This window comes from Parambassis ranga, chromosome 9 (genome assembly GCF_900634625.1).
Source record: "Parambassis ranga chromosome 9, fParRan2.1, whole genome shotgun sequence".
Lineage (NCBI taxonomy): Eukaryota > Metazoa > Chordata > Actinopteri > Ambassidae > Parambassis > Parambassis ranga.
Window position 1 is genome coordinate 9,465,340 of NC_041030.1, and position 210,838 is coordinate 9,676,177.

The 210,838-nt window shown below is 42.1% G+C and overlaps 12 protein-coding genes and 1 non-coding gene across 21 annotated transcripts; 8 read left to right on the plus strand and 5 right to left on the minus strand.

Annotated features, from left to right (window-relative positions):
* Nucleotides 1–2,816: 2,816 nt before the first annotated feature.
* On the plus strand, nt 2,817–16,307 carry lzts1 (leucine zipper, putative tumor suppressor 1). Of its 3 annotated transcripts, none has more exons than XM_028414555.1 (9): nt 2,817–3,028; nt 10,951–11,294; nt 11,406–11,534; nt 13,233–13,392; nt 13,478–13,869; nt 13,969–14,142; nt 14,264–14,395; nt 15,157–15,351; nt 15,609–16,157. In XM_028414555.1, the coding sequence occupies exons 2-9, from the start codon at nt 11,064–11,066 to the stop codon at nt 16,155–16,157; spliced, it is 1,962 nt and encodes a 653-aa protein (XP_028270356.1). In that variant the 5' UTR covers nt 2,817–3,028; nt 10,951–11,063. The 3 variants fall into 3 exon arrangements, with proteins under 3 accessions (XP_028270356.1, XP_028270357.1, XP_028270358.1); XM_028414556.1 differs by lacking the exon at nt 2,817–3,028 and adding an exon at nt 9,571–9,699; XM_028414557.1 differs by lacking the exon at nt 2,817–3,028 and having other exon boundaries at nt 11,064–11,294; nt 15,609–16,307.
* A 3,751-nt stretch (nt 16,308–20,058) lies between these two features.
* Nucleotides 20,059–21,530, minus strand: hspb11 (heat shock protein, alpha-crystallin-related, b11). Its single transcript, XM_028413933.1, has 5 exons — nt 21,228–21,530; nt 21,029–21,135; nt 20,359–20,427; nt 20,249–20,292; nt 20,059–20,151 (listed from the first exon to the last, which is right to left on the minus strand). The coding sequence occupies exons 1-5, from the start codon at nt 21,305–21,307 to the stop codon at nt 20,059–20,061; spliced, it is 393 nt and encodes a 130-aa protein (XP_028269734.1). The 5' UTR covers nt 21,308–21,530.
* On the plus strand, nt 21,460–24,719 carry smn1 (survival of motor neuron 1, telomeric). Its single transcript, XM_028414370.1, has 8 exons — nt 21,460–21,586; nt 21,973–22,044; nt 22,291–22,410; nt 22,721–22,912; nt 23,559–23,741; nt 24,102–24,176; nt 24,300–24,407; nt 24,555–24,719. The coding sequence occupies exons 1-8, from the start codon at nt 21,539–21,541 to the stop codon at nt 24,609–24,611; spliced, it is 855 nt and encodes a 284-aa protein (XP_028270171.1). The 5' UTR covers nt 21,460–21,538; the 3' UTR covers nt 24,612–24,719.
* Nucleotides 24,720–28,936: 4,217 nt separating this feature from the next.
* Nucleotides 28,937–76,302, plus strand: rtkna (rhotekin a). Of its 4 annotated transcripts, none has more exons than XM_028414846.1 (11): nt 28,937–29,413; nt 67,597–67,858; nt 68,484–68,537; nt 70,112–70,229; nt 70,440–70,664; nt 70,754–70,848; nt 71,418–71,524; nt 71,699–71,830; nt 72,708–72,873; nt 72,992–73,096; nt 73,957–76,302. In XM_028414846.1, the coding sequence occupies exons 1-11, from the start codon at nt 29,303–29,305 to the stop codon at nt 74,673–74,675; spliced, it is 2,094 nt and encodes a 697-aa protein (XP_028270647.1). In that variant the 5' UTR covers nt 28,937–29,302; the 3' UTR covers nt 74,676–76,302. The 4 variants fall into 4 exon arrangements, with proteins under 4 accessions (XP_028270647.1, XP_028270651.1, XP_028270648.1 ...); XM_028414850.1 differs by lacking the exon at nt 73,957–76,302 and adding an exon at nt 73,602–73,932; XM_028414847.1 differs by lacking the exon at nt 28,937–29,413 and adding an exon at nt 42,160–42,793.
* A 355-nt stretch (nt 76,303–76,657) lies between these two features.
* On the minus strand, nt 76,658–79,407 carry mblac2 (metallo-beta-lactamase domain containing 2). Its single transcript, XM_028414633.1, has 3 exons — nt 78,834–79,407; nt 77,593–77,807; nt 76,658–77,414 (listed from the first exon to the last, which is right to left on the minus strand). The coding sequence occupies exons 1-3, from the start codon at nt 79,273–79,275 to the stop codon at nt 77,241–77,243; spliced, it is 831 nt and encodes a 276-aa protein (XP_028270434.1). The 5' UTR covers nt 79,276–79,407; the 3' UTR covers nt 76,658–77,240.
* A 122-nt stretch (nt 79,408–79,529) lies between these two features.
* polr3g (polymerase (RNA) III (DNA directed) polypeptide G) lies at nt 79,530–82,408 on the plus strand. The gene is made up of 8 exons (XM_028415198.1): nt 79,530–79,793; nt 79,972–80,106; nt 81,016–81,145; nt 81,481–81,546; nt 81,629–81,688; nt 81,770–81,837; nt 81,990–82,109; nt 82,212–82,408. Exons 2-8 carry the CDS (start codon nt 79,996–79,998, stop codon nt 82,299–82,301), a joined length of 645 nt encoding a protein of 214 aa, XP_028270999.1. The 5' UTR covers nt 79,530–79,793; nt 79,972–79,995; the 3' UTR covers nt 82,302–82,408.
* A 77-nt stretch (nt 82,409–82,485) lies between these two features.
* On the minus strand, nt 82,486–85,463 carry lysmd3 (LysM, putative peptidoglycan-binding, domain containing 3). Of its 2 annotated transcripts, XM_028415197.1 has the most exons (4): nt 85,307–85,463; nt 84,399–84,466; nt 83,988–84,263; nt 82,486–83,705 (listed from the first exon to the last, which is right to left on the minus strand). In XM_028415197.1, the coding sequence occupies exons 3-4, from the start codon at nt 84,252–84,254 to the stop codon at nt 83,172–83,174; spliced, it is 801 nt and encodes a 266-aa protein (XP_028270998.1). In that variant the 5' UTR covers nt 84,255–84,263; nt 84,399–84,466; nt 85,307–85,463; the 3' UTR covers nt 82,486–83,171. The 2 variants fall into 2 exon arrangements, with proteins under 2 accessions (XP_028270998.1, XP_028270997.1); XM_028415196.1 differs by lacking the exon at nt 84,399–84,466 and having other exon boundaries at nt 85,307–85,461.
* A 10,482-nt stretch (nt 85,464–95,945) lies between these two features.
* adgrv1 (adhesion G protein-coupled receptor V1) lies at nt 95,946–167,763 on the plus strand. Its single transcript, XM_028413821.1, has 94 exons — nt 95,946–96,131; nt 96,755–96,904; nt 99,207–99,302; nt 99,833–99,937; nt 100,070–100,183; nt 100,280–100,510; nt 100,627–100,964; nt 101,056–101,326; nt 102,237–102,563; nt 102,777–102,953; nt 103,079–103,302; nt 104,303–104,429; nt 104,687–104,872; nt 104,966–105,146; nt 105,391–105,554; nt 105,651–105,774; nt 105,863–106,123; nt 107,062–107,188; nt 107,266–107,489; nt 107,569–108,303; nt 109,349–109,722; nt 110,299–110,469; nt 110,818–110,998; nt 111,153–111,346; nt 111,431–111,551; nt 111,790–111,874; nt 112,379–112,514; nt 112,603–112,968; nt 113,099–113,342; nt 113,453–113,668; nt 113,761–113,976; nt 114,075–114,319; nt 114,397–114,578; nt 114,671–115,169; nt 115,247–115,556; nt 115,672–115,881; nt 116,331–116,461; nt 116,556–116,655; nt 116,742–116,921; nt 117,005–117,168; nt 117,308–117,395; nt 118,292–118,370; nt 118,454–118,592; nt 118,756–118,897; nt 119,002–119,267; nt 119,355–119,530; nt 119,629–119,756; nt 119,852–120,033; nt 120,133–120,279; nt 120,359–120,439; nt 120,531–120,795; nt 121,232–121,354; nt 121,562–121,784; nt 121,877–122,081; nt 122,214–122,360; nt 122,472–122,727; nt 123,168–123,370; nt 125,179–125,355; nt 125,469–125,651; nt 125,743–125,922; nt 125,998–126,162; nt 126,246–126,366; nt 126,466–126,589; nt 126,698–126,836; nt 126,937–127,122; nt 127,204–127,439; nt 127,551–127,699; nt 127,794–127,992; nt 128,084–128,303; nt 128,395–128,634; nt 128,717–128,866; nt 128,987–129,207; nt 129,290–129,569; nt 129,650–129,793; nt 130,052–130,223; nt 130,361–130,502; nt 130,581–131,155; nt 131,481–131,732; nt 131,930–132,047; nt 132,139–132,310; nt 132,417–132,659; nt 133,216–133,626; nt 134,162–134,334; nt 134,425–134,671; nt 134,811–134,950; nt 135,598–135,758; nt 135,898–135,998; nt 148,382–148,498; nt 151,975–152,153; nt 154,369–154,526; nt 158,783–158,904; nt 163,263–163,448; nt 164,945–165,122; nt 167,602–167,763. The coding sequence occupies exons 1-94, from the start codon at nt 95,946–95,948 to the stop codon at nt 167,718–167,720; spliced, it is 18,603 nt and encodes a 6,200-aa protein (XP_028269622.1). The 3' UTR covers nt 167,721–167,763.
* A 15,975-nt stretch (nt 167,764–183,738) lies between these two features.
* On the minus strand, nt 183,739–189,758 carry arrdc3a (arrestin domain containing 3a). The gene is made up of 8 exons (XM_028413486.1): nt 189,225–189,758; nt 187,427–187,508; nt 187,182–187,329; nt 186,967–187,069; nt 186,580–186,836; nt 185,883–186,039; nt 185,649–185,791; nt 183,739–185,556 (listed from the first exon to the last, which is right to left on the minus strand). The coding sequence occupies exons 1-8, from the start codon at nt 189,502–189,504 to the stop codon at nt 185,488–185,490; spliced, it is 1,239 nt and encodes a 412-aa protein (XP_028269287.1). The 5' UTR covers nt 189,505–189,758; the 3' UTR covers nt 183,739–185,487.
* Nucleotides 189,759–191,092: 1,334 nt separating this feature from the next.
* On the plus strand, nt 191,093–194,283 carry arsk (arylsulfatase family, member K). Its single transcript, XM_028414502.1, has 8 exons — nt 191,093–191,308; nt 191,413–191,542; nt 191,613–191,772; nt 192,599–192,881; nt 192,966–193,137; nt 193,280–193,504; nt 193,585–193,797; nt 193,874–194,283. The coding sequence occupies exons 1-8, from the start codon at nt 191,201–191,203 to the stop codon at nt 194,146–194,148; spliced, it is 1,566 nt and encodes a 521-aa protein (XP_028270303.1). The 5' UTR covers nt 191,093–191,200; the 3' UTR covers nt 194,149–194,283.
* Nucleotides 194,284–194,316: 33 nt separating this feature from the next.
* Nucleotides 194,317–205,880, plus strand: skic3 (SKI3 subunit of superkiller complex). 2 transcript variants are annotated; one of them, XM_028414500.1, is made up of 41 exons: nt 194,317–194,413; nt 194,750–194,846; nt 194,930–195,073; nt 195,170–195,261; nt 195,356–195,431; nt 195,520–195,666; nt 195,782–195,880; nt 195,965–196,073; nt 196,188–196,328; nt 196,428–196,526; nt 196,696–196,820; nt 196,974–197,060; nt 197,208–197,311; nt 197,440–197,566; nt 197,723–197,902; nt 198,021–198,145; nt 198,227–198,477; nt 198,597–198,699; nt 198,820–199,002; nt 199,219–199,369; nt 199,453–199,531; nt 199,687–199,748; nt 199,836–199,892; nt 199,985–200,053; nt 200,353–200,427; nt 200,643–200,784; nt 200,889–200,982; nt 201,121–201,198; nt 201,299–201,423; nt 201,521–201,644; nt 201,803–202,027; nt 202,214–202,286; nt 202,428–202,481; nt 202,635–202,746; nt 202,942–203,070; nt 203,146–203,270; nt 203,366–203,527; nt 204,001–204,153; nt 204,812–204,942; nt 205,350–205,479; nt 205,624–205,880. In XM_028414500.1, the coding sequence occupies exons 2-41, from the start codon at nt 194,757–194,759 to the stop codon at nt 205,699–205,701; spliced, it is 4,710 nt and encodes a 1,569-aa protein (XP_028270301.1). In that variant the 5' UTR covers nt 194,317–194,413; nt 194,750–194,756; the 3' UTR covers nt 205,702–205,880. The 2 variants fall into 2 exon arrangements, with proteins under 2 accessions (XP_028270301.1, XP_028270302.1); XM_028414501.1 differs by lacking the exon at nt 194,317–194,413 and adding an exon at nt 194,465–194,629.
* Nucleotides 205,881–207,285: 1,405 nt separating this feature from the next.
* trnai-aau (transfer RNA isoleucine (anticodon AAU)) lies at nt 207,286–207,359 on the plus strand. The gene has a single exon. It is a non-coding gene; the product is annotated as a tRNA-Ile (tRNA).
* Nucleotides 207,360–208,168: 809 nt separating this feature from the next.
* On the minus strand, nt 208,169–209,978 carry LOC114441585 (uncharacterized). 2 transcript variants are annotated; one of them, XM_028414576.1, is made up of 2 exons: nt 209,887–209,978; nt 208,169–209,056 (listed from the first exon to the last, which is right to left on the minus strand). In XM_028414576.1, exon 2 carries the CDS (start codon nt 208,990–208,992, stop codon nt 208,351–208,353), a length of 642 nt encoding a protein of 213 aa, XP_028270377.1. In that variant the 5' UTR covers nt 208,993–209,056; nt 209,887–209,978; the 3' UTR covers nt 208,169–208,350. The 2 variants fall into 2 exon arrangements, with proteins under 2 accessions (XP_028270377.1, XP_028270376.1); XM_028414575.1 differs by lacking the exon at nt 209,887–209,978 and adding an exon at nt 209,732–209,826.
* Between the last annotated feature and the right edge of the window lie 860 nt (nt 209,979–210,838).

Here is a 210,838-nt window from a genome sequence, read left to right on the forward strand (position 1 = left end):
AGGATTACTGAAGGCCATTCAGCTTGTTAGTGCAGAGGCACCTACATCAGACAACTGCATACTTAATTTTTTTTTCAGAGGGGTTGAATGATTCAAGTTCTGGAGGATTGAATGTTCCCCAAACAGACAGTTTAAATGATGGAGGGCCTTGTGTAGTACCCACAAACCATTTCAGACAGCAGTGGAAACGCTATTAGAAAGATAGAAGGAGCACCCAGGAGTAGTTAACAGTAATTAAACTGGAGCGTCAATGTTAATGTTATCTGTTTACAACCCAAAAGAGTAGCTGTGTCCTGTAGCAGAGAGATGTGGCTTCCTTTTATTACCATCAATTAATATTATAACGTCCTCCCACAGAGGACACAGATTTTATTTTAGAAAATGTTTCTTTAATATCTCTTCAAAAGGTTTTCTGTGAAAATGATTCTTCATAGCTATAACAAAGTAATATAAAGAAATCTTTAGTGTTTGTGATGAGAGTAATATATATAATAGACATATAGACAGTGCCTGTCAGGGAATTTGAAAAGACTTCCATCTTTAACTGGTTGCAATAAAACATACAGTACATGTTTGTTCCTTTCCATGTGCGATACACATGGAAAGGAACAAACGTGACTTGACAGTGTCTATTCATCTCCAGTGTAATATGGATTCATATTGGATACACATTCAGCTGCCTACATCCACCAGTCTGCCAAAAAAGGCCTATGCGCAAACAGTGAGCAGGCTTACATAAGAAATTGGATTTTGAGATCGGCAGCGTGCGTGCTGGTGTGTGTATTGGGGTGTGTGTAGGACAGGCTGGTTTCTAAACCCGAAAGGGCCTAAACGCACATGTGACTGTTATTTGAGGTTATACGTTCACACAAATAACCGTGTGAAATCATGTATAGGACCATATATATATGCGTGACAGTAATACATTTGCATTTGATGGCTGAGCACATGTGTGGTTTTGAAGGGGTTTAAATGCATGAGTGACTATTAAAGATTACGCATATATAAAAATAACTACATAAAACCTAGTGAATGTGTGTGTGTGTGTGTGGTAACCCTCACTGCATCCTGCCTCCGGCCACAGGAACAATGACTTGGGTCAGTTTCTTGTCCCAGCTGGGTCAACAATATTAGGCTGGGTCTTTTTATTCAACAAGGTATTGATCTTCTTCCATGTGTTTATTTTTGGACGTGGGTGTGTGTGTATGTGTGTGTGCAGGAAGATGGGGCCAGACCAAGAAAGGAAAGTCGCGTTCTGGAAGACTAAATTTGACATAAAAATCCAATCAATTGCAGCAGCCCGTTCGCAGGCTGACAGCCCAAGCTGCTCCTCCAAGTAACACCACACACAAAACTCACATGAGTAATCACGCCGGTTCATTCACTTTGGCAGAAAACACAAACATCTCTTAATTGTTTTCCTGTAATGCAATCATTAGAGACTTGCTAGAAGATTTATATGACAGCGAGTGTAACTACACGAAGATCCTTCCACACATCATACAAACACACACACACTCCCGCTCAGAGGGATGCTGAGGTTCACTGTTTTTTAACAAGTCTGCTCAACATTTTTGTAAACTGAGTGTACTTTGTCAAGACAACAGATATTCGTTTTGTCATTATCAGGCGCACACAGGAACAACCTGGAGATGTTTAGCTGCAGTGCTGTGCAGTGTAAAAAAAAATACACTGTGAACTATTGAAGATAATTCAAACACACCTTGGACAAAACTAAGGTAATAGGCTTGTTATAAGCCCCCCAAACATATTTGGATACACACATCCTTGGCACCCACCGAGTGTAAAGGCAGTATTTGGGACTCTGTTCCTGGATGCTGATTACATATCATTACCAATTGGCACAGTAGGAACTCTAAAGTAAGTCTTTATATCTCCACCAAACACGCCCAGACGAACAAAAAGGAATATCAACCTTTTTGTTCACAGTCAGCAGAGTAACTTCAAACTTCATGTTTTTTATATTAATTCTGAGGCAGACAGGAAGTTTTGATACTTCTAATTGGGATGCAGAAGTTGTTAAGATGTTTGGGGGGGGGGGGGGGGGGTGGATTAAGAGACGAGGCTAGACTGTAAAAGAGGAAGCAGAGAGGAAAGAGGAAAATAACGAGACCGAGAAAGACGTGCAGGCAGGCAGGCACAGAGGAGCATGATGGACAAGAAAAGACAAACAGGAGCTGAGGCAGAGAGATGAGAGGCTGTGCTTCGCGCATCAAACGGGTATTCTGCCAAGTCTTCACTGTGGGGTTATAACCTGAGCACGACCATCCCAATGATTTATTCAACTCATCTGTTACATAAATAAACCAAAACACAACAGATACGCCTCTGTGAGCCAACAAAGTCAGCTGGAGCAGTAAAGCAGGTTAAATCTACAGCAGCAGAACATGGTGGATAACAGCACGACTGAGTCATTCCTCCAGCAGCACACACATGTGAAACGCATACAGGGGTCATGTGACTGTTACACAGATGGATTCACAAATAATGATTTGATTAACACACAAATGTTTTGACCGCTTATAAGAAGGTAATAAATGAAGAAAGTGTGGTCAGTGGAGATGTTCTGTTTGCAGTGAGAGGCATTGAAGAGGCACCTTAATGGAAATGAAATACTGCAGTAATAGTGCAAAACTAATGAGAAGTGCACGCAAGAGGTGGACAAAGCATGAAGAAAAAAAGAGGGAGGATGGAACAGAGTGAAGGAGAGTGGGAGGGAGTTCAGGAGGGAGGCAACAAGGATACAGTGTAAAGAGAGGGAGGAGAGAGAGAGAGAGAGAGAGTGTGTGTGTGTGTTTATGGAGGAATGTGACAGTGTATGGTGTAAGGGAGATGGGAGATGGCACAGACTGATTGTACCAAACCAGGTGTTGAAGAGGTAGGAGAAGCAGAACCCTCTTTTTGTTTGCTCTGCAACAGAACTGCTAGGTCCAGCTGGGCTGTTTGATCCACACAGTGAAGTGGCAGGGCAGTGATTGTGAGTGGGGGCAGGACAACTATAATGGAGGTAAGTCACCTCTGGAGGGACTTGAGAAAAGTATGGCTGTTTGAGTGGTTGTGAAACGAGACTAAAGCTGGACTCAAAGCCAGAGTCAGACAGTTTGACATGAGCAGATCTCACATGTTTGAGTGTGTGTGGTTTGATATGAAGTTTTAGGTGAGGTTTGTGGCTATTGTTAGATACATGCCGAGTGAAAAGTTTTCTGCATAAACGGGTTTTGCTACTTTAATTATACAAACTGGATTTCAAAGTAAAAGCATGTCTATGTTAGAGGACATGCCAGCTTAGAATGAGCTTTCAAACTACCACTCCTATACTTTACCTTCAGCTCAGTTATTACTGGACAAAGTATTGTTTAGGGTCCAGCATGGGGATAATTTTAAATATCACACTATACACAGCAATTTGGGTAAATGAATGCTATTTGTGCACTGAGCTGATAGGCGTTTTATTTTGAACTGTGCCCACATGTCCCAACCTGCGATTCCCTAAAGTTACTGACGCTGCTGCTCTATAATTTCATTTTTTTCCTTTTTTAAACGATTAATGGTGAAACAAGTGAAGCCATCTGTGAGAAAAATGTTTGGCTTTTCACCTCCTCCAAGTTTCAGCATTGTCACACCTGTAATGTGTTGAGACCTGCAGGGATCATGAATTACTGTACATTTATACTGGTGACAAGGTGAATAGATAAGTGTAGGGCACCTGTTCAGGCATGTCCCACCTCCCACGGCACTGTAACTTATTGTAGAGAGAAAACCACAGGGTAGAGACAATATTACAAGGAAATTACATGAGGATGAATGTAGCAGACAGTTCCCTCTGTCGTTTCATGCCTAAGCTATTTGTTTTTCTTATGCCCAAGTCCTTTATATGTGCAGGTCTTTCTACTTTGAACTACTGTGGATTACACATCGACACCCTGTGACAATCAGTTAGAGCTGTCATGACCTGCTAAAGAAGACGCTTCTTAAAATAACTGTCCCAGATACCCAAATACAGCATCCCCTCATGAATGAAGGCACTGTGAGCAAAGTGCAGCATCCCAACATCTTTGTGAGTCTTGGCTCACAATAATGTTGCAAAGTAGTCACTTCGGTTTCCCTCTCTCTCTCTCTCTTTCCCTCTCTTGAATATTGAATAGCCGGTAAATATCAGCTGCGACTTTTTAAGATATTACACCTTGGAAAAGCTGCAGAGTTTCCCAACAATGAACACTTTAGCGTTACAAGGTCAGAGGGCTTTTATTTTGGAGCTCAGCACAGGTATCGCCTGCAGCGCATATTTCCAGCTGCTTTCAGGATGATATAGACCCCCTTAAAGTGAGCTCATTGTGTCTTCCTTAACTCCTACATTACACCATCCACACACACACACACACACACATCGAGACACACACAGCCACAGCAGATTAGGAGGATGGGAGGATGGTTATGCTCAAGAATGACAACCTTATCATGGAGTCTTCAGCTTGCTGGGTCAGTGGGCCCAGTGCCAGAAAAGGACTCATTCTTTTCCGCCTACCTATATATGTTATCCCACTGAGATTCAGTATCAGCGTTTGAAACATGCTGCAATTACTGTATGTGTTGATGTTAATACAATAACCATAAGAGGGCATCTCTCAACACAATTTCATGATCTGGCACTGTAAAAACTATTACAAACGAGACCCTGATCTGACATCAGCTGAAGCATGTCACCATGCTGCAAGCTCAATTATTATTCTGACATCACAGTAAACAAAGCTTTAACTCATTAATGACAGCCCATCAAGTCTACATTTCATCATAACACAGTCATATTGTGTTTAAATGACAGTGTCTAAAACAGCTGGTGGCTGATGGAAAAGCTCTGAACTCATGTGTAATGGATGGGCTGTAATATAAAATGTCTAAAAATACTTCCACTTGTTACAATACACTTTCACTTGCTGTTTTTAGAGTGGAATAAAAGCCTGACAAGTGAATATTTCATGACTCAGAGATGGCTGGTGATCAGCCATATCTAACAGAAGACTTGCAGAACTCTTTAAAACCATTTTTGGACAGATTCCAGGGCATTGCATAAGTTTGAATGATCAGAGAGAAGTGTAGAGACATATTGTGAGGTAATAATCGATCTCGTATGGGTGGATGCAGCTCAATAAAGAAATATAAAAAGACATTTCATATATTTAATTTTAGGACTCCTTAAATTTATGAGCATCAATTCCCTTTGTTGTCGCAGCACTAAAGGCTCCCATTTAGGCTCCATTAAAAATACATTTTCCTCTATCGTCCAGCTGCCAAGGTTATGCAAATGCATGCACTAGGAGAGCAGTAGTGTAGCTGGCCAGCCATACAAACCCAGTGAGCAGTGCAGACAGCCTCCTTATCTATTAAAAACCCAAGGAGGTCGATTGTTTGGTTGACCTAATGTCACATTCGGATACACATAATAGCATTTGAATGCAATCTAATTTCAACAGGGGGTCCCTCACTAAAAGCTGCCCTCTAGTCAAAGACGCAGCCACAGAAGACACCAAGCTCACATTAATGAGTCATAAATGTTTAGGCCTTTCTCTGCATCTCTTCAACAGAGGATACATTGACTGCCTGCTGGACAACAGTTATCAATGTATAATGCAATGCTAGTGCCACAGAATATAAATCTCTCTCTCTCATACACACACACACACACACACACTCATCTTTCCATGTCTGTCTCTTTCTCCATCTACTCATGCCTCCCTCTCCGTGCCTGGTATTCCATCTCCTTACTCTGGGGCGGTAATGAGTGTCTGGTATTCTGCACTTGAGCATTCAAGCCCTATTCATGCTCAATCTCCTTTACAATGCACTAAAAGGATTACCCAATTAGCTGCTATTGGTTGCCATTGTGTGTGAGTGTGTGCGTGTGTGTGCTTGGTCAGTAGATAGATGTGTTAGCAGTGAAAGTGAAAGATAGATGACTGTCTCTATCCCACACTTCATTCCCAGTTGATGTTCTGCTGGAGGCCACATTACTCATCCCCACAACTCAGCCTTGTGAGTAAGACGCAAGAATGTGGAAGCGGGTGCATGAGTATGTGTGTTTGTGTGTCTGTGTGTGATGGAGAGAGGGGCTTGACAGGCTGCAGAGAATGACAGAGAAAGAGACATTATTATTTCTCAGTAATTCAACCTATTCTCTGAAAATATACTCTCTGCTGTCATATATGAGCTGTTTCTTCTTCTCCTAACTTCTTCACTTTAATTTGTGAGTTTAATTTCCGCTGTCACGCCTGGGATAGTGTGAAATGCCCGCTTCATTACCTGTTCATTGGTTACTTTGTGAACTGCAGATCGATTGCAGTTATCTAATGTGTTACATCACACTGGGGGCAATATGTTCAGTATGAAGGTTTAGACTGACGTCTTCTCTGTATTTAGAGGTATAATCCAGGTTTTATTTTATATAAAACATTAAGGCACTACTGTCTTTTGAATAAATTTTTTACATTTCCTCTAGGGAGACTAAACCACACTATAAAGATCATTTCATTGGTTAGAAATCTCACTATTGCCTACTCTTATCTTCAATGTGAAGGAATATAATTGGCATTTATTCCTGGGTTAAATGACTTTGTAGTATCAGCTCCAGCTTTGATTGGTTGCAATTAAACAAGACATCCTGACAACCTTAGTCATAAATTAGTGGTTCAGTTGGAAAAAAAGTGTATGAAACTTAAATAGCCATATAATGCAGCTTTTAACAAATCCTGTTTCATGTTCATTGGACTAATGGAAAAAGAGGCAAATGTCTTTTTAAACAGGTTTTCAGGTGCATTAGTGTAAAACCTGAAGAATCAGTCTTGTTGTATAGCACATGTTGATGAGCCAACATGAATGTCATGACAATGATAGAGTCAGTTTGAACAGTTTCTCTTCAGTAGCACATCAGAATATCAGAAATTCCTGTCAGAGCTTGAATGCACCACAGTGGGATCAAAACAGGAGACTGCTTTTCTGTCCATTATCCCAAAAAAACAACACAACTTTGACATACAAAAATCAATATTTTCTACATAAATACATTTAGGCCTTTTAAAAAATCTATAAACTCAGCACTTGCATGAGTCGAATCAAAGTGAAATGTAGAAGGCAAAATCTAAACTACATATCTCATTAATTAAGGCATGTTTTGATAAATGGATGAGATTAATGTTGATGTTTGCAAATTTTACACATCATGTTCACTTTGCTCATAGCGAGTCATATTTCACAGCCTGTTTGAACTGTTGTGCAAGTTATATCTAGCGGCAGACACTACAGTCTTTGTAAAGTTTAGAAAATCTTCCCATGTAATCCAGATTATGTTAGATGATGATAGAAATTCTGAATTACAAACCTCATGTTTCATCTACCTCCAGCAGACCAACAGTAGTTTAACAATAATAGTTTAATAATAATAACAGATTTTAAAGATACATTTTAACTTTAGTGCCATGGCAGCATTTCAGGAGGTTATAGGCTCTCAACTAAGAGATACTCTGTATAAAATTATAATAGGAGCTTAAGTCTGCACACATGGACAAAGAACAATAAGCTGCCCAAGACTGACCTAAAAAAACAAGACACTGAACTAGATAGATTACACATGCATCTGTTAGAAATTACCATATAGACAGTGAGAATTAAAGTGTTGCCATCTGGCACAGTGGCAGTGAAGAGGTACAGTGAGAACAGAGCGGAGTTTCATGGTCATTTTGAGACAGGTATAAATCCTGGACCTTTATAACACACTGCTGCCTTCCACTGGCTGTGCTAATGGATTGGCTATGCTCCCGTGAGTGTGTGTCTTTACATTTGTGTGTTTTGGGAAGGGGAGGTATTGTCAGGACAGGGCTTTGTGTCAGGCGGGTCAGCTGGGGCACCCCCACCGACCCGCACACACACACATATACACACACACACACACCCTGTCTGTGTAGGCACACACTCTTTTGTGTAGACATTGAAAAACGTGCAGCCAATCAGATATAAGATTAGCTATATGCATGCACCCACACACACACACACACAGCCCACGTCCCACCGCACCAAAGGTCTTAAATCACACTTTCCACTCAAAAGCTGCCAGGTCAGACTATACTGCTCATTGAAATTTGCAATGATGGAGCAATGAAGAAATTGTCAAATCACTTTTATATCTGCATCAAATAGAAGTGAAATTGAGCAGTTCAGTTCTGAGCAACATAACATAAAAGTGAAATGTCAGGAGGCTTCAGGCTCTGAATGGGACTAATCGTGGAAGAATGGCAGCTGAAAGGATGAATGAGCAGCACTGCTGAAAAAGACAATGGCAAATCTGCAGAGATACGATGTGTTATTACAGAAGTGGGTCAAAAAAAATTGTGGAAAAAAAAACTTTATGGTAAAAGGGTTTAGATGGTATGATGTAATAAGATGTAATTTTTGTGTGCAATTCTGTCTGAACAACTTAACAGATCTTAGTATGAGGTTCTAGTGCTTCCAACAGTTTTTATGACTTCAATTTAAACAAACTGATTTTTTTATTGATTTTTGTTAGATGTTATCAGTAAATCTGGAGTTCTGTCTCTGGATACATTGTAAAACACTCACATTAAGAGAAAGTGTATGTTTTCTTGTGACAAAAATGGGGAGTGAGATTTACACTTGTTTGTCAGCAGCAGAGTGAGGCCATATCTTTCCTGTTGTTGTTTGTCCATTCGGAACACAGTGGCTTGTATATTTTCCTGTTGTGCTGTGTGATTGTATTTCATCCAAAGGTGTTTTGTCAACAGTGTGTGCTCAGTGGGATGCTGAACACTCTGCTGCCTTAGAGAGACTCCGGCAATGACAAGTGCGTGCAGTTTGTGTGGACATGTAAAGGTGTGTGTATAGGAGAGCGCCTCTGAACAAACAGCAAACAGACAGAATGGTGGTAAATCGCTCCAAAACTGAGCCTCTCCAGCTCTCTCATTGTGAGGACCAGTCATTTATTTAATGCTCAAATATGGTCCTGGGCTGTTTGGGGGAGAATACATTAACTGGCACACGAGCGTCCACACAAAGAGGGCACACTTCAACAGACAAAGAGCAAAAAGATAGAGGCCGAGCGGCTTTTTTTTTCTCCTTCAGATGAAGTGTTGTTTGTTCAGTGTGGGTGCAGGGCACCAAATGGGACGGATAGATGGAGGGAGGGACTGATGGAAAAAGGGTGAGAGGGAATGATGAATGGTTATTACACAGTTAGTCGATGCACAAATGGGGAGGGGGTGTCTGTGGGTGACTGTGCTGAGGGTGGGGGAGTGGGGGGGGGGTGTAAAAGATCTTTTGTGAAGGCCGGGAGTTAATCACTTGAGCGGCACACGCCAGTTCTATGGGAGCACATGTTGTACACCGGTTCCCCAGAGAGGAGTGGGAGGTCCCAAAAACACACACACACACACACGAATTTACATGTCAGTTATGATGCAAAGCTGGGTACGGGCCGACTAGAAAAGCAGAAAGGCCCATCCCCTTTCACAGAACAGTTAGCAGACCCTCCTGGCTGTGGTGATAGTGTTTGCATTAGCTGCTTGTTCATTCATGCACACACAGACATACACACGTCTTGTCTGCCTGTTGAGAACTGGATAGATGACTCTGCAGAGGCCTTGCTCAGAGATGGATGCTTAGTTTGACCTGGCAGTAAGTAAAATCTATTGTTTTATTGCATCAGTACCATGTCAGTGTTTGAATGCTTATATCTAAGAGTGAAAGTGAAGGCTCTGGTTTTAGATTTAGCAGCAGAAACCCAGGAAAAATAAAGCAGAGGCAGACAGAGACACGACCCTCTTTAACTGTTTACTATACAATGACACATGGGGGACTGCTTTTCCAGTAGTACACAGTTAACAAGATGTAGCATTACTTTGAATTTTATCCTGACCAAAACTGAAGGAAGAAGTTCTGCTTCTTACATCATTAGGAGGATTTAGGTGGTTTAGGATTGTCTGTGCTTTCCTGTATTCACCAACTCGCTATAACTTTTCTCCTGTATTCCTGCTACTCTATCTCGCTTCTGTCTCAGATGCTGCTATTATTCTCTTCATCTTGTAGCATCCATTTTGCAGATGCCTCACTCACTTATTGTTATGGTGTCTGTGGGCAATGAAAAGTGACAGCTTTGATCTGCACTCTCTCATTCACTCATAGCCTCATCACCCCGCCTCAGAACAGGACAGTGGCAGCTGTGTGTTTCAGATTCCATGCTATTGACAATAATTATGCATTACCCATGAGCCAAACACAGTGTACACTAAGTGTGACCAGGGGTTTAGTCCAATGCTTTAGCTGTTAGCTGCTATTATAAAAGGCTGGGGACCAGGTGGTTTGAGGAGCCTACGGTGATCAGTCAGTGTGAAGCCCTTTGCCACTAAAAGTCACTGCTGAGGGGACTTTTCCCCTGTGGGTTAGAGATCATGATAGAAACATCTGGAGTCTGGTTGTCTTTTAGAGGAGGCGGGTGCAGTTAGACTGCAACACTAGTAACTGTGAATAAATGTCAATGTAGACTAGAGTTAGATCCTCACGTCCATCTTATCTTTGGTTCTTATTAGGATAATATTTATATGGCAACACCAGCCAAGTGTTGGTGTAAGTGGCCTGTTTGCCAGTTTGTTAAGAGGAAGGGCACCAAAAGGGTTATTTGTCAAATTCAACGGTCCAGCCATAAATCTACACACACAAAGCCTGGCAGAGAGCCAAGATGGACTTTTTCAGTTTGTTTTGCAAATATGAACACACCTGCTTCAACAATGACTGAACAGGAAATAATGAAACTACTGATAAGCATCAAAGTAAACTAGGACACAGCTTTGTTGGTTCATTTAAAAAAAAAACATAATCTACATATTCTCATTGTTTAATGTGTAAATTTGTCCCTTTCTTGTGTTGCAGATGAAACCGCTACAACTTCTCTGTGGTCATGAGACGTGTCCTTCACTCACTTGTATGTAACTTGACTACCTGGACTTCAGCCCCACAGTGTTCTCACCTATGCTTGCAAGACCATGGGTAGTGTCAGCAGCCTCATTAATGGAAACAGCCTGAACAGCAAGCACTGCAAGGCGTCTGAGTACAGACTAAAGGAAGAAAAAGGCCACCACAGAAAGAGCGGAGGTTGCAGCCTTGATGGGTTACTGAAGTGCAGCTTCACTCAGGGCCCCTCATCCTCCACTCATCCCTCTAAAGGTCTCTCACACTCCCGGTCGGGAAGAAGTGAAGATTTTTTTTACATCAAGGTGAGTATATCCATGTTCAGATCATACAGTATTCACTAAATGAAGACATTTCAAAGCAAATGGCCTAATGCACTGCTTTTTGAGTAAAATACTGATCTTCTTTGAAACAAGGTGAGCCACAAACAGAGGTCAATGTACCACAGAGAAAGATCAGTGGAGGACCGGGTGAGCAGAGATGGGGAATCTGATGGGCGACTACAACCCAAACTGCTCCTCATGACTGGAAAAATGACTGAAAGGGTAAGATCTGTATTTCCACATAAACTCACACAAAAGCTGTCAAAAACGTCTGGAGCCAAATGCAGTGAAGGTAGCCTCTAAGTCTGAATGAAGCCAACGCTTCTCTCCATATTGAATCCGTGGTTACAAAAAGAAGTCACTGATTTATTACATCAATACACATGTTTTTAATGATATCCATCACTAGCCATCTTCAAAACAATATTATGTTCATCCGTAAATGATTGTCCCATTCGGAGTTAAATACAGTGTGTATAGTATTAGGGTACTAAATTGGTTTGCCTCTGGGTTCTCTGCCAGATCCATTATCTCGTCCAAATACAGTCACTTCTGACCAAAAAACAAACAAGATGGGGAGACAAAAAGCTGTACTCTGTTGAACCAAGAGATGAAAATAGAGCTTTGACTCTGCCTTAGGAAACCCAGTGGCAAAAAAACAATACAACAATTGCAAGTTTTTTGCACTGTCTATATTTTGGTTACATACAGAGCAGTTTCCTTATGTTACCTTCATATTGAACACACACACACGAGCGGATATTCTTCTAATAATATAATATAATATAATATAATAATAATTCTTGTGCTGTTAGATACGAACTGTGATTATAACTTTCGGTCCATTTTCATGCTGCCACGAAAAGTTTCTTCACTGTGCTTTGAACTGGAACAGTTGCTATGGTTATCCTTACAACCATTAAGAAGTCACACTGCGTAACTGCAAAAGACTTTGAAAACCTCAGAGTGAAGTGGAGGATAAAACATGCACAGCAGGTAGTTAAATAGGTAGCAGCCATTGCTCATAACCTGTGTTGAACCTTTTCAGTTTATTAATCGCCCCCTCCCAGATTAATGACCTAAGAATGCCTTGATCTTCTCCGAGAAGTCATTTCTGTGCCAAGAATACATAGGCAAACTGCATCTTCTTCAATAGACCTTTATTCCTCAGGGACAACCGGGGGTGGGGGGGGGTGGGGTGGGTATGGGGTTGAAGCTTTAAAAGAGACAGAGCACAGAGGAGAAAAGAGAAAAGCGAGAGATGGAGGGCCAGAGAGAGTTTGAGGGATAGAAAGAAAAAAAACAAGGAAAGGCATTCCAGCCATGAAGTCAGTGAGAAGGAATGCTGAGTTCACAAGCTTTACCTCTTACACTTCAGCAATAGCTCATATTATTAATATCACAGAGAAGGGCTATTCATCTTCCCTCAGACAGCACATGGAGAAGAGATGTGGGATGCAGAGAGGAGGAGGAGAGGACAGGAAGAAGGCGAGGTCTGGTACTGCTTGTGACATTCTTGGATGGCACAGATGGGGCATGTGGAGTATAAGTTCATCTTTGAAATGAGTTTTCTCTTTTATGACAGTCTACTGAATTTTACTTGCAACTACTGCTGTGTGGCTTTTAATATAGCTCGCTTGTAGGGAAGCAATTCTGCACGCCTCAGTGATTCTATTTCTAATATGAAGAGACGCAACTGGAAAAAAAAAGTATCCCTTTCCTTTGTACCAACTTCTACTATGTGACAATATTTATCTCTGTGAAAGCCAGTCATGATTTTAAAGGTGATTCATCCTCAGCTCGTTCTACTCTCTCTACTAAAGGGCTTGCTTTTTGCAGTGCTGTCAGCTAAGAAGAGCCACTGAATATATAAACAGAAAAAGGGAAGAGCACCCCTGACTGTGTGTCATTTCACCCTAGACCTCTGCTGAGAAGTCATTGGTCCGTTCCACTGCCTTCAAACCTGTGAATCCCATGAGGACATCCTCCACAGAGACAGGCCACAACAACCTGGACCACATCCTTTGTCCTCTAAAGAACACAAGCAGCCCCAATATCAGACACAAGCAGGACACTTTAGGTTTGTGTTGATATTATTTTATCTGATTATTCAGGACGAATGAGAAGTTACATAAAAGTCCAACATCATGTCTCTTTCCTTTCAGGGACTCTCTCTGACTCTGGACGTAACTCTATGTCTAGCTTGCCCACCCACAGCACCAGCGGCAGCCTAAATGCTTCCACAGCCCCTGCCTGTCATAGTGATGGCAGCTCAGCTCTTGCAAACAGCCTCAGCAAAGGAGGGCAACCCAATTTCCCTCCATGGGTCAACAAGAATAACTCTAACCTTGACTGTGGTTATACGGCTGGTTTAAACAGCAACGAGTTGGCGGCTAAGGCTAATGAGGACGCCGGCTCACCATTCTCTGCAGATGAGTCAAGCCCTTTCTCTGAAACCACAGGTGGGATTCGGTCCCCCATTACTACAGATGAGTCACTGATTGAACATTTGGAACAAAGACTGCTGGAGAGAGAGACTGAACTGCAGGAGCTGCAGGTACCAACAAAAAGCCAGCATGTGCTCTCAATCAAAAGGAGTTCTTCTTGTAAGTAGTTAAACAGTACAACTTATTATTAACATTCACTTTGAAAACAGGTGAGCTTTGAGGTGAAGGAAGCAGACACGTGCCAGCTCTTTGAGGAGAGACAAAGGTACTGTGCTGAAGAGATGGAGGGGCTGAGGCAGCGATGCTCCACAAAGCTACATCAAGTGTCCCAAATGGCTGCAAAAACCCACCAAGCACTGCAGCTGCAGGTCAGCCAGCTCCAGGTTTGTCCCCAGCTCATCCTCTCCTCTGTCTCATACACATACACAGTATTTACATACATTTTAGGGGAGTACCAGATGCACCAGTATGATTAAGTAACATCAAAAGCAAATTTGTGTGCAGGCAGAGAAAAAGAGACTTCAGGAAGAAGTCACCAAGCTGACTCGAGAGAAGGATCTTGTTGAGCTCAGACTGAAGTCTTACGAGACAGAGAACACGCAGCTTGCTCCAACACTGGAGGAAACTCAGTGGGAGGTGAGTCATGAGTCACACTGATGATATAAGTTGGATCTGAAACCTTGTAGCATACTAAACAATGCGGTACAAGCTTGTACTGACTGTTAAAGTGTGATAACATTAATTCCTCCATCACTGAAGGAAAAAAACCCACCATTTGCTTCATGTTGTATTAAGACAGGAATCCATCACTGGAGGTAATTTGCATATATTTAAGTAGTTCAAACTGTGGTATAAATTAGCAGCACTGTTTATGTAGCCTTTGCGCTGCTTGTAAAGTTATCTTCAAAGAATTTGTGAGGACTAATTGTTTTCATTTTATACAATTAATCAAATGACATAATGAAAGGGTTTGCATAGAGAATTACTGCCACCTCAGTTGTTTTCTCAACTAAAATGAGCCTTTAGGCACTTTTCACCTCCTTGTTTTGGTAAGTATACTGTTTTGGTTTTGCAAGCAATGTATACTACCTGCTCAACACAAAACAGCTGACGAAACAGATGCATAAACACAGATGAACATAAAACAACTTAGGAGCTAAGATGGTGTTGACATAAAAAATAAATGTAAATACTGTAGATGGAATTTTGTCCTCACCAGAAAAACAAACCAAACTTAAGCATCCATTGTTCTATGTTCCATCTTGGTGTGCACATCATGGATAATGCCCAACATTTAAAACTGTATGCATTTTGGTTGAAAGAAATGCATCAAGCATATCTGGTTTATTTTGTGCTTCCCAGTTTTCAAGCTCTTAATTGTCTCTCTTCAAACGTAGGTGTGCCAAAAGACGGGAGAGATCTCATTGTTGAAGCAGCAACTAAGAGAGTGCCAAGCCGATGTCAGCCACAAGCTGAATGAGATAGTCAGCCTCAGGGCATCGATGAAGGAAAACACGGCAAAAATGGAGATGCTCCAGAAACAGAATAAAGACCATGAGGACAAACTCCACTCTCGCACCATCGAGGTTGAGGTTAGTCTATTGATTGTTACACAGTGGAGCTGAAATACGAATAAGGAGGGTATAAAAAATATACTTCTAGTAGGATGCTATTATAAGACACATTTGACTGAAAGAGAGCAGTATTTTTCAATTTCTATGTTTTACAGACTTAATTACAGCCTTAAAAATGAGGTTATTTGACACCTTACATAATTAGGGCCTGCTGTATCACTCAATATAATTTTCTTAATTGTTGCCTGTCTGAATATTTTTCATTTTTAATTCAGGTGTGCCAAAATGAACTTCAGCGCAAAAAGAACGAGGCTGATTTTCTGAGAGACAAAGTGGGCAAACTGGAAAAAGACATTCAGGAAATGAAGCAGGATCTGGCCACTGCCAAAGAGCAGAGGCTGCAGCACACTTTGCAGCTTGGGGTTGACTCTCAGACTCAGGCCTTGAAAAGACTAATCCAAGGTTCCGACTCCTCAGATCAAGGTCAGGGGGAGGAGAGCAGGGATCACATCTCCACAGAATCCCTCCAAACAGAAGTGGAGAGACTGAAGCAGCAGCTCAGGGAGGAGAAGGAGGCTCAGGAGAAGCTGGCTAGCAACTTCGAGCAGGAGCGGCAGACGTGGAACAAGGAGAAAGACAGGGTCATCAAGTATCAAAAGCAGCTCCAGATCAACTACCTGCAGATGCACAAGAAGAACCAGGACCTGGAGAGGATCCTGAAGGAGCTGACAGCTGAACTGGAAAGCCGAACAGAGCTAGGCATAGACCTCGGCTACAGCTCAGGGTTACAAACTTACGATGATGTCATTGCCACAGAGATTTGAAAGGAGCACTCACTCGTATGCTTACCATAGTTTGACTGTTCTTTCACCACAGATAATCATCTGTATCTGCACCACAATGATTGAAGCATATTCACTGCTAATTAGTGTTTTTACAAGGGTTTTTTAGTAGAATGTGTATAATAGAGAGTATTTTATGTTCATGCCACAAAAACAACCCTTTAAAAATAGCTTTTGGTAATGACTGTAACTAATACTAAATTATTTAATGTTCAAATGAGATTTGTTTTTATTTTTCTAAGCTGTCTAACAATATCACTTAGGGTTTGAATCATGCACAGTATTTCAAACACCATTTATTAGTTAATTTGCATGCCAGACAACATCAGATTTGTATCATGATTAATGTTTGATGGTAACACACGACAGGCACAATGGTTGCTTTAACAGCTGCCTCTTCCAGCATGACAAAATGACAGAGATATATCATCTATTGTGAGCATAGGATCTAAAATTAATATATTATTCCTCTCCTGTCACCAATTGCTCCCACACCATCTTCAACCCTGTTATTAATCCTACACACACCTTGTGTTTTGAGTGTTTTTGCCATCACTGCACAAAGGTAGAGAATGGTCCATGTTGAACTTGTTAGTGTTAGATCAACTACGCAAGCAGGAAACAGTGCGGGTAATATATATTGTATTAAATTATTAGTGTATTTTTGTCACCCATCAGATCTTGTAAAATTAGGACTTTTGTTATCACGAAACTTTTCTGTGAGTAGTAAATTCATCTCATAAGGAATAGCCAAGAAAAGATGCTACTCAGGTTCTAATATCACACAACAATCATCACAAATGTGCGTTTTTAATACACTCTCAATGTCATGTTAATTCCTGATATGGCAATAGGACAGACGAGTAAAGAGTAGCGAACACCTCTGAAAGAAACTAGTGTCTTTGTGATCTGTCAGTGTTATTAGAAGCAAGGAGATTATAATAGGGCAGATACAATAATATAAACATTTCAAGGAGATAAACAAAAGAGGAATAATGCTGATCATTCAGTCTACCTCTCCCCCTACACTGCTCATCCAACTTTATGAGAGTTAGCTGGCTTTGCTCCACTTGGAGGAGAACAATCCTTCCTACAGCAGCAGTAGCAGCCCTGGCCATTTGGCTCTGCTGTTTTGGAGTTATTCCACTTCCCACAAGGGCAAAGTAGTTTGTGAAGCAAAAGTTTAACTACTCTACCCACTCAATATTTAGGAGCTCACACAGACAGACCATCATGCAGAAGTATCTGCACATTTTTGCGCTGGTCAAGTATGCCTGTAACGAGGCGGCTCGAGATTGCTCAGCTACCCACCATTACGCTACATTACCACAGCAGGTCAGGAGAGATTTGGAGGCATCAGACAGACTGAGTGGAATCTAAGGTGAGGCACTGTATCCAGTGACACTCAAATTCAAGTGACTGATAAGTGCTTTGCATCCCTCACGATGGGCCTTGGCACAGAAAATTGGTCAAATAAAGGACAGTTGATATTGCAATGATGTAGTGGTAGAAAGAAAAATACTTGAAATTGAAAAACTTTCACACTTGTGTGAAAAGACTAAATAAAAACAAGTTAGGATACAGATGTTTGAAAAACTACAGATGTTTGTCATTTGTGCGTCGCTGCAAAACACTTTAGCTCGTTTACACCGCTGGATTCAACAATTCAGTTTATACAGAGTAAAAGTTGATTTTCCTTCAATACACTGAAGCTTTTTCAACCAAATACAGTTTTACTTGTATTCAGACAATAACAAATACATCACTGAATTAATAGGCTTTTCTTTGAACTATCCTTTCATGCTCTCTTTGAAAGATATGTGTGCATACTTTTCATGAATTATACCACATCTCAATATAGATAGAGTGAGCTCCTGTCATTTGATTTGGAAGCTATGTTTCTATTTATAACACAACCTGACAAGCAAATGCTTTACCATGCGAATCCTGTTGATACATATTCATGCCTGTCTTCAACTACGCTCTTTGTCAATCCCTCGTTATCATTCTCCACTCCTCTTGGACTTAAATAATGAGAGGATTGTTTTCTTCTTCCATTTAATCATCTTAATTTTGTCCTTTTGATATTGCTTCCTTCCTTGCACAACAGCTCCTTGCATCTCGGCTTCTGTCATGACTGAGTTGATGGAACCAAATCAAAACTGAAATCAAATTAAAGTCCATTGTCAGTGTGTGTTTGGCTCCGCCACCGACATGAAAGGAGGACCACACCGATGCCAGATAACAAGAAATTCAAATAGGCTGCTTTGGCATGAAAGACAATAACAAATCTGGGTGGGTGGAGGATTTCTTCCTCAAAATAACCATATAAGTAACGTCACCTATACTTTAACAATTTTACACAATAAACACAAATCCTTGTTGCAACGTTGAGAGCAAAACATACTACATATGTGCTGTTTATAGGGTTTGTATTCATCTTAAAATCTACAAAGTCAGCTACCAGCAAGGGTTCTGGAGGAAGATGATCGTTTGTTTAAGGACTCAGCTACAGACTTATGGTCCAGCAGATGTCTCTGTGTGATTGGACAGCAGTTAGGCAGTCATCAGATGACACCGGGTGATAATTTAGCCCTGCCCTGCAGTGACATGATATTAACGCACTCATATCCTGCTGTGATTCTCCTGATCGGCTGACAGTCAGGCACAAAAGGGCCAGAATTCATTAGTGACGGGGAGGTGCTTCTGCAGCCCTGCTAAACTTACAAAAAGACATCTGCTGTTATATGTAAATGTAAATAAATTCATAATTTTTAACTGCTGTGAGCAAAAAATTTTACTCCTAAGAAACAGGACTTGGCACATCTTTTCATGGCCCAAACCTCACCCCTAACAATACATATTCCATACTGGTAAATAATGGATGAGTCAATAACACTGTATCAGTTTCTACCTCAGCCTCATTACTCATTACACACTCACATACTCAAATGTGTTGTATTGCAGCCATACCCCTGAGCAATTAGTTGTTCTAAAATATCAGGGGGCTAGTTATTCAGTCATGTATTTCATATTTTTATTGGTATATGCGGAGCCTTGCATGCAGGCCAAACTACTGCAAACACAGCCTCTGTAAATCCCCAAGCTCCTCTGCAGTCAGCAAAGTAATTGGGGAGGGAGTCCCAAAGGGTCCTCGCACACCGCTGAAGCCTTTGCTACCGACAAGTTGAAATGGTAACGGAGGTAGATAGGAGTCAGTGTTTGTGTGCAAGTGTGTGTGTGAAGGATATAAGTACTTTGTGTGAATAGGCCTGCAGTCTTTAGACACTCACTGGTTGGCTGGGAAACCATCTGGTCCCCTAAAAAAAAAGAAAAACCCTCACCCCTCCCAGCAACAATGCCCATGGTTACACATATCTGTGGGGATGTCAAATTCTGCTCATCGGCATGGGGGTAGGTGGTGGTGAGGAGGCTGGAAGGATTCCAATTTAAGCTCCTGCTGCTCAAAATTAGTTAATTAACTCTATCTCTCACAAAGAGAGAAACTTCCTTTGAAAGTAATTCTACCATTCATCACAATCCGACTCTTTTTTTCCAAAGCTTTGCCAACTATCAGCTTGTGAAATTAGTAGAAACAGTCAAATGTGGGATAAAAAAAGCTTCTTAAGTGACTCCATAACTTTAAGCATGCAGTGAAAAACACTGAAAATAGGTTGTAGCACAATTTGGAATTAAGAGATCTAGCTTTAAAAATGCACCACAGGTGCAATTTTAATGATAAGATTAATAAGATAATAAAGTCCCCATCCCTTATCCAAGCACCATTTAATCACATTTGTTCATATTTAAAATGATGAGATAATGCCACAAAGCCACATATACAATATGATTATTTAATCTGAGACAATTACACATATGCGTGTCAATATTTTACACTGACTCTGTGCACTGACACAAAGTGATCATATCCTGAAGCGATAATAAAACGAAGCTGGGTTGCACTGCTGCCATTTAGCTGAAAGAAGAGCATAAAGACAAGTGGTTTTAATATTTCTATACATGTATAGTCTTTGAATAAAGTACCATATTTGAATATTTCCATTTTAACTTACTGAAATATAATTTGACTGCAGCTGTCCCTCTGTACATTCAAATTCTGCAAGGTAATACATTTATTAATCACTTTTTTTTAATAAACACTGCAGATTGGTATTTTTCTTACCTTTCTCTGCAACAGGCTCAAACTGAGAAGCTTGTTGCGTCGTGTTCTTGTCTATCTTTAGATGCTTGACTGGGGGAAAAAACAAATACTTGAACATCACAAAACATGTATACAATCTAAAACAACATGTAAAATACATAATACCCAGTCAATTCTTGTCAAATGTTAGATTATGTTATAATAGTTCTTTTACAAATATAATTATACAAATAATAAAAATGAATCCAGCTAATAATGTAGACTTGACTTAAATGACAGTAACACTTTAAAGTGTAGAACAAATTTTTATCAAAGTGTCAACACAGATATTTAATTAATCTGTGTTGGGAGTGTGGATGACTTCAAAGCTACTTAAAGCTGTTTACTAGTAACAGATTACAGTTCTGTTCAAAGGTCCAGGCACTACAATCTGAGTTTATATAACATATCTTTATTACATAGTTAGCATACATTTCTGAAAAAGCAAGAAAAGCAAGTAAATGATAACATTTACATGCTTTAAAGTTGATCTTAAATCAGTCAACAGTAGATCTTTATATGCATGTGCAAACAAATCCCACTAAAGTGGGTTCTTAAATCATTTTACCAAGACAGAGAATGGAGGAGTCAGAGCATCTGAACAATCTCTCTTCACAGGCTACTATCATTTAAACTACCACTGTTTATATACCATTGTAGCTGTCCACTGTCACTCCAGAAATCTGTGTGGGTTCGGCAAAGCGAAGGACGAACTCCTGAGGAAACATCCCGGTGGATATCCAAAACGTTTTGGTGTTTCTGCGTAAAAAGGGACCAACAATTTAATGTTATTCGACCTGTCAACTAAAGACAAGTTTACAAGATGATCATATTTGAGAGGCAACACTGACCCATCCGTGATGTTTTCCGGTGGGTGATTCTCATCGCTGGATGCAGCCATCACAACGTGAGGGCCGACAGAATCAAACATTGCGAACAAAGCACACGACAACGATTATTGATCTTTGGTGCTGCCTAGATTGACTGATACACGAACAAAACGGCGTTTACGGGTCTTAGTAGCATCTAGCTATTGCCGTTGCCAAGCCAACCACTGTGTCGCAGGGTATATACGTCACAAACCCGGAACGTCAGCATTTCCGACCCACGCTTTTAGTTGTTTAGAAATTAGCAGTTAGCACTGCGTTCAAGACATATTCACATGGCGAATGGGTGTAAAGACACGCTATTTACACGCGGAACCGGACAGGCGAGTTATTTCACACTACTGAGCTTTACATTTCTAATCTCCAGGGTTCATATAGGCTATATCATCATAGCATCGGTGGAGAGAGCGAGCTATTAAGCTACAAGGCAACGCTGAGTTCGGCTAAGTTTCAAACCAACGTTTGCCTGACGTATTTCACTAGATGTGTATATATATGGAAATATATTTACTGATTGTAATGCATTGTCCTGGACACATGGCAAACAATTAGTTATAGCTGCAGGTGTCGCACTTAGACTTATAGTAGCATCCTCCTCACAAGTGGAGTCAGATCAGCTGCCGAGTCCACGAAAACTTTTATTATCAGTGTTATTTACAGTATAAAAAGTATTTTTTACAAAGTACAACTGTGTTGTTCTCTTTTCCAGAGTGACGATTCGGATGTATGGGATGACACTGCATTGATAAAGGCGTATGACAAAGCGGTTGCATCCTTCAAGGTAACGCCTTTTACGACGAGTCACTCCTAAATCAAATGATAAACACTAAAAGTGGATGTAACTGGTTTGCTGAAAGTACTCAATGTACCTGTGAAAACGATAGAAGTAATCTCTCTCTTCAGAACGCATCATCCTGTTAAAAAATCCACAGATTTTTGTTGTTGTGAACAATTTCTCTTTCCAGATCAGCACTCTGGTAGATGGTGAACTCTGTGTTAAACCCCCTGACCTTGCTTTACATACTAGATTGCCCTTAAGGGTGAAGAGGACCCTCAAGCCTCCAAGAAAAATCAACCGGCAAAAAAGCGAAAGAACAACAAAAAGAACCAGAGCAGAAAAAGAGCTAATGCTCCACCAGATAAAGAGGTGAGGAGATGCAGCTGCATTCAGATATAACATAACAGTGACCAAAACACAAAACATCTGAAACATGTAAAAAAAAATATATCACTAATATGTATTAACACATAATGACACAAGGTATTAGTTCCTTAGGAAAATAGAAGAACAACTGCAGATAGGAGGTTTTGCACTTTGGCCATTGATTTTACATTTCATTGATCTAAAGTGACTTTTCTTCAGCCTTCTTTGTAATTATAGATTTAGTATACTGCAGACAAGAAAATGTGGTTATGTTTTGTCCTCAGTTATAGTAAAATAGTTTGATGTGTTTCAGTGGCAGGTTGGTGACTCGTGCAGTGCTTACTGGTCAGGGGATGGCCAGCTCTACACAGCCACCATTTCTTCCATAGATGAGAAGAGAGGCACATGTGTAGTCATTTATACAGACTACGGAAACGAAGAGGAGCAGAAACTTGAAGACCTGCTCTCAGAGACATCTGAAGGTGATGAGGAATCAAGTACCAAGGTAAAGTAGTGCATGTCTATTGTTTTTTTATTACCACAACACAATGTAATGTTTTAATGTCAGTAGTTAATTTTTTCTTTTAATTCTTTTGTGTATTATTTGGCGGTATATCCTCCTCCTGTTGTGGGAGGATGAAAAATAGAATAGAAATCAGAAACATTGTGAGTAAAGCACAATTAGATCATATTTGGTGGCGATACATTTTTAACACAGTCTGGACTGAGCATGGAGGCACTTATGGATTGCTGCTTTGCACATTATATTACTCTCATTACTTTTTGGTTGTAGGTGTATCCAGTAGAAGACAGCACGGGCTGCGCAGAAAATAAATAAAATAATGTAGACATTCTGGATTATTGATCAATATTTACAAGCATTGCAAGCAATACCTATTAACAGCTGAAATAAAATGAGATTAATGTCATTTACATAATTTTTTTTGATCAAATAACGACTCCTGGAAATCTGTAAAACTATAAATTGCTGTTTTGCTTGCTAATCTATCTAAAGACTAATCAGTACTTAGTGCTCACATCTTATTGGGACTGAAATAAAATTTGGCTATGGATGCCTCAGATTTGAGGTATCCATATATTTGTTTATAATAAAAAGGATAAAACAATATGTCTTTATGTGCCGTCTGTAGGTGAATGAAGCAGAAACATCAACAGAGGAGAGTGACAGGTCAACCACACCAAATCAACACAAACAACAGAAATCGCATAGTAAAGCCCACAAGTCCAAGACCCACAAAGAACCCCCTCCTATGTGGGCTTCTGGATTCCCAGCATTTCCCCCAGGCCCACCTCCTATGCATGCATTCAGACAGGTAAGAATAAAGACTCTCAAGTTTCATTTATTCTGCAAAGGGTGAAAAGAAATGTTTTACAATGTGAACATGGAAGATAAACAATCTCTGAGTTGGCATTTATCACAGCGGTATTGGATTGTGATAAATTAAACTGGCATTTATCGTAATAGTTGTACCCTCTGTATTGATGCAAAAGGCCATACAAACAAAAATGTGTTTAAAAACTAATACATATTATCTCAAACCTTCCTTGGAAGTTGCTTATGATATACGTGGAAGTTTGTGCTTTGGACTGTGCTTATGTTGTGCCAGATAGTGTTCTTTGAAGAAGCTTTCTTTTATTGCAAAATAATCAACACTTCTCGTGTTCTCTATCAGGGTGGAAGCAGGCGGTCTGGAGGTCATGGACCTGTACCTCCTCCTTGGCCTCCCATGATGTCATTTGGTCCTCCTGTGAGTTTCTATTTTAATGATTCCAAATGCAAAACGTATAGTTTATAAGTTTAGTTTTTATAGGTTCTCAGCAGTGTCTCCATTTTGATCACACTCCCTCTGCTGTTACCGTTTCTGCCTCAGATGATCCCTCCACCTCCACCAATGAGCCCCGACATGGTGGACGATGAAGCCCTGGGCAGTGTGCTTATCTCCTGGTACATGAGTGGATATCACACGGGATACTACCTGGTATGTGCACAGAGGCTAGGTTTACAGCTTTTATTTACAGATTCAGCATTGGGTAGTAAGCATATTGATGCCTTTGTGGGAGCTTGCTTAACAGGAGCCATATTAATCTTAAAGGAGCTCTATTGATTTTATATCCTTTTTTTATAGGGGTTGAAACAAGGGCGCAAAGAAGCTGCCAGCTGGACAAAACAGCACCACAAATGATTTGATCTGGATTAGTATGGGTTACCCTGGGCCTCACCTTGAAGATCTGGAGCTCAGGAGTTTTTGTATTCTTTGTAAATAAATGAAATAAAGGCCATTCGAGCAGAATTGTTAAGTGACTTGGCAGTTTGTTTTTATGACACAGTTGTGAAGACACTTGTCTTATTAGAAATAAGTGAGAGATCAATGGATGTAGCTTCTGCCTGTGTCAGTGTCAATGACATGTGGTTGTAATGGCAAATAATGACCAGCAGAAGTCAGAGTAGCATAATGTATTCACATACACAAATGTAGTATGAATGCATAATATATTGTAAACCTGAGCAGTATCACAGCATAGCAGAGCCTGTTTTGATTCTATATACTTGTGTGTCTCTTGGTATGCAAAGAATTTGATTGCAAGTCAGATTCCAGTTCTACTTTAGTCCCTCTGGGGCTTTCCACGCATTTGATTCAGAGAATCGTTCCACTATATGCCTTGCATTCAAGCTCTCTGTTTTCCCTGAGGTGTTTCCTTGTCCACTCAACAACACAGGATCGCATCCATCATAATGTTTTTCAACTCAGATGGGTACATATTTCAGGCTGATAGTAGGCACCGGTTTAGCTACAGACAGCATGACGCATCCAAGCAGCTGCACAGATAAAGATTGATCCTCAAACAGAGTCGCTGAGACATTGGGATTATTGAAAGATATTTTGTCTTAATGTCTTTTACACATGATAAATTCAACCTTTCAAACATTTTTCACTGAAAGGCCTTAGGAGGTCAAAGAGTATACGGTACCTAAAATGTTTAGAAAAGTTATAGTTTCCTATGGACCTGCAGGAGGTTTGTTACTTGGTTGTAATACATGGTATTGCTGCTGGAATGTTTGAGGTTTAATAAAGTAAGAACAGAGGAGGAAACGGCAATGGTTGCAGATACTGTGTTCAAGTTTATATATAGAAAACAGAAAACCACATGTAATTACAGTGGGAACGGCCACAATCATTCTGCTGAGCCTGTATTGCTTTCATTCCATAAAAGCAAGTCGAACAGATTTCCCATATTTTCTTGTACTGGTGATTTGCTGCCTGCTCACACCCACTCCTCAGGTTCTCAACTTTTAAGCAATTGATCATACTGTGTGTGTATATATATATATATATATATATATATATATGTTTGTATATGAAGGTAAGAAACAGAACAGGGTTTTGTGTTAGGATGTAGCAGCATGATTGTCCATGTGATCGTCCTCCAGCTGCTCTAAAGCCATTGCTTTCTGAGCTAAGCGCGGCCCCTTTGTTTGTGCACTGACTGTGGTCGGCATTCTATAGCCCACTGTGACTGCCAGTGTTTACTGTTGTATTTGATTCTCACTGTAGCAGTCACTTTTGTTTTGGCAGTTTTGTGTGTGGGCAAAAGAGAAGAAATGGGAAGAAAGAGGGACGGTAACATGAGGAAATGTAGTTTGTGAGATTTACAAATAGAATACACACTATAAACGAGGGGTGATAAACCAGACCTATCTTTCCCCCACAGATGGGTTTAAAATCTGCCACGGCAAAGCCTGCACATAAGCCCATTGCTTGCCCGACTCTGCAGTGAGCTGAGCTGCCCAAAGGGCTCAGAGGAGCCCGGTGAGGAGTTAAAAGGGGGTCAGAGCTAGCTTGGGAAAGCACCGCTCCCCTCTGTGACTGTCTACCCCCTACTGACCAGAGCTGCGTGAGGCGTGTAAACATAATCTGCATTTCACATAGTCCCTTCTAGGAAACAGACAGACATCCCAGTGAGATCACATTGCTGCATGAGTTACAGCGCCTTCAGCTATTTACCCAAACTCCCAATATCAACAAACATCCTGCTTTTAAATAAGAGACTTGGGGGGGATATTACAGCAACAGGGGCTTCAGCAGGCCCTTTTGCTTTTTCTGCAGAATTACTCACCGCACATTCCCCATTGCAATGTTAAATGATGAAAATTTGACTGAAAATACCTCTAAACGAGGAGAGGAAATGTTTGCAGATGAAGGAATGTGGTCTAAATTACTGAATCAAAGTGCGAGATGTGTTCCACAGGAGTTAGTGCATCGACCTGTTGAGTTACCTGCTTTAAACACAGGTTTTGATCAGCAGACAGATGAAAGCAGATTGCAGTTTTAAGTCCAGTTATGATTTGGTCAAAAGGAACAAAGTGTTGTGAAGTGAAGGACAATCACACGGGCGCACGGTGATGTGAACTTTATATATATATATATCGCAACCACTGTTTTTTATATTGAATAGCTCTGATGTAAAAACTATATTGCTCCGGGTGTAAGAGAAAAGATGATCAAAGAGATAGAACTGTGTAGTGAAAACCACAGCATGTGCTCAAAAACACTTCTGAAAACCATCACTGCATCTCTGAATCATGTTTTCTGAATCTGAGCTCACTGAAGATGGACCAATGAGAGGTTGTCTTAAAAATTATGTATGATTCATCCTCCAGAATAAAAAAGAAGAGGGGACATCCAGCTTGTTATCTGTTGCACATTTTATGGGTGCACCAGAGAGGGCATCATTACTCCATAATACTGTTTTTGAAGCAATGTGTGCGATTGCAAGGCAACATCTTTTTTCAGGGAGGCCCTACTTATTTCAGCAAAACAATGCCAAAACACACACAAAGTGCTAACCTGGCCTGTGTGCAGAAATGATGCTTAAACACATCATTATGAGACAAAAACTTCAACAAAGGGGATCAAACCTGTTGCCACATCACATCAAATTTAAAGCAGAAATGGGGTTATACCATAGGTTTTAAAGCTCCTAAGCCACAGTATTTAATGTGTACAGTCCATGCCTGCTTTCCTGACTGGACTAAAGCAGCATTGTGATATCACGCTTTGTTTCTCTGACCTCTGTGTCAGTCACAACAATCCACGGTCACCCTCTGACCTTTCAGAATTCCACTAACAGCAGGCCCAGAAAAGTCCTGGTGCCATTCAGATTATGAGTCACATTCCTGGTGGATCTTTGGCTTCTGTTACAGGTGCATATAAACACAATGGTATAGCATGAAAGTACAGCATGTCTTTACAGATCCCAATAAAACAGGCCACATTATTAGAGACAAAGCAGGAGCAAATCTGATGTAAACACATCATACATCTTTGTATGAGAGAAAAGTCGTGCTGTTAATCTCATCTATTTGTCCTTAAATAGACGGTAAAGTTTCAAAATAAGATGATGGATTTAAGCTAAGACTGCAAAAAGTAACATTTGTAAAATTATGTAGAGAATGTTTTGCTTTCTTGAACACATTGAGTGCATGTGGATTTTAACCAGATTCTTTAGTACCCTGACTAGACTACTGTGGCTCAGCAGGTTTGGAGCTACGGTGTAACTCAAAAAAGAAGAAACATCAAAAGAAGCAATAAAAAGGAGCAAAAAAGACCAAGAGATAATGATAAATTAAACCACAGAGGTAAGAGAGAACATGAGAAAGAAATCCTTTTACACTCTGCAGGTGGAGGAGGTCACCATACATACAGCCCTCCATCATCGAATCTGTCCAGAGCCGTGTAAAAGTTTTATAACAATACATTTGAAGAATCCATAATGCTGGGAAGGTGATCGGCTGCAGTCTTGTACATCTCCAGGACTGTGAGGCGTGCAGGTCAGATCACAGCTGACCCTTCTCACCCTGGACATGGACGTTTTGAGCCACTCCCTTCAGGCAGGAGGTTCCGGTACATTCAAAGCAGAAACTCACGCCACAAGAACAGCTTCTTCTCCTCTGCTGTGCACTGTACCAAGCTCCTGTCATGATCCAGCTGCAGAATATTTGCACTGTCACTACTTTGCACACTGGTACCGCCTTACAGAACCATGTGTGGTACCTGTTACACTGCTTCATATCTGGGTTTATTTTGAGTTCACACATAAACCTTAGACACTGTTCTGTACATTTGTATATATTGTAAATTCATATTCCTATTTTTAGATTAGATTTATTTAATTTATTTAATAACCCATGCATGCTTTTTGTAATAAGTCCATGTTACTTGTTTTATGTTTTATGTACCCACTGAATCACTAAGCCAAATTCCTTGAGCTAGGTCACAAATCAATGTTTGTTTTCATTGAGGAAAGCTGAATTAAATAATACCACATATAAATTATACTAAAGTTGCCAAATAGGTGGTTTTTGTGCTTCATCCATCCCTGCTGACTGACTTGCACAAAGAGGCCTGCCTACTACTGACACTGAAGTGTTGCAATAGTTAATCTGTGCCATTCATCACCGGTAGAGGTCTCCTGATACAGAAGGACAGGGCAAAAGTTAGGTCCCGGCTGCAGCACCACATGGGGTGTCACCGTGTCCCTGGTGGACGCTGACGGGGCCGTGTTTGGAGAAAATGAAAAGGTAGCTGTGGAGGAAGATCGTGTAAATCTTCTGCTCCCTGTGAGCGCGTCAGTCTCGCCTCCCACTTCTGAAGGAACATCAGTGTTTCATGCGAGGTTTGCTTCAAGTCTCTCGGGAGTTTTCCTCTCCGTTGTGGCCGGGTTTTTTTTGTGCCACCTGGATCTGACTGCTCTTGGACTGAGTTGGGCAGCCTTCCGAGGCTGTGCCTTCATTTTGCGCACAGTTTAACTTAATCTAACACGATCTACCTACTCGGGACTGGTTTGTCTGTGAAGTTGCCAGAAAGTGGAGACGATGTTTTGCCGAAATCAAACAGCGAGAGCCACCGTTGCCCGCGGCTCAGCCCTTGAAATGGAGATACGGCGAGGGAAGTTCAGAAAGAGCGTTTTCCTGGACACATCACAGGTAGACTCTTGATTGTCCGCCAGTTATCATCACCGTCTCTCTCTCTCTCACACACACACACACACACACACACCAGGGGGGAATCTATGTTTACAACTGTCTGATCTACCAACTAACTTATTTGGCACACTTCTGGAGTTTCTCTGAAGGCGACTTTACTGTATGTTTTAATTAAATTGCACTGGAGAGCTCTCCTGCTGCGTTCACGTCCTCAAATGAAAGCTTTTAATTGCAGCATTTCTAAAGCACTTTTTTTAAAAAGTGCAATATCTCCAAAGAGACCTGAGAGCTTTGCTTAGTAAGTTGATGGTAACTTCAATGTTCTCATAATTTAATATGGTGCTGCTTTAATATCCCTGCCTAATAATGTTTTGTTGTGATGCTTGCACTTTTTGGTAGTTACTATATAACATTTCTTCATCATAATGACTCATTTTTCTTTATTTAATAACATTTTAAAGTGCAGTTTTAAAACTTTTGTAGGGATGTCAGGCTGCTTACTCACTCCCATGTCTTTTGAATGCAGCATGTGGACACAGAAAACCACAAGAGACCACTTTAAAAAAAGACTGCAAAAGTTGAGAACTGGGTCAGAGCAGTAGACTGTGTATCCCTTCAGCTGTTTATCACTGGATTATAAGAAGTACTCTTCATGCATGTTTTCCTCTTCCTCTCTGCAAAGCTCCCATGTCAACATCTGCTTCATATTAGCCACCGTTTTGTCAGTGGAGCAGACAGGCTCAGAAGTGACTTCCAATCTAACCTCTAATTACACGTACTTACAGTCCACTAATACTGTTTTAAATGGAAAGTCCTCCATGTGTCTCTTGTTTTCACTCTCTTCCACAGACTTGGCCCTCATCAGCAGTTAGTGTATAGCATGCTTTTGTTTTTATTTTTTGTGAGTTGAAAGTAAAAATCCACAAGTGAGTTGCACAGAAGTAAGAAAGAGAGTTGTGTACATGTGAGGGAGAGTGTGAGGGGCAGACTCAATTGTAAGAGGATACTTAAGGAATGTTAATGGTGCAATATAGCAAATGGAAAAGGCAGGGTATTGATTCTGTCTCTCCTCCCCTCTAGCCTCATGGTTTTTCACCCAGTGTGTGTGTGTGTGTATTTGCGTGCAGGCATACACATTGTCAGCTTATATCTACTAGTTGTTTATAATTCACATCACAGGGAAACACAACTAACCCCCAGGATGTCAGGTACACTCCATTCTATTGATCTGCAGTCACAATTATTGTAATCCGGTCTCTGAGCCTGCGTTGATATCTGACAGATTAATCTCATACGGGCCGGTGACACATGGCGCTGGCTACAGGTACAGTTTGTGTTAATGTAGTTAAGTTCGTACAGTATCTCCAGCAGGCGGAGGATGATCTCATGTGTTTTCAGGTTTATTTTCAGATGGTGTGAGCTGGTGATCTCTTGAGGGTTAGCACATGGTGTAAGCAATCTCCCTCCGAGGCAGTGGTGCATGGGCTTATAGGGAGCACTATGGGAATTTAACAACCTTCTTATGTAATGAGTATTTGTGTGTTTGTTTGGCTAGCAGGCATGTTAAATAGTTTTGATATTCTGAACCATCACATTCATCCTTAATCCTGGATGACTTGTATTACTTTCACCCTGCTTGGTTTGCTTGTATTAGTTATTTATCTGGGTAAAGACTTCCCTTCTTTTCACGACAGCAACAATCATTGCTTCCTTAGCTCTGTAATCTGTCCTCCGCTGGTTCTCATACAAGATTAATTTCTCTCTGTGCCTTTGTTGCCCATGCTAATGATCCTCTTTCAGAGACTGGGATTTTCCTCTCTCAGTGCCACCACAGAACCTATCTGTGGCATTTCAATGAAGCAGTGTGAAAGCGCCCTCTTTCACAGTGCCAAGGAACATCACGTTTGGGTGGTAAACGCCAACGTTTGAGCCTCTTATGCAAATGTGTTTGATTACGTTCTCGTATCAGACTGCATTTGTGTTGTTAGAGCATATATTCTGACTAAAACAAGCAAAATACTGTTTTGTTTTATTGACAACTGCTCATCCATTCTCCTTCACATTCAGCTGGAGTATTGCTGGAGTATTTGCAGTTAGGTGAGCCGTTGTCACATTTAGGTGAAAAGTTCTTTTCTGTTTCGCTTTCACAACAGTATTTCTTCAACCTCAGTGGTTCAATTACAGTATTTCTCCAAATAAAGCTGAACCCCCCCCAATCCCTTCCAATTGTAGGCAGCATTGCAGTGGAGGAGTAAAAAAAACTCTTTGTGCTTTTGTGCCAACAGGCAAATAAGCCCAAGAGCACAATTTTGCAAAGCAAAATTACTGCTATTATTAGACTGTAGACTGCAATACCAGGCTCGGGGGATTTCTTAGAACTGTACGTCTAAATACAGCAATCAGTTATGTAAATGGTAATATTGCCAGGCCTTCATCCATGGCATTGTTATATTGTTTCCATGTGAATGTAATTGTCTCTGTTTTATTACATTGTCCTGACTTGCTGTGTTTTCGCTCCACATCCACTGATGTCCCATGTAGCTGTGCATGCATCACAAACAGTCGGGGTAATATGGTCACAGAATGGAAGAATAAGAAGCTGAGCAAAGCGATTACATGCTCATACAGTATTTGTCCCCAAATCCATTCTGCAGCCGTCTCGTCGATCCTTTGCCTGCTGCTCTCAGTGGGAGCAGAGAACACATCTGCTTTCTGCATCCCTCCCCTCTGATCCACAAGGCCACCAGTGTATCTCTGCACTCTGTGCACGGTCTCCGTCCTCGTCAGCTCTGCTGTTTCAGCTGAAGCCACCCAGGCATGCAGTGGGAGTCTGGGATAGTGCGGTTATTATCCTGGAGGTGGGGATGGAATGTCCTCTGTTTCAATGTTCCACAACTTCTTGCGTTACTCAAGGATGGCCCACACTCTGGTGTGGCTGCCACCAGCTATACAGGGCCAGGAAGTGGTAAACTGTGTTTGATGACACACCCATCCACACCCACACCCTTTTCACAGCCGGCCGCAGTGTGAGGCATGGTCTGAGAGGCTGCCATTAATATTGAGTAAAAGCTTCGGGAGCTTGGGTTGTGGTTTGGTTGGCTTTGGTGCTCTGCCCTTCTCCACCCTGTCAATCCTTACACTCTCAAACATAGTCGTGGCTTATGTGAAACTGCGGATGCTTTTGGTATTCCCTGGGCTCAGCATATACTGCAAAAAGAAAATGTTCAGAAGAGATCCTGCCTTGAATTTCTTCTGACATGTCTTGTTATCAAAAATTCTTTTTTGTGCTTTGTTTTCTCGGTGTGTTGACCTTTCTGGATAAGTATTGCTTTTATCCCTGAAAACTGATGCATCCTAGTGTTATTTCTCCCAAGTTGGAGATCTTGTCTCACCAATGTTTTCTCCAGATGCTTAGATGCATGGTTTATAGTTCACAGAGGCAGCCTCATGTGCAGTAGCCTCTCAGTGTGGCTTCTGCTGGTGTTTATTGTGGCCTGGCAGAAAGCTGTGCGGTATTAAGCCAGTTTATGTAAGCAGATCTGCTTCCCTGCTTACACAAAGGAAGAGAGGTCATATAGATGTTGTCAGGACAACGCTTTTGACTGAAAAGACTGAGAACCTCAAAACATGAACCCACTTGCTTGTAAGGAATGCTAAAACTTCCTCAGAAAACAAAGGGGGGCATCTCTGCACCGCAGCCTATTCTGTTCTGGGGCATGACATGCCAGGAAGAGGGGCTCAGGGGCCTGAAGGTTCTAAAGAGTGGATGCACTCTGCACGTGTTGATCTCTACTCAGCTATGTCAAAGATGCCAAGACTGGCCTATATAATTGTGTGTGTTTTGTGTCAACCCTTAGGGCTTTCTGCCATGTACACTGCAGGGGCATGAGGGGAGATGCCAGTGAAAAGTTTACCCCTTCTTAGACCTTTTTTTCTCAAACAAAGCTCTGCCACTGGAGGTTTCTGCTTGGAGGCTTTCTTGGTATGCTGAGGGATATTTTACCTAGCAAATGTTTAACTTTTCCTATTACACAGGCTCTGTGTATCATTCTCTTCCCACACAGCCTCTGAATACGAGCACAAATGAGAAATTGTTTAATCTCTTCAGGCTGTGAGTAAAATTCAACCTACAGTACGTCCTGTCATTGTTCCCGTGGTAAAGGCTCGACTGTTTGACTAATAAGTTTGGTGATTGGGCTAACAAAGCTTTATTGTTCAAATAAAATGTTTAATAGAGGCTTACTGCATTCATGTTGAAGTGACATACTTTTATCTTTTTATGCAACAAGGCAGGTAATAAGCATCCATTATAATTCACATACAGTTCTCTGTGACCCCCACACAATGGTCTCACTGTTACAGGATGTCCTCTTGACCCTTCACTGGTCTGTTCCACGACATGAGAACAGTCCTCACAGTCTTATCTTATCTAAGTCATGTTGGCTGAACAAGCTGGATAGACTATTTGACAGCTTGGAGAGACTGTTAAAACCTGCTGTAAATTTGGCTTTTGCTCCTTCATTCATCTATTTCCTGCTCTAAATGGATGTAAATGGATTCACAGTAGACTGCCTTGGTGTTTTTCTCCTGGAATGTGGTTACTGTCTAAATGTGGCAACTGGTGTCAGGGCGCAGTTTAACAGCTGAGGGTCTGCTGCTTATGTTGCAAGTGAACCCCACCCCTCATCAGATATGTATTCTTGTACATTATAGCACCTCACTCTAAGCCAGGTGTGAAGACAGACAGCAGAACTGAACACTATACACAGACAGGAAATGAGTCATGCACAGCGTCAGTGTTCAGTTCACACATGCCTGCTTCTCCGTGTATATGTCTGAACATTCACAACTCCCGCAACTCTCTTTTTCCCATTCAGTCTTATGAACGAAGGCCGATGTTTTGAACTTGACATTAGTCATTCATGATATCTGCGCCTTTTCATTCTCGGCTTCACACACACACTGTCAGACAGTGACTAAGTAGTAGTGTCTCCTTGAGCAAGGTCCATTGCATATTATCAGTCACAGACAGGCTTTGTTCACTCTGCATATGCCAACTTGTGCAAAATAAGAAAAAAAGCAGTGAGTCGCTGAACAGACAGGCAGACAGATATATGGGGGAGGCTTAATCACTGGATACTTCCCTCACTCTCCTAGATGGGGAAACTTCCTCTATGCATCATCACCCCTGTCTCATTCAATTCCTACCTTGGTTAGTGAAGTGGATAAAGCTTTTGATTCAGCATAACCCAGAACGGCTGGCATGCAAGTCCCCTCTAAGTCTTTCTATTTCAGCGTAACACTGGGAAAGTATTACATTGAAAGGATTTGGGTTCAGCCATTTTAATCTAGACCAAAGAATATTAATAATCCTGATGTGTAAAAGAAACTAGAAGAGAGCTTAAATGGAGTATCGCAGCATAAATGATGTAATTTCTGTATATTAGTTTTATGCCTCTCTGCCCCTGTAAGGTTTTATGTCCTTCAGCTGATTCATTCTCCCAAATCGCTCATCCTCCACACCTTCCCTCCCCAGGAGAGCCATATTATGTGGGCCACTCCACCACTTTCAGGCTCAGGTCCCCCGATGTAGCAGAAAAATGGGTCCTTCTTGTCATGTGCTTCAGCACTAACCCACTTTACTGATCCACATTTACAGAGAGGAAGCACTCCTTTGTCTCTTACACAGCCATGGAACATTACTATTTGTTCAATGTTGCTTCATCTCTCAATCTTTTTCTTCCACTGTTCATCTTTGTACACACCCTCCACAAGAGACCACCTATTGAGCTCAGATCTAAAAGAGAACCTCTCATGCCAAAGGTATCTTCTTGTCTCTGTGAACACAAGACCCCTGCTGAATGCTGCTCTGTGAAACATTAACAAAAAGATTCCAGAATGTGGTGTCATTTACAGTCCAGGACAAGTCTTACCACACAAGAGGCTTTGTCTCTATGAGGAACAAGGCAAGTCTGTGACCAGACATTTGTTGAACAATTTGATCATTTGTAGGTGAAGGCGTTTCACCTCTAAATCTTACTGACATCATCAAAATAACATTGTCTTTAAAGCAGGAAGGCATCTGTTTTGTTACTTTTGCAGATGTGGTAGCCGAGCAGGTCACTTTGCTCTGTGTGTAAATATATTACAACATTTCATGGTCTATGTTTAGCCTGTAACTTCACCAGGGACAAGTCATTAACCTTCAATTCCACACATTCAATAAGACTGAAAAATACAGAGCATGTTCATGTCAGCACACTATTTTTTTCCCCTATATTTTTTCTCTGCACAAAGAGCCTTTTTATCTCTTGCTCCTATACATCACATGACCACCCGACCTGATTGTGAAACAGATGGAGAATAGACGGAGTCAGGGCCTCTCTTTGATCCAGAGTAATGCACAGTGAAATGAATCAATACTGAGGCATGTTCAGAAGTGTTTAAATGTATGCTGTGAGGTGTGTTGTACATGCCTACTCCTGCTCGGATCAGGTTCTTGTTTTCATTTTGTGCAATCTCACTGAAACACGAAGAGTTTAAGCTGCCTGGCCTTTGTGAAGTCATTTGCTTCCTCTGCCTCAAGGACTTATCTCATACAGGGTCCTTGGCGACATGGTGGCATCACCGTGGGGGGGGGGGGGGGGGGGGATGCTCTTCATGCAGCATATTGAAAAGGGAGGACTACCTTTCCAAGATCCCAAGTCATCACCTTGTCTCTTTCTGCAACTTTTAAAGCCCGTCATCACCCCCCATAAAGTCTGTTGACATCATCATGGCAGATTGATGAGTCACATGATGGTTGATGGTTCACATGAAACTCCTTAGAAATGAAAAACAATATGAATCAAGATGACACCTGTGTGCTCCGTTACAGTAATGCCCTACTCCTACATTAGGCAACAACTTAGTCACCTCTTATAACATGCCAACAATGCAATTTGTATCTAATGATTCAGTGCAGTAACTGAAACATATGTTTTAGATGATTTTTCTGCAGCACAGTCTGATCAGAGATCACCGAGTGTTACTGAGGAGAGGACAGGGCAAAGGGGGTGCAAACACCAATGATGTTCTCTGTTTTGTTGATGCTGAGCAGGTGTTTGACTTTATGAGAGCAGATGGGTCTATTATGCATGTCAGCCTTCCCTGCGTGCTGCATAGTGAACTAGTCCCTGCCAGCATGCCTGTGTTTTAATGTGTGTGTTTACTGGGCCCAGCAGCAGACGGTGTGTTGTCAGATCTTGTTGTATTGTTGTGTTGTTCCTGCTGTTTCAGCAAGTTTTTCTCTGCTCAGTTGCTGGTTTCCCCATTGTTACCTACCTCAAGGAAGGTAGGAGGAGATCAGCTGAGATGTTAACTCAGGTGGATTAAGACGCTTAATCACCCACACTGTTAAATGAATAATAATAATGAACATTTTTTGTATAGCCCTTGGCAAAACAGAGTTACACAATGTTTTACAACAAACAAAAAATAAATACAAAGAAAAACAAGATCACTATGAAAATACAAAACATTCAGACCTGAAGGCCACTAAACAGAGTTCAGAGGTCTGATCTCGTCAGGGAGGTTGTTCCCGATAGTCAGGGCCCTAATAGAAAAAGTCTGGGGGTCAACCTGGACTGTGGAATGGTTAAAATCAGTTCTAAAACTAAGTGGGACCAAGGGCAAGTGGGAGCAAGGGCAGTAGTAATGTGGTCTCAGTTTTTGCCCTTTCTAAGGAGTCTACCTTCTGTGTTCTGGACCAGTTGTAATTTATGTTTGCTGTGTTGTGATAAGCATGAGTACACAGAGTACTGTGGTCCACACTGGAGTAAATGAAGGTGTGAATAACTGTGAGATGTTTGAGAGTCTGCAGATGTATAAAAAGCAGGACTTGTGATAAAGGTTCCAGACTAAATGTATGTCCTTGTAAACTCATTGCTTCAATTTTGTTTCAGTATGTAGGGCACATTGCTTTATTATCATATATGCTATGTCACTTTCTCTCTAAATCCCTTGTATGTATTTGCACAGATGTATTCCTCACAAGGGTAACAGCCAGCCGCACATTTGTGGTTGTGACTGGCATGATGTCATGTGAACTGAGTAATAAACTTTCTTCAAATGTGTGTTTATGACAACAAATAAAGTATAAAGTAGTTGGTGATGCATTTATGGAAAGGATAAAGAAGGACAGTAGTAAACATCTGAATATCATATCTTATTGAACCCATAGACCTTCTCCCTTCTTGCTTCTTGTTGAACATCTTAAACCTATAAAAATGTTCTGTTTGTCAGTTTGAGTTGTAGGCTCCTGAACGTCTTCCCTGCAGTTGTTTAGATTCGTATATTTTTTCTGCAGATGTTAAGATTTGTGACTCTTGTTTTAGATTTTACACAGACATCTGTTTACAGCAGAAAGCCGCTACACTGTCTGACCTCATGGCAAATAAAAACACAGATTTTGTCTGTTTATATATAGAATAATGATTCTGTCTTGTCTGTGACTGGTTTGTAATGTCTGTCTTTAATTGGAAACAAAAATGCGACTCTCTGTGTGTGTTTTTCCCCAGTCGACGGCTGAGACTGACGTCTTGCATGGTGATGTATGTTGCTGTTGCAGCTGTTGGCCTGCAGAGGGAGCCATTGCTCCATTTCATACTCTGCAGCAGTTCAGGCACACCTTTCTCCCCCCTCCTCCTCTGGTTCACTTTTCCCTCAGTGATTTGATGTTCGCCGTGCATTTGGCACACATTAATGTCCATTTTAAAACAGCGTTCACATTTTTAAATACAAATGAATTGCCTTGGTGTAGATATCCTCATAAATCCGGACTATGAGCACAGCCTGAGCCCCTGAGGGGAGAAATCAATGTGGATAAATTTCCTAACGAGTGAGTTTCTCTTTCACTGAGCTGTCCGCTCCTTCAGAGTGATGAGGTGCTGCAGTCTCCTGTGGCTGGCTTAGGTAGCGTTCCTGAAAGTCAGCAATGATTCTGAGAAGCAGCCAAACTGCTGAACCATGCCTGTGAGTGTGAGTGTGTATATCTATGTGTGTTTGTGTACTTGAGCTTCTTTCCTGCAGTGAGCCCCCCCCCCCATTTTGTAAGTAGCCCGCAGATTGTGACACATTACTTTTCCTGCAGTTTTGGACTTTCAGGGAAATAAAAATATTAGTTGTTGAATTTGTGGCCTCATCTCTGACTCACATTTGACAATAAATGTCAAATAGAGCATCATATGAGAAGTAGATGTTAGATCACTCGCACAGACTTGTTATTAAGTGCATCACACTGAAACTGATACACCTAATAACAAGGTAGGCTGTCTAAGAGATTTATAATGTCATTACACGCGTCTCAGTGTCTGACTCGGGCTGGCGGCGCAGGTCTTTCATGCTCCATCACTAAGAATTGACCTCCAGGGGGATTTCTCTCACAGGACGTCTGGTTTCACAGCTCGTCACACACTGCTGTCATCAAGTTGAACAGATGTGACCCAGTGCTTACCGTAACGCAGCCGTGTAATTGAAGTCTTGTGATATTCAAATCCGTTGAGTCAGTTTTTTTTTAGTGGAGTAGCTTTCACTGGTGGTCTGGAAGGCCATATTATCATATTTGACTGAGAAATGTGTCTTCTTTTCTTCCTTCTTGTCTTTGTGCAGTCATCTGTCTGTCAATGTAAAAAAATACACAAGAAACAGCTCCTGTCCTATTTTACAGGAAGAACGTTGGCATGCTGTAATTAGACAGACAAGCTGTGATCAGCTGAGAGTTTTTCTCAGCTTCATGTCGTGTGTTTGTTTATGTCTCTGGATGTGTAAGTGTAGGTTGGTGTGTGTGTATTTTAAGTGAGTGGGAGTCGGGTTGGGGTTCAGCTTTCAGATTGGGTGTAGATGATAGTCCTGGTTCTTTGTTGTGGTTTAGGGCTGGGCTGTCTGAGCCCCTGGTTGTGTTTCCCTGCCATTTTCTGCTGCCACATTAAAGACAGTATTGAACCACAAGCACTGACTTGATATAAACTGTGGCAACAGGAGTGTTTTTTTTAGTGCTGATTAGAAGATGAAAATCACATTTACATAAAAAATAATAATGTGTTTACTGTCTTTACACATTATTTTATGGATCCTTTAACATTTTTTCCTTTTGTAGTCTTCTTGGTCCTGCCAGACTAACACTAATGGCCTCATCAATTCTTAATCTTCCACATGTCTTCATTCGGAGACATCCAGGACAGACATGGAATTTGCATCCCTGTCCTCATATTCTCTTTGGTCTGATCAGATGGAATATGAGGACAGGGATGCAAAGGAGTATGAGTGCCAGACTAAAACGACTACATTCAGTCACATCCTCATGGAGCTGAGCTGCTAGGAGGAAGTTTGCCTCTATGATTGCTTCTATGTTATCTTATCAGAAACCATCCTGTTTATTGCTGAGTTATTTTAGTCTGAAACAAAGTGGACCCACTGATTAATAGAAGTGTATGTAGGTGTATGACTAAGCCTGAAATTATAACCTAAATTGTATAGCAAAAAAAAATCACAGCTTGTTTTCACCTCTGCAAACATATAGCCTACACTTGCCTCTAATGCACACCCTTAGCTCTGACTCCACTATGCTTCCTCCAGCTGATTAGGTGTATGGACAGGACGTTTTCCATATTCCTCCACACGTCCGTTCAGAAACAAGAAAGGCACCGGGTATTGTCTTAAAAGAAGTCCAACCCTCTCTGAACCTCTGGTGCAAGTGTCAGCAGCCTTTATTTATGTGTGTATTGGATTAACTGATTGCACAATGCTTCAGTTTCACCTCTCCATACTCCCTCACAGCAGCCAATTAGCACATCTGGCTCTGCTACAGTCACAAGCTGCTGATTCACCATCCCATCAGCAGGTAATTGCCTTTTAGCATCACAAAATCCCTGTCAGGCCCGAAGGTGTTGGGCCGCTGCACTAACAGCTAATCTACTGTCTCTGAATACCTGAGTTTGTTTGCCTCATCCTCAGTGGCTCCTGGCCAACAAGCGGCGGATGCTCGGTGTTTGAGCCGGTTGCCATCCTGCCAGTGTGCCCTGTCATTGAGATAATCGCTGTTTTTCTGTCTGTTTTTGTTCAGCCTCCAGGCTTTTGTCCCATGATGGCAGTCTTTGTGTTTTACTGCAGGGGGAATTTACCTGCAGCATGTTCTGCTTCAATAAGCTGTTGCTGGTTTAATAGAGAGCTGAGAGAAAAGCAAAATGGATTAAATGACATCAGAATAATAGTATATTGTTAGCCTGATGTGTTTTATTGTTTGTTCATTCCTTCAAGAAAATCCACATCCATTAAGGAAAACAGAGAGAACAGCTGTTAGAAAACCCGTTATTAAAAGATGTCTGCTGAAGTTAAATTAAGTGAAGTGCTAAATTAATATTTTTGTGGGTTTGCAGCATGCCTGGTCAATTTTCACAGGGGATTGAATCTATAAGAGTTCACACTCACTGATTTGTATATGGGCACATGCTCACAAAAGTGTCCAAAATTGTTTTTTCAGCACCTATAACCGTAGGCATTCAGCTCAACTTTTTCTCTTTCCACCTCCAGAACAATAAATCTCCTGTCCTGCTGCGTGTTGGTGTCTGTGACAGATTAGCCGGGTGATTTAAACTCTTAAGGGTGGAGGCTTTTCTTGGGGAAATGACCTGGCGCAGTAGTGGCACCCCTGGTTCTGCTCCTCCAGAAGTGAAAGGGCTTTTACAGCTCTTTTTGTTTTCACTGTTTGCATGTGTAAGAGGACATTTTGTAGGCTGATGGAGAACCATATGTGCATGTGTGTGCAAAGGGGTGGTCCTAAATGTCAGAGAGAAACCATTCATAACCTGCCTCTAAGGATGATCATCCTTCTAATGATGAGCACTTGAAATCGACCGGTTATGGTTTGAAAGCTGTTGATCCCCCCTCCATGTGTGTATTTTAATTAATCAGGGTGTGTGAGCAGTGTTTGTGACGTCGGTTTCCTGTTGAGGGGTCAGCTTGTGGTTTGCTCAGTTTGGTCTCACCCACGCCTCAAGGAAGGATACACACACACACAAAACAGCTGTATCAAGACCGGGATTATCGCTCTGGACAGGACAACAGGATGAATGTTTTGTTCTCTGAGTTTCTACTTTTAGTGTATTCTAGAGCAGGATAACCCTGCAACACTTTTGCCATCTGTGGAGTTAAGCTGAAAATCACACGGAATAAACTGTGGGATTCTCTCTTCTGAGGACAGAGGTCACCCGACAGCTGGAATATTGGCAAATGGAGACGGGCCTTAAACAAGGTGTAACTATAAAGAACATTTGAACACTGAACGTGGAGTTGATCGGCATCTTTTGAGTGTTTCTTGCCGGATTTTCTTAGAGTTGGCAACTTAAGTCATTATTAAATGGCAGGTTTAAAGGTTGACATGTGAAAAAATGAATCTGGCCAAATGCTTGGGACAGTGTGAACTGCATATTTTCTTTTTTTAAAAAAAAAATACCTCGTTTTTCTGTCTGATTCAGCTCATAACAGTCCACACTGTTATAATCTCTTCATTTATAATTAAGCTAGTAAAAAGAACAAAGCTTCCCACCCCGCCATGCTTGCGTGCTGGTGCGGTATTTGTGATGTGTTTGTTTAAAAGGGCGTGGGGGCTGCTACAGTAATCTCTCTCCCCCTCTTTTTTTTTTTTCTTCTTCTTCTTTTTTTTTTTTTAAAAGTTCATTATCATCACCAGAGGCGCATCGTAGGGGTTAATTTAGCACCGAATAGGGCAGCGTCAGGGCGCACACACAGGAGTAGTTGTCCCGATCACTCCCGCAGAGGCGATGCCCTTTTGTGGAGAGGTCTCTTGTCACAGAGGACAGACGGCATTCACAACCGGGACAGAGAGAGAGACACAAAGAGGAGAAGTGCATTTTAAAAGGCACCATTCTTTCTCCGCTGCCGCTGGGTGATGACTGTGGGTGTTAGAGAGGATCTTTGTTGCTCGGAGAAAAGTAGAGAAGAAGAAGAATACGCGCCGTGAACGAGTTGGGGGGAATTTTATGGACCGGGTTACTTCAGTGCAGTCGATGCTGTCATGCGCTCCACCTCTGTCTGCTTTCCCGGAGTTACCAGTCTTGTTTTGGATGAGGAGCGGAACTTTTACGCAATGTTTTACGCACTGACTTCAGGAGTGGCGATCGTACAGGACACAAAATGAACTTTCTCTCACCGGTTCCTGCTGGATAGCGGTTCGAACTCTCAATTAACTTAGAGAAGAAATCAGTTTGTGGTTATCTGCCTTGAAGGATGCCAGTTGATAAATACGCAAACATGGAGGAAAAACTGTGGATTCTCGAGGACCTTAATATGATGTACATCCGTCAGATTGCGCTCAGTTTGCAGGTAAAACATTCATTTCCAGCTCACCCACTGTGTCTGCGCGCTTTTTGCGTTATTTTGTGACAAAATCCCAAAGTAGGTGTATAGAAGTGTGTGTCAGACAATTTGAAGAACTGTCTTTTTTTCTGCCTGTTTCACCACATGTAATCTCACAGATAAATGAAATCTGATTCTGAAGTACAGCGCATCTCTGTGTTAACTGGCTGCAGCTGCAGCTGCTCTCCAGCACGTTGTAAAGTTTACTGAGAATCCTTGTATGTGACAAACAACTCGAGCTGACACTGGTGGACTCTTTGCCTTTGCACATGGCAAAGCTCTCACTGACAGCAAATAGAAAACAACACTGCATGCCATCCATCTCTTCTCCCAGCTTCTCGTCTTCCAACTGGGGTTCACACACAGTCCACAGCTGCACATATGGGCCTCATAAGTCCCTGTGGGACTCCGTGTGTCTGTGTGGGTGTGTGGGGGCTCTATTACCACACAAACAGTTTATCACAAATGTGACTTAGCCGCCTTTATGGAAATTTTAACAGTCTCTGTTCTTTAAACTGTTTCAGGGGAGTGTGCCTGTTTCATTCTTCACAGCTCTGAAAGGATGAGGAGACATATGGTCTTTGGAAATATTACAGGTTTTTCAAAGAGAGATTCTAAAATAGTGCATTTTCTGGGCTCATAATCTGAATAGAAATTGTCTGTCTTTGCTGCAGCTGTTCAGAAATGTAAAAAGCAGAAGGTTTTTTTCTGTCTGTCCAAAAACCCTTCAGCTGTATGATTCAGGTCACTGGTGTTGTACCTGCTACCAGTTTGCCATCATGTTTTTGCACATTAGTGTGTTTTTTGTCTGACTACTTGTGCTAAGCTCCACAGAGCATTTCCAGATGTCTGAATTTTTATCGCATAAGAATAGACAACTCATAGATGCCTGCCACATTCAGTTGTGTTGTCTCTCTGGAAAGCCACTGTTCCCAGATTCGTGAACTTCTTCTTTGAAATTGATTAAACTTCAGAGCCGCTCAGGGTGCATGGGTGGAGTGTAAAAGTGATTTTCCTTTTTTATAGCACCACAAACCAGCTATCACGAGTTTTTTTTACCAACAAGTCAATCAGCCACTAATCATGTTATAAGTTTCTGTCACAGAGAAGCCTTTTGATGAAGAACCCTGTTTACGTGTGGAGTCAGATTGGAAAGTGGAGCTTTGTCTGAATAATTAAATCTAGGACATCATGGTGGAATGTAGTTAACAGCCATTTCTGTCTGAAGATCATTCAAGAATTTTGCTGTCTTGGTTCCAGTTTTATTTTAGTAAAATTCAATTCTGATGGTAGACATGTGTAATAAGAAGATGGCGGACTCTTATTTAGCCATGTGGGGAAGATGCGTTTGTTGTTTCTGCCCTTCATAGGGGAATTCAGTGAAAGTTTTAATTTATCGAATGCTGTTGCTGAATTATTTTTTGCTGGTAAACACTCACTTGTTTGCTCACATGCTTCATTCATTCCCTCCCCCTATGTCTCCTCTGCCTGGGTGGGTTTATGAGACAGGGATTCTTTGTATGTGACTGAGCTGCAAGGCCCACAGACCTGTAATTTCAACTGCAGCTATGGATGGTATTTTTGTTCAGTTTTTTTTGCTCAGGAGAATTTCATAAATGTCCTGTTGGGTCATCAAGACATGCAGTTATTACACTGTAAACCCTATTCTCCTCCCTTTGTACATCGCCTGCAGCAACATACCATGTATCTGTAAGCCACTCTCCAGCTCAAACACTTATACATTCATAACATATACTGCTCAGAAGATAAGAGTGTCTGTCATTTGAAAAGAAAATTAAAAAGTGAGTAGATTGTGCATGCATTGAAGTTCTAGCATTCCTCAGGCATGCAGAATTGCTGTGTCAGGAGGGGGAAGAGAAAGAGGGCCTCCATTGTGTTTTTTCAAGCTCTATAGGAAGTCAAATTTCTGCTCTTCAGGTTTTAACAAGTCTGTCAGAACGGTTACATTCTTGGCTTCAGCGCACTGTTTTTTTCTTCCTCTCCTGTGAGGCCCATAAGATAGTTGCTTCTTTACATGTAGTGTGTAAATAGCATTTTTGCCGCAGGATACAGGATTTTCCCCACAAGAGAAGTGGCTGATGGGAAACAGGAAACGGTCATGTGTAATTGCCGTTTCCCACCGGGAGAGACGACATTATGTCATTGAACCCGTTTATATACACATATGCACCATTTCCTGTCACTACACTGACAGTGTTTTTTTTCAATGCTCCCCACCAGTTCCCAGCCTTCTTCATCACCCCCAGTGTCTGCCCCCTCTGTCCTTTAACAGCCCAAAGATGGACACTGTCCCCCAATCTAATTTTAGCCTCCATGGTAGAGTTAAATGTCCACATTTGTAAATGGGATTCTGAGGTCATATGTTTTTGCCGAAGCTATAAAAGCAGGATTTGTGCTGAGCATGTCAGTCAGCCATTGTTTGTGAAAGCACAATTCTTCCCTTATGTGTGAGTGTGTTATCTGGCTGCAGCTGCTGATCATGCCAATGATATCATCTAATGAAAGATTAAAGAGATTCACTTTTGGGGTTCTGGTACAGCTGCTGTATTTGTTAAAGCAGACGGGACCCATCACTGTTTGTTGAACATGAGGAGAACACAAACTGGGATAAAACCATGTATCGGTAGTGAAACGGTATACTTGAAGATCACTGTGAATTTCTTGTTAGTCAATAGTCTGAAAATTGGAAAATTCAATGTTAATATTTATAATTAGATCTATAGGTCTCCAGAAGCAAAATGATTTAACCTAACATGTTGTGGGTGTGGTAACTCATCTCTCACCCTGGAGAGCTCACATGGGGGGGTCAGGTAGGAGTTTCCTGCTGCCTCATCCGAGACTCATGTTTGACCTCTCACACGGTCCCAAAAGCTAAACTTAGCTCTGGCAGCGCCTCAGATATTTTTTCAGATTCTAGACGCCACCTACGGCCGTAAATACCCTCCGAATGGTATCCACGCAGCTTGACTTCATCTGATCTCTGGTGACCGATGGTCAAGCCGCCTTGACTGCTTGATTGCACAGGACTTATCAGAAGCAACACACAGTGAGATCAGTGCCTTCTGTTGGAATTTGCACAGAAATACCTTTTCAATATCCAACATGAAGTCTTTCAAGTGTTTCAGAAATGTCTTAGTTCCTACTCCAGTCCCTTTAGAGCCCACAGATGTCATGGTTTCTGAACGGCGGAGGTCCTTGAGGGGCAAATGCTCAATTGACAGCAGTTAATCCCTGCCTGCAGTTAATCCCTGCCTGCGCTGAGACAGTTAACCTGTATCTTCTCGTGCCCTGTAGGTGAACTGATGAATTTAATTGTAAGGGCAAGGGATAATATTATTTGTAATGGGGCAGAAAACAGTCAAATGTAAGGTTTAACTTTGCTTTCCTGGTCTGTATACATAAATATTTAATATTTATCCCAACTATTTCTGCATTTCTGGCTCCTTGTTGCATGGAGCAGTCAGTCAGAAGTTAAATTCTGTGTGTTAGTTCAGCTGGGATGCTGTTTAAGGAGCCTGAGTTACACCAGACACAAGTGGAAGGTGTACTAAAGCTAACAGCAATTGCTTTCTTGTGATACAGAATACACACAAATCCTGTCTGTGCCAAAACACATTCCTCCCTAACTGAACACTGCATCGCACTGTGTGCTCCTGAGAGTGTGTGTAAGTAAATATTTGCAAAGAGTAATAAACCACTACCCTAAGCTGTATAAGCGTTAGTTTAATTAGAGGCTATAGGTTTATCACCCTGGATTTTAGTGTTTCAGTGAAGCTTTTTTTAATGAACTACTTTCATTTGTTTTGAATTAGATGAAGGTGTTTTACACAGCAGTGCAAGAACCCAAAATTACCAGGACTCTCCATGTTTACTTACTTATAAGTGTACATATATTTTAGTCTGTTTGGTGTGTGTGTTGTGTGTTATTAGTGTGTCTTTGGCATCCGTGCTGTGGATCGCTACAGTAGGTTCCAGTTCTGCCAGTGCAGACTGCCAAAGGCAGTGTGTGTGTGTGTGAGTATGAGTGAGGTGGAGGAGAAAGGGGGCTTTGTATCACATCACACACTCCCTCTGCTCCGTCTTGGAACAGCACACTTAGCTATCCAGCAAGCTCAAATTTTACTGACTAAAGTCCAAATCAGGTGGCTGCCCACCTTACCTCTGCACCCCAGCATTCCTCAACACCCCCCTGGATGTTATACCACAGTGCTGGACACCCGCGTGCACCTCACACCAGCCATCGCCCAGTCAGCGGTTAGGGGCAGCAGCACAGGTCTGAATAGGCAGTCTGTGTGAGCAGGAACCCGTGAGATGCTGCGGCCTGAGCCAGCTTCCTTTGAAAAACAACAGGAATGAGCCAGGAGAGCAAGAAGGAGAAAACACCATGCCAAAGGTGTTGTTATTGGAACACCAACCTGCCTCCCTGCTTCTTTGCAGCCTGCTTCACTATCTCTGCCTAAAAAACGGTTTCATAATTCTACTCAGCCGTTCCCCTGTCTCTCTGCCTCTGATTCAGCTTCTGTCCTTTGTTTCCCCTCTTTAATCCTCCTCCTCCATTCCTTTCTCACCTAAGCATGAATGTTATCATTTCAGTAGTTTAAGGTGTTTTTTTTTCCAGCAGCAGAAAATATAAATGGAGCCATTTGAGCTGTTTGATGTGACACTGCAGGCGTTAGTTAAGTCTGCAGATTTGGTTCAGAAATGTTTGGCTTGTTAACTGAGTCCCCATTCAGGGTGTGCATCCTTTGATGCATTTAAGATGGATTGCATCACATCGACAGGACAAGACTGTCTTAGCTCGAAGGCTCCTTCAAGTGTGGCCAAGAATATGGCCTTGTTTTAGTGAAGGTCAAACCCCTGTAGGTGGATGCAACCCCTGAATTCAGACACAGCTATTGTGTTTACAAGCTCACAACTCACTGTTTCCAAAGTGAGATATTTAAAAAAAAGTGTTCCTTTGTACCACATGTAATTAAAAACATCTGAACATGTTTTGCAGATGCAGCTGGCACAGACTGGTTGTCAGATGTGTGTGTGAGAAAAAGAACATTGGGTAAATGTGTTTAATTAAGCCTGTACATGTTGCTTTTGTGTTTGTCCATATGGATACAATTTAAGCTCAGGGCTATGTGATGCATTCATCCCAGCTCGTGAGATAAAGTCTGCTCAGTATTATGGTTCAGTAAATGTATTGATCTTGTTTGTCTCTTATAAGGTTTGTGTGTAGGAGTTTACATGTATAAATGCAATCTATTTCTGTATGTTTTCTGATCTCTGATCCTTCAACCATGTTCCTGTGCACTGAGAGTGAACTGGAACAGAGTGAGTATAGGTGGAGGTGGAGAACAATTGAAGCAGGAACTCCCCGAACAAATAATTACCTCCATTAAAATAATCCATTCCCCTGCAGCATGAGTAGCATCACCAACACACTGAAGACTGTGTCTTCTGGGCCTGCATGTGTGCATGTTAAAGCTGCGAGCCAAAGTGTCTAATTGAATCACCGCTCGCTGCAGGATCCCTGGCCACTGCGGGGCTGAGTGTATCTGAGTGAACTGGTGTCATTGGTGGGTGTGTGTTTGTTTGGCAGGTGGAACAATTCTGTCAGCACTTGCAGGGCTGCTGTCTAACCATCTGAGAGTTCATTCTGCTTTCATCAAGGACACAAGGGATCTCTTTGCTCTCTCTTTTATATGACGCAATGACGTTATTGTCTCCATGTCTAATTTTCACTGTGTCTGTGAGGCTTAATGACGTCATCGAGGCTTTAATCTTGGCAATGTTTTAATCATGCAATACATAGAGCAGCACAACGCAAGCTGACTAACGTTTATTGAGTCTTAGTGTTTATAAGTGACTTGGTTGGTGAAGGCTGAGCTTTGAGAAGATTGATGGCTGTGCTGTTTGAGGGAAACCTAAATGTGAACTGTCACAGGGGAATTCCATGGTTTGGAGGCGGGTCAGCAGAAGCCAGGGCTTAAAGTATGAGGTAGATCTGAGGGCTGAGGCTGCTGAAAGGGGCCTCTTGTTGTGGTATGAGGTGCTGATAGGCAAAGCTTGGCTGCGTGTCCCCCCCCAAGAAAAGAAGTCAGCCTCTCTGTTTCACCATGAGATCAGTGGAACAAACTCTCGAGATGATGTTATGTTTGGACCTCAGGGTCAAAGGCTCAGGGTCGCACTGAGAGCGAGAGAAAGAGAGTTTGTGTGTGTGTGTGTGTGTGTGTGTGTGGGAGGGAGGTAGATGAATTTGACATGGCCTTTTCTTCTCTTTGCTCCCACCTTACGTTCTCTCACACACATACATGCACTGGTCATTGCCCTCTGTTTCCCCCTTTGCTCCTACTTTAGTGAAGCTATTTCTTTAAAAAAAAAACTTCCATTGGTCATCAGAGTTGAAGGGTGTCCATATGTCAGTTTATGTGTTTCTAATGTAGTCATTTGTGCGAGATGAATAGGTTTATCCATTTTATCCTCTCTGGAACTGACTAAGAAATGGTACAAGCATTTCTGTTGTTTCTAGAGATGAGCATGTCTTGATGTGATTTTCAGAGACAGATAGCTTGCTGGACTGAAGACCCTCACTAACCTTTGCTACACCGAGCTCCTCTGAAACACTGTGTCATTGGTCAGTATGCCAGTGGACACCGACTTAGTTATTATGTAACTACACATGTAAGTTTATTAAGACTTTATTTTAGGCCCTCAGAGTAACACACACACACACACACTGCTCATATCTCCAGTTGGTGACTACAGCTGTCGCTGAGAGATCATAAACACTGACAGCCGGGATATATGTGAACATGATCACTGTTGATGTAACTTGCATAATTCTCTAGTGCAGTTGCAACAAAATGAGACACTTACACTGTATGTCACATGATTGGTTGCTAGATTTGTCATGTTGTAGGCATTTGAAGTGGTATATAAGGAGTTCAGTGCTGTCTGTTTTTAATCGTGCTCTAGTTGAAAAGCGTGGATAACAGTTAATCTCCTCACACAGCCTCTCAAAATGAGCCGTTCTCCGCTTGGTCACACTGTGAGCAGCACACAGCTGTACCTCTCCATGTGGACTTGGGTGGACGACACAATTGAGATCGTGTGGACCTTCACAGAGTCTTTAAAGACACATGCACATGGAAAGCATAGAGGTCCAGATAAATACCATCTCATACACATGATAACTGTAATGTGATGATGTCATACCTATTTGGTGTCTCTGGGACACTCCCAGCATAGTTGAGGTTTGGCGACAGTTGTGCTGCCTGACAAAGTGAAGCACAGCAAGTCTTTGCATGCCTCATAGACCTTACGCAAGACAGGCCAGGCAAAACAGGCACATATGGACACAGTTTTATGGACATAATAAACATTAGGATGAGTGAATCATCTTGTGTATTTGTGGAAGTTGTCTTGCTCAGTTATGCTAGAGAAATCATCTTGAACACAAGATTATGGAATAAATGATTTGACGCTTCAATGTCCCAGAAAATAGTAAGAATGTATGTGTTTTTGTAATGTGTATAGCTGTATGGAATATAGGAATATTGTATTGAAAATGTTATGTTTTTTATCTCTCATCTTTTTTTATCTTTTATTTTTCTACATAAAAGAAAAAGTAAAAATATTTTCTACCTTTTTTTTCCTCCTGGCTCCTTGCAGTAAAGTATTTGAAGCGTACCTCGGTGCTTACTTTGGGTCAGTCTACGTAAAACCACCCCGAGACCTTTTATTCAAACAAAATGCTTTGGAAAAAAAAAGCTTTAAATATGTGGAAGAGAAACACGGGCCCTTAACAACTACTGTCAACAAATGCACCAGATTCAAATCTGCACAAACCAAACAAGAGTGTGAATTTTGGAATGTGTATTTACTGCGCCCTTTGGGCCATGATTTGGATAAAGATATAGAACTAGCTTATGAAAAGAAAAAAAAATCAAACAGGAAAAAAATCTATAATTAGACATTTGGCTACAATAAAGGTCTACAGTAGGAAGGAAGGGATCTTGAGGACATTGAAGCAACAGAGAGGAAGAAGAATGCTTGTTTAGGGAAGAGGACTGTTAGTCAGTGAGTCAATAGGAAGCGCTGGAGTCTCAGAGGGGAGAGGACTGAGGAGATTTAAGTCTGGCTGCAGGAATGTCCTCTCATCCTGTCAAATGCAGTGTAATGACACTGGGAGTGATGCTATCATTCCTTCAGCTGGCCACAGTGAGTTATGCAGCATGGGGAAAAAAATAAAGATGACCTGGCACATAACCCTGAGCTTGTATGGCAGCCATCATACTACTCATGCTCACAGTAGACACTGTAGACACACAGTAGACACTATGATACACTGTATCATATTTTTTTAACATATTTTCATCCCTGTGCTTGGTATCACTCCCCAAATCAGTAATGTTGTTTAGTCAGATAATATATAAATATATCCTAATGACACGCAGATTAATCTGTTTAACTCTATGTGTCTTTGTCACTCTCACGTGTTGTGAACTGAGTGAAAATTTGCCTCTGACAGCACTACTGACTGTCTCCCTGGCCCAGCTAGCTGCTGATGAAACCTTAATCTGATTAACTGTGGGATATTTACAGCTCTAAGTCCCAAGTTATCAAGGCTCGTCTTTTTTTTGCTGCGCACATCTCGCATACATACACAGGATAACCAGCACAGACACAGAGAGATTTGAGATTCTGAGGATTTATGGCACATTTTTAATACTCTTGGATTCTGTTAATATTCTTGCTGTGCACATGTCCTCTGCTCCCACCGAATGTCCTCAGCTAGAGGTAAAGAGCTATATTCACCCACCCAGATGCACAGATGTATCATTGCCCCGTATAAATGGACTTTGTTGCCGTGTTGTTATTAGCCAAAGCTGCCCACAGACAGACTCTCTCGTCCTACCATCCTCATCCTCCTACACGTCATCTGCTGCATCTCTGGACAACATATCTCATTCCACTTCTCAACTCACCCACAAACAACACACAACAAAACAAGTGTTTGTCCTCCTTTGCTGACATTGTATTCAATTGGCTCCACTGACATGGAGAATGTTTGAATCCTTCATGTCCTCCAAATCCAGTGTGGATTTCCTTGAGGCCCAACATTTAGCTTGCTTTACGCTAACCCCTCGCTTTATTCCCACACCTAATTCTAGCTGAGCTCATCTGTGTTTTCTGTGTTTCCGTCTGCCCACAAATCACTCTCATACATCACCGGTTGACAAGGCGATGCGCTCCGCTGCACAGCAGCTTCCCCGTGTGCCCATATGGGCCAGGCAATAAACAGAGGCACCAGACAAGGATAAAAACTGAAGAGTTAGACTGATGAGGATTCTTATTTTCCCTTGATTGATAGGTGGCTTGTCAGTAGAATTACATTCATCTTCCAAGTCTGTTGGCTAATGTTTCTAATTCATGCACTTCAACATTTAGACTGCTGTTATGAATAAGCAGGAAGCATTTCCAATAAATTATGATATTAAATGTAAACAGTGTGGGAGGAATTTAAAGCATGCTTTTAATTTAGTGATTATTCTTATTATTCTAAATAATCCTAATAATATAAGAGACATATACGCTGCTCTCTTCAGTGGAGCGTGATCCACTGCACTTCACCTTAAATAGCTGCATTAATAGCAGTTACAGGTCAGCTGCGTGGAGGTTTTTGCATTCATTCTTATGGCCCTGTCAGAATTTGCATCAATCAATAAATAACGGGCACTTGTGTATTGCTGTGTGTATCTTGACAGCTTCTGAGATACTGTGATACATGCTGATGTGATTTTTAGTGCATGTTTCGCCTGCGTGTTACAGCATATTAACCAGTGCCATGTGAAAAAAAGTTGAGTCATAATTTAAAAAAAGAAAAGTGTCCTTTTTCCACTGTGGGCTGTGCAGGCAGTGGCTGACACACTTGCAGCCCACTTTAAACTCTGGCCAAACACAGAGCTGCCAAATCCTTCTTCTGGCAGTTTTTCCCCAAATAGCTTTGGATCCTCCTCTGTCATTTTGTTAAGATTTTTTAAGGGATCCCATGGGAAAAAAAAAAACATTCTCAGTGACAAGAAGCAGGGCGACACGGTCCCTGAGATCCCTGCGTACGTCCTTGGGCTCACATTCCTGTGAAGGACCCGTGGAGGTCCCTGCACAGCGCAGCCAGAGCCGCACTGTTTAAAATGACAATTCACTCCCCAGGATCTGCGCGCAGCTACACACAGATTAGTGACGCGCGCACACACACGCACCCGCCTCCTCAGAAAGGGCTCTCGGTTGGTCCAGCAGTCGGTCAGTCTTTATCCTGTCTTGTGCCTGTGATGGTGTGTGTGAGTGCCTGGCTGTAGCATTGAAGCTATCAGGACAGCGACGACGATGAGTGAACGCAGAGGGCGTCAGACACATGACCGCCGCCGTTCCCAAACGGGCTGAGGCTTTTTGGTTTTTCCGCGGATTCTTGAAACTTCAGAAGACAAATACGGTCGGATTTTCGCTGGACATTTCAGTCGGTTTACAAATGGAGGTGCCTTAGAGGGGGGGAAAACAGAGTAAAGGTCTTCCACGTTGTGACTGGGACGCTGATCGGACTCTGGTGTTGCGTAAAGCTGTGGTGCTGCCAGTTTTGGACAGTTGGGAAGCGGAGTGCTCCTCTTTGAATAGGATGAACAACACGAAGAATCAAAGGGTAACGTTTCATTAAGAGCATTGTGTGTTTGGATTGACATGAATACTGTAAAATGTCATAGAGCAACATCATGAAGTTATTGGACTGAAGCAAATCAAGCTCAAGAGACGCAAAGCCACAGGAAAGACAGGCATCCCCTGCTTATCTGTGAGCTGATTGAACTAATCAAGAATGATAATGAGGTTTTTTGCAACTCATTCACAAATTCCAACTTTTACAACAGATTCATTTTGCCCTTAGTAGTAGTAGAATGAGTTCCAAAACTTCATCAGCAGATGTTTGAATCACAGCATCACAATAGGAGTGCTTTCCACCTTGTTAGTAACTCATATTTATATTTCTGAAGATGTTTGACCACAAAGTACCTCAGATCTGTCCCGTTGTGGTGTTTTTTTTTTGGCACAGTGTAGATTGTGTGGTTACAGTATTTTCCCATGTGATATAATGGCCTGTTCAATAGCTACAAATACCTTATATTAGACGTTTAATAGCAATACACTGTGACCCAAATGGTAAAATAAGAGGGATGCTCAGTTCCTGGTTCTCTAGCAGCTCTAGAGTGGGAACTCTGCAGGGATGACTTACATCTCCCAGTCATCATCAGCCTTTCCTTTGACGTGTGAATAAATATTTCCTTAACGCCTTGAGCAGTACAGAAACAGCCATACTTAAATTTAATACAGGGAAGAAAATGTCTTTACAAGTGAGCGTGTTTTGTATTTTGCTGATCTTCCATGAGAAAATGTTCTAACTGGTTCTAATTCGAAGACCATTTTTCAGCATATGCACACAGAACCTCAAAAATCCTTAAAAAAGGAAGGACAGCAGACCAGACAATGTATTTCCCAGCATGCTGTGCCTTTATAAACAGTGACCAAAGAGCCTGTGTGTGTTTTGAGAGGCAGTTATATTCTGGTTTCTTCATTTGACCAGCAGACTGGTAGCTCTGACCACTTCCTATAATCAACTTTTCTTTCACCACTGAAACTCTGTCCAAGTCCAGATCAACCAAACAACTTTATTCTTCTCTCTCTCTCTCTCTCTCTCTGTCTCTTGACTGCCTTCACTTTACTTAATGAAACACTGCTTCTTGATATGTATGTATGCATGTGTGGGGATGTGAGCTGGATTTTTGCCTCTGTGGATTTCAAAGGTCACCTGCATCAGTCAGAGATTGAAAGAGCAAGGCAGACGTGGTCTTTCCATGTCTGGGGTACAGCCTGTGTCTGTATGTGTGTGCGTGAAGTGCATGGAAGGCACAAAGTGTGTGGTGTGTGTTCATTTTGTCCCTACTACTGTTACAGCCATAGCCATCCCTGATCATTAGTAGTGAAAAGGTCACTGATGTGCCAGAGCTCACATAGCAGCAGTGTCTCTGTGCAGTGCTCCTGATGCTGATTTGTGTAACTTTGATATTTGCTGCACACATTAAATCTACAGTTAAACAGATTATCTTTGCTGTTCTGGTTGTGCTTTTTACTGCGTTTGCAATTTCACGTGGAGGAAGAAAGTCAGCATCCTCTGTCAGCTCACCAGCAGTGGAATCCTTCGGCCCTTGTCTTCCAATCAATAAGCACTTACTGCAGATGAGCTCTCTGCAGTCTCTCTGTCCACCCTGCTCTCTTGTCTTCCTCCTTTTCTACCTCTATCTCCTGGGTATCTCCTCTGCTTGTATCTGTCTGTCTTTCCTCCCCAGTCTTCTTTCACCTCTGCAGTCACATGTTTTTTTTTCTTTCCCACTGCTCTCTGTGCAGCTATGCGCCTGCAGTAGAGGTCATTCTGTTTTTTCTGCTGATATTGTCCACTGCTTTTCCCCTGGAGGTGGCTGCAGGGACTGAGATAGGTAGGACTTCCTCAGCCTGAGAAGCACAAGGGAAAATGCAACCACATTATTCTATGTACTGCACGCCATGACAGCAGCTTTGGTGGAGTGTGTGTGCTTTTCTCTTTGCTTGTCTAAGAAACTGTATGAAAAATGAGCCACTTATAACTTGCTCCGCCACAGTATTGCCTTGCTGCCCACCCAATTATGGATCCTTTAACTCAAAATTACTCATAGAGAGTCCTTCTCTCTCCTGGGGTTTGCTGGCTTTTCTCACTATCTTCTTCCCAGCTTTGGTCCTTCTATCCTGCTTCCGGCTCACTTTAAACACACCAAGTTAAAGGACTGCCCTGACATGCCGTGGCAGTGCTCTCTCAGCAATGTTCTGTCCTATTTTTATTTCTACCTTTTAGAAGCAAGTGTTGTGGTAAGACACGGTGGCAGAGTGCTCTGAGGGTTTGTCCTGACATGATCGCCCAAAAGTAAAAGAAAAGGGAGAGTGCTTGATGCAAACTTTACATGTGCGATGAAGACTCATGTGTGCAGCCACTAATAGATGGGAGGGCTCGATGAAGCAGACTCAGGAGTTGCAGACAAACAGAAGACAGGCAGATAAACAGACAGACAGACAATTAGAGAGGGGTGATGACCTGATGATGCAGAGTGAGATTGGCAAGGGATTGATGGTCGTAGAGGAAAGAGCTCAGTCCCACAGGCTGCTGATCAGACAAGCAGCTAATGCAGAGCTGCTGGCAGCGGATCACAGTCAGGCTTGATTCGCGTCTATCTATCATGACTGTGGAGGCAGATGCTGAGCTGTCAGCCATTTATACAACCCTGTCTGACAGGCTTTCTACCTGTTGTATTTGCATACTTTACTAATTTTACTCTCACTTCCAATCTTTGATTAGGTTATGTTTGTTTAGTGGAATTGCTGATATGAACAAAATGCACACACACTCTCTCTCTCACACACTCACACACACACACACACACTGGCTGTTCACATCTCACGTAATGGATAATCCACCTTAGCTACAGCCTTCATCCTGCTCCTGTAATGAAATGCTGGCATGGCTGTGTAGGATCGATAATAATAATATCAAAGATACAGCTTTATGCTTGGTCACGCACAAAAACACACAGAAAAAAATTCTTTGCACAGATCAAGCCGTTCTCATGATACTTGCAGTGTGGGGTTGGGATCAAATCAAATGTGTGTTTACAGATAACAAGACATTTTGCAGACTTATTGACTGATGTTTAATTGGTCTTTGAAGCATATTTACTTGCATTTATCATTCTGTGTGTGCATGACTGGATTAGGGCTCACCGCATTGAGCACTGACTGTCAGACCCTGTATATAGACCACAGGTAGTAGATTGCAGGAAATGCTAATCAACAGCAGAACGTCACACACATATAACACATATTATAATGATTCTATATCAAAATCTGACAGCCCCAGTTTGCTAAATCTGATCATGTGACATACTTTTGCCTGCCTCATTACTGTACATGTATATGTCAGCAGATGGAGGCTGCATGTTGAATAGATATTAGGATGAATTGTCTGTGTCAGTGTGTGCATAGTCTGTGTAGATAAATGGTTGTGTAAAAAAGTGTGTACAAGTTCTACACTATTTTGTGCAATATGAACACCCCACCAATCTGTTAAAGATGCTCTGGAGGGCAGAGATAAGAACCACACACACACACACTTACACGTTCGCCTTGATTAGTTTTACTCTGTCTCCCATACTTTTCGCCTCTTAATCTCAGTTGCCCTTATCTGCCTACTTGCCTTTCCGACTCATTTTCACCCTGTCTGTCACTGTACTGACACACATCTGTGTACATACAGACGCAGAGAGGCTCCAAGGGTTAATGTGCACCATTAGTAACCAGAGCCGAGTGTAAGTGCTGTAAAGTGGCCGAAGGGTGGAACCCAAGTGTCAGATCAGAGGACTGTGAGTGGATCTCATCTTACACGTGTTGCCCATGACATGAATATGACTGTCATTAATCAAAAAAGTGAAACAAATATTACTTTACTATCTACTCATTGTAATACTCCTTCACTTTCTGGATCTAGTGGTATGACATTAATGAATGATAGGACATGACTGTATAGTTGTCCAGAATAAAGGAGTTTTATTCAGCAATTCTGAAATCATGAAGCTGTGATAATTGCGAGAAGAAAAGGCTTAGTATCATCCTCCCTCCCACATGTGCACACACACACACAGATGAGGCATTTCACCCTGAGGGTAGAGGGCTGAGGGTCAGTTTAGTGATATCTGCTTTTGCTCCAACTTAACTCTGAAATCCTGCAGCTTCATGAATATTGTAATGAAGTGCATTCACTTCAGAGCTCTCGCTGGTCGATAATGGTTCAAGGACACTCACTCACACACACACACACTGCTTCACCATATTCTGCCCTGTTAGTGTGCATCTTTATCCCTCTGTCTTGATACAGACAAATGCCTCACGCCTGCTCCTCACGTGGGGGCAGCACATGTGGTTATATAAATATATATATATATATATATATACATGTGCATGTGAACATATGGTCTAAATAAGGCAACAGTAGCAACAGTGATGAATAATAGAAAGGGATAAAAGCAGAGTTAACTGAGCACTTTTTCAGAAATGGTGCTCAGTGAGAACACACCTCACCACACGACTACATTTACATGTATTTAAATATTCGACTTGGGTGCCACTAATGAATTGCAAACAGCGAAATTATGTGGATGATTAGCCATGGGGTTTGCAGTCATGCTTCGTTTTACCCATCCATGCTTTGAAATCTGCTCAGTTTAAAGAGTCCTTTTAAATGAAGCCTGGAAGTGAATTCGTTTTCAGATTTATCTGCATTAACATGGTTTTTGCCCTCATGTGTTGGACATAACTGCACGCACCCATGTGTGTCTGTAGGATAGCAAAGAGAGCAGAGGAGACAACAAGAGTTTGGCAGGCTTAAATGCTAGTTAGGGCGGCTGAGCTAATTAGCCCCGATTTCCTCATCCTAATTCAGAGGAGGAAAGCCTGGGATTACAGAGACAAGCACTTTGTGTGTCAGTGTGTGTGTGTGTCTCCAAAATTGTGTCAAGCTATTGAAAAGTGTTCAGCATGGGGGTTTCAGTGCATTTATCTGCAAAAGTCAACTAATGAGAGCTTTACAAATGTGTTTGTTTGATGCACAGTGAGTAAGGGTTAGAATTGGCTTGTTGTAGTGAGATAATAGTTACACCCCCACCCTTGTGGGGATGAAAAGGAGCTTAAAAGTACGGGACCCAGCAGGGATGCTTCTGTCTTTTGGGAAGCTGTGGCACTGTGACCTCTCGCCCTCTTCACTCTTTCCTTTGTTTCTTTTAGCTGCTTCTCATCTGCCATTTGTTCCCATCTTGCCAGTGAAAAAGCACTCCATACTGGATCTCTTTCACATTCATGTTAAGACACTTCATCTCCCTACATGTCCAAATGAGCCTCATGTTTCCATAGTTTGTTGTTGTTTCTTTATTTACTGCCAGTTTGTTGTTCATGTACCCATGCTGCAGTGAGTTTCCAGGAAGTCATCCAAAGATCTCCTATAAAAAACACAGGTTTTGTGATAATGTTGCCTAGCCACAGGCAAAAATTAATAAATAAAAAAATGCGATCAAGAACAACAACAGCCAATCAAGACACAGCAACGATCCAATCCCAGGCCTGTCTTCCTCCCCTCCCTGCTTCCTCCACGGTTCCCCGAGGTGTGAGGTAACATGTCATACTGAGAGCTGTCAGTCACCATGACACTTGCACAAACACTAAAGTGTGAGGCTCTTCTCTTTTTTTTAAAGAGAAAGTGCTGTGCCAACCCCTTACAGCCATATCAACATGAGTGATAAGTGACACAGCCAACTTCCGTTCACAGAATAACACCTCTCTTCAAACGGTAATTTGATGTGTTAGAGGAACAAGCTGCAGAAACATGAAAAAAAAAACCTGCATGGTGCGGATTAAAATGTCACATCACTGCCTTTTTGCTTCATGTGTATCTTTTAATGTGATTAAATCCTTTTTACTCTATCTCCCACTTAGGGATGTACTTGCAGAGTGTTCTCATTGAGAGAGATCACAGCAGGCTTTGATCAGGAGCTTAGAAAAACCATGCTTCCTTTCCTAAACCCTTGCTCTGTATGGGATTCTTGCTTACAGGAAAAAGCCAGCTAATCAGTTAATAATACTGTATGAACCTGTGTAATAGTCACAGGCTGTGATCCAACCTGCAGTGCAGCAACACTTACTGTGCCAGTAAAGTGCACTGATGGGGTTACAGCATTGCTGTGTGTGTTTCTTAATTCACTAATTGCCCCTTGCATCCCCCAGACAGTCCACTCTGCCAGTTACTCTCATTAATGTTTCTCCATTACTGTTTAATTTAAAGAAGGAAGCAGCTTCTTCTCTCTCTTGTTCCCTTTCTCCTTTGTAAGGGGTTTCTTCATTTTATTGTATACAAAAAAACAAAGAGACAATGTTTACCACATTTCTAGTAAATGAGTGGGATTTTTTATGTGAAGGGGAATTACAATCCAGTTTTTTCTATCTGAACATTGTTTGGTGTTTTGAACACAGCCCATTTTGTTCTCTTTTTGGCCCCCTGTGAGGTGAAATGGAAGAGAAGCAGGAGGGGCGCTGCTGTTATTGGTGTGTTTGCACTGCTTCCCTGCAGCTTGTATGTATACTCTTTTTCCAGCCCACAGTTATTTATGAGTCTGCTCTGGAACCTGTGTGTGCAGCATTTCATAAATCTATACTCTGCAGGCCTGTTAGTTATATTTTGAGAGACCACACACAGTCATAAAGATGCACACAGGTGCACACCCTCACTGTTATCCCTCCCCTATACAACCAAATGGTTCTTAGTCTGTGTCTTCCTTCTCTTAGATTTCTATGTGCAGTACTATATGATAATGCAGACTCAGGTTGAGTGTGCACAGCCTTGTAAGTGCAATCAAGCTTTAGTGTGCCTATAAATTGCTAGAGTGATCAGTGTTTGGCAGACTCTAAGCTCCTTGTGCTTTCTCATAGCTCTAAACAAATTTATTTTATAGCTTTAAATGCATTTCTTGGTGTTTAAAAGTGCACATATATTTACCAATTCTTCTCATGGATGTCTAACATATACCAATGTTTCCCCTACCATGATATTAGGGGAGCATGATATTACATTATTTATCTTGTAACGGCAGCATGTCATTTCTGTCTCTACATGGTCGTACGTTTACAATTCACTGCAGCTGTCTGTGGCATATGCACGTACACACACACACACACACACAGAGACACATGTGCGCACATACAGTTGAGCACACACTCCCACCAGTGGATAGGGAGTGCATGTTGTTTTGCTCACTGTTGTTCATGACATGCTAGTTGGATAGACTGAAACCCATTGACTACGGTCGGTAGTGACACCTACCCCCCCTCCCCAAAGCAACATAAAGCATGATTTAGGACACAGATGTATGCATATTATTTCTCTCTTTAGCACTTTCTCCTCTGACTCCACCCAGTGTGTGCAGTGACCCAGCTGCACACACTGCCTTTGTGTTGAGAACAGCTGGCTACAAAGTCACTTGGACACGGTCTCACTCTTAGCACATGCTGACAAGCACTCGCACAGATATGCACATATTTGTCTGTGCAGGCAGAGCTTAAACAGTCTCTATTGTCAGCGAATAATTGGATGCATAAGCTGTTTGGAGGAGGAGGTAGAGTGTAGTGTGCTCAGGCTATAAGAGCGAGCTGTTCCACTGTTGACTTTCAATAACAAATCACCTCATTGTGACATCAGCATGTTGGCACCTTGACCAGGATACACTGGCAGATTTTACCTTAAGAGAGGGCCCTGGGAGTGTGTGTGTGTGTGTGTTATTGGCAGTGAACAAGCTTGGACTGCTTTGTAGCCAGCAATGCTGTTATAAAAGGTAGCTGAAAACACTCCTGTTTCTGTTTCGCTCTCCCTCATTCTATATCTTCCATGACCACTACCAAACCAGTTCCCTTCACTGCTGTTGTGTGCTGGCATGTCTGCAGCAGCTAAAGTCTGAAACACTGTGGAGACATTGTTTGGTGAATGGGGTCATTGTTTGTGAGTGGTTTGGGTTTGTTGTGTGTTTTCTCCTAATCTGACTCCAGGGGATGTGTACTGTAAATCATTGTTTATGTGTGCCTGCAATGCATTTTACATGTGCAGGAGTATGACTGTGATGTGTGAGCAGGTCTGCTTCCCAACAATCCAGTCTTTTGTCTCATTTCTCTATCCGTCTCTCAGATAATATGCCATTTGTTCATTTTTCTTAGTCTTACTTTCAACTGCTTCTCCCTCCATCCTCAACTGCAGCCAGGCTCTGGGTGTGGGAAGAGAGGAAGAGGGTAAAGCAAGAGGAAAAGTAGCGGAAGAGGGTGGAGAGGAAGGCGAGGCACATAGTTGCGGCTTGCTAATTGAAAGCCAGCAGTTTGGTCAGTAAAGTCCCAGAGTATGGGAGTGGTCAGGAATTCACAAGTCCTGGTTTTGTGTGTGAGCGTGTGCAATGTAGAGACAGAGCACATTTGTGTCAAGCTGAATGTCTACAACCATTGATTGACAGATTGTGGGTGTGTGTGTGTTTCACCTAGTCTATTGTGATACTGTCCACTGCTGCTGTCTCCATCCTTTTTTTTTCTCTGGTCAAACACAAAGGAGAGAGTGAGAGTTAGCTTTAAACTAAACAGATTCATCTACATGGACTTTTATTGTTGTATTTTAAGTATGTGCTTCAAATTCTGTGTATTGCAGTTAGACACCTTTTGAAGAGGGAAATGCAGAAAGTTATTGTGTGTAATTTATGTATTATGTCACATTGTATTACTCGCACTTTATTAAGGAAGGTCTAGAGAGCATGTACTCAAGCCACTTCAAATGCACTCTTCCTCCACAGGTGCTGTGGCAGCAGCTTGACAAATAAATTGCTCAGACATTCCAGTGGAGTGTGTCCATTGTAGAGTTAGAGCCAGCCCACTCGTAGCTCTGCATGGCTGCACATGGGCACAGCAGTACATTAGCAGGTAGATCCATAGCATGGTCACTGTCAGAGTTCAGCTTTTTAACATTTGGTATTTAGCAATAGAGCACCTCAGAGACTAATGCATTGCTGTCAGTCCCATTGTGGCAGCATCAGAGAGATTCATCAAAACAATGCGATTGCTATCCTTAGAGATGAAACAGTGTATACAATTCCTATTCTCTATTTTTTTTCCTTAATAAAACCTCTTCTTTGTGTTTTGCCAAGACTGAGTGAATGAATATGTATTTACTAATCACTTGTATGTTAAACCTAACCTCATGGACTAACCCCATGCTGTAACCGCAGCCGTCTGGCCTGCCGAGGGATAGAGGTCAGAGGTCAGGGGGTCAGTGATCTGAACAGGAAAGCCTGCTCATGCAGAACAGCACATCGTAAACAAACCATTACACACCATCTGCAACGGCGTCAAATCCCCAAGCAGCGTGTGTTTGTGTGTATGTTTGTGGAGGTGTGTGTCTCTGTGATCACACCCGCACACACACACAAGTGAGGATCAACACAGCCAGACGGGGACAGAGAGGTGACAGAGAAGTGACCATCTGGTATCTACTGAGGCTTCAAATTACCTGCGGAAAGGTCACATTACACACATACAGTGTGTCACTGTGATTATTATTATGTAAATGTTTGCAGCAAAGCTGCTTTGTGATTGTTGTGAATGAAAAAAGGGAATAATTTTAATTAATTTTACAACACATTCATCAATCCCATGTTATGACTCCTACTGCTTTAGACAGGCACATATTCTGTTCTAACACCCACCACACGATAACCTCTGGTTTTGAGTGAAATGCATCAAAAGCTAAAGCAATGCTAGCAGCCTAGTGAGGTGAGGTTTATCCCATTTTGCCCTAACATTTACCTCTAGTGGAGATAACAAGCCTGAAATTCACCCAGTTCTTTGGTTTATGATTAAGTACTAAAACTAATGACAGATTGCCATCGGTTGTGCCTCACTTTGTGTAAATTTTGTATGTTAAAACCGGCCTGGGAATCTTTATAGCAGGAAGGCTGTTAATTTTATTAGTCAATAAGAGATGCGGCACAAGCAAACTACTCACAAAGGACAAGAATTTGTTTCAGCTTCACCTATAAAGCTACCTCTGTGCAAAGCACAGTTACTAACAATAAGACATTACTAAAAATACCATGGGTGTACTTGCCTATAATATTAAATGTAGATCTATCTTTGTTAAACAGAAAGTGTGTATGATGTAGATAGGGCAGAATTGACAATAAAGTTGACTTTGACTTCTTCGTATTAGCCTGTTAGCATTGTGACATTATAATTTAGCTGCTGCTCTGTAAGTACAACTTGACAGAGGCTGACATGACAAATGAATTCAGTCATTACTTTCAAAGTAAATTGCCATCTTTTTAATATGAAGCCTTAGTCTTCAGCAATCAGGGCAGCTGTCAGGACGCTCTTGTCTTTATACTGTATATCTGTTTTTTTTCTTCTGTAGAAAATGACTCTCCCCCAAATTATTTCCACGCATTATCATTTGCAGAGCTCTATGCTTCATTACCTCGAAAGCATACTTGCTTATATGCACCTTTGCCCGCATATGTTTTTCCATCCATTCCTCAGCCTTCCTCCTTCTGGCTCATCTTCCTCACCCTCGTTCTTTATCCTTTCACCCATATTCTGTTTTTCTCCCTCCTGCAGTCCTTTTTCTTTTCTTATTCTTCTCTCTCCAGTTTCCCACCCAGACCTTTCACCCTGTCAGCCCACATCTCCTCCTCTCTTCTCTCTGTCTCTTTTCCTCAAGTCCTCCCTTGTTTCCTCTGACAGCACTGCCTCCCCTCTGTGTCTCTGCTTGATACCCAGCATGCACTGCATCCCTGTTGCCCATCCACCCTTCTTTCACCCTCTATCTGGCTTCTGTCCACACTGCCACCATCACAGTCTGTCAGCCACTCTGGCAATGCCCACTAGTCTAACACCTGCTACCATTCTGAACACACAGTGTGTTTGTTAGGTTGTACTGATTTGTGAAAGATCAGAAAAAGAAAATGAGCTTATCCTCACTGTTGTTTGTGTGTGTAAGTCTCCGTTGTTAGGTCTGTTTATCTTTTACTTTCCAGGTTTTTTTCCCCAGTTTGTTGTACTGTGTTATCCTGACATACACCCAGACGTGTGGATTAGACTTAGATCTAGGCTGCTTGACTTCTATTCTGAGATCCCCAGAAGGAGAAGCCTGTTAATTTAGCTGCTATAAATACAGGACCTCCTCCCAGCAGGTCATACTCAAGACCCACTGCGTGGAAGTGGACTATGTTGACAGCTACTACACTGTGTGAGTGTGTGTGCATTCTTTCAAAGTTGGCTAGCCAGCCATAGGCTCAGTGTTTGCATGGTTTGCAGTGCCACAGATGGACAAGCACATTTGGACACAGCCATTTCTTGTTTGTCCCCTCGGTTTGAATTTCATCTTTTATGGTTACAGGCGGTGGTTTTGTTCAAGTCAAATAACACATTGTTGTCTTTAAAGTTAATTTTTCCACTATTTGAACTATTTGATTAATTACTTGATCTATTAAATGTTGAATGGAGGGCTATTTTATCTTCAATGTAAGTATCTGCAGAGCATCTATCACTCCAAAACCTTTTCATGTGTATACTCATATATATATATATATATATATATATAATAAGCTTACTTACTGTACTTTTATCCACCATCCCTCCTACCTCCTTTTGCAAGTTTATCCCTTGGAGGGGAATATGGCCAACAATAGCTGTGCATGTGTGCACAAAAAAAAGTGACTCATTGACTCTGTTGGCCTTCCTTTTTGTGGTACTCACACGTAATACATTGCAAGTCACAGCATCAGAATATGAAATGTAGATTATAGATTCTGGTACTCAAATCTTTATGGTTTGCAGTCTTGAGTATTGACCAATCACATTTGAGCAGGCTTTGTTAGCCTGCAGGTCAAAGTGTAGAGAAAGAGGCAGAATGCCCCATCAGCTTCTGTGGTAATAAACCCCTTTACACTCTATGACCAGTTGTAGAGTTCATCTTGAAGGTCCAGCTGTGCTAGTTGGAGTGTAAGTGATGACCAGCACATGTTACAGATGGTTATGACTGGGTGAACTGAAACATTTGTCGTCGTCCCCGGACACAGACTCATCACATGACGGCTTCTGTTCACATAACACATGCTGCTCATTGGTGTCATTCATGGCACATTTCAGAACACTGAGAATAGGATCCGCACTTATAGCACAATGAAAATTAAAGTATCAGTCACATAGTTGTCAGTTAAAATTAGGTATTTTTCTACAAAACAAAACAACACTTAAAAACATGAGCCATTTATATTCCCTCTGTAATTCGATCTTCTTGTATAACTACTGTAATTTCTTTTCAGTCAGTGTTTATTTGAAGGTGGTTTTACTTGTGCATTGTGTTAAACAGCCACACTGTAGCTTGTACATGACTTTAAACTGATCATTATGTTCATCATAATATGACTCGGTCGTGCTGAGTGAGAAATCACCTCCTTCCTTTGTCAGTTGTTGTTGAAGTGCTTGTCAGACTATTACTGACAAGGTTTTAATGGTTGGTGGTCTGCTTTAGTGACTGAGTAGTTGGATCCATGTGTGTGTGATTTACAGCTGTTAGTGTTACTTTCACTCAGAAACAATGTGGTTGTATCCTGAAAAAACTAAGTGAGGTTTTTTTCCCAATACAGTGGTTATTTAGGAATTATGGGAAAACCTCATTTTGCAGTGCACTCTGTCCAAGCCAGAATCTGTGTCCAAATATGGACTTTTATGTTGAAATACCATTTATTCCTTTCTCCTTCTGTTTAACAAAGTGACTCATGCTCAGACACAGACAGGTAGAAAGAAGAAAGAAAGTATGGGGAAGAAGAAAGGCTGATTAAGGACAGTGAAGTGGAACGGATAGATGGTGAGAGAGGCGATGGAATAAAAAGAGTGCTGAATGTATAAAAGCTTAAATGAAAAGAATGAAAAATTCATAAGAATCAGACAGAGAGGGGGAGAGATAAATGAGAAATATCTAAAGTAAAGGAGGGTAACGTGCATTTATCAGGAAGAAAGAGGGCCAGGAAAAGAAGGCCAACGGGAGCATTAGAGATTATTTTGTGAGGAGAGTGATGTTAATGTATTGCTGAAGAGAAGCAGGCAGGTACAGCAGCTAGACAGATGTGCACGATATTTGTTCATTCAGTTATAATAAGCACATACTGATATAGAATTATTTATGTAACCAGCTCCTAAATGATCTGCACTCACCAGATTGAAGCCATTTATGTGCAAAATGTACAACTCAAGGGTGCCTCAGGTTTAAAAGAAGGCCAGCACTGACACTTAAGGTTAATACATATTTGCTTTTGCTTGGTCTACGTTTGGATTCCACACGTCTCCTGTTTATGTTCATGGATGCAGTAATAGATACAGCTGTCCTGCACTGCTGACAGTGTGAAGTGCAGATTCTGAGATGTTTTAAACTCTGGACAGCATCACTAGAGCCTGACAGTCTTGAGGACTGAGGCACCATCATTGTGTGTTTGTGAAAACGTGTGCATGGGTCCACATATTATCCTCAAAAACCACACAGCTCTCTTGCCCCCAGATACTTCACTCTAATATTATTATTTTTGTATAATAATATTGCAATATGTTTGAGAAATCTATTTGAGAAAAGGACCATAAGTGAGAAATCACTAAGTGCGTGTATGTGTGTACGTTTGTGTGTCTGGGGCTTCTCATTTGTTCTGCAAGGGTTCAGTGTTTGACAGATTCATTCTTTATTCTCAAACCTTAAATCTTCTGCTCCCACTGTGTGTGTGTGGTGAATAAGTAAGTTTGCACTAAATGATTCAACATTACGTGTCTGCACAGCAGGGTTGTGGGCTCATCAGCTGCGAGGGCAAAAGGCCAGGCGTACACATACACACACCAGTGAGCACAGAAGGCTTTCAGAGACACACCTCTCTAATGCACCCAGAAGAAGCCTGTAATCCACTGTATAGACTTCTTTCCATCTCTATCTGTTCTTCCTTCTTCAGATGTATCATTATCCATCATTTAGCCTCATGGTGCTCACACTGCCCTCTCTCCACCACCTTTTGCCCTTGCAGGATAGTGACATTCAGAAGAAGATTGACCATGAGATCAGGATGCGCGACGGAGCCTGCAAACTGTTGGCTGCCTGCTCCCAGAGAGACCAGGCTTTGGAGGCGGCGAAGAGCCTGCAGACATGCAGCACTCGCATCATGGCTTACATGTCGGAGCTGCAGAGGATGAAGGAAGCTCAGGTCATGCAGAAGGTCACGCGCAGGTCGTCAGATGCAGGGCCTATGGACGACAGACTGCCTTGTAAAGGAAAAGTGGCTATCTCAGGTAAGTAACAACTATTATAAACTGTGTTATACTTATAAATCTGTGATGTGGCCATTGTCAGCCCTTCATATCAACTACACAGCATATTGTCTTTTGAATATTAATGTAAATGTGTTTTAAAAGACTTAATATGCAACAAAAAGAGGGACTAAAAAGAAAGCTTACATCATTTCAATCTCATAACTAAACACAGAGCTGCTCTTGTCTGGCTCTCGGAGGGGGCGTCTCCTTCTCTTTTTACTAACCGTGAAGAACATCACTGCCCTGCTCACTGCAGAGATATAATTAACTTCAGGGAGCCAGACAATAGGAGTAAAAATTTATTGATATTGTATTTGGTTTTAAAGCACATTAAAGGTGAAGAAAGGAATATTAATGACCCGTAAGAAAGGTAGTGCATGTGTGTGTTTGTGGGTGGGGAGGTTCACTGGGGCACCGCTGTGTGTCTGGTACCCAGCTGGAGAGTGTGCTACACACAGAGACAAGACGCACAGTCAGTAATAAGCTGTGGATACTTTAGCCAGTGTGGGCAAGTAGACAAACACACAGACACACAAATGTACTGTGTATCAGTGAGGGTGATTAACATTTTTGTGGTCTAATCCCCTGTCTGTTGTCATTACAGATCTCCGAATCCCTCTCATGTGGAAAGATACAGAGTACTTCAAGAACAAAGGAGGTGAGGAGGCCACCTCTGTGTGTGAAGGAATTCATTTCGGCTTATGAATGATTCATATCTGTAGGATTTATTAATGATAAGCTTCTGAGGGAGGTGGCCTGTGGATTCACACAGTTGTGAAATCAAATGAATTACAAAGTGGCCGAATGAGTTTGTGTGTGAAAGGTTTTTGGAATCACAGGAGTGGGTGTGGAATTCCTCGTGACTGCAGACATCACCTTTTGTCCCAAGCCTCAGGGTGAAACACTGATGAGGATTTGTTGATTCATATTTCAAAAAATATGTTGGCCTAGAAGACTCCCGCTGAACTGTGGAGGCAGACCATGGAGTATTTCATTTTTCTACTTCTGCAACGTCTGGAGCTGATCGCTACAATCTCTTGCAGCTTTACTATTTATCTCTGTGTTTTACAGGACACGAGAAACTCCTGGCAGCACAATCTGACCTAGTGTCTGTCTTGCTGGCACTGAGAAGCATTCAGGCACTGAACTGGGTCATTATTAGTAGGGCAGGGAATACTTTAAGGGAAAACAAATGTAATCTGTTGCGCATTTAAGCCACTTAAGTATCTATAACCCGGAGCATCCTTCTGTGAATCAGGTCATATTTTAATGTCTTTTCGGAATTTAGTGGCGCTCGGAAAATATAACAGCAGTCATTTTATTTTATTGACTATTTTCCACCCCACCTCCTCTTGATAAAGTCAATGTGGGTTAACCCCCATGCAGCCACTATAATAGTCTCAGTGCTCAGTCTCTCCCCTGGCAGCTTAAAATGGAATTAATCTGCATGACCTGTGCATGTAAATGAACTCTAGAGACAGGTAGTAGACTCTTAACAAAGCTTAATGAGGCTGTTAGTCAAGGTCATTAAGCATGCGAGGCATAAACTGAGCCCCGGAGGTAAGGAGGAGTAGAGTATGTCCCTTTTCTCACTTTGTTTTAGCCAAGCGTGTTGAGTTCATACTTGGAATAATAAGTATATGTGTGTATGTGCCATAGACCGGGAAGCATATAAGCAGCAAGAGAGCATGCCATTGTCAGTTGTAACCTTGAATTTTTATGTGGAAAAATATGAATTTGAATTCAGAAGAGAAACAGAGATGCTTCAAGATGCTGCTTCATACACATGCTGCACAGGGACTTACCCAAAACTCCCCAATAGTATCAGTGTATATTAGTCTCTTTATGAATAATGTGTATTCTTTGTTTATTTGCAATGAGCACAGAAGGCAGGAGTTGCAGCTTTCCCCTGACCACAACATTAAATATTGCTTTAGTAGCAGCAAAACTCCTTCGTAGAGATTGTTAGCAGAGCTGGCCATTGAACTGGAATGAACTGGAACTAACAACAGAGCAAGCGGTTGTCAGCCAGGTGAAGGAGCTGATCTTCTTTCAAGCTTCATGTGCCCCGTCTAGCCTCTGGCTTCAACACTTTCTTACTTCACGGTTGCAAGTGATGCTGTTTTGGAGCTGAAAACGAGTTTTCAAGTGATGCAACTGAATGAAAGCTCTTGAGACGTCTCATAAAATGTGGTATTTCATAGATTTTCTTCTCTTCCCTCCACATTTTAGAGCTTCACCGGTGCGCTGTGTTCTGCCTGCTGCAGCTTGGAGGAGAGATCTTTGATACAGACATGGTGATCGTGGACCGAACGCTCACTGATATTTGCTTCGACAACACCATTGTGTTGTAAGTCTTCTGTCACAAAGTTAAAACATGTCATTAATAATATAGTAGACTAAATTATTATGCTAAGTAAACCAGAGTATCCTATTGGAGATCCCCCTGAAATATACTTCAGATTGACTTTAGAGACTCTGTGGGTACGCAAATAGTAGAATGTCATTAGACGAAATAATAGGTTGAAAATGTGATCCTGTGTGTGTTTTTTTTTTGTAGTAATGAAGCCAGTCCAGGTTTCGAACTGCGTGTTGAGCTGTATAGCTGCTGCTCAGAGGATGACTACTCTGCAGGGAGCACACCAAGGAAGCTAGCCAGCAAACTGAGCTCCTCACTCGGGCGATCAGCTGGGAAGAAGCTCCGGGCGGCCATGGAGCCTGGGCCATGTAGCCCTGTGAGCAATGGAGGTGCAGCCCCTCTCCTGCTGCCAGTTCCCTCTGTAGCGTAAGTGTGTAGACTAAATAAAGAGGTATTGCGCAGGCTGCATATTATCATGCATACTCATACTCACTTCTTTCTTGTGTGTTGACCAGGGGCCCTAAGTACCACCTCTTAGCTCACACCACTGTGTCGCTGTCACATGTCCAGGACAGCTTCCGTACGCACGACCTCACCATATCAGGCAACGGTGAGTAGCAGCCTCCATCAGTCTGTGCCCTCAACATCTTTCTGTTTCCTCTGCCACATCAGCCATCTGTCTATTTTCTGTCCCTTTCCCACCCATCAGTGTCTCATGTCTTCGCCTTGCATTCTAATAATTTCCTTTAAACCAGGCCTCCTCCTCTTCCCCCTCCTCCCCTCTCCGTCTCCCCCATTTTCTGTGACAGACAGCCATTGTCAAGGTCACAGCAATAAAAGCTGTGCTAGTGAGGTGACTGCTGTGTAAATCTGTAATGATGTGGGCTAACAAGGGCCCAGACCCTCAGACAGACAGGCCCCTAGTGTTTTATTCATTGGCCCTTCAGCCTGCTGTAAAGTTTCATTGCCGTACTTCATGACAGTCCCTGCAGCTGCCACTCTTTCACACCCAAGTGCTTTGTTTGGTGTGTTTGCAGGAGGGCAGTGTGACGTGGGGATGAAGTGTGTGTGCCTGTGCGTTTGTGGATGCAGACGAGGCTTTTGAATGTCATGCGGGTATATTTTGATTTATTCATAGTGTTTATTTTTTCTCCCCATCCATCTCCTCTGTCCCTGCAGAAGAGTGTTCGTACTGGTTGCCGCTCTATGGCAGTATGTGTTGCCGCCTTGCAGCTCAGCCTCACTGTATGACCCAACAGATGATGAGTGGATGTTTGAAAGTTAAGGTAAGTTGGCAGGTGTGCACACTGCACTGATGTGAACTGATCCTCTAAGGATTTAACAGGTTTTTGGATTTTGTCCTGATATTTATTTATATTTTTTATCCTCCCACATCCCTTCTCTCCTTCTCTTGTTGTTTCTTTGTGTTTCTTTTATCCCACTTTTCCTTTACCTCACAGCAGTGTGGAGGTGACCTTCAGAGTTGGTCGAATGTGTACGCCGTTCTAAAAGGAACAAGCCTGTTTTGCTACCACCGGCAAGAAGACGTGGAAGCTAACATCGAGCCGGCATTCACCATTGGCATCAACAAGGTCAGCATATTAAGAGAATGGAGGTGGAATAAAAATCTCTGTTTGTGGATGATCCAGCCTCACAAAAGTCATAGTTGTGTATTTTTGGTTGCACCTGAGGCATTGGCAGAAAAGATGTTGAACCAGGTTTGTGGATTGCTGCCAACTGGTAGAGGGAGCCTAAAAAGTAAATAAGAAACTCTTCTCTCGTCTTGGCCTTGAGCAAGGTACTTAGCTCTTGGAGGTCAGAAGTAAAACACTAAAGATTCCAAAAATAAATCTCCTCTGTGTCTTCATGAGCTTTTGTGAGACACGTCGGTCAACTCTGTCCAATCAGGAATCATATTTTTCTCATCCTTTCATTTTTCCAGTTGCACTGCCAGTCAGGTTCTCAATCATCTTATTTCCTGTGTCTGTGTCTGAGGGTTGATGCCTGTTGGGGATTCTCATTCTTTCCATGGTGACTCATTCAGTCTTTTGTGGCCTCTGACCCTCAGCACACAGCTGACCTAAAGCCAACTCGGTTAGATCAGTTCTGTACAGTATGATCTAGTTAGTCAGCTGTCTCCCTGACTGTGTGACAAATGGCTGAATGGATCAACACTGCCATCTAGTGGTTAGAAGCAGACTTGGACACATGTGAGCGACAGTGTGGAGGTGGGAATTGGGAGTCTGCTCCTTTTGTTGCATAATTGCTGAAGGGAAATGGTTTGGAAGAAAGCTAATTGGTGGCTTTATTAATGAGGGCTCATTTTCTTTGGGGATGTATAATTACAATTATTGTAGTGATCACTTGTTGCAGCACATAATTTTGTTCATTCAGAAGTGCTGGTTTACATTTCTCCACTAATCATTTGGTGGCAGTTGATTGTATTTCTTTTTTGATCTTGTGTTTTAGGAGACCAGAATACGTGCATCAGAGAAAGACCCTCACAGTAAAGTTCAGAATATCTGTATCAGTAACCAGTATGGAGGAGAAGAGGTCACACACACTCTGACCACAGACAGCCGTGAGGACACACACCGCTGGATGGAGGCCTTCTGGCAACATTTTTATGATATGAGTATGTGTTCGATCTGTTATATGTGTGATTTACACCCAGTGTATGCAGACATATATGTTAAAAAGGTGCTTGAGTCAGCATACAGCACAGTGGTCTTCATTTTATCTCCTGTGTTCAGGTCAATGGAAGCAGTGCTGTGACGACTTAATGAAAATTGAACTTCCGTCGCCAAGGAAACCGGCTCCTGTCACACCAAAACAAGGCTCTCTGTACCACGAAATGGGTAAGACCTCTCCCTGAATATGCTGCTGAGAACATTCAATCTAAAGGACGAAACAAAGCAGGGAGAGAAAGCGCTGTGTTTGCATTGCATGTGACTGCTTTTAATTCCTCAGGTGCACAGGCATGAAAGAGGCTGTCACAATTACATTTTCCTCTCTGATAATCTCACACTCACACTCTGCTTTACTTCTCTGTAGTGTGGAAAGAACGGGTCTTATCTCTGACTTGCTGACTCACTCTGTCTTCTGTTTCTCTGTCCCTGATTTTCCCTGTGTCCCCTGAATCCTTGGCATATTTTCTTTCCTTTTTTTATTTCTTCCTTAAAATCCATGACATTTTTCCCACCTTTTTTGTTCTCTCATTATTCTTTTAACATTGATTTTTCTAAAATACATACACCAACCCATTTTGATTTCTGTCCTGGCCATCAAAACACCTCCATCTGTTGCACACCTTCTCCTTTCCATTTCTCCTGCTGGTTTTCCTAACCCCCACCCCTCTGGCAGCCCCTCTAGCCGCACCCTCGTGTGAGGGTCTTCTGCTGCAGGATAACGCTGTGTCTGCTGAGATTCGTGCTCTGCTCTCGTCCTATTACAACGACAGGTGAAGTAACAGGAGAAGGGCTCCATAGAAAGGATGTTGTGGTGAATGTCATAAGAAGATAGCATGATATAATTTTAGGATCTGCTTTAACAAGGGCTCCTGGGGTGGCAATTTAAAAACAAATCTTGCCTCTGCAACTCTTTTTCTCTTGCTGAACTCAAGGATACAATTTAACAATGCTATTTCACAGTTTCTGTTCAAAGTTCAGGCGTTATCTACCGTGGTATAATAATGACTTTTGCTGCTATTCTCCTGCAGTTATTGAGTCATCTGATGACCTCAGCAGCACGGTGTCAGACATCCTGGCTCGGAGGATGCAGGAGCTGGAGCTCCGCAGTCATTTGGGCACTTCTCCCACCTGGATGTCTGTGTTTGAGGAGAACAGCACCAAAGGCGCTGGCCGCCCTCGTCACTGTACTTCTCGCCTGTCTGGTCACAGCCCCTGCACCCCTCATCGCCTACCCCGGAGCCCTGTGAGCCCTCACCGCTGCCCTCAGCTGGGTGTGCTGTCCTCTGACACGAGTCTGACTTCAGACAGTGACAGTCATTGTAGCACCAGTCCCTGCTCTCACCACCACATCTGGCCTGAACCTTCCTCAAACTTCTCTCTCTTGTCATCTTCCCCCTCCCGCCTGAGGCCACGCACACTTTCGCTGGATGCGAAACTCAGCACCCTTCGAGGAAGAGGGTACGGCGGAGGAGGAGGAGGGACCTTCCAGTGCTCTTGCCAGCCTTCCTCGTCGTTGCTTGCTCCTTTGCCTATCTCCTCTCGTTCGCCTCTGTCACAGCGCAGCACACAGACCACGCTCTCCTGCTCCAGCTCCACGTCCAGCAGCAGCTCCAGCAACAGTGAGGGCAGCCACAGCCCTGAATCGTCTGAGGGAATCCCCTTCTCGAGGCCGTCCCCAGCTCGCCGCAGCCTCAGGAACCTCCGGGCCAGACTCGATCCTCGCAACTGGCTTCAAAGTCAGGTGTGAACTTGTGTCTTGACAAGACATTTTGTTAATGCCTACAGGCTACAGTGCTCATTAAACTGTGGTTTAACTGGCTTCATACATGTGAACTAAACTCAGGCAGTCTGCTAAGCCACATGCACAGCCCTGAGGAGGAATGACTCTTGCCTGCCTCCTAGTGGAGGTTGGATTGTGGAAAAGACCCTCCTGGGGAAAACTGGAATGTCCTCTAACACAAAAGACAGGTGACAATCACTGCAGGAGTCTGTGTGAGTTGCTGGGTTACCAGAATTTTGAAGACTGTCCAAAACTACATGGGAGGTACTCTACTTGCTTTTAGATATAAAGGTAATGCTGCTTGGGACAAGGTGATGCTAAGGACTTGCTTGGATACCTGCCACACTAGTCTCCATCTTTAAAAATCTAATTTTGAAACTGGAACAGGTTTTATTTAGTGTTCTGCGTCTGCCACCCTGCAATCATCTCTGTTAGCGCACTAGCCGTGTTTTGACTGGATCCCTGTTATAAAGGTTAGCAGTGTTTATGCTGAGGAGGCCTGTCAGCATGAGGCAAAAAAATGAACATGCATCAGTCCAGAAATTTCAAATGTTCAGTGTAGAGGGAAGAGTCGTTGTTTGTTGCCTGTACTGTGATACCTGCGTCAGTGTACTTACCTAATTATTCACACACCACAACCATCTTTGTGGGTCTCTCGCTGAAACGACTATGCACCATTTTGTTTTTATGCATGACTTGACTTACTGTTCAAATGTTTAACTACTTGAGATCATTTCAACAATGAATCTGGTGAAAGCTTAGCCTAATGCAAGTGCTCATACTTACTGTACTGGTTATGACTGTGATTTCTTCAGGGTAAAAAAACGTATGCTCTGGTCTTTACTTTTACACATTCATCTGCACACGAGTGACAGACTGCAATCAAAACCGGGTTATAGATACTCAAACTGATGTTAACGTGATATTGAAAAAACCCAAGCCATACTCAAATATTCTACCACACTGCCCTCTGCAGTATTGTAGGTTCTCATTATATAGTGAAAATATGAAATATGAAATTTGACTATTCTACTCTAACATTAGCTTCCAATTTGACTATAAAACGATTTGTTTACACTGCCACCTGTTTCCTAATTATGTTAGTGGTTGTCAGTTAGACAGCTTACAGTGGAATCAAATCTTATATGAGAGTCGGTGCAGTAAAGCCTTTTTTCCGTCTCTGTTGTTTGTTGTGGACTTTGTAAGCAATTCCCCCTCTCGGGACTCAGAGCTCCATTTTTCAACTTAACAACCATTTTTACTGTCAAATGCTCAAAAGACAACATTTGTTACTGTAAATTGATTTTTATAAGTTAACAAGTAAACCTCCTCTCCTTTGTCTTTTGTTATTGATTTTGTTACAAATGCAGCTATATTGATATCTGATTATCATTATGCTAACAATATGATGTGCAGATCTTTAACCGTTAGGTAACATTTAATGTTCAAAAAAAACCTTGCAAGAGTTTTCCCACGTTAGCAGGCTCTTGGTTCTGCATGTACGCCACCCTGGATGGCGAACATGAAACGAGAAATGTGGAAATATGTTTAAATAATATAACATTAATTATAATAAATGGTTTATCAAATTTAACTGTGCCTCATTTCTTTTTTCACATCTGCATCTGTGTTGTCTAAAAAAAATCTATTCAGTACAAATATTTTAGATGTGGATTAAAACATTCTAGAATGATAAATCTTATATTTTACATATATTTTACGTTCTACTAGGTATAAAGATACAAGATATTCTCTGCAGCAGAAGTCTGAGACTATAGACATACTGCTGTTCATCAGATTACATTAAGTACTTTGAACATGTGATGGATCATATTCCATCCTGTGCTGTTCTGCTTCTTTCTCTCTCCTAGAGCAAATCCCAGTGGAGATCCACTCTTCTGTAAAGCAATCCACAACCTGCAGCAGTCTGTGCCATAGAGGAGTCCAGATCAGCAGGTAAAACAGAGACTTTTATTGTCAGTGTTGTCATATAGCAAAGCCATAGATTAGCCAATAGTACAAAGCATTAATACAAACATAGGAGGTAGTTGACACTGAGCATTGTCGTATGCATAGAGAAATGCTATTGGCCATACTGACTCCATTTCATATGTCTCAGAGGAGAACCCGAAGCTCCATGTGTTATGTTTGTAGTGCAGAGTTGTACCATTGTTGTGCTATTGTAATTTCACATCAGCTTAAAGTATAAAATCATACATCTAATCATACAGAGATAAACATATGCAGTACATATCCATCGGTATATAACAGAATAACACCAGTAAATATTTTATATTTTATGCTTCATTTAATGCTGATTATTGCCTTATGTAACCCAATAGTTGCATGTTTCATAAAGTTTGGCAATTATACGATTTCTGGTGGATTACATAAGTAAATGACCAGCCATACATCAAGTAACAAATAAAAGAAGGCCTTCTTATCCTCACCATTTTAGTCTTGTAAACTAAAACCTTTTTCTTTGTGCACTTGTGCTTCTTCCTCTTCCTCCAGCTCCATGGTCCCCTCTCATCAGCAGGCACTCCGCGGGTTGAAGGCCCGCAGCGCCGCCCCAGCCAGGGTGCGCCAAGCAAATGTAGAGAACTTCGCAGGGCATGTTCCAGCTCTGCTGATATATGTGGAAGCAATGCGGTGGAGCCGCTTTGCACCGAAAGTGTTGTAGTGCCCTGGGAGTACTTGGTCCACCTGTGTTATGTATTTTATAATATCAATATTTCATAATGATAAATGACACATTCCGTTTGTGCAGCATTTCTAAGTCTATGCCAATCCTCATAACTAAAGGTGCAATGTGTTATAGATCAATGAATCTGAAACAAAAAGTGGATCAATGGGTGAGTCTACTGTGTGTTTTATGCGTTACCTGTTCACTGTCCACCAGCCCCACTAGACGCTCACAGCTGCTGATGTAGTCACTGACGCGGCTGTAGGGCAGCCAGTCAATCATGGCACCATCATACACCACATCTCCACTGAAAAGCATCTTATTGTCACGGTCATGGAGGCAAATGCTTCCACGGGAGTGACCGGGCATGTGGAGCACCGTCAGCTGTCTGTCGCCTAAGTTGATGACATCGCCTAGAGAGAGAGAGAGAAAGGAAGAGTGAGATTATATACAGTGTAACTTTAGGGCTGTTTGCAACAGTTTCCTATACTTCATCTCATGTCAGCATGTTGTGCCGAATCAGCATGTCACCAATTTGGCTCAGTTCAGGTGTCGCACACTGTGACGAAAGGGTAACTAAGCCACCAGATATTGCAACTGCACTGCAGCAGTGACTCTGACACAGCACAACAAGTCAGTGTATTGACTGACAGAGCAGAAATCACACTCCACATGTATACAATAGAAGCTAACAGATTCATTTCTGGACCTCACTAACACCCAAAGTTGATTGGCCCAACTGTAACTGTGTGATATCTGTGACAAAAGATTTGTGCAGCAAATATTCACTGTAGTGATGCATGCTTTCAAAGTATTTGCCCAAATTGCTCTGGATGAAGTTTATGATTATTCTACATAGTCCTGATTTTCATCTATCCACAGTTACATGTATATGAAACAGGGCAATACTCCACTAGAGGATGATTTATCTAACGGAGGCAGTGTGGTGCCTGTGGGAAGCTTTCCATAACTGCACAGAGTCTGTATTTTCTTTCGTTTAAGTAACAAAATCCATCACAAAGTCATCAGTCATGGCTTAAAATAGACCAGCTCTGCAAATGGTCAAATATTCTCTCAGATTATTGATGTACTTTTTGTTAGGGTGGGCATCTCTACACTCTTTGCATGTTATGTAATAAAACACACCAACAGGCATTGCCCCTCACTTCATATTTTGTACTATGATAGATACATTATATGCATTATTTTCTATACTAGGAGGTGTGTTTGTGTGCATTTAGCTATTGTGTCGTTCTTGGTCCTCTGCCAAATTCATGGTGCGGTAAGTCCTCCCGGGAGGACGGAAATGACTCTGCATGGCGTACAACGTGCACCAAATGACAGTATCGAAAATACTGCTGGTCCATTTTAAGTCCAGGTCTTTGATCACACATTCCCGACCATGTAAAACGTCTGCAAAGGCTGCCGCTCACACCTACCCTCCTGCAGGATGTGTGTAGGCTGCACAGCCTTGACTTTGTAGTGCCTTGCCCTCCATCCTGGACTGGGCGCCTCGGCTATCTCCCTGTCGCTGAGCCAGGTGACCGTCTCGAAGTTGTCTCCGTTAGCCAGGGCATCGACCTCTGCGCTGTGGACGCCCACCTGTTGGAACTGATGCAGACCGCCCGAGTGGTCGAAGTGGGCGTGGGTGGCGATGGCTAGTAGCGGGTTCTTCCTCTGTGGGTCTTTTCCGAGCAGCCCCTTGGCGTCGATGTACTCAGGTAAGCTCCTCAAGCCCAAACCGGTGTCTATCACCACGTCCTGATGGGTGCCGCGCAGTAGCCAGATGTTGGCCCGGTTATCCGACTGGTAGAAACGCTCCTGGATCCAGAAGAGTCCGTCTCCGAGCGATTTGTGAGCGTACCAGTCGGCTGCAGACATCCCAATTCATGCACTCGTCGAGGTCAGCTTCAGCGGGATGTGCGCTGTCAGGTAATTTTTGCGGTGAGCTGTTAGCCTTTTAGCTAGAGGTGATGTGTTTTCATTGGGGTTATGCTATGGTGGCCGCCGACACACCCTTGTAGGAGGAGAGTGTGCTCTTTGGGCAACAGGATCGATGACGGAATCACTGGCTGAGCTACTATTGGTCATAAATAAGAGACGCCTTATCTTACGTCACACGGGGAGGGGCTAGTTAAAGCCACATTTACGCATGCTGAGTATGGTGAATGGTTGCACACAGGTTTCTAAGCCGGTGTTAGCAAAGCCATACAAATCCACTGGGTTTAGATGTGATTTTAGGAGTTTGTGTGCTAAAAGACAGATAAAGCTAATTAGCTAAATGTTAAGGCTAAACAGAGTCGACAAGTGAAAACACGGACAATCAGGGAGGGCTAAATGTTGTTGTGTAGCCCTGAAGTAGACAAGAGTTTTAAGAGCAGTTTCCTAGCAGTCATCTAGTGAGTATTCTAGCTTTGCTGTGTTTGTGAAGGCGTCTCTGATGCAACGCTTCAACACGGGTTAACACTACACAATGCAAAGTCATAGTAAAGGCGGTGGAAGCTGGCGCACATTAACTTGTATCAGCACGTGTTTCAGAGTGGTGCTGAATGGAGACATGTGGACTCTGTGTTGCAGGTACACACACAGCCTCCTGCAATCATGGCAGGCAGAGGCCGTGGAGTGGGCGCTTTTACCTTCAACATCGAGGCCCTAGGCATCGGCAGGGGCAGCATGCCAGAAGCCAGGGTGGGGCCCAGCCCGCTGTTTCCAGTAAGTACCCCACTCTCACACACACACAAAGATCCCACGGTGACATTGTATAGAACATATCACATTTCATGACAATAACTTCACCTACTAAACATCAAAATGTACGAAACCCGGAGATGGAAGAATTCTGACTGCACTAGTATAGGCTGGTTTGCCATTGTTTGTTCTTGACCATAACAGCTTGCAACAAGGGAGGAAGGGATTTGGCCATGTGTGCAGTTTCTAAACAGCTTGTAGTGGTGCATACCAGCAGTAACCAGTAACATTTAGTAACATTTAGCTCTGGATGCCAAGCTGAAAGAAATTATTTCCTTTTTTTTCTTCTTCTTTTTTTTTTACCAGATTTAAAGCAAAATTTGAAAACATAAATACTAAAGTCACTAATAAGTAGATGTCAAACATGGTTTTATAAAAGGCACACACTTTGAATTGTTGTTTGGAGCTAAATGTGGCAAACTTACTGTTGTAGCCACTTTATTTTTTCATTTTGTTTGATTTTAGTTCTGATGTCCTAAGAAACAGAAAACAGGAGGTACATCATTTTAAAAAAAATAATCTTGATTATAGCTGTAGGTTTATTACATTTACAATTAACCTGCTGCAACACTAAAATTAATGTGCAATCTGTCTTTTGCATTTGCATCACATGCATTGTGCATCTGTTGTTGACTTGTGATTGTCTCTATCCAATAAAACCTGTCGTATGTAAATGAATTATTTTTAGCTAAGTAAAATAGCTGTGAACAATGTCTACTCATAAATAACACTTTCGGGCTTGTAGCTAAAATCATCTAATCTATTCTTTGCCTCTGTTGGAAGAGATGATTGTTTCGTTCCAAAATAACTGTGCTCTTCACTTGTAGTCTGTTACATGTCCTGATCTCCATCACATTACCCATCCCTCTGCAGAGCACAGACTTTAAACCTGTCCCACTTAAAGCCAGTGAGGACGAGGACTACATGCTGGCCTTAAAACAGGAGATGAGGGGAACAATGCAACGGCTGCCACACAACATCAAGCTTCAGTCCAATAAATCGGGTGAGGAGAGTAACACATTAGAAACCTGACAGTGAAGATAATGCAGCTTTTAGGAGGTGAGACAGTTAATCAGGGTCCTATCTAGGAGGAGGAGAGAGGCAGATTTATGGCAGAATATTGAGTTACAGTCCCTGTCTGATCTAGTTTTAATATAATCTGTTTGGTATATTTCAAAGTGTGTTTAATGATGGTCTATATTTTTACTCTATGGAATGTCTTAAATATTGTCATATGCTGTATTTACAGTGCAGTGTGAAAGTAATTACAAATGGTTAAGAACATGATAGATCAAAAGCACTCAATGGCAGAATTTGTTCATGTTTCAATTAAAACAGAAGTGGAGAGGTACACTGAGAGATACCTGAAGCAAAGCCAGACTGAGGATGAAGAGTGGACTCCAGGTACCTTTATACATTTTACTTTACTTAACTTTAGTTAACTGCAGAAAAAAAGATAATGTAAATACTATTCTTGATATTTTAGACTGGAAACTCTTTCCTAGAGAACTGATGCCAAAAAAGAAGCAATCTCGTGCAAAAACAGGTATTTTAAATCCATTATCTACATTAATGTAAAGGAATTTCATTCTATGACTGGAGAAATAAAGTCAGTATTTCAATGCAGCAGGCACAAAGAAAAAAACAGTGAAGATAGCATGCAAAGATGCAGCGGACGTCCTAACTAAATTAGATGTAAGCTTCTTTTCACTTGTTTGTTCTATGTTTACCTATTGATAATCGCATGCACTGTTACAATGTTGTCCCCATGTTTTTTGTATACCCGATGATGTATATTGGCTTCTTAAGCTATGTCAGATGTTTTACACATAATGTTAATGTGTCAGGAACTGGCAAAGAAAGACAATGAAAAATCAGATGATGAAACTGAAAAGAAAAAAACAGGGGAAGAGGATGGGGAGGATGAAGTGGAAGCAGAAGATTTTGAGGAAGAGGATATTGAAGAGGTTTGATTACAAATGTTACTAAAGAAGCTGCTCTATTTTTGTTTATACAATTTTATTTTAAAATTAACATACTTTACTAATGTTTTCTATATTTCTTTACAGGATAATGACTACATTGAAAGCTACTTTGACAATGGGGAAGATTTCGCTGCAGACAGCGATGATAATATGGATGGTGAAGCAACATACTGAAACAAGCAAGCATGCATTCACAGCATGTAAGTCTTTACATTGGTTAAATGTTGTACAGCGGTCAAAAAGTTGTTTTGCAGAGTGGTGCTTTTGTGTTGTGTGACAATGATCATAGTCTGAAGGTAGCATTTTCTTTCATGGATTGTAAATAACAAAAGCAAAGGTATGTGCAGACTTGCAATAATTTATTCAAAATATATTTATTTATTCTCCAGCCTGTAGCACATTTCCACAGGTTGAAAGGCACATACTGTTAACCACAAAGGATGCTCTGATGTCATAAAATATCAAGTGAACACTGATAAAATAAAAGGGCTAAATAACAAAGATTGAAAGTTGTTACAATTATTACAGGTGTGAATTATTGTGGGAATATTGTGCATTTCCCCATTTCCTCACCATGCTCTAAGAGGTTATTTATAGAGGTTATAAAAAAATGCAGTTCTCTCAAGGCAAGCTCAAACAAAGACAGTTTCAAGCAAGTTTAAATTGGGGAAAAAAAATGGAAACATTTTAACTGGTATCTCCCAATACTGATAGTGTATGTAAAGACTAGTGCTCATAGTCTTTAAATAAATTAATTCTAATTAACAAATACTGTTGGAAAATACACTATTACCTAACATGGCTAAAAATGCAGTTGTACCAAACTGAGTAAAACTGCCTTAATTCCACTGATTACTCATTGTTGCTGCTGGGAAGCAGCACGGGCGTCTGCAAAAAACATCACAAATCTACTGGATACACTGACAACAATATCAGAGTATCTAGTCTAAATGTGACAAAGGACAGCTAGAACCATTTTCAACTCAAGTGTTTCTTGTTAAAAAGCATGTAAATGCAAATGGACCGTCACATGGAATGTACTCTTTAACCAGGCTTGTCTTGCACGCTGCCATCAGGTTTTACAAGAACCTCATAGTACAACAGATAAAACACAGGCGTGACGATGCCAACAACCAGCATAATGACCACAGCAGTCCACCATCTCATGCCCCAGTCTGCCCCATAGTAAGGGTCCTTTTTCGGTGTTGGTTTATACTCCACTTCTCCTAACAGAGGTTGTTGTTGTTGTTGTAGTGTTAAGGATGAAACAACCTCACTGAGGCTGCTTCGAGATGGTCCTGTGGATTTCACCAGTTGCTCAATGTCTTTGTCCTTCTCCATGAGGAATCCTTCCACGCTGTCAGTAGAGGAGGAAGAGTCTGTGGAGGACTCAGCAGGCAGGGACGTGACAGGTGATATCTGAGGCAGGCGCCTAGCGCCCGTTGGAGAGGCAGATAGAGGAGCAGAGGCGTGAGTCTCAGTAAGGACACTAAAGCGCCTCACTGGGATCTTTACTGATCGCAAAGCAAAGAAGTCTTGCTCTGTCAGGAGGTTGTTGGCTCGCTTAATGTCAGCCACCTAAAAATAATACAGAAGAAAGATTAATTTATACACTGCTTACAGACTTAAGAATGCCCTAAAATCCACAGTTCCCTGAATATTCTGAAATCAGTGGACCACTGGATTATAATCTTAATTTTTTTCATGTGCATAATAAATATTAAATATATTCAGCTGTCTACAGGGCATGTAAATCCCTTGTACCTTTTTTCTACATAAACTGCAAAACAGCATTACTATTTGAGCCATTATTGATGTAAATATCGAACTGTTTTTTTAAGCAACTTTGCTAATACTTACTGAGCAATGGTATTGCAGAGCAATACTGTTCAGGGTGTCACCCTCCTGGATATCTCTGGTCAGGTAGATAATATCATCCATTCTCTCTCTGGAGGTGCTCCTCCGCAGTCTCTCTTTACCACGTGGCCTTAACTCATAGCTTTCCCCATCCTCCTCCGACATATCATTCTCTGAGCCGTTGTTTGCAAATAAGTATGCATGACCGCCATTGGCAGGCTGCACCATGGTGGCTGACTGGAACCCATAGTGCTGGCTTCTGCTGGACATTTTTCTTCACTGTGCAGCAAAAGAAAAAAACATAAAAATCCAGTGAGAACAATGTCATCCCTTACATAAGTTTTAATAACAAGCCAGAAAAGTGAAAGAGGACATATAAATAAGAATATATCCCACAATAAGTGCAATACGTACAGTAGATAGCAAGTGTGTGTACACTTCAACTAATTTTACAAAAGAAGCAGTCCTGGCCTCTGGCAGTCCTGGAAATGTAAATTACAGTTAGGGTGACCGTCTCATTTGATATGATCAGTAAACACAAGAACATCTAAACCTAAATGTGGTACACGACCTGCCACTAAAAGATCCATGTTCAAAAGCAACACATACTCAATAGCAATTCATCGATTAGGGTCTGAAATCTATAGGCCGCTTCCATATTTCCAGAGTTTAGCTGGTGGCAGTATCCCACCCTGGAAATGTTGAAGCCTTCTGTTTGTGTATTTGTGTTTCGCTGTCATTCCTTAAGACGGAAACTATCAGTAAAACACATCTTATCGGGAAATTTAACCACCAGCCTGTTCCCCTATCACAAGTGTGACGCAATTGTTATGAAGAAGGAAGGCAGCCTTTTCTCCAAGTTTCCGTTCAAACTAATTGCAATACGTCTACAACAGTGTAGAGCTAACCACCTTAGCAGCAGCTATTACTTGAAGGTGTCAACCATAATCACACTAATAATGATCCTCTTATTCTGTGTTAAACTAGTGTCGCTCGCAAAGAGTTATGGTGGCTAAAACGCCTCGGTAACGAGTGCTTAGGCAAACGAACATATGTTACACCACAGTCTTACCCTTCACGGTGTAGTCGCGTTACCTGACCAAAACAACGAATAAGAGTAGGAACAAGTTAAGAAACGCGTCTGTTCACGCGATTATTCGGTGTTTCCAAGAATTCGTGCGAAGTTAGCAAGCTGAATCCATCTGTACAGGCTAAGCTAGTGCTACCTAACGTATATGTTATGTAGCTAATGTTAGCAGCCACTGCAGCGTGCTCGGTGGTTAAAAAAAACTCTACAGCAAGTCATCAACAGCTGTCTTTACCTAAAGAGTGAACACCGGTCGGTTAGTTTCCATCAAAAATGTCCATACTCCCACAGGCTTATCTCCGGACTCTTCCTGTCCGGGGTCGGTCCGTTACTAACCTGCTAGCTAATGTTCAACTGCTACCGCTCACGCCACGTCAACAAAACGATTACGTAATTACGTTTTACGCATACGACTTCAGAACACCTCTATTTGGAAAAAAATGACAAAGTGTTTTGTTAGCATCCCGCGTTTCCGTTCAGGTGGTGAATCTATCTTGAAAAAGTAGCCTGTCTGCATAAAACTACTGCAGGAGATCAGACAATATCTATAGACGAGTAACAAATGTGGAAAATTTCACCCATTTGTTTTTAGACCTCCAGGTGGGGAACATTTTGGTTTGTGGTGTGAATTTCTCCAACTGTATGGGGAAAGGTAGATGGCCGACAGAAACTGTTAAATAGTATAATGTAAACATGTGTCAAAAACATTTTTTTTAATTTTAAGTTTCTAAACTCTAATTTTTGTAAGATTTGGGATTATGCCGTTGCGGCCCACGGGGTGGCGCTGTCTACCACCTCCACACTGTGTGTGCACCATGGTGTGCACCCTTGAGAGACAAATGGGATTAAAACATCTTGTCTTATTAGGCAGCGAGCAGGAGACGAGCTTGAGTCTCGGAGAAGCTGCAAACGAATGTTTCTGTCGGGGCAGTGAGCTGTGTTTGTACAGTTAGCAGGAGCCTCCACATGGCTGCGGGGGCCCGGAGTTGTGTGTAGTAGAGAGGAGAGGAGAAGGGGGATCGCTCTGTCCCCGTTATTTCCACCGGCTTCAGTCCCGTTAGATGACAGACGCGCTTCATCCCATGTTGTTCACCGGGAACTGAAAAGCTGCTGAAGGAATTACCGATTGAAAGATGCAGTTATCAGCTGCTGTTTGAGAAGAGGTGGAGCTGCAGACCTCGGGAGCGCTTACCCATGTTATCCACAGAAATAAAGACATTATAGTCATTTATCTTGGACTGAGCGGCCAAGCAAGACGTCAGGTAAGTTGACATGATTTATGTTACATCTCTTTTTTCCTTATATGTTTGTGTTCGTCATTATGACGGGCTTTTTGTGAGGATGTGTGGCGTCCAGCAAAACTTTGCAGGATTCATAAAAAAGACGCGAGGATGTGAGGGCTTTGTGGCACACATGCAGGACAATGCAAACGTCTTAGATTTATTTTTCAGCAAGCGAGTCCGAGATGATTGGTGACTCCAAATGCTTCTTGCCAGTTCTAGATTAATAGTGCAGAGAATAAAGGAAACAAATGAGTAGCGATACTCCTCATCAATTATGCCAGACAGCTCAAGCAGACGCATTGTGTAAGACTATAAGAAAGCGATTAAAAGTGCTTGGCCACTGCTAATTTCTTTTCGCGCTGTGCCAAAAATACCCCTCGGAGCAGCTAATAAAATTGAAAAGCCTAAATATTGATTCAGCGCAATCAGTATAAGTGAATGGCCGGGCTGCCCATTGAGGACGGAGACAAACGCTTCCATGGTTACATCCAGGATCTCCAGTGTGATTACTGCGCTTTGTGTGGGGTTCTCTCTCTCTCTCTCTCTCTCCCACTGAAATAAAACAACTGCCACACATGGTGAGCTGCGGACCTTCTCATAAAGACTCCGCTGACTAATCTATAGGCTTACTCGGCCTATAAGTAATCTTGGCACACTCTGAGTTGCGCACATGTGCTGCTACTGTTAAATAAACGAGTGGTGCCCTGAAGCCTCATTGTGCTCCTGCTTCTGTATTTTACGCAGATGTCCAAGGCGTCATAATTTACACCAGTTGATGGGGTGCGGTTTGCAGTCATTGAATAATTAAATATGTCCTTCTTATCTCTAATTGATTTGACATGATGTCATCTTGGTGCGTCCCTTGCAAATCTCTTTTGTTGCCTCTTCTGTGGTGCCTCAGCAGAGTTAAATCCTTTTCTCATAGAGAGGGAGGGTGGGAAGGGTGGGAGCTGCTGTATCCATTCAGCAGTTACACCTGCTTTCCCTTAGCACCAATATTTACCTCTTTCTTAAATGTCTGTTTGTGGAAGTAGTTTAATCATATTGGATGTTTCTTTGTTTACAAAAGTTGCCATGAAAAACTTCCTGTTGACTTTCCCCTAAAGCTGCTGTCTCTGTTTCCATCATTCTTGACCTATACGTCAGTTTGTATTTGCAGATTTGGATCCTATAACATCCTCACTTGCTCAGAGCTCAGGTCCTTTGTTTGTCAGTGTTTATGTCATTGCCTGGCAGGGGTCAGCCCCCATTCGCTTGTGTGAGGGTCTGAATGTGATTCACTGGGCGGAAACTGTTTTACTGCCTGCCTCTCTCCCCTTCTGTCTCACCCCCTCCTAATGGCTGCACAGTACAAAAGGGGGCAGTGCCATAAACAGAGCCTGCTCATTGATGAAAGGTGCTGAAGTGTTGCACATAGCAGACGGGAAGAGATTGATGTTTGGCGGGGATGAGATGGGCTTGCATTCTCAGTGTGTGGTGATGGAGGGAAATGGTGGATGAAGATACAGCACCTCTTCTACACGCAACAGGCTACCACCCCACCCTCCCTCCTACACACTGATCTGTGCACTGTGAAATCACTGTGAGCACAGTTAGGGGCAAGAGTTGTAAAGCATGTCTTTATCTGTTGAAGGAAGGACCTTTGTAAGGTGGAATTGGACCTGTGCATGACTTAACAGCTGCTCTGTGATTTGAGATCTATCATAGTTCCTTATTAGCCTCATGTATAAGGACAAGAGTTAACATTTTTTGTTTTTCTGTAAAAATGTACACAGGTAAACTTAACACAAAAGACTACACTTGCCTTGCTTTTCCATTTTTAGTGATGTGGGAAAAGAAAACCAGCAGAGCTACAACTCATTGGTTCTGGTTTTCATTTCCACACCTTCAGAGCGCACCTTCTTTCTCATGTTTTTTTCTCAAATGGCCGTTTCCTTCAGACAGAATAGCATTCCATGATCCTTATCTTACATCTGGCGTTGGCTGAATGCTAATTTAGGATTAGGCTTTACAACATTTTTGATTGGTTTGTGCATATGTAATCTAATTAGATTTTAGATTATTTTTATTTTATTTTAATACATAGAGATAAACTTTTTAAAACCACCCTTTATTTTCAGTGATTTTCAGTCATTTCTGGGTACTGCATCTTGATTATGTGATATTCGGCCAGCATGGGAAAAATGCTCTGCTGTGGGCAGACACTATAATTAGGACTCCAAGAGGAGACATAGAAGAGACAAAGTGTGCTTATAGGGTGAAAGAAGAAAAAGCATATGCAGGAAAATGTGTAAGGGTAAAATTAGTTATACCTTATCTTATCTTTTTCTGAGGTACAAAATGTTTTTTTTGTGATATGTGGCTGTTGTTGCAACAGCTGCTTTCTGATAGTCAGGACTCCCTGTTGTCATGTCAGCCTGTCGTTAAAGTGCTATCTTAATTTGACAATGTCTTGAAATTATGACTCAGCGGATTTTAGATTTAGTGACTGGACAAAACTCAACTCATAAGTCTCCTGCAATGTTCGCTTGGATTATAAAGCCTTGTTTGAAAAATCTTTTGACAGTTCATGCTTAAGCATACAAGAGAGTATCATGTTTTAGTAGTTGTTGTGTTTGGAGCAGCGGTACAGGAAAGTGGTGGGCTGTAAGCGATGGCCAACAATCCTGAGGTCTCCTTAGTGGGCCTGACCAACCACATATTGTTCCCGGTGAGAGGCTTCTAATGCGGGCACTGCAGCAAACCCTCGGCCGTGACCTCGCTGTCAACTCTCATAATCACACGCTCATATGTACGCACATACACACACATTTATGTTACATCTTGTTTTCTGTTTTCAAAGTCTTCCTTTGGGTATTAAACTTGAACTCTGACCTCTTTGATGCTAAATAAGCTAATGGCCTCAGATCTCAAAAGCTTTTCTGCTAATGCATCACTGGTTTCTATAATAGATCCAACAAAAGCAATGAATTATCAATAAAAACACAACTGAAGGTAAAGCTTTTTTTAAATTTATGGCACTATAATAAGTGCATATAAATTCAGGTAAACCCAAGCAGTTTTATTCAAACTTGCAAACTGCATAAAAATAATTTCAAGGTCCACTGAGACACATCCTTTGCTAGGTTATCAAAACATAGAGTCAAATAAAATAAATCTGCACGGCTGTGTCCTGTGCTTCACATTATCTTGGCTAGACTCTGTACAAATTAAATCAATGACTGTTGAAAGCATCTATTCTTATTTTTCCCCCCTCTGACCATTGAGTGATGTTTTATCCCAATGCTCCCCAGCCTTATTTGATAATTGAACAAATCCTTGATTGTTCTTCATTGATCCCATTCTTTCACCAAGCAGGCCCCCTGCATGGGTCCCTCTGTCTGGTCATAAATCCCCAGGAGTCCTACCCCACGTGGAGCCACGTGGAACACATCCCTTGTTGCCCCTGCTTCCCGACTGTCCTACGTTAAGCAAGTCAGGTTGAGTAGGTCACACTTTGTGTTCGGCTGGAAGGACATCACGGGTATCTATCCCGATTCTTCTTTTTTTACTGCAGCTCCTTTCTCTTACTTGCATGGGTGAATGTGTGTGTAAGCCCCATCAGGCCCTCTTCCTTTCTTTTCTTGTCATTCTCTGTTTATCTCTCACTTCCCTCATTGTGCTCTGTTGTCGGTCATGGCACAGGAGCTCCTCGTGCAGGTTGCGGTGGTTGATCCGAGCGTGACTGCGATGTGGCAGCATGTGTTCACTGTCATAAAAAGATGTGTTCATCCACTGTGTCTCAGTGCCTCTCATTAAAAACGACAGCTTCCTGAGTAATACATCTCAAATGATTTGGGTCATTTGGTAATAAACAACAAAAAGTAAAATCTTCCTTGCATCTTTATGTGAAGACAGACTTGTGATTCATACTCATATTCACTATTACATAACAAACATTTGGTTGAATGACTGTACAATGAACCTGCTCCATCCTTTTCTAATAATTAAGATTGGTTGACCACCCTTGTTCAGAATTTTTCCTCCTCTTCAGTCCTGCCATCTGGCTCTTAGTTTTCCTATGCGGAAAAAGCCTGAAACAGGGGCTGTCCCACACCTACTGTACCGAGGATGTGTGTGCTGTGCGTGTTCTTGTTTAGACGTGATAGAGTAGAGCTGAGAGAAAAGAAGTGAGTCTGAATAGGATGGTTTTGGATGCTGTTGGAGAGTAGGCCAGCATGCCAAAAAGTGGGTGAAACAAAAGAATAGAGAACTGTGGCAATGTTAGAAATGCACACAAAACACAAAAAGGAGCATGAGCGAACAAAAGCCTGCTCCTCAAAATTGTGCGCTGGTCAGTGAATCGTAAAGTCCCGCTTCTCCTCCAATGAAAATACACCCCCGTTCTGGGTTGCCTCTCTATTTTGTGAACTCTTTTGAAATGCAATTAGCATTTTTATCCAGGCCCAACCAGTTACATGCAATGAAGTAATACCCTTTCTAATTTGGCCCTTTGGTCTGTGAGACTATGGAGAGCGCAACCTTGTTTAATCTCATGAAAGTGTTTTTTTCTGTCTGCCGCCGTCACTGTGTGTCATACAGGCTAATCAGTCAGCCAGTGCTCGAACTAGAAAACACTCTAAATTGCTCATGCACTGGTTCCTACTCAATTGGAACCACTTTCCTTTTTCTATATCCATTCCTTCCCCGAGAAGAAGAAAAAAACTCTTGTTTTCAATTGGGGATGTGAGATGCCGTTGGCTCGACTTAAGAGCAGCCGACCACGGTCATGTGGACAATACCTTCGGGAAAACTCCCTCTCTCTGTCTTTTTTCACAGTAAAATGCACACTTGATTGGCAGTCTCTTGCCCCTGAAGGAGAAATGCCTGGTTGAAAAGTATCGTCTGACAATAGCTTGAGGGCTGACCTCATGCATTTTTGCTCTTTAGAGAGGATTCACTCAACTGTTTTCTAGGTCCCCTTATGTGGAATAGCATAATTTGGTTGCAAATCAGGAAGCTGCCATGTTCACTTCACAAACATTTCTCGCCCTCTTTTTGTTGGACTTTTCTTGTTTTTTTCCCCCTGAAAATAAACAGAATTCTGTTTTTTGGGTAGAGCTCAAAATAAGCCCAGTGAGTAATGCAGAGTTTTTGTCAGAGTTAATGATGTATGTTTTAGCTCTACTCGCTTATTAAGTTTCTTAATTTCTTCTACCCGACTTCTCCGTATGGCGAGAACATTCACTGATCTAAAAATACTGGAGGCAGAAACTACATGCGAAGTGCAATTATGGGCTTGTGAGCTGACCGGGAATGGCAGCCGCATCTCAGCCAGGCTGAGAACGGACGGTGGGTGGTTTCTGAGGGCTCGACACACATTGGGCTGGTGGCATCGCTTAGTGTGGAGTACAACTCAAACAGAAACCAGTCCAATAAACAGAGAGGGTAGGCTCTATGGTTTTGGGGACAAACACGAATGAAACTGACAAACCAATTTAATACAGCAGCCACATTAAAATATAAATACTTTTTTTTTTATATGATACAGTATAATTATTGAGCGCCTTTGTGCAGTATTAGCAGCCTTTATAATACCTTTATCCTTATGTTTTGAGCTAACTGGATTCCAAATGTTCACATTATGCATTTTTCATGTTCTGCCTGACCTCAGGACTGTAAATCGGCCATCCAACCACAGGGCACTTCCATTTTCCAATGTTTACAGCGCTTAAGAACTGACTTTGTACCTACCTCTTCCATTATATAAACATAACCATTTAAACAGTGATGTATTTACATATATATCACTGTTATCACCTCTGTCCTTTATGTCCATGTATGCCTGTCAGTCTGTTTGCATGGTATTTAGCATGAATTTGAATGGAGGAGACACACTAATGTTCCAGGAACGCTGTTATATTATTTGATCTTAATGACAGAGCAGTTTCTTTTTGTGGTCAGACTGACTCCAGATCACCAACCAGAGCTGTAAGATTGATGAATGAGATGCCACTGCAGGCCTCCCAGTGTCAGAAAACTGGAATTCGCTCTGTATGTGTGTGTGTGTATACATGTGTGCATTTGAGCAATGAACTGCCAGACATAACCACATACTCTTCACCATGGGCGTCTTAGGACCAGGGAAGCCTCAGGGCAGGGATGCCGCATGGGAAAGCCCTTGATTAAAACTCTACAGGCTGTTATCCCACACAGTAAAAAGGAAGTAAGGGTATTGATTTCCACTTTTTAAAGCTTGTAATAGTGAGTATTCTCAGTGAAATAACATGGGGAAAAGCAAAGTCCTTGATTATGGTTACATAGACTGGTACTTTGCCACGAGAAGCTCCCAGTGGCAAAAGCGGACGCTGTGTTTAATTGGACAAAGAAATGAGAGCTTTTTCCTTGTCCACAGTTGTAACAACATATAATAGCTAATCATCCCACTTACTGAAGCCAGGGTACATGGCACGCTCTACAGTGAATCTTGCAGTGTCACACTTACTACCATCGTCTGACTGTTAAGTCTTGGGCTTACAGTGAATAATTGATGCTAAAGATTATGACACAGAGGCCGCTGTCAGGAGAAACCCTAGAGGTATCAGCGGCAAGCCCTGACCCTGGGAGCAGCCCTGCAACCAGACACCTCCTCAGCACCTCAGACAGAGATATCCAATAGATCAGTAAGTTTGTGTGTGTGTGTGGTGCCTCTGCGAGGGATCCAATGTAACAGTTTTTGTGAACCAGGCTCCTAACACCGGCATGCTGCTTTAAGAAGGGCCGACAGGTGACGGGGTCAAACCTCACAGACCAGCACTGATGTTATCACTGTGACTCTTCATGGTGCTTTTAAGCTGACCTGTCAAGTGAAGTTATGCATCACAGAGATATGGAAACATTTGGAATGTCCCCAAGAAGTTAAGACGTGTGACAGAAAGAGATAAGAAATGAGAGAAAGTAAGAGGTGGAGACCTAAGAGATGCTGTACTTACAGTGAAGTGTGAGTGTTTGTGTGCTGCTTTTACATTGTTTCCTTTGATCTGAGCTTAGCTTGTGAAACTGTTGGACTCTTGTTGTGGCTCAGTGACCAGGACTAAGAAGCTTTCCTGGCAAGCACAAAGTCTACTTGTGCAACAACACTATAATGACTGTGAATTTTTAGAAGAGTTAAAATGTCAGCTGGAATCATTGTGCACTGTATAAAAATGGCTAAGTCAAAGCTTAACGTGATAATAATCTAATTTAAACAACAGCTTTAGAAAATTGTACAAATTATTGCACCGTTGTGCTCTTTGTGGAATACATTTGACTCTACTATATATAGTCAATACTAGATATTTATACAATACAATTTGTGTTCCAGGAAATAAATGTTAGGCAATAGAAAGAAGACAAATGTGGAGGGAGTCAAAGAATAAGTCAATAAAAGCAATTTTGGATGTTCAGAATGTGAAGTCCTTTAGTTGTGGGCTTCTCTGCGGCTTGTTTGAGCGCCAGGTCCCAGAGACCTCGGCTCAGCCTGCTCCTTTGGCCCAGGATATTTGTGATGGACAGTGTGTTCTCCCTCCAGTGTCCTGGACCGTCACCGAGCTGCCTGTCTAGGCTTTGAGGCTGTGCATTTTGGATGCATTATACTGAATGTGGCAGCTCTGGCAAATGTAACCGTGTATGCAAACGTCAGTGTGTGTGCCTCTGTGCAACTCTCTACATGAACTCTGACTCCTAGTCTTATCAATGTCAGAGGTCTGCGCCAGGCACTCCATGCTGCCTTTAGATGTGACAGACAGGTCCTTGGGGTCTCTGTAACCCCTGGGGTCAGGGTTGGCACAACACAAGATGCCAGTACAAAAACCGCCCTGCAGCCTGTGAAGCAGACCTGTGCCATCCACACAGCATCTGCTCTGTATTGGGCCCTTTGAAGGATGTTACTTTGGGAGGATGGAAGGGAGCTTTTGATGCACAAGACAGACTGTGGGAAGTTGGACCTTCTGTTTTGAGTACTGAAAGTCATCATGATGTTGAAAGATTAAGATTAAATACATTCTATTATGTACCATCAAATATTGATGATTTCCTTTCATAGTGTTTTACCACAACCTTCAGTCAGTCATTCAAAAAGTTGTCAACTCCAGGAGAGAGAGAGAGAGAGAGAGAGAGAGAGAGAGAGAGAGAGAGAGAGAAATAACAGGATTTATTCAATGTCAGCCTCTTTTACTCACCCAACACACTCACCTCTTTTCCCCTTTAGCCTTACCCTCTGCTCCCCACTGTCTAGCCCTTCTACCCACCAACTCTAAATCCTATTTTGATGGATTTCCCAGCCGTTTCTCCACTGCTGGCATGTGTGGCACATTAACACATACATACACTGATTAACATCAGGTTCAAGATACAATCACACTCTCCCTCTCTGTCTCATCCACATCTATGTCCGACTGCATTTATTAACATTTTTGCTGACACAGTGTCTTATTCTCCTTATGAATCTAACAAATTGATTGATGGATGGTTGCTATTTTAACACCCACCAATTTTGAGAATAACTCAGATTGATATAACAGTAATGGAACATATGAAAAACAGGATATTTTCAATGTCCAACTTTCCTAAATGATTTCTGTTAGAAAAAAAAACCCAAACATGACTTCATCCACCGTAGCTGCTGATGTTCGTTTTCAACCTTGTAATTAAGAGCGAATACTTTTAAAAAGACTTTATGTGTTCATACTGTTGGCAAGGATGTGTAGTGCAGATTATGAATGGGATGGGTAAAAGGCAGCAGGGAGGGGAGACACAGGACAGAGTGGCTGCAATTTTAGCTTTAAGCTGGCTACACCCCACGCTTGTCATGCTGTGTTGTTTTGTTGTGTTAACCATGACAACTGTCTCAGTGGCTCCATCCAGCTTTAGGATTATTCTGGGTGACAGAGCTAAGCGGGAGATGACAGAGGAGGAAGGAGAGGAGAGGAAAAGCAGAGGAGAGAGGAAGAGGGTGCGAAAGTAAGGGGGGTTATTAGAGGAAGTGACAGGAAAGTTTATTAGAAAATAATGGCAATGCAAAATTACACAAGAAGGCATGACATCAAATGTATGTGGCAAAGAAGAATAAACTCAACAGCAACTGCTATAACAGTTACGACAACATGAGGACAACAGCCGCTGAAATTATGGAATAATGTTGTGAATCATTTAGACCACAATGACCACCGAGCCTGCCAGCCAGCCTGGCTGCACATTGCAAAAGTCAGCAGGCCTTCTGAACATCTGGCCCTTCCATACCGCCTGCAGATCATATTAGCTTTAAAGCTTCTAAACTGGTAATAGTGACACCTGTGGACATTACGTGAGCTGCAGTCAGCATCCTGTTGCCCACACATGTGTGATTGGGCACACTCCAACACTCATGCAAGTTATCAGACAGATCAGCCATAAGATTATCAAGATACCACTGTCCACTCAAGATAGTTGAAAGTGTATCAAGTAACTAACAAGATGCTGCTCACTTTGTAAGTGTTCCCCGTCACCCTTTTGTTTGGATGAGTATGCATTTCTTTCACTATGTATTCTGCCCTTATAACTTTTCCTGCATTTTTTCATCTCCTCTTTATAGGAATGCTTCCTGTCCTCCTGCTAGCTGGGTTGATTCTGGCTCTGTCCATCCCTGGCACCACGTCAGAGTCAGCCACGCTGCGGTTTCTGGGGCAGACTGACTTCGTTGTCAACGAGAGCAGCACCGCTGTGGTCCGGCTGGTTGTAGAAAGAGTGGGAGACCCGGTCAATGTGACGGCTTTGGTTCTGGTATGATGACTTTCTGAGCATTCAATCTGAACAGTTGATTCATTCCCTTGTTCACTAGTTCTTGAAATAGTGAACAAGGGAAGGGTTTCTATCTTTGGCAAACAGTGGTTGTGACATAAAAGACCAGTGTGTCTGCAGGAAAAACTGCAGTGGAAATAGATGGAGTTTGGCTTTTATGTCCTCTACATGGAGCTAGTGTCAGCCACTCACAGTTGGTGTCTGGAAAGTTATACAGACTGATGAATGGTTGTGTTTCTGGAGGTTTTTCTAGTTACATAAATTATTATACCTGGGCTACTTATCTGGCAATGAAATACTGTATAACGTCAGACCTCCTCTCAGGATCTACTCGGGATGAAAAGAAAAACATGGAAATTCGACATCAGGCAGGCACAACTGACATGGAAGTAAAGCAAAACAAACATTGTGTCTGCCTCTGTTGGAAGAGATACAGTAGCTGAAACATGCAAAAACATCACAGCTGGACATCTTGTAGCATTCAAACACATTATCGATCCATTATTTTATATTATTTCCATGTCTCCTACAATTTCATATGAATGTAAAAAAATACTGAGTCGATGGACTAATGAAGCAGTATTTCCACTATTGTTTCCTCTCAGCTTGAGGGCATTGACACCGGGGACTTTGAAGCCATCAACGCTGCAGCCTTCCTGTTGTCCACAGAGTCCAGTAAGACCATCTTCATTGCTGTGAAAGATGATGACTTGCCTGAAGCTGATGAGACATTTACCTTCAACCTTAGACTTCAGGTGAGCTGCTGCTTTTCTAAAGTTTGTGTGTGTGTGCTATGTGTGCATGCCTTCTATCTTTTTTTATGCCTCACATGTGTTGCAGTTGTGTGCCAAATGTTTTTCTTTCTTCACTTCCTTCTTTCTCTCATCTCTCCGGAGCTCCAAGTTACTTCCCACAAAACGCCACTATTCTAATTCTGCCCCTGACCATCTTAAACCCTAACCCCAGCTGCTGAGCAGTGGGGAGCGGGGGGTGTCACACAGTAAACTCTGTGTGACACTCCGAGCTGTAGGCCTTTGATGTGTGAGAGTCGGCTGGGTGTGGCCAAATATTGTTTTTGAGGTTCCCCACTAAAACACAATTTTGTGAAAACGAACCATCTTTGACAGCTACGACCTCACTGCACAATTTTATAAAGTGATTATTTCATCAACTGTTCCTTCTGACTTTAATGTCCATGACCATTCTATGGGCTTAAATTCTGCATAGGTCGGGGATTCATTGTATGGTTGTGGATGAATACTTTCACAATGAATGAATGGATTCTCAACCTCTTACACTGCAAACATTTCATGCATTAAAGGCTACAAACCCCACACCATCGAAAGGTACTCTAGTTGAAGCAAGTTGTGCATGGGACACCTATAGCTGTTTTAAAGGTGATTTGAGGTTTTTATTTTATCCTTGTCAAAGGAATTACAATCACAGCTCAGAAGGCCTTACACCTATAGACTATCTCCATGGTTTCATGTATCCTTTAGCTGTCAAGTCTGATTGATGAACTGGGGGGGTCTGGTGTTGTTATCTGCCCTCATCTCATCCCCCACTAACAGAGCTCAGATAAAGGTCATTGTGAATCACTGACTGTCAACTATGTACATTTACAAAACAACCCAGAACAGCTGTCAACAACTGAGACTTTCTTCACACTGTTTTCAATTTAACACAGTATTTTTATGACATCTGGTTAAAATCCAGAAGCACAAACCCACATGTAGCCTGCTACTAGAGTGAAAGAGCAGATGAGGCCCTCTTCTGTTTACACTACAGCAGAGACAAAGCTCTGCCCTAATGCTAGCCTATCAGCTTACTGAAAGACTGTCTGGAGGATGAATGTGCTCTACAAGAAGTGTCATAGATCAGCACAAGTAAGAAATAAAAGATTGCTGAGGGTACATTTATCATTTCCGACAGTTAAATCTGTTTTAATAGAAGGTATTGTATTGACTTTGTTAACAGCTGAGTATGACAGAACAGGCTTGTTGTTGTTGCACCACAGCAGGTGCGCCTTACCAGCACTGTGTAGGAACAAAACACCAAAACACACGAGCTGTATTATATTAGACTCAAGGAGGCAGGATTTATGTTAGGGCCTGTGTGAGACTGTATCTTTGAAAACCAATATGAGTATGTGTATGTGTTCGAGCAGCCTCCCCGCTCACTTTGTGCCTTGGCTTTGTGAAATCGGTCAGATTCTATGAGTGGACCTGCTCAGCATCAGAAAGAAAGCTCTGTTACAACACAGAAAAAGTCCTGTTTGAATAGAGGGATGAATAGCCTAAGTACTTTCTTGTTTGTCATTTTCCGCTTTGCTCACTCTCACTTTAAGCCTCACAGTGGTTTTACTCAAGGATTTACAGCTGGATTGTGTTTGGCTGAGAAAATGGAAAATGGAAAAATGCTTTGAGGCAGAAATTGTGTTTATGTTTATCAAACTGTGTCAAGACTCCCACAGGTGATCATTTTTCCTGCCTGCATGTTCACTAATTAGCATATATTGTAGAAGGATTTTGGATGTTTTGGTGGAAACCTGTGCACTTGAGGCTTGAGGAGAATTGGTCTGTGAAATGCTTGTGAAAACACTGGTAAGCTCACTAATGAATACCCAAGAAAGTTAGGCCCAATAACAAGCCTGTTTTTCTACTGTACAGCCAAGAGTAAAAAAAAATAAAATAAATAAATAAAACTTCTTTGCACACATCACATTTTTGTTGGATTAAATACTTACAATATAAGCCTTGTGAAATGACCGAGTGGTTGTATGCATGCTGAGATTTTAAGTTTGTCAGGTCTTAGTGCCGAATGACAGAGCACAGCACAAGTCGTGAAGGTGAATCCTGCTGAGAGCCAACAGGACAAACCAACCAGTACTTCCTGACTTTGTGCCTTCTCACCGGGGCAGCTCAGTGGGAGCACAGGAATGACAGTGGATAAGAAAGTCATTGTGTTTTTTCACATGAATGTCAGGATTAACTGTTGGGGGGATGTTAAGGAGTGTGAGTGTAAACACTTTTTTTTAATCTAGCCATTTCATTCCAGAGTTCTTCTAATGGCGTGACACTGGGAACACCAAACAAGGCGACCATCACCATCTTGTCCAACGACAACGCCTTTGGAATAATTGCCTTCAACTCGGTAAGAAACCATCATACACCTACAATCACAATCAAAGGTGGAAAAGAAACAGTCAGTAACATATGCTCCAACTTGCTCCAATACACAACACAATGCACTGGAGAATTTTCTCCAGTTTGTGCTGTTTGCTGGTTGTAGCAGCGGACCTTGAACCACAAGTATTTTCTTGTATTTGTGACCAGAAACAGCTGAGTTAGAGGTCAGGGTGGAGCACTTTGGACCTGCTGCTGCAGTGAGGCAGATATGTGGTGGTTGACTTGCCAGTAGGAGTTTATAGTGTTCGAAGTGTAGCTCTACCAGATGGTATAATATGCTGGATTGGGAGTTGGCCATTCCGTGAATCAATAAAGGTCTTCTGCCCTTAGGAGGATATGTATGAATACAATTATGCTTTTTTCTTTATGTTTATGTGTTTCGTTTTGGAATCTTATTTAATCTATCTGTTTTATATATTTGTTTGTTTCACAATTTGGTTGACTTCAAAATAAGGAGCAGTGTTAATCTGTTTGTTTTGTGTGTCTTCATCTCAGACCGAAGAGATTGTCGTTGACGAACCTAGAGGAAGGAACCAGTATGTGCCTTTAACGCTTATTAGAGAAAAGGGAACATATGGGACTGTGACTGTGAACTTTGAGGTGAGACGCTATACCTTTAGTACTCTAAGAGCTTGCCAGACTTTAGCTGGTTGAAGATAATGTGTTAAACCCCCCATTACATGCATGCATATACCAAAGTATACAAATGACAGCTTGCTGCTGTCCTCCCAGATCTCTGAAGGTCCCAACCCTGCTATTGAGGACCTCAGTCCAGACAGAGGAAACATCACCATCCCTGTAGGACAGTCTGTAGTGCGTTTCAGTGTCCTCATTCGGGATGACCAGGTATTAATCTGCCTCCTTTCTGTACCTTTAAAATTATTTCTGGTATATCAGGTTTTGAGCTGTGTACTAGCATGCTTCTGTTTCTCCTACTCCCAGATCCCAGAAGATGATGAAGTGTTTTCAGTCAGGCTAACAGGTGTGGTAGGTGGAGCCCTCCTCAGGCCCAACGCCAGCAGCATCCAACTGAGAATCCGGCGTAATGATAGCCCACTGCGATTTTCCCACTCTATCATGGCAGTACCAGAGTCTGCAGGAGTCATTGCCCTCAATGTGACCCGCGGGCGAATGGCAGAGGATGGGCCAATCATTGGTTCTGTTGACACTGAGGTTAATTTCTTTTTTTATGTTTTACAGAATGAAATATATATGTACATTGTGATGCTGTAAAAACAACAACAAAACAACAATGGCATGCAAAACCATCTGGACTTTCACGTTTTTAGGTCTCCATAGACTACATGGTGGTGAGTGGTGAAGGACTGGGCAGCGCCACACCAGCTGTGGATTTTTTCGACCTACAGGCAGTCAGAACTGTCACATTCCCTCCGTTTGTCTACAAAACCAGCCTGTTGTTTAACATTAGCGATGACATTGTGCCAGAAATCGCTGAATCTTTCCATCTGGTCTTGCTGGAGGAGACCATCCGAGGAGATGCTGTGCTAGTACCACCCAATGCGGTGCTGGTGACCATCGAGCCCAATGATAAGCCTCACGGTGTCCTGTCCATTAGCAGCAGCTCAGTCATTCAGCCAATCAGCATCAATGAAGATGTGACACAAAGGTGGATAATTTTATATTTATGGTATATATTTATGATTTGTAATTAATGCAAAAATGCAAAGTAATGATTTTAATTTCTTATTCCTCCTCAGGTTCGACGGTATCATCATTGTAAGAAATGGAGGCAGCTATGGTGCTGTATCTGCCAACTGGTCCATCAGTAGAAACTCCACTGATCTTTCACCAGTGTCAGATGATTTGAGACCTGAGCAGGGGACAGTGAGATTTGCTGCCGGCCAAGTGACTGCCGTGATTCCAATAAACATTGTGGCAGACCGTGAACCTGAAGAGGCCGAAGCCTTTATTCTTAGACTGCTGCCCAAAACTGTAACTGGAAACGCAGAGGTCGACGAACCCATGGAGGTGAGTTTACAATGTTCTTTCTATCCTTATGGGTTTGTGTGAGAGGGGAAAACAGCCTGCACTTGTCTGAGATGCCGTTGCATGTGTTACACATGTGTGTGTTTGACCTACTGTAAGGTAAAGTGACAAACTTGGCACATTTTGCAGAATCCGACCCCCCGCTCTGTGGGTGTTCCTTAATGTGGCTGATTCAAAACAAAGCGGAAACAGCAGGCACACTCTGTGTGGGGTGTTTCTCTGTGTGTTTTTTTTTTTTTTAAAGTGTGGGTGAAGTGGTGACAGGTTTTTATAGCTTCCATCTTTATCCAAGCCCTTTGGCTATGTGTGAAAGCAGTGGGCAGATCTAAGGCTTGTTTATATTCAAGGCATAAGATGTCATACAAATACACACCCGAACTCTACCTCAGGTTGTGAAACTATAGGGTCTGTTTGCCATCTGTTCAGAGCAAGTTGACTCAGCAGAAATCGCTTGCAGGATAAACTGTAATATAATCAGTGTTAATTATTTACAAAAAAGGATATACAGTGAGATGTTATGAATGTGTCAGACAAGTGTAGGTTCCAGAGAAGTGAATGAGCCATCATTAAATGCTCATGGAAACTGCTGTAGCAGTTTTAGCAGAGTTAATTAAAGAGGATGTCTCTCTAAAGTTAGCTCAGGGCTGTTTTACTACTTTCAGTCTCACTTGTTTTCTTTCGTCTCTGTTCCTCCTCCCCTTTTTTCTTTGCGTGACCACGATGCAATGTTACTAACAAAAAACAGGATATAAACAAAACTGTTTAGTGCAATTGTTGGTAAAACCAGGCATATTTACAAAGAGGGGCAATTTGTGTTTTTGTAATTGCTCTTATGCTGATTTGGTAATCTCATTCCTACTCTTCATCTGGTCTTCCTCCACTCTTTTTCCAGATGGTGTTTTACATCCAGGACAGTGATGATGTCTATGGGCTTTTTCGGTTTGACCCAGCCAAAGGCCAGAGCATCCAGAGCCAGCCCGATGGCCGCTTCCTGTCGCTGAATTTCCTACGAGATGGTGGTACGCTGGGGAACGTGTCTTTGACCCTCACAGCCCTTTATATCCCTGCAGGTCCAGTAGATCCTGCATTGGCCCGGGATCTGGTGCTTAATGTTAGCAGGTCTGTTAATGTGCTGTTTTCTCGTGAGCGGACCGTCCATGTCATACTGCCAATCAGGAATGACGCCTTTTTGCAGAATGGAGCTCATTTCTTAATACAGGTAAAAAGGCTGCGATCAACACAATTGTTTTCACATATTTCATAAAAATAGAGCTTGTATAAGTGCTTTTGGTAAAGTCAGTGCAATTCAGATTTTAAATAAGTCATTTAAATGTGCCAATTTAGCACAAATATAAAAAAAGTGAATAAACTGACTGCATGTTCCACACAGTACTACTGTTCATGTTTGAACCTTGTTAATTTCTTTCCCCAGTTAAATTCTTTGGAGCTGGTTGACATCAATCCCCCTATTCCATCAAACAGCCCACGGTTTGGGGGACCTCTAAATCTGACCTTGACAGTAACCCCTGACATTGCTAACGGGGAGATTGGATTTACAAATAACACTACAGTGGTGGTTTATGAACCTGAGGACAGCAATACCAGTATGGTTAGTTCCTCTCCTGTTTTCATGTATTGGTCAGTTTTATCTTAAATCACCACTGTGGCTTAAACCTTTGAGTAACTGAGTATACATGCGCATGTAGAAGTTAATTCTAATAATCTTCGGTGCAGGTGAGCCTCCCCTTGCGACGTGATGGGACAGACGGGCGGGCTGAAGTGTTTTGGAGTCTTCGACCAATCGGAGACAATCGTGAGGATGTAACTGCCAATGACCTGAAGCCTTTGCGTGGCTCTGTTGTCTTTCTGTCAGGGCAGAGCGACGCATCTATCAATCTAACCATTATGGCTGACAATATTCCAGAAGTCAATGAGACCTTACTGCTTACTCTGGATCGGTAAGAACATTACACTAAGGAAAAAGTTCAAATTCATCAACACTCATTGTTGTAGCAGTTTCCTCCTGTTCATACAATATAATGGGGTACAGTGGAAGTGGCAGTGGAAAGGCTGAGTGAGCACTCCTTAGAGTTTCTTGTATATTTGGGGGGTGAGGAGGGGTGGGGGACTCTGTTAGTCTGTGTTCTGATGAGAACGGCTGCTTTCTCTCCCTCCCACTCCTCCCCTGCAGGGTGGAGACTGCACGCTTTATAGTGTACTTTGGGTAAGTGGAGAGTGGAGTGAACCTGGGGCTTTTGTGTGGCGTGAATCAGGTCTTTGTTTTTTAGAGAAGAGCCTACTTCAGGATTTTTGGGGTCTTTGGTCAACATGGGGATGAGGGGGACTGGGATAGGGTGAGCGAATCTACAACGGTGTGAAAAAAGGGACTCTAAAAGAGGGTGATTGTTGGGAGTAAATAGAAAATCTTCTTGATGTTTTTTTGCTCTAATTGAACCAGGCTTGATTGTGTACACTTTTAAAGATGTCCGTGTTTGTATGCATGCAGAGCCTTGGCTGTGACTGTTTGTTTGGAGTGCTTCATTCCGTCATGTCTTTGTGATGTGCCCATTGTGTTACGCTTGCTTGGCTCCCGTTTTCTCAGCATACACACATATACACACACCCCCGTGGAGTAATAAAGACACAGGCACGCACTTGATTGACATTGTTATTAAAAGTGGTCTAAACAGCAGGAGTTCAGCATATGGTGTTAATAATGAATGAGCATCACACAATGCAAGGAATGCATTACGGAGTTTAGATTAAAGCTGAGCTGTTGAGCCATTGTTATTATTGTTGCTGAGGATGCAATACTCACAACACTCAAATAAAGCAAAGGTCCATGACTGCTGAAATTTGCTGCTCCATGAAGTTAATTAAGACAGTGCAGGCCTACTAACTAATACTTTTTAAAAACAAATTTCCTTTCTGGTATTTTTCTGTGTGTGTGTGTTCCAGGAGTAATGTTGAGAATCAGATCTTGAAAGCTGGCTTCACCAGCAGAGAGATTGTCATCATGGAGAACGATGACCCTGGGGGAGTCTTTGAATTCTCCCAAAACTCTAGAGGTCCATGGATTATCAACGTAAGTCAAAGTTCAACAAATGTTAAGTGGTAGCTACATAAATGAACCCTATTCACCCTGGAGTATCTGTACTAGGCACTTGGTGTCTTGTTGTTGTCCCAAGTACGGCACATTCATTTGTATTTGTGATTTATCCATAGAGCCCCAGGGTGTTTATTTAAGCCTCATGTCAATAGTTAATGACTTGAATTTAATTGTATTTTTTGCAAGTGAAAAGAGCATTTTCTCAGCTCTCTGTTTGATATTTTTTAACCTAGGAGGGTGAGGCTGTGGAACTACATGTGGTCAGAGCCCAGGGGCAACTTCTGAAACAGCTGGTACGATATGTTGTCGTACCTTCAGGCAGCACTGAATTCTATGGGGCAACAGGCGTCCTAGAGTTCAAACCTGGGGAGAGAGAGGTGGTGGTGGCACTAGTAGCAAGGCCTGATGGAGTACCTGAGGTAAGAAAAAAATCTTGAACAGATTTGAATCATTAATGATCGTCATCTGTTTTACACATGACTAAATCTTTGTTTTTGTGTGTGTTCATATAGCTGGACGAGACGTACTCTGTGGTACTTAGTAGCTACAGCACTCCACCCAGTCGCCTAGGCAACTACAGGGAGGTCAACATCACAGTGCGGAAGAATGACGACCCCTTTGGTGTCATTGAGTTCATCCAATCAGGACTGACAGTGGCCATCAATGAGAGCAAAGGGAACACCACGCACCAGGGTACTATGAAGTAACAGTTCTTGAGATAGTAGTGATACTTTACCATGTCAAGTGGGGTCTCATTAACAGTTGCAATTGGACCTATTGGAGATGTCTGAATTGCAATTGTATGAATTGCAAGCCACTGTTCTTGTAGCAAATAGTGTAACAGTAAAATGTGAAGACAAATGCACATACACACAACAATACAATTAAGGAAGCATTCATTAGCTTAATAGCTAATGATGTTCTATATCTCCTTCAGCTGTGTACCCTGTTGTGAGGAACAGGGGTCACTTTGGAGAGGTATCAGTTTCCTGGGTCTTGGAGCCGGCCCTCTCTGGAGATGTAAGCCCCCTACAGGGAAACATCACTTTCAAGGAGGGGGAGTACCTGAGAAACCTTACTGTCTTCTCTGTACCTGATGAGGTAAAAATGTATCCACTTGAAAATGTATGTATCCATGTTGAGATATATTCCCTTGTTTAAATTTCCTTTTTTTTTGTTTTTTGTTTTTAATGTAAGATCCCAGAGGACACGGAGAACTTCACCATCACATTGCTGAATGCTACAGGTGGAGCAAGACTGGGAATCATGCTCAATGCAAATTTAAGGATTAATAAAAATGATGACCCCATTTACTTTTCTGGTAAAGAATTTAATCTTTGGGAATAAATTACTAATATCGTATTGTTATATATAGCAATAACTATTTGCTTTTCTAATCTTTCCCTCAGAACCCGTCATGGTGCGGATTCAGGAAGGCGGTGTGGCTAACTTTACTGTTCTGAGGGCAGGGCGTGCAGATTTTGTGGCCACAGTGATGTATCAAGTAGAATATAGTAATGCATCACCTGGCGACCTCACCATGCTGAGCAATGACACGTTGCTGGTGTATTATGTAGGCGAATGGATGAAGAACATATCTGTGGCTGTAAAAGATGACAACATCCCAGAGACCGATGAATCTTTTTACATTGTTCTCTACAATGCCACAGGTAAGTACAACTTTCTTTTGAATCAAACAGTGTATATAAGATTTGCTATGAATTGTAATGTATCATAGAGGATTTGTGCCTATGTAGATGCAGATCGCTTAAAATAATAACATTTCAGCATTCATCTTGATGCTAAACATTATTCTAGTTCAGTCTTGCAAGTACGCCTCATCTCAAAACAACACCTTCTCCTCAGTTTATTATCTCTTGTGTCAGTTGTGTATTTATAGAAAGGACAAGTTATTTAGCATGGTCTGCATAACACTCAAAGCTCTCCTAATCCCAGTATTGTGTTTCATGGATGGGAGTAAAAGGCTGGTTGGCCCCAACAGGACCTTAATTATCAGACTCTAGACATTCTAAGACACAAAGCCCGGCCACTCCATTGGCCTCTTTCTTTTTTTAACCAACTGACGTAGAGTAGAGAGTCAGGGTTACCCTCTGGTTGATGCCAGGCGATTGTCAGAGCATGAATTGTGTTAAAAGTCAATAACCCTGATGTCAGAAGTCAACCAAACACCTACTGAGACCCTGACACTCTTTACCTTGTCTGTTTAATCATGAGCTGATTTGCATGCTTCTTGCAGTGTACTCGTAGTCTGGCAACCAAGTATTTGCTTGTGAAAGGTTTCTTAGTTGTAAGAATGTTATTTTAGTAAAAATAATAAGCCTGTAATTATTCTAATTTTGTTAAAAATGATTTATTGAGACTTTGCTTAGTTTACATCCTTATTTGAGAGAAGTCTTTTTGTTTTTCATGAATGAGATGCCTTTTCCTCCTAAGCCTGGTTGCCATAGTTATGGTGTGCTATGTTAATGAGACAACCTCCTCCTATTGCATGACATTTAGCATGACAATAACAATATGGGAAGTGCAATCCACGTCAGATTTCTTATTTATGGTTTAATCTATCATGATCATGTGCATGTACACACAGGCGATGCTGTTGTGTATGGAGCAAGCACAGCTACAGTGGTGATTGAGGCCAACGATGATGCCAATGGGATTTTCTCCTTGGAGCCTATAGAAAAACCTGTTGAAGAAGGAAAGACGAATAATTTTTAGTAAGGAGCAACATCTTTTTTTACACTCAAAAGTTGACATGTTGTCTGTTACTGACATTATTGTTTTTTTCTCCCAGTGTACTACGTGCTAGAGGCCATTTTGGTAATGTTACAGTCTTTTGGAAGCTGTTTGCCAATGACTCAGTGACTCCTCTGGATGAAAAGCAGGAGTTTACAAACACAAATGGCTCCATCACCTTCACCACAGGGGAAGAGACTAAGCCTATTGTCCTTGAGGCCATCTCAGATAAACTTCCCGAGTTCAATGAATTCTTTGTCCTCAGGCTGGTAAATATCTCAGGTGAGTTCAGCATAAATCAGATTTGAAGGAAATGTAAAAGAGGAATTTATATGATGATTTTTTCTTTTTTTTCTTTTAGGTGGTTACCCAGGGGAGGGTGGACGACTAGCCAAGACCTCCCTGAATGCCTCGGTTCTCATCCCTTTCAATGATGACCCATTTGGTGTCTTTGCCATCTCTGACAACAACCTGGACCAAGAAGTAGCTGAAGATGTACTCTCTGACGACGATATGTCGGACATCACTTCCTTCACCATCCTCCGTCGGCAGGGCACTTTCGGTGATGTGCGTGTTGCCTGGGAGATTGTTTCTGGACACTTCCCACAGGGCCTTCCTATCATGGATGACCTCCTCCTTCTAGCTTCCTTTCCAGATAAAGTTGAGCTCAGGCCTCATGCTAGAAGACATCACTCAGCCACAGACACATGGTTTTTCTCTGGGCTCCAAGGAGCTTATGGGACCATCTCCCCTGAAAATGGGCCTGCTGCCATTGGCAACTTTACCTTCTCTGCTTGGCTGGTGCCCAGCACAGACACTGATGGGTTCATAGTGTCTAAAGGAACCACTAATGGTAGCTTGTATTATGGAGTGAAGGTTCACACTAACAAGTTTAATGTCACAGTGATGCTGTACTATACAGTAATTGGTTCAAACAACACCCAAGTTGCTCACGCTACTGCTGAGAAGTTTGTGGAGGATAATACGTGGCTACATGTCATCATTACCGTTGATGATGGGATTATTGAGTTCTTTTTGGATGGGAATCCTATTCCAGGTGGTCTGAAGAGCATCAAAGGAGAGGGCATCAGTGACGGTGAGCTGCTCTGTCAGATCTATTAAACCTTTTTGATTAGGTTAGTTAGCTGGTTAAGATGTTAGGCAAATAGAAAGTCTATTAAATTCTGGTTATAACTATTACTTTACACTTATACTTTTATTTGTCTGTGTTTAGCATTTGTTTTTTTTTGGCAGGTTTTCCATGTGATATTATGGGTGACCTCAGTGTCTAGACCTCTGCTGTCATTTCCTTCATATCATACAACAGTCCATTCATAAATATGAACATAGAATTATATGATACAGATTTTGTACCAGTTAGTTTGAACATAAAGTTGTGATGAAATGGGTCTTTTTTACAACGTTTCTGCACAGTGCACATAAATGCATGCACACCTTTACTTGCACCCACCTCTCAGTTGCTTCCTCATTGTTCAGTGCTTTGCAATGCTTGAGTGAACACTTAGCCTCAGCACTGCTGGACATTGTTACTGCTGAAAGGGAATCAGTCGGCATCTTCTTTTCTTGGTATTCTCTCTAATTAATAGGGACAATAGCCTCTTCTTAACCATATACACTCCCATATGGGACATATTCCTATGCCTCTTTGGCTAACTACAGTCACAGTAGATTTGTATAAAATCATTAGTCATGTCATGTTATTGTCTGTTACCAATTACTCACCCCTTGCAAGGACTGCTTTGTGTCAGTGCTTTGTACTTGTTCACTGTGGCAGATTTCCTGCATTTGTCCCATTTTGTACAAGCAGAGGAAGTGATACTGTAGGAGCAAGAGGTGCAAGTGTATAAATGAATAATGACAGCTGGGCCCAGGCATTTGGTTGCTTTAATCAAGATTCTGTTTGTGTTCACAATACATTCCAACCAAAACAACCAAATTAGCCCCAACATTAATATTAACTGTTATATAATAGTAAATATTATTGGATCATACACTAGGACCACATTCATTCATTAAAATGTCTGTGTTGCATATTATTTAACTCTGTCATTTCACATAATAAGTACAGTAATTAATTTATATAACATATTTTACAATGCATTTTGGGTATTTTTCTCTAGGTCCTGCTTTAATGTTCATTGGATCAGATCTTGATGGTGAACAGCGCTACACTGGCCTCCTCCAGGACGTTCGCTTGTACCACACTAAGCTGAATCGCAGCCACATTCACGAGCTCCACACTCAGCCTCCAAAAACAGACCTGCGTAACATCTCAGGTTACCTCCGGTACCAGCAGGACGAGAGGCAGAAGTCATTTGTGGTGGAGGTCAGGGATGATAATGAGGAGGAAGGGGAGGAGGTGTTCTACCTGCAGTTGGTGGCAGTGCGCGGTGGAGCCCGTCTGCCCTTCCCCAGACCTACTGCTGCTTTACGAGTTATGAAGAGTGACAATGCCAATGGGCTCTTTGGATTCACCGGTGCATGTATACCAGATGTAAGTGCCTAGTGTTGTATACAGAATGGTCTCATCACTCACTACTGCCTACACAGTGAACATCATGCACAGAAACACATGTAATGTAAACCCACTGGTTTGTTGGTCCCTGTCCTGCTGCATATTTCATCAGCCTCCATGCCTGGCTGCAGGGACAGCATGCTCTCCCTTTTTAGTTCGATTAAGGTGTGCTCTCATGTTGGGCTCATCTCAGGTGATGTGACAGCTGGTGAAGCAGCAGCAGGTCTGTCAGTCAGGGCATTCCTATAGAAGTGGATAAGGAGTTCCATCGCTAGAAATGGGAGATGTTGTTTCCATTAATACAACAGGTGGCAGAGCTGTGGATGGCATTCCATCAGAACCAGAGAAGTGGCTTCATATCCTAGACCAATTGGGAATAAAAAGATGTAGAGGCATGTGAAAGTGCTCCTCTAAATCACATTGTTGCAGTGCTACAATTAGTTTGAGACATTTACCTTGATTAACCCTAATAAACTACAGTAATTGACAAGTATTTAGTGTTGATGATGTCGTCCAGTGAGTTAATTGATTGTTTTCCTCTATGTGTCCCTGTAGTCCACTGATGAGGGCTCCACTATCTCTTGTGTGATCGAGCGCATGCGGGGTTCCCTGGACCATGTTTATGTCAACTACACTGTTACCCAGCAGGACAGTCACACACTAGCCCACCAGGATTTTGTGAATGCAACCGGAGCAGTTCTTTTCATGCCTGGGCAGCGTTCTGAGGTGTGTAAGAGTCATATGAGCTAAGGAAAGCCCCTTTCAGTTAATTCGTGAGTGACACAGAGTGAGACAGAGTGCAATCTGTGTACAAGTGAATGCAAGTAATGAACTATTACAGGGAGACTGTACATGTGAATTTAAAATAAATGCATTATTTACAGTTATAACAATTGTCTTTTACGATCAGCCTATTGTAACGTTTCTTGATAACCAGCCCCACCTAGTGGCGGTTTTGTTGCAATTTTTCTGACAACAGGTGTCTGCTTCATTTTATACTTCTAAATCAACCTCATTATTTCTTATGGACAGTGAGTGGAAAATGAAAGTAGTGTCCTCCCATCCTTCTGCTAGGTACTGAACCTGTGGGTGTTGGACGACAACCTACCAGAGTTGGCAGAGTCCTTTCAGATAACCCTGGTCTCAGCCGAGTCTGGTGATGGCAAGCCAGGCTCCACCCCCACCAGTGGAGCTAGCATTGACACCAATAACTCCGTTAACACTGTCACTATCACAGCTAGTGACCATCCATATGGTATTCACCCACAATCTCAAAAGACAATATGGTTATGCTAAATTATCCAGAAATCTGAATTCATAAAGTTCTGTTCCAACAAAGACATTTTTTCCCTATTCCCCCTTATTTCTTCACTAACCCCCATTAACACACACAACCCTATCATATGCAGGCCTGCTGCAGTTTCAGCCAAGACCTCCAGAGGAGGGTTTGATCGTCCCAGCATTGGAACCTGCCCACATCACTGTCAATGAGGAAGATGGACAGATTCGGCTGCCGGTGGCCAGGGCCCAAGGCCTTTTGGGAAGGGTCATGGTAGGCTACAGGACAACCCCCTTCACAGCATCTAGCCCTGAGGATTACGAGGTTTGTCCCTTAACATTTCTCATCTTACTGGTGACTACAACCACCGACACACATATACATATATTTCACTGGCAGGACTCAGAGGGCATGTTGGACTTCCTACCAGGGGAGAGGTTAAAGTTCATCACTGTGACAGTTGTAGACAATCCTGTCCCTGAGCTAGACAAGATTTTTAGAGTGGAGCTCTACAATCCAGATGGTGGAGGTAAGAATCCCTATGATCCGTACAATATATGAGTTCCAGCGCATTTCATTGGAAGTTCTTTGTTTTTTTAAGTAGAGCTAGACTGACTCTGTGTGCCATGCTACTGTTTTTGTGTGTTTTGTGTGTGGTGACCCTGTGTGCTCCTACACTCCTTCCCATTTTCCCTTCAATCTCTGTTCTTCTGGTGTGATCCTAACCTGGTGTGACACCTCTGTGATCCTCGTGTGTGATCCTTAAGTGGATCAGTTTCTGCATAGTGAAGGGAGTGGTAGTGGGGAAAGTGACTATGACTTCCTCCCTCCATCCTATCATCACCATGGTAAGTTCCTTCTTCCTTTACTCCCCCAACTAGTTTGTCCATATACATACACACTGTAGATCTGTGTGTGTGCATACATGTGTGTTTTACTGTGTGTGGCATTTACATTACACTGTGACCCCCTGTGAGAAGCACTCAAAGAGAGCGATGTGGGAAAGGCAAACAGCCTTCTGTGGGGCTGGATGGGAAAGTAGTTGATACAAACTGTCAGAAACAGCAGCCTTTTAGCCTTTAATGGATTGATGAAGCCAACAGTGTTACATATCTAATGTCTGAAAAGGTCCCAAGCTTGGATTGCGATCATCTAACCTTTAAATACTGTTTTAATCCAATGCTCTTAACCACAGTATAATTTTATTTACTTGTAACTATGTCTGAATCACCTGATTGATTAAAAAGTTGATCATTATGTGCTACATTTTCTCTGGATGCTTCTCATTTATTCAAAATAAATAATGTTGCAAAACTTGTGAAAGTAAAATGCATCTGAAATTTTCTGTGCAGCCAGCTTAGGAGTTGGGTCACGTATCACAGTGACCATCGCTGCTTCTGATGATGCCCATGGAGTGTTTCAGTTCAGTCCTAAATCCCTGTCTGTTAATGGCACAGAGCCTGAGGATGGACGCAGCTCTGTGGTCCTGCAGGTCAGTATTATACAAACATCAAGAAAACGTCCCGCGATTGAATGTGACCATTATGTTATGTACTGTGATTTATTTTGTTGTGTTCCAGGTGGATCGGTCTTTTGGGGACCTCTCTAATGTAACTGTGTTCTGGGAGGTTGATCCAAGTTCTAAGGGGGAGCTACTCAGCAGGTTTGGGAACATCACCTTTGGTGTAGGTCAGACAACAGCGAACATCATCATCCGTGTGGCCCAGGATGACATCCCTGAATTGGACAAGAGTTTCACTGTGTCCTTGGTTAACGTCTCACATGGTCGTCTCGGTGTCAGGACATCTGCTACTCTGACTGTCCTCGCAAGCGATGATCCTTACGGTGTTTTTGTATTCGCTAATGTATCGAGATCTGTTCGACTTCCTGAAGCTGATGCAACTGTCTCGCTCACCATCCTGCGACACAGAGGTCTGATGGGTCAGGTGTGTCCAATGTCCAAAGATCAGGAAAAAAACAGTTAGCTTTTTATTGACTTTTATCTAGGTATACTAGAATGTCTATATAGTATGGTGGATGTACTGCAAATATATGATATTTTTTATTTAAATCTAGGTGCGAGTCACATATGGAACACTGAATGAGGCTGATCCAGAACCATACAGGACCCCTGGGGTGGGCCGAGCCACTGAGGGGCGGGATTTTGTTTCCCTCCTCGACTCTGTTGTGTTCTTGGCCAATCAGAGTGAAGCAAACATCACCATCAGAGTGCTGGATGATGAGGATCCAGAGAGAGACGAGTCAGTGTTTGTGAAGTTAATCAGTGTTCAGCTCATCAAAGGAGAGCAGGAGAGGCTCAGTAAGATAATTATATATATGTAGTAAAAAAATAGATGTTAACATCCACCAATGTTCATTTCCACCAAGCCACACAAAACTGATGAAATTCCCTCACTCTGCTCCTTCCAGTTTCCAATTCCCCCTCTCTGGGTTCCAGAAGTGACACTGTAGCCCAGGTGATAGTGGAGGCCAGTGACGATGCATTTGGAGTCCTCCAGCTGTCTGCTTCTGCTGTCAGTGTAGCTGAACACTACGTTGGGCCCATAATAAATGTCACACGTGTAGGGGGGATATTTGCAGATGTGTCCGTCAAGTTCAGAGCAGTGCCTTTGACCGCCAGAGTCAGTAAGTACTGAAAACCTGGCCAATGGAATTGTCTGTGACAATATTTCCATGACCTGGCTGTGTCCATACTGTCTATGTGTGCACTCTTATAGGTGAGGACTACAGCGTAGCTTCCACTGATGTGGTCCTCCTAGAAGGAGAGTCCAGTAAATCTGTACCCGTCTATGTCATTAATGATGTGATCCCTGAGTTGGAGGAGACCTTTCTCATCGAGCTCATCAACCAAACTACTGGAGGAGCTCTCCTGGGGGAGCTCACACGTGCCATCATCACCATATTGCCTTCTGATGACCCTTTTGGTGCCTTTGGTTAGTAGCATTCAATATTTTTTTATTCTTATTCATATTATTTTTGACTATTTCTTAATCGTTTATCAAGCTTTTCCATTTATTGTATCCCTCCTTAGTCTTCCAAGCTGTTCCAGTTACAATTGAAGAGCCAGGATCAAACTCTATTGAGGTCACATTGCCTATTGTTCGCAATGCTGGTACGATTGGTACAGTGGCAGTTCAGTGGAAGGCCACTGTCAATGGTCAACTAGCAGTAGGTGACATTAGACCCACATCAGGAGAGGTGAGATTTGCCCCCGGAGAGACCATGAAGACCCTTAGAGTGGAGATTTTAGCTGACGATGTACCTGAAATCACTGAGGTAAGAAACTAAAGGTTAAAAAATGTCCTTGTGAATTATAAAATATACCAGTAGATTAACAATTTATTTATTTTTAGATAATTAAGGTGGAACTTACTAGTGCCAGTAATGGAGGAAACCTGGGAGCTGATACATCTGTTAATATAATTGTGCCTGCCAATGACAACCCGTATGGGACAGTCTTCTTTGAACAGCCTGTTTACCGCATCCAGGAGCCACTGGAAGGAGTTTATAGAGCCAACATTACAGTCCGCAGAAGGTGCTTTTAATTATTGTTTTATAAAACAGTAGTTATTTTTGTGTAGTTCTCCTTACATTAAAGCCTGTTTCAACTCCATTGTCTTCATCCAGAGGTGGTCACTTTGGTCGCTTGGAGATCCTGTACAGTACATCTGAGATCGATATTGTCGGTTTGGCTCAGGCTAATGGCCAGAACCTCTCGATGTACTATAACCTTCCAAAACCAGGCGTTCCGACCACTGGCCCCCTCAGGACAGTTAACATCACCGGTCAGAGAGACCCCCTGAATGCATGCGCTGCTGCATGTCTGAGAGAGCGCGCCTGCCAGGCCTTCGCTCTTTCATCAGACAGGAACCGACCGCCCTGCACATGGGTGACCTCGGGGGCTGACCAGCTGACTTCTGAATCTCAGGTTATGACTTACATAAAAAACGCCACTGCAACTGCTGTCTTGTTCAGTGCCCAAGCTGTGGCAGGGAGTGACTACACCCCTGTCACTGCCCAAAGTGCCTTCATGGATGATGGATCAGGGGTTGCCAACCTCACGGTACCCATTCTGACTGACAAATTTCCTGAAATGGATGAGAGCTTCTCCATCCAGATATTAAAGGTAAAGCCTTATCTTGTTATGCATGTCGCCCTTTGTATTCATTTTTCTCAAATTGCTTTGTTATGTCTTATTTTCAGGTAGCACTGATGAATTTGACCGTCCCACAGAAGGACCTTCCTTCCATTGGACAGCCAGATAAGGCTGTTGTCACTATAGCAATGAATGGAGATGCCTTTGGTGTCTTTTTGATCTACAGCCTCAGTCCCAACGCCACAAATGACAGGCTGTATGTAGAGGTCAGAGAAGAGCCAAAAGTTGTGGTGCCACTGGTAATAGAGAGGAGAGGAGGGAATCTGGGTACAGTCACTGTAGAGTGGAGATTTGTTGGAGGAAAAGCCACGCCCGATGCTGACTTCACTGGAACTGGAGGCACTTTGGTCTTTGATGGTAGGTGTTGCATTTGACAACTTCCTGGTAAACATCCAGTGCTTTTCACATGATGTGATGATGAGATGTGTTTGCATGTAACCAATGTGGCATGTGTGTTTTTTTCTGCCCGCAGGTGATCTGAAGAAGACAATAGAGATAGCAATCAGAGATGATACTGAACCAGAAGACAACGAGAGCCTTATGATTGGTCTTGTTAATACAGAAGGAGGAAGTCGAATCCTGCCCAGCTCGGACACTGTAACCATAGTGATACTGGCTAATGATAATGTGGCAGGAAAAGTAGGATTTCATCCATCCTCCCGCTCTGTCATTGCCAGAGAAGGTTGGTGGCCGTATGTCTGAGCAGTTTGTCAATGTCACATTAGAAATTTGTTACAAGCTGCTATGTGTCAGAACAAAAGGAGTTAAGACTTTGAAACATCCAAGAAAGCCTTCTGCAACATAACCCTCCCGTCACTGGAGATGTGTGCTAATTATATATGAATGTGAATGTCAGAGAAAGCACTCATAGTAATGGCAGCATGCAGCGACAGGTGGGCCCTGAGGTTGTCTGTCATTATCTCAAAATTATATATGCATGAGTGGTTGAAGACTCATTTAAATTAGAGATTTTGAGTTGCTTCTGTTTGTTTGTACTGAAACAAAAGTCACATTGACACATAACATCGTTTTCCTATTCCATGATTGTAATAAATTCACTCAAAGATTGTAGAAGAAGACATAATAAAGACAGAATACTTTTCTTTGCTGAGCTTATTTGTCATATTACAGGTGAGAGGCTGCCATTATTGCTGTTGAGAACAGCTCCAGGTCTGGGTAATGTCACTGTGGACTGGACTATACAAGGACCCCTTGTACACCGGACCTTCACCCAGACCTCAGGCACACTTTTCTTCACTGAGGTAAAGAAAAATGTTTACTGTGGTATCATAGTTAAAAATATTTATGGGAATGCATACATGTAAAGCTGCATTTTTTGGCATGTGTCTCTTTCAGGGAGAACTAAATGACACCATAGTTCTGCAGCTGCTTGAAGATGCCACACCAGAGAACAAAGATGAATACCGCGTTTCCTTATCCAACATACAAACTTTTGGTAATGTGCCATCTCAGTGTCTTTTCTGAAAGAGAAAAACAATTCACAAAAACTCACAGGTGAATATTTCCCTGGCTCCCACCCAGGTGTTGTAGTGACAGGCCATGCTGCCCTGGATGTTCAAGGCAGTGAAGCAGTGATCACTGTGGATACCAGTGATCAGCCATATGGCCTGCTGACTATTGCCCCGTCATCTCTCAGGGTGACCACAGAGGAACGAGACCAAACTATAAACATCTATGTTAACAGAGAGTTTGGAGCCTCAGGTCGGTCAATATCCACATTCAAATCTGTTTTGTAAGAACTGTAATACTTTACCTTTAAACTCATTTTACGCCTTAATGTGCAGGAGCTGTAAACATCACCTATGAGGTTATAAGAGGGTCCATACAAAACCTGTCCCGGGTAGAGGGTGCCCTCGCTGACCCGGGTAAAGACTTCATCTCTGGCAGCGGTTCTGTAATCCTTCAGGAAGGACAGACCTCAGTGGCCATTCCTGTCACTATACTAGAGGTGAACACCATCTGTCTCTTTGTCATCACTGTGTGGAAGATGTTTCCACAGCTCAACAACATTATTCTCTGCTAGTATAAGCTCTTATTTTTCAGCAGGTATTTGTCAATGTGGGACTTAAAACATCTTGTTTTATTAGGATGACATTCCAGAGTTGCAGGAGTTCTTTCTTGTCAACATCACTTCAGCAGTGCTCATCACAACTCTTGCCACTGTTCCACAACTAGGTATGAAGAAATGTATCAGCATCTGCTTTCATTAATCCTTTAGTTGTTCTTGTATTGGGCCAGTGTCAAATTTTTGGTCTGCTTGTTTGTTAATTTTGTTTTATCACTTTTCTTCTTTTCTTCCTTCAATTGCGCTGTTTGATGAGTAGAGGTTGTGTATTGCACGCTGCCAGGTAAAGCTCAGCTTTGCCGAAAATGCTGCATAGTTTGAGGAATAGTATTCCCAGTGCTTTACATGCACAACATTGTAGCTGACTGTCAAAATGCACCATGAAAGGGCTTGGTAGCTGTTGCTACTGCTTTTGCATAATCCAAACCGCAGTCCAATTTATGAATGAGTAACTTTAGAAAGCGATGAGTTGACAGAACACTACAGGCAGAGCAGCACTTGGAGGTTCCCAGAATACTATCAACCCTCTGCCTGGAGACACACTGTAAACACATGGCCGCTCCTTTGGCAGCAATCATTATGTGGCTTGGATGTTGAGATTGATGCTTTCCATGATTGAGGAAGCCGGGGGATTTGGTGGGAGCCGAGTAGCCCAGTGTGGTGAGGAGAAAGAAAGCCAAACTAAACCCATAGCTGGCCTCCCAGTGTCTTGGCCACAGTTTCAATGAGAGAAGACTATTCAGGGGGTCATAAATCAGTCCGCCCAAAAAAAATTGGCTGCTCAGCCTCCCAAGCAACTTACAGGAGACACTTCTTAGCTGTAATCCTTCGCTCAAATGTGCCATGACAGACGTTAGATTCTCTACAGTTTCCCCTTTGTACAACTTGCTCTTGGTGCTTGCATTGTAGTTACAGCCTACAGCTACTGTTTACCGCTGTTATTATAGGCAACCGATGCCTAAAGGTCATTGAATATTTACTTTTGTACACATGGTTCTCTCCCTAGACACCCAGGGTTTAGTGGCTGAAGTCAGCATCGCTGCTAATGATGGAATTAGAGGTGTCATTGAATGGACAAACGTCATGTAAGCATCAATACCTCAAGTTGATTTGCACAATTTGATCTCATAAGTAAGTGTTTTCTCAGCTAATGTGTTCTGCTTTCCAGGTTTGAAGTGAATGAAACAATAGGGACATTGACTCTGGTGGCCTACAGAAACAAGGGGACATATGGAAACGTCTCGCTTTTGTTTTATGCTCAGAACCTGGAAGCTCAACAGGGACTGGACTACAATACAAGTGAAACGGTACGCACAAGATCAGTGACTGAGACTGAATATATCCACAGAGACAAAGTTAGCAAGACTTGCTTAAATTTTTGCTGGATTTGAGCTCGAAGCTCTTAAAAAATCCAAAAATCTATCTGCCATGACCTGATTACTTAACATTCTCTGTGCAAACCCCTCCCAGGTTCTGCATTTTGTTGATGGTGAAAGGCATAAGTTTGTAGAAGTGCAGATCATAGATGATGCCATTCCAGAAGGACCTGAGAGATTCCAGCTCATCCTGTCTGAGCCTTCCCCTGGGCTGGAACTGGGCACCAGTACCACTGGTAGATAGAAGATTACCATAATCACAACTCATGTATTTTATTTATATTGTGTTATATTGTAAGTATATAACATTGTCCTTAACCATGTCTTTCTGTTCTCATAGCAACTGTGAAAATCTTGGCCAGCGATGATGGACATGGTGTCATTTCTTTCAACACCAGCAAACATTTCCTGTTGAAAGAGCCCACCTCTGTCTCAGGGCTGAGTCAGAGTGTGGCCCACCTGTATATTGTGCGAAACCCTGAGGAAGGCACGTTTGGCACAGTATCTGTTCAGTTTACCATCACTGATGCTGACGGCAACCTAGCAGACGGGGATTTGATGCCACCGCAAGGGTTTGTTGTGCTGGAAGATGGGGTCAGATTTAAGGTGAGGGATGTCATATATGTACTAGCAAACAGATTTCAAACAAAAGCATGAGGAAATAAGTCTTTTGCCTCCTTTGTGTCATTTCAGATGCTGGAGATCAGGGCAGTACTCGATGCTGAACCTGAAGGAAATGAAACCTTCACAGTGGCCCTTTCCAGTCCAACAGGAGGTGCACGGCTGGGCGATCAACTCCAAATTCTCATCACCGTCTTGGAGAACTTGGCTCCATCAGGCTTGTTCCGAATCGTACCCACTCTTAACAGGTCTTGATCAGTTGCATCAAAATAATCTGTTTTTTTGTGATATTAATATGATGCATAGTTTATTTACCTATTGTTATTTACTGTGTGTTCTTGCTCAGAACAAGCACACAATTAGTTGCTGAAGAAGGTGGCCGTGCGATCTTCCTCACCGTGTCTCGCAGTAATGGGCTGGAGTCAGCTGTCAGTGTGGAATGGGAGATGCAGTCTAACACAGCTGTTGCCTCTGGTGAGAACAAAACAAACCCAACCTCCTAAGTGTCCCTTAATTTATCTATTCTCTTTTGTTGTTTTTTTTTTAAAAGTCATGCTTTTTTCTTGCAGAGGGGCAGCTTCCAGTCATTGGAGTGTATCAGAGCTTTGAGGACAACCCCACCTCGGCTTGGTGCTCCCTCCCTGATGGGCCTCCATTCCTGGCTGTGAAGCTAGATAGGACACCGCTTGTAGGATCCTCCCACACCTTGGCCACACTGTATCGTTGGCAGGGTGTTTTTGTACCAGTAGAGGTAGGCTAACCACAGCATTGTGCCTGAACTAGCTAACAGTATACTGGATTGGCAGTGTGTCATTTCTTAGTGCTAACATCTCTGTTCTTTCTGTTGCAGTCTGTAAGGGTTCAGGACCCTGGTTCATGTGTTGGATTTGCAGTGAATGGTTCCACTTACATAGGAATTACACACGGTGGCCCTCCCTTCTTCCCTGCTGCCAACCTTAGCATCTTCAAACTGCAGAGGGACCTCAATGTCACATGGGTAAGTTCTCGTAATGTTTGCTGAAATTGTTGTGGAGTCCTGTTGTATAATCTTCATTTTATTTGTTTGATTACTTTAGGAACAAACCCTCGGTGTTGAAGGCCTGGATGTGAAACACTTTTCCATTGAAGGCAAAAACTATCTAATAGCATCAAGCCAGGTGAAGCCAACTGTTCCACATTTAGTCATATCTTTCATTTTCTCACATAAGATCTTTAAATGTTTTTAATTATCTTCCTTTGATTCAACAGATCTTTGTTTGGACTGGGGGCTCCTTTGCACTCCTCCAGACTCTTGACTTTAAACAGGACATCCTTAGTGTGAAACCATTCACTCGTGCAGATGTTCCCCACCTGCTGGTGTGTGTAGACAGTCAGAACCAGAGCTGCTTCCTGCTTCTGTGGGCCAATGGAAGATTTCAGAGTCCCCAGCCTATCCCACTCACAGGCAGAGCCAATCAGGTGGAGGCGGTCAGCACAAGAACAGAGGACACTCTCCTATTGGTTGCTATAGAAGGTGACCTATGTTAAAAAGCTGCCTACATCTGTAGTCACTTAATCTACGCTATGCACAGCCACTAATGTATAGGCGTGATTCAAAGGCATGTGTGTCTTTTACAGACAAAAAGCTGTCTGTCTTCTTGTCTCTGTTAAGAATTTACTCTGTGAGCCAGGTCATATTTTTATACTACGCTCTGTATATTTTGATGAGGCATAATCCCTCTGAGTCTGCAAAAATGGTGAGTTTTTTTTAGATCAGACCTGTTGTGGCTTCATGGAAAAGGCCTCAGTATGGAGCAGAGCAGAGCCACAAAGGGACCCAGAGGTTGTAATTTGTCAGTCTTGGGTGTGTCAAGCTAGGCAAGTGGTTACTTTACATAAACATGCTATTCTAGCGTGAAAGAACTTAAGCCTGTGTGTGTTTTTGTGTGCCTGTATGTTTTTTTACCCAGGTCTCCCTCAGTCCTGTGACGTGTTAAAGTGGAGCTCAGGACAGCCTGCACCGCAGCTCCATCAGTCCATTCTTCACCCGGGCCTCACCTCTGTTCATGCCTTCACAGCTCATTCTGGAAGAAGTAAGCACAAATGTCAATAACCAATGTGTTTGCTTTCAAGTATAACAATAGACAGCTCATTGAAGTATTTTCTTCATCCAGAATGTAGCCACGAATGTGTCCTGAAAACTGATATATCCTAACACAACTCTTTCAATATTGACGTCGACCTACATAAATTATTGCTGAGCCACGACACTTTGTCCTAATTACATCTATTTCTTGTAGCTTATGCCCTTTTAGCTGGAAGAAATGGTTCCTCTCTTTACATCTGGAGGTCTGATGTCAACCTCTTCACCATGATCCTGAGGGCCCCTCCTGCCAATAGCTTCCTCTCTCTCATGGTCCCTTCACTCAACACCACAAAGATCCTATTGGCTTCTGCCAAAGAAAATAGCTCCACCATTTATGAGTTTACCTACGTTTCCAATCAGTCTGATTTCCTACCCAGGTAGGCAGATTATGTTTATAAGTCTTATCAAGCAGACGCACACACATATATATTTATATGTGATGCATGCTGTGTTTTGCTCTTTCAATTAGTTTTGGCGAGTTGCACTTTGCACCAGGTGACAGCGAGCTGCAAATAGCAGTGAACATCATAGATGATGACATTCCTGAGGTGCAGGAGAACTTCCAGGTCAGGCTGAAGAATCCAAAGGGTGGGGCTGAGATTGGATTTGGAGGTCAGGTGACAGTAATTGTCCCAACCAATGATGATGCCCATGGAGTCATCGGCTTTGCTCAGGTAAGCACATAAGCCTTTTGGTAATAATGTTCATTTGTCCATTATGATAAGTAGTCATTGTTTTATTCCCACAAGTTGTGTATTGGCATTATTAAAAAGTATTTTTTTCCATTTGTCGCTTCTGCTCTGCAGAATTCTCTTTTTAAGGAGGTGGAAGAATTGGAGCAAAATAATCAAATCTCTCTCACTGTGGAGAGGAGAAGGGGAAGCTTTGGCAGGCTGACTGTTCACTGGGCAGCAAATGGCAGCTTAACAGATATTTACCCCACCTCAGGAGTGGTGAGTGAGACCTTGCCCTCATGTCATAAGTGTTGCTGCACTGTCAGATGCATATTACAGACTGAAATGCAAGTCACATATATCAATGTAAAATATCATTTTCCATCACAGGTTACATTTTCAGAAGGCCAAACTGTCGCCATCATCTCACTGGCTGTGATAGCAGATGGCATTCCAGAGCTGAGAGAGAGCGTCACGATTACCCTCATGGATGTCACCACTGTGGGGCTTCAAGACCTACGACAGGCTGCAGTCATTGACAAGCAGTGGGCACAGGCTCTGCTCACCATCTTACCAAATGGTTCTCCCTATGGGGTGATCGGATGGCATCTGGACTCCCAGTTTACACTAACACAGGAACCACAGCGTAAGAATTACTGTGGAGGGAAATTATGCTTAGTCAGTAAATGAGGGGTTTTACTGGATCATAGTGCACTGCAGTTAGTTTAAATTACTACCAACCTATTGGTGGTTAAAAACCAGTTATTTCTGAAAATTGACACAATACTAGACCAGTTCTTTTTTTCTAGTGGTTTCTTAGGCATCATTTACAGTAATCACTCTGTGTGATTTACAGTAAATAAGATCTGCTGTGATTTACAGGAAGTAAAGTAATTGAGGATTTGTCTTAAGCTGTGTATTGGAGTCCAGCCATGTCAGAGAAGTCTGAGCAGTAGAGTAACATACTCACACAGTCTTTCAAAAGCTCTCAGCTTACCCGCATGACATGTTTTTATTGATCTGTTGGCACTGTGGTGATAATAACAGCTGTTTATGTAATCCAGTCATTTTTCTCCTAACCTGCAGGGACACCAGTCAATGTGACCCTCTCCATAGTAAGGGAGCAGGGGTCCTCAGGTGAGGTGGTGGTCTATTACCAAACAAGGCCCGCCCTATATGAGCCCCCATCCAACCAAGCTACTGCAGGAGAGGACTACATTGCCAAAGACAACTCCATCATTATGATAAACGGTGCTACTGTGGCCCTTGTGACTATCACTATCTTGCCGGTAAGGACAGAAAAATACATTTCTGATCTACTTGACTAAAGAGCAAAAAGGCATGCAAACCAATCTCTTAATGTTCATCCTGGTAATGCAGATATTTGTCATGCTCTCTGGTTTATTCTGTTTATTTATTTATGCTGCTTTGGTATTGATGTTTTTTTAGTTTAGTCTTTTGCATTGTTATATCAGTCTTTGTGTTGGTACTTGTTGCTTCACTTTTCACATCTTGTGTGTGTCTGTCATACTTCCTCTTGTTTTCCTACTCTGTGATTGCATGCCCCGCCCTAATTGTTTCCACCTGTCTTGTCGCCTACTCCCGGTGTATTCCATCTGGGGGCACACTATACGACATTCCCAGTCTAACATACTTGTTATGATGATGGGGATCACAGACTACATGATTTGTCAAACCAACTAAAGTCAACTGAACTCAACAAACTCTCGCGATAGTGACACTTTACAAACACACCATTTGGTGGCAGTAGTGCGTCATTTTGTTGTTTGTCAACTGCCAACAAACTCGAAGAAAAAGAACAAGGAAGCAAAGGAAAAAGAACAAGAAGTAAACAAAGTAAACAATAATCTCTTTTCATTGGCTGTTGGCAACACGTGTTTGCACTTGAGTCGGTGATCAGTTTACTCTACCAGACTGTGTCCAGACTCGGCCGAGAAATTCAAACATGTTTGATGGACTGCGACGGAGGTCGGGTCTGTTTCCCTCTCACACTACACATGTCTTTGTTGTCTGCATTTGGGTCATCCATCAAACTGAACTCTAAATATAACAGTACGACCTGACCAAACATGGAGCCAGCAGACTTTAGCTGCTTGCTGCAGACCATCACCGATCAGAGCGTTTCACTGTGGCGACAGTGACAACAGAAGAACCAGCAGAACCTCCAATCTCCAGTCCAAGCTCTGCTCCTAGTTCCAACGCCTGCCTGCAACCTTCAACCTGTTGCTGTTTTTGCTCCTTCCAAACCAAGGGCTTATAGCAGTTGTGGTTCCTGCTGGTCCAATGCCAACCTGCTGGCCAGCCCAGTCCTATTTCTCCACCTCCCTGGTTTTGTCCAAGCCAGATGGGCTCACCTTGTTTGTCCCCTAACCAGCTGCTGTTCCAATGCCTTAGCCAGAGCCAGTGGGTGGTCTGACATCTACCTCTGAGTCAGCTGTGCTCTCCATGTTGTCACTCTTTGAGCCATGTGGGCCCTCATCACACCCAGAGCTGCTAACCGGTGGGCTCCCCCATCAACGGTCCCCCAGCGGCCAGTTGGTGGGCTCCCTCCAGTTGCCTGTCCCTGAGCCACCGGCTAGTGCACTTTCTTCACTGCCAATTCTTAACCAGCTAGGGGTCCCTTACCTGCATTGTCAATTTCCAGTGCACCACCATCAATGCTCACCTCCACAGGGTCCCTGGGTCTCCCTGCTGCCCTGGACTTCTTCCTGCTTGGTTGTCTGCCAGTTTTGTCCCCATGACTCTGATCTCTTGTGCCCTGTCTCGTCACCCTCTCTCTCACTTCCTTCTCCTTCACCTTTGTTTTTGTCAGTTCATCTTGTTTTGCTTCCTTGGTGTTTCTCCTGTGAATCACCTGTGTTTACCAAATGTTCTTATTTTGTTTTTCATATCTTTGTTTTAGCTTTTTGGTTTTTGGAAAAAAATGTTGGCGCTCGCCTTGTTTGCATTTGCGTCCTCTATCAAACTGAACTCAAAATCTAACAAAACTACTGTTCTTTTTAATGACAAAATTAAATGAAAAAAGTGTATATCCTTATTTAGTGTCCATGTACCTGTGATTTTTTTTTCCTGCTAGGATGATATCCCAGAGCTGGCAGAGAGTTTCCTGGTAAATATCACTAGAGTGGAGCTGGTTAGAGGTTCAGTTGGTGCTGGGCAGCCCAGTGTGAAGAGGCCTGGTTTGGAAGTAGCAGAGATCACCATCCAGGAGAACGATGATCCCAGAGGGATTGTGCAGTTCAATGTTTCTGAGGTGAGCACAGGCAGAATTAATAGTGACTTTTGAAACCATGTTGATACTAGTATATGATGTATAAAATAGTTCTTTAAATAGATACAAGAATTATTTTTTAAATTTATTTTCAGGATGTTCCTGGAAGTGTGGTTGCCTATGAGATACCACCACCGGACAACATCATCCATCTGTCAGTGGTGCGCCTCGCTGGTACAACTGGTAGATTGCTCGTCTACTGGGAGACTCAACCAGTCACTGCTAATGTGAATGACTTCAGTCCTATATCTGGAAACATCACCTTTCAAGATGGGCAGGTAAATTGATTGAAGTGTCCTGATCTGCAATTGACTTGCCATGAAAGGGTCTGAACTATGTTTAAGATGTCAACTTCTGATCTATATTTAGAGAGAAGCAACAATTGCAATCACCATCTTGGATGATGATCAAGTGGAGACATCTGAGACCTTCAAAGTCAATTTGCTGCGTGTGATTGGTGGGGCTCGACTTGGACAGGAGACCTCTGTCACTATCAGCATTCCACCCAACGACTCGCCACTCGGGCGATTTGGATTTCAGGAACTGCAGGTGAATCTGTGCTTCTGCTATTATGCATAAACAGCATTTTGTGAAAGCTAATTGCGATTTTCAATCCTCTCTAAGGTTGTTGTCAGTGAACCACAGTTTGTGGATGACCCAGCTGCCGTGGCAACATTAACCGTGCTGCGTAGTGCAGGGGGTGAAGGTGCAGTAACACTGGTGTGGCAACTGAAAGGCCAGGCTGCAGCTGACCTTTCACCCACAAATGGAACTCTTGTCTTCACTCAGGTACAGTAGAAAAGGGGCAGAGATGCTAGCCTACCTGCTTGTCTTAATTTATTTGCTCATAATGTGTGTTTCCAACTTTGCAGACTGAGTCTGTTAAGAAATTTGTCATTCGAGCCCTCGCTGACACTGTACTAGAAGGAGATGAACACTTCACTGTGCAGTTGTTTCCTGCTGAGAGTGGTGCTGTCATCGACCCTTTACATGGTTGGTCTCCACCAATTGATTTTGATGTGAGCGGGAGGGGGGTGTTGTCGTTAATGGATATACTTACCCATCCTCTCTTCCCTCATTGATCATGAGCAGCCATGGTCACTATCACTATTAGGGCAGACAAGGCTGCCCTGGGAATTGTTGGAATTGCAGAGTCCTCTAGGAACATTATCATTGGAGAACCTCAGGGAGGCTATAATGGGAGTGCCACGATCAGGTGAGATAAATGTCATTCTGTGAGGAAATAAATAAAAATATTTTACTGCTTCTATCTATTTGTCACAAATGTAATTGAGAATTGTGCCTTTTATGTGCTTTCTCCCAGCCTTGTGCGAGGGCCAGGTGTGTTTGGAGAAGTCCAGGTGTACTGGAATATCACTCCTGCTGTGGTGTCTGAGTTTAAAGTGATATCTGGCACAGTGACTATGAGAACTGGCCAGTCAGCTGCCACCATCACTCTAATTGTACATAGTAATAACTGGAAATAATCACATTACCACAAAAAATCAACAAAACAAACATGTTTTTATTAAAGATTTTCCTGATTTACCTTTGTAATGTCAGGCTTTGGATGATGAACTTCCTGAAGAGCGCCATGAGTACCAGCTGACCCTGACCTCTGCTACTTCAGGACTGGAAATAAGTCCCATAGCAAAGCATGCCAGGATTATAATGGCTGCGAGTGACAACCCGTATGGCATTTTCTCTTTCACTCAGAACCAGCTCAGTGTAACAGAGGAGGAGGGAAGGGTAAGCTAATGAAAATGATGGAACATACTAATAACCGGGGCACCTAACCAACAGTGATGTAATTCTCTCCTTTCCCCTCAGGTGAATGTGACTGTTATTCGCTCCTTTGGCAGCCTGGGCAGCGTGTGGGTGACCTATCAGACCTCAGGCAACACAGCCACCAGTGGATTAGATTTTGCTCCAGCTTCAGGGCGACTACTGTTTACCCCAGGCCAAGCATCACAACAAATCAGACTGCATATCCAGGATGACAGTCTTCCAGAGGGACCTGAGGTGTTTTTCATCAACATTACTGTGGTGGAGCTTGTTAATGCCAGGTAGGGAAAGGCTGATATGGTTAACAAATCAATAACTTTGTGTGCTATTACTCTGAAATGATTGCAACCTCTAGGTGGACTTTTTATTCTGTGTCTCCCTCTTGTGGTCAGTGCTGTGAACTACACAGTGAGAGAATTTGGTCTACAACTGGACCAGCCGCCAGCTATAGGCAACATCTCTTCTCTTGCTGTGGTGATACTAAAGAATGACAATGCTGAGGGCATCCTGGAGTTTAGGCAAGACTTTGCTGCCTTTAGAGGTAAGAGTCAGATCAGAGGGAATCAAAGCAGTTTGATTTAATGTTGTGGAAAATGAATTATTACATAAACATGCACTGGGTTTTTGTCTTTCAGTCGAAGAGAATGTGGGTTTTGTATTGATCCCAGTGGTGAGGAGAGTGGGCTCATATGGACCAGTTTCAGCTAACTTTATTTCTAGAGGCTTGAGCGCAACTCCTGATCTCGACTATGTCCTCCACAACGGCTCAGTGGTGTTTGCCCAAGGCCAGGATACTGGTTACATTAATGTCACAATTATAGATGATCTGGACAGGTGAGAGACAAGTTAAAGAAGCATGAATTTTAGAGAATTACCAGCAAAGATAAAGAATTATTTGATTCCAACTTAAATGATCTCCCTGCAGTGAAAATGCAGAAGTGTTTGAGATCCTGCTGGTTGGAGCTACAGGGGGGGCAGTTCTTGGCTCACAACGAGTTTCGAGGGTAACCATCGCCAAGAGTGACTCTCCAAGCGGAGTGGTGCGTTTCATTAATGAGAGCGTGATTACTGTGGCCAACCCCAACTCCACTCTGAACCTCAGTTTTGTTTTGGAGAGAGCAGGAGGCCGCGTGGGCAATGCAACGGTAAAGCAACATCACATCAGCACCATTCACTGTCAAATCTCGGTTTTTCATGCCGACAACTTGTGATTAAAATACGTTTTTAATTTGACAGGTTGTTTGGATCATTCGTGGCCCAAACAGCAGAGATGTCCTACCTCCATTCAATACAGACATAAGAGAGCCTGTGAACGGGTCCTTCTTCTTTGGGGATGGCGAGGAAAGTACGCGCACCATAGAGCTGCGCGTTCTTCCTCATGGCGAAGTGGAAGTAGAGGAGACATTTGTTATTGAGCTCAGCATTCTGTCTGGAGAGATGGATGTTGATCCTCAGGCTGGGTCCATAACACTGAAGGTACTTCATGAAAAGATTGTTAGATGAAAGTATTTTTATCTGAAGTGAATCTGATGCAATCTGATATGCTTTTGTTCTTCAGATAGAAAAATTTGGTGACCCAAATGGTATAGTCCAGTTCACACAGGATGCTCTTCGAGAGCACGTTTACAATGAATCCACAGACGCAGAAGGCCCGTTCAACATTTCCCTGTTGATTACACGTAGAGAGGGCGTCATGGGTAACATCACGGTGAGGTTCTATTATATTATCCATTTATTGTCATGTTCAGTATTAGTCTTCAAACATGCCGAATTTAAGTATCTGTGGCTACAGTTGTAAATCGTAAACACAGCTATGCTTTCTCCTCAGGTGCACTGGCAGATACAGAGTGACTCTGATACAGTGGGAGATTTCCTAGCCTTAGCTGGCTCAGTGATGATTCTGGAAGGCGAAAGGGAGGGGGAAATTATCCTGAGCCTGATGCCCGATACAGTGCCAGAACTGGAGGAGCTTTACATTCTCCAGCTTACAGCAGTGGAAGGTGGTGCTACTCTGGATGCCAACCCATCCCTGATCAAAACTCGCATCAGGTTTGTCAGCATGGTTCTGTTGTATGTTAGGAGTTCTGTGAAAGCCTGTATTCATTTAAAATTCTTCCTCTGTCTTCTTTAGGGTGCCTGCCAACGATGAGCCCCACGGCATCTATACTCTGAATCCTGAACAGCAGTCTCTAGTGGTTGTGGTTTCAGGGACTGAGGTCACCAGAGCTTTGGTGATTAATGTGACACGGCTTGCTGGGACGTTCGGCAATGCTAGTGTGGGTTACAGAATTGCTGGAGGGATTGATGAAGTGATGGATATCCAGGAGATGCTCGGAGGAAGAGCTGAAGGAAGGCTGTTTTTGAGAGAGGGACACACTTTCGGCACAATCACAGTGCCCATCAGCCGTGAGGTGATAGCTGCTTAGTGCCATGTGTTTAGACATGTGTTCACCCAGCACGTTTTACCTGTTTCCTTACTTTCTGTCTGTAGGTGTTTTTGTCGGTGGGTACAAGCTTCAAAGCAGAGCTCACTGATGTTAGACTTGTCAGTCCTGTCCTTGGCTCTCCTCCTCGCCTCCTTCATGAGGCCAGCGTTGCTACAGTGACTGTGCCTGAAGAAGCTGCAAGCTCAGAGGTGAGATGTGTGTTATTTATTTTTTTTATGCATACAGTATGATTTCCAAGTGATTATTGCACTTATGCAAAACTTCCTAATTATCAGAAGACCTCTGAGCAGAATGCTTCTGGTGATAAACTCACTGTCTCTATGCAGGTTTTTGTTTAGGAGGAATTCTTTTAGATGAATTACCTTCATTCATTAAAGTTAGAGAGAAATCTCCTGTACTTGAGAAAAGTAGGATAGCACTGTTAATAATTCTCTGTTGTTGTGCAGGTTGGATTTGACTCAGTGGCACTTTGGGTTTCAAATGTTGAAACTGGAGCATGTGAAGCAATTGTGACACGAAAAGGGCTGTTCGGGGACATCAGGGTGCAGTGGAATGCTGGATATCCTTTAGGACAGGCACTGCCTGGGTTCAGAGCTGGGAATATCATCCCAAACTCAGGTAACTCATGCCTGTTGTGCTGTATTTCTCAAATTTCTCAAATTAAGAATTCCATAAATATTGTCACATTTGATATGCCAAACATGCTAATAACAACCTGCTTTTCTAACTATTGAATTATCCTTCCTTATTTGCAGGTTCTCTGACCCTGGCCCATGGAGAAAGGACTAAAGCCATATCTCTTACAGCTGCTGCTGATGCATTAGAGCCAGCTTCCTATGCTATTCACCTCACCACTGCCACCTCCAGCACTGCTGCAACTGGTGCTGTCAAGCTCAGGTAGCTGTATGCACACAGAAATGTGGATTAACGCTGTTGATATCCAATGTGACCTTTGATGTTTGTCTGTCTGCACAGGTCAGGCTACACTGTGGCTGAAGTGGAGCCTCTGGGGATCTACCAGTTTGCTCTTGATTCACGTAAACTAGTCATTGCAGAGGACATCCAGACTATAACACTTTATGTTCAGAGACTCTATGGTTCTCGCAGCAACACCACGCACCTGTCCTATACAACAATAGCAGGCAGTGCAGCAGCTGGAGAGGACTTTATAGCAGTGCCAGATGGCCGTGTGGTCTTTGACTCATCTCACCAGATCAACACTTCATTCCAGCTGTCTATACTTGATGACTCTCTTTCAGAGCCCGATGAGTACTTTCATGTCAACCTAACAAATGTACAAGTTGTCACTCCAGACTTGGCTTGGAAGGACAGCTCTCCTCGCCTCAACCCTCAGCACAGCATGGCCACTGTCACCATCCAGACGAGTGATGCAACAGGTGGCGTTCTTAGTATTGGACCTGCACTCATCCAAGTGCCAGAGGACAGAGCCGAGGAAACCGAACAGGAGCGAAGGGTTGTTCTGAGGGTGCGTAGATCTGACAGCGTCGCTGGGTCTGTTAGGGTTCGGGTCCAAGCTTATGGAGGTATGTGTCCATTCTGTTGCGCTGCAAAAAGAGACTCTATATACTTCTCATCAAATTTGACAGGTCTCTTGTTCTCTTGTTTAGGGGGAGGGGTGATATTGATGTTAGCATAAATTAAGCGTGGGAAAAAATATGGGTGGGGTGGTGGGTCTTTATGTCTGTGGTTTAAAAAGAAGAAACATTTATGTATGTATTACAGCAAGTCATCGTGCTCAAATTTGGTGAAGTACTGTATATAGATCCTCTCTCTCACTGCTTTGTGGCCTTTTACAGCATACTGATGCCTGTAATGTTAAAAAAATGCTGTGGTTGTATTCAGATGGAAGCACAGCACGTCCTCCCTTCTTTCTGGAACCTGCTGGGACTTTGGCAAGGGAGGAGCAGGACTTCCGCCTGGAGTCCACTATCGTGTCCCTGCAGGCTGGTGAGAATGAGACGGAGGTTATCCTGCTCATCCTGGATGACTCTGAGCCCGAGGGAAAGGAAGTGTTTTTCATCTACCTCAGCGAGCCAGAGGGAGGAGCGCAGATCACAGACAGTCCATACCAGGGTTTTGGAGCTTTTGCCAAGATCACTATCCTTGGTAAAATAATAATAGCATATGTTTTGTTGTAGACATGACATATGACATGACAGTTTATTTATATTAAATTAAACCTTACCCGCAATGAAGCAGCCCTAATGTTAAGAGTCACAATATTGCATTTCACTGCAAAACAGCTACATTGTGAATTCATTATTTTGTACCATTTTGATTATTTCCTTTCTACTCCATACCAGGGAGTGACTTCTATAATGGTATTGTGGGGTTTAATCATAATTCTCTGGTGGGCCAAGTTCTGAATGAGGATTCAGAAAACAGAACCGCTCTGCTCTACCTACAGAGACAGGAAAATAGGTAACACAACTCCACATTTTGATGGTCAATAAATACCTGATTTGGATCTACATTGTGTAATGACTTGTGTGCCCTTTCTCTTTCTGCTCAGAGCCTTTGAGGATTTGCAGGTTTTCTGGAGAGCTACCTTCAGCGAGGCAGCTCTGAGCCTTGTCAATAATGGAGTCAATCTAACCACTCAGCTTGTGCAGACCTCAGGAACAGTGTTCTGTAAGCAAGGACAGATCATCTGTGCTCTTATCTTGGAGGTCCAACATGATGAGGTTAGAGAGAGGCAGAGTTAATGCCATTTTATGTGAAACCAATGTGATGAAATAACTTTGTGTGTTCATAAAAATGTGTAACATCCACTCATTTGTTTTATTGTAGGAACCAGAATACCAGACATGGTTCTTAGTAGAGATTTATCAAGTTGGGGCCGGAGCTGCCATTAATGAAACTACTCGCTTTGCCAACATCACCTTAGCAGAGAGCGACAACCCCCATGGTGTTGTGTACTTTGCTGCTGGCCATAGACTGCCCATCGCCACCTTGATGACCACAAAGATCAGCCTCCAGGTGTACAGACGAGCAAGCACAGCTTCAGCCATGGCTGTGCAATATCGAACTGTGGTAAGAGGCACCCACACACAAAAAGGATGCATGTACACTAAAGCGAGAAAAAGTCTTTAAATATTCTATGTAGACGATTGTTTACCCTGTCAGCTAGCTGGGTGTGTCAGTTTGTTACTGTTAATAAAGTTCAAAGGGAAAATAGTTTCCTCTGCTTCGCCACACTTCTTTAATCTTTTTGCCACCCTCCCTCTTTCTGAGGGGTCATGATAAGACATATTTACAACCACCAACAGACTATAAAAATATATAACACACTCACATCTTTTGATATCTGAGATGAAAGTAAGAGTGTGCACTCAACAAAATTCAGAGCCCTGTCAGAGACACATGGCCCGGTCATCATGTTGTGAGACAATCAATTGGCTGCATAATAAAAGTACAGTCCTCATTTGGGTTTAATAGAGTTTTCACCCTAACTTTTTCTGGCCAGCTGTATCATCTACAGCTGTAAGGTGAATGAGCATGTTAAAAAACCTGATTGTTTATCGTTTTTGGTGTTTTAATCTTCTTCAATTCACTGCTTTATTCACTCATGTTTGTGTTTTACCTCCAGGAGCTTCCCAGAGAATATGTGCTGGGTCCAGCTATAATCTGGCCCGCTAAAGCAGGAAGGGACTTTCGTCAACAGGAGGGCCAGCTAACCTTTGACGTGGGACGTTCTAACACGTCAGTGGACATTTACCTGACACCTGACCTCTCCTCGTCCTTACCCACACCTAGACGCTTTCAGGTGGAGCTGTACAATCCCACAGGGGGTGCCAGAGTGCACCCTCAGTTTGGACTTGCTAATGTGACTCTGGTGTCAAATGAAGCAAGCCAAGCTGTGTGGGTCTTGCTGGACCAATTACACCAGCCTCTTGACACAATTGTATTGAACCAGGTGCTGCAAGAACTCACGAATAAGGTCACTACACCACCTCTCACTCATGAGCAGATGACCGCAGTACTTGAAGCTCTGGAGAAGGTATGTAATTATTGCTAGAATGTCACACATAAATCACTCTCAGTATATTTGTGGGTTCAAAAATGTAGTTTTATCAGTGTTTTCCAGACCTCGGAGCCAAAAACAGATTGATTGATAGCTTGTCTAACACAAAACAAGTCTGTGATATTGCCACGTGTATAGCTTGTGAGTCAGTGTAGTAGTTTGTGACAGACAGCAATGGTAAAGGGCAAACATTACCTCTTGCGTAATCCAAAAAGGTCTCAGTTGTCACTCAACATGAGCACATCTATCACTACACAGCTCTGATGTCAGATTCTAGTCTCCAGGCAGAGCAGAGGCACCACTGTAATTTAATATGAAGCAGAGGTTACAGAAGAGAAATGCTGGAGGATATAAAGAGTGAGAAAAGGATACGAAGATGACAGGAGGGAGACACTGCAGACAGATTATTACTATAAAACACAAAAGCTGCATAACACTGTGGGTTAAACACAGTGACTAAGAAGAAGTAAACACTGCATTGCTGTGATACCCACTCTTTTTCTTCATCCAGGTGCTTGCACATGCAGAGCGAACTCCTTTACATGTAAGCAGCCGGAATTTGACCTATGATCTGCTGTGTGCTTTGGCCAATCCCAGCCGAGTGGACACTCAAGGCCTCAGCCACCTTGCTGGTGTTACAGAGCGATTTGCATTCTCCCTCCTTGCGCACAGCCAGTGTGAGATGTGAGTGCCCTGAATGCGTTGTTGTATTTTACAGACAAATGCCCCGTTATGATGCTTGTTACATTATGTTTTTTTGTGTGATTTCTCCAGAAAGGGCACCATCCTGGAAACATGCCCGTATATGACCATCTCTGCCTTCCAGTGGTACCCCACACAAATCAATGGACACAGATTCAGAGGCCATAATGCAGACTTTTTCCAGCTCCCAGATACCCTGCTGGCAGTTCCAGCAGTCCAGACTGCAGTATGTGGGAACCTCAGCAGGATCCAGCTGACCGAGTTCAAAACCGAACACTGGTTTCTTATCAATGACACAAACACAGCTGTCAATGGGAAGGTAGGGGTCACTGTTTTTACTGTTGTGAAAGAACATTTTGTTTAAACAGCAGATGGCAGCATTACACTAAGATAAACTAGCCATTAATATTTAAGTCACTTTGGATCTGAACACTTCTGTTGTCTTTGTCGGTGTGTAGATATTCTCAGTCAGCCTCCAGGACAGAGGGTCACGACCCCTGGAAGATGGAAATGAGGTGGTGTATCGTATCCACACCCCCGGTCAGCAAGTTAAACAAGGCCAGTCACTGTGCCTTCTCTGGAACCAGACCACTGCAAGGTAATAAATCACACAAACATATGTTCAGCCATTCCAAAGACAGAACCAGAATCCATACTCAAAGGTATATAATATGCTTTCATATTATTATTATATTATTATGATATTTTCTGTTCTAATGTATGTTTATAACATATATTTCCTTTTACAGATCATATTTTATCACCACCATGTAAATTATACTGCCCATCTGTGTCTCTGTTTGTCATTTTACACTGGTGACTGAGAACAGTTTGCTAAGTGAAGGGCAAACATCCAAGTTCAGGAAAAGGCCTCTCTGTGGTCATGGGAGGATTTCATCTTTCTTTACTGCACAATCACACTCCCACTTGGAGTCAGTTTTTGAGGACATTCCTGTGGCGTGGAATAGGACTTGGCTGGAACACCGTGTTGCAAGTCAAAATTTGGCAGGTTTAGTTTGGCCAGAGCAGCTACTTGGATGATAAAGCCCAGGAAACCAAAGTGATAATAGAAGAGATCAAAAGTAAAAGGTGTAGGGAGACACAGATAGTGTCTGTTAGCAGTGCCAGTGACTGCAATTCCACCATGATTATGTTGTGGTTTGTCACACAGCATCTTTGATTATGTTGTGTCTTACGTCTCATCTGCATCGCTTGTCTCACTTCATCTCTTGTCATCCTCTCTAGCTGGGCATCAGACGGTCAATACTGCAGGGTTGTGAAAGAGAGTGGGAATTATGTGGAGTGTGCATGCTCACACTTGTCTATCTACACAGCCCGTGCTGAGTTTGCCACACTTGCATCCTACAACGAGGCCTTCTATGCCTCAGGATTTATCTGCATCTCAGGTACAAACACACGGTCCCTGTGTTTTTTTTCTGTGTTTGTGTTCCTGCCTCAGGATTTGATTTTTCACTTAATTTCAATGAATCATGTTTTTATTTATCATTCTTGTTGGTTCCACCTCCTCTTTTTCTCCCGGCTCAGGCTTTGCGTTGGCTATAATATCCCACGTGTTGTGCTCCCGCTTCCCCATGTTTGCTGCCAAACTGCTCACTCACATGATGGTGAGCTGCCTAGGAACTCAGGTAATACAGTTGTTGTGTCATACTTCATTATTTGAATGCACAGTTTTTTCATCCATTTCTATCTTCTGATCTTCTTCTGATCTCTGCAATCTCTGTGGCTCCACATTTTGTGCATGGTGCAATACACACGTTCACTTTCTGTCCATACAAACACTAAATATTACAAATACATAGCCTTGGGTACATATTTTTAGGCATATATTTGTGCATGCACACACACACAGCACGCTCACACATATGCTGCTAACCCCTCTTGACATGTCGCAGGTTTTTTCTTGGAAATGTGCATAGATGTGAACATCATCAAATGTCATTGGTTTGGTAGTTTGCGGGCCGGTGCATCCTGACAACGCAACCATGCCCCCCGCACCTTGGCCCATTAAAAACGCAAGCTGTCACATAATCAGTGAGCGAGGTAGATATGTGGCTACAGGTTAGTCTCCATGCTGGTCCTGGTCGTGTTGGTGTGTATGTGTGTTTTCACGTGTGCGTGAGTGAGTGCGGGACTGGTAATTTTCCACTGGTCCCCACCTCTCTTTGGTTGACAAACATGAGCCCTTTTGTTGGGGGCTAGCCTCCTCGGACTCGACCTGTTTATGGCCCAGACATAGCCCCTGAACCTGAAAGGGTTTTGGATGGAAAATTCCATCCTGTTCTTTTTTCCCTTGTTGATGCTTTATTGTATGTTAAGGCCTTCTTCCTTGAATGTGCACATGGCTGAGACTGTGCCAGAGTTTACAGATTTTTGTGAATTTTTCTGACCTTCTTGTCAAGGCCACTTCATGAAGGGCCTGGCTGGAATCAATGCTGAGGGGCTAACTGAAATGTGCAGTGTATTAAGATGGACCTTCAAAATGGTCATGTGGTACTGCTGGGAATATTTTGGAGGTAATGGTGACCTCACTGACCAGGATGTGCTGAATTAAAATAGACTGGTTGACGTCATTTTCTTCACTTATGTATGGACTCAATATTTGAACTGCTTATTTGTTCCAAAAGTATTGTTATGGTCATTCCCATAATCCTTGATGTTAATAGTAAACAAAATACTTTGTTGTTACAACAATATTTCACTTCATTTCATATGTAAACAACATTTGCAGTGTTTTTTATGCATCTTGAAAAATCATTTTCTCACAAATTCTAAATAGTAATGTGTATTGAGGGCCATTCAGAAAGCTGTGTTAGTAAAGACTGCTCTTAATCCACACCCTTGTAAAACAAGGGACTAAAGGCTTTCAGTTTTCAATTGTTGGTGTATTAGTCTTTGCTCTGTCTTATTGAATTTGGAACAGTTCTTTGCATGAGATTCATAGTACAGAGGTGATAAGAAACCAAAGGACTCTGCGTCTTTGATGGACAGTTTGTAATTAGTGACAGCGATGTATCCTAAACTCGTCCATCTCAGATGCAGCTCCAACCCCTCTCTGACAGAGTGGGCACTCCACCTGCGCCTGCTGCAATTAGTCACTGCCTCTGCCCTCTGAGTGGAGAAAATTAAAGCTGCCAGTTTGATTCATTTCCCTGTGCAGCTACAGCTTACTCTCTGCCAGAGAGAATAATACTTTCAACCCTCTGTGAGAGTCTCAAGATGTGAGAGCAGAAAGGTGGAGGCCTCTGGTTCAATTTGTATGGTTTTAATTGTATAACTGCCTCTATATTCTGGCTTCCAACCTTTTCACCTTTGTAATATCTAGTTATAAAATGTCACAGACCTGGGGGCCCCGAGTGGAGTACATTTAGTTTCTAAATCACACAGACAAACAGGGATGATGTATAAGCTGCCGGAAGAAGCGTATATATAGCTTATATTGCTATGCGGACAAACAGATGGCATCTGCCATTAAAGCTTATACTAAGTTGTGCTGTTCTGTTAAGTTTTGTGTTATGTGTTCTATTGGACTGTGTAGTTTTAGAAAGTATATTATGTCTGCATATATGTTTCAAACATTTAGTAACTGACCTGTGTCAGTAATAACAGGCAGACAGGGAGTATCACTGACAAAGATACTGAGAGAAAATAATGATTTATCCCGTCATCCATCTCCAGGGAGAGCAGCCCTTACACTGAATGATCGTGGGTGTCCCTTGCAGCAGTGGAAAAAGTACCTCTGTAACCACTGGTCACATGAGTATATACATATAACATGAATTATTTATATCTCAATAATTCTCAAAGAGGGGGAAAACATTTAAATATGCTAATAGGTGAGAACAATCAGTACCAGGGGCATTTTGACAAATATTCAAAGCAGTTATTCAAAGAAGTTTTTTTTTAGAATGTGGAAAGGTTGGCAAAGAAGGAAGAGGAAGTTGCCCCTGCTGTGTATACAAACACATGGAAGTGTCAAACTGTCACAGTCACACTGACCAAATATTTAAATAGAGAAGCATATAGTCCTACTAAGCAGATCTTTGATCACTCATTGTCTGATTCAGTTTTTGTTATTGTAGTATGTATCTTTAACTCTGACCACGTCTTAACTGTAAGAACAGTTCTGTGTCTTTTGTTCTTTGTCTCTAGGGGATGAATCACTGCTCTTAGATGTGCGCATTAACCCCTAAAACATAAATCAATGATAGTAAAATCAGCAAGGTCACAGAACTCATGGGTATTTTTGCATATGGAGGCTTCCTTAAGTCATAACTAGGCTGCTGCTGGTTCAGTCTTTTCCTCTGTTACTTCAGCATTTATCATAAAAGCAGAAGGAAGCCTTAAGACATAACCAAATGGCTGTTACATTCATACACCGTACGTTAATATTCCCCATATTTATTAGGTTGTAGGTTTATTAATTATGTTTGATTGACAGAAATCTTATTTTATGCAAGCCTGGTTAAATATACAGTTGGCTGGAAATGTGTGTGTGCTGCAACACACGTATCCGCAGGTACTGATGTGGGAAAGGAAAATCTTAATTTTCTTCTCTATTGCAAACAAAACACTATTTAATTTCTCATCCATTGTGATGAAGCGCCCCTCCGCCTCCCATGGAAAGCCATTCCCACACACTCAGTGAAGTGTTTACCCCAGTGGTCTCAGTATCTGGGAGGTGTTTAGGTGACTCCTAGTTCTGGTTATAAAGGATTTCCTGTTAGCTCTTGGACTGAATCCAGCATTCAGACGTCTGCTGCTCAGTCCATGCACGCACACACATAAACACTAACCTCTTCCCCTTTCATAAAACACCCACCACCCCTCATTTCCTGTCTCTGAGCAGAATACAGAAGATGTTTGATTGCAGGCGAGATTCCTAAAAGTTCCTCTATGTCGTCATCGCCTGTGTGTGTACGTGGTGGCTGGGTTAGAACATGCAGTTTGTCCACTCACTGCAACCAGAGACAAGAGTCTTTAGAGTTTAGAGTCACATTTTAGAATGGAAGTGGGGGACTGTTTTTCTTGAGGAAGTTTGTCTTTTTCAAATCATCAGTCATTACATCAGTAAACAGAGAGAGGTTTCAGTATGTCCCCTTCTCTGGTTGACGTCAGAGAGAACATGCTGGTCTTATTATATTTTATACTCACAAATGTTTAAAAAAACAAAACAAGGAAGCAAAAAAAGGACAGAGAATGAAAAGAAAACTCTCAGCTAAAATATTCAGATTTCTGTTAAAACTTAAAATAAGTTACTTAGTACACATTCAAGTCAAAGTTTTACATCCAGTTGTTAAAAAAGTAGCAGACAACGTAAACAGAATGTCCTTGATAAGATTTTAATGCTATTCTAAGCTCTTCACTGTCTATCAGTCAGAGCTAATGACAGACAAGTGAAAGAAAAGTATAAAGTATCAGAGCCTGTGATACTGTGTGTGTGTGCGTGGGGAGGACAGTGGAGAGGTGAAGACGGCCTCATGGGAGACTCACATTACGCTCTACTGGCTACTTCCACAGTTCTTGTGCCTGGTGTTGCCCTGACTCCTGTCCTCTTCATCTGATCCTCCTTTGTTTAAGTCAGCAGCATCTTTCTTGTAATCACTGTGACCTTGGCTGCTGTTGAGAAATGGAGCACGATAGAAAGATTGTTTTTTGTCGTCATTTCATTTTAATCTGTTTTTCTGCTTCTTTGGCTGCTTCCTCCTCTCCGTAAACTCCAGAATAATGAGCTGTTTCTGTTCTTTGCCCCCATTTATTAGTAGAGCTGCTGCTACTATTGTTAGCTGGGAGCTGTATCATTTGTCTTTGGGCACTTCCTGTGTGACTCATCACTTTGACCAATGACAATAATTTAAATCTTGCCACACACACACACGCACACTGATTTTTAAAGGTCACCAGTGAAGCCTGTGAATACAGATACATATGTTAAATTAATAACATTTATTGGGTGTTCTTTTCTCAACATGCTGGCACATTAAGTTACACCACACAATCAGTGTTTTGACAGACATCTACACCAGGTTCTGAAGGTGTTGACTGATCCCAAAAGTAATGAGATTCCATGTGACATACAGTATAAATATATATTACGTTTGTGCTGGATAAAATAAAAGGTATTGACAGGCACATTAAACGGACACCCATGCAAGATCAGGTTACATTGTGCTGCAGTGCTTTACATCTGAAGCAGTTTGAGTCGTTTTGGTCACCGGTTTTGATTGTGGATTTGTCAATATTTATGAATATAATGGAAGTAGGATGGTGATATTGGTTCTCCAAACATCTGCTGTTCTGCAGCAGACTCTGACCTTTCTGGACTCTGGAAGTTACACTCACTTTTTCCTGTGTGTTGTCCTATCAGCTGCTGACCCCTTAAATGCTGGAACTTCACTCTGTTTTCCAGAAAAATTTAGGAGGCCACAGTAACCATGCTTCCACGACGTGCCTGTGCAGTTAGCCCACTTATCTGGTAGCATAGGACAGGACACATCAAAGAGCAAATCATATAAGCTACAAACATGGATATTCTGCTGTAGAAAGAAGATAAACAATAGAAATCAGAAGAAGTTAAATTTGTCTTTATGTAATAACACTGTTTATATTCAATAGATGCATTTTGACCTACTGCCTCCCTTGAGCCCATTCATCCCCATTCATCTGCTTTAACTGTTAAATATGTTAACTGCTGGGTTTCTGTGCATAAAAGCCTTTGTGGCACTTAAAGTCAAGGGTCTAGATTATTTAACAGTTGCTTTCTTTTCCTGTAATTGTATTTCATTATAAATGGGTATATATGAGCTCATAACAAATGTAAGACACGGGCACAAAGACTAGTTTAGTAGTACTAAACCCCTCCATGCACCTTTTACCTGATTCTCTAGAGTCATTCAGTTCATTATCATTCAAACAGGATCGCTGACACTGTGAATGGTAAACAAAGTGGGGGCCTATGCTTGTCAAAGTCCCCAGGGTCCTGTTCTATTTTTGGCAGTTTGGCAGCTTGTCTTGGCAGAGCTTTGTCTGTGGAGTTAAGTGAACTTTGGAGGTTTAGAAATGAGTTTACCCTGAAACTGTTGAGGTCAGTGGTGTTGGCATGCCTGTTTTTCTAGGTTAACTGAACAAGATATTTCCCTGTCATTATCTGTTTCTTCATTGTGTTCAGTATTGTCATGAATTAATATAATTGAAGAATGTTTAAAGCCATGTCTCATGTCTGCAAAACTACTACAGGAACTAAGAAAGGGAGAGAGAGTTTGTGTATGCCTGTGATGCTAGGCTAATGGCCTGAAATAGAAATTGAGAGCCGCCTAGCTTCCTCAGTGAATCAGGAAATGTTGAATGAAGGAAGGAAATGGCACATGGTGTAATCGAAGAGAGCTGTATCTATAATAAGGCCCTTTGTTCTCAGATTATCAGCAAATTTTAATCAGTCTGCTTTGCATTTGTTTTTTTTTCTTTCTGAGCACATTACTGAGCAAGGGCTGGAAAACATATTTAAGGCAACAAAGACATTAAAAACAAAGATTGACACATGCATTCTTTCCAATACAGTAATGTAATGACTCTCACATATAATGCATACACAAATGTTCACAGTGTTGTCAAGAAACAGAGCCAGCTCCTGGATGGCGATATAAACAAATGCCCATCCATGTATCCCACTATACACACATAGCATTACAACCAAAAGCTGATTGGTAGCTCCCAATCGCTATAGCCAATAGGGGTCACTGTAGCTCCACAGCCAGAGTCAAGTTCAACAGCAGCAGATGTGAATGAAGTGGCTGATCATTGACTCCCCTGAGCTTTGCTCCTTCTTTTTATGACATGACCCAAGAAAATGCTGCTCACAGTCTAATCCTCTATATTTATACTTTGGATGAATTCACCTGTGGATATGTTTAGGCTGTAAACAATTAAACTTTAATTTATTGTTATAAAGTGCATGATATTACAGCTGTGGGTGTGATTAAATCTAAATGACTAAGTTAGGCACCAGGGCACGGTGTGTAGGTATATCTGGCAACAGCAGCATAACTCAACAGGACTCTTTGCACATTGATCGGCTTCACAGACCCCCCCACTGACAGACATCCTGCAGATCAGCCAGTTTGCATGAACAGGTTTCTCTTCTGGATCGATGGCCTGTCAGGCAGAGGTGAATGAAGTTACTTAAGCGGGCCTTTGTAGGCTTCTATAGGCTTTGTGATCAATATGATGCACCTGATGATAGTGGACCTCAGTGTGATGCAACAAGTGACTTAAAAAACTATCTGTGTGTGTTTGCGTCTCTTGATGTGATGTTTCTCGTGTCAGTGTCACATCCAGTCATATCAGTGTATACAGCTTGTTTATACACATCATAAAGAGCATGGTGCCTGTCCTCTTAAATGTCAGCAGCATTTGTGGAAACTATAACTAAATCACTGTTCAGGTTTCCATGATGTTTTTCTGTGTGGCTTTTCATCTCTTTGCCTAGAATAGCATAAAGCACCCTTAATACACCCATCGCATGTATGCACCAAAGAGGTTTATGCTAGACCAGACCAGGCCCACTGAGTGTGTGTGTTTAAGAAGCTGACCTTGAACAGCTGGTTACAGTATTTTTACAGCTGTACGTATGCACAACATGAATCCCTGTGCGTGTGTCTCTCGGCTTGCAAGGAGTTTTTCTGTCTGGTTTCCAGTCGGGCTCTCGAACAGATGTTTAGGAAGGAAATTCAAGAGGCTTCTGTGAAAGTCGCCCTGTTGCGATCAAAAGCAGGCTGCCAGTTTTCCAGCAGCTCCCTGACAGTACTGAACTGAAGTCTGAATGGGAGAAAAAGGAGGCCTGCTGGAGAGCAGCTAAATGCGCTTCATGTGGGTGGCAAGGCTGTCTGGGAAAAAAGTGTTAGCATTACTGCTGTGTGAGAATAGCAGTGGTAAAAGATGCAAAAATACATAAAGGCACTCATGATGGTCAGTTGTGTAACCATTAGACACAACACAAAGGTCAAATTTTAGAAAAATACACGCAGTTCTTAACATACACTTAAAAAATGACGGGTTTTGCACAAATATCAACTTAACATCTTAACATCATGCCTTTGTACATTTGAGCTTGTCTTTTTTTTAAGCACCTATGGTCCCTTATTGCTGTCACACAACATAAAACTAAAACCTACAGGCTCTCGGCCTGTGGTTTATTCTGGACATACATCGGCCGCCCCCAGGATTGTGGTGAACGCTCTTAATATTGTTCCTCTCTGTTTCAACAAGCACATAGAGCAGGTGTAGAGGCAATGCTGTGGCTGTTTGCATGTGAAACAGAGCAGAGGAGGGTTGCTGTTTATTTGCCAACAGCTGACTCAGCAAGAATGCCTGAACCCGAGATTCAACCCAAAACACCTATGAACTTTACTTCTGCACTCACACCTTACGCAACTCGACATCCTAAAAAAAAAACTACTTGAATCTGCTCTTCATCATGCATGTTGAAGATAAGGATCAAAATAAAAAAAACCTGATGCCATTTGAATCAAATCTTTTTTTCATTTTGGCTGCAGTGCAAGTTCATCTGTTTGTCTCCTCACTTATTTTTATTCTGACAACCTGATACCATCTTGTCAGCTAAGGTTAAGTCGCTTCTCTCACCTTTCCTCCCCCCCCCCCCCACCACCAGCACACCCCGTCCCACTAACCCAGCTATCAGGCATGTCCCTGTGACCTCGTTTTATTGCATTTGGCTATACAGTGTGCTACAGTATATAAACAGCACACATGCATCAACTGTGAGGCTGCAGCACGTGAGGAGACTGGTGATGCTTCACACACTGAATTAGATTCTGTTCCTGATCACGTTCCTTTGTTTAAAGTGGACATATTTATACTTCATGCTGTACATATGTGAGTTCCTGTTGCTAGAATCGTCAGCTGTGGATGAGTAAAGTAGTGTGATAAGTCTTGATGGTGATACTGATGAGAGGACTGAAGTGATTTCATAGACAGCCAATGCTTCAATGTGAAAAAGATGAAGGAAGTGAGACTGAAAGATAACCTTTCTCTTTCTTTTTCTTAATGCCTCTTTCTTTTCTGAACAAAGGCATAAGGGGAAACACCCAGGGTGCTGGCTGATGCTGGAGCCAGCTAGATCAGACCGGTAGCTGTTAGAGAGAAGGGGGAGGTGAAGGAGAAGAAAGAGGAGGAGGAGGAGGGGGGAAATGCGATGAAGGGTGGAGCAGGGGATGGAGATAGAGTTGGGGGTTAAAAGAAAAAAAATGTCATGCGGAAAGCTGGAGAAAGTGTGTGCGTGGGGGGGTAAAGTGTTTTGGACACAAGTTGAGATAGATTGTCTGGCAGGCAGACAGCTCAGACCCCACTCCATCAGTGATGTAATGCATCAGGCAGATGCTATTTTTAGCCTCACTAGTACACTTAGCGTCAGCACACAGGACTATCGATCAGCTGCACAACTGACTGGGAGGATGAGAGCTGCAATCAGCAGCAGCACAAAACACAGTAGCTGCACCACAGTGTTATGTTTCCTCTGTGCAGCTTGGTGCTGCAGCATTTCTCTGATCTCGATGTAATTTGATGTTACTTTTTGCTGCTGCATTTTCCAAATCCTTTTATCATCATCTTGGTGAGACTGCTTGCTGTCAGCTTCTGTATCATTTAACACGGCTCAGATAAGGTTGGGCAGCAGGCATTTAGTTCCTTTCAGAGCTATGTATAATGTCAGAACGAGGTTAAATTGTTTTCTATGCAGGAACAAAAGCAACATCAGTGAATGGACTGTCTCCTAGGTGCTTCAGGGGCACAAAACAAAGAGGAGCTATCTGATTGGACACTGAGCCAAAGAGATGAGCCAATAGTTCATGCTTAAGGTCTTGGAAGAAGAGTTACTTTGTTTACTATTCTTATATATATTTTCATGGCCTCCATCTACTACATTAATATGCTTTCCATACATGTTGACAGTTTTCTGGACAAAATCACACGCCTATTGGCATGCTAGGGTATTCAGGCATTATTCCAGGATTACAAGAGCACACACATAACTCACTCTTCACTTACATGACTTGTGTCCTGCACCAACTCCCAATCTCTGCTTTAAATAAGGCTGCAGCCTGAGGGTCTGGACATGTTGTTTACTGGTGTCTCACACAAAAAACAAAGAGGGACAGAGTAGATCTGCCTCTGATAAACTCCACGTCCACACCACTCACCTCCCCAGCCTACTAACCCATTCCTGCAGATGTGTTGACATGTGTGTACCTGTGTTATTTTCCCTGTGGAGAACAATGGCCACTGTGTGACCCTCATACCTACCTACTGTGGATAATAGGACTGCACAGAGAGGCTTTATTCATGTCAGACCCAGCTATAGTTTACTGCTGACTATGGCTATGGGATCAACAAGGGTAAACAGCAATGTAGGACCTATGCAATTAAAAAATATTTAGTTGGGTTTGTCCTTTCTAGTTTGCTCTGTCGTTTACCTTCCTTTGCCTACATCTTACCTCTGTTTAACCCTAAGGTGAAAAAACAGTGTTGCGTGCTTCATTCAGTTTGTTTGTCTTACGTGTAATTAGCCCCAGGGAGGGCGGAAAAGTCCCATCTCCATCACCCCTTTGTCAGACTGGCAATAACTGGAATCCAGTAATGAAACTAAACAAAGACTACATTCAGAGTAAAAGAAGCTCTATATATAATAGTTTAAGGGACTTTTACAGTAGTATATTTTAATGCCCCACCCTGCTTTTTTACCTGTATGACCTGACATGTACATTAACCAGATCCAGTAAGTGCAACAATAGAGTATTACATAATAGACACAAAAACACAGACACAAAAGTCAGGTCAAGTGTCTGTGTGTGTGTTTTAGGGCTGTTTGAAAAGGCAGAAGGCAACCAGTCATTAAAAACCTTTCAACCTATACAGAGTATTCAACAATACCTGCTTACCTGGTTTTCCCCTCTTTGACTGGAACCAATGTAGTTCCTATCTCAGGCTCTGCCGGAGGACTAAAAGGCACAGACCTGTGTGAGGGGCAGCCACCTGATAGAGTGTGTACTCACGCCTCTACACATACTTTTTGACCTTTGACCCCATACAAGAGGCTGTTCTCTATGTCATTGTGTCAGCACAGGTCAGTAGGTCCAATCCCTGTGGCTAGTAGAGTTTGTCACAAAAGGCTAAATAAGTATTGACAGATATTTTGGTAGATGCAGACAGAAACTGGTTTCGGTTACCAAACGGTGGCAGTAACAATCCCTAACCTGTGTTTGATATTGCAAAGTTCTAGCCTGTAGTGTGTCCTGCGGCCTAATTCTCACTTCCCCATTGCTTCATTTTTGAGTTGTTGTGTCACGCCATGCCTTCGGTTAAAACTAAGCTGTCAAAAACACACAACCCTACTGCTTAATCTTTGTTCACACAAGCTACCTGTGCAGCTTCCTGATTCAAGTTCAGTTTACAGGCAGTTCCTTCCTGTGCCGTGCCTCCCACTCACATGCCCTCCAGGGCTCAGGGCATGGATGGGAAACTGACTCATGATTCTTAGTTTTCTAAAGGATATCTGACTTTTCCCTCTTACTCAGAAGGATAATGCAGACTTAAAAGAGTTTATGTTCAAAAGGTAAGAAACTTGAACAAGGAAAAAACAAAACAAAATAAAGATGAAGACTTATATCTGTGGATGCTCTCACTCATCCAGCTCATAGTCATTTCCAAGAGTTTAAATTGAGGCAACTGGAGGGTTGACACAAAAAACAATCCTTGAGTCCAGTTGCCTCGTTTTAAACTCAGGTAAAAAGAAATTTAAAAGACTTCAAAAGGAAGCCTGTGGGAAAAAGACATTTGAGAAGTGAATGTGATGATCTGACAGATTAGGGAATTTGTGGTGTGATCTGAGTAACCTCAGCACAGACTGAATACTGACCTGCCTGCTGTAAACACTGCTGTTTTGTGTTTAGACAACAAGATAACGTGTCATGTTCATGAGGCTTTTTTATTGTAAATCGATGTTGTATTTATATAATAAGTCTGCAAAGCACCTTAAATCACCGTGTTTCATACACACATGCCCTGCCTTGTAGTTATTAAGGTGACAGCAGGCTACTCAGGAGAAATTCAGTGTTTGTACCTGTAGCTAGTGTATGTTACTGCTGAGTAATACAAATACAATGTAAGTAACATTTGACACCAAGGCATCACTCTTCCCACATCCCCCAGGTGCTCCGGTCTTCTATTCACCCCCTTTCTGGTCCACGTTGCTGGCATCGGGCCGACCTGCTGCAGGTTATGTAACCATTGCCCGGCTGCGTTGGCACCGGTGGTTAATGAATCTCTCTCTGATGGCCAGCGTGACAGCAGTATTTTCTGCTGTCCTCATGGGTTTTCCACACAGTCCTGCCTCCGATGTTACAAATTGAATTCTGGCCCTGCACGATGCATCCCCGCCTACTAAACTGTCTTTCTCTGCTGTTTCTCTTTCACCTTCTCCTTGACACGTGCGCTTTTTGGAAAGACGCGACACCCACATGTTTGTGCCGATCTTTGTGTGCGTGTGGGATGAACACATTTGTCAGTGTTGTTGATGTTTTTATTTTTGCTGCCGCCTGCATAGCTAGTTTGCTGCATGGTGATGTAACAGGTCTGCAGAATAGGATGTCTCTCTCGCTCTCTCTCTAGGGGCAGATGGAAGGGGAGGGGGGCTAAATCTAAATCCTGCTGCCTCCTTTAAAAATGTATGGACGATAAAAACAAGCAATAAGTTACCTCATGCACAGTATGACCTGCTGACACTGCAAGTAGTACTACACCTGTGTGTTTGCCAGTGTTCCAGGCAGCCATGCAAAATGTCACTGTGCTCTCCAAAAAGAGCTCATTATGTACTGCACTGTACTGCATTAAAAACCTGCTGCTGCTGCTTCCTATCCAAATGATGAAACACTAATTTACACACAATAGTAAATGATCAGTGCACAAAAGTAAATGTATGTGTTGTGTTCTTTTTCTGCAGATTTGTTTCCTGGTTTCAGCTTTTCGTGGACAAATGTTTTCTGAGGACAGCTGTGCTGCTCTGGCGCTCTTCACTCACTATTTTCATCTCAGTCAGTTCTTTTGGATGCTCATACAGGTAATACAATGCAACAAGTTATGCAATTAAATCTTAAACCTTGAACATTTTTGGGTATATACAGTATTTTAACCCTTAGTTTTCTAACAGGAGAAGTGTGGTTCTTATCACTAGAGGACACCTTATAAGTAAAATCTCATGACTTGGCATCGACAGTGTTCTTTCTTTTGTCCCTTAAGTGAGGCATGTGTTTTTTATGTAATAAGTATTGAAACTTCATTCCTACACCATGTGGGAGCTGAGGCAAGTTTTCTTTAGGCAGCAAGATGAATGGTTTGTGACATGACCTTTGACCTCAGACTGGTACCACTTAGTTACACCTCACCCGATTCGGCCCCTACCCCCCGATCTTTCTTGACCATCTAGCCTCTCTTACATTTTGCTGGCTCTTTTGTGACATAACAAAAATATAAAGACTTTGTTGACACTGAGAGACAGAGTCTGACTAAGCTTTTCATTACTCCCTATAATATTAGGGTCTTGACGTAATTTACATTTACGTCAACAAAAAGCCAAAGCAAGAAATATGATTTTAAGTTGTAAATCTTGCCTAAGCTCATTTTAATCCCTCAGTGGGGCTAGAGATGACTTGTGACCTGCTGAGAGAGCACAGGAATGTGGCAAACATGAGGCTGAAGTACTTCAGTAGCCCCTCTTAAGAGTACCGCTGCCCCTATACCTCAGCTGAATCACCTCCTCTAAATCCTGCCTGTAGGGACACAGAGTCTTAAAGTAGCTGTTGTTTGCTCATCTGTTCAGGATTTTTATAACACGGGAAATTTACACAGGACTTTAGGGATACATGATCCATTCACTTGTTACCTAAGCAAGTCTTTGAGATGACTTTCACATCTTGCCAGGTTCGTGCTATGTTCTGGTGACTGAAGCAGGTGTAGTCAGGACGAATCTGCATCCTCTGAGGCAGTGCTGACAGTTATTGGCATGTTATTGGGGTATTGTGCTGCTTTCTGGCAAAAATCACCACCAAGCTGTAACTCGGACTTGTACATGCTGTGTATACAGTACGAGCACCTTTTGTCCTGGTTCCATTCTTAGGCGGCCTGAACTTGTACTGCATGTACTTTCTACCCCTGTTTCCTGTCTCTTCTCCCCTCCCCTGTTATACAATGGCTAAAAAATGATTCTGCCTCCAACCCAGAATCAGAGAACAAGAACATCCACAAGTCATTCAGGGACCAATAAAATCCAAATCCTCCACTTGAACTTAAGCCACTTATTCAAATAACATGCAGACCCCTTACTCAAAGAGACCATAAATGAACCTCATCTCCCCTCCCATTGTCCTCACTGACATTTACTTTGTTTCCATCCATCTACAATATTATTGATAAATGTTTATGTAGTAGAGATAATCTCTCCTGGCACATATCAGGTTATTGGTGGAGTATTAAAAGATTAACTCTGGAACAACTCAGTGAACGTATGTTTTTTACTGCTGATTGTTTACAGACTTTGAAGGGATAAAGGCTCGGGCCAAACAGCTTTCATGTGGCTTAAGAAGTGCGAGAATTTAGATGACGAGAACTGGAACCGAGAGAAAATGAGCCGTGACGTCCAACCTGGTTTTATACACACATGGTTGTAGTTAGCGTGGTAGGAAAGCTGATTGGATCTGGTGTAGGAAACATAAGCAATGATTCACAGTCAAAGAAGTTTAAACAGGAGGGCAAAAGTTGCAACAATAAATAAAAATGTCATGACTTTTTCATAAGTTGTGATTTAACACATCTGCCAAAAAGCATATCTGGTGATTTCTTGGTCGTCAGCAAGTATAGTAGCTGACAATAACAATACTGCTGCCACTCTGGCTTTATTGATGTGTGGCACTAAAACCCCGTCTTGTCTTCACCAACGTCTTCTTATCGACTGCAGTGTGGTCTCACCGCTCATTTTTCCCCTCCTATCAGGTCGCTCCTTTCAGATAAGTGGTTGATACGAGTAGGCGCCAGCAACACATCTTAGAGCAGGAAGACTGAAATCAATAGTGTGTGTGTGGATGTGCATGCTGAATAATTGGTCTGGGAGTCATGCACTGACATAATGCTAGAAAACAGCCAATAATTTAATCCAGACTGCAGACTCTCACCTTACTGACAATCTATTACATAAAATTATGTTTAATTCAGCACCTAAGAGAAAACACAATACCTGCCAGTATCTTCCATTTGATCTGCATCCACCACTCTCATGGAATTTAAGGAGAGGTGAAGTTCTGCTCCTCTCAGTGAATATGTGAAGTTGAATGTAAAACAAGATGGTTCTGTAGGACCAAGCATGCAGGACAAGTTTGCATCTGGATACTGTCTCTAGAAAGTCAAATTGCTGTGGAGTATTTTTATTCTGATATATTTTGAAACCTTTGAGCACACACTGAAATATCTCTATCCCCACCCCACATTACTGTCTGACTAGAGAAGTATAGAAAATATACAACATGGCAATTATATAAAAGGACATCCAAACCTCAGGCCAGGCAGTCGGCAGACATGCTGATCTTTCATCTTGCCTTTTAACCTGAGAGCACAAAGCTTCAGGCTGTGCTATTAACGGGATGCAGCCGCAGCAGAGGCAACAGCTCAGCACAAAGTTATAATCCATTTACTGTACCTCAAGTCTGCTCACAGCCAAGGAACGGCAGGTCTTGAATGTTACTGACATCACCTCTTGACAGCATAGTGCAGTAAAGTTGTTACACAACTGAAACCTTCTCGTTTCTCACACTCTTGTGCAGAGAGGTTTGTTGTTATACAACTATATGGTTATAGTAACGATTGTGGCAGAGTTATCTGAGGGATAGGTCGGCATCCTTTAACCTCCTATCATTAGTTGCGTCACATTGCCCTCAGTGCAAATGTCCTGTGTGAGTGTTTGCAAACAGTTGGATAGAAACCGCATCAGCTGTTATTCATTATAGCTCTTGGCCTGTTGCATAAACTTTAATTGCTTTACCCATGATGCCCAAATCATCCTAATCTTTGTAGACTCTGAATAACATCTGTTTGATGTAGTAAAAAAACAGTCAACAGGGGAATTGGAAAATGTTGAGCTAATGTGTTTTAAAAGTAAAATTAACCACGTCTCTTTCTTCTTCACACTAGGATTGTGTCTGTGTGGAAGTCAACAGGTATTCTGAAAAGCTGCTTGTGTAACAATGCGCGGTTTAGTGTGTCAGATGGATGAGACTATGAAAGCCTACTAGATTACAAAGCAAACAGAGCTATTTTGGTTGTGATGTAAGGGTGGATGTGTGTGTGTTTGAGTACTTCACTGACTACAGAGGACAAATGTCCTCACAAGCAAAGGAAAACTGAAAAAGAAGCCCAGACATGTTGCCTTTTCTGAATAAAACATTATTGGGCAGTAGGAGAAATGTAATACGCCCTGAAGGTTGAATGTGTTGACACATTGCTTTTTATCTTATACACAAATTGTTTTCTTGAACTGTGTTTCCTCAGGCGGTGAACTTCTGGCAAGTATTGGTGATGAATGACGAGCATACGGAGCGTCGATACCTGATCTACTTCCTCCTAGCCTGGGGGCTTCCGGCTCTGGTCATCATCGTCCTGGTCATCGTACTGCTCGGCGGCTTTGGGTGGACCATACACACTGTTTACGGACTGGTACACGGAGACGTGTGAGTGCATATACAGTAAATACATTCCCAACATTAACGCAATCTGTTTTTATAAGAATATTCATGGGCGTTTTCTTTAAGTGGGTATGAGTCACTCCAGTTTCTTTTTAAAGCTGAGGGAAATTCCACTTCAGACCAGAAACGAGCAAATAGAAAGCGCCTTGAACCTGTGACATCATGTCAGGAGGTGCCCTGGCCAATCCAATACATGCATTAATGAATGAGCTTCAATGTTTGCATCCATCTCCTGACTAAGAAACTTGAGTTTCCACCTTGGTAGGAGGTGGAGCCTTACAGACAGCATACTGTATATTAGCGTCTATAAATAGAACATACAGATGAGCTCATTTTGTAAACACCTGCAGTAACTTTTACCTACAGTTGTGTCTGTTTTTCAGCATTTTTCATGTCTGAAATTAGCCTAAAGTCTTAGGCGTGGCTGTTATCCCTGGAATGAAGAATGTATGTGTTTTTCCTGCGGGTGGGCAAGAGACAGTAAGCATATACATGAGGGATTTAAGGACACAGAGGAGTATTCAGGTTCTCAGGAAGCACACCTTCCTCCTTGAGGGAAAGAGGCAGCTTTTGAATTCATTCCCCTCTCTCTCCCTCCCTCTCTCTTTCCCTCCCTCCCTCTCTCTCTCCTCGTCACTGAAACAGGCCTCTTGTTTTCTCCCACTCTAGTCGTCTCAGTTTCACCCTGCCTGCGTACAAACAAGTGTCAAGCTCAGAACTTGCGTCAGTAGGCATTTTTCTATCATACATATTGTATTTGTACAGTAATGGTATCTTTTGCGTGACACACTGACAGCATTAAACACATTTTTATATTACCTTATGGGTTACAGCTCATTTAAATTTTTATTAACTTTCAATGAATTTAGAACTTAAATTTGAATTTATAAGATGAAAAAATACACAAATAAGTGCAAAAAAATAATTGAAGTAATTACAATTTGACCACAGTCACATGATATATGTCTTACAAGCACTTACTATAGTCTAAAATGACAAAGTGTGTTATCTGGACAGACTTGTTTATAATTAGTTTAGGCATGTTTTCAATCAGACCAACACCACGTGTTTCCATGTGTTTGCTATGTATGTTTCCTTTAGACAGGACATTCATTATATTCCAGAGCGACTTGTCTTTAAGTGACCCCATGACTTCACAGCATACTGTGTATATATATATATATAAAAAAGAAAATCCCAGTCACATTTCTGTGAAAATCCCCCCATAAAAGGCATTGCTAACTATATTTTTTCTGTTGTAAACCGTGAAGTCAGGGAATCAGGCCCCTGGGTAAAGTTCAGCCACCCCAGGAATCCCTGGGATTTCTCTTGTTTGTGAGACTTTCATATTGGAGTGTGTTTACGCTCTCATCGCCTGGCTGTCTTGGTTGGGACAGAGTGATGCAATGCTTTATTTGGCATACCTCATGTTGTGTTATGGCTAGCATAGATCCAGTTATTTTTCTGACTTACAGAGGTCCTATCTGAAGCTGATGCTCCCACCGAACCGAGGCCCGAGCTTGTTTTGTGAAAAGAGTGTTTTGCTGTTACAGTTTATATGGGTTTGTTGATTTTCCCACAGAAAAATATTCACTTTTCTATAAAAAAGATAAACATGGAGGAAGCATTCACATAGAACTGTTACGAAAGATGCTGAAGTAATAGCTCCAATAAATACTTCCACTTTATCAACAAATCTTTTTTGACCTTTAATTTTTTTTTAACTCAGTTCCCAAAGAAGGTTTCCCTTAGTTAGGCCGGATCAGCTGATCGGGTCTCCATAACCACATCCCATTGAAAGCAGAAGATAAATACTTTTTTATAAATCTTTAACAGAAAATCGCTTCTAAACATCCGTGGCCTTATTATTCTGCTGTAGCTGCAGGGTGACCTGGGTGTTCTAAAGAGTTACCTATTTTGCTGCTGCTGTTAAGCAAGAATCCTGTGAGACTTAGGCAGGCTCAGAGGTCTCAGCGATCAGATCCTGTTTGTGAAACCTGAAGAAACAAAGTCTAACTGGAGTAAATATAGTGCAGTAAAGCTATGTAATATGTTTCCGTTTTTCCAGAGATTACCCCTGAGCTCAAAGCTTTTTAGTATTATTTTCCCTTTTTCTGACCTCTTTCTTTTTATTTCTTCTTTTTTTATTAACAAATGAGACAAACCCGATCACTCACATCTCTCTCTGTCCTTCCTCTAGGTGCTTTATCCCAAACGTATATGCAGCTCTTTGCACTGCAGTGCTGGTGCCTCTCATCTGTCTAGTTGCAGTCCTGGTTGTATTCATCCACGCCTACCAGGTGACAGAGCAGTGGAAGGCCTATGATGACATTTACCGTGGACGGCCTAACAGCACAGGTAACCAAGAAATGATATATATTCAACGGATATGCACACGGGGGGATAGTATTTGTGTTTATTTTTGTTTCTGTTGTGCACATGCACAAACACCACAAAAACAAGTTTCCTGTTTCCAAGAACTAAATTCGTTCCACCCCTATTTTTGGCTATAAAAAAAAAAATCAGCCCCTATTTTGTTGGTATTTCTGTCTGTGTCTGCTGTCCTTGAAACAGAAACACAACAGCAACCCAATGCTGACAGCGTCAATTTTGTTCAGCCTCATTTGACCTGGTTACTGAACAAGGTTTAAAAAGGTGTTAAGGATAAATAACCCTTTAGATACGCTTTGTCTCTATACTGGTAAACCTTTCCGCCTAATACATAATGTTTTTGCAATTAATGTTTTTTAAAGCTCTAAATACACTCAGTGTACTGTGGTGAGAAGTGAGCAAACAACCTCAAACAGGTGCATTATACAACACTGGTGTTTGCACAGAAATCATAGAGTTATTACCAACATGAATCAGGACTATTTATTCATTGTGGTGAGTCGTTTTTGCCCACACATGAAGATCCAAGCCCTACCACTTTAGTCCCTCGTCATCATGGCTGCAATGAGCGGCCATCAGCGGGAATCGGCAGGCTTTAGCTTGTTTTGCTCGGTCAAGGCCCTCCGATGACAAAGCAAAGCCTGAATTAGTGCCAGTCCTTTGGCTGGCCAGAGTTTGCTTCACACGCTGTGGGTGGCCTTTAAAGCACTGTAGCTGTGTAACAGGAAGAGGGCTTTGCTGAGCTGCACGTAGGTTTGCACCATTAGCAGGAGAGCAAGCACTCTCACTCTTGTTCAGGGACCAGAGGTTGAGGCTAAAGGCCGATCTGTGGGATGTTTGCTTGAGCATTTTAACATGTGGGACACTGTGAAAGTCAGATAGTGGACATGAGGGGGTTTGAGGGATTGAGAAAACAGGACAAGAGCAGGCCCAACACACTCTAAACAAAGTGTTAAGTCTGAGTAAAGTGTGTGTGGACAACCTATGAAGTGTGAATTTGTTTGTCCAGTTTTTTGTTGAAAATAGATACATTCTTTATTAAAGGTCATGCAACACTTAATCAGGGTTTTATCTGGAAAAATAATGCCCTCACATACTGTAAATCTGCACTTATATAAACATCAACACATGCACACAAAACATTTGGTCACAGGGGATTTTTTTCATTTCATTTATTGTTTCAGAATATGTGCACAGCTCTTGTAACTGTGTTATATATCTATTTTGGCTCAGACTCAACATGTACAAAGTCCAAAGGAGAATAAAACAGCTGTCAGGGAGTTTCTTTATTGTTCAAACCACAATCCACGCCTCTGATCAGTCCCTGAACTTATCTACAATTTGTCTGCACTCTTAGCAGTTTCTGCTGCAGTAGGCTGACAAACCACTGATGATACACATCTTTATTTCAGACCTGATCATCAGATATGCTCACAGATTCCCATGCATTACACATGAACTCGTCATCACTATTATACAGTTAATATTGTTTCTGAACCTGTGGGATGTGTGCTGCCATTTGGGCAGTGAATTTTGAGGTCACTATATCTCACAACATCAAACAACCGCTGAGATAAGCTGAGGGCTAATCTGTGTGCACGGCTGTGAAGCCTGCATATAAAACTCACAGGACTGTGTGAAACATGTCAGGACCTCTGACGTCGGTGAAATCGAGCGAGTGTGCCAGTGTGCCTTTGTGCACGTTCCTCCCAAACCTGCAGAAATATACCTGAAGACGATTGGAATGCTGCCACTGAACTGTCTGTGAGGCTTATCCGAAGCACATCAGTAAGCCCTTATTGCAGCAGCAACTGAGGTGTACTTGCAAGACATGGTGTTCTTTTGATACACCACTGTGCAGACATTCAGCAGGGTTGAATGAATAACTATTATTGTTCCATTTTTATGGCACCAAGTTCCCTGATCGTACTTTGATCAATGTTTGAGTAGGAATGAGTAAATAAGTGGGAGTGCATTACTCAGTTTGAAGCTGTGCTATTGCTTTACTTGGATGCCAGACTCGTGTTTATGTTTTGCTGTAGCCTTCTTAACAAAAGTCTTGAAAAGTGGTTTTTAAAAGGATTTCTTACACATATCATTCAATTCGTTCATCGTTCTGTAACTAGCAGCACTCAACACATGCTGACTGCAGCTTGTTGTTGTTACAGCTGCTGACCTCTCTGTGACAGTAATGTCAGTACCAGCTTCAGTTTCTTCCTGGCTGTTTTTCTCCAGCCTGCACGCTCTCTTCTCAGTTTGTCTTCTCACACCAAGAACCGCACCGCTTGGTGCTTGCTAACTCCTGCTGGAGATTGTTTGAGACAGAAATCGCACCACTGGGAATTAAAGTGTTTACCTCTTAGCTCCACCACATACACACATCTGACACCATGACGTCATAGGGGCTCGCTGCAACAAATAGCTAAGAACCTGTTGTGTGATTATGCAAAGGCTTTCATATGCATTCATGCATGTTCACACACAACAAAACACACACGCACATGTGCAATCTATCTGCTTCTTTTTTTTTCTTCTCAGTGGTCTCAAGCCAAACAGTCAGTCAGCATTTTACAGTCAGTCTCCATTTGGCTCTGGGAACCTGCTCTTACTGTGGGAGCTCTGCCCCATCCACACGCTGGAATGTGCTTACATGGTTGGAAAAATCAAACCAGGGAGGGAAGAGACTGAGACAGATGTGCAAGATCTGTGCTGTGAGAGACAAGTTTTAGAGGATAGAAAAGAAAAAAGAGGTCCAGCAGATTTATGGACTCTGAGCAAAGATACAGAATGTCCACTGTGGGTGTGAAGCATACTCAGACTCTGAAAAAATAACACTGAAAACAATGGAGTTTTGGGAGACTCACAGGATATGCTGTCAGTCTCAGAGGGGAAGAAAATGAGAGAAAGTGTGATCGGATGAAGAAAAGAATAAAGTTGCTGTGAGATAAGGAGCAGAACTTGGAGTGGAGGGGAACTGACAGGGCTGTGGAAGTGGCACCTAAGTGTGGGCTTTTTGTGCAAACCTGGGCCCTGTGCCTTGTGTTTCCATCCTACTTGTGAAGTGAACTGCACACTGTGTCCTACATAACACCTTCCAGCAGACTACAGACTTGAGTGACTCAGCAGTATGATTGTGAATTTTTACATCATTGATGTTGCCTTAATAAATGTATCCCTTTCTATAGACAGCTAAATAAAGCTTGAATAAGAATGAATAAAGACATCATGCTCTCAGTCACACAGAATTACTGATGGAAACACATTGTTGCAGATTCTCGTCGCCTTTATAACCACCCATCCACACCTTAACATACACAGATGTGCACATTAGAACAGACATTTTGTGCCAAATAACATCTTTTTACTTCCTTGAAGGGGTTGCAAATGCACATTAATCACTCCTTATTTAATGTGCATGCACTTTGATCCTTTGTTTTAGGTAATATCAGAGCAAGCCTGGTGTTTGTAGTGGTTGTCAGGATTAGGATCAGGATTAAATTAAGAAGTTGTGTAAAACCAAAAGACGTTTATGTGACATCATTGTTGTGACACCTAGAAACTGTTTTGATCTGTTGAGCTGTCGCATTGGAAATGGGTGTCAATCATCCACATTAGCTTCTTTGTTGTAAAAACTAAACAAATAATAAAAACAATGGATCCTCTATGGGACAACATTTCACCTCTGTCCTGACATTTTTCATCATACTTTTCCCACCCCTATAAAATATTCACTACATATTAATGAGGCCAAACATCAACCACCTCTGATGTGCACACTGGCTTTTTGATCAGCACTTCTTGTGCACTTAACTGCATTAGAGGAGCCACGAATGTTCAACATTTGAAGCCCTGAGCGGAGAGTGTAGCTCTGAGACATACATAAGCGTGTGTGTGTCATCCTTATGTGTCTACACTCCACTGGTTGAATCTTTAATCTTCGTCCACATAGACTCAGAGGGCTGCTGGAGCAGAAAAGTCCTGCAGCAGTCTGGAGTTGGAGCTCCAACAGTTGGCTCATTAAACAGCTCCCATGGCATCTCCGTCCTTTCTCTTTACTGCCCTGCTCCTGGGCTTATCAGGCCGTGTTTTAGCACAAGTCACACCAGTGTTTTACTATTCATCACCTATACTTTCACTGCAATGTTGTGCTTTTTAACCCTTAAAATCCTGAAATTATGGAATAAATTGAACTTAACGCTGTATGTTGTTCTTTTGTTCTCCAGAGGTGCCGCTGGTCCTCTACTTGTTCCTGCTCATCTCTCTGGTCTGGTTGTGGGCAGGACTCCACATGGGCTACAGGTACCTGTGGATGCTCATCGTCTACGTCATCTTCAACTGCCTGCTGGTAAGATTGTGGACTTGTATTTAATTGAATTGTTTGCATACAAAGGTTTTTACTGTATCGACTTGCATCTCTTCCATTCCTAAATTATTTTTTGTTATGTGTGTGTGTTGTAGTCGGAGTTCTTGTCTTACACTCTTAAGAAAACTGAAAACTAAAGGATTGTTTTGATGTGCACCCTCAAGCTTAAAATATGATGGAAGTTACCAACTTTTAACTGATTGAAGGTCTCCTATTAAGTTTTCAGCTTCCTGATAGCGCCCCTTAAATCTTAGCAAGCAGTTATGAAACTGTAAACATGAGGATTTGAAGTATACATTCATACACTGCACTAAAAGTCAATTCATTTAGGCTTCTTGACTAGTATGCTTCTGCACGTGTGTGTTGCTGTTTTACAGACTTATGAGTGCATAGGGGTTGTTGGGGGTCAGGGTGATGGGAGGGTGGAGGGGATGATGAAGGCAACTTCATTTCACTTTGAAGCCCAGCTTTGATGTGTTGGAAAGCCAGAACAAGAATTGCCTTAGGAGTGGAGAGAGAGAGAGGCAGGGTTATCACAGTGTCACATCTGTCTGCCATCTCTCTCTCTCTCTCTCTCCCTCTCTCTCTCTCCACTCTCCATCTGTGTTTTTCTGATGTCTCTGTGTTTGTCCTACTCACTTTGCTGCACCCTCTCTTTCATTCGACTCTGTATCCGTGGAGACAGGAAGAGGATGTTAATGAAGCACAACAGACTCTGTCACTAAATGTACCTCATCAGGACAATCATTTGTGATTATAGGCTCAACCCAGCAAGCATGTGTGCTTTCAATGGCTGATAGCAAATCCCCTTTAAGAGAGGAATTCCTGTGCAAATACAACACATGAACATGAATAGTTATTTGACGATTAGTTAACAATGAATGAATATAAAAGGTCATCGGTTACCAACAATACGTTGGAATTAAAACTTGATTTCAAGAATATGTACATTTAAAAAAAAGAACTTCCAAAGCATGCTCTGTCTTGATTTTGGCTGCACTTCTATCATCAAAGACTGTTTTTCTTGGCGTTGAACCATCAGTATTGGACTTTAAGCCCATTTAAATCACTCACTTTTAAATTGAAACTTCCTAGCACAAGGATTTGCTTTTGTTTACAAGTCTTGCTTCCTCAGTGAGGTGACACTCAGCACAATAGATTCCTTTCTTTCTTATCTACTATAAATGTCTGTGGTCTCTTCTGCCATCGTCTGATCAACGCCCTTTGCCTGTAAAGTGTGCCATGAGAGGCCTGTGGTAACCTGTGGAGATATTTGGCATCTACATGCCAAAGACAACAGTGCTTCACCAAAGTAAACTTTTCCTGTTGGAACAATGACCAATGAGGAGAGGTGATGTCAACAGTAATGGTCAATGTCGCACTTCGCACTTGTTTATGAGCTCCAATAGAATTCGTCCCACTCAGTGACATCATATGGTCAGTTTCTTGAGCTGGCCAGTACTGTAACATTGTCACACACACATTGAACATGAGCTTCATATTTCTTCTGTTACATTTATTCCCTTTGGAGCTCCTTTAATTTGTTCTTGCATCAGGTTCAGGACTCTAAGGCCTCTCAGTTCTCTGCCTCCCAATACCCCTGTGTCTGCCTTTATACACAAACATGCTGGCATGCATGCAATGCTCACATGCACACAACAGCACATAAACAAGCAGCCAGCTTTGTGATACTCAGCTGTTCTTTTTACCAAGAGATCCTGCAAAAAAGGACTTCATGGCAGACTAATAGATTTCCTAGACAGGACATAGTCTGGCGACAAGATGCAGACAACTTCTCCAAGTCAAAATAGAAGGGAAAAAAGAGGTTACAAAAGAGCTATAGAAATTGATTTTCAATCTAGACTCAAAGCTCAGGAAGCCTCTGGGGTATGGAGGAATAAGCAGGGACCCATCAGAGTGGAACAGGTAGAGAGCCTTTATATGAGCACATTGATTAGCAGTAAACAAACTCATCTGACCTGGTTTTCACAAAGCACGTAACCAGGCATGGTTGTAATTAGAGCGTGCATTTTTGAAGAGCATCAGGATGACATTTTGTGTTATTGTAGGACTTCTATTGGGTGGGTGACTGAAAGTTTAGTGAAAGCAAATGGGATCATGATACACGAGACTGTAAATGTTCATCTCATCAAACACTCTGCACACCTTGAACAGCAGTTAGAGACTGGTCCTAATTCATGAAGAGACGCAGGCCAGTTCATCTCTGTGTTAACGTATTGCGGAGCCACTGCACAAAGTTTGGATTATTCTGCTCTATTGTAAAAAGAGTTGCACAAGAACACTTAGATTCAGATTTTTAATGCTTTCCTTGGTGCTTGAGGTGGTAGGTGCCTGCACAGTATAGTAGTTGTTTTCTTCATGCTGTGCATTTTCCATTAGGAGGATTTTCCATATTTACCTTGGTGTTGTTGTTGATGTGTGGCACACCGCCCATCTGCTGATTACTGAACGCCATTAAACAGCCGCAGATGTTACAGCTGTGAACGGCTGTGTTTGTGTAGCAGAGCTCACATTACTCTTTGGTAACCAAGCGCTGTGGAAACAAACCTTTAGTCTCCAGCAGAGTGTCTGAAAGAACCAAACTACCACACCACATTCATGTTGCGAATAATTTGTCATTTTAATCCACAGGCCGCAGTATTTGTTCTCTCCGTGTTCCCTCCTACCCTCCTTCATACATCTGTGCTACATCAGGGTAAATTAGAAGGCAATAATCAAATCAGAACTGCACCACCCCTCATTATCTCCTCCTGTGCGGGCCCCTCTGCTGATAAACCTTTACCTCATTGTAGCGTCACAGTCAGAAAAACATCCACAGCCGCGAACAAGCAATCATGCTTCATTACAATTTGATTCCTCCCCCGCTTCCTCATTCAACCTTGATGCTTATCTAAATATAGGGCACAGGATATCTGTGCTGTATTATGGAAAAGTAGACCCTGGCCCACACGTGTCCGCACACATGCAATCAGCTGTGTGAAGCCTGGTGATAATTAGGATTGGAGGAAGTAGATCTGTTTGCTTTTATGAGGACAGGATATTGTTGGCACACTGCACAGAGCACATTATCAAGATAAGAAATAGAGGATTGCATCAATTATCCGTTTTAGAATGAAAACACAACTTTTATTGAGGGCTTGTCTTCTTCCTCATCATCACACGCTGTGTACTACAGTTTTCCACTTTCCTCTCTAAGCAGATACACGTCAGCCAATTTATTTTTCATTCATGCCAAATGTCCCTTCTCGTTGTCCATCATCCATCCCTCAGCACCTTCCCTGACCTTCGTTCTCTCCTTAGATCTGTTTTCCATTTCTCAAAAACGTGGCCTCTCCACTGATCAAGGAACACTTACATAACAGGCCTATGGTAGTAAAGCCTGTTCCTCAGGCCGCTCAGCTTGCTAATGATCTGTGTTAATCGCCCACAGCGCTGTTGTGATGGAGCCACAGTGTTGGATGGCAGCAGACAGTACACACCCAGACATAAACACGCACCTGGCTGCTTTTGTGCAGTGTTTTATGAGAATTTCCTTCTTTAACTTGATAGAGTGCAAACAAAAATCTATGACAGCAACACATGTAAGTGAAATGTCCCATTTCTTATGCAGAGTTCTCACATTTATCTGCACGTACCTACAGACGGCCTGCGTGAGAACACTCCTGGCAATAAAGCACAAATAATAAGGTGTACCATGTGTTCCTTCTTTCTCACAGTCTGGGTGTTTTTACAGAGCTCCTATAAACTCCAGTTAGAGTTCCTGTTGTCTTCCCGGTAATGTTGATTGTAACCATTCGCAGTGTTTATAGTGTGTCCCTCTTTTATGTCGGTATCTTGTCTGTTGATGTCTTTGTCACCCGGATGATCTCGTGAATTCAGACAAAAACTTTGTGTCAGGTCTGGAAAAGTTTGGAAAGTCCTTACTCATTACCACATGTTGAATACAAACTGTTAGACAGGTTAGAACTGTGTCTGCATCTGGTTCTATGAGAGTGTATGGATTTTGTGTTACCATGCACCTGTGTTCACACACACATTTGTGCCTTGCTGCATTGTTGAATTCCATGTGTGTCTGTGTGGCTGCCGTCATCACCCGGTGATGGGTGTTGTGAAATATGGGACGGCCTCGTGGCATTTGACACTCTGGTGTTTTGTGGTAATTCTCAGCCGGGTGCTGTTGACCAAGTGGATTTGGTAATGACGAGGAAGAAGCAGAAATACCAAAGTGCCAATGATGTCATGACACAGTGGTGAAGTAATTCATGCTGAAAGACTAATTATGATGATATCATGACTGATTCTGCATTTTCTCTCTACAGGGCCTGTATGTGTTTGCAGTTTACTTCATCATGCACAACCAACTGTGCTGGCCGACTAAAGCCAGTTACACTGTGGAGATGAGCGGCCATGATGGTTCTGATGGTACCTACCAAGGAGGTGGACCCACTACTGTAGGGGGCGACATCAGCAAGTCAACTCAGAATCTCATCAGCGCCATGGAAGAGGTACACACACACATGATCAACACTTAATGGACTGTCAGAAACACTTGTGTAATCAATTGTAGACATAGTATATAACCTCAATTAGAACCACAGTAACTGATGCAGAACTCACAATTCACCTTCTCCCAAACTGTTAAGCCTTCTCCTCTCCTCTGTAACTCTCCCCCTTTTTCCCATGCAATTGTTCCCATGGCTCTATCTGTCCAGCTGATTCCATACTTATTCACTCAGACTCCTGTTTTAAACTCATGCTCATTTCATAACATCTGTGTAAAACTGTAAACGGTCAGTCTTCACAATTCCCACCAACACCCACGACCACTCTTCTTGTGACCTGGCTGTCAAACCGTTTCATCACATTCAAGCAATCACTGACAGCATACTGTATATACACATACACAGACATGCAGTAAGTCTGTTTCCTCTGCAGCTTTTTCCCCTGGAGAATTCCCTACAAGGACACAGGCTGGTGAGAAGTAGAGACACAAGGGGGGGAAAACATAAGGGGCCCAGTCTAACTTCATTGCTCCTGGGAACTCTCTCCTCCCTCTCACTTTCTCCATCTCTCTCTCCACACGTAGGAATCCAGTAATCTTGTTTTATTCATGAGAGCACTACCTCAGTCTCTTTGAGATTCGGCCCAGTAAGAAAACAAGAGTGCAAATAGCGAGAGACCCTAATAAAGAGTGATGGGAGTGTCCACTGAGTGATTATTTATGGAGTGCACTGGTTGAAAAGTGAGATTAGGAGAATAGGTATGGGAACACATAATGTTAGGGTTGGCTAGCTCATTGGAGTCATCCACTCATCTGCGCTCCTTCAAGTGGATGTGACAGATTTGAGGTGCCTGGTGGTACTTAATACACCTCACTGGGACGCTCTGTTCCAGGCACAGAGACTCAGAAGCTTGTAGAACACGCACACAAACACAGACACACACGAATGCATGAACATGGACAGATGAGACATTCATAGTTAATGCACACAGTGAAAAACAAGAAGAGATAATATATTCAAGATACACATATTCAGTGATTTTGTAGAGAGAAAAATCCCTCCTTCTTCCATCTCTTTATTTTACTTCTTTATTCCCACCCACTCCTGTCATCTATTGTATTTGTGCATGAATCATTATGATTCAAACATGTTGACTTTATACAACATAAATTTCACTGTGTTAAACTGATTCATTAGAAAACCCAAAACTAAGCTGGCCTTATTTTAACCCCATGCACCCACACTGACCCTGTTGGTTGGCCTTAACCCTTCAGGGTGCCTGGACAACGTGCACTCTGCCTGACCCTAACTCCTCACAGTCATGATTACGCAGCTCACAAATGAAGAAGTCTTTCTCTATATTAAGCATTTGTATGTGTTTGTGTATGTTTGACCGGATTTTGCCCTGTATTCATGTGAAGTTAATGTCTGTTTAAAAAGCCTTTAAACTGTGATTATTCTTGTATAAAGTGTTTTGACCATATACACGTGTGTGTCAGGTGTCGGCAGACTGGGAGCGGGCGTCACTGCGGCCAAGTTTTCAGCCCAGCAGCGTGTTTAAACCCAGTCCTGTGATGGGGACGTACACCACTGAGGGAGGTTTCATCAACACCAACCTGGTCACCACAGACGAGGAGTCGCAGGAGTTTGATGACCTCATATTTGCCTTAAAAACTGGTGAGGATGGTTACTTTGTGGTATACTCTGTGTAACATCATGCAAATACCAGACATTTAAATAAAATATCTAACTAAGGTCAAAGGTCACCAAAGGCAGTGTAATGTAATGTAAAGTTCTACCATGAGACCATTGAGTGTTATTTCATACATACTGTATCGATTACAATCATTAATCCATTAGTGCTACCACTGTTTAGTCATTCCTTTGCTGACCTTAAACACCTGTTGCCATGGAAACAATTCTTTCTCTTGTGCCATCTATGTTGAATGAGCCCAGGGCCCAAACTGCTCACTGATATACATCCGGCGCACTCACACATTGTCTTCCAGTTGCTGCTCCACAGTGTGATTGCAAAATATACCACACGTTAATATAGTATCACACTGAATCAGCAGTCCACATCTTCTACATCTCTTGTCATTGTTTTTTTAAGCAGACACTAAGGCACTCACTCTGTTTAAAATTAACGTTTCTTCTGATTGTTGTTTAAACATTTGAGCATAGCCCACTCAGCTTTGGTCTCACGTCATGGAAAGAGTGTGTGGGAGATGTATAAAGTAGAGATAGACCAACTTGATAAGACCCCAAAGTTAATGGGACTGCAACTTTTCTTCTCAGTTTAACGTCTTTACCTTTCAAGGAAAATAATTTAATCATTAACAGTCATTGAGCAATGCCAGGTTTGTGATAGCACATTAAAAGCTACAGTCCTGAGCTGTTATCTGACTTTGCTAAGAAGGTTTTGGAACACTGCAGGCTGTAAATCAGTGTTGTGGAGACCAGCTAGTGTCTGTGGCAGAAAAACAAAAGATGTTACCATGGTGATAGTCACATTAAAAGTCCTTCCTATGGCAGGTGTGAGTTACAGAGACTTACGGGTGTTAATAAATGGATTAGGCCAAGAGGCTTGTGTTACACCAAGTAAAAAACATTGGACAGAGATAGCTTCCTTAGTGATAGTGTGTGTGTGTGTCTGTCTGTGTGTGTGTGTGTTCAATGTGCACTCTTATTGAGTGTGCCTGCTGTCCTGAGCCTCTGTACAACCTCAAATAGCCTCCAGGGTGCTACAGAGAATTTATTTGTACGTTCAGTGGCGTGCTCGGCACTCTGGAGTCATCCTTCATATTAGTAATAAACAGGCAGGTTTGCTAAATTTAATCAAGTCACAGCACTGGGCTCCTCCCTCTCTGGCAGAAGTATAACTGTCAGGCCAAGCCTTGATCTCTGCTGTGTAAAGCCTAAAACATAAAAACAGCCTCATGACGGTTTCATCGTTGCTGTCCACATACGTTTTACACTTTCCCTGGTAAACTCTGACCTTATCTTTCTCCATACAACTCACACTGAACTTCTAACCTGGTTTAATCTCGAACCACTCAGTAAAGTCAGCAGTAAAGATAATTTGCTCATCAGAATTACATAATTGGACACCACCTGACAAGGGTCAGCAAGCAGTGCTGTAATGAGGGGCTTCATACTTCATTTGGTAGTGAACCATTGACACACACACAGTGTACTATGACAGAGCTGATCATTAACAAGGCGTCTGAAGGAGGCTTGACTGAGTCTGGACTCTCCTCTGCTCCTCTGCTGTTACAAATCTTTGTGAAAGTTGTTGGATCGACAAAAATATGACTCCTTTCTAATTTTCCACCAAAACACACTGAGCTCTCTCTGAGATCTCCTGCAAATAATCAGCACTGCAAACAGGCATTAACTTTCTTGGCAATAGTTATTTATGCAGCTAACGGCAGCAGAGGAGAGCGTACACATAACCTGCAGAACTTCTCACTTACACACAGCAAAACACTGACCAGTGAAAACATTCGGTGATCTAAGCATGTTATAAAAAGTGTTTTTAATTCAGATATAGTAGCTTAACAGGCAAATATAGAAATGTGATTTTTTTTTTATATTTAGCTGAGAATGTGTTTATCTAACACACAGTATGGCAGTGTTTTACCAACTGCCTGCTGTGTGACTTATTCTTTGACATGTAATGAGTCATTTTGATTCACAGCCTGCCTTCACTGCTTCATTCATATCTCATCACTGATCAGATACTGTAAGTTATACTGTCCCATAGAACATTACATACAGTCCAGATTACATAATGCATCAGTAAGGACACCCCGAACTGATTAAATCATGGATATTACAGGTGCTCAAGTGCACTTTGTCATCCAAGTGTGTGTCTTCTTAGACACCTGCATACCTCTTTATTACATCAAGTCGGTGACACACTAGCTACAATATCAACAGGCTTGCCTGCACTAAAAAACCTAAACAGCCACCGACTTGTAAAGGGGTCTCTCACTACAAGAACCTTTTTTTAAAACACATATCCAAAAGAATATAAAGACAAACAAATGTGGAAGTGTGTGGAAGCCAATGTATTGCACAGATCAATAAATGGAAAAAAAGTAGGTCAAGTTTGGATTAAAGGGTAATGTGATTGTTTTTCTATCCGTTTCAGGGACCGGCCTTAATGTCAGCGATAACGAGTCCATTCCTGGAAGCCACGATGGAGGGAGTGTCACCAACTCCCAAATAGTCGAGCTGCGGCGCATCCCCATCGCTGACACGCACCTCTAACCATTTTCACCTCTGTCCTCATCATATCAAAAAGACAAATTTACAAGGCAGTATTTTTATATTGTAAAATCCTTTGCACTAAAACTGTTTTTAATAGATCATTTTCATATAGATGTTTGATACTGTATGTGATTTTTACTGTACATGTTTTCACATATATACATAAATGTTTTACTAAATTTATTTTTTAAAAGTCCTTGATGGAGCTTTTTTCTGAATGTATATTTTGATTTTTTTTTCTTTGTAGAGACCTAGCCAGAGATAGGTGCACCGTTAGCACGACTTCTGCTGAGGATGAAAATTGTGTAACACTGTTAATAAATAATGTACCATATATTTTACATGTGGAAGTGCCGATTTCACTTTTACAGTTCATGTCCTGTCAGTTAAGTGGAGGGTACAGTGTGTGTGAGGGTTATGTAAGTGTCTCAATGCGGGGGTCACACCCTCACATGGTAAAGTTTGTCAATGATCAGGAATTTCACAAACTGGTCTCACAGCTAGGACGGGTCTGCAGAGAGCAAGGAATGTGAAAATGAGACCCTCTAAAGAATGCTGGAGTGAAGAGAATATTGCACATACAGTGAAAATTGACTAATATTTGCCGTTAAGTCACATTTTAATCTATTTCAAATATGCAAATTATTCTCTGCACTGAATCAGTGGGTGTAAAAGTACAAGCAAATATTTCACTTCACCTTTGCAGCTTTGAACTTCTTGGAATCTGCCGTCTACCCGACCCCTGACTGCCCTTTAACCTCAGCCCTCCATCATCTCAGCTTCTGAATTTGGTTGGTGGCAGCTTGTTACTTTTATTGCTTAGGAAAGTTCAAGAATGTTAGGTTTGAAAGGAAGAAACAAAGAAAAAAGCAATAGACACAGACTGAAGTTGAGGGACCAGACAGCCATTCCTCTTACTGGTGCCACTGAAGGAGCTCCTTGCTCATTATTGCTATTCTCTCAGGTTCATGGAGGATGGCTGAGGTCAGGGTATCAGCAGATAATGAGAGCGCTGCACCAGCAAGAGGTGAGTGTGCAACTTCTGACACTAAGGGACCAGCTAAAAAAATGTCCCTACACTAATGGCATCTCATTCCTGCAGGCAAATGGTGATGACACTGCTATGGGGATTATTTTCTTTTTTTTTTTCTAAAGGTTCTTATGCTCTGGCATCTATAAAATAAATGGATCCCCCTGTTGCAGCTCGGTTTTTATGTCCTCTGTCCTCCCCTGATACTTTTCCAGGGAAAAGCAGCAAGCCATTTCTTCCCACAGTGGAGGGTGGAGATGTACTCTAGTACTCCTCTGCAATGAAGAATTGAAACGCAACAGGTGTGAGTTTGTCTGTCCTTTGTATATCTTTGAGGCCATTCCTTCAACCATCAGTGGGAGTCTCTCCTCTGGAACAAGGAAAACATTTCTCTTACTAGGAGTAATGGCTTCATACAACATAAGAACACATCACAGTTCAATGGCAAAGGTCCTGAATTTGCAGCCTGTTATCATGGCGATATTTCCACTATCCAGTATACAAAAACATAGAAAGTAATGTTGACTGACCTTCAGTCAGAGCTTAGCTAATTGCTCCATCAGTTTGCTCAGTGCATGTCATGTTTTAGAGCATAATTTAACATGTGCTCTTGTACTACAATCAGTTAATAATTTCATCGGCTAATAAATGACATACAATAGGCCACATTGTGTGCCTATAACCTTACACAGCTTTCAGCATGGTTTTCACCAAATTAAGATTTAAGATTAATTCACTAATTAACTTTGAGACATGGTGTCTTCACAGGCTGTGTGGGTTAGTTATTGTCCCCAGCCTTATTCAAAGGGAGACTTCCATCATCTTTATGGTTGTGAATATTATGCTGTATGCGTTTCATGGGTCTCAGCCTGTAACATTTTTCAGATCATTAATAAAAGTGTTGAATTGATCTAAATGACCTGTGTTAGCCGTAGGAGGATTGTAATTAAACAGCTCAAAGCAAACAGCTTTGTGTCCCAACCCACCAGCCTCGGTCCCATGGACACCAAGCTGCAGGCAAACATGTTTATGTTGGAGTCCTTGCTCTCTTCTCACCCGTGAGCCCCCTCTGTCTGTCTGTCTGTCCCCAGGGGAAACGACATAGATAAAGCTGCAGACGACCAGGCAACAGCTGATTCACCAATTGCTCACAGTCAGTGTGTATGCATGCTCCCATGATGACTCTGCATTTCTAGCTTCCAGTGACTCACCACATCCTCATAGCGAGGTCACACCGCGGGCATTTATCTCGAACTTCCTGAAAAAGAAAAGAGAGACAGAGAGAGAGATTTAGGAGGTGAGGTTACACCACCAAACAATATAATTGTGTTTATTTATATACATACAATGACTACTAAAGTGTATTATGATGACAATGCTCTTCAGGATTACGTCAATTTTTTAAAATTCAAAGCAAAGGGTGTGAATTTCTGCAACATGATAAGGCCACTTTTTACCCTCTTTTCTCTTCAGCATAATAAATGTAACAATTCCACCCCTAGGCTCTGAATATATGTAGAGTTTATGTGACTACAAACTACTCAGGCTTTTCATTGGAACTAGTAACACCCCATCTCAGGCAACAATTGAACAGTGACCCAGTTCCACACAAGGCTGGCTGTCTTTGTTGTCAAATCAATACACCCAGACAATGAGTCAAGAGTCACCATGGTGCTGAGGGGCGGGTAAGAGAAACTGGCAGACACGCAACCTAAATCTGTGCAGCCCTGTTTTTCTGTTTTCTCATCTTCTTAATTCTCTCAAGAGATCAGTGTGATCTTATCCTTATAGTCCAGCAGCAGGACTCCCTGAAGACTTTCCCTGAAAGCTTCACCAATTTGTCTTATTATAGTGTCTGTGAGCTGAAAGTCCCACAGAGTAGCAGATTGTAGCTAATCACTTTAAGCATCCTTCCCTAAAAGTATATTGCTGGTGTAATTTGATCAACCAATAAGCCCAGTGTGACGTCTGTCGGATAATCAATAACTTGCTTAAAGGTAATGTGAAGGGTGTGGAAGGTGATTACAAACTTTATACACACCGAGGAGTTAACAAATGACGCAGATGTCATTACTTGCATCATGAAAAAATATGTAACCCAAACTCCTTCAGCTCTCTTTGTGCCACAGAGATGATACTGCTGAGCACACACTGCTGTCTGCACCATTCGCCTGTTGTTCATATACAGATGATTTGCACCGCTGGTAAGCATTTGTGAATCTGTGTGTTACGCACATAGCGCTTGTACTCCCACCACATTCCCCATGCTCCTATCAAAAACAGGTAGGACACACCGACTCAGCAGAGGCTTCAATCACGTACGAGGAGAGCAGACAGGGCGACTCATATAAAGCTGAAAAGAAAACATGTTTAAGTGAGACTGCTCAGGACAGGTTGCTTTTGTGCATGTGTTTGCATGTGTTTAAGCTATCGGCATGTATTCACTTCTCTGTGGAAGGAAATAAAAAGCTCAGTGAGGATGGGATGCAAATATATAACTTACATCAGTGTGATGTGTGCGTGTGAGCGTGCGTGCAAGAACATATTGGCCCTCATTAAGATGGCAAATGATGACCTTTTCTATAATGAGATCGGCGCGTGTTTCTCTCTCTACATTACGACAAGCCAACTTGTCATCTAGCGTCAATTACATGGCACTCATCCCCCACTACACTGGTGTTTCTGACCTCACCCACTACTCCTAGAGGGTATCTGGTGGCCCCAGCAGTGCCAGCAGTGTCACACTGCCTAAAGACCTGAGAACACTTTTATTCTTGGGCATCTAGATGAACGACTTCGGCTTTCTACAGCCAAAGACTTAATGAAATCTGTTTTTTTACACACCATCTATAAAGAATGTATAAATTATGAACCAGTTGCCTCGATTTAAACTCTTGGAAATGACTATGACCTGGATGAATGAGAGCATTCACAGAAAACCTGTGCAAACAGATTTGTGTCAAAACCTAGACGAAGACGAAAATCTTTGGTCACTTTTGGTCACAGGCAGCATTAGCTTAAGCTGAATTGACTTGTTTGTTGGATGCCAGCCGTGTTTCTTAGGGGTCTGAAAGCTGACACCCGGGTCAAACTCTTTCCATCCTCTGACTCCAATAGTCAGATTTGCAGCTCAGAGCACAGGAGCAAACACAGGAGTGTCTTCTGACATAGACGGCACGATGTCTGTCATTGTTTCTTTGTGCATATTCAAGTGCACGCAGTGTTGTAGCTGCAGGCTGGAGCGGCTCTACAAAATGTGATTCTGCTGATGTGAAAGGCAACACTGTCATTGGTGGCACTGTGTAAAACCAGGGCGGTCTGTAGCCAGACGGAGCACACATATCATGTCTGCAAATAACACTCAGCCTTGTTCTCACTATGCTGTCTAGTTGGCATGAAAAGTAGGTGGTCTCCTAGGTGGCATGTGTTGCTTATCAGTGTGTACTTTAACATATGAGTTTGTTTGTTGTGAGGGAATGCTCATGTTTGTGCTTGTTTATGTGCATGTAAAAGTCAAAATGCCCTCAGCTCATGCTTGTGTGTGTGTGTGTGTGTGCTGGTACTGTATGCACGTATGTGTTTTCATGTAAGTCGACCCTGCTGGTTGCTATATATAATATATACATATAACCTCTCCAGCGGCCTGAAATAGTTGTCACGTTTTGAACATATGTTACAAATGTCAGTGATAATTTAGATGAAAATGCTTTATGGGATTGAATCCCTGTGTACTGGCCTGCATGTTTATGATACAGTGAAGCAGATTCTTGACAGGCCCTGATAAAGCATTTGAGAGTCACCAGCTATCTGTGGCGGTTAGGCTGATCCTCCTTCCTCCAGTCCAGCAGGCTCAGACCAGTTCTTACTTATCACTCACAAATGTCATTTGCTGTGGCAGCTTGATACATGTAAGAAAGCAATGTTGATGTTCCTTGGCTTCCTCTGTGGAAACATTGCAGCTTCTTATGACCATCACCATTATAGTATCATGTTTACCAGTTTCAGGAGTCTTTTAAAGATGGCGTACAACACACCTGATACAAGCAACCTAAATCACTAAGCTGTTAATTTCCTCTCAGCTCAGGCCTGCATTCAGAGGATATAAGGATAAATTGCCCTGCCATGCAAATGTTGTTTTTCTTGATTGAAGAGCACTCTCTGACCTCAGCGGTTCTTTATAAATGACACAATAAATGGAAATGTGGCTCGCCAAGCTGGGAGACAACACTTAGAGCAGTTCTTTTATCATCTGCAGACACACCTAACAGATATCGAACTGCTGGGAAGCTAGAAAAAAGCAAACGTTGGAAGGAAGTAGGGTGAACGTTGTTCAGTGAAGAGATATAGAGGAAAACCTGCTGTGACCTCATTGAAGACTAATGTGACCTTTTACCAACCAGAGGAAATGACACATCAGGGAGACGAAGTCATCATGTCACAGTGTGTGTACGTGTGTTTTAACCAGACTCAGCTGGTTTGATCCGGCAGTTCTTGTGTAGCAGCAACACAGGATGAGGCCGGTCTGGTCACGCTCTGACTGCATGCAAGAACAATATCAGTTATTGTTGTGTGTCGGTGATGAAATGTCAGATGCAAGGCAGGCAGGGCGGGGCATGAGGGATGCTGACTGACCAAAACAATAGAGTTACTGTGATGGGCGCTGGAAAAGGCCTTATCAGAGCAGAAATTTAATTTTAACCTTAATTAGGTTTTTTGACTTTTCTCTTCCAACATCTGCATTTAACAACTGAGGACTGAGAAAGAACAACAGATGATGTGTCCTGATCTTTCAAACAAATTGCCCACATCATTAATTACTGCTGTGAACATCTTTACCAGGAGGTTTTATGTTAATGTGATCTTTTTATACACTGCGTGCCTCGTCAGTCATCAGGTGCAGACAGCCACCTGTTGTTTCAGATCACTGGTGTGAAGAACAGGAGGGAACTCCAGGACAAACGGTTATTCTGCTTCTTTATTGGAGTCAACATGTATTGACTTTCCACAACACACAATAAGATAGGAGACTTAATATTCACAGTTATAAGCTGGTTCAGGTGGGAGTTTGTTGTTTTACTGTTTTCATTTGTTATCCTTCTTGATGGTTCTCTGCTGTTTTTTTTCTTGTTTACCTTTTTATTTTCCGTGAGAGACATTTGTTTCTTGTCACCTGCTTCAACTGGATTTCATCTGTTTTGAAAATGAACATTTTGTTTCTGAAAATGAATATTTAAAAATACTATTAATGTTTCCATTTGCATGCAGACATGCAAAAACAACCTGGGAAACATGTTTGCAGAAGGTGTCGGCATCTTTTTGAGTTTCAGTGTTCGCATAATCAAAACCCTCTTTATAGCCCAGTCTTACATGGATGTCTGTCCCTTTCAGACTATTGGCTACATGGGTTTGTGTAAAACACAGAGCTTGACTGTAAGCGGTGGTTTAAAAACTCCATTTATTCTGATCACATATGTCTCAATAAAAGGAGATGTCTCATGCTGCATGTCACTTCACACGAAGCTTTGAGGCTACACAAACAGCTTTAAATGAAGCCTCAGGATTATTTCATGCCACTCACCTTTAGAAAAAGCTTTACGAGCACTGACTTTTTCACAGTCTCACATTATTATACTCTCAAGTGTGCTGGTTTAGAGCAGCTAGCGGATAACTTCTTACAAGGTGTGTAGAAATAGGTGCAACACTTCATAAATTATCCATATCACACATTCCCTTTGTACGATTTGCTCCAAGAAGGAAGCTGGGCAGAGGCTGAGCGTACGGGCCGGAGTGAGCAGAGAGTAAACTGCTCAGAGGATGATTGTACTCGTGTGTCAGACATTCCTCTGTGTCTGCTCAGCTCACAGTGACGATGAATCCAGCTCTCTGCACCACTCGCTGCTGCAGCTCCCTTCGTTTGGAGGGAAAAGAGATTTAGCTGCCAAAAACTGACTCAGTTAGATGAAATGAGAGGGACCTTTTAGTCTTTTTTTTTACACTGGGCGGCCGCTGCAGATGATTAAAATGAGTCACAGAACTAGTGCAGACCAGACTACACTGCCCTAAAATGACCTTAATGAGTGTGTGTGTGTGTGTGTGTGTGTGTAATACTGAGAATAAGAAAACTAGGGGATTTTAGAGAAATGTGGCATAGATCACAAGGTTTGATAGATCAGAAAATAGTAAACTCATAGTCCTGACAGAAGATTCATCCATGCTCCAAGTGATAATGTGAATCACATAATCGGACTGAGCTCAGTCACACCGCTACCTCTTCCCCAAAATGAAGAAGGAGCTCAGTGGTCGACATCTTTAGTGATTATGACATCATCATAGCATTCATCATATCCATGATCCAATGCTTAAGTGTCTAAATGCAGTAGGTGACAATGTCAAAAAATTCTATTTTCTTATCAGTCACCACTGACACTGATGGACATTTTTTTTATGCACTAGGATTTACAGTGGTGACTTGTCATGGGTCATTTTCTGTTGTGTAATAGCAGTCTGCTAAACTGATCCCAATCCCATCAACATTTCAACAGCACTCACTCTGTTAGGATTTATATCTTCGGTTGCTTTCACCAAATTGTCATTTGGACTTAACTAAAAAGCGTTGCTAAGCAACAGTTGAGACATAAGTTGTGATGAGGTTTAGACTTGTGTTTGTGACTTGTTTAGCCACCTGGTATTTGGTATCCATTATCCTGGATTCAGCTTAATAGAGATGCCAGCTGGAGCGACGAACAATGTTTGTTTACATGTCAGTCTAAACCTAAAGAGCAAATGCAGGCATGGGGAAATCCCAGCCAAGTCCAGAATGGTTCAGGCTCAACAACTTGAGCTGGAGATAAGAAATTCAAGTCTTTTTTTGATCATGCGTTCCATTAAATATCTGGCTTCTTAAAAAGCAGTATGACTTAAACACACAGTAGCGTCATCGTCCTTGCAGAAGAAAGTCACTAGATCCTCCTAACAAAAGTGTAATTGAAGAAATACTAGAGAGTTTAATTTTCCAATTTAAATCTTATCTCCATGACGACACAGCAAAGCGGAACATTTACTGTAGATACGATCTAAAGGCTGCTGAAACGTCCTCTCTCATCTCTCTGTCCTTTAGGCTTTTGTCAGTTCTTTGCAACGTTTCTGCTGCTGACTTGTGTTTGTCAGCTCATGTGCTCAACAGCAGCCCTATGTGACCTACAGTATTTTGAGCAAGGCCAAAGACATTTCTTTATGAGTTTCTCCTCACCATAAAGATAGGTTAAGTCTTGACATTGAGATGCCAGAGTTAAAGGTTACACATGAGTATAAACTCAGAATAGCAGGGCAGTGTTCTCCCTCCAGCACTTCAGCTTCCTTGGAAACATTTACTCAGCAAATTTACAACAGCGCAGAGAGCATGGTGGGACTTAGGTGTCAGGATGTTGCATGCCAAACTGACATTCTTTTATTAGAAAAAACAATTTTACTGCCTTTCTCTGTAAGCTCACCCCTTGTGGACTTGTAAACATCCATAGTTTCTCCTCTGATGCTGCACAGCTCGCCCTGTTTTACAGCTTGGATAAGGCCTCCGTGCTATTTTGGAAGTTACAGGGCTATCACCTAGAGGGTGTTAAACAGAGGGATGTAGGTTAGCATGGAAGGGCCAAGTAATGTTTGGAACTAACTGTGCACAACAATACGAAACCATGGCCTAGAAACCATGGAGGCTACATGAAGTGACAAGTCATGTTTACTGTAAATCAAGAGATCCTGAAGTGTGAAGTGTATGTATAAAAGCAAACTACTGGCAGAAAGGAGGGAAAAACTGACACTGATCAGGTTATTTTTAAGCAGAAGGTGGCCTCATTTTGAGCTTTTTTGCTTAACAGGCGAGATTATAGAGGACACCGTATAATTTTCCTGGAAAGAATGTGCATCCAGCAGGGAGGAGGGAGCGACCAGACGAACAGAGAAGTGGCAGAGGTGCCTGGAAGGGCAGACAGGGGGTGAGAGAGTTTGAACTGACTAGATGAAGGATAGGGAAGAAGTGTCAGATTGGATGTTTTGGGGAGGCAGAGGGGTGAAATAACAGCGAGCAATGACTGGAAGGCTTGGACACGCTTCCAACCAGACAGCCTGCCCTCTGTGGGGCCCCGCTGCACCTGTTGTTTTTCAGAAGTAAGACACACAGAGGGGTGGTGAGGACAGAGAGGGATGTCTCTGCTCCCTGTGACTCAGGAGAATCTGAGCAGGCATGGGGAGGGAGAGTTAAAGCTGAGCAGGGACTTTGCAAAAGATCCAAAGGGGGAGGGGTTGCAGGGAGAGGGGGGGCTATGCTATGAGTCAGCCGTGGCTAAAAAAGGAAGCTGAGCGACTTCCACTGGGGACTGGCGGAGTAAAAAAAGACAAGTATTGAAACAGCACTCCTCAGCTCGGGCCTCTCATCCCCTTGAAACAGAACATAAGGTGACCAAGGACTTTGGGGAGGGAGGTGCATTAAAAAAACACACACATCAAGTTTCACCTTGAAAAATTATGCTCTACTTGGAGTCACACCTTTAGACATGTTTTATATACCATGAATAGACTACATAGCAAACAACTAAATCACCCAAGATCTCAGTTTCCATGAGCTGTTGACATTACTGTCTCGGCCCATCAGTCTGTTCTCCCAGCTTCACTACTGACTGACTGACTGACTGACTGACTGCACTGATTGAGATGACAGGTTCTCTATTAAAAGCAGCCATTTGTAATATAAATACATAAAGTAACTTCTTGTTGTCATGATGTGCTGTGATGTTACCACTGTGTGTTTATATGTGTGCCATAATGTATATAGACATATAGATATCAGCTTGTTGTGGTTTATTTTAAGTCCAGCATGGGCCTTCAGCCTCTTGCCAACATTTTGCTTCCTGACACACACACACACACACACCTACCGACACCAAAGACTGGAGGCCAAACTGAGATTTCCATATTATATTGCAGGTGATTTGTTGGATGATTTTCTATACTAGACACAAATAGTTTCTCTGACGTCCCTGTGTAATAAACATCATGCAGCGCTACTTCATCATCCCTTGTTGAAAGGAGCACACTAGCTGATTTAATGGTTTGACTTGTCACTACTCCATCCAGTAAAATTGTGGTACAGTCTTGGGCTAGCTGGTTAGCATGCTCACCATATTTCCTCACTTTATAAATTAATGATTTGAACATTAATATTTTTTACAGTAACACCTGTCCAAATTGCTCCTCTATGCAACATTTACAGAGACATATAATCAGTTACCAGGATATTAACTGCAAACATTTCAGCGTCTTTTAAAAGGCTACAGCTGCACTTCACCCCCTCCTCACTCAGAGCCAAACCCTTAGTGACATAACAGAGGAGCTAGAGTGTCACTGGTGGTCTCCCACTCCCCTCCACATGTTCTCAGAATAGAGCACAGACCATAGTGCATCGCTCACCGTGGTGAAGATGTGCAGTCATTTGAATTGCAACGTATAAACCTTCACTTTATGTTGTGTGGTACATTTGGAACATAGCGACGTGATGGCGAATGTCAGGCTGACTTTGTTTTTCTCCTTGTCATCAAACTTTCAGATGTAGTTATGATAAGAAATTCCATCTCATCTGAATTTAAATGCATCTCATGAGATGGGACTTCAAATTCAAACTGTATAGGGTGAACAGATGCCCAAATACCACAGATGACAAATAAAAAAAAAAAAGTGATAGAGAGAAGGGATTGAGTAAGCATGTGTAATCTGTCAAAAATGAACTCTGGATGACTTTTTGCTTCCCTCTGTGGTCCAGCTCTGACAGGGTTTTCAAAGTATGTAAAGTATTATACTGCTGGCTGTGATGAAGTTATAAACTGATAAGCATGGCTGACATCCTTTCTGTTCATCAGCATTGCTATAATCCCAATGCAGCCTGAATAACAGATATTGAACTGACAATGTTCTCCTGTTCCTCTTTGTTGTTGTATGACTCTGGACTCTGGACTCTAGGTATATTTGACAGATGTGAGCTGAAGTGTATTTATGGATTGCAACGGCCTCATTTAAGTTCACACCTTATCTCTTCTTTGTTGCACAATTTCAAATGGCACATCAGAAAAGGCTCTACCTCAAACTGCTTCTATTTTGACGTGTTGTTGCCTGTTGCTCGTTCACTTGTGGGAGTGAGGAGAGGTGCAAACCTCAGGACGTCTCCTTGCAGTAGGTCTTGAACTTGTGTTGCTGCGTAAGAGTTGCAAACATGCCAGTGGAGTGTAATGGAGTGCAGTGTCTTATGTGTGTGTGAGTGAAGGGTAGCTGGAGGTGGAATGCTGACCATGCAGGGACTTTGGTATGGCAGGGATGGGAGTCCTGGCATGGGAACATAGCAGACTGTCACTCTAGCTATCGTGTATCTGTCTATACTAAACATGGAGATCCACAACAGCTAATACAGCTCCACTGAGGACATTTAAGAAGATTTTCAATTAGCACCATCATCACAGATTATACTGTGTATGCCTGTGTATCAAGGCAACAGATTGTTCCAGAACTTTCTTGAAACAAAAGTACAATTTTGACAGAAAACACATCAGCGAGGTGAGGACAGACTCTGGAGACGTGAGGCTGAGATTAGAAGAGGAATCTGACATCTGTCCTCAGGGTTTATGTGCAGCAGCTGCTGCTGACATACATGCACTGCACCAATATCTATTTAGTTTGTGTTTTTCTATTTTGATGGTAGAGTATGTGCACATGCATCAACAAAAAGTCTCCACGGTTGATCTTAGAGAGCGACTGAAAGAAACTGAAGGGTGCTGCATGATGTCATGGTAAGTCCAATGTGATGCATTCAGTCAGGGTAAACAACATGTTCCCAGCAAGGTCGAAAAACAGCTTTCAGGGACAGAGAAGCCTCTGCTGTCAGCCTCTTCCTGCAGAAGTGCCTCAAACTGGAACCGCTGAGCTGCCAGGAAAGTTCATGAAAAACGGTCTTTAGAGGAAAAATAAAAAATCACTCCTCCTTTTACCTCAAAGCAGTCAGCTCTGCCTCTGCTTCTTTCTGTTAGAAAACTAATGAAATATGTGAAGAGCTGGCTGCAGTGCTGCTCTGCTGTGTGTGTGAATGGGGTTGATTGAAAAAGTCTATGACTAAATGCTTCCTGTCATACTTTCATAGCTACAGGATGCATCACCCAAACTCATTACAGATCCTTTAAAACTTTAAAACACAATTAGATTATCCAGTAATGACAGTTGTGTTAGCAAATTGAAAAAAAAAGTTTTTGTTCACATGCGAACTGTTAATCTTCTGAATTTAGAGATTAATACTTAGCATATTGCTCAGTATTGTATTTGATGAGAAGAGTGCCTATTTTAGCTGCTCTTTCAAAGGATTCTCCATTTTTCAATAAAGGGCGAGTGAGTTAAATTGTGGGTGGTGAAATATATAGTGGGGGTGCAATGGTTAGCGGCTGTCACCTGACAGCAAGAAGGGTCCTGGTTCGATTATGACTGGGGCCTTTCTGTGTGGAGTTTGCACGTTCTTCCTGTGCCTGTGTGGGTTTTCTCCAGGTTGTTTGGTTAAGTGGTGACTCTAAATTGTCTGTAGGTGTGAATATGAGTGGTTGTTTGTCTGTGTATGTTTCCCTGTGTTCGACTGGTGACCTGTCCAGGGTATACCCCGCTGGGATAGGCTCCAGCCCCCCGTGACCCTGTACTGCAGGACAAAGCGGGTTCAGAGGATGGACGAATGAAAACTTTTCCTTGTAAAAGATGTTTTTTGGGGGGAGTATTTCCTCATAGTTACCGTACACTTGTTTTATGCACTCATTTGTTAATTGTGTTACTGGTCAATATGAATAAGTGTCTTTCATGCATGGTCAATATGAATAAAGTTGACTTGACTGTGAAGAATGTTTGTTAATGATCACTAAACAGCAGCTGGATCAGTCACTTTTTAGCTACAGAGGTCAGACTGTATTCTCTAATAGCTAAATAAGGAAGGTAATGTTTTCAGGAAATGGTAACCAGTGTGCCCAAGTTCAGGGAAACTATGTTGGGTTAGAATAACAATCACACATCTTTGTTCATTCAGTACTGGGATACGTTTGCTTTTGTAAAACAGCACCAACAGAACACAGACTAATTTGTTCAAACCATTTGCGAATCAGAACATTTTCAGAGCTGTAGTAATATTGTGTGTTCTTTTGTTTTGAGGGACGTGTGGGTTCCCATAACTGCAACACTCACTGCCTCGGAGATGTGTGTGCACTTCTATTATGTCACAGTGATGATGTGGCACTGGCAAGCAAGCGTACGGGGGCCTCAGTCCCACCCTTCCCATCCATGCTAAACGTGCCTGGTCACACCAAGCTGCGGAGAACCTCTGGATCACCGGGGCTTCTGGGTAGTGGGATTAGCTGGTGAGAGGAAACAGCTGAGGCCTGTGTAGCGTCAGCACTTGCTAATCAACACTCCCACCGCACACACATGCATGCACACCACCACAGCACCTCTGTGCTCTCCCTCAATAATCCCCCCCTCCTTTTTTTGTCAATCGACAGAGGTCAGACACCCACAAAGGCCAGGGCCCACAAAAGTCAAAAGGGGGCGAGGGGTGGGTATTGAGGGGTAGGAGGAGTGCTTGGTCAAAGCTGACGGAGCTGCTGAGTCATCACTGAACCTGACTTCAACTGATAAAAAAAAGTTGATTAGCTGTCACTTTGCATTCAACATGTCAGCTTCATAGGCCTCTTACATCACATAAGGCATTTATGTTCAGTTATGCAATGAAAATGACTTCTATGCTTCTTACAATCTGTGTATTTGTTCCAATATGAGATTCACATCCGGCATGATTGAATTTGCTGAGCTCATTTGTGCACACATGCATGTAGTTTGTAAAAAAATCAATCCGTTTAAAACCAGTTTGACGTAATACATGTCAATACACTACTCAGTGAAATTGATTGACCATGCATGAAAGACACTTTTGAACATTATAAATAGGTCATGTGTAGACAGACTATCACCAGAAAGAGAGCAGACCTATTTAAAAAGCTGCAACCTATGCAGGTTAAATATTTACCTCAGCTTGGAACAATCAATGTTAAGGACAACTGCAAACACAACTTTGGAAAGACTTGACACATTACTGCAAACAAGACCAGAATAAAAAAAGAAGACTTATAATATGATATAACATCATTCTGTGATCCATTTTCCAGCCAGCCCCATGCATCATTCAGCATGGGTCAATAATGTGTTTTTACAATTTGGCTGCAGATCACTTGGCCTGCAGCCATCCACTCATATAATGTTTCACTCAAGAGGGGTTCTGTGGGTCAACTGTGCAAGCGCAAAACTAATTTCTACTAATCTGGCACTTCATATCCACCTAAATCTGAGGGATTTTACTTAATCAATTGAACCAAATAAAGTTTGTAATTTATGGTGAAAAAATGCTGAGAAAGTCCAGAATCTGTCTTATTTACTGACTAATTTGCAAGAGAATGCCACCACTAATATGATGCTTTTGTCTTTCTTTCTTTCTTTCTTTCTTTCTTTCTTTCAGGAAGCCTAGGTGCTGTACCTCAAACCACCTCTAGAGGCAGTGTTGGTCCAGTTTTTGTTGATAATCTGTGTCCGGCTGAGCTGCAACCTGTGTGCTTCTAACAGCTCCTGTGACCCATTTACACAGATTTCTGTGAGTAAAGCTGCAGATAGTGATGATGAATCTTTCTGAGCTCATTTTTTTGGTCAAAATTGTTTAAACCAGCTTATATGTGTTGCATTTGACGAGCTGCACAAAAATCCAGATTCACAGTCCTTTAGAACAAAATGTTTATTCAAATCAAAAGGAAGAACTAGACAAAGGGTTAAATCATTCAGAACATAGTATATTCATAGAATATCTATACATCGTCATGATTAACAGACAAAGAGATAAAAAAAAAATGGAGGAAAGAAAATTCAATGAGTAATATTGCACTTTGTTTCTAAAATGTTACAGATCCTATCTCTCCCAGGTTCTTTATTTCTGAACATTTCAGTCCCTGCCTTTATTAGGTCAGGTGTTTAGCTTAGTTTTGACACTGGACTACTCTGAGGCCCATGCAAATGGACAATGGAATTGACCAACCTGAAACAAATAAGCTTATTCATTAGCACGTATAGCTTGATTCAGTTTCCCTAAGATATAATCCAAACATGTATGACATGAGTCTACCATGGAGGAAAAAGTGGTTTGTCTGAGATCCCATGTAACCTAAATGTTTCTTTACAGGAAGGGAGGCACAGGGAAGAGGGTGCTGATCAACAGCTGCGACCCCCCAAGCCTAATGGGGAGGAAGGGAGGGAGGGGGATCAGAAAGACCTACTCAACTAGGCTGCTTGTTAAACTAGCAAGCAACCGGTATCAATGCCCAGAAATACATGGAAAAGAAAACCCTCTCCAGCTCTCCAAAAAAGAAAAAAACACAATCAACAGGCCTGTCCAACATGACTTTTTCGTTTTCTTTTAACAACGCTTGCTTTAAAGGACTTTTTCTCTTCCCTTTTTGTCCTTTTTGAATAAACATAGAAAGGTCTTAAAACATACAGGATGTTCACAAACACAATAAAACAAAGGAGTTTGCGCAGACGCTGAAAAAAATGAAGGATCACGATCAGGTCTTTTTTTCTATGTCAAGGCCACGGAGATAAGATCACTTTAATAATATGCAGTTCGTCGATTACTGTCAGAAGCTGTATGTTTAGTTGCCAGCTGGATCTGGATAAAGAGCGTGCACACACTCAACACTACAAACTCGTGTTAGCTACATGTATAAATGTAAACTTAAAAGAAAAGTTACTAACTCTTAAAAAGACTGAATAATGCTTTAACGTCCTACACAACGCTGCTTTGCTGAAAAATCCTCTGTGCCATGGTTAGTACCGAATGCTTTTCCTCCAGACCTTCACCAACGAATGCTGTATTTTTATTTATTATCATTTTTTTATCAAAAAGTGCTGCTTATTTTTCCTCCTGACTATGTCAAACCTCTGTTACAGCTTGGCCTTGTTGTCTTGTATGAGTTTGAAAACCAATGTATTACTCATATCAATCTACTACAGCTACTACTTGTTTGGACCAAGCTGAACAGAGGTTTAGCAACGTCCCCAGATTCTCATCTGAGCTGGGTTTGCTTCTTTAAAGCAGAAGCAGAGTCATTCCTCCTCCTTTTTTTTTAATAACAAGCATTCTGGCTTCACGGGTCTGGTAAAACTTTTAACTGTTGGTTGGATGAAGCAGCAGGACAAAAAGGGAATGTGATTCATCTCAGAAAGCTGCCTTTCTTCTCTGAAGGTCTGTTCTCTTGTTTTGGTAATTTTTTTTAAAGAAAAATCTTCATTACTATTAAACAGTGCAATTAAAAAAAACCTAACATTTTTGTTTTCTCTTTTTTTTCCCAAACCATTTGGCAAGTGAGAAGACCACCTGAGACAGTGCTTTTTGGGCAGTTATGCAAGCCTGGCTTGCCCTGAGATCAGGAGTAGAGGGGCTGCAGGCAATTAGGGTGAGTCCCTCTACAATGTACCACCCTCTGTTACACGCAAAAGTCACACTCACGCAAGTTTCTTGTCAGCTATTATTTTCAGTGGCAAATGCAGGTCTGCAACCCTCCTAGTCCAAATCCAGAGCAACCTAAAACTAAAAGCTAAAAGCTATTCTATGAGTGGAGCTAAATACAAGAACAAATTAACATAACTAAACTTAGCAAAAGGGAAACCACACTGGGATCCAAGCTGAGGAGGCAACATAAAAAAAAGAAAAAGAGAGAGCTTCCAGGTGGAGATAGTGTGTGCTGCAGTTGTCGTAAAAGTTCTAGTTGTTATTAGTCGGAAACATCATAAAGAGAAAACGAAAAAAAAACAGCTTTAACAAATTCAGTGCATTGTTCTTTTACTTTCAGTCTTTTTTTTGTTGTTTTTCGAAAATCAAATCCTGTTCTCAAAGTTATGCAGATGATAGTTTTAAAAGTTAAGCCTGCAGTCTCTTAGTCTGGCGCATCGCAAGGCCGAAAGCAAACTATTAGTGATTTTTTTTTTTCAACAGAGCCACACAACTCAAGTAAAAGAATAAATGTGCAAAACAAAATCCCAAATGAGGCAGGAGGACCTAGTCTTTGCTCTGTTGTTGCTGCTGAAAGCTTTCATTCATATAGACTACGGTGGTTAGAGCGTTGCTGTTGTTACTTTTCTCTCTTCGTCCCATTTTGTTACGGTGATTCTGCTGATGTCTGGACATGAGGAGTCCTGCCCTTTGTGTGAGGAGCCATGTCCGTATATGTGCCACAGGTACAGCAGAATAGAGCATGATGAGGAGCTTGGCAGGCTGAGCCTTGGTGATTCTTCCACGTCATCACCGGGGCTCCCGCTTACTAGTGGGGGTTAATTTTCAGACAGACTGAATAGGTGTTCATCTGCACATATCCCACCCTCTCAGCAGGAAGGAAGTGACACCCCCAAACTAGTGGCTCCTGTTTCTCTCACTGAGGGAAGGCAGGAACAGATTATCCAATCCAACTCAACAGTGAGTAACGTCTTTGTTGGTTGATTGGATACTTTTGTTTTTTTTCTCTTGATGTCAACAGCACTGTGTGAATGCTGTCATCTGAGAAAAATGATCAAAGCTGAGCCGTGCAGGCAGGTTCCTTTGAGTTTCCCCGAGTCAGTAAGGGGAATTTTTAAGGGATCCCCTCAGCGTGATGGACAGGCATCGAGCCTGCGCTCCTCTGTACGGCTGGCGTGATCTGGGTTAGGATCGATCTGGAGAGGAGGAAAGAGGAAAGGATTATTTTTATGTAAAGCTGTGATAGAATGAAAAATGAACAAAAGCTTAGCTCTAGATTCGTGTTTACCTCAGAGTACAGGGGAGGAGGCTGGAAGCGGAACTCGTGAATATAGGCAAAGAGGGGTCCGTCCAGCTCCTCTCTGGCTGCTGGGACATCCAGGCTGCTCTGCCTCTGCTCTTCTGTCACAATTTCTGCATAGCTTGGAGGAGCTGCGAAAGATGATTAAAACCACATTTCAGCAACCTTGTAAATAATCAACTTTGTATTTTACTCAAAAACATCCATCATATCCCAACCTACCTTCAGGCCTCTCAGGCAGACCCATGCCCAGCCAGCTCATGCTGCACTGGCTGCTGACACTGGAGGTGCGGGAGCCAAATGGGTGGAGGGGGATGGTTCCGATGACCAGGGGCAGGTCCAGGGACAGGTTTATTGCCCCAGGTATGTCCACATATACCTGAACACAGACACCAAAAGCAGTTTAGAACATGCAAGTCTGTCAGTGGGGCTGATCAGTCAGCACAAAATCAAACAGGCTTTTTAATCCCCTGCTACACCATCCAGGCCTGTGTGGGTTACGCATTAGTGTTACAATATGTGGGTTAATGTCTTGAGTTCAGTTGCTTATGCAAAGCAGACCTTTCGCCTGGTGTCTGTTCACAGAGTAAAGAGGTCATGAACACCCTCAAGGCAGGTGTTGCACAGATATTTTGGGCTAATGCTCTTAGCAGCATGTGGAGATAACACCTGGTGCAATCCAAGGTGCAGATTTGCAATGTCAGCTGAGTCAGCCAGGTCCTTTACCAGGAGAGATAGTGGCTTACTAGGAAATATTGATTCTGCACTGACAGTGTCACATAATAATAATAATAAGGTGATAAGAGGGACATTAATGCAGAAATACTCATGTTTCCTATACCAGTAATATCAGGACAATCATAGGTTTTGGTAGTAAACAAAACAAAGGCATTGTGTTTTCAGACAGTGAGACACTCACCATGAGAGAGTACTCCACTCTGATGATGCTGCAGTCCAGGATGGAGGGTGAAACAGGCGGGATCTTTAGCATCTTGCCGCTCCAGGTCTCTGTTTTACCCGAGGACAGAGACTCCCCTCGCAGGTTGGCCACCAGCTGCTTGACCTCCTTCATCTTCCCTTTGGCATAGAAGGTCTGAGTCTGGTAGATGGCTGCTTTTGGCACCACCATGCGGGATGAGCAGTTCTCGATCTCAGCAAAAATCTGGATCGACTCTCCTGGAGAGTTAAAGAAGTGAAACGGAAGTCAGCTCAAGCAGGTTTTATCCAGTGTGTAATTACTAATCAATGCTGCAATCTGTAGGATGTGATACTTGTATTGACACATCAGTCATTCACTTTTTCTCACCTGGGGTGTATCCCTTCCTTTCAATTTTGGCACTTAGGGAAATAGGACCTGAGGTACAGAACCAACAGCAAAGGGTTTTGTCTTTTGTGCCGGCCTGCGGTGACTGAAGAGAAAAACAAAAACATGAATTACTAAAAACTCAACACTACAGCAATATTCTCAGGTTACACCGTCTGTTTTTCAGGCCTAAGAAGGGCAGCTTCACATAAGCTTACCAGCAATAATGGAGTGTTGATGTCAATGTGCTCAAAGACTGTGAATTCCTTCTTGGTCTTCATGGGCAGGAGCCATGGCCTGTGGAGTTCTGCCTTTACCCAGTAGCGCACACTGCCATGCTTCCCTTCAAAAGAGGTAGCCAGAGGTCTACAAAGAAGAAAGACACACAAAAAAAACAAACATTATTATAATTCTGGTTAAAATGCTACTAAAAGCTGAATCAGAATCAGGTTTAGAGACTCACGTCTGCGGAAGCTCGAGGCTGAATGCATACTCATGTCTTCCTGAATGGATAGTGGTTAGTCCTTCCTCAGAGTTGTCATCGTCTGAAAAACAAGGAGGACAATATTCCAAACACATGTATACCATACCTGAGAAAAATGCTCTACGAAGGCATCTGAAAGTCATATCAAAAAACACAGGGTGGGGGAGACAAAAGAGAATAAACGCATTTTACTGTCATTATCTGTCTGTAATATATTGATGTATTGAGAGATGAGAAACAGATGGACACTAAAGAAGTTGGAGGTGCCAGAAACTGACTGTGCTTTGAATGTAGGAACAAAGAACTACATCTCATTTAGGCATATATATATATATATATATATATATATATATATATATATATATATATATATATATATATATATATATATATATATATATATATATATATATGCCATTATGGGGCAATAATTTAAATGATAGGAAACTGTCTCAACAACCACTGGTTTGTTCTTTGTTTAATAATTTAAAAGAAGAAAAATAAATGTCGTTTTCACAAGGAGGGGGAGGCAGGGTGGCTCATAAAATATTGCAAATGTATATTAAATATTATCATTCACAACATATTTAAAGAGCTCATTTATAATAGGTGGGTAAACAGGCCGGCTGCGCTGCTGCATCTGCCAGCTCAGCACTCCCTTCCCCTAGCAGCAGCAGCCGTGTGGTAAACAAGTGCGGAGCTGTCAGTCAAACGGCAGACTCCAGCAGGAGGAGACCGGCCTAAACCGGTGCGAGCAGCTTCCCACAGCCGCTCTGCCCTCATTACGCATTCACTGTGCGACGCCGCAGCCACTACTACAAGCCGTGGATGCACTTGAGGAGATTACAGACCAGCAGCCACAGACAGCAGTAGACATGTTTCTACCGTTTTAAACACTTGGCTCGCACAAATTGCTGACTATATTGCGAAAATGATGTCTGCTTTCATTGAGAAAAGTACATTTTACGCACAGATATACCCAAACGGAGACGCACAAAAGCGCTGCTCTTTTTACCCCTTAAATCTCTTTAATCCTTATTTTCTATCGGATTTTTGCATATATATTGTGACTTTAACTGTGTATGCGTCCAAACCATCATATAATCTTACAGCTATGTGTCGAGAAATCAGTAGAAGATTCAAAGAAGAGGAAGAATGCATAAAAAACTACTCGCGTTGCTTCTTATTCAAACTGCAGGTACTTCCATCGACTCATATTTTGCTGGTGTTTTTCTTAGTTAAAAAGTTGCAGAATTTTCTGCAAGATAGTGATGTCATTGGCTACACATGAGCACCTCAGCCAATGACGCACCGCAGAAGGAAGAGCCTGCGCTAAAGCTCCGCCCCTCTCGGTCCAGTTTTCTGAACAGGATTGAACCGCTTTGAACAATAGGTGGAAACTTAAGAAAAGCTACAAAGAAACAGCCTATATGATGCGCTTCTGCCTTCAAATCTCTTAACAGAGCTGAAAGTACATCGCTATGCGTCTCAAAAATGAATTTAATTCCAACTTTGTACTTGAAAACCCTCACACAGATGCCTGAGCTGCTGTCATTCATTCTGACACCTTGACACAAACAAGCAAAGATAAAGAGGTACCACTGTCACAAAATGCACATCCCACCACCACAAAACACGTCAGCCTGATGTTAAACTTCGACAACTTTTAAAAGAGACTTCTAATTTGAGTATTTTTGCCATCATACTCTACAGCTGTAGATCTTAGAGCATCTTACAGTGTAGGAAACTTCAGATGAAAAATGAAACATCATCTTACCTCTCTCATGTCCGATCAAAATATCTTTGTGATTTAGATATTCCACTTCTTCTGTGTAGTTTTGCGTGTAGGCAGTGTTGGATCCAGCGTTTCTCGATTCAGTCCAACGAACTTTTGCAAATCCTTTTGCGTGGATTTTGAGAGATTTCACGCGAATTTCTCCGGTGACTTCAATGATCACCCTCCCTGAGACGCAGTCCCCGCTGGAGAAAACGGGAACATTGCTGTCATTGAGACAGTCGTAGCTTACTGTGAAGCTCTTTACCTTTCCTAGCACCATGGTGGAAAGAGACAGGCTACAGAGACCTTGTAGTTATAAAAAAAAGGAGTCTATGAAAAAATAATCTCATAGAAAAACAAAAGATGCAGTTTTTAGACACTGATCAGTATCTCTGCCCTGCAAAAAGCAGTAGGCACGATCAGTGTGTTCTTTGCGAGCAGTTCATTGAGATGTGAGAAGGCTGAATAACAGCAATGGATGCTGTTATCATCTGCCTCTCTGCTTGATGGTCTCCAGTCAAAGACAAGGAAACCCCCGTAGCTCGGCTCACTTTAAGCGACAGGCTGTGTGAAAAACAACCTTGAGCGCATGCGCAGGGCTTCACTGCCCCCTCCTTCCGCCTTCTGGAACAAGGCAGAGAGAGAAGTGTGGCACACAGCCAGATGACAAGTATGGTCAAACAGCTGAAAGACTACACAAAGAAATGTTCACCTCGATAGTTTTATAGTTGAGGTTTTTATAGGTAAATTGTTACATTTATAATATATTTATGATATATTTATTATCGTATCATCCTTGGTTATTTTTTAGATATTTCTTCCAACTTATCTAATTGTTTGCAGGCTGCTCAATGGATGATAATACAATACACACATATATCACTGTTGTTGTATAATACTACACTGATGAGGTAAAGATTCACACATCACCTGCAGCTTCCAACCCAGCATGGACAAACTGTGCACATTCACCTCCAAACTGCTTTACATGTCATCTATGTGCACAAGTAACACAATTAACAGAGCTGCATGTCGCATAATTCCTGCAGCACACATCATGCAGCATTACTGGAGACTCCGTTTGATTCAAGCTGGAAGCAAAGCCAACGAAGACCTCTTGTACTATCATATATCACAGATATTGCTTCTGTGTTGAGATTAGAGTGATCAATGCACATATGGAGGGCTGCTCTCATTGTGTTGAGCTCCCAGTTTGTAGAAAAACAACTCTGATGCTCAAAACGCCACCTTGTGGCCATCACTGTTTCCAATCTGAGCCGCAGGATCACCTGTTGATCATCACTGACATATAACTATTGTTGCTTTCAACAACATTGCATTTTTTAAAAATGTATTTTGTTGTGATTCCTTACTCTATACCATTCTGTATTACAATTTTAGAGCCAAATTCTACACTTTTGCTTTTCTTTATGCACTCCCACAACACATTTCAAAGGGAAACTATATATTCTAAATATAAAGAAGTTCAAACTAAGATAAGATAAGATAATCCTTTATTAGTAATTTTGCTGTGAAACAGACATATTTGTGATATTTAGACAGCATATTGCACATATAGTTTTCAGCTGCGCTTACTACCTGTCTGCACAGATAAATGCTGCCATCTAGTGGGTCTATTTTGTCATTACATGGTATAAAATTACTTCCTGTTTCCCAATCATATTTTTTAATGGTATGTGTTTGTTTGCTATTAGTTTGTAATAATAATGTAATAGGTGTTCATAAACATAAATATTTATATATGTGTAGACGTTCTCCTCTTTTAAGCTATTTTATTTGGAGCTTCGTCATTTTAGGCAACTCTTATTTTGAAAGAGTTACACGGAAGTTATGACGGGTCGGTCAGCAGTTGTAGTTAAAGCGGAACATTTCTTCGCTGTGATGAATCTTATTCAATTCCGACGACAAACTTTTCTTTTACACCCACAAATCACTTGAATTGATGCAAAGTGGCCATGACGATGTTATCGTTAGCTTTAGTTATCATTTTGCATAATTATGGTTTAAGTGTTTGCCAAAATAAAAGCAGACCCAACATTGTGATGGTGATGAGTGATGCATTTGTAAGTATAACTTAAATCCATGTACTAAACCTTCTCGTTTGCTGTGATGTTATGTTGTATTGCTCGGTTTATATCTTTCCCTAATCTTTATGTAACTTTTTTAGGATGGTCGGCTGTCTTTTGATCCAGGCAGCAGAGTTGTACAGCTGCCTTATATAAACTATCTCAGGGAGTTGGGTGCCACCTTTCTTAACGCTTACACCAACTCACCCATCTGCTGCCCTTCAAGAGCAGGTAAGTGGCAGACGTCCATTAAAATACATGTGACATTTATAAATTGTAATGTATCTATTTCTATTCCCAGCAATGTGGAGTGGTCAGTTTGTTCATCTGACTCAGTCATGGAACAATTACAAGTGCTTAGATCCAAATACAACCACATGGATGGATATACTGGAGACAAATGGGTATTATACCAAGATGATGGGCAAGCTCGATTATACCTCAGGGAGCCACTCTGTCAGGTAAGCAGACATCTAAAGTACTGTAAAAGTCTAAATATATATATAGGCCTGGAGAGGAGGGAGCTCTGGGAGTTGGAGGCAAGCAACATCAGCTTCATCATCTATGATGTGCTCCCATCTCCATAAAACCTCCAACAGTGATATAGCTAGGACCCAGCCTGTGCCCTCAGCAACTCTGACTGGATGTAAGGCCAGCCTCACACAGGGTCACCCACCTGGGGGCACAACCAGGTTCTCAAGAGGCTGGCAGCAGCTTGAGAGCAAGATAAACACTAACAACTCCTTGCCCCTGAGAGCAACCAATTCCGACACGGCCCCGACCCTGAAAAAGCCCAACCATCCCCCCTACCGATCCAGACGTTGGACACCTAGCCAAGGCCCAGGACTGGAAGATACTAGTCGACATTGGCCTGCAACTAATCTTTTCACCCGAGACCGCAGCCATCACCCTTAGTCCAGACCTGGTACTCCGGCCCCCTTCTCTGAAGTCTGCGTATATCAAAGAGCTTGCAGTCAGCTCTAGGTCACTGCATAGTCCCGTGGGCTGCGTCATTGTCACATCCAGGCATTTCTCATGATTAGACAGGGGACACAAGCTCAGGTTTAAACACCCTGTAGTTGGCCACCTTTGATGAAGGTGTCTAGTGATGAAAGGCCGAAACACCCCCTGATTCAAAGGTACACTACTGATGATGTGTCCCCAAATGTACATCTCTCCCACATCTGAGATACAGCTCTCACGCCACTCAGAACATCTGTTATTCCACAACAGTGTGAATCATCTTTCACATGTTTTTATTCCACTTCCTTATTTTTTGTTCTACAGTAATCGTGTTGAGGCGTGGACACGAGATGTTCCTTTCCTCCTGAGCCAAGAGGGCCGGCCTGTTTCTCAGCTTGTTGGGAACACGTCCACTGTTAGGATCATGGGAGAAGACTGGAAAAACACAGATAAGGCGACACAGTGGATCCACCAGACAGCTGCATCCTCACATCGGCCCTTTGCTCTTTATCTTGGTCTCAATTTACCTCACCCTTATAAAACTGAGTCCCTGGGGCCCACTGCAGGAGGATCCACCTTTCGTACCTCACCATACTGGCTCAAAAAGGCATGCTTTTTCTGTTGCAGACTTAAACACTCTGATGGTGTTGCAATATATATATAATATTCCTGCATTTTTTCACCTACACAGGTGTCTTCCGAGCTTGTCTCCGTTCCCAAGTGGCTGCCCATGGCTGCCATGCACCCTGTTGACTACTACTCCACCTTTACAAAAAACTGCAGTGGTAATTTCACTGAGGAGGAAATCAAAAACATCCGGGCCTTCTATTATGCCATGTGTGCTGAAGCAGATGCTATGCTGGGTAAGTTGACAACCTATATTTACTAGTGAATGGTGTATATCATATTTACAGTCTAAATTGGACTAATTTAGGTCACACAATAATGTAAAACGTAGGGAAGACCTGCGTCTTCATATATCTCCCACACTCTGTGTCTCTTCAGGTCAGGTGATTTCAGCATTGAGAGAGACTGGCCTGCTTAACAACACTGTTGTGATCTTCACAGCTGACCATGGGGAGCTAGCTATGGAGCACAGACAGTTCTATAAGATGTCAATGTTTGAAGGTAGTTCCCATGTTCCCCTGCTCATCATGGGGCCTGGGTTAAAGTCTGGCCAGCAGGTCAACCAGCTTGTTTCTCTGGTTGATCTCTATCCTACAGTGCTGGGTAAGGAAGCACAGTAAACACAGGGTTAAAAAGACTTTTGTAGACATTAGGTTTATTTTTTGTGTTTGTGTGTTTCGCAGACATTTCTGGTATTTCAGTAGTAGGTAACCTAAGTGGCCACTCCCTCCTTCCTCTGCTGTCAACATCTATGTTTTTCAAGAAGCAACATCCAGACTGGGTACTGAGTGAGTATCATGGTTGTAATGTCAACGCCTCTACGTACATGCTGAGAAGTGGCAGATGGAAATACATCACCTATGCAGATGGCCAGAGTGTCTCCCCACAACTTTTTGGTGAGTCTTGAGACGCTTACGTAAATTATCATGCAAACTATATAAGGCTCAAACTGTTTTTTTTTTCCTCTCTCAGACCTCAAGCTAGACCAGGATGAACTTCACAATGTGGGTGTCAAATATCCTGATGTGCAGGCGTATCTGGATAAGCTGCTGCGTAACATTGTAGACTATCCAAAAGTCTCTGCTCTGGTCCGCTTCTACAATAAGAAAACATTTGGTGCATGGCGCCATGATCTGGGCAGGAACTACAGTCAGGTCATTGCTAACCTCAGGTGGCATGTAGACTGGCAAAGGGACGTGTTGGCCAATGAGAGAGCTATTGACAAGTGGCTCTATGGCACCGTGTGATATTTTTTTATGTTTTAATGAGTTGAAATTGCACTACGTGTATTCATATTACATTGTTTATGTATTTTTAATGTCCAAGTGTCACTTTATCGACCTTGCTCAGTATTGTAAATAAAAAATAAATTTTTAAAATCAGTAAATATTCTTGTACCGGCACCCTCTCGAGTGGACTGCAAAGGAATTTATTTTGAAAGTACTGCGTGTTGACGTTTTCACTTCCGTGTCATCCAGGAGACACAGCGAGCACCGGTTACCAACGTAAACAGTGGGTGGCACTAACTTCTATACACATTTTTATAATGTATAAGGGTAAAAACTGATTTAGTCAGCCGAACAAATTGTACATTAAGTGTAAGTCAAGCTTTTAATAAAGTTAAAATACTCACCCTAGCTAACAGCTAATGCTAAATTGAATAGGCGCTGGCTAGGGAAAACTGCTTACAGCTAGCTAATGAAACCCAGAAACCAGCTGTCAAGTCAGGTCAGTCACGGAATAATATTTAGGGAATAATGATAGCAAAAGTAGCTGCATAATATGGCAAACAACAGTTGGGCTGTGTGATGCGCATTTCTCTTAACGTTCTTTGTTGTCTTCGACCAGTTACAAGATGTCAAATAAGGAAGTAAAAGCTGCACTGAAAAGTGCGAGAGAGGCGATTAAAAACAAAGAGTTTAAAGAGGCTCTGAAACACTGCAAGGTTAAGTATCTAAAATACGAAGACCTCTTTCCAGAAATGAATCTGTTTTATGGCTGACTTTGCTCTTTTCACTGTGGCTTTAGATTGTCCTGAAACTTGAGAAGAACAATTATAATGCATGGGTGTTCATTGGCTTGGCAGCCAGTGAATTGGATCAACCCGAACAGTCACAGACAGCTTATAAAAAGGCAGTGGAGCTGGAGCCTGAGCAGCTGCTGGCTTGGCAGGTGAAGATGTTTTGACAAATGCTGGTGTTACATTAAATTATTTGGTTCACGATTTCTCAGAATTCTGTCGGTAAGATGTTTTTATTTTGTCTTTAGGGCTTATCAAATCTTTATGAAAAGACTGATCAGTGGGACTTCAAAGATGAGCTGCCCAATGTCTATCAGAAGCTTATGGAGCTGTATGCGAGGTGAGTTATGAAAATATCACAAATGTATGTGTGTAATTACTGCATAAGGTTATTTTCAATGATATTTGGTTCTCTGTATGTTCTCCATCCACAGCTCTGACAAAAATAAATGTTATGAGGTGATCAAAAAACTGTCAGATATTTATCAGTCTGACAAGGAATATTCAAAGGTAAATGATTATGGCTAAGACTAATAAAAATACAGTCTCTGGTGTTCCTTTTTCTCCCAGTTTATTGCATTTGTATGTGTGCCCACAGCTGGCAAAGGTTTGGTTGAAGCACATTCAGCTAAAGGAGGAAGAGGCTGCCGATAAGAAAGAGTTGGTGCAGCTGTTACAACAGATGACACAGCTCTTCTCAGAGTGCCATAAGGAAGAAGAACAGGACAATGAAATTCAGCAACATGTGAGACTTCCCCAGATTTGATCTTATCCCGGGGATCTACTATGTTCTACAGACAGACAAAAATATTTTGTATTTTGTAAAGACAAACCATCGTTTGTTTACTTGTGACTATCAGTTAATCACAGCTTTTGAGAAGGCCTTGGTTCTGATGGATCCTGTACCTGGAGAAGAACACAAGAAGGTCTCGGCTGACTATGTTAAATGTCTTTCAAAAGTAAGTGTCAGAAATATAAGCACCTTTAGAATTTCTCACTGTTCTTCTCTAAATTAGATGTTAATGATTCTGCTCTAACTACAGCTGCCACAGGAAGAAGCCAAAATGAAAGAGGCGTGCCAGTCCATGCTGTCCCTCTACCCCAGCAATAGTTATCCTCTTGAAATCCTTTGTGGTCACTACATCAAAACAGGTAGGGCATTGTTTTCTATATATACCATGAAGTTACACTTAAACTGTTTAGGAGATATCTGGCCGGTGAACTCTTTAGAGTCTATATAAATGCATGTTATATTTTCCTTTGAAGGTAATACACATGAGGAAGCAGTAAGTTGTTTTTCTCGACTCCTGGATCTGGCCCCTAACAATGGATTAGGTCACCTGGGTCTGGGCACCAAAGCACTACAAGAAGGAAAGTATGAAGATGCCATTAAGGACCTTGCACAAGGTCGGTTTACATATAAACAATGCTCAAACACGCTGACCATTTCTGTAATTAAAGGAATTTTGTTGTTGCTTTCTTTAATCTGGATTATTGTTTGATTAGGATTGAAGAAAATAAACTCAACTTCAGGGTGGTACAGTCTGGCTGAAGCTCAGTTTAAGATGCACAGATACTCGGACAGTGCAACATCATGTTCACAAGGTATCTTTAAAGTGTTATAAATATCACTCCAATTATCCTGATATGTATGTACTGGTCCAGAAGGATATGTCCATTCAGTAATTTATTAAAAACCAAAAAAAATTCCAAAAAGCTCCCCTGTTTAGTTCCTAAACAACTACTTAATTATGTTGTGTTTTTTGTTCTTTAGGGTTGAATGTATGTGCTTCTGGAGACAAGGAGCTAAGGATTAAACTGCTGAAACTGAAACTAGAGGCTTCAGTGAGAAGTAGAGGAGAGATGTCTGCAGACCAAGCTTTGGAGACATTTTCACAAGTAATTTAAATTATGTTCAGTTAATCCAGTATGTGCATAAATCAGTATGTGATATTGTTTTGAATCTTCTATTTATTTTTATGCCTAATATTTATTATAGTTAGAAGAATATGTCATATCTGTGCTTGTTGTTTTTTCTTTTTCTTTTTTTAGATTCCCGAAGCTGAAAAAGACCCAGTTCTATTAGGCCTCAAAGCACGTGCTTATCTTAACAAAGGGCAGATTGATCAAGCACTCAAGGTTGAAAATGTTTACCCATAACCACTTTATTTATTTAACCTTTATTTAACCAGGCTGGTCAGTTGAGAACCAGTTTTTTCATTTACAATGATGACCTTTTTTCATATCAAAGATGAATGTTCACAAATGAACCTGTGTCTTTTGTAGCTGTCATCAGAGCTGGTGGCCTCCAACCCCAACCTGCCCCAAGGATTTGCACTGAGAGGCCTGGCACACATAGCTGAAGGCAAGCAGCAGTTGGCAGAGCAGAGGTATAAACAGTGCACTTTATATGTGCCTTTTTTCCTACCATGAAACCAAGAATTCCAATTTGGAATGTAGAAAATCAATACATATTCTTGACATATAAGTTATGTGTTTTTGTGTTTTGGTTGTGTAGTTTCCTTAAAGCTGCTAGCCAGAGCCCAGACTGTGGAGAGTACTACTTTTTGCTGGGGCAGCTGTACTGGGACATGGGAGAAGAGACTCGTAAAGACAGAAGCAAAGCTCATACATACTTGCTAAAGGTTAGTTGGTAGTAGTTGGTAATGAGATTGTAATTTCCCCATTGTGGGACATTGTGGGACTAATAAAGGTTTCTTAATCTTAATTATTGTGTCTGTTTTATATAAGTAAAAAGAATGCCTTAAATCCTAAGTAAAGGCTTCATTTTATAATTTCAGGCTGCAAAGATAGATCCACAACTTGGTTGTGCATTCCGCTACCTTGGCCATTATTATCGGGAGGTGGTAAATGACTACAGCCGTGCACAAGGCTGCTATAAGAAAGCTTTTCAGTTGGACAATGAGGATGCTGAATCCGGAGCAGCCTCGGTGGATCTCTGTATGGGACAGGGGGATATGGTGAGTGGCCATAGTTGCAACAAAGAGACCATGTTCAGAGGCACAGCTTCGTTATTGTAGTTTGGAGGTTCTCTCTCTTTCTTCTTAACTAAATCATGTTCTTCTTTTCCGTTTTTAGGACACTGCCTTAGCAATACTTCAGTCAGTGATTGAGAAAGCCACTCCAGGCTCAGCTAAATGGGCCTGGATGAGACGAGGCCTTTACTACCTGAAGACAGGAGAACATCAACAGGCCATAGCAGAGTAAGAACGTTACATCTAAAAAAAACAAATGTATTACTTTATTCTAAATGTTGTGTACAATGTTTGTTATGTTTCCTGCAGTCTACAGGCAGCCCTGAGAGCAGACCCCGAGGACTGGGTTTGTTGGGAATGCTTAGGTGAAGCCTACCTTAACCGCAGGAGCTTCACTGCTGCTTTGAAAGCCTTTGGTAAAGCCCAGCAGCTTCACCCCAGCTCCATCTACAGTGTCTACCAGGCTGCTGCCATCAAACAGACTCTGGGCAAGTTTAAAGAGGCAGTCACAGAGTACTTGCAGATCACAGCACAGCAGGATTATGTTCCAGCTCTTAAAGGTTGGTTTTTATTGTACCCTAAGCATTCACCTACTTTTATAGAATGTTATGTGTTTTATTGCATATTTCTGATGAGCTGTACAAACATGGACTTTTAATTTAATTGATATGTTGTTCAGGTCTTGGGGAGTGCCAGCTGTCTCTGGCAAAAAGTTTAATGGAGGACTGCAGAGACGGAGGAGCCATTGACCAAATTCAACAAGCCATACAAAACATCTTCAGGTAGTAATGAGACATCCGTTCATCCTGCAAACCTCAATATGAGCCAGTTTGTTTTCTGTAATGTATTACAGGCGTTTTCAGTTTTGTTGCTCGTTCCAGTCACATTATTGTGCTTTTCAGAGCTGTGCAGCTGCGACCGGACCTGTCATGTTTGTGGAAGTTGCTAGGTGATGCTTGCACCACTGTTAGCATTGTGTCATCAAACAGAGCCCAGATTCAAGTGCCAGCCTTACTTGCTGGTGTTGACACTGACACACAGAGCCACACGCTCAACCAGGCCCAGACACTCAAAGTTGGTGAGAGGTATGTTCAACAGAACACTGCAACACTATCAGACACTTCTGTGATAAGACAGACAGACAAACGTCATCATTGATCCTGCAGGGGGTAATTGGTAAATAAATATATGTGTAATATGTGTACATGATGAACGTTGATTAATATGTAATGTTAGCTATTATGGCTACCACTGCTGGCCAAGTGTACATTAAATATTAAGTGCACATGTTTCTGCTGCAGATGTTACGCTCGTGCTTTGAAGCTGATGCCTGAGGTCCCCAGCCTGTGGTATGACCTTGGACTCAACTACTACCGCCAGGCCATTAGCTCACTCTGCCCTACAGAGGGAGACCATGATTCCCCATCTCTGCTCCTCGAAAAAGCACAGCAGGTAATTCTTAGAATACTCAGCAATAGTTTACATAGTTTGTTCTTAGAAGTGGCCTTTTAAGAGTTTTTTTTTGGTCTTCACAGTGTTTGAAAAAGGCTATTATGATGGACAGCTCAAGCCACAGCTGCTGGAACGCTCTTGGAGTGATTTCCATGAACAAAGGTAACTGCATGCATTGTTTCAGAATGAAAAATTAATTTGTTTTATTACCCTTCAAAAAACTGATAATAAACAAATACATTTGATTAACCTATGTCAGAAATTAAATGCATTTTTAATGAACTATTAATTGCAGTTCTATCTGTCACTGTCATCAGATTTTGAGAACTATGCTCTGGCTCAGCATTGCTTCATCAAGTCCATACAAGTTGAACAAAATGTATGTACAGCACATTTGTTCTAGTGATTATTATAGCTCTTATACAATCATTCAATATTTTTATGTGACTTTAACATTTTATTATAGAATGTAGTCGCATGGACAAACCTTGGTACCCTGTATATGAAGAAGGAAAATATAGAGGTGTGTGTTCACTTCACTAATATATTTTTCTTATTTTTTAAATCACAGTTGGCTTACATTTGCATTGTAAACATGTGGATTTATTTTCTTAGCTTGCACACGAAGCCTTCAAGATTGCTCAGTCCCTGGAACCACTTTATGTCAACTGCTGGATCGGGCAGGTACCCATGTTTTCCAGATATCCCAATACAATCTTTTCATTCATTTAAATGCCACAATGCTGGGGTAAATGGAATAAATCACTGCTTGATGGTAAAGGTGCTCTTAGTACATGCAGAAGTTGTGCAAACATTTACAACAATCAACACCATTGTGGGAAGGGAACACTTAAAGAAAACTTAGTTTGGTTGGTAAAAGTGCAGTGATAATGACCCTGTAAGGTGTGGTTAGTGTGAAAGTTCTTGAAATTCAGTGTGAGTTTTCTGTAAGTGATAGTTTCATCCTTTTGTCCTCCTACCAGGCGCTGATAGCAGAAAGCGTGGGAAGCTACGACACCATGGATCTTTTCAGGCACACCACTGAACTCAGCACACATGTGCGTGACCTCCCAAAAGCATTGTGGCTGCTATTGTAATACCCACTCATTAGGCAGATAATAACTATCTTTGCTTTACCTTTCTAAGTCACTCAAGTATTTTCTGTTGTAAGCCTTTTGCTTCTGTTAGTAAGTATTTTGTATACTGTACAGTATATTTTTATTTTCCCTCTGGCTTCATCATATATATCTCTGTATATCTATATCTCTGTCAGATGGAAGGAGTGAAAGGTTATGCCTACTGGGTTTGCTCCACCCTGCTGGATAAGAGCAACAGGGACTCTGAATTATACAGATACAACATTGTGCAGATGAATGCCATCTCTGCTGCTCAGGTGGCACTCAGCAAGTACACAGGTTTGGTTGAGCACACAGGATCCACTGACGCACTGATGATGTTTTTTAGAGGGGTTGTGATTTAGAGACAGATGTTTTGTGACATGATGTTTTCTTTTTCCCAGAGAGAATCCAGTCTGACCCAGATGCTTTTATTATGCTGGGTTACCTGAATGAACACCTGCAGCTGAAGAGGCAGGCCTTACAGGCTTACCAAAGGTGTTTTTATGATTTCCACTTTCTCATTAAAAGACACTATACTTATACAAGAATGACAGAAGATGTGCTGCCCCACCTGTTTGTATATGTAATTGTATACAATTCTAGTACCGTTCTATATTCTGATTCATTTCACAGAGCTGTGGAGCTGCTTCAGTCCACATCCTCTTCAGAACAGCTGGCCTTTTCCCTGGGCTGCTATGGTCGTGCTTTGTGGTAAGCATTCGTCTCATTATGATGTACACCAATCACATTAAAATGCACAAACCACATATCTTAGACCTCACCCTTGTATGTTTCTGTGCGTCATTTACAGTACCTCTGGCCAGTGGGAGGAGGCTGTGCATGTTTACAAGTCCACTTCACTGCAGGGCATCAGTGACCTGGTTGGGCTAGCTCTCTCATACTGCAGGGCAGGACTCTTCCCAGAAAGCATTGCGGGTAAGGATTAGGAAACACACTGAATTTGTATGGTCTTTACATGTCAGATTGGCTGCAAACAAACTGTTGTGCAACCATGTGTGTGTGTCTGCTGTAGCCTATGAGCGTGCCTTGGCTGTGGCTTCCACTGAAAAGGACAAGGCTCACATACTGACAGCTCTGGCCCTGCTGCAGCACCGACTGGGCAACCTAGACTCAGCAAAGACACTGCTGTTTAAATGGTAAGTCCGTCCTGTATGTGGTGTCTGTTGTAACACATTTTTTGCTTTTATTTTTTAGTTTATGCAAAGATAAAAAAAAATAAAAAAAGGAACTTAATATGGATAGGCTATGTGGGCCTTTTAATTGTAGTCATTTTCCGTCTGTTCTCTGTCTGCAGCTCAATGTTAAAGGAGCCAATATCAGAGTCTCTTCTGTGTTTATGCGCCCTTGGATTGGTCCATGGTGATGCCACACTTGCGGCTGCTGCCCTAACTGAGCTGATGAAGCTAGGTTCGTCCTCTGCGAGTGTTGTGGAGCAGCAGTGTCTCCTCACCTGCGCCTTGCTGGCCCTGCAGGGAAACTACAGTGCAGTTCAAAGAGAGGCTTCCAGGGCTGTACACAGGTAAGCTGTTCATATGAATTTTACCTTACTGGTGTGCTGTACTTGACAGTAATCCTAATAAGATCACACCACATCAGATTCACATCATTTTGCATAACAATGTCCAAATCATCAAGAGACACCAATTACCTCGATGTGCAGCTATTTATCATATTGATAAGAAGTCTTTTTTTGTCCTCTTTACAGCAATCCTGGAAACCCATCTCTGTGGGCCCTTCTGTCCAGAGTGGTACCACAGTACTACCCAAGAAAGGCAAACGTAAGTCTGTATATGCAAACATTATAAGCAATTGCAAACAGTCTCCCATTCATTTTTTGAAATGCCTGATCCACTGTTGCTGTACTACTGCTGGACAGTGTAAGGTTTTTGTTGATGGATTTAACTGCTGTGTTCTTATAGGGTGGTGCGATGGCTGGCCATGTTGCTTGTCTCTCCAGTATGACCCAGGGAAAGGTAAATGTGTGGCTGTATAATTGATGTAGGTTTTTAATATTGTCTTTGTACACAGTGTAAATTGCCATATTGCAGCTGCTATCTGAATGTTCTGTGCTGTGATGCTGTGTACAGTAATGAACCACTGATGATCTATCTTGTGTACGACTGCAGAGGGCGTTGTTGTACAGTGGTGTGAACCAGCTGGCCAGTGGGAGACACTCTGGAGAAGACAGTCAGAGGAATGCACTAAAGACAATACAGAGAGCAGTGCTGCTCTGTCCTGGTAAACACACACAGACACTCACACACTAACATTCATACATGTACTTTAGTAGGATGTTTTGTGATAAATAGTGCTTGTTTATGTGAATCTGTATTAGAGGTATGGGTAGCAACCTACCATGAAACATTTAACAGTGCTGCTGTATGAGATGCCTGTAGATGCATACCTGAGTCCTTACTCTGTTCTTTACTTTAGATGATCCAGCAACATGGGCCGGGTTAATGGCTGCTTGTCACACTGAAAACACTTCCTGCTATCTGTCTGGTTCTGCCCCCTGCAGACAAGGACTGGAGCAAATCCTCATGTCAGTTGTTTCTGAGAAAGGTCTGTTCACAGGTTTCACTGTACCTCGTGTTTTGTGTTTGTTTGTGTGTTAGTTAACGCCTTTGTGTTTTCCAGTACGTTGTGTGGAGGAGATAGAGCGCCCTCTTGCCCAGTCCCTAGAAGGCTGGGTATTACAACAGGCTGTGACAGGTCTAATGTTAGAGGGAAAGCTTGATCAGGCAGAGGCTCTCTGCACACAGGTGGGATACACACACAGACACACACTCTGCCTTCACTGATATCTACACCTTATTTTACCATATTTGCTTTAATTTTAATTTTGTCTTTGTCCCAGGTGCTGAACGTGTCCCCTGAACACCCAGCAGTGATGCTGTCACTCAGACAAGTGCAGTGTCAGCGCCTCCTAATGGCTGATGGTACTATGCTTCCCGACCCAGTTCTAGAGCAGCTCAGCAACGCTGTGATGATGAATCCCACCAACTTTGGGGCATGGCATGTAAGTGGACGCCCCCTTACTAGAAATATTGCGGCAGTGCTTTTTTTGTACTGCATTTTACACAGCGCTTTAACACATTGTTCACATGGGCAGATGTTAATAGCAAAAACCACAATCCATAACAAACTGTTTAACAGATAGCAACACTAAATGTTGATTAAATTAGACTTGTGGCACAATGTCGAGGTAATGCTGTATTAAAGTAATCTATCAATCTATCCATATGTCTGGTCCTTACTAGTGCATTGTCTCTTTGCTGTAGACAGTAGATCCCAACCACATAATCAATGGCTGCTACCAGCAAGGTAGAAGCAGCAGACAGACAAACTTTAGAGATACTGGCAGATTGTAAAGATTGTTTTATCTTTTTAAGTGAAGATATTAGCATTTTGTTGCTGTATGTTCTGTCCCTCCTATTTTTCTGTATTTCCAATCTGTGTATACACTAAACTCCCCTGCTCTGCCTCACTCAGTGGCTGGCTGAGGTGTATCGCAGTCAGGGCTTGCTGGTTCAGGCAGTCATGGCTTACAGGCAGAGTCTGCAGTTGGCTTCACAGCTCGGTGTGCACAGCTGCCAGGTAGCCAGCCTGCTCCGACTAGCCCTACTTGCCCTTGGACCCTGCATGGTGAGTCCCCTATATGATCATTATGATTATGATGATCATCTTCGGTAGATAAAGTATAGCGGTAGCTAAAGCATCATGGCAATATTATAATATAATCATATAATTATATTTTTTTACGTTGCAAATATATCAATAATGCAATTGGAAGGCTAAGATTAAATTATGTTAGAATAGTAGGTCTTTTCTTTTGACCTAGAGGCAATGTTTTATCAATGAGCACAAGGGTTGTTTTTATAACTAAGAATAATGAGGTACCTATTACTCTGCACATACAAAGCCGGAGGCAGCTTTGATACACATCCCTTTCAAGTGGGCAGAAGCCAAGTAGAGGAGATGAAAGATGGGTGAATATCCAGCTGTGATATACACGATCAGTAGCCCAGGCCAAGTGGAAATACAAACAAGTCAAAAGCTGCCTCTCTGTTATCACTGTGGTATTTACTATATTTGCCTGACATTTTTTTTCTGGCATTGTTTGAATGAAATGTGTATATCACCAATTTGACTACAACTGCTGCTCCTATGGAAGCTATTGTTTTGGCTAACTCTACTAATACCACTTAAAATTTTGAGTAATTCAGTAGTTTTACTTTTTGTAGTGATTTCTCTTATTTAATTTTATTCTAAACTGTAAACTCTGTATGATGTGATTTCCAAGGCGGGTGTCCCAGGAAATGACTGGAAGGACCTGATACTGGAAGCCACCACTGAGGTTTTGAAGCTGGGCTCATCTCCTGTAGCTCACCTTTTCCAGGCCCTGCTACAGTATGTGACAAAGATGGCTGCTAGGTCAGTGCACGTTTTTTTGTTTTTTCCCTGTTTTGTTCTGTTTCCACTGCAATGGGATCTGTACAAATGTGTGTGCGCTGTTCTACTAGGATGCTCAAATGCTTATGTATAATTTTCTTTTTCTGATAATTTGATAGTATAGATTAGAATTACTTTAGTCATCTTCAGATTTATTCTTGAAAATGGACAATGTTTTATCGCATGCATAATTATAGTTCCTCAGCTTTTATTTTATTGTTTATATGGGTAAATATTGAGCAAAAAGGTGGACATTTTTAGACACAAACGGTAATCAAAGAGTACGTGCCAGATCAGCATGGAGTACATAAATTTATATCAGATCAGAAATTCCATTGGGAATTGAAAAGTCCATTGCTTTGTCCATGTATTTTATGTCTTGTCTGCAGAGAAACAAGACGTTCGCTGGAGAAGCTGGTATACATCCCACCTCAAGACATTCCAGTGACGGTGGTCCAGGTGGCCAGCTGGTACCTCCTCAGACATTTGCATGCCAAAAATGACCAGGAACTTTTGAATGTGAGTACACAGCGTACTTCTTTTTGTGGGGATGCCTTCTTTTGAAGTTCCATTTTCTAACCATTGCAGATGTTCTTGTCTTTGCATTGGTTGTTTAGCTCTACTTAGCTTTGATAGTGAACAGATTTTCACATCTTTTTGCAGGTCCTTTTGCAACATGCCAAAATGAATGGTGATAGAAGACTGCTGGAGTTTAATTCACTGCTTGCCTCTTCATCCTGAATTCTGCAACCACATCACTATACATCTAATGAAATCACTCTGTGGGATTGTCTTGGCAAACCACAGTTCCAGCTTTGCTCCTGTCTCCTTAAATATTAATTGTAAAATATATTATAAAATCAATTAAATATTTAGTAAATGTGTTTTACTTCAGGCTGAAATAAAGACAGTTTGCTTTATATAGGATTGTCTAAACTTCCTTACAAATACCCATGACACATTCGGAGAGTAATCAGCAGTGCTTAGGTTTATATAAATCACTGTAAACAAAATATGCATATTCTATAGGCAGTAAAGATTTTTGCATATTGCACCAAATCCAGTGTTTATTTTCCTAAATCCTAAATTGAAGTATTGAAATTACACCCTGAGTTAATTTACAGCTAAACAGCTAAATTTACAACTTAAAGCTATCGGTATCAAAACCGTGCATGTGCTCTCAATTATTTCCTGGACAGTAGTGCTTGGTCATTAGAATGCAGATGTTATTCCCACAGCTCCAGCACTGTTGCTTGATGTGTGGGAAATCATCTTGCACCTTTCGCTTGCACAGTGAACATGTATCCACAGCAATACTACCTCCACTGGAGATTTCAAGATTGGTGGCCAAAAGCTGTTGAAGCTCAGCTAACACAGTGTTTGGGGCCTGAGTAATGGCCATGACCTTCACTCTTTTAAGGTCAAACTGAGTACACCTCTCATACCGCAGTTGGGGGTATCCAGCCTTGTGTGGACCAGGTTTTTTGCAACGGGTGATTGTCCTTGTCAATATGCTTGACATGGCCAATACGCACATGTAACTCAAGGATCACCCTGTTTGGAGTGTCACACTTTAATGGATAACGTGCGGCCTTATTCTTATCACGAAGCACACCCTTTCCCAGCAAGCCATCTGATGACTGCTGAAAGCCAGTAGTAATAATAGCCCGTGCACTGGCAACAGTGGTACTATGCTACATAGTGTAGATTCCCCGATCTTTGGGTGCCTGGGAGGGCCCTAGTTGTATACTAGAAGAATCATCATCGTAGATCGCCTCCCAGCCAAAAAGCTGCAGTGACATCCTGCTTTAGTAAGACTGCTTTTCAGGCCCTGTAACGACCAGGGTGTAGCTTGTATTATTCAACAAATCTAAGGGTCACAAAAAAAAGATGCAGTTAGCTTACCTAATTAGTAAACTAAGTTAGTCACACAAGTTTAGATGTTAAGTGTACTAATTATTAAAGCAACAGTATATTCATGGGATTATGAACTATCTTAGCTTACAGAAACCACCTAAACCCGTAAACTAATGCAAGAGTAGGATGTTTTGACTTCTACTCACTTTCGTTCGCAATGATCGTTTTATAGAAATCTAACGAGGTACATACTAAATTTGTTTTGTTATGATTATAGGATAATTACAGGATAGTTATTTATGTATACGAAAGAGCATTACCGTCGACCGTGAGTTTGTTCGCTGTATAGCGATATAGCTTTCACTTTCTGTTTGTTTCGTAATAAATGTCGGTCTATGTATATACACATATATAGGTATATGTATAGGTGTGTATTGATATGAAGATATGTTTCTCTACACCGCACGTGGCCGGTTAGCTCAGTTGGTTAGAGCGTGGTGCTAATAACGCCAAGGTCGCGGGTTCGATCCCCGTACGGGCCATCATATGTTTTTCACTACAATCATACTATTTTCCAATGTGTGTTTTTGTTCCAAATATGAAGATATACTTTTTTTGTTATTTTCTTCACATGTAATATGTAACATGTTAAGTAAACTCAACACAAGTTTAACTAACCACCAGCTGTGAAACATTGACACCAGGCAAAACAGGTGGTTTTTAAGAGGAGTCTAGGAAGCCCTGTTAAGTTTCCCTTAACAGAGGTGGTGGACTCAGACATCTTCCTGCCACATACAATACATCAATTCATTGGAAGTTTTTCACCAAGTCACATGCAGCAATTATCATCTGTCAGTAGCTCCCCTGCAGTCTCACAGTTGTTAGACACACCTCAACTTGTGAAGGTGAACAGCTGAGTCTTGTCCTGTGGAGGTGGCTCTCCTGTGTTGTGGCTTATCTTCTGTGGAGTGGTTATTTACTTTTACCAATGTACAGATCAGAGCATCCCTCACTGCACTGGACTGCATATATCACATTGCTGTGTTTTTCGCTGGGAGTTTTGTCCTTCTGGTGGACCAGCTTTTGTCTTAGTGTTTTCATGCGTTTAGGGTCATAATTTTAATGTCCATGGTTTGCCAAATTGTAAACCAGTGTCATTTTGGTAGGTGGACTTCAACTTGTATTTACTGAAGCTGGTAATGTTAGCTTTACATTTTGCCTGTGGGGATACTTCCATATGCGATCAAGGCTAAATTAAAGTCACTGGTCAGACATTTCACATCGCAGCCTCCAGGGGGCTCCTCAAAGTTGACACGGCACTTACTTTGAAACACACACACAGATTCCTTGATTAGTGAAACAATAGTGACATTTATTGAATTTTATGATTAACAAAAATATCACAAATATTTTTACTATGGTTGTTTTAATGTTTTTTCTTTGAGTACAATTTACGAGACCAGAGATTGTTACATTGATGTGATGGTTCTTTGTGTCATCATTCTTCTCCATTTGTTGGGTCATCTTCTTCCTTTAAGGACAGAAATGTTTGGCCATAAGAATGCAGATGTTTTTCCCACACTTCCAGCACTGCTGGCTGATGTGTGGAGCGCCCTGCTGGGTGTTTCTCTTACACAGGGAGCACAGATTTGCAGCATCATCTCTTCTCTTGGCCAACTGCTGTTCAAGCTCTTTCTCTATGGTGGGGTTTGGTGCCTGCACGATTCCTACTACCTTCACTCTTTTGGGATCAAACACACAATCTTCCTCAAAGCCTTTTGGTGCTGCTAAAAGGCCGATATTTGGAGGCACCCAGGCGGTGTCATAGCCGTGTAAATGCCAGTCGTACTGCAAAGGATGGTTGTCTGTGTCGATACGTTTGACACGGCCAACACGCACGTGCAACTCAAGGATCACCCGGTCTGCAGAGGTGCCGTTGTATGGGTACAGTGCTGCTTTGTTCTTGTCACGACTAACATACACACCCTCTCCAAGCATGCCTCTCTTGGACTTTTCGAAACCATTAGCTATGATGGACCGAGCACTGGCAACACTGGTCCCATGGTACATGATGTAGACGCCCCGGGCCTGAGGTTTTTGCGATGGCCTCAGCTGCACGGCGTGACATGAAGCACCGTCCTCGACCACCTCCCAACCAGAGAACAGCACTGACATCCTGATAAAAGAACGAGGCTGATATATATAGGGTGATGTTCAGGTCTCAGAAAGATCTGCAGCTCTGTGAAAATTGTTCAGAAAAAAACACAGAGATATAGATAATAGCAATCAGGGTGTTAACATGTGCATTACTTCACAATAGTCTGTCCATCCTGTACATGCTCTAATGAATTTGATGCATTAGCTTCAATACTCTTAACAAGTCTCCATAAATGACCCTCAGAAACTGTAGTCAGCGATCAGTATTTTAAAGATATCTGTGTCCCTGCAGAAAAATTCAAAATAGGTTTGACTCTTCTCAGTATAAAAGTATTAGATGTGGAACTGGTTTAATGTGGTAAAAAAATAGACACATGTTCCTTTGCTGGAGTGTCACACAGTTTCACAAACAGAAACTGTGTTTTAAAGCTACCTTTGTCACTGGAGATTATCTGAGACATTATCTACGACTTGACTTTGACTTTTGACCTGGAATTGTTATGTATCAAGCTGTTACGGCAGCAGTTTAAGCTGATTAAAAACATGCCACCTTTTACTTAAAATTCCCTTTAACCGAAACTGTGAATCTTAAACCAGCTGCAGCTTCTGTTTATTTCCAAGTCTCGCCAAATCTCCTTGCCTGCTTTAACGTGGTATCTTCTGTACTATCGCGTTGTTTTACTTCTGACGGTTATTTAGTAAACTTTCTCTACTCTTGAAAAGCAAAACTTTTTTAGTCAGTATTTTTCAATCTTACCCTTAGTCCGGAGTCGACAGAGCAGTTGTCTAAACTTTCAATACATTTTGATTTCGCTTTCATAACGTCACAGTCTTTGCCTTGCCATGTGACCTCAGCTCAGCTGTTGATTTTGAAGCAAACACCAGGGTCGTGAGTTCGATCCCCGTACTCACCGTATGTGCAGATAATTGTAGGATTGTATGGCACGGTGCGACTCTCTCACGCAAGACACTCCTTTTAATTCTTCTGCAGTTGTCAGCATGGCCAGACCATTGACTGTGAACAGATTCACAGCATGACACCTGCCCAGTGAGGCCGAAACATTTGATCGCCCCCTGGTGGCTTGCTGCAGTATAAACCTCGCCTCTCAAATCCATTTTTTCTTTCTTGTTGCCTAGTTTTTGTCCCGCCAATCTTTGTGCAAGTGCTATTTCAGTATGCTCATGTTTTTACTAATATCTAAATTCAAATATAGTATTATTAACCTATGATGATGATGATCCCACGAGTTATGTTGTCAGGGGTTTTATGCCCCTAGCGGAGGCTCCCAAGGCAAACAGCTCCTGGGTGACGGGTCAGACTATAAGAGCAGTTCAAAAACCCCCTATGGAAAATTGTTAAGCAAGGACCAGAAAAGAAAGAGAAAAAACAAAACCCTAAATATTTTTATGGATACATAAAAATATGTCTGCCCACCTCACAGACTCACATTCACAGACTTCCTGTACCTCAGTGCAGCAATAAATAAATATCTTGGTGACTGCAGAGCCACGTGATTTTACTGCTCTGTACTGCCTGGTGCACGCTGTATAGACTGCAATAATGTATCTTTCCAAATCACAATCATTGTTATGATGTGTTCCTGTTACTTGTTTTCCTTTTTTTGTAGTCACGACCTCCAATGCCTAGCATGATGGATGTTTGTGGCTGTGCTCAGTGTTGACTCTTAACTGCTTGTCATATTAACATCTTAGATAATATACTTTACTGAGTCATCAGTCACACTACGATACACCACCTTATCAACAGACTCATGGACAGGAGAGATGAGGGTGGTCACATAGTGCAGAAGTCAGTGCTGTGTGAAAGGGTGCATGGGAGACACTGTATGATTTCACAGCCTGC

Coding starts and splice junctions, on each gene's coding strand:
- lzts1 (XM_028414555.1), top strand. CDS start 11,064: ATGGGTAGTGTCAGCAGCCTCATTAATGGAAACAGCCTGAACAGCAAG. Junction 11,295..11,405: donor AAGATTTTTTTTACATCAAG/GTGAGTATATCC, acceptor CTTTGAAACAAG/GTGAGCCACAAACAGAGGTC. Junction 14,143..14,263: donor TGCAGGTCAGCCAGCTCCAG/GTTTGTCCCCAG, acceptor ATTTGTGTGCAG/GCAGAGAAAAAGAGACTTCA.
- hspb11 (XM_028413933.1), bottom strand. CDS start 21,307: ATGTTTGATTCTGTCGGCCCTCACGTTGTGATGGCTGCATCCAGCGAT. Junction 20,293..20,358: donor TGAGCCTGTTGCAGAGAAAG/GTAAGAAAAATA, acceptor ATTACCTTGCAG/AATTTGAATGTACAGAGGGA. Junction 20,152..20,248: donor TGCAGTCAAATTATATTTCA/GTAAGTTAAAAT, acceptor CTCTTCTTTCAG/CTAAATGGCAGCAGTGCAAC.
- smn1 (XM_028414370.1), top strand. CDS start 21,539: ATGGCGAATGGGTGTAAAGACACGCTATTTACACGCGGAACCGGACAG. Junction 21,587..21,972: donor TTACACGCGGAACCGGACAG/GCGAGTTATTTC, acceptor TCTCTTTTCCAG/AGTGACGATTCGGATGTATG. Junction 22,411..22,720: donor ATGCTCCACCAGATAAAGAG/GTGAGGAGATGC, acceptor GATGTGTTTCAG/TGGCAGGTTGGTGACTCGTG.
- rtkna (XM_028414846.1), top strand. CDS start 29,303: ATGTTTTGCCGAAATCAAACAGCGAGAGCCACCGTTGCCCGCGGCTCA. Junction 70,230..70,439: donor TTCGACAACACCATTGTGTT/GTAAGTCTTCTG, acceptor TTTTTTTTGTAG/TAATGAAGCCAGTCCAGGTT. Junction 71,831..72,707: donor TCACCATTGGCATCAACAAG/GTCAGCATATTA, acceptor CTTGTGTTTTAG/GAGACCAGAATACGTGCATC.
- mblac2 (XM_028414633.1), bottom strand. CDS start 79,275: ATGTCTGCAGCCGACTGGTACGCTCACAAATCGCTCGGAGACGGACTC. Junction 77,808..78,833: donor TACACACATCCTGCAGGAGG/GTAGGTGTGAGC, acceptor CTCTCTCTCTAG/GCGATGTCATCAACTTAGGC. Junction 77,415..77,592: donor GGCTGGTGGACAGTGAACAG/GTAACGCATAAA, acceptor TACATAACACAG/GTGGACCAAGTACTCCCAGG.
- polr3g (XM_028415198.1), top strand. CDS start 79,996: ATGGCAGGCAGAGGCCGTGGAGTGGGCGCTTTTACCTTCAACATCGAG. Junction 80,107..81,015: donor GGCCCAGCCCGCTGTTTCCA/GTAAGTACCCCA, acceptor ATCCCTCTGCAG/AGCACAGACTTTAAACCTGT. Junction 81,838..81,989: donor ACGTCCTAACTAAATTAGAT/GTAAGCTTCTTT, acceptor TTAATGTGTCAG/GAACTGGCAAAGAAAGACAA.
- lysmd3 (XM_028415197.1), bottom strand. CDS start 84,254: ATGTCCAGCAGAAGCCAGCACTATGGGTTCCAGTCAGCCACCATGGTG. Junction 83,706..83,987: donor CTCTGCAATACCATTGCTCA/GTAAGTATTAGC, acceptor TATTATTTTTAG/GTGGCTGACATTAAGCGAGC.
- adgrv1 (XM_028413821.1), top strand. CDS start 95,946: ATGCTTCCTGTCCTCCTGCTAGCTGGGTTGATTCTGGCTCTGTCCATC. Junction 104,873..104,965: donor GGCCTGATGGAGTACCTGAG/GTAAGAAAAAAA, acceptor GTGTTCATATAG/CTGGACGAGACGTACTCTGT. Junction 135,999..148,381: donor TGAGCTGCCTAGGAACTCAG/GTAATACAGTTG, acceptor CTTTTTCTGCAG/ATTTGTTTCCTGGTTTCAGC.
- arrdc3a (XM_028413486.1), bottom strand. CDS start 189,504: ATGGTGCTAGGAAAGGTAAAGAGCTTCACAGTAAGCTACGACTGTCTC. Junction 187,070..187,181: donor TCAACACTCCATTATTGCTG/GTAAGCTTATGT, acceptor TTTTCTCTTCAG/TCACCGCAGGCCGGCACAAA. Junction 186,040..186,579: donor GAGTGGAGTACTCTCTCATG/GTGAGTGTCTCA, acceptor GTCTGTGTTCAG/GTATATGTGGACATACCTGG.
- arsk (XM_028414502.1), top strand. CDS start 191,201: ATGACGATGTTATCGTTAGCTTTAGTTATCATTTTGCATAATTATGGT. Junction 191,773..192,598: donor TCAGGGAGCCACTCTGTCAG/GTAAGCAGACAT, acceptor TTTGTTCTACAG/TAATCGTGTTGAGGCGTGGA. Junction 192,882..192,965: donor CACCATACTGGCTCAAAAAG/GCATGCTTTTTC, acceptor TCACCTACACAG/GTGTCTTCCGAGCTTGTCTC.
- skic3 (XM_028414500.1), top strand. CDS start 194,757: ATGTCAAATAAGGAAGTAAAAGCTGCACTGAAAAGTGCGAGAGAGGCG. Junction 198,478..198,596: donor TTATGTTCCAGCTCTTAAAG/GTTGGTTTTTAT, acceptor TATGTTGTTCAG/GTCTTGGGGAGTGCCAGCTG. Junction 199,749..199,835: donor CCATACAAGTTGAACAAAAT/GTATGTACAGCA, acceptor ATTTTATTATAG/AATGTAGTCGCATGGACAAA.
- LOC114441585 (XM_028414576.1), bottom strand. CDS start 208,992: ATGTCAGTGCTGTTCTCTGGTTGGGAGGTGGTCGAGGACGGTGCTTCA.